The following is a 279006-nucleotide window of genomic DNA, read 5'->3' as shown; positions in this document are numbered from 1 at the left end:
TCTACTAAAAGGTCAAAAATTGGACACATATACATATGTACTGTATATTCAAAAAACTATTGAACAATATCCCTGATTTTTTTTTTAATTGATTTTTCAAAGTCACATTTGTGATTCATGGAATTTAACCACTGCCACACACATTTTGAATGATAATATTTAGTGTGCTTGCATGAAACAAATACTTACTGTGTTTGTTGGTCCTATGATATATCTACTTGTTATGTGAACCTAATCATCTATTTTTATTTTTATTTTATTTCCTTAGACCAAAGTTCTCTTAACCAAAATTGGGGCAGATGGCATTTAGACCAAACCACAGACAAATTACAAAATCAGCATGTATTATTGATAGTGTAGTAAAGTTCAAAATACCTAAAAAATCAAACATCAAAATTCCATTTTGATTGAGAAAAAGAATGTTAAAATAAAAAACAAAATGCTAAGAAAACAAAAATAGGACGCTTAAATGTATACCTAAGATTTATCATCGTAACCCTCTAACCTTTTCGTCTTATCTTTCGTTGGAATCAGAGCACAGCAGCGTTGGATGGTTTTGGCACCCTGAAAAGAAACAGCTCTCAAAATCAATCCCTTTTCTTTAAGTCAAAACAAGCATACCCCAAATTCTTTATCCTTAAGAAAATAGTGTGATCACTTCATAAACAAAGTTTTTTTTATATATCTTGTTGTAAAAACCAACAATCATTTAAACAAGTCAGACCTCGAGACCACCGTTAAATAACACTTAAGTATGTTGGGCTTTTATATGACTGCCTTCCAGGTTGCTGCATTTAGGCCTTACCCCATCTTTACCTCTGCTTCTATTATGTAGAAACCAACACACACATACATCTGCTCATACTATACATAGGCACATGCTGAGTTGACACTTGGCTGACCAGTGCAGAACAGAGGGCTGGACCTCCCATTACTGAACAAAAAGCTTGTGGTCTCGCTCCACTGGTGAGGGTGTTAGCAGCTCCCTGTCCACCCAGCCAGAAGCAGGGTAATGGATTGTGTTACTCCTCATTGTTGACATTGCAACAGATCTGAGGTTTAGTATATTCCCATCCTCTCCCTTCTCTCTCGTTTCAATTCTTCTTTTGCTGCTTCTCCTTTCTGCTTTCATCACCTGATGTGTGTCAGATACCTTAACTAAAATCTCTTCAGCAGTGACATTATACAGGTTTTGTTTACATCTGTATATCCTATCTCCTTTGCACTCCGTCAGTGGCCTGATGTGATAAGAGTTTTCTGTTGACTCTATGTGTTACAGAGTGGATTTTCTGGTCAGCAAGTATACTGCTCTGTCACAAATCCACGCATCATGTGTACTGGATAGCTGTCACGTGGATTCAGTTAGTTTTGATCAGATTATACTGCTTCTAAAAAATCTGACCTGTTTTATCTCCATTGTATTCAAGCAAAACGTTTAGCATGTTGCTAAAAGCTTCTTAAAGGTTTGGCAGTTAGCAGGATTTAAGTGTTAAACAAGTTTTTCTTCTTTTTAGTATATTTGCAAAGCCAATTTTTAAGGTTTTTTTTAAATCCTGCTTTGTTCACATCTGTGTTTGCCATCTTAGTATGTCTACTATCTACACCCCTATTTGCTGGAACAGCACTCTATTATTATAATCTCAGTGAAACATTGTAAAGCCATTTGAAACACATTACATCCATAACATGATAAAACATTTTGGCTGTGAAAACAGCGATCAAAAAAGTGCGCAGGATACCTTTTATCACAGAGACTGCCTTGTAAAACATTTGCTGGGAATGAAATGAAAGGATCAGGATGTTCTCTAAATTGTCTTTAATCTGATAACTAATAGGTTTTTTGTTATATTTGTTTTGCCCCTTCTGCATTTTCTACCACCATGAGCTATTCTCCTTTCCAGTAAAGAGGACTAATTTCCCACAATTATTTCTTTCTCCCACACTCTCTTTATGTCCTGCAGGCTGTTGCAACAGACCCTTTTCCAGTAAAGATGCTTTATGACAAATCACATGACCAGGTGTGGGTCCTAACCTGGGGGGACATGGACAAAACCCACCCAACACTTCAGGTAAGTGTGAAGTACTTTGCAGCAGTTACTTTTGAAAGACAAGCTAAATGGTTCAACTTAAATTACAGCCCTGGGAATGAGAGGGAACTGGATATTAACTATTAAAGGGACACTTAAGCATTTTGTGCTTTGTTTTGTCTCCTGTCTGCAAAAAAAGACAGGCTATTATTTTGGATATCTTTCTTTAATAAGGAACAGGGAGCTCATCGGTGTCGCAGGCTCGCTTGTTAATCAGTGAACTGTAATCATCAAACATAAAACAAAGCTTAGAGCAGCTATAAAATTACAAAACAGACCTGCTTTTTATCATCCATCTACACTTGCTTTTTGGTGGTGTGTGTTTCTCAACTCTGATTCGTTCCCTGGGAGAGTATAATCTGCGTTAGCTGTAAAAAGTTTACCAAGCGAGGAAAAACCTGGCTTATAACTAATTGAGCACACTTGTGTGCCAGCGTCCTTTGTTTACGTGATAAGTATTTGTGTGACAAAAACTAATCTATGTATGTTTTAGAGCATTTACCAAGCCAGCAAAACAGCAATTCACAGCTGTGGTGTTGTCGGCTTGTGCCGAGCGTCCCTTTGGGCTGCTGGTGCTGGAGGCTTCACAATTGAGAAATGATCACAGGTGTGGTTGTATTTAATTCACCTCAGGGGATGGATTGTGACAAGGGAATAGGGAGGAAGATGCAGAGAAGGTGGAGGGAAGAGGGAAGAGACCAGAACTGGCACCGATGGAGGATGATTCTGTTTTTAAAGGGCTGGTATTTTTAGGTCTGCCTGTTTTGCATGTGCATCGGTGGAAGATAGTGTCATGAGTAAAGCTACCAAGGGATCGCACTGTAATCTCTGTAAATGACAATAACAATAACATGTTTATTGTTCTGCTTTGTCTCTTTGGGTGAAGGGACCGTATTGTAATTGAGTGCGGCCCTGTATTCTCTCTTTATGATTTGGAGACGTTTATACAATACAATACAATACAATTTTATTTATATAGCACATTTAAAAACCCAAAGGCACACCAAAGTGCTTCACAGTAATATGGAGAGTCAACATAAGTCAAAAACAGGGTACAAATCGGGCACAAGCACAGACAGGATAGAGGCACTAACAGACCAGGAGAGTTAGATAAATACAAAATATGCTACAAAGACAAAAACAGCAGTAAAATTAATAAAAATAATACATTCAATAAAATCAAATAAAAGATTTAAAAGTTTAAAAATTAAAAGATTTAAAAGGGTATTAACTAGTCGGGAAAGCCAAGTCAAATAGATATGCTTTTAATCTTGATTTAAAGGACTGGATAGAGTCCAAGGCTCGAATAGAAGCAGGGAGGCTATTCCAAAGGTTGGGTGCAGCTGAAGCAAAGGCATGATCGCCTCTGGTCTTCAGTCTAAACTTAGGTTGGGCCAGGAGTAATTGACCTGATGATCTTAATGCACGACAAGGAGTGTACAAATTGAGGAGGTCAGTGAGGTAGCTGGGCGCAATGTTATTCAGGATTTTAAAAGTGAGTAGCAAGATTTTAAACTCAATGCGATATTTGATTGGTAACCAGTGTAGATCAACAAGAGCCGGAGTAATAGGGTCAAATTTTCTAGTGCCAGTAAGAAGGCGAGCCGCAGCATTCTGAACGAGTTGCAGCCTTCGAAGAGAGAAGGCTTGGAGACCACAGTAGAGATAATTACAATAATCTAACCTGGAGGTCACAAAAGCATGGATAAGTTTTTCCAGGTCCCTGTGTGGTATATAATGCTTGGCTTTAGAAATCTGGCGCAGTTGAAAAAAAACAGATTTAACTACAGATGATATTTGCTTATCGAGCTTAAAGGAGTTTATAAGGACTGTGCAATAATGATACAGTCAAATTTACGTGTGTTTCACTTTTTTTCAGTATAGATTTTTTTTCCCTACTCCAGTTAATTCTTAAGCTCTCAATTTTTTTGTGAAATGGTTCTATGAATAACACTTCTCCAGGATACTGTAATGGGTCCATTTTACATCATTATTTTTAGTTTTAATGTTAGATTCTTTCGGATCACAAGGTGCCACTACGCTTTGGCATCAAAAAGTAGTGAAAAGGATAACTGCCTGTACGTGGGTTTTAACAGTTTTCCACTGATTTATAATCTACATGGCCAGACTCCATATGTGTGCATAGATTTCCAATTTCTTCAGGCTTGCACTTCTTCACAGAGTGTAGGTGCACAAGCTGGAGATGTGTTTTTGTGTAGTTATTCCGTTTTAAGGGGAGCACTCACGGCGATTATGCTGGAGTGGTTTTGAACTTCTATCAGAGTTGTAATCTTAAAAACAGCAGAAAATTCTATCAAACAATGTTTTTCATCACAGAAGAAAACATGGTTCTCCCTATTTTAATTTTGAAACAAATACAAAGAGCAGCTTTGCATAACAGCTGTGCAGAAAATGCATTTTTGTTCTTTTTCATTTTGTTCATTTCCCTCTCTTCCTGCCGTGGTTCAGAAGTAATGAATAATTAGTGAACAGGGTATGAATCAATCAAAAAAATGCAATTGCAGACAAACTGCATAATGGATTGGAGGCCACATGGATCACACCACAAATAAATGGTCTGATAATGTCATTATCATTTGGACTGAATGTAATTGACCTGTTCAGCAGCAGCCTGTCGCTACCAGAGGTGTGTGTCTCTGCTCGTGCATGTTAATTTGAGCACTCGAGATGTGCGGCTGCACGCAGGTGTGCATTCATCTCAGTGTGTGCGGCATTTTTAAGAAGCCAAGTTTGAGGATGGCTCAGTAATTCTGCGGAAGCACTGAAGAGAACGTGATTGTCAATTCATTAGGGAAGACAAATGGAGGAATCTCTGCCGGGCATAGACAGTCATAGCCTTCCAGACTGTCAGTTCATTCTGTGTTAATGTGCTAAGAAGATATTTAAAACACAAATAGATTTTGTTTTGTTATTTTGGGTTTTGTTGCTTTTTGTTTGTGTTTTCTCACACACAGCAAAATAGCAACTTTTTAGCTTGGGCTGGCCAAATCAAATGAGATTTTTTTATGCTCTTAATAAAAGGTATTTTATACGCAGCCCCGGAGGGGACATGGGAGAAAAAAAAATTAAGACGGACTTTTGCGAGATCTCGCAAAACAAACTCGGGATCTCACAAAACTTTTGCGAGATCTCGCAAAACAAACTCGGGATCTCGTATAACTTTAGCGAGATCTCGCAAAATAAACTCGGGATCTCGCAAAACTTTTGCGAGATCTCGCAAAAGTTGAATTCCAACAATGGCGGCAGCTACTTAGTTGTAATATTACTCTTTCATATCTTTTAAGATATTTTGAGGCATGAATGTAGTTGTGTAAACGTCATATATCTGCTCGGTTTACAAGACATCACATATTTGCAAAAGTGCTCCGACTTTTTCGGAGATATATGAAACTTTTGCGAGATCCCGAGTTTGTTTTGCGACATCTCGCAAAACTTTTGTGAGATCTCGCAAAAGTCCGTCTTAATTTTTTTTTTTCCCATGTCCCCTCCGGGGCTCCATAATTTTAATCCCCCGTCCACAAAACTTTACACTTTGCACAGTGCAGTCAGTTCTCCTGGCAATTGCCAGACTCCTCCATCGGATTGCCAGATGAAGAAGCTTGATTCGTCACTCCATTAAACGTGTTGTTTTTAATTTTCCAACCTTAACCAAGCTGCTATTTTAAGGTCTCTCACATTTAGGTTGCTTGCTGTCGACCCAGACCATGACTTTCCCCAAAACTTTACATACACCCACTACCTCTGAAATAGATCCGCCACCCTTGCCACTAACCATAATGAAGCTATTTTGAGTCTGACTGGAGGCTTGAGCTTCTTTGCCCTCTCCATACTTGCTTCCTGTCATCTCTTTAGAGGTACTGTCAATTAAAGTAATAAAAGAGGATTTTAATTATTGCAGCAGTGATTCATTACTGTCGCGCCCATAGGGGCATCAGTTCAGAACATTCTGACATATCTTTCTGGAAGGCAAGTCTAAACATATTTTGCTCTTTAATTTGATGGTTCTTTTATTAAAATGTATATGTTTTTTCATTTTCTCAATGCTCATTTTAGCTCAGTTTGTATCATGTTTGTAAGAGAATCTCAAGCAACTGTTTCATATTAAAAGAAGTTGACATAAACAATTGTTTGTGTCTTACAAATGTATGATATAAAACACAGAGTTAAAAAATGCAAATCATTAACTTTAGCTGTTCTTGCATGAAGTATTAATCATGATCTTCTTAGTTTCATTGGACCCGGGGTGTGCTTTATTGCTTTCCAGGAACAACTAGTAACTCTAAGAGAGTGTATTAGCAAAGCACAATGAATGCAGTTGCATGGGGTAATATTAAAATGCCTCATAAAATTTATTTAATTAGCGGAAAAATAATGGAGTATTTGAAGAATGCCATCTAATTTAGACATCACGTAACTGGATAAAGAATGAAAAAGAAAAAAACTACACAGGGCATCTGCAGAGGGAATGTTGTGGAGAGTCAGAAGCTACTTGGTTAGAACAAAAATCCCCCTTAGGTGTCAGATAAGCCAGCAAGGCAGTGGCCAAGAAAAACTCTACTGGGCCTTAGTCTTGGTCTTGAGTACATGAATATGAAATCGAGGGATGAAGAATAACAAAAGGAAAGCCACTGGCATTAAGTTGCAAACACCTGCAGCCCACAGACCACCAGAGTTGCCTAATAATACATGAGTAATAATACACTGAACCTCATTAACTCCCATCATTGTATTCTGTAACTGTTGTAATGACTTTTTGTTAATGAGGACTTGTTTCATGTCTTGCAAGCAGTGAGAAACAAGCTGATCTGTTTTGTTAAAAATGGATGAGATATTCAGCAGAGTGGGGGAAAAGAGAGCACTTCTGAGGGGTATTTCTGTAGTGTAGGAAAAGAAACTTAAACTGCTATTTTTATTTCCTTAGATTTTATAGTTCTGACGAAGAAATGCAGAGTCTTCCCCCCCACTGGGCATCAGGTAGAGGTTTAGCTTTGGAGTTGAAGGCGTAGACATTTAGATTTAACACTTAGCTCTTTCCAGTTTAAAAAAATATTCTGTATGCTCTCCAGCAACATTTTCCTAGGTGTCTAAAGAGGAGTTTGCAAACTGAGAAGGAAAACAAGCAGATTTGACCTGATCATGCCAGCATACATGATGAAGCATGTCTCATGGATAAGGTGGTTTATCAGGACTGTATCAAAAGTGGAGGCGCTCTCCGAGCACCTTAGAAGCATGCTGATTCAGTGCCAGCTGTATGACATGAGAGATGGGGCTTTTATTGTGGTGTGTGCTTCTTAGACAACCATCACTAATCAAGATGCTTTACGGAGAACTGAGATAGGGCCGTGCTTCACCAGCTCAAGTCTTATAATGTAGATGTTTATCTGTTTCACAATATATGAGGCTGTCACCCGAACAAGCTCTGATTCTTAAGACCTGACATATGAGCCTTACAGTAATTTCTCTTACAGAAGATAGAAGCAGTGCATTCTGACAAAGCTTCACAGTTTGGCTAAAAGCTGCAAACTAAAGTAAGCATCTGTGTTCAGACATACGGACACGTAACCAGAAACATACATACAACCCTACAGTCAGACATTCATTCTAAGGTGCACACTTCCATACATACAAATAGTTGCCCACTATGGCCCAAAATAAAGGGGAAACGATTAAGGGAAAGCTAACTTATATAATGTGATTTCAACAGTCGTGCAAAACAAATCAAAGACTGAGCTAACCTGATAGGCTGAGGAAGACTGTGATTGTGATGATTACCTTTGGTTTTAAAATTAGAGTGTGCTACAGTGAGGAGACCCTGATTAGAGGGTCAGAGAGGCTGGCTGCAGTGATAAGGACTAAGATGCTCTGCTATGTAAGCAGGGACCTGTCCATGCTGAGCTTTATATGTTAATAACAGGATTTTAAAGTGGATTCTGAATTTTATTGCCAGAGAAGATTAGCAAGAATAGGTGTGAAGCAAGTATACGGTTACTTTAACAGTTGTTATGGTACAATAATCACATATCGGAATCCTAAACAACTAGTTAGAATGTTGTTTCTCTTGGTTACAATAATCTGGTTTAAGATCATGTCAGCCTACATAATTCCCATTACGTGTAGTGAGGCATATCTTGTTATAGTGCAGTGCTCTTTTGGGAAACCATGGCTTCTGGAATCCATGTGGATATTGCTCTGAAATTACAACCCAACCAATTTCCCATTGTATGCTCAACAGCAGCAGCAAAGACAGTGAAATGTAACACACCATTCTAAACTCTAATTAGATTTGTGTGGTTACATGGAAAACAGTTTTCTAGCAAGTGTTTTTTTAAACTGTGAATTGTATAGCTAAAAGGTGCATAGTGTATATTTCCAAAATCTTAGAAATGTTTAATATCAATGAGTGAATAAAATTTTAAAAAAATGTCAAATAGTCCTTAATTAGGAAAATTCCGATTGAAGACCGTGTGAAGTTCGGCTTTTGAAGGATTACACTGAAAACATTCAAGGGTTTAAACCACAAAAATAATGTATTTGCATTGGTGTTAAATAGTAAATATTCGTTTTACATTTTTCTGGAACTGTCTACAGGTTATTCCTCAAGCCAGTGTGGGTGAAGTACATCATGCCATACGTACAACTTTTCAGAGGGTGAACGACTTCTTCATTCCTCCAACTAACCTCATCATCACTCACGTGAGGTAAATCCGTACCCATTTAGCAGCCTTTCACCTTAAAACAGGTGACCTTATTGCTCTCGCTCATCGTAGCTGTCCCACTAAAGCAAAGGAGAAAAGAGCAAATGAGAATTATAATGAGAACCTCGATGTGTATTAATCACTGCACAAAAAATCTAGAAAGGCTATTAACCTCTTCTGTGAACTTTGCCAATTTAGGTTTGCCTTTGTCTTTCTCAAAAATGAGCCCGCGGTTCACAAGATTGATCTGGAGACCCTTCACCGTGTCAAGACCATCAGCCTAAAGAACTACAGCTGCATCCCAGTGAGCATGGCCTACACACACCTGAGTGGCTTCTACTTCATCCAGTGCCAGACCAAGAGCCTTCTCGCCCCACAGCAGCTCCTGATCGACAGTGTGACAGACGCCGTGATTGGGCCAAACCTCAATGTCACAGGCCAGGCTTTTGTGTCGCCAGACGGGCGCTACATTGTGACAACTGACCCACAGAGCTCAAAGCTGATAGTACAGACAGTGTCATTCCAAGGGGAGCTGAGTCTGAACCAGGAAATAGACGAGCCTGTGGCGGTCTCTGATCTTGTTTTTCAACCTTCTTTCACGGAGTCCAACCAGCATGTGGCCGTTGCCACCTCGGGTTCAGGAACGGACCTGCTCTTTGCCGATCTGTCCTCAGGCCGCACCGAGGTTCTCCGGAGCCTCAAGCAGCCCCTGGCCCCCCAAGCCTGGCCCTGGGGAGGCCCTAACAGAGTGGTTGTCTCCAGTGGGTTGTTTGGACAATATCTGGTGACACCATCAGCCGAGTCCCTCTTTGTTCTTAATGGCAAACAGAGAACGCCGCACTGCGAGGTGTCAGACATCAAGAGAGGCAACACAATTGTCTGGGTTGGAGAGGTATGAGTGACAAGGAAAAACAAAAGTGAACAAGATTTAGAATTAGGTGAAAAACGGAAAGATCAGGCCAAATTACCTATTATTAAGATTTATGTGAACATAAGTTGTGGACTCAACCCTGGGACTGAGCAAGAGAGAAACCTGCCTGGGTTTGTTGTAACAAAAGTACACGTAAAAATAGAGTAATTGAGAAAATATTCCGAAAATCTGTTGTGATATTTATATTGGGAGAAAGTGTCAATGCCGTTCAGTGCAACAGTGATCTATGTGCACTTAACTATACAGAATTGTACATTATTGCACTTCCTTCCATGTTATCACAGCAAATAGATACCTGAAGAGGGGTTATAACAAACTATGAACTATGCACAATGCTCACTTTTTTTAGACTAAAAAGCTTTCCAGTTTTTGTTTATCTCAACAATGTTTGTCGTTTTCACCAGTGCCACATATAATCACCACAAACTGTCTGTCCCGTCTGCCTTTAGTGTCCTGAGTGCGTGTCCTGAGTCCTTTCAAAAGCTACCACCACCATCTGTTTACTCGCCTTTGTCATGGTATTGTACTGTATTCTCCCTCTGAAAGCTTTCATTCTCCTAATGCTGGCAGAGGTTGGCTTTATACACGTGTAATACCCTTATTTACATTGTCTGTCCAAAGAGCTCAATTGGTCCGTTAGCCGTCGACAATGGATTTTTCGGTTGCAGTGGAAGCCTAACCTGAAATGAAAAGTAGATCTTTTGGTCTCTTGCAATGTTATAATCTGTCCCCTGCTGTCTCACATTTATTCTGAACCTGCAGTACAGCTCTGAGCTGTGAAGCCTAAAAATGCCACTTATACCACTTAGCAGATTCCCTCAGGGTAATGACTCCAGTTTACACTGACCCATATGCTGAGGCCAAGCCAAAGTAGCATCAGTGCTGCTATCTGACAGGCTGTGAGCATTTGTAGATCTCCTAAGAGAGCCGTGCATCAAGATCAAACACGTCAGGTAGACTAGACACTTCTCACTTGGTAATTAGTGAGAGAAAAAACTTTCTGGAAAGAAGTCACGCATGTACACAAAAATATATTCTATATTTCAAAGTCTTGCAACCTGTTTCAAAAGTAGGGATACATTTTGACAGCAATATGTACTGTATTAAACGGTTTTCCTTTTTTCCAGGAATACTAATTGTTAAATTGCAAAAAGTACTAAGTGTGTTTATTACTTAAACACTGTATTCCTACTTTTGAACTAAAAAGGCTAGAGTGTCTGTCTGAGAGCAGCAAGTGAATAAACACCAGCAAATCTCCATCTGTCAAAAAAGCAGATATTTCCTATCTGTGGTTGAACTGCATCATCTTCTGTGTAACTACATTTTCCACTTGCACTAATCATCATAATGATGATCCATTAGCAGCAATATAGCGCTGCGGCTTCTCTGCAGATGTAATAATGTCATCAAAAATTACTGGAACCATAAAGTCTCTTATCATTCCTGGCTTTTCATATTAGTGCCAGTCTATATATGAATGCAGAGCTTGGACAGCACTTTTGATGGCTTTTACATAGTAGATGAAAATTGGCTACAGTTTGGGGGTAATTACTTTTTTTTTTTTTTGCCTTTTTGTCTTTGTGAGACTTTTAGTAAGCTACTTTAGGAAAAGCACTTATGTGATGTTATGCGGAATATACAGAACATAAAGTTTCTTTTAAAAAAAATTTAAATCAAAAGTTTTTCAGATCTACCAAATCTACCAAGGACAGTCTGACTTGCCACAGAAGAAAAAAATAAAAATCATTTATTTGACCTAGTCGCACAATGCTTCTAAATTTGATACTGAATGTAACTAAAATAAGTATCAAACATGAGCTTGGTGCGAAACAGTTGTTCATTCATCGAGTCAACATGACAAGCAGTTCTATTACATTTCAGGCATATTTTCATACAGTGAGTTTCAAGTGGTACAAGTTCAGTTTTGTCTCACGTCAACAGCTGCCTCAGGGTCTTTGTGCCAGTTTTTATAATCAGTTATAAAAACACCTGAAATTGTAACGTTCTCCCACAGTTGGCCTGCTTGTCTCACATATTTAACAGGTGTTTAACATGACCCTCTTCTTTTTTAGAGACCTTTTTTGGCAACTATTCAATTAATTCGCTCTGCATTTCTCTCACAGTATGCTGTTCTTAACATTTGATTAATTCAGATGCTGCTAATACAAAATCAGGACTTGAAGCTGTGTTCTGAAGATCTTTGTGACAGCGTAGATTTTACATTTGTGTAGGTAAAGGCATTATTCTTTGCACGAAGCCCAGCGTGGAGTTGCTGGTAATTAAATCACGTTTAAAAAAACAAACAAAAACCAGTACTTTACAAAACAGTAGGCTCAATGCTTAATCACATGGCAAGAGGAATATTTTTGTTAATTTTTTGTGAATTTAAATCTTGTACATGTTGTCATCACAGCACAAATGCTCACAGCCTTTGAGATCCAACAGTTCCTGACCTTTTAATGGCAGGCCGTGAATATTAAAGATATAATTAAACGTCATTTACCAAGATGTCAAAGACCAGCTTGAGTGTGAAAAAACTACTGTAAATCCAAATGGAGTCTTGTGGTGTATCTGCAACCTAAATGAAATAATAATCATTTTTCCTAATACGTAGTTGTGCCTGTTACTCCAGTCCCCAATGCGATGCAATGTGTAGGGTAGAACACAGGAGCGAAGCAGATTCGTCCTTCTTGTTTGTGACTTCGGTATTTGCTGCTAATCTGCCATGAAAACCGTTCCGGCATGAAAGTATGACTGAATTAACTTTCTGAAGGCAAAGATTCAATGATGTTTCCTAGACCACTGTTGCACTGAGGAGAGAAAAATATACGTATATATATATATAAATATATATCTGACATACATTTATGCTATCATGCTTATAATGGAAATTTCTTAAATTTTTAATCCAGTTTTCTGTCTCAAAAAAAAGAATAAATCTGGCTCTGATGCTTCCTAAAGTCACTATCCCATCCAAAGTCACTTCCCAATGGCTCTAATCAAGTAATAAACAGTATTTGACAACTCTTAACACATGCATGTAATGAAAATAGGCTTCCAGTATGATCACGGACCTCTTGGTGATCTCTCACAGTCACATACAGTTCACAGTTGCTTGTATAAAAGTCACTTTTATGTCTTCTCATTGTCACGTCTTTCAGCTTTTCTCTTAAGGTCGATTGAGCAGTAAAACATTGCTACTAGAGTCAAGGAGAGCAAGAACAAAGAGACTGCACCTGCGCTTGCTGATATAACTACATAACTGGCTCACTTATGTTGTTTGTTTGTTTGGATCTACCTTCAGTGTCACATGACTATTTCTGTACCTCTCCTTTAACCCTAAAGTAAGGGGCCGAAGAGCTGAACCGCTTGGTGTGATAGACATTGATAGGAACCACTGTTGTAGATATCATTGTTCATGTTTAGAACACGTTCAGACATGACAAAACTGACTGTACAGTTTTCTTTATGCATTTTGTGTGTTCTGGTTTATGAGGGAATTGTTTTGTAAGAAAAGAATCGAAATAAATATATTGTAAAAATCATTAAACTGTGTTTTCACTTCATTACTGTTAGAAACTGGGATAAGCTAACTAATTAATTTGTCTATTGCACTAATTTGATCATTTGTAGTGCTTTACAATTCACTTTCCCCCCCTTTTTAGCCTCCAGGTTTTTTTTAATCGTTGTCGATATCAATTTGGGGGGGGGGTTTGTTGGGTTTTTTTGCATCTAACCTGGTTTGCATGTGAACATGGCCACAAATTTGCTAGTAATTAGAACTATATTCTATATTATTCTTTCCAAGTGCCATCAAAAAACACAAGTATAAAAAATGAATTACATTACAAATAGACTCAAGCATTCTGAAATCCCATTTGATACCCATTTTGGGTGTTTTCTGGTCACTCGATGGTTATCAAATCAGATTATTTGTAATCACACATTTCCAGCAGCTGCTAGTAGGCTCAGTACGTTGCTGTCATCTCATTCAACAGTGGTCACTTCATATTGCTTAACAAATGTGATCGCTGAGTGTTTTCACTTTAAAGTCTGTGTAAGGCGGCAGTGGTCGCATGAACTATGAGACATAAGTTCAAGATCCCCTTTTTTCTTTCTTTTTGACCTTCTGTTTCCATGATTGCTTAAGATTTTAAGTGTGCTGCTTAACACGTAGGCTGGTAGTAGTCACGGAAATATTCATGCCAATTCACACATCCAAATCAGCTGATTCAGGCACATATATTAGTTCACACATATGAATGTCGTATATTATGGTTCTAGTTAGCTGGTTGAACATAAACAAGACATTGTAATCTGTGGATTTTGCAGGTATCACATTAGCAGTGCTAATGATATAAGTGTTCATGCCCTCAAAACAATACACAGTAAGATAACAAATCTGAACAGTATGAACAATGCACCTGTTCTTCCTTGTTTTCATGTCCAATGTGTTGAACTTCAAATGTTATAATCATTGAGGCCTTTGATCATCTCAAAGCTGGTCATGTTACAATCTTACGTACAGTACAGGTTCGTGGGTAAACGCCATGTTATTCAGTCTTCAAACAAGACCACCAAAACACACACCTATTGTTTCTTCCTGTTAAAAGGGAGTTTTTCCTTCCCACTGTCGCCAAAGTGCTTGCTCATAGGGGGTCATATGATTGTTGGGTTTTTCTCTGTATCTATGAAGCGCCTTGAGGCGACTTTTGTTGTGATTTGGCGCTATATAAATAAAATTGAATTGAATTGAATTGAATTGTTTATCTGTCTACCTTGAAAACTTTGTAGCTAACAAGGTTAGACAGACTTTAGCACTGCCTGCGACATTCACCCCGTCCCTGCCCATTTCACAGCCTTTTTATGGCTCTGCCTGTTGATGAGGTGGCATCGAGCTGGCCTTCACTCTTGTATAAGATCATGAAATCTATTGTCTTTCTGTGCTCAACCCGCTCCAACAATCTATGGCCATTACTTGCTACACAGTTTTACAGAGAGACGTTGTCAATATGCTTTTCATCAGTGTCAAGAGTGACAGAAAGGGGGAAAAGACAGAATAAAAGACTTCCTGGAGCCAAACAACAGTGAGTTAAGTGAATCTGATCACACAGACAATTACCATCCTGTTCACACCTGCTTCAATTTCCTATGAATCAGAAAAGAAAGGAAGACACCATCGTTTATCTGACTAAGACCACAGGAGGATTATACCTCGCAAGCACATCTGCAAATGTGAGGATATGAGGGAATTTTCTTGATATTTATAATCTGATTCCAATATTGTCTGATTTCTAAAATGCATTTTTAAAAATATTTTTAGCTGCATTTAAATATCAGCAAATCTAATTGGTAGCTGCTTTTGATTTCACTGAAACAGCAACAATAAACTCTCAGTTGCCATTTCAAGTGACTTGTGTCTGAAAAAAGTCCAGATAAGACTTTGTCTTTGGACAAACATACGTGTGTCTCTGTTGTCTTCCAAGCTGATTACAATCTGTTTGCAAAATACTGAATATCAAAACAAATGACCCTCCTGCAGTCCAGAGGTTGAGGTTAATGCACCTGGATCTGAATCTGACATGTGCAAAAAAGAAAGAAAGAAAAGAAATCAGGAGAGTAAGTTACACTGCTCAGTTTTGTTACAGGAATAACAGTTATACAAACAAAAACCCACTACTTCATTATCCAGTAAATTAAAAGTTAAAAGTATAAATTGGTTTAGGTACATTGAAACTTCAAGACCTTTTGCTCTCTAGCAGATTTCAATGCTTGTTCTGTATCATTTCAGATGCCTCATCACATGGATCCCATGTTTACAGCGGTATTAACAACAAAGAAAATAGACTGACAGAGCATACACGCTTACAATGAATTTCAAGGCCCAGAGGGACACTTGGAGCTCAGTTGAGTCAATACATACACTATTACTAAATGCACAACCTATAAGTCATGATAAAATGTGTTAAATAAGCAGAAGACTGAAAAGATGACACAGCAGACTGGAGCAAAAAAGTAAACTGTGTGTAAATTGGAATGACACTTCAGTGTGGATTGATCTATATTTGATAAAATGGAAAAATCTGTTCAGTGAGCTGGATGACTGACAGAGGACAAATTGTGGGTTGCCCTTTAGGTTGAGTAAAGGTTCTAAAAATGTCTTGGAAAGATGGATGCATTTTACACCTTTCAACATCTGGTTAGGTTCTAGTCAAGCCACCTCCGTTGGTGGTAAGAGATACAGTCTCACTGAGGAAAGTTATCTCAGTCTGTCCTAAATGCTTTTTGAGGCAATTCAAAGAAACTAAGTGAAAATTATAGAAGTTACAAATACTTCTACTTAAAATAATCTGTTTTTAAGCAGGATTGAGTTTATAAGAAAAATTAACTGGCGTCATAGATGTGCACTGCATATTTTGCATATTTTTTGCACTTAAATGTTTCAAATCAAACAAATTTTAATATTAGACAATGACAACCCAAGTAAATAAAAAATGCAGTTTTCACATGATGATTCCATTTAATAAGCGAAAAAGGTATCCAAACTTACTTGGCCCTATGTGAAAAAGTCATTCCCCCTAATCACAAACTAAGTGGGATTAATCAAAGTTTTGGAAGGCTTAGTTCAATTTTACCAGCCACACCCAGGTCTGATTACTGACAGACCTGTTACATCAAGAAATCACTTCAGCAGAGCCTGTCTGACAAAGTGAAGGAGGGTAAAAAGATGTCAAAAAGCAATGAAACAGTCTAAAGAAAAACATGAAAAACAAAGTCATTGACATTACTCTGGAAAGGGTTTAAAAAAAAAAAGAAGCAATTTCTAAGGCTTCGGGATGCAAACAACTCACAGTTAGAGCCAATTTCCACAAATTGAGAAAACCTAGAGCAGTGGTGAATGTTCCCAGGAGCCAGCCTACCAAAATTGCTTCAACCACTCATCCAGGAGGTCACAAAAGAAACCAGAACAACATCTAAAGAACTGCAAGAGAGACTGAGCAAAAATGGCATTCAGTGGAAGAGTTACAAGGCAAAAAACACTGCAAAAGAACACAAAGACTCATCTTGCATTTGCCAAAAAACATCTCGATGAAGACTTAAGGGAAAATATTATGTGGACTGATGAGACAAAGGTTTCTGAAACTTTTTTACTCTGGTTAACTTTTTCTAACATTAAAATTTGTTTGGTGATCTGAAACATAACGTGTGACAAATATGCTAAAAAAATAAAAACTCTGAAAGGGGTCATGCTTTTTCACTGCACTATACACAAAACTTAAAATTTTGCCTTATAGTGGTGCTGGATGAACTATTAGGAGATGACAACAGCTATGAAAATTTTTCCTAGAGCAGACATAAAGCAGCCCTACTGGGATTTGCAGGTCAAATTCCCAAAACATTGGCATGTAATGGAAACTTCTTTGAGTCCAGATGTGGTGCTTACATCAGTCTTCTCCAAGCAGGTGCTCATCTTAGAGCTGATGGTCCTCTCTGGGAGGACCACATGGAGGAGGCGAATGAAAGAAAACATTTTAAATACATGCAGTGGAGTTCTGTAAGAGGAGAGATTGGAAGGCATGCTGTAAGTTCACAAACATTTGGGTACAGAGGTTTCAGTGTGGAACATCTTGATGGTACTCAGCATGACAGGGACTGCAAAAAAGAAAGCATTCAAGTCCACCATGCAGGCACAAAAGGACAAAGGATCTCTAGATGGCTTTAGATCAGGATAAATGGTCCATGTGCCAAAGCTGTTGGTTAACAAGTCAAGGCCTGATCAACCAAAGGTTCACTCAGTAAGTATGGTGTATGATGTATGTATGTATGACGTTGCAAGTCCCTAAATATCTAAAGACCTTAGGTACATCAGTCAAGATGTGTCTGGTCACAGCCTAGGATTTATCTTCTTGACTATGTTCAAAACTTTCTGGCAGCAAACAAACCCTGGAGATATGCCCCCACTGTCAAGGCTACTGGGCAGATGGACTCATGCACAGGACTCAAGAGATCAGAGTTCACAGCAAGTATTATACAGTAAAGTAATACATATATACAACAATCACAAGGTAACAAGGGAAATTGTGCTCCAGGGAGGAAGGAAATCTACACATGCGATCCATGGAATCCAGGATTCTGTGCTCAGGAAACAGACGGTAAAAATCCATAGATGCAGAAGCAGAGAAAAAACACACAAAGAAGCAGGAGCCGGGGTTTTAACTAACTGAGTAGCTCAACGAAGACTGATCCTCAGCCAATACCTTAAGTAGTGACTTCTTGGCAAGGTCATCAGAAAGCACAGGTGTGTTCGGCCTGAGGCGGGATTCGATGAAGAGTCCCGCCCTCAAACACAGACACAAACAAACGAGTACAGAGAGACAAGAACGGAGAAAGACAGAAAGAAAGAAAGAAAAACAAAACCTGGAGCTGACAGCCAAGGACAACTGAGGGACTACGACACCTACATGTATACTGAAACAATGAAACAATGTATGATAAAAATCTGCTTGAATGAATACGGTTAATTTGATATAAATTAACTGGGCTCATATTTCAGACATTTGGGATTTTTGCAATATAAACATTGCCTGAGAGTCTTTCTAATCACCCTAAGGAATAGGGAAAAGATGACTGAAATAGTCTGGGAAACTGTCCATCTTGCTAGAGTATGGGAAAGATCCTGATCACATCACAAAGTCTACATCTGTTACAGTGTTACACTGTTTCACATGAGCCTCGAGAAAAAAGTAATAAAATCATTTTACTCCTGTTTATGTGCCATGCACAAGGCTAAACTAAAATCAGCATTTAAACTGTGCATGCCTCCTCAGGATTAACCGGGGCTTGATATGGAAACAGTTTAAGTATATAGTTAATATTTGCAAACAAAGAAAAGCAAATTAAAAATTTAGTTGCCAAAGCAACAAATCACTATAACATGGTGAAATAACTGTAGTGCAGATATTTACAATCATGATTTTCGATAAAGATATTTAACTTCTTTATTCTTTGTTTTAGTTGTTTTATATTAAAGTCTTGGATGTCTCTTCCTATGTGGCAAAGTCATAATCATCAATGTGCCTTCATGAGCTCATGAGGGCCAGCAAAGCTTAAATTGCCTCAGCAGACTCATCTGGATGAATTTCATTCACACTAACAAGATTGCAAACGCCCCACAGCAATCCCACAGGAAAACAGGCTTGGGTCAAATATCACTCAAATATCACCCCACTCCATGGGATCAGACATATTTGTCTGCCAGTGAATGGTGGAATGTGGTAGATGTGAGTTAGAACAATCAGATTTTTAATTACATAGTAATGCAACTCAAGTTCATTTTACGTGCAGTGAAGTTTGTCAGTAATGTCTCCATGATCCTGCCCCCATACTCCAAGAATCCAGTACTCATCATCTCTTCCACCACTTGGTCCATACAACAAGATGCCAATGAAAGTTCTGTCTTCCTCAAACAACAAGTGTAACTTGAATAAATTGATCTAGTGATTATTGCAGCTTTCGAGAGAGTCCACAGTCTGAGGTTTATTTAAGCTAATGTGACAAACTCACAGCATCATCCTTAACTAGGGTACCACAAACCCAAAACAGATTTAGCCTTGATAAAGTAATAGACAATCACAATGTAGAGCAATTATTTTTAAAGCAATCAACTTTACTCCGCGAGGCTCCTGACTACGGTCGCCGTAATGCTCCGACAATCCATCGAGCGGTGTGGCTTCGTAGCTTACCAAAGTTTTACTAGAACATTTTGACAGATTTTTGGCGCCATGTCCCACATAAAATCGGTTCGAGGTCAGTAAACACAACCAGAATTAATACATAAGGCGCACCAGATTATGAGGCGCGCTGTTGATTTTTAGAGAAAATTAAAGGATTTTAAGTGCGCCTTATATTCTGAAAAATACAGTACCTAAGTATCTTATGCCAAATATTTACACACACACTCTGAGGGGCATCAGAGGCAACTTAGGGATCAGTGTCTTGCCTAAGAATACTTTAGCATCCAGACTAGGAGAGCCAGGGATTGAACCACGAACCTTCCCAATCCACTCTACCTCCTGAGCCACAGCCCCTCCCAGTCACAGCAAGAAGAAATCAGCAGTTTCACATGTATTTTCCACAAATGACAGTGCAAGTTCAGGAAGTAAGAGTAATATATTTTCCAGCATGTCTATTAACATTGAAGCTTTTCAGAAAAGGCAAAAAATTTTGACCAAATAAATAAATAAAGTAAATATTTATGGATAACACTGAATTAATTTAAAAAAAAAAGTATAATAATAAACATAGTTGGGCTCATATTGCCTTAATACAGTAACAATTAAGCTAAATGTTTGCTTGATTAGATCTTAACTGGTTCATTGTGCAATCAGCTAATTGTTGCAGCTCATACTAGAAGTACTTGATTCTTCATCTTGGTTGTTATTCCCACACTGAACATAATCTATAAGAGATCTATAAGAGATCATAAACCCAGTTTAAGCAGAGACTCGCCTGTGATGTGAATGAATCGTTAACCCTAGGAAAACATGATGAAATTGAAGGATGCTCTCTCATAAACACCTGCAACAACGTGGCCAACATTTTCCCAAACAGTGTAATTTAACTGTCAAATAAAACTTTTTTGAGTTTGAGAAAGTTTGAACATAACATTCTCCAAAGGGCCTATAAAGTATTAATGAATCATCTTTTTTCAGGCGTATGATATGGTACCAGGGCACAGTAAGGGAATAAAAGGCTTTGGGGCAATCTCTCAAAACTCCAGTGGAGGGATGGGATAGTGGAAACAAAAAAATACAGTTTTGATTGTACGTTTCCTCTTCAGAAAACAAAGTAATGTACAAGGAGTGCAGAATTATTAGGCAAGTTGTATTTTTGAGGAATAATTTTATTATTGAACAACAACCATGTTCTCAATGAACCCAAAAAACTCATTAATATCAAAGCTGAATGTTTTTGGAAGTAGTTTTTAGTTTGTTTTTAGTTTTAGCTATTTTAGGGGGATATCTGTGTGTGCAGGTGACTATTACTGTGCATAATTATTAGGCAACTTAACAAAAAACAAATATATACCCATTTCAATTATTTATTTTTACCAGTGAAACCAATATAACATCTCCACATTCACAAATATATATTTCTGACATTCAAAAACAAAACAAAAACAAATCAGCGACCAATATAGCCACCTTTCTTTGCAAGGACACTCAAAAGCCTGCCATCCATGGATTCTGTCAGTGTTTTGATCTGTTCACCATCAACATTGCGTGCAGCAGCAACCACAGCCTCCCAGACACTGTTCAGAGAGGTGTACTGTTTTCCCTCCTTGTAAATCTCACATTTGATGATGGACCACAGGTTCTCAATGGGGTTCAGATCAGGTGAACAAGGTGGCCATGTCATTAGTTTTTCTTCTTTTATACCCTTTCTTGCCAGCCACGCTGTGGAGTACTTGGACGCGTGTGATGGAGCATTGTCCTGCATGAAAATCATGTTTTTCTTGAAGGATGCAGACTTCTTCCTGTACCACTGCTTGAAGAAGGTGTCTTCCAGAAACTGGCAGTAGGACTGGGAGTTGAGCTTGACTCCATCCTCAACCCGAAAAGGCCCCACAAGCTCATCTTTGATGATACCAGCCCAAACCAGTACTCCACCTCCACCTTGCTGGCGTCTGCGTCGGACTGGAGCTCTCTGCCCTTTACCAATCCAGCCATGGGCCCATCCATCTGGCCCATCAAGACTCACTCTCATTTCATCAGTCCATAAAACCTTAGAAAAATCAGTCTTGAGATATTTCTTGGCCCAGTCTTGACGTTTCAGCTTGTGTGTCTTGTTCAGTGGTGGTCGTCTTTCAGCCTTTCTTACCTTGGCCATGTCTCTGAGTATTGCACACCTTGTGCTTTTGGGCACTCCAGTGATGTTGCAGCTCTGAAATATGGCCAAACTGGTGGCAAGTGGCATCTTGGCAGCTGCACGCTTGACTTTTCTCAGTTCATGGGCAGTTATTTTGCGCCTTGGTTTTTCCACACGCTTCTTGCGACCCTGTTGATTATTTTGAATGAAACGCTTGATTGTTCGATGATCACGCTTCAGAAGCTTTGCAATTTTGAGACTGCTGCATCCCTCTGCAAGATATCTCACTATTTTTGACTTTTCTGAGCCTGTCAAGTCCTTCTTTTGACCCATTTTGCCAAAGGAAAGGAAGTTGCCTAATAATTATGCACACCTGATATAGGGTGTTGATGTCATTAGACCACACCCCTTCTCATTACAGCGATGCACATCACCTAATATGCTTAATTGGTAGTAGGCTTTCGAGCCTATACAGCTTGGAGTAAGACAACATGCATGAAGAGGATGATGTGGACAAAATACTCATTTGCCTAATAATTCTGCACTCCCTGTATATGTCTGTGGCTGGATCAAATATCTAATGTTTGAATTCAGGGGACAGACACCTTGTCTATAAAAGCAGATGTTTAGGCTATTAGCACATCTGGAGCGTCCAGGTGTGCATTAACACAATGCCACAATGCTTCTAAGAATGGATGTTCTAGCAAATTCTGACCAAAATCAGATGCTGCTCAGATTAATTTTTAAAGCTACATCTCAGACTCTACCGCATGGAAGCTAAGAAAAATTTTGAGTTAAGTCAACAGCCTCGGTTAGCACAACATAGATTCTGACCTGTGGTTACATAATAAAGTTCTTCTTTATACCACAACTGTTGCTGGAGCATTAACCACTTTAGACACTGAAAGAAAAAGCCTTTTCGCAACGTTTCCAAACATGGCCGCACAGCTTAGGTTTGCAAAGCTGCACCTAAACAAACAAGAAGAACACCAATATCCTTTGGACAGACAAGGACAAAGTGGAGATGTTTAACCATAGCACACAACATCAAAGCTACACAGCATATCAGCACAAACACCTGATACAAGCGTCAAGCAACGTGGTGGACATGGGAACCTAGACACTTCACCCCCGTTGCCTACTGGTGGTGGTCAGAGGGCCCGGTGGCGCCTCGCCTCTGTCAGTGCGCCCCAAGGTGGCTGTGGTTACAATGTAGCTTGCCATCACCAGTGCGTGAATGTGTGGATGACTGAATGTGTAAAGCGCTTTGGGGTCCTTAGGGACTAGAAAAGCGCTATACAAATACAGGCCATTTACCTTGCAGTCAATGAGACAACCAGGAACTCCTCTGTGTACCAAAGTACTCTAGAGGAAAATGCAAGGCCATCTGTCCAACAGCTGAGTCATGCAATAGGACAGTTATCCCAAGCATGGCAGCAAATTTACAACAGAATGGTTGAAAAGGTTATTGCAATGGGCCAGTCAAAGCCCAGAACTCAACCCAAATGAAATGCTGTGGTAACACATTAAGAGAGCTATACACAAATGAATGCCCTCAAACCTCAATAAACTGAAGAAATGTTATAAAGAAGAGTGTGCCGAAATTCCTCCAAAACAATATGAAAGACTGATAGTCATATTGAAAATGATTACTTCAAGTTATTGCTGCCATAGGCAGTTCTACAAGCTCCAAGTCCTGCGAAAACTTTCTTTTTCACGACTGTCTCTGTGTAACATACCAAAACATGACTTTTTTTATTCACTTTATTTCTTCAACTTTCTCATGGTTTTGACAGCAGTTAGACAGTCCTTGAAATGTGCTCTTGGATACTAGCAGTAAAAAGGTTGTTATAAATAAGTACAGAGTACTTCATTGTACTTCACTGGAGTCACCTACCACCTCTGACTGCAAGTAAACAGAGCCTCTGTCCCTCTTGTCTATTTATGTTATACTTTCATTTAAAAAATGCAAGCAGTAAAAGAATGTCACCGCAGGTCATGTTTTGGTTCAGGAAGTAAATATAATTCATTGTTTGAGCGAGCAACAGAGAGCGAGAACTCTTTTTACAAGGGAGGACAGTCATTATCTCCACAGACGAAATAGCTCACTTGTCAGGCAACTGCAAACATTAACTGTTTGAACAAACAACAGGCACTGTTGTTCTGCTGAAGACGGTCCAAAGCAAGTGCTAAATGCCAACCAATAACTGCTACACTGAAAATCTAAGAATTGGCACTTTTTATGCAGATCAGGGAATGTCTGATCAAAGAAATACATGAGATCAAGTGTTCCCTCACAGCTTTTGAAATCCACCCGATTGCAGTCAATACGCTAAAACATTAAATTACATATATTACACGACAAAGGTGTTTTTTTGTTTGCGGCTGGCAAATTGTGACCAGAGCTGAGAAGGACAGATTTTACCTACAGTCAAGGCAGCAGCTGGAGTTCGGATTCACACTCCTCCTTGATTCTGTGCTGAATAAATATTTTATTGTAGCTGAAAAAATAACTTCGGATCAGTACAGTGCAGTGAGTTTCTGTGGGCTGCTGATGCAACATGTGGCCAGATCACTAATGAGAGACACCACTGTGATATTTTCGTCACATGTTTTGGTGCTTACGCAGCAGATAAAAGAAATCCATGTATATTATTTCAGGTTTGTATCAGCCATTAGAGTTGAAAGTAAAAAAAATTAACAGCTATAAATGTAAATGTCACACATCTACATTTTTTTTGCAGTTTCTGTTAGTGGCTAAAGTGAAGTGCAAGAAAATTACTATCATTGCAGCAGAGGCGTAAGTAATAATGACAGGTGTTAGGGCTTATTCTGTTGTTGGTTATAATGAAGAGAGTGTCAGAAGGTATGCTCAGCAACTTATGTGCAAGAACCTAAATTATTCATCGGAAAGGAATAAAATCACTTCATAACACTGACATCAACAAAGAATAAGAAGTGTCAAGTTTTAGCCCTGTAACCAGATAGCAATGGGTATGACGTTTAAATTCTGGATGCCTTTATCATGTAAAATAATCCAGCTATTGTTCTTAGTGCTTTGTGTGTTTAGTTTATTAGGCTTGTATATGTAAATATCAGCAAAAGTACAGATTTTCCTTCCTTAAGTACAAGTAAAGATATCTGTGTTAAAAAATACTCGAGTAAAGAAGTTTCTTCAGTACTTTACTGAAGTAAAAGTGAAGAAGTAGGAGCCCTGAAATGTGCTCAAAGCAAGAAAGTATACAGTAGCTCCTTGAAGGACAGTTCTAGGTAATTGAACCTAGTACTATATTAATGTAATACTAAAATAATATTAGACTACATGAGAATACAATATATAACACACCTAAACAGTGAAATGAGAACAGTCAGGAGTTAAAGCAAGAGGGGAACACTAAGATCTGTGAGGTGCTTCTTAGTCCACAGGCTGTGATCAGCTGACCTGCTGCTATCTGTGGATTTATACCACTGAAAACAACAAGATGTCAGCAGATGTTTCACAGCTATCATGGCTGATTTCCATCCTCTACACTGACAGTACACTGTCTTTAGACTAGACTGTATACAGTTAGTTTAAACTTGGAAGTGAATGAATCTAAGCAGCAGCATCTTAAATGCAACTTCTCTGCTACACTTAATGTAAACCTAAATCTGAGCCTGAGCACCACAGCCGCTGTGCACCAGTCGCACAAACTGCTCTAATGCAAGCTAACCTGTTTATCCTGCACAAAACTAACCAGAATTGTCATGCAAAATTTGAATAACATAAAGCTAGTATACTCAGTTTGGTTAGCAGGATGTCTCAAAAAATGAAAATACGTAATATATTAAAACACATCATATTTAGATCCAATATGTGATTAAAACGATGACATTACATTTGCAGTTTATCAAGTGTCACTCAGCTGTCCTTACCTTTAAATAAAATCTCTCTTCTTCCTCTCCTGTTCTGCCTTCCTACATCGTTCTTCGAGTGAAGTTGGCTCTTGTTTGTTAATGTTTGTTAATCTAATAGAAAGTTTGAACATGAAATTACCTGCCACTTAAAAAAAACTCACTAACTAACCTCCTCTTCTGGAGTGCTAGCTTGACACTGAAAACACACATGTGAACACATTGTCCACTCTTCTAAAAATTTCAGCATCATTCTCATCTCCCACCAGTTTTCACTACATAATGCTTTTCTTTTCTTTTTTTTCTTTTTTACACTTTTACACTGTCTGCCAATTATTTTTAAATTGATTTAAAATTCTTACTAATGACTCTTAAAGAACTAGATGACATTGGTCCCTTATGTGCGAAAGTGTTTAGTTAGATTGATAAACAGGCCTCTGCTGGTTATTCCAAGATCTCCTAAATCTTCCCATTGAAATCAGAATGCCAATATCTTTATTTGTTGTCTGTTCATTTATGTGTTTGTTAGCAGTCTAGCATCCACAGATTTCAAGATATAATTTTCAATTTTTGTGTGATGGTAGATACCAATAATAGCTCTGGCCAATTTAATTTGTGAAAATCCATAAAACCTGATGTGTTCATAGGTTGTCTAAGCATTTGATCTTCATTGTTAGTGCTCAAGGTCAAAGATGACCTTTAAAAAAATTTCAAGAAACCATATGGAGTAATATATCATATGCAAGGGTATGAAGACAGCTTTTTCAGTACAGTGCCCTGAGACATCACAATGACACCATAAATTGTGCAAAATCACACAGCAAATTTTAAATTCAAACTTAAACTTTAAACTCTAAACTTTAAAGCAATAAATCAGTCATTATGAGACATAAGCACTTTCTTTATTTGAGTTCTTTAACCCTTTAAGACCTACCATAGAACCAAGTCCGCCAGAGCTTATATTATATTTTTACATGCTGTGGAGCCATTTTTGGGAGCATTTCAAGTTGCTATACATCAATACAACCATTACAGCCTAAATTTTAATAACATGCATGCATTAAGTGCATAGTAATTACATAAATTGCAAAAAAGTGCAATAAACTACAAAAAAATTGAAAATCGTTTTTGTTTTTTAACATATATTTCTAGTTAGAGAAATTTAAGAGGCTTATCCCTCAAAACTGTAAATACAAAAAAGTTGCACAAAATCGTTTCCCACCACAGGAAATTTATTTTGAGTGTCTTCATAGTTTTATTTTTGAAATACACCAATTTTTATACACTGCAGGAAAAACGAAAATAAATATTATAGTGCAAATTTGCAAAAAAGCAGCATATGCATCAAAATAAACTATTTCCAGCAGTGCAATATGAGTCCTAAGCATCCCAGAAACGACACAGAAAGTCATAAAGTCAAACATAACTTTTAAAAACACCAGTATAAGCTCATGAGGCCTTGATGGTAAAAAAAAACTACATTTCTGCGAAAATGACGTCACTTCCGGTTTCGGGCAGGTCATGGCGGACATGCGATAGTTGCTGATGGACTAGGAAGTGTTATGAACAGCTGATCGGATCGGCAAAGCGTGTTTCTGGAATATTATGTTTTTGTTGCTGCAAGTGCTTTTTATGCAGTTTCTGCAAAGCTATATGTGGAAGGAACCTAGGACCTAGGACAAGCTGATGGCATAAGATGTAAGTACAACTCCTCTGGTTTCATATGCAAAAAAAATTATTGCGCTAGCTCACGTGGTTGCAGTGCTACCGGGATTTAAAAATAGTTACGCAAAATGGAGCGTGCCCGCTCTGACCGGTTTTAAAGGGATACAACTGTATATGACTTCTCAATTATACAAAAAGATGAATATACTTCACTAGATTTCCATATTAACGATACTGACATCAGCATAAAACGTCAACATCTTGAGTAGCTCTTGCCCTTAACAGGGAGTTGCACTCTCAGAGTGCTGTTTTTTAATGTGTAATTAGTTCTTTCGATTAATAATATTTTTAAAATTTCTTTCTGTGAAGCACTTTATACCCTGGTTAATAAAAGTTCTATTTATGTCCAGTAACTCCAGTTCCTCTATTTGTGTTTGTGCATTACATGGCAACTATTTACTAATCTTTATGAAGCTTGCGATGGAAAGCAGTTGCTCAGAAGTGGAGGGTGCTGCACATTCAGCTTCTGGGCGACCAGTTGGTTCCCTCAATTACTTGGAACTGGTTCCAGACCAGTTCGGTGCATTGACTTACAAACCACTCATTTTTTTCTGGTTTTTGTCCTATACGCTGTGTGACTGATACCTTGTACTAGAACAAAGGAATTTAATCTCATCAGTCTCTTTCTCACTGATGTAGTGAATAACCGAGGTGCTAGCATCCTATGGACACTGTCTATTTACTGTCATGGCAAAATTTTAAATATATAAATAAAATATATATAAATATATAAATAAACAAATTATTAGAAATGGGATACTGATCTCCTATAAAGACATCATTTCAACTGAACTTTAAAGATAATAAGGTGAAGATCACTTTATTCTCAGGAATTGTGGTCCATTTTTCTTTTTCTTTCTGCCTCAGTTGGACACCTCTTCTGTCGCCTTTCTAACTCTTATCCCCTGTGTGTGATACTCCCAAGTTGGGTGGGGGTAATTGATATGTTGCCTTGTGCCATTGCATAGTCTCCATGTGAAGACACGCAACACTACAGTTCAACTAGAAATCATTCAGCAGCAGCAGCAGGCGGGAAAGAGACGACCTTCTCACACTGCGCTCTCGAGCTGAGTGAAGGGAATAAGAATCAAATTTGCACCAATGAACCTGTGCGACCACTGAGACTGCAATCCCTCTTCCCTACATGATAACAAGAGTTTTTGTGGACCAGCAGAACGGCGTGTTATGTTTATCTTTTAGCTTGTCTTCAGAGGCATGGGTAAGTAATAGCTGTTAAATCACAAGAAAGCAGCACGTTTGGCTTTGCCTTTTAGCAGTAGAGGCAGCAGGGGTGTTTGTCAAAGCCACCCTCCTGATGGTGTTTCACAAAGGCACAGATGATTAAACTGCATATTTCTGTACTTAGAGCAGATATGGAGATAGGATGAAAACACTGTTTACTTTTGAGGCATATACCTAATGATGCTGTCAAGAGCAATTTACAACAATTGCCAACTAAATTGCATCCATTATCCCTTATAGCATTTTCATAAGTATTTTCCAATATGTCCCTTGTTTAAAAATATCTAAGGGATATAATTAAATTTTAGTGTCTCTTTTAGTGTATGCGAGTCTCTTGTGCCCATTTATACTTTCCACATGTGAGTCATTGCTAAGTAATCCATAGATATTAGCACTCAATATAGCATCCTACAACCTGTAAATATTCATATCTGTTTAACTGGCAGATTATAAACGTAGAGTGGTGGATTTTTTCATATTAACTTAAAAAAAAGTTTCGACATTAACTTAGGCAACAGTGAGTAACTCAAGGGAATCTTTATTAAGAAGCTCCATTACTACATTCAGGCACAGCTCAGAAACAGTCATTTCAATTTTTTCACTTGCAGATTCTAATAAATTTTTTCCCCCTAGTGGTGCTGACTTTTCTTTTTTCTGCTTTTCCCACTTCACCTTAAGCTAAAATTGTTTGCTTATATGGAGAAATGGGGGCATGGCAGTATTCAGATTACAGGTAGAATATGTTTAGAAGTTAGAAAGGTAACATACAGATGGTTCACAAAGGCCAACAAAATTGGCCAGTGCAGACATTTCATAAACGTGATGGTAATTTTGCCCGTGCACTGCAAGGGAATTATTTCTCCACACATATGGTATCAAACCATGCTTAATGTGCCTATGCCCTAAATCATCTTCCTAAACCCCCTTGCCCCATGTGGAGATATTCCAAGCGTTTTTATTAGTTGTCTTGTTGCTGTGCTACTCCTATCCCAAATTCTCAGCCTCAGCAAGAGGTCATCCAAAATTTCTGGCAACTACCCTTGACCTGTCCAGCTTTGGTGTATTTATCAGGAGTTTATGCTCCTCCTGGCATAACTGTCTGGGTCACAGTGCTGAAGCACACAGGTCACCACAACATAACTAAAAAGGACCAAATGCTCCCACATTGCATAAAATAAAAAAATTTAAAGAAAGATGTGATTTTAGGGTCAGGGTCATGCTTGGTCAGATTTTCTGCTACACTGTATGGGCCCATGATGCAAAAACTAAATACCATGGAATATTAAATAACCATAGACTATAATAAATAAACTCTGTTTTGGTTGGAAATAGTCAGAACATTAAAATCCAACTATTAGACATGAACAAAATAATTTAGAATTACAATTTTATATATAATATACAATTTCAGCCATTTCAGCTGCAAACCAGGCAGTGTTAAATAATCTCAGAGAATATACTCTAAAACATAATTTAAATGCATTTTAAATTCCTCGCCACCAGGAGAAAAAAGCAAAAAAAAAAAGCAAATTTTCTGGTGGTCCTATAGATACTGTCAGGGAAAGGCAAAGACTTTACAGTAGATGTTTACTAGAGACCCTCTCGCCATCTATGCACCAAAGCACACAGGATCATCCGGTAATGATGCTGCCATTTACCAGGTGTTTCGTACATCTTATCTTAAACGTAGCCTGCTTAAGAGCAGCCTCCTGAGCGGGTTAGGTGTGCAGTATAATTTACCATGATATCATACCACAGGAAAAAGTGACCCAGCTGTAAATTAGTTAATTAGGTTATAAATTAGATGAAAATGAAATGCTTTTATAAGGTTATAGCTGTATAAACACTACAGGTAGATCATTTTAGCCCTTTGGCGAGTGGCTGCTATGCAACATATTGAAACCATAGTATGTGATGTAGATAAGAACCTTCAGGAGTCTAATATGTGTACCAAGTTTTGGTGCTATGCTCCTGATCATGTGGAAGAAGTTTACAGACAGACAAACAGACATAGATTTGGTGTAGTATGGTAAAATATGTTGCAGACTCTACGTCAACCCTGTGTCTAATGTTTTCCTTTTCGGGAATTTTTGTTCCGTGTCATGTAAGGGTAACAGTGCACTATTGCAGAACAAACATCAGGTCAGTCTGGATAAACTGTTATATTGTTATGCATTGAAAAGATTGCACACACACACACATACATGCAGACAAACTGTCCACTGTTTCAGAGCAGGAGTTATTATCATTTTCACAGTAGCAGTACCTCAGTGGCTTTTTAAGTTCAGCGAAATGTCACTACACTTTGTCTCACTGCTCAATTGTGATGCCCCTCCAACAGTCTTGGAGGCAATCCAGCCCTATGTTAGAGGGACACTGCCTGACATGAGAGGGTTGTCAGCTAGTGCAGCACTCTGGCTCTATGATTCTCTCTCTTCCATCCACCTGGCATTAACCTTCCTTTGTGTTTGCACCTTCAATGGCCACACAGAGCATACGACACACATCGATCATCCGCTTGCATTGCAAATATTGTTGACCTTCACACTTAATCTATTTAGTTTAGTTCAGTTTCACTAAATTCCATTTTATTTTTGTAAATCTCTTGTGTGCACCTCCACTTCTAACTGTTCTTGTGCCAGTTTATGACAGTAAACAGTGGAGAGATTCACAGTCAGTGATAATCCTGATTTTATTAAGTCAGTTCAAGCTAAACACCAAGTTTACGTGTTTTTTTCTATTTGCATCTTTAGGCTACAAATATTTTTAATGCATTTTGCTATTACTGTTGCATATTTTAAAATGAAAAATGGAAATAAAATTTTAAACAGGGTATTTTAAAAATTATTATGATCATATCTTAAACTGTAAGTGAATCGAGTTGTAAAGGAGCAACTCTGTGTACGCATTACGTGTTTATAATGTCTTACCAAGGCAAATCTATCCACTTTATGCATTTCAACCGCAGTGTCTTTGATTTTACTCTTCCTGAGAAAAATATATTTCCAAGTTTTTCTGCAGATGATGTAAAACAGTCTGTGTGTATCTTGCAGTTTAAGGCAAAACTCAAAAATAACAGTAACAATGCTCTGCAAACGGCATCCTGCAGACACAGAAATGTGCTTTGCAGTGGCACTGGCCCAAACCGATTTGGAACTACTGAGGCTTCTGGTTTATCCCACTTCAGTAGGCAGCCATCCAGAAAGAGAGTGCCTTTATACACAGCAGTCTACTGTGAGGTTCGTAGGCGGGAAGGAGCAGACACATCGGGTTTAATACATACACACAGAGATGCTTGAAAAACCAGTAGACCCACATAAAGCATCCTAAAACCCAAAATAGGAAAAAAATTTGTCCACTATAGTTTTAAAATAATTCAAAGTTACATTATTCGTCAGTCTATTCTGGACCACAGGTTTTAGAAAGCAGTGTTTGAAAGCAGAAAAGCTTTACAATCCTCTGTAATGCTTCTTTAGAATCAAAGCAACCAACTGCGATAAGAACTGTTGATTGTAAGTACTCCAAAAGCGAGTGAGTGCTAAATCCTTCTTAAATCTCTTTTACGAGTTACATTTACTACATTTATTTTTATTTCATTTTTAGCCAGAAATCAAAGCTGACTTTGATTATCATTGAGAAGACACAAAATGCCAGATGTTTCGGCCTTTTTGGTGATAGTTTGATTTTCCCACCATGGCAATGCTGTTTTAATCAAAAACTCTTTCAGAATTAGTGAATTGGTTGCTGTTTGTTTTCTAGGCATTTTCTAAATCAGTACCTGGCATTCAGTCCTCAGACAAAGTTTGATTATGATCCAATACCTGAAAACCTGTCATCTGTGCTTTGTATTGGTTATTCATCAATGTTAGCAGTATAACATGATAACATGGTAAATGATGTACCTGCTAGGCATCTGCATGTTATATTGTCACTCTGAACATTAAAACATCTGAGCTCAGTCACGGAGCTGCAAGCAAGTGCGTGAACTTCAAATCACTGACATTTTCTCTGTCTGTTCTATGAGCTATTTTAAGAGCATACATGTGCAGACCACCTACTGACATGTTTATCAGCGTGCAGCCCACGTACCAAACATACCCGTGCATAATTCAACTTTTGTCACCCAAGCAAAATGCCAGATATTTTTATGAACTCAACTACTTGTTAATGTGATATAGAAACCAAATAAATCTGGTACATATAAATGGTTTGCACTAAAAAAAAAAACCCACTGTTATCACGTCAGTCAATTTTCTGATTGCTTTTTGGCAATTAATGATAGAAAGCTTGTATCATATTAAAGTAATGTGAGTACCACAGTGATCCTTCCGATGAATGCACCCCAAAGGTAATTGCATTTTATGATCTCCTCCACCCTTATACTGTGGATAAGAGAGGTATGAAGAAAGTGCACCTCCTATTTTTTCATTCTATGTCCTTGTTTACTTTAGCTAATCGACTTTGAGCTTGTTTTCTTTCATATCCTAATAAATAATATGTTAATCCAGCTGGGACAGCAGGGTGGAAATGAGCACTGAAAGAAATTAGCAAATGACATTTTAACAAGGATGTCTGTGGTGATATAATGGGGCCTAATGAAAGTAATGTTTTCATTGATGTGCTGACAGCATGGCATTCTCCCAGCTGTACCCCTGCCTTTGCCTTGTGGGATGTGTATAACAGAAAATAGAAAGGGACAGACTATGAAAACATAGACCTGTTTGTCAATATAAATTCGTGTGTGTGTATATGCACAAACGTGCCCTTCAACTAATGGCAAGAGATGATGCAGTTTAGGCAAATTATACTACATGAATAAAGATGCATATGTCAAAGCTGATTGCTAGAATTATAAGTCCCACATCAGATGCTTTCTGAGACCAAGTATTTAGTGCAACCTACTTCTTAAAACATTTTGGAGAAGTCTGTTGGAAAACAAATCCCCGTGAAGTATGTGGTCCTGATAGCTTGTTGATGCAGTGAATATTTGTGGGTGGTGAAGTGGCCACATTTGGTTGCGGCAAATTGTATTTGCAGTGAAGTGGGAAAAGCTCTATTGGCTTTACTCATTTGGCAGCTTATGTAAAACTAAACATTCTGCACTGCCAGTTTGACATCCAAACTTGCAACATTTTTTAATCTCAGTGTTCATAAAAAAAATGCATTTTGGTGTTGCTGTTCCATCTTTTTAAGAATTTTTCAGATTGTTGATTTGGCCAGTGCCATAGTTTTTACTGTCTTGCTGATATTTTGGTTTTTCAGCCTATGATGGCGTCTTCCGCCTGCATCGATAGCACTTCGGACCTCATATTAAAAGTTCAAGTGAACAGCTACCAAATGCAAATTCAACACTTCAAATCAACTCGAGACTTTTTATCTACTTAATCTGTCATGCAATGACGAGGGAACAGCCCTCTCATGTACATGACACTGCTTGTCAGTCACTTGTCTAATTATTCTTGAGCCTTGGAAAATGAGGCACTTTGGTATGGAAGTGTCCGGTAAATTCTTCACAAATTAGTGAATGTACTTCAAACCGAGAATCATGAGTTAAAAATGAACCTCAAAGTCCACACTTCGATTAGTAACATTTGGCTGTACAATGGGAGTCAGTGATGGACAGTGTTAGGTAAAACTTACAACATACAAAGTAAAGCATTTATGTAATCACATTAAATTTTCAGCAGTAATGTAATGCATTCAGTAATTGCTTCACAATTACAATTGTGTTGCTACCTGCGTTACAAAGGCGCTGCAGTTAGCTGCACACTGGGCAAATAGAAAGAATCTCTGCATACAACACAAACAAGAACCCAGAGTGATGATAAAGCTGAGTGGAAGCCCACCCCAGCCCAGCGGCCAGATCCCTGAGTCTGATCTTCAACAGGAAACAAATCCAGTGATGAGCAGTCAGGCCTACAGCCTCTGTTTCTACCTATTCATGTTTCTACACTAGAATCACTGTGGTGATTGCTTTAAAGTCTCTTTGGGCTGGTTTTCAATTTTGCCTTGTGTTGTCAGCTTTGTTCAAATGTAAATCCTAAAAATAAGATTGTATGTGTGTCCTCATTAAAATATAGATTTGTGGTAGTGTGTGGGACTTTAGACTTACAGGTTTATATTGTAATTATGTGCATTTCCGGTTAATTTATGGAGTAACAAGAAACTAATCTAACACGTGGTGTAACAAATTATTTTCTCCATAAAGTAATTAAGTAACTGCATTACTTTTAAGAAAAGTAGCAAATAATGTGTAATGCTATTTTTTGAGTAACGATCCCAGCGCTGGTGATGATGAGATAGAATATTTTTTACATCCTCATTTGATTGACATCATTGTATAGTAAATACATCAATGTACCACATTAGTCCAGTGTGCTGTAGTCATATAAAGAACCTTAATGTGATCATCTTGCTTACAGCGTAGCAGGTTCACCTGTCTCAGGACACGGACCAACTATTGGATGATGGTATGCAGTCCTGTGATTTGGGAAAAGGCACATCTTGTTTACATTGAGGCCACAATGTGGCCCTAGCCGTGGCAGGGAAGAGAGAGTGCTGTAGCCGTGTGTCTCTCCAGCCTACCTGGTGAGGATAAGCAGGTCATTACAGAGTCCTCATACAAGCCATCTCTGGCTACGAGTTGTCTGCTGTGCAGCTGGCTAGTGACCAGAGAAAGAAGCAAACCGAGGCTTCTGACCTCTGTCATCCACCCAAAGTTATGGAAACGCCAGCCATCGCCAACCGACACAAAATGATTTTGTCAGGGTTAGGTTGGAACTTTTTTCACATTTAACTTAATTATGTAAATTTAGTTAAGTGATATGGCCTTTTCTTCTTAAGACAGATTTTTCATACTCCCACAGTATGTGTGTATACAGGTTGCTTAAGAAAATTAACAAATACTTAATATGGACATATTCACGCATTGTTATATAAAGCACATCATTCTTTCTTCATTAGACTACTGTGATGACACTCGGGTCACTTTAATGGACTGGGTGGAAGTGTTAGAGGGTGATGAAAGGACCAAAGTGGTGATGCAGACTGAGATAAAAACAGCACATATAAGGAAAGCATCAGCAGACAGAGAAGAAATAAAAAGACTTATAGAAGGATATCGTGCGGAAAGCAAACATAAATTATAACTTCTATATCGCAACTAATTGAACATAGATACAGGACTTTCTGTCTCAATGTACCTGAAATAGCAGGACATATTTTCAGATCTGCTCTCACTGGTCTGACAGAGAAATAAGGAACAACTACCAAGAGGACAGCAGAGAAGACTGAGGCAGGGAAGATTTGTGTCCTCTAATGGATTTTATGGGAAAAAATGCATTTGGGGCACACTGAGGTATAGCACTTAGACATCCCCAAAGATTTGCACAGTGATGCAGGTAAGCTCAGAAGGTCTGACAAAAATTGAAACTCTTGACTTGCTCATGCTTTCTGCATCCACAAGAAATGGAGTCGTGTTAGTTTTGCCAGAAAAGGACATGAAAGAAAATTTATTACTTACATAATTGTCAGAAATATTAGTCTAATAAAAATCTATGAAATGAGCTGTAATTACTTATCTGGTTAAGTTGCAAAATATTAATATATCTTTCTACAATATTCCTAAACAATCCCCTTTTTATGCAGACTCCACACCAAGATGCTCAGATAAATATGATAAATTTCATATTAAATTCGACTCCCTCAACAGTGAAATGAGAAAAGAAAGCATCAAACACCCTGAGATCTCCTTGCACTTCTTTTAATCGTCTCATGAGTTCTCAAAGTGTTAAGTGGGAGGATGTCGATAATTGATGATGATGTTGTCTCTAGACAGGAACTCACCATAGCAGCTGAAACAACCATGTCTAAAAAGTGAGAATAAAGTGGTACTTAAGTACCCCTGGATTTGTCAGACACTCTCCAACAAAAGCACTCAGAGCTGCCAAAAAGAAAAGTCTTGTTCCATCTCCGCAGCAGAATTTGACTAGTTGGATGATGACTGCGTAGCAGCCAAGAAAAGCTGTGACGCGTCTCCCTGTCAAGATCATCACAACCACATGTTTCAGCTCTGACATCTCAGCATAAGCAGGTGTAATCTTCAAAGTGAACCCTGCTGCAATTACACCCAGCGAGTGTTTTAGCATGTCAGCAAGAAAAAGAAAGTGAAAGTTTGACTTTCAGTGCTGGCTAAAGTGCTCTGTGAAGTTTTAAGAGCATATTTTCAGCAGCTGAGCACACTAATTACAATACATTTTTAGCTGTTTGCTACCAAAGGTGTGACATCTACATGGTGGGTTCTAAAGAATGTGTATCACCAAGATAACAGACGGTTTACTTTGTTTATTTAATTTAGTGAAACTCCAAAACTCAACACATATGTACGCCATAAATAGATATAACACATCACAAATGCTAATTGCTGTATCAACTGCAGTCTAGTGTTAAATGCAAAGCTGGGTGCTATGTTACAGTAAGTAGATATGACTTACATGGGCTTTATCTGCCAACTAGGAAGCCATTTCTTCCCTACAAAGCATTCTGCTGTGTTGCTTATCATGTTCTCACCTTCTGCAAAACCGAGGAACATACGCGGTATGTTTATATTTAGGTTTTATTGTAGATACCATTTGGCAAAAGGCAAAAGGTAAAAAAGGTAACAAGAAGCACTCTGAGAGCACAAACCCCCAAGACAGATTCATCTCAGGGTGCAGTACTGGATGTTCTATATTTTCATTTTGACTTTGAAGCATACTTTAAGAAGTTAGTTCAGTAAAAACAATTGCAACATGCAGGTTTTTGTTATTTGCCCTGTTAAAACCCATTTTAACATACAGTAGTACAATTACTTTTAATATTTTTAACGTATAAACGTCATAAATAAAGTGGAAAAAAGTTTTCAGTGAATTACTTATGTTCACATATTGTACATGTATTCACATTTTTATGTATTTAAAAGGTTATAACCTGTTACTGTAATGTACCTAACAAAGCCATAATACAATAATTTATTTACAATCCCCATATATCATTCCCTATTTACTGTAACTATATGTTGTCAATACAAACAACAGCAGTAAAACAAGACATTTTAAATAGCTTTATATAGCCTTATTATAACTTCAATATAAATCTACTGACCTTCTAATTTTGTCAGAATTAATTCAAAACTTTTTGAACTCTCGTGTTTACAGAAAGAACTATGACACACATGCACACACACTACCAAATCCTAACATCCTTGGTGAATGTAATAAATGGTATTCTCAAAATGTTGTTGACAACAGGAGGTCACCGACAGGGATAAAACTGCATTCTTCCCAAGACATGCATGTAATACACCATTTGTGCACCAGTGACAGAACTAAATTGGAAAAGACACAAGAGTTAGATTTGTCTGGCATATGTTAGCTATCAGTGTCAGCTGATGTTAATTCATTAAACTAATGTTCTATATTCAGTGCTCAACAGATGCTACAGTGGAAATTGCATGTTAACATATAAACCTGTTCTTTAAAAGCTAACCATTCACAGGTATAGCCACATATTGTTTCCATTTTCCATGAAATTGCATGTCAAATTCTGTATTCAAGTTTATTATTAACAGGACGTTTCCATTAGTTGATGGACAGCATATCATATCTGCCTGAAATGACTTCATTAAATGTTGTCATGATTCATTTAGAGGACTCTGACAGGACAGACTGGACAGGTGTCATGTACAAGCAATGACATGAACACCTAATTCCGTGCTAGCGCTTGGCTGATTATACCTCAATCAGAGTATGTTTATTTGCACAATGTCATTATTTACTATCCATTTAACTGGTGTGTTATACAGTACATCCTTTTTTTCTTTTTTATGATAATTTGCTTCTATTGTAAAGTCTGTTTTGTTTGCTGCAATTTCCCCACACAAGCTTTCATTCAGCAATCTAACAATCCCCAACATTGTTTTGTCATTACCCTTCTATAAAAGCATAAGAACCTTTGTGTTGAAAAGCAGCTGGAAAAGGACTGAATGACAGCGAGCAAGAGTGAGAGGACAATGCCCACCTCAAGAAAAGGATGCAGTTGGCTGGGGAAGGACAGAGCTGCTTACCAGGGTGGTTAATGTTAGAAGAAGAATGTGTGCTGACAAGATAAATGGGTAACTGAGAGTCCTGGGTTGGGGTTGCAAGTGCTACGTTGAAGACAGATTAGATGTGTCACTAGAGCCAAAGAACATTGTAGTGACAATGTCAAGAAATAACACTGACAGTGAGGAGTACTAAGCCTTAAATGTGACAGCACTTTAACCTCCTCACTCAGAGTTCCAGTAAAGGAATTGGAGGAGTTAAATCATGTGTTTGAACTGTCCTCACCCAAAGTTAGTTGATCAATTTAACGTCTGCAAACAGCAAAGTCAGTCAGTCCGCTTCCTTGTTTCAGAATTAAATGTAGCAACACTTGATGGATAAATAAATAAATAAATAAACATAATGGCAAGCTTACAGTCCCAGCTCTGCCTTTCACCCTTTGACAGCTAGAACAGGATATATCCCCCCTGAATTGGAGAAGTAAATGAATGGATGGATCAGAGAGGATCAAGCTTATCCGTTTATGATTTCAGCTTTTTGTGCACAACCATCAGGTCAGCATTTGTGGTTTGAGTAAGACTTATTGAGAATATGGAGTATGGATAGCCTTAAAGTAGCCTAGTAACATGGTAAAGTGACAAAAGTTAACATTATTTGTTTACCATGAAAAATGTGAAGGGCAGAGCTGAAAGATGAAGACAACATGGAAGTGCAGCTCCTCTCTGTGGCACTGGAGGCTGTCAGACCAATTTTACCATTTTTTTTTAAACTTCGCCACCTGGATACTGTAGTGGCAATGGTTGTTTTGATTGAAAGAGGCTGCTGGAGCCCATCAGTTTGCTATGTTGAGTTATTAAGCTGTCTCTTTTCATGTGATTCATGTGATTTGCAATTTGCAATTTCTTTTTAATCTTATATCTAACAAATAACATGACTTGTTCTGTGGTACAAAGTCTCAATTAACGCTTAGAATCTGGCTTTAGCTGGCCAATACGTGTGGCCGTGTGTTCCACCCCACAGTTTGCTAACAACATAGTAAACATTAGCTGATAACTTGCTGGCAACATGACAAAATGCTAACATTGATTGTTATTGTAAGCATGTACCACGCTGGCCATAGCATTATGTTTTTTTGTTTTTAAAAGCCTCAGGTCTATTTCTAAAAATCTGTTTACTGTCTACTTAAAATTTATGTGTCGAATTGATCTTACTCTCCTACTCTCTAGCTTTTAATGAACTCTCTCTACCTTGAGCACAACTGTGCCATAAATATTGAGCCTTATTTTTGGTTCTTGCAAATTTGACCATAGTCCTCCTTCATAAACCTTACCAGGCCGCCGCACTATGGGCCTAGACAGAGAAAATGTTTGCACCTTGTAAGTGGAAAAACAAAACGAAATTTGGTTTTATTGGTTCACTGATGTGAAGACAGGCAGTGAAAAGAGTACCTCAGTATAGCAAGAATGCTCAGATCAAAACGTACTGAGTAGACTACAAAAGAGTGTTGGTCGTGCTCGATGCACCTTTTCTTTAGATTTGACCTCTGTAATTGAATTTGAACAAAGATAATCCATGTTGTCCAGCCTGCCATGTAATTACAACAGCTTATGATCTCTCTGGATAGTTTCCAGGGAGAGGATGTGCCAGCTTATGCTCCGTTTGAATAAAGCAGTCAACAACTCATCAACAGTGGCGAGTGAATGAGTGAACACAGCAGCATGTTCTTTCTTACAGACACTCCTTACTCACAAATTATACACTGCCTCACACACACACACGTGCGCACACACAACTAGATACATGGGAGAGGCTTCAAAATGCTCAAGCACACATGCAGCTACTGCATTGCATGTACACAGGAAACATGAATAATCTCAGAATTATTATTATTATTAAAAACAACTAGTGGCTACTTGATCCACAGACACTAGCTCATACTCAAGAGTACTACACAGCAACGTGTGCTGTGTAGTACAAAAGAGTCACAACCAAAGGAGAAAAAAATGTTCTATTGACTTAAATTTACATAAAAATGACACAAAAAGTCTCTAAAAGCTGCTTCAAACAAAGTTCTTTACACACAAGTTCTTTAAATGACATTTAGAAGGTAAATAATGATTTTATTCAACGCTGAAATACGTTAAATGTGTTACCTTTGTTATTCATTTGTGTGAAGAATGACAACATATTCTCTTACTTTTCTGCATATATCCACACTTCCTTCATCACCATTTTTAATATGTAAACTGTTTTCTCTTTTTTTTTTTTAATACATTTTTATGACCTGTAGCTCCACTTACGTTAGTTTTGAAAAATGACACGGAAGAAAATTGATAATTGCTTTTGCTTTTTATTGGAATAACTGTGCTAAATGTCGCTAAATTGTAGACCTCTGATCAGACAAAAACACACAATTTAAGACGAGGAAACTGTTAGCTTGCAAAATATATGAATTCATCACATAAATATTCAAGAAATTAGCTGCACCACTGATCATCACTGATCCCTATTAGCTCAGTAAATTTATTCAGTAATTTATCACTGACATTTTATGTTATGTTGATAAAATGTTTATATCTTATACCTTTATACAGTGGGTATTAGAACACTGCCATGCTTTTTGTTAAATCCAGAACTGAATTCAAAATCCTGCTCCTCACATAGAAGGTCTTCAATAATCCAGCCCCATCTTATCTTAATGATCTTGTAGTACCATATCACCCCATTAGAGCACGTCACTCTCCCACTGCAGGCTTACTTGTTGTTCCAAGAGGATTTAAAAGCAGATTCGGAGTCAGAGCCTTCAGTTTTCAGGTCCCTCTTCTATGTCCCTTTCTATCTCTATTTTAAGATTAGGCTTAAAGTTTCTTTTTTGTTAAAACATATAATTAGGGCTGGATCAGGGGACCCTGAATCCTCCCTTAGTTATGCTACAATAGGTGTAGGCTTCTGAGGGGCTCCTTTCTCACTAACTATGTGTTAATAAACCTCTCTGCATTGAATCATACTTGTTATTAATCTCTGGCTCTCTTCCACAGCATGTCTTTTATCCTGTCTTCCTTCTCTCTCCCCAACCAGTTACAGCAGATGGCCGCCCCTCCCTGAGCCTGGTTCTGCTGGTTTGTTTCCGTTAAAAGGGAGTTTTTCCTTCCCACTGTCGCCAAAGTGCTTGCTCAAGGGGGTCATATGATTGTTGGGCTCTGTATGTATTATTGTAGGGTCTACCTAACAATATAAAGCTCCTTGAGGAGACTGCTGTTGTGATTTGGCACTGTATAAATAACATTGAATTGAATTGAATTGAATTAAAACTGATAAATCTTCTTGGCTTGATTGAAACTGATTTAAACACAGCTTTGAGATGCACACAGGACTGCTCTGAATCCTTTTACAGAAGCAACTAAATCTATATACATGTATATGGTATGGTTTTGTTCTGTCCTGAGACCCCTCTGTTCTCACATTGTCATACTAGGGAAGCCCAACAGCAATAAGAACCATGTACAGAAGAGTGAAGGCACCAGTGACAACTTATATGGCTCTAAGTTACACATATCTGAAAAGATAAGGCTAGGGTAAAATTTTGGTGCAAAAGAACTGACGATGCACAACAGTTGTAGGCACCTTAAACTCCTAATCCCAAAAGCTTGGATACTGTGTAAAATTTGAATGCAATGATTTGAAAATGTTATAAAAACATACTTAGAATAGAACTTAGAAAACACATGAAATGTTTAAATTGAGAAAATATATTGTTTTAAGAAAAGACTAGCTTGGACAGGGCCGGTGTTTCGCACTCTTCTTGTAACATTCTGTCAACATCAGTTATGTGTTTTTAATATTTTCTTTTACAAAATTGAAGCTCTACCGCACAGAGGAAGAACACAAATCAGGTTTTGAAATTCATTAATAATCTCATCCTTTGACATTATGTCTCCAGTGAGCAACATTAAATTTGAATCAATTTCAAAAACAGAGGCATTTTTTTTTTATTCAATCATTTTCTTTTTCTTTTTAAATTTCCCCTCCTTTCACAACAAAGACTAAATACAGGTGTCATTTGCGTTGTCTGGGGGATGAATGATGAATGCAGTTCAGTTGCTATCCAATTTTCCTCCTCCGTTGGCTTTTTCAGGCATTTAACGGTTTGACTGAGTGATGTATGTCCTGAGTGTGTCACACCAATTCCTGCTGCTGCTCACAGGATTTTCAAGACAAGGAAATGCTGCAAAAACATGGTGAAAGCAATTTGTTTATCAAAAGGCAAAGGCGGCGGGGAAAAACAATTCACCACTTGTCAGAAATGAAGTCGTAAATATTGTAAGACACAATCATAGACAGACTGATGTAACCCTGTCAATGTGTGCATAACCTTTACAACCGGAGATTTTATGGTATGTTTACCAAATTGCATAATAATAATATAATATATTATAAATATAATAATAATGCTGTGTTCCTACTTAAAAGGAAATGTGTCAACTTTTCACTGTCATAAAGCATAAAATGAAAAGAACACACTGTTTACTCAGAGGTTGTGTAGAGTTGATACTTTATTCTGTTATTTACCTCTAGCAACTTTCTGTATCTCAGTCACACTGGATGACCATGGAACGATAAAGAAGCATTATTTACTATATTAATTAATTACTCTACATTTTCTCACAGATATTGAAACTCATTAACTTGCACTATTGACCTACTATGAGCCAATATAATATTTTTAAATGCAGACTAACCACATTGTGCAATTACTTTCAGACAAAATACAAACATAGAGCTACACCAAAGTTTGCATCAAATTCAAAATGAGTATTACTTAAAAAAAAGAAGAAGAAGAAGAAGAATTTGTCTTACTGTCATAATGTATTTATGTTTTCACTGTGGGTATGAATAATTTGTAAAATATTATAATTTTATTTACATTTTATAGAATCGGCAAATGTTTTGAAAAATAATTCTGTAATGAATACATTGTAAACATTCATTTTTTAAAAGAATTACTGCATATTGAGTTCTCTTGAACTGTCACTTGTATTATTATCATCCTTGATTGGTATTTTCTAAACTACATTTAAAATAATATACATAACATATTATAAAGTATTATCACTTAGTAGCCTGTAGCAACAATATGCCTCACAGCTTGCTATGAACGTCAAATCTTTCTCTTGCAAATCTGATAGTCACTAATTCAGACCTTTTTTTTAAATTGTTTTCCTCTCTGGATTTATACCCACAGCCACTTTATTTGTACATATGTTGAACTCCTCATTAACATAAATGTCTAGTCAACCAATCACATGGAAGAAACTCAGTGCATTTAGTCATCTAGACAGGTCAAGATCTACATCAGAATTTAAGTGGCTTTTCATGGCATGGTTGTTAGTGCCAAATGAGCTGGGATTTTCCAATGTAGAATAAAGCCATAGAAAGATAACATTAACTAACCACTCATTACAACCAACCATTTCTGAACGTACAACATGTCAAAACTTGAAGCAGTCTCGATTTCATTGCACACTAGTGTCAGCATTTCCCTGCCTTACTACCAACTGAATATGATTTAAATTCCTAATCTTACCTGAGTATTGTTGCTGACCATGTCTATCCCTTTATAACCACACTGTACCCATCTTCTGATGGCTGCTTCCAGCAGGATAACACGCCATGTCTCAAAAGCTCAAATAATCTCAAACTGGTTTCTTTAACATAACAATGGCTTCACTGTACTCATTGGTCTCCACAGTAACCAGATCTCAATTCAACAGAGCACCTTTGGAATGTGGTCTTTCATCAGCCCCTGTTAGGGGAGATGAAAGAAAAACTGTGAATATATAAAAAATTACATGTGCAATTATAATTAAAAATATAATCCCATTATAAAGGACAGCATTTTACCTGATCAACAGAAGAACTGAAAACAGTCAATTATAATGTGTTAAAGTGGAGACATTGCAATAATCTTTACTTCATTTTTATCTTTAATTTTAATATTTATGTTTAAAATCGTGAATACGTTTGAAACAAACAGTCACTTGGTTACATACCATACGCTGTCCATGAAAGCTGCTTGCACAGTAGCTCGCTCTATATTGAATTCAATATTCAATAGACTACTTGCACAATCACTTCCGCGTTCTATGTAGTCCTGCCCCAGTGCTTCCGGTGCGGTTAAACCATGGCGACGTTCTACACTCGCTGCCTACAAGAGCTCCCAAAATTGAACATCACTGATGTTCATCGGATTTGCAGAGTGACGACTACCCCCGCCAGCAAATTAGATAAAGGATTTAAGTTATATGCTGCATCATATGTACACAACTACGAAGGTAAGAAAACGTAAATTAACCGACAAAGAAGCGCTAGCTAACGTCAAATGCAAACACTACGTTACTCCGCTATGTCCTTCATTTGATGTCAATTCTCTACATTACATGTTTTCTTAAACGGTGTTTTATGTCGTCCGAAACTATAGTTGAGGTTTTCTTAACTAATGTCACTTTTGTTGTTAGACACTGTTATAATAGCGTTAGGTAGTTGGCTAACTATGGAGGTAGTTAACTACCTAATGCTACTCTTGCTAAGTGTAAAGTATATATGTTTAAGACATGCTGACATGAGTAATACAGAAATAATGCTAATGGTACTTGTATCTTTATTCAGTGTCCAATAAAGACAGGTTGTCAGGGGAGGTCGGTGTGAGAGCCCTGTGCTACAGGTCAATGAGGAAGAGTGAGGCACCACACAGACTAAGTGTAGGCAGGAAGCTGTGTAAAGTTGTTAATCCCCGTTCAGTGGGGTTCAGTTCATTTAAGCATTAGTTAAGTTCATTCCTAAAGGCCCATCAACTTGAATGTTTTCCTTGTCTCCCTGCTTTATCACTCCTAATTTGACTAGTCAGATAGTTTAATCAACGTGTGTTTGGGTGATCAGAAACATTTGACAACAAGTTAATACTGCAAATATACACAATCTAAGTTATTACAGTTATCAAGGATGGTTAAGTTGTTTTAATAGGGAGAGAAGGAAACACTAAGCATTCAGGAGGGTACGTAACCATAAAACTGAACTATGTTCCTGTTCAGCTCTTCCATGAAGATGGTGTTACATTTTTAATTTTCGTTCTTTCTTCTTAGATTAAGCTTCTGGATTCATCGTCGGTGGTACTGACACATAGCCAGTGCTCCTGTGTGGCAGGCGCTGTTATGTGCAATCACACAGTGGCATTGCTCTTCCAAACAGCACACTACTCACAACTCAGAGTGCCGGTTGTCCCCCCTGTGCATAGCTGCACGGAATCTGAACAGCAATGGCACAAGCCACGGACAGTGGTAATTTAAATGAGGTTAAAGTTTTTGAATTAGTCCATGTTTACATATGAACAGCAACACCATCCATAGTAAATGTGTCTTCTGTTAGGGTGTGAAGCCAGGACCCATCAACTCCATGATCTTCACTAAGCCGGTACCAAATAGGATGGCCCAGACTGGAGTACGGTAATTAGATTTGTAAAATTTGGTTTCATGTGTTACAAATGTATGTTGCTATTTGTTCATACATACATTACACTTTCTGAAGACGGCTAACTCAGTCATGTACATATACATCCCAGTCTCTAACTTATGCACCACTGTTTTACACCTTTTTAGTTTTTAGTTTAGTTGTTGTTCAGTATAATAACCTTCTTCCTTATATTATTGTCATTGATGTTTTCTTTAGGAGTGGCTTCTACAGAGGCATGGTTGGTCCGTTACCAGATCCCTGCTTGTTCAGAATAACGGAGGCATATGCAAAATTTAATATTGAGGACAGGCCACTTGTGACCACAATGAACATGAGACCTGACAAGCCCCTTGTGGAAAGTGCCTTTGGTCTGGTGCAGGAGGGCAGTGTTCTGTCATATCAGCAGCCGGTTTTGACAACCCGGTACATCACACTACACCGTGATGCACCACCAACACCGCACTTGCCTCTGGAGGGGTATGACATCTTGCCATCAGATTGTGTGTTTGTGTGCTCAGAAGAAGAGCTTCTGCATCTGAAAAGCTTGTCTGTAACTCTGGAAATGGCTCACAAAATAGAGGAAGCTACACGTGAGCAAAGCTCTTCGTCTGAGTGGCATCAGCTCCGCAGGCCCAGAGTGACTGCCTCTAGGTTTCGGGAGGTGTGTCACGTCAGAGGCCAGAGCTCGGCAGAGTCACTAGCAGAGCGTATATTGAAGGGAACAAGGCAGACAGCAGACATGAGGAGAGGAACTGAGATGGAGCCTGCAATAGCAGCAGAGTATAGTAGGCTAATGAATGTTAACTACTCACCCTGTGGTCTGGTCATTCACCCCATTGCCCCCTGGCTTGCTGCATCTCCTGATGGTGTTGTTTTTGACCCCAATGAATACCCCCAGTTTGGCTTCGTCGAATTCAAATGTCCCAATGTACAAAACTTTATTGACTGCAAATATGTGCAGATGGAATGTGGTACCCCTAAACTAAAAAAGAGCCACGCATATTACTGGCAAGTGCAAGGACAACTGCTCATCAGTGGGATGCAGTGGTGTGACTTTGTTGTGTGGGCACAAGAGGACTACCTAGTGCAAAGAATATACATGGATACAGATGTGCACAATGCAATCAGAGAAAAGGCAGACTATTTCTTTTTTTACATATATATGCCAAGATACCTGTGTTTGGAAAAATGAACAGTGAAAACATAGCAAAAAGAAAAACAGATCCTTCAGGCTGGCTGGAACAAAATAACTGATGTTTTATTTTTAATATATTTCATGAATTCTTTTGTTGTTACTTGTTGTTACATGTTACTTTTATGTGAAATCAAACTGTTATTTAAGCAATGGCATCAATTTCATTTTTTAAAAACACACATTAAAACATTGAATTTGTGCAGAACTTATTTACATGGTAAGTATTTAAAACTCCATGCCTAGCATACTGATATGCATTTAGACAATAACACTGAATGTAGAAAATGACAAATGGTATTTTTGATGTTACAAAAGCTCAATGTCACTTATGATTTTAAAACGATTTAGTGATTTACTTTATAATTTTGATAAACAATTTTGTTGAATCTGAATAGTAATATAGTAGTATAATTAAACAGTATTATTAACATTCAACATTTGCAATGAATTTGAATTATCAATAACTGAAACTCAACTATCAGCACTCAAGTACCAGTTCTGTAATCAAGTATTGTCAGCTGAGAAGGAAGAAATGTAACTGTAGTGGCCTCAGCTGCAGGTCATTTTCCATAAGTTACTTGTACTGGCACTGGTGTCTTGGGAAAAATCCATCTTGTCTCACTTAACCCATTTTTTAACTAATGCTGTGTTCTGGTAATTTGACAGCATACATGCCACTGCAAACAGTTGGTTGATATTGTAAACATGTGACATGGTAATGATGCTATCAAAAAGTTTGTTCTGTTTGATCCTCCTAATGACTCGCTCCACATGTACCCTGAGTCTGGCTATGGCCTGCGTCTCCTTAACCTGGTATGCTGGCATCTGCTTCTGCTTAGATAGAAAAGGTGGGCAGTACACTTTGCATTTACAACAATCGGTGATTAGGAAGCCCTTATCTACCATCACTGCCATGTCTTCAGTCAACTTCTCAGCAATGCCTGATTGTTTGAATAGTTCCTTGTCACTAACCGAACCAGCATACAGATTAGAGATGAATGTCACTGGACCATGTGGAGCTATGCCAACCAGGGCTTTCATCGTACAGTGGGATTTGTACGAAGAGTACATTTCACTTTGGAGAAGTGGTGAGGATGGTGTCTGACACCGCAGCTCTGTACAGTCAAGGATCATCTGGGTGTCTGAGAAATCTTTGAATTCCTCAGGGAGGTAAGCTTGCACTTCTTCACGTGTAAGCCAAATGCATTGAGACCCCAGTGCAGTGGCAAGAAAATTTGTCCATGTTGCAATAATGCGGCTCACTGTGGACTGGTGTATGCTAAATCGGTGTGCCAGGTCCCTCTCCTTCAAACCAACTGACAGGAAAACCAGGAAAAGAAAAAACTCGTCAATTGGCTGTAGCAGCTGCCTCTGGAAGGTGAAAACAAAAGGGAAAATGTTACTCCTTAAGCTATGAACTAGTAAAATTATGCTTTTCTTGGCTAAATGTTTTGTAATGGTTATGCATACCATACTGTACCATGGGGTAAACAATGAGGTGCTGTAGTACACAGGTGTATGTATGTAAAGGATACTGAGTCTAGCATACATACACCTGTGTATGTATGCTATTGTACATAATGTAATGTTATTGTACATAAATACAATAACATTACACCTCTAGTTCTAACTACCAACAAACCCATAACCTACTGTTGATGTGCGTGCAGGTGTCAACACTTCTTCATTCCGATTGGCAGCTGACTTGGCTCTTGAAACCCGGATCATTTTATAGATGCAAGGCTCAATCAAAAACCAAAATGCCATCAAATGATCATAGCTTGGAAATCTATTCACGAGAGACATACATCGTGTCAATCATTAATTAACATTACACACTGACATAATGTAAACTGTGACAAATATGCTAATGGTATGCTGTATAAAATAGTCTGATTAAGAGTTTATTTGGTGTTGTATTTTACCTGTAGCATTAGGATATCGTTTAAATACTAAAGCATCTACATAAAACATACAATCAGCAGAGAAAAAGTAAATATCTATTTTGTTTTCATTAAGATTGGAAAATCTTTCGAAATTTAACTGATGGTGACCTTGGTATATTTTAAACAGTTAGCTTGAATAGAACTTAGGTGTACCTGGTATAGAATCGGATGTCAGTGTCGGAGCCAGCAAAACGCTGTAACCCAAATTCTCGCTGGACACGTAAGTCCTGTATTTCCTTCCTCAGAGTCTCCACGTCTTTGGACAGGTCTTCTGCAGCTGATGCAGATATGTCCAATGCAGACGGCTCGGGGACTGAGCAGTAGTCATGATCTCTTGTAAGACTGTGCTCTTCTTGATCGTCAGGAGGAACTAGTTCAGGGCGTCGCTCCGTTCTCTCCCAAACACTACGCCGCGGTGGTTCAACTTTATAGCCATTCCACTCAAAAAGTGTTGGTACAGCACCTTTAATAAGCCGCCTTCGACCATCGAGGGTTGTTGGCTCTATGAGTTGATCACTGGCAAAGTGTCTGCAGCAGACCCTGGTGTGAGAGGTAATCGTGAAATGATCCCGGCGTATGTTTACCAGCCATTGTCTTCTCAAGTCAGAGTGGGTCGGAAAGGCATGAAAACTTAGTATGCCGTTAAATTTGGCTGAAGCCGAACAAAGTGGGACACAGCAATGCTCGGAGTATTTCTTCTCCTGTTTTTGAAAATGTTCTGTTTTAAATACTTTCCTTTTTATACTCATTCTGAAGCGACATTAGCATAGCAACCGATAGATAAACAAACATACCGGAAACGCCCAAGCGGTAGTATTTGGAAACGGAAATACGTCACATGCCCTATTGCAAGTAGTCCATTCAATCAATGAAAGCCATTGAAGAATTCATACAAAGGCCACTAATTACAATTAGCCTACAACAATAACTATTATACTGCAGGCCAATACTGACAGCGCTAACAATAGTTAATGAGTGACATGTACAGAAGTGGACAAAAGATGTTTTTAGTCAAAAGACATAAATTAACAATGAACCACACCACACTAAGAACAAGATGGATTGATTGTGATAGATTTTTTTCCCCCAATCAGAAGACTCCTGTGAGGGCTTCAGGGCAGATCTTTTGGATTAACACATCTCAAGTTTAAGGAAGCTGTCTTATTCTTATTGTTATCACTTCCACACAAGCTCAACCTTAATTGGCACAGTGCTATAAAACTCTGAATTTTGACTGTACAAATTTAGATACCAATGCTAAGTCACGGGTCTCTTGCGGCATACAAGGCACAGAGCTACTTCCTTCATGCATTTTAAGTATGTGTTGTCAGAAGGCAAAAATCAGAATTTTAACATTTTTGGGGTAGGTTTACTTTCTAAATAGAGATATTGGTTGAAATCTGTCAACAGCAACAAGATTCAGAGGTCCCAGGGACAACCCACAGTCTGTGTCCAAATCCTATGTACCACCGCCAGAACTCAGAATCCCCTCCAATTAAGCCTAGCCAACTGACAGATTTCAGTCTTCTGTCACTTTCCCTCCCTTCATCCTTTTTTGCCATTTTTCATTCACTTTCCATTCCTCTGATCTTTTACTGTCCCTTTAATAATATTTGCTTATTTTTCAGCTTTAGTTTTTTTTAAAATATACCTGCTTCTCACATGGTGGCATAGTGGCATCCCCAAGCAGAAGATGTGGACATTACAACAAGAGTGAGGGGGGTGAGCTTGGTGGGTCGATCTGAACTTGCACACAGCAAGCCTCACTTGGTGCCAGGGCCTTGCTGGATGCCAAGTTTTCTGTGTGACTGTGTGTATATGGACTCTTGGCAATCATTGTTAGCCAAAAGCCAAAGTCTGCCTCCGTGCAGACTTCTGCATGAATCTCTTCAGGGGCTCGCAACCTTTTTTTGGCAGATGAGCCCACATTGATGGCGAGAAATTACAACAACTTATAAATGATTTAAAGACTGCACTTTAATACTATCTTGGACATATTCTGTTTCTTTTCCAGCTGCAGTTACTCTTGTTATGTAGTAACTATAATGATTACTTCTCAAGCATCACATTTACATAATGACCTATGACACAAAAGAGACCACATTAAAAAGGAGGAAATCAAATACAAAAATTAAAAATGACAAAATCAAAGAAGAAGAGTACAAAAAATAAATATAAACACCACAAAAATGACAAATCACAACAGAGCCATATTCACTCCAGCTACCTATTTGTCCTGCCCATTTTCAGCACAATAGGCTGTTAAACACAGCACTTAAACATTTGTTATGAAAGGTCAAATTGAAAGAAGGGAGAGATAAGGATTTGGTGTACCAATGAGTACATAAAGCACCACCATAAAGCATTACCAGTATTTTAGGTAATGTTTCTGTCTTCTTCACTGCCCTCTTACAGTGTCTCCCTCGTCACTTCATCGCTCTACTCTCTGTCACACAAGCACCCTCAACCACAAGTACAAACACACTCCAGAGGAGCCAAGGTCAACACTCACTCACAGATGTGCATCTGTAGATGGCGGGTGATCTGAAAACCAGTGACACAGACTGGAAGATTTGAGGCGACTGGTATAAAAATCAACAAAGCTGCAGTGGTTAATCTTTGCTTTGATCATAAACAGTGCAGCCACGCTGTTTGGATTTTCTTTTCTTTTCAGTACAGATGCTTATTATAGAAAAAATTGCAGTCTCTAAGATTAGAGCCGAATGAATGGAGTAAATTGAATGAAATCTCTGTGGGCTTCATAAGTTTTCATACCTTCCCCACTGTGGATGAAAACACTTCCAGTATCAGAAAAACTTATAATACACTGTAGCCTTTCCACATAAAACCAACCTGCTACATTACAGCAAAAATAGAGCTGGCAGTATGGCAAGGTTTGTTACCTTATATATTGCAGAGTCTTCCTGCACCCAGTCTTCAAACACATGATCTATCTGTGGCCTTTTAAGAGGAAATGTCAAATCAGCGCCTGTGATGAGGTCTGGACGAGAACAACCAATGGGGCATCACTTTACGTGGAAAAATAACAAGCATGTCTATCCTCTGCAACGCACAAAAATGTCCATTGTCAGTCATTTAGTCTGGTATTGATTCTTAAAATTGTTTTTTGAGTCAGGAGATGATAGCAGGAAGTATTATAAATCACTTCACTAGTGTCAAAAAACCTTACTAAGTAAGTTGTGGAAGTTACGGCATGGATGGGAAAAGTGTGGAAAAAATATTTTTGGATTTTATGATTATTTTGTAAGTACAGTTATTTTTTTTATTATTCATCATAATAAAATAACATGATGTTTAGAATCTCCAGATATCTTTCTCTGACTATATGAAGTCAGTACAAGCAACGGCAGTATCTAAAAGAAAGAAGCTCTATATAGCAATATGAACGCATTGACCTTCAGATCAATCTATTGTTATAAAGAAGAGGTCAGATGTGACATGATGTTTTAAATCTTCCTATATGCTGTCAATGCTCACCACACTTGTGAGAATCATAGTCTCTAGGTTTTGAGGCTTTTTTGTCAATTTCTGAACAACAAATCATGATGTTACCCTTGAAGACTTTGGTGGATATAAGCCAGATTTTAATGGATTGTCAACATGAACCCACTCTACACCTGGTTTTATCCAAATTCATTCAAAACCTTTTAAACTACTATGGTTTTGACACATACACATGCACACAACCAAAAACATAAACTCCTTGGTGGAAGTAATGATGCAATGATAGAGCTATATTTTATTCTCAGTATAACACATACACGCAGTGATAAACACAGTATGTCCTACATGTTGCTGCCATTAAATTCAAAAAGAGCAAATATTTTTCCTAAAACAAGTTTTATAAAATATATCTACTTCTAGGCGTAAGCATGTGTTGCAGCACCAGCAATCACCATGTAAAAATATAAACAAAATTATTGTACGTAGTTTAAGTGTTTGTAGTGTACAAAGGATTATTATAATTGTAGAATGATTTTGACATCCACTGTGTAAACAGAGGATAAATTAAAAAGTGTAAAAAAAAAAGAAGAAGAAGAACGAAGGTGAGTAAAGTCCAAACTTTATTAAGCCTTTCATCAAAGTGAAATTTAAAAAAAAACTTGGCCAGTGTGTTCTCTGAGCTGCTTGGGGCATCCAGGCCCACACACAGTGAGGCAACGTTTAGAGAAAATGATGAAGCAAGAATGAGAAGGCAACAAGCCAAGCACATGAGAATTGGTATGGTTTACAGTACACTATCCTTACAATTAAGCCACTAAACTCTTTTTAAGGTTAGGGTCTGTTTCTATACTGTAGAACATATCCAAAACCTGGAATGTTTAGAGTTCAAAATAAGGTCTTTCAGGTGTATTTCCTATTTCAAACTCCACTATTATCATAACAAATAGCAAAACACAAGTGTTCTGGGCAAAGAATATTACACTGGGTAGTTATCTTTATTTACAATTCCGCAGTTGTGTCTCTTTGCATAGGTATTTGCCAGCACAGATGAACACAACACCCAGTACCCAGTAGCACATAGCTTGATGTAGATGATGCTGTACATAGGTCAAATGCTGACTGGGTAAAAAAAAAAAAAAAAAAAAAAAAAAGTAGACTGGAACAGGGAAAGGAGCAACAATGGAACTTACCTTAAATGACCTTAAATGGGTAAAGCACTGAAAAAACCCCATTAAAGAGTGGAAAATATAGCACAATACCTACAGACAGTGGCTGAAATGTACTTGAAATGGACACACAGTTTCATTTCAGCTCTTTGTATGTTACAATTTCACTCTTCCCTGCAGCTGGTGAGGACCGACAGTAGCACAAGCAACATCAACCCACAGACACACACACAGTTGTTTGTGGCACTGCCACCCCCCTAGTGACACTAAGCAGCAACAACATGTGGATGATAGTCTGCAAAGATCTCTGCAGGGTGTGAATAGAACCATATTGGAGCCCTCAGGGAGTCCCCAGGACTGTCAGGTCTGAAAGTGGATACAGAGAAACATAAAGCCATCCTAATGTAGGAACTGCTCAAATAACAAATGTGTCAGAGAAACAGCCAATTAATTCTGTTTGTGAAATGCTTTTAAGTGGCAACAAACAGCATCTGTGCATGTATACACCAAACCCTATAGCATCATCTTTTCATTTCATTCCTAAATGTTGACCTGAATAAGGCCCAGCACTTCAGTGTGAAAGAGAAGAACAAAATAGGCAATAGCGCTTTTTCAACATACTTTCATTTATCATAAAGCGCCTTGAAGGAAAATATAAATTACAGACGGAGAGAGAATAGAACTGCTGTTGGTCCAACAGCCAAGCTCAACCTCATTCAATCATACCAATGTCTGTGTTTAGTTTTTCATCTCTCCTTCCCCGTAATATTTCATACTCTCTCTCAATTTCCTTGCCTGAATACCTTCTGTCTTTTTTACCTCTTCTTTTTCTGTCTGTATCTGCCTTTTTCGTTTTTCAGACTACACTACTGTGTGACTGCACTTTCAAATATATCCAAATTACAGGAAGAAAAAAAAAAGTTTGGTGTGGTCCAACAGCCTGGAGATGTGGGGCTTTCTCCTGAATTATGCTATTTGTTTTCTCTCATTCCTGATGGCCTGGTGGGGCTTGCTTTCAACATTTTCATACATGTCCTGCAAAGGCGAGAACAGAGGGGGTGAATAAAAGAGCTTGTGATGGTTTGAGGGGAAGAGAGGGACGGAGAGAGTGTGAGAGAGAGAGTATCATTTGTTTCTATCCTTATCGAGAATAAGTGTGGTCACAAAACTCAAACTAAATCCTCTAAAAAGTAAGACAATTTGGCCAGGTTCTTACTTTAGACCAGGTTTAGAAGTTCGGTTAAGATGACAAAGATTCTCGCTAGTTGTATTGAAGATTTTAAATGCTATCCCTCTGCCAGTGATTACAAAAAATTATTAGCCAAGGCAAGAGGATATTTTGCCAAAAGATTTTGGCAGAGTTTGTATCACCAAACATTTTATTTGCACCAATTTTGCACCAATTTTGTCATACAATCATTCTCACACGTTTTTTAATTAAGGACACATTTGAAAAAGGGTATTGTTTTAGATTTTTGAATAATAATATAATATTATCATTTGATTATCTAGGGCATTTTAAAGGTCAGTAGTTATTTGAAGAATATTGTGTAAATGTGGTTTGGTTAATAAGGAAACTGCCACTGTTTTTTTTCTTTCAGTTTTGCAAAGATTTCACATTATTTACAAAGATTAGGGAGCACATTAAAGGCCCAATCTGTGAATAAAAAGAAAACAGCAAGAAAAAGTGCTTTTGTCCGGATGCTCAACATGAAGCTGGAGTTGGCAGCTTCAATTGGAAACAGATAGCATGGCACTGTTCAGTGGTAATCAGATCTGATTTGCCTACCAGCACCACTAGAACTCAACAGTTATCAGATTGTGTCTCATTCATTTAATTCATAAAAATGAAAAATGCACGAGATGTCCAACCAAGAAGTAATCCCACATATAATCCCAAAAAATGGCACAGTGACTTTTTGGGATTTCTGCTGGTAGCCTAACACTCTCACATAAATGACATGATTCCAGGAAAGAATTAAGATAATAAGCCACCCTTTGCAGTCTATGTGTGTCTTTGTGAGTGTGTTTGTGTGTTCCTATTTGTGTGTAAGTTTTACTACTTTACTATTTACGTATTTAGTCTATGTGGAAAATCTGATTATCCTGCCTTATATCCTCTCTTCTTTGTTTTGATTCATACATGCATTTCAAATATTGTTTTTCTGGTTGTCTAGCCTGCACTACTGAGAAGAACCTAGAAACACAATAAAGGTAACTGAAAACAGAAAAATATCCTTGATTTTTAATGTGTTAACAGTAGTTGCATACAAACCTACCACAACCAAAAGTGAAACCCTTGTATAGTGGCATTCTCATTCGATATCTATCCTTCAGACTGGGTGGTAATTTACTGAATGTCTGTTTATGCACTCACCAACCAAGTTATTACGAACACCTTTTCAAATTTTGGTCAATTCAAATATCTAGTCGGCCAATCTTATGGTGTTTGTGCCAGATGGGCTGTGCTGCTGGTCTACTGGGGTTTTCCCACACAACCATCTCTAGCATTTACAGAGAATGATCCAAAAAAGATAAAATATCCAGTTTATTTATGCCAGAGGTTAGAGGACAATGATCAGACTGCTTCAAGCTCATTGCGAGACAGCAGTAACCACTCATTACAACCAAGTTACGCTAAAGAGCATCTCTGAATGTAGGAGAGGGGCTACAGCAGCAGAGGACCACACCAGGTGCCCCTCCTATCTGCTAAGAACAGGAAACTGAGGCTACAATTCACAAGGATTTGCCAAAATGAGATAATTAGAAATTATATTTGCTGTCCTGATGAGTCTAGAATTCTGTTGTGACGTTCAGATTGAAGGATCAGAAATTGGCATATGCAACATGAAAGCATGGATCCATCCTACCTTGTATCAACAACGGAGGCTGGTCATGGTGTAATGGTATGAGGGATATTTGTTGTGCTTAATGCCAAATGCCAAAACACCACAGCACTATGTATTGTTGCTGGCTATGCCCACCGCTTTATGATCACAGTGTAGCAATCTACTGATGAATGTTTCTAGTAGAATTATGTGCCATGCCACAAAGCTTAACTCATTTCAAACTGGTTTCTTGAACATGATGTTGAGTTCACTGTCCTCCGGTGGCCTCCCTAGTCACAACACCTCATCCTGCAATAGACAGTAGAATGCATCATGCATCAAAAATCTACAGCAACTGTGTGATGCTGTCGTGGGCTAATATCTCTGAGCAATGTTTCCAGCACCTTGTTGAATTTATGGCATTAAGAATCAAGGGAATTGTGAGGGCGAAACTATGTCCAACCCAGCAGAAGCAAGGTATACCTAATAAAGTAGGTGATCGTACAATGACTACTGAATATTTTTTATTTATTTATTTTAAATAGCATTAAAATACATTTCTCTCACAATTATGATTAAGGGTATTTCCATTTCCCCCTCTGTATCATTTTACACTACACAATGAAAACAAGACAAAGAGTCAATAGGGATGTTGAGTGTCTCTATTTTGTTACTGTCACATTCTTTCACAAAAATTGATTTTGCAGTGCTGTCATTACTGTGATAAACATAAAAAATATGAGAAAGCAAAACTCTATTTTCCACAATACCTAGTTAACTCCCACAGGCAACACACAAACTATGTTATCCTTAGACCTCAAGCAGACAATACCTGCAACACATGCCCAGCTTTTTGATTTTAAGCATGGCTGCCTTGTGGGTTGCCGGTCTATAAAGGTGAAGGCTGTGTAACTAACATTAACTTATGAAGCAAATCACATTTGCTAATTAATCCAAATTATTTCTTTTAAACCCCATGTAGGCCACTCCATTTCAGTGAGTGAAATGGTGTAGAATTATATATTTTGAGTGGTGTACCACTTTTAGTTTTGTAACAGCATGATGTAATATTGACACTGAAAAGAAAATACAGTATATAAATTTTAATGCCACCCACTCCTGATCAAGAGTCGCACCAGCAGACTAACATTTACTAATTTGCAATGAACGATTGCTGAGGCTGGCAGCAATATTAATAATTTTGCAGGTACAAAGTATGTGACAAAAGTATATTTTGGCCTAACAATAGCGCTAGAAATTTATTCTAAATCATTTTTTGGCAACATGGATGTTAAATATATGAGAAAATACACTTATAAGCAGGAATAAGGGAATCAACAAAGTCATAAAGATCCATCCCCTGGGAACCAAGGCCATCTGTGTCAGCTGTCATGGTGACGTCTCCAGTAGCTGCTGAGAAATTTCACTTACAAACAAAGATTTTTATCTCCAATGGGATTTTTTTGCTAATATTATAAATAATTATTTAGTATGATCCACCATCTGCAGAATCTGTAGCTCAATATTGCAGCAAACTGTTTAAAATATGTTGATCTATAATCAGATGATGGACCAATCTACACAGCTACCACATCCGTAAAATATCTTATTTTTATGATACTAGTCTTTTTATTCAAGCTTTATTAAAATAAACCAATAATAAAACAAAAATTTGAACATCAACTGTCAGTGACAGATATAAAAATATTTCTTTAAAGCATTGTACATCTTATGACTGCGTGCATAAAATTTGTGTGATTTAGTGCAAAAAACAAAAAAATGCAGTATGCAGTATCTTTTTACACTGTGTCCAGGGTGTATGTAAATGTGTGTATTTATGTGCGCAAGGGCATATGCTAATGTGAAGTGTGTGTATTTTTGTGTATGCGCTAGTCCCCACTCCTCATGCAGCGCTGTCACCCTGACTCACAGCCAGACACATATTTCATGGCTTGATGGTTTCTCTGTGTGATGCCAGGGCCAGATAGCTTATCTGTGAAATCCTCCTCACTTGCCTGGAGTTTAGTTCAATAAAATGCGGGAAAGAACAGCCATTGACAAAGAAACCCCAGAGAGGAGAGAAGATCAGATACAGGAGCCAGATACACTATTCAGGTTGGGAGACTCAGGTCAGACTAGGGCATTAAAGAGGCAAGTAAGCGATAAAAGCAACATGTAATAAGTGTACAAAGCATTCATCTACATCACGCTTTCTGTAAAGTACTGCAGTTTTGCTTTGATTTTTTGTACAGAAAACAAAAAGGAACAATGATTTCTCTGTTCCAGTAATTTTCAGATTTATCTTCAATTATATTTCAAAAACAATGTTTACATTGTGTAAAAAAAAAAAACGATTTCGTATATCAAATAGTAAAACACATCTTATGTGTAAGATGTGTTGTGTTATGGATGGATGGATGGATGTTCTTAACTATTCACTTGGGCATTTTTTGACGATCTCACCTCCATCTTTACTTCTGAAAATCTCAGCTTAGGTTTTAGCTACACAGGTCCAGAAACTGACACGTGAGCCTTTGTCAACTTCCAGTTCCTTTTGAAAATGTATATTCCCCAACCAGTTGATGATAGATTGTTGGAGGTGGCTGGCTGTTGCTAGGCAAAATTGGTTGCAGAGAGTATGCTGCATCGTAAACCTCTGATTGCTCTGCTTGCTAGTAGATTGACAAAGTGGCCTATAGATTGCATAGAAGATTCCAACTTGTCTGCAACCCCTCTCACTCTAATAAAAAAAGAAGACAAAGTTCATCTCAAAGTAAAAGTTGTGCTTTACTGCTAAAGAGATGCAACTTGAAAGGCAAATGCTCTCCATTTCCAGTTTGTATTGCATTCTTCACAGTTTCACTACCACTTCATCAAGTAGTCTGTGAGTCTTTGGAGACAAGTTGGCATCTTCCATACAAACTACAGTAAACTGCAGCAATTTGCTAGCAATCAAAGCAATTACAGGTTTTCATACAGCATTGTATACCTTTTCTTTACAATTTCATCTAGTAGCAGAAAGCAACTGCCTGTAACCTGTAACCACTCGACAACTGGTCAAAATTGTCGAGTGGTTACAGGGGGTCGGGTTTGTTTTTAATCTGTCATGTATGAAGACAATTCAATTAAAGTATTACCAGCTGAGTCAGAGGATTGTGGAGTGGACCAGAAGTCCACCATTGTCAAGGTGTTGAGGAATGTGTTTGAACAAATTTGATCTGCAGCAGATCCTCTATGCAGCTTACACAGCTTAAAGGTTCTGCTGCTAAAGGCTTGGTGCCAGATACCACAGCGCACTTTTAGAAGTCTTGTAGAGTTCATGTTTCATTGGGTCGAAGCTGTTGGCAAGATACACTGGAACAATAGCACATTAGAAAGGGATGGTCAAAATGTTTTGGCATATCAGTGTATATCTGGTGAGTTTGTAAGTAACTATGGGCACAAATATGAAACTCCAGAAACTAAAAGCTCAAGAAGTATACTAGAAGACCAGCGGCAGGGGGATGCATTTATGTCAGTCAATGCAATCACTGTATTTATATGTTTTAAATAAATAAAAAATTTGATCAGGACACAAGAAGTAAAAGCAGGACAGTGAAGGACAAATGAGTCATGTTTTGCATATGAAGGGCACTGAAGAGGTATAAATGACTTTTAATGAAAATAGGTGATAAATTTGCCATAATGTACCACTTATTCTCCTATTGCCATCTATTTTGAAGGATTTTTGGGTCAACCTTATCTGTGTGCACACACACATACACACATAGCTGGAGCTGAATAAAACTCTGCAGTAACACACACACACAAACAGAGAGAGAGAGAGACATACAGGAATTCAATATCACTGCTTCAGTTGCTGTGAGATGCTTTCCCCACTGGTGTGCACACACGCACGCACGCACGCACGCACACGCACACACACACACACACACACAAAACTTCAGCCAACTTCTCACAGTGGCATTGTTCAAATACACAACTGCCCTAGCTATGATTAATTCATTATAAGACGAAGCATAGTATATGTTGTCTGTGTGTGTGTGTGTGTGTGGGGGGGGGGGGGGGGGGGGGGGGACAAAGAAAAAGGGGAGAAGAGAAAAATGCGAAAAAGATGGAAAAAGAGAGGGAGGAATGGGGAGAGAGGGGAGATTCAGAAATGTAAAAAGTCAGCGTATAAAAAAACAGAGACAGAAAAAAAGAGAGACAGAGGGCATGACGGGTTTGGGTTATTAGTGCTCCCTAGTGGTCAGCTGGCGGATTTATTCATTTGATTTATTACACTGTCCCTGCTCTGGGATTTCATGTTTGCTCCCACTCACATTCTTCTCATTTTGTATTTATCATGTGTGCAACTTCGAAATTGCTGCTGCCATCGACTTTGAGCCTCTTAAGTAGGCTTGATATATACCCATCCCCACTCCACCTCCATTCCCACACCCACAACAAGAGTCCTCTACACATCATCAGTTCCCCACCAGCTCTCCTCAAGCCAACTCAAACATACAAACGACCCAACAATGAATTCTGAGACAGACTAATAAAGGCAATTGTGTTGATGTATGTAGCTGTTAGGCACAGCTACTGTGCGCCAATGGACAGTATTTCGCAGACTTCTATCCCCATTGTTCCATCTGAAGCAGAGTTAGGAAAACACTCCATTTATCGTATGTCAAACAATGGCCTTGTGTTTTCATATAAATGTTAATGCTCTCTCCCCGTGCACACTGTTTAGTCCAGGGAGGTTCTCTCAATAAAAGGAAGAAGGAGCCGCAGCCGAAGGAAGAAAGACTACAAGGCAGCCGAAGAATAAAAAAGTAATCCAGCTTTTCACTAAAATCCTGTTTTTTCAAAATGTCACATTGGATTAATAAAGGCCTTACATGGTCATGTAGTTTTGTTTTGTCCAGCTGAGGAAACAGGGGCATGAATGAGAGGATTACAAACATGGCTGCACACAATTTCTTAAATAAAAAATGTATTTTTTGTAGAGTTCATAACTCTACAATTCTACTAATAATGCAAATCAAAATATATTAAACACAGGGGGAAAAACATTACAATTTCACTGTACCTGCAACTGTTATGCAGGTAATAGTGGTGTGCCACAATGACGACTACGTTTCACTTAAGTCTAAAGGTTTACATGCTGATAACCTTTACAGCAGCCCCATTGTTTTTTATACTCACTGGCAACTTCATTAGGTAAACCTTTTTAAGTCCTTATTAAAGCAAACCTCTAATCAACCAATCACATGGAAGTAACTCAGTTACTCAGTAACTGCATTGTGGATATGCAGCTGAAAAGTCTGCATCTGTCATGTCAATGTGAACCAAAATGTCCGATGAACATTTCTAGCACCTTGTTGAATCTATGTTATGAAGAATTAAGGAAGTTCTGAAGGCAAAAACAGATCCAACACCGTACAACCAAGGTGTACCTAACAAAATGGCCAGTGAGTGTATGTAAGTCCAGACCTGTTGGGCTTCATCAATGCCTGACACAGATAAACACATCAAATTAAGCATTGTGGTACATCATAGTAGTTCTATTTTCTTTCTATTGATTGGGACTAGTTCGGCTACTTGTAGTGTAGCTGTGTGGGTCAAAATCAATGTTTACTACAAGTGTAAATTAATAAAATTATTGTATTACTTCAATCATCTAAAATTTCTAAAAATTAAAATTAAAATTAAAAAAAAAAAATTTAAAATGTTATTAATAATCTTAAATCCATTGAACTTGACTGTGTGGCAGAGGCGGAGCCAGACATTTGAAACACCCGGGGCTTAGCCCTAAAGGGTAGTATGCATGTGGGATTTTTTTTTTTTGAGGGGGGGGGGTTAGAAATGACTGAAAGATTAATAGGCTCTGTTTTGAGTTTTGTTCAAAAAAGAATGACTTCATATAGGGAAAAATATATATCACATGTGCAGGACACCTTAAACTAGTTTTTTAATTAAGCAGCAAGGCAGAACAAAGTCGGGGCTGTATCAAGACACGAGGACTAAACCCCAATTCAACCAGACCCAGAACTGATCCGGAATTAAAACAGGACTACAACAGTTCAAAATCAGGACTACTGAGGACTTAACCAAGACAGAACCAGAATCAGAACTAGATGATAGTAGCACTAAAAATCATCATATACCTGCACTACACTTGTTTTTTTAATTCTACCAAAGTCCACTATTTAGATTGAGAAAAGTTTATATAATTATTTAGCCTTGTTGTGCAAACAAGCCTGCATAACTTGATAAATGTAGAATTTGAAAAATAGCAAACCTAAAAAGAAACACTAGGTACGAGATACATGAGTACCTATGATACGGTGATACTTTTGGTAAACAACCATTTGACTAACATGTGTGTCTCACCTGCTCTTGTTCCATCTCTGTTCTGTCCTCATTCTCCATCTCCCTCTCTGTTCCTCTCTCTCCCTGTTTGTGCTGACAATCATCAAATATACAGTTGAAACCAGATATTTACATACTCTTCAGATCAAAACACAAACACTTTTTTAATTGTAACATCAAATCAGACTAAATGTTTATTTTTTTAGATTGATAAATATAAAAAACATATTTGTTAACTTTAAGAGTAAAGAGAGAAACTATCTGTATTTCTTAATTGTAAATGGCACCAAATTGTATTCAAAATTGAGCCACACTTATGGAGCTCCACAGTTCTTTTTCTGGTGTTTTGGTTGACATCTCTTGATTTTCCCATTTCAAAGAAACAGGCTCTGTGTTTTGCCTTATATGCATCCACAGCTGTGCCACCAATTTACTCACATGGACTCTACTAACCTATCAGAAGCTTCTTCAGCTCAGAATGGAATCGTCTGGAGTTTTCTTATTAATTAACAATAAACTTAGTGTATATGTACTCCTAAATTTGATCAAAGTGATAAAAAATAGACAGCTCTTTCTCTCTTTATTCTGACATTTAACTAATTCAAAAGATATTTCAATATTTATCTAAAACAAAAGTTTACTCTAAATTGATGTTGTACAGTAAAAATGTTTTATGTTTTCTCCCTAAAGTGTATGTAAATATCTGGTTACAAATGTGAATATTCTGCTGTGTACTGAAATCCCTCTTGTTTTGCATAGAAATATACTGAACAACATACAAAGCATAATATATAAAATAACATTTACCTGAGTTTTTTCTTTGAAAGAACCCTCTAATGTCCATTCTTATATTTCAGTACATAACTGAAACCTATTTAGTCGGGGAGGGTAAGAACTGAAAATATGAAATAAACACACGTAAGCTAAGACTCTCTAAAAAAATAGCATTTGTTCGGCTTTTCATTTCGCCATTTGTTGATTCACTTGAAGAGCAAGTAACATAATATTGGTCAAGTGATCAGTTTGATATCAATCTTTCGTGATACACCGTCATATTTACATTATTTGTACGGTACGAATGATTTGCTTTGGTACCTGGTCAAACTTAAGCTCCCCTTAGTATGGCTGGCTCCGTTTCTCCAACAGCGCACTCACAGGCAGCAGCTGCCCCGCCCTCTCGCTCAGTCGCTTAGTGCCTGAGCTCGGATCATACCAATATCAGGGGGGATTCACGCACAGTCGTAAATTCCCACAGTGTGCACTATGTGCTTCGAATATTGTGTGTACTTTTTGTTTTATACAGTTGTCAGCCAGGCATCTAACTATGAAAAAATTACACTCCAAAAGACCCCGGGCTTCTGACAAAACAACCCGGGCTTAAGCCCAGTAAGCCACCCCCACGCTCCGCCCCTGCTGTGTGGATGGTAAGATGTCCACACCCAAAATATAGTCACTGCACTGTCTTAGAAGTTTAACCACCTATTTTGATGAAAAAGTGTCCAATTATCAAAATAATTTGCAATCAAGGGTTTGAGATTCAGTGCATTTTTCATTTTACAATTTCATTTCATTTTTCATCGTTTTCCCTCATTCAGAACACGTAAGAGGAAAATAAATCCAAACTAGCTCATATTTAATACATTTGGTGTTCAGTTTGTCAGTATTATTCATAATCTGATTTATATACAAATTTTACTGATAAAATCATGGTCAAAATTTATTTTCTATTTTCAAAACGTAATTCATTGAAAAAAATAAATTTATGACATCCAAAATCCCTTCTGTAAAAACTAATATAGTATTATGAAGCTGACTTTCTCCGTTATAAATTATTTTTATAAGTACATTAGTTTTTTGGGTTTTTTTATTACACCACCCATTTCTGTTTTGTTAACTACTTGGGTTAAGGCAGTAGGTGTTGTACACCCTGGACAGGTCCTAGTCTACCAGACACCTAATACAGACAGAAAACAGACACATTCACAACTAGAGCCAATGTAGGATCACCTGCTGACCCGACCTAATGAGAGAAATGTCACATAACATTTCAGAAATCCTGTGATGCACAAAGTTATTTATTTACTGTAATCATGCAGGGAGGCTTCAAAGTGATCTTTGTTTTTTGATTTTCCCCTGCGTTCATTTCCCAAGTTTTGCAGCTGTCTCATTCACTGAGTTCTTTGTTCCATGACAGCTGTTAACTCCTCTCGACAAACCATTACCACATTATTTTATACTTGTCTTTCCTGAAAATGCTGCAACAGTAACAGTCTGTAACTTAATCTTTTCATAGAGAAGAAATTTTCACCTGTAGTTGCACCTCAAACCTGTGGAGAAGCCTTAAAATTAGAAGCTGCAAACAAACTTTATAGCAAGAACACAGCCAGCAAATGTTTCTGCCCATATTGAGAAAAGAGATCAAGACAAGCTGAAGAAAAACAAGCAACCAATCCACAGGGATTTCTCTCTCTGTATTTCTTTCTCAGTTCCATAACTCCTCTACTCATCTTGTGATCTGTTCCCTTCATTTCTTCATCCATCCCTCTATATTTCTTCCCTTTTTTCCTCCCAAAGATGTGCAAGTAAAACTTCTCTCATTGGCACCTTGGAGACGGTCTGGCATGCTAGAATAAACATTTCATAATGGAACTATTGATTTGCTGTGGGTATTTTTTTATTGCAGGTAAAAGTATTCTCAAGGTGATGGGGTAATAATATGAAGGGCTTTTTTATTTGTTTATTTATTTATTTTATTCAATCAATGAAAGCCGGAGAAGAGGTGAGGAAAAAAAACAGATAAAGGAAGAATGAAAACAACACAAACAAACATTGTCAGTGCATTTTAATTTTAAAATGACCAATAATGTCATAATAAATGAAGAATCTTTTAATCTTAATAAGCTTAGGATGAGTCGGTTTATATGAAAAAAATCATATAAAGATGGATGAAATAATCACTGTGAAAAATAAGTCATTTGGTATGAGTCTGATTCTTTAAAATCAATTGTGGTCTGGCAATTGTTTGTTGAAAAGGAAGAAATATTTTCAACATAGCAAAAGGAAAGCATATCAGGTCACAAATAAATAAATTATATCTGTGCTGCCCTGCCCTTTTTACATCAAAGGTACAGTGTGTATAATTGCTACATGTCAGTAGATTTGAAGGGTCCATTAGGCTGCACAACCCCATGATCCAGAGGATGAAGGGAGAATAGAGACAGATGGACAGAGAGCTGGGAGAAATATGAAGGACATTTGAGCTTAGATTAGGGTGAAATTAGATGTAGACGGTCTGGTGAAGTTTCGAGGGAGGTAACAGTCAGCTGAATTCTGCTTTCTTAGCCCTTCCTACTCAAGTTTATAATTCTAGTTACGGTGGCAGCTGTAGAACAAATAACTCCCACCTGCACTCTAGTGAGTGTACGCTGTCAGTTTGCTGTTTACCTCAGCTGTCAATATGCTGGGTGTCCATGTCTATTTACTCTATAGGAGCCTGTAGGACTTTATGAAAGGACGGTGGTATGAGATGATGACTCACTGAAGCTCACTTCTCTCTGATCAGCAACACTGAGGTGAGTTGTTGAGGATATCCTGAACTTTACTGTTAGCCACTGTTAGCTGCTGTTAGCCAATATTAGTCATAGTTTCTTTGAAGTGGAGCTAGCATCGTGTTTATCAGACTGTTAATCAGAGGGAAAGTGTGACTTTTAGGACACTCGAGCCTAAATTTAGGAAGCATAAAGTTATCTTCTAACGACTTGTCGTTGTTTTTAGCCAGCTCATTCTCAGCTGACCAGAGATGGGAGGACCACATGTCAAACTGCTGCAATAAGTAACTATGAAAATATCAGAAATACATATTATTACATATTACAATACAAGCACGTTTATGATGATGAATACATGTACAAATATTAAATGGTTGTATAAAGTTTAAAAGAGCTATTTGTGATCTTTAAATTAAAAGTAACTTATAAGGCATACACCAACAGTCTCTAGTCATATACTTAAAAAACGATTAGGTCAAACAGCAATATCCATCTCACTATATTTGAACGTGACAGGGTAACCTAGTGGCTTCCACAAACCTGTGCCCCTCCTTCATATTTTTATTAGATTAATTCAGAGTTTATACATCAGTTTGGTGGAAGATGTCATGAAGGTCAGTGTATATTTATTAGCAGAGCATTTCTACAAATCAAGTAAAAAAATACCCTTACTTTATTTGTATCCATTGCATCATTTCTACAGTCATGACTGGGGAGCAACAGCTCTTCCTGCTGACTGAAATAAAATGCACTCCAATGAACTCTTAATCCCATAGATTGTCCTTTATCATTTGTTATTTTATTTGTAATTTTATTTGTTTGTTTGTGTGTTATCAGAGCATTCTGGTGTATATATGTGGTACATTAGTGGTCAGAAAACACTTGCCCAATTGTAACCTTGTCTTGCGTTGCTGCTGGCAACACCAGTGGACCCAAAATATTGCCCATTGCCATCTAAAGTATTCAAAGGCCAGCTCAAAATAATACGCAACTAGAGCAGAAAATACCAATAATTCCAAAGATCTGGAAGTAATTATTCATCACTGAAAGTCTTGAACTCCGTACTTGACACCATCCCCACAAACTCTTCAAATCTGTAACTTGTAGTTTTACAGAACATTTAGTAAATGTTACAGAATGGCATTTTCCCTGTTTTTCTTAAATCTCACCTCAACAAAAACAAAATAACTGGTAATAGTTAGAGATCTATTTCAAAATTCTCTTCTTTTTTTTTTTACAAACAACAGAATAAATACCTTTCAACTTACAGTCTTTATTATAAGTACCAGTTTTGATAATCACATCAAGGAAGTCAACAAAACTTTTCATCACTTAAATAATTATATGAAAAGTTTGTAAATTCTCATCTCAAACTGACTCTGAAAATTCGACCATGCTTTCATATCGAGCAGGTAAGATTATTCTAATTGTCTATTTGCAGCACTCTCCAAATAATCAGACTGTGTGTGTGCTTTGTAGGTTTTATCTTGCCTTGAAAATCTATACAGAGTTTTATGTTTTATTTTCTGTGTTAAGCACATTAAGTTAATGAATAATGAAACATGCTATATACATATTATCACCACTACTATTACAAAAGTTAATATCTAAAGAGCCAATCTCTGTTATTGGAGTGTAAACAGACAAAACGTTTAACTAATTTGCCTCAAGAAGATTTCAGATTGGCTACCTGAGTAAACCAGCTTTTCAACTGTTTCAGCATACTATTAAACAGTTTAATAAAAATTTAATTAAAAAAAACAACAACATGTGAAGAGGTCTTAACATAACATCTCTCTATTATGAGTTCTCTTTATTATGAGCTTTAATGATCATGGCAGACACATCTTTAGGTATTCACTACCTTGCAATGGATAGCTTACGTCTATGACGACAACCTCTTACAGCAGGACACACCAGACCCAGAAACCTCAAGTGGTTTGGGAGGCCACATTAAAGCCTACTAAAGAAAATGTATTCCCTTCATCTTTCTCTCACTCCTTCAAATTTTCTCTACTATCTCACTTGAAAACATGTTTCGCACTATTGCACCCCCCTCACCATTTTTTCTCTCTCTGTCTTGAAAACCCTCTTATTCTCTTTCTTATGCTTCCCAGCATTGTGCTTTGATTTTTCACCCCGCTCCACCTCTCTCTCCCTCTATTTCGCAGGCTCTCAGGGTGCTTTGTATCCCCCAGACACAATACCATCCATTCATATTACATCAAGAGACAGTGACACCAATTATTTGAAGGGTCCATTAGGCTGCACAACCCCATGATCCAGAGGATGAAGGGAGAATAGAGACAGATGGACAGAGAGCTGGGAGAAATATGAAGGACATTTGAGCTTAGATTAGGGTGAAATTAGATGTAGACGGTCTGGTGAAGTTTCGAGGGAGGTAAAAACTTCAGTGGACCAGCACTTGAAACTGTCAGATCATAATAATTAATTGTCATCAAAAATAACTGAACTCCAATTATGACATTGATGTTTGCAGCAAAAACTCAACAATGGAAAAGCTACAAGACAAAACCAAGACTGCTGCCTCTAAATCTTTATAATTATTATTATTCTGCTCTTATATCCCGTTGCTGCAGTACGATTGCCTCAGGTTCGAAATTTTCCCTTGTTAACTCATAATTTTAGTTTAAGTTGTGAATTGACTAGGCTTTGTTTTTAATATTATTATCTGAGCATTAAAAAAGGACTGCACATGTGTAAGTATCATTGCAAAGCAAACCTTTACAATGTACTTCTTAAAGGGCATGCACAAAGCAAGCTGTCAGCTGGCACCTGCAAAAGCAGATATGATTCTGTGTGAAAACCAGCAGAGACACTGTCAAACCTTAGCACAAGAAGAGTTCCTCAGCATTAGCCAGTTCACCTGATGGTTGAAGTTGACAAGTAAGTTGTATGTGTTTTGCTTTAGAGTGTGTTATTATCAAAGGTTACAATTCTTTCTAAATTTACCTATAGTCTAAATTTACTGCTAACTAGGGGCAGGGGCAAGTTCTTGACTAGACATTTAAATCTAGCTGGCTTCGCTGGTTGTGGACAGAATTATAGTTGGTTAAACATATTATTCTTATTGTACTAATGTGCAATGGAAAGTCCCGGTTAAAAGATGAACACTACCCAGGCTTGTAGCCCTTTCAGACAGCTGCAGTATCCTCTCTTCTTCCTTTGTTTGTGAATTGAAGTTGTAAACTAGCAAGGGGAAGTAAGCATATGAAAGCTGTGCTAAACAGCACTATTCTGTTTTTTTAAAAGGTAAAAATGTTAATATTATATTTCAATTTTGTCAGAATAAACTGGAATGTAACCGAGGAACCAAAATGTTGGGTAACAATATGCTGCATCGTGACATAAATGTTAGGGAATAAAATATAAAACCTACAAAGGCAAACCAAGGCTACTGTGCTAGCACTGCTAGGATTAGCCAAAGTCTGCAAACCGTTTAGAAAGTTATACACAGTTCAAAGTGATACACATTTCAGCAACATGTAAAACATAAATTTATTAACTGTTTCATATAGCTCCCAAAACACTGACAGTGTTTAATTTTTATTCTCTCATTTCAAAGACTAACATCCCTACTGCTAAGGAAGCTAGCCATCACATGTGACAGAGACTAAAGTATGGCTAATGCAACAGTTTTAATGACGATTAATTTACTGTTGGCTTAATTCTGGATTAGTACTTTAATCTTGTTACTCATACTTTTGTGGAGAGGTTTAATTGCTTTATTGCTTCAATTCATGTTTCACATATCCAGCTGCAAACTGAACATTAGATTTTTACATTTACTATAATCAGGGTAGGTAATGATATATTGTGCAATATAAATTTCCTAGATGTCCACTCCCCAAAGATGTTAAAAAAAAAGATGCACACATCATTAGACCTACAACGCACTAAAGGGGCACCCAGATTACTTTCCCGGTACATCTGTAATGACACTTGTGGTCCATGTGGACTCAGAACTTGAGACTCAAGTTGTACACTCGATCATCACAGCCACAAATATTAGTAATGAGTGGAGAAAGAGTAGTGTTTGTAAATCCAATATTGAACAAAAACATATTTAAAGTAGATAAAACTATAGAGAGGTCATATGTGAATTTATGTCATCAGAACTGAAGATTATAGTTTCTGATTTCAACCCTATACTTGTGATAAATAACCAAATGAATTGTGACCATGCAAAACACTGTGTAGTCTGAGAGATTAAATAACCATTAGTTCCACTTTTGGTTTCTAACTTTCATACTGTAAGAAAAAAGCTCCGCTCTTCTTGCATTGCATCATCTTAAAGAGCACACATCCTCCTCTCTTCTATCCTTTCGCAGCATATTTATCACTCAAAATTTGTTCTCTCTCTCTGGACTTGCTGCTCCATTTCTCCCATTTTGTGTGGGCACTAAGTTTTCCTCTGAGGCCACTGTCATTGTTTTCCATTTGGGATGACTCTAAACTCTTCAGGCATCTCCACACAGCAGAGAGGGAGATGGGAAGACAGGGAAAGGGATAGAGAACAGGGGCCAAGTCTGGGAACCAAGGATCCGTAGCCAATCTACCATGATGCTTCGGTCTGCAGTTCTGGGAGTGAAGTCAATCTCCTGCTTTATAATTTCGTTACACACATTCAAGCTCAGATGTACATGGACACACACAGCCGCAAGTCCTACTTTTTATTACACATGTGTTGAAAGTACTGCGACACACGTCCACCCACTTAAACTCAGCGGAAAATGTCACTTTTTCCACTCTTTTCCTTTGGAAGTTAGAGGGCTTAATTGGCTACAAGTTTGGTGGAAGTTTTAAAAAACTGCAGAAGTGAAAAAGAGGGAAACACTGTGGCAAGAAGGTGTGACATGGGGGATGTTATCTTTGAGTTGATTTAAAGTTGGTCTAAACATAAGAAAATAAAATGAGAATTTTAACCCTCATTTGGGGCATCAAATAAATACTATCAAACAAAACAATGTTTGGAGATTTTATCTTAGAAATTAACTGATTATCAAAACTATTAGTGATTATTTTCAGCTTTGAGGGGTAATAAATAGGGTTAAATACCAACACATATATACAAACTTCCAAATACACACAGATATATATGGAGCATCCATATACACTTTAATTTCCACTTTTTTTTTACCCTTTCAAAAGCAGAGGAAATACCTGTCTTTGATATACAGTCTATGGCAAGAACAGAAGCAAGCACATACACACAGATATACACATAAATAATAGGCTACAAAAACACCTCATGCTGCAGGTGCCAGTATTGCAGGTGGCAGGTAGCATGTGGTGTGCGTCTGTCAGACACTCACACAAATGACAGTGTGGGACTTTGTAGAGCAGTGTTGCTGATGCTTACAGCATCACCACATAGCATAATTATAGAGCAGACTGTCTCTAAGCTGTTGCATCTCTTCTCTCTTTTACATGCAGGTAAAAAAAATAAAATCAGCCTTTGAAAATAAACGACTGTAAAACAAAAGCTGTCAAAGCCAGAAGTTGCTTGACATCCCAAAAAACTATAATATGAGGAGTTCTGTTGCAGAATCTCCCACTGTTTTGGGTTAAGTTAGATTTAACCCAGCTATTGAAAACAGTCCACCAGACAACAGACAAAAGCAGATAAAAATGATGCATCAAACACAGCTGGTATACCCCCTGCAAATACACAACCTAGAAAATCTAATAAGAGCCTATTTAATGGGTCAACCCTATGATGGGGTTCATGATGTATGGGGCAATCTTCTGCTCGTTCGCACCCTGCAGCACTTAAGCCCTTTTGACTGTTTCCACAACATCCATAAGGACAAACTCAGCCTGAGAGCCACTGGCCTACATGAAGTTGGTAAGGGTGGAAGTGCGGTGGGGAAGAGGAGCAAGTTAAAGAAAAGGAGGGAGAAAATTTTAGATAACATCTGTGGTTAAAGAAAATAAGTTTACGACTAGCAGTGGCAGGTATTTCCTTCTCCGAGGCACTAAAACGCCAGTTCTTGAGAGCCACCAATTTTGAGGAGCAATGCATAACACTGGAATACTGCAGCTGAACTGAATGTGGCTGGAATTAAAAAAGTATAGTTGCCTCAGGTTCAGACCGCCAGCTGTTCCATCCCCCTAACAAGTATTTGCTCGGTGATTGGTATTGATCATACACACTATCAGCCCCCTGCAGGGGTAAGTTTGACTCAACTGAGATAATTATTTAGTGTTAGAAGCGAGCAAAAATCTTTATCTTTTTCCCTCTAACTGAAAATCTATCTTTCAACCTAACAAAGTCGACTAAAGCCAGACTCTGGTGTTTACTAAGGAATTACCAGTCTGAATTCACCTCTCTACTTGTCCGTGGTGTGCCACTCCTCTAACCCTATGACAGCTGGCACAAGCTTTGTTTGTTGATGTATGTTCAGCAGCATTTGCAAGCATCAATATACCTTTTAAGGTATATACCTGTATGTTATTCACCCATTTTAGTATAAGTTCAGACCAAATCGTGCTTTTTAAAATGGGTCAGGGTTAAAAAAATATATCTATCAAGTCTGTTTAATAAGGGGATTTTCTATACTAATACATCCAGGGTAAAGTCACACTGCAGCAGTTACTGAACATTGCCTCATGGTCCTTTTGGGAGTTCTTCATGTTTAAAACACTCAAATCTCCATCCTAAAGCAAATCAGTTATTGATCATTAATTTAAACCTCGAGAATGAATTTTAAACCAGCAGTGGATTTTCATATTTCTGTCTCATCCAGCTTAACTTTTACTCCAGCCATACTTTTTAAACTTTTCCATGGACTGATATAAGGCAGCGTGAGTGAAGATGATGCAAGCTTCTTTTAGTTTTCACTCCATCCTTTGGGTAGTCACTTTGTGACAAATTTATTCCACATGAAGTAGTTCTTTATTTTAAATTTTTAGTTTTCATTTATCGTGTACATTTAATAAGCATTATTTTTGCTCATCAGAAAGTATAAATACATCTCACTCCAACTGAGTTAATTTTATCATGTGGTCACAGGTTATATTATCCAACAAGGCAGACACTAAAGAGGATAAATATAAAAAATGTTTGAATAAACAAAAAAAACTAATTAAAAAATGCTTGATATCACAACTTAGTCATCTAAATGATCTTAAATGCATCAATCATAAAGCTCCTTGCCTGTTTGTATCCGTCCTTTACATTACTGTGAGCTTGTGGGTATTGTTGGTAAAGGCTTATTTCTGCTAATAAGAAACTGTAGCTCTCTCTGTTTTAAGGGCATGTATGTCTCCTGTTAATGTAGTCTGTGTGTGTGTGTGTGTGTGTGTGTGTGTGTGTGTGTGTGTGTGTTACACTGGTTTAATGCATTGTGTTCTGGCATGGAAGCATGAAGCAGGAGACAATACTGGATCTCTGGATTCTTTAGTATCAGTCACTGTCATACAGAAATGCAGAGAACTGTGTGTGGTGCGCGTCTTTTAAGCGTGGCTCCCCTGATAAAGCACAGAATGAATGCCTTTAACCAAGAACACCAGAGATTTCTTTTGCTGTTAGTGATCAGGCTAACTTATCATGCTAGCATTACAGTTGTATCACTGTTATATCACTTCGCGAATTCAGACCTCTGCAATACTCACATGGTCAAGCTTTTTTTCTGGTGGTTTGTGCATATGCATAGTGGATAAAGCTATGATCTTTCACAGTAAACCGATGGGAGACCAGCAAGTGAGGCAAGCTGCTGGTGGCTCTATTCTCACTGCACTGACATCAGTTATTGTCTGTACTTTGTTAGCAAGTGGACAAGCTTCAGCGATTTGTCATTGTAACAGATGAGTTTCCTCTTGCTAACCACCATGGCCAACGTGTGTGATGTAGAAAAGATGGAGTGTGTTAATAACTCATTTAATACTTTATCTAGGAACACTGATGATGATGATGGAGAGTGAATCGCAGCTCTAACCATGTCTGGTGTAATAAAACAACCAAATTGACCAGGTGCAGCCTCATCATCACTTTCAGATTAGCATCTATGAGAATGTCCGAATGTAATATTTTTGACCAATTGTTTTGGAAACACTTCAACTTCATTTTTCATTTACATTTTTAATTTTCCCTGTAGATACACACAGTCACAAACTGTTAAGCCTTTTAATTCGGCTAATTTTTTTTTTATATTAACACATTTTAATATCCTTTTTTTTTTTAATGAAGGCATAGGTCACTGCAAATATATGATTTATAAAATATGATGTTGGATTATAGAAGAATATAAAGTATTACAAATGAGTCCAAACTTAAACATGTGCATTAATAACATTAATCCATTTAACACTGAAGGGAAACCATTTTCATTGCATTTTTAATTATATTTGCTTTTGATTTTTTTATGAAAAATCTGCCAATAACACTGTTTTAGGTGTACTGAGGTACGTGCGTGCGTGTGGATGTATGTCAATATGTGTATTTATGTATTAATGTGTGGTGCCCAAATTATGCCAGTCTCGCTGAAATAAAAACTATGAGGGAATGTGGTGATGAGGACTAAAAAGCAGACCAGTAGTTTGATGTAAAATGAATACTGGGGAATGGGCAGATCACAAAAAGTAATTTACTTTCTTTATATTAAAACATTAAAACCTTTTTAAAAATATTTCATTACATAAAATTGTATGCATCACATCATCACAGTGCAACAACATAACAAAGAACAGACTTTCCAGCTAACACAAGTAGAATCTCACTATTTCCTGCTCAGCATTGCCTTGAAAGTGATCGCACAGATATCTAAACCCACTCACTTTCACACATTCAGACAAATGCAAGCACCTTCCTTCATGTGCTTACTCAGATACTGGCCACTCAGTGATGTATGTGAGGTCAGTGGACTAAACATTTTCACTCTGTGTCCTGCAGCCTGCAGGGGTCTGCTTGGTCAGCACAGAACCGCTCACCCTTATCAGCAGACAGGGAATACCTGCAGGACTGCATCAGTTTGAAAGTCATGATAAGTGTGTCTATATGGTTAAGTGTGTGTGTTTGTGTGTGCCTTTACCTCCAGGACAAACTGAGAGAGGAGGCTGCTGAAGTGTGGGTTGGTGTGTGTCAGAGTATTATACAGAAGAAAAAAAATCTGGAGTTTGTTGTGTTATACAGCAAAAAGTAAAATAAAATAAAATAAAAACCTTAAAAATCCGATGAAAGCAAGTCATATCTCGACTATCAAAAGGGAGCTGACAAGGGATTAAGGATAATTTTAACATTTTACTGGTTACATTATTAAATGTCATATAATAAATCCAATCCCTAATTCTCTGCCTGTTGTTGTATTAACCATGTCAGATCTGGTATAACACTAAACCCTCCTAAAGGCTTTGATACAACAGAGGCACATCACATTTATAGTAATTACTAAGGATTTTGTGGGGATATATAATTCCTCAAATTTTTCAATTATCACTGAATATATGTGGATGATATTCTAAAAGGCCAAATAACAAGGAAATCCAACAACAACACCCTAATAAATGGCTGTAAAATAATTATTAGATCAGTAATAGACTTAACTTTTTTAAAATATCTTTTTTAATCCCTTTAATTAAATTTGGTTGCGATGCTCAGCCCCCCTCCCTTGGGACTAATTAGTCAGATCATCTAAAAAAAAAACTCAAATCACTTAAACATCAGTTTCAAAAACAATTATCAATCTCAGTTTCATTTCCCATTATTAGATAATGTCTTTATAGTAAACCCAACAAATATAGCTGATATTATACTGGGCAATACTGACTTATCACAGCCAGGCCCATATTAGTATTGGTTGTTTTCTTATATACTGTGATATAAAACCTTTTTATTTTTACAGAACATAATGCTGAAAAAGGCTGTGGTGGTTTTCAAATTGTGTTATCTCATAGTTTGTCCAGAAGAGAGGCTTCAACAACATTTTAACAGTACTCTCAGCACTGCCTGCAGCACATATAGCAGAAAACCGCTTTTTCCTTTTCATGGCAACTCTACTTCAAAGTCTGCCCCACATATTGTTTCAAGACTCAGATGGGACTCGTCACCCAGGCAACCTAGAAGAGAGTGGCCTGGAACTTGGAAACAAGTTGTAAAACCTGCATTTTAAACCAAATGATGATTTTTTTTCTTTTTATAGACCTAACCAAATAGCTCAAAGATGTGTACTATAAACTGAGATTAAAGAGTTAGTAGATAGTTTTTAGTGTCATGAAGATGGTTCTTTATCTGTCTAGATCACCATGGTAACTTATAAATGTATAACCCATGGCCCTGAACAGGCTGTGTTCATTTTCAGTTTAAAACTGTGGCCACATTTCCATTAAATATTTTATTTACAGTATGCTTTGTGATATAAATTATTTGCTGAAGGAATGTTTTATATATGCGATATGTTAATCCATATTTTACTAACACCACTGAATAAAGGCCAGCTGAAATGCATGTATTTCATTGTCACTAAAATTTGCTTTCATTCAGCTAGTGATGCAGAAAATGTGTAAATGTTTTTATGCTTGGTCTTTATGAGCTGCTAAGTCTTGCACTTAGAGTGCATAGAGTGGTATAAAGATATTTTTGTCTTGAGGTGTATATAATACCTGGAGATAATATTCTTTTTTGTATTAATCACTCACAAGGTTAACATTTTTCTGCAGCATCTTATTTAATTTAGCTTCATTTTCTTTATTCACAGCAACAGGGTTGCCTTTCACAGCTATATTTTTATAGTTCTTATAGATCTCTATCACATTTTCATCTATGTTAAACTGTCTTCACAGAGCTGGTGGCTAAACAAAACAAAACAGCACCAACAAAATTACACCTTACAGCAAATGCAACTTGAATAAGGGGCCAGTCAGGTCCATTTTAAAAACCTTTTTTCATTCATTCATTCATTAAGTAATATAATACTTATATAATGTTCGCATGTGAAAAACAAATTAGCATCTTGTGTCATATTTTGATAGTGATCCTTCTTTTCTTATCCACTTAATTGTGTTTTTAATATTTCTCTAACAAGCTGGTGTTCTCTGAGCAAAGAAAATTGATTTTATCATAGTGAACACTTTAAAGGATAAAGCTGGTTATATTCTCTTCTTCTTCTCGTCTTCATAATCCACAAAAACACAAAATTCTGTATTTCTTCTAATACTAACAGGATTTGTAGTCCTTACCTGGGTGATCGTGGCTCAAGAGTTGGGAGTTCGCCTTGTAATCGGAAAGTTGCCGGTTCGAGCCCCGGCTTGGACAGTCTCAGTCGTTGTGTCCTTGGGCAAGACACTTCACCCGTTGCCTACTGGTGGTGGTCAGAGGGCCCGGTGGCGCCAGTGTCTGGCAGCCTCGCCTCTGTCAGTGGCCTCTGCCAGGGTGGCTGTGGCTACAATGTAGCTTGCCATCACCAGTGTGTGAATGGGTGGATGACTGGATGTGTAAAGCGCTTTGGGGTCCTTAGGGACTAGTAAAGTGCTATACAAATGCAGGCCAATTACCATTTACCTGATTTAAAAATAATAATCCAAAAACAGCAGAAGAGTAGTCTTTATTAAACACTGTTCATACATGAGTAAATAGTGTATTTGTTGCCAATATATAAACCAAAAATTGGACATGTTTGATGGCATGGTGAATACAATATACTGTAATGTAAATGTTTCGGGTGAATAAGGCACAGACTAAAAGGATGCCTCTCTTGATTTTTGTGCAAGAAATAAACTATAGATTATCTGTGAGTCTTAAAAAGAGTTGCTAAAGAGCTGAACCTCACTGTCGATCATATCCCTGTGGAGAAAAGCTTGTCAGACTGGAACAGGAGATATATGTAAATATTTAAACATCCACATGACACCAAAGCTGACACCTTCAAAAGCCAAGAAAAAGCGATTTTAAGATTTCCATCACAAGCACAGCTTAAAAATAACATTAAAAAGGAGCATGTGGGAGTTGTACTCCGCAACTTTGTTCTGCCTATTAACTGTGCCCTTCTGTGCTTGTTTTCTCCACCACAGAAGATTTCTCTGTCCTCCCACTGAAGATTTTATTTACTGGGTTGACAATGTCATTTATATGACAAAACCACAGTGATTTTTTTTCCTCTCTGTGGCACACCTCCGTAAGTTTATGGTTGTGTGAGCAATTATTCACATGTGGTTTTACTGTGATTAGATAACCTGGTCTGTCTCATAATATTTAGTGAAACCATAAGTAGTTTTAAAATGTAAATTTTATGCAGAAACTGTGGGAGAAATCATTGTGTACCAGAGAAAAACAATATTTGAGTAGACACATCTTGAAAAAAAGTTGAGGTTTGATAAAGTTTAAAGTAAACTAAAATAAAAATTTTAAAAGGAGCAGATGGCTGCTGTTTACATGAGTTTCCCAATGAATCTCTATATAGATAAAAGAAAAACTGATATTTTCACAAGTGGAGAACTAAATATTATTTTTAGTATAATTAACTTTCAATAAGTGTTGTAATCATAGACTATTAGAAAAAAAAGAAAAAAGAAAATGCAGCTTTCAGGTTGGAAAAATTAAGCCAATGCTAAAATCCCAAAAAGCCTGTTTTCTATCTGAAGGCCACTCCATGCTAACAGCTAGCTGCAAAACGATTTTCGGTTTTGCAGATTTTTTGAGAAAAAAAAAAAAAAAAAAGGCTTTCTGCCTCGACTTCTATAAACCCGTACCTGCTGAGCTTCAGATCTCAGTCACCCATTCAATAAAAAAAATTGAAAACGTTTTTTTTATTGTTGTTTTGATCATATTATGTTTCCAAATGGAACGTTTTCTGTACTATGAAACCACATGCTCATTGGCTACCTGAACACATCTTTTATGCAATGAAGATGGGAGGGGAAAAAAAAAAAAAAACAGGTGACATTACAATAGCTACGTCTTTTATACTGTCTGTGGTTGCACTGTCTAATGTGGAATCTGAGCTTCCCTGTTTTTTGTTTTGGTAGCGATTCTGGTCAAACATGCACATTAATGCAAATGATTCACACCCTTAGAAATCCTAAGCCTTTTAAAAAGAGGATAGTTTTAATAAAAGTGAACTTCCAGACTGTAGTCTGGAGAAAAAAAAAACAAAGGATTTATCAAAGATTTTGTTTATGTTATGTTTACTTAATTTATGCGCACATATTTCATTATAGTCTCAGCTACTTTCCGCTGCTCCTTTCTGTTCTGTATTTAACCATATGTAAGTGTGTGTGCACATGTTTTTATTGATAAGATTTTTATGAAGATAAAAATTATAATAATAAAAGTTTTACAATAGCTGTAATGCTTCTCAGGTCTTCACATGAGGATGACCAATGAGTAGCAAAACATTTTAATTCCACCAGTTTGATATATAGAAAACAGGTCAATTACCAGCCATTTCCTGATTGATTATATCTGTCTTTCAAAAATAATAATGTAATAAACAAATAGTGAATTTTACTTCTTGACATGTGCATAACTTCAAATTGCTCTCTCACTTTAGAAATGCACATCCTACAGCTGCCTTTGGTTTCGAACCTGCAGTTCCAGAGGTCATAACGGCTCACTGGCCCTTTTTGCCAAAAAAGGTAAATAAAAAACATAACAATGACAATGAAAACATTATTCTTTATATTCGTAACTGTTCGAATGTTTTTGTTAAAAAGGTTAGAATATATCATTAAGTAAAAATGTTTTGCTCTACATCAATTACCCGGGCTCTATTCTTTTATTTTTGCCGATAGGTTAGCAATGAAACTGAAACTTTTTTCTCTTTATATGTAACCAGGTTCAATTACACTTTGCTGTAACTGGGTCCCCCCCCTCAAAAAAAGATGGCGGCTCATTACAGGTGGCTCAAACACAGCACACGACAAAAGGGATAGCACGTACATTGGCTAGCTAAGCTAGCCAGTGTACAATGCTTTAAAGTGTGACTATTTTAGCACTTCACAATTGCAACCATCCACTTAAACTTAACAAACATAGCTCAAAGCAGAGATTTATAGTGACTGTGTCTAAAACCAGGCCTAAATGGATACATATTAAATAATCATAAACAGACTTCTGAGCGGTGGTAAATATTTTAATTATTTATGCTTATTAGGGATGTCAATACGCTATTTTATACTTACCAGGTTGTGGCTTAATTATAAGACTTAAATATGTTTTGTGTCCAAAAATGTTTGTTTTTGTTGGTTAAAAAAAATCTTTCAAAAAGGGCTCTTTTCTTGGTAAAAGTTGTCACTGCCTTCCCTATGCGGATACAGGTATTTAACTCCTACATTTAACGCATACCAGACACAGAAAAACTGTAAACTACTTATTTTTATTGGGGGTTTTTTCGAATCCAGATAAAATTCATTACAGACAGGTAGGTGTGTGCTCATTACGATAACAGGCATCAGGGCTCCTACAAACCACAGAGAGACTGAGAAATGAACAACATAATTAATTTTATTTCAAGCAATTATGCATATTGGTTTTTTGCCTATAATGGTCTATTGTTGTTTTAAATTAGCCTTTTTTTTTACATATTACATAATTCATCATTATCAGTCTGTTTCAGTGCTTAATGCCCTGCACACAGCATTTTTGCATGTTTGTATGCTACATTACCTTTCAGTTTTTATACTTCAACAAAAAAGAAAGAAAATACTATTTGCCTAAAATGTTTTAAAATAAGTTTCATTGTGTGCTTTTTAAATGTACAAGCAGTCAAATAGCATTTGTACATATTTAAAATATCTGCATCAGTATTGCACAGACCACTGGAATCTTTGCATATCATGAATGAAACCAAATATTTCTGATCTTACCATGTTCCCATATTCACATCTCGTACCAGTGCACTTCCAGCCAAATCAGGATAAGAGAAGCACACATCTGACTAGAAAGCATCAAAACCTTGCATAATCTTGCTTTCAGAATATGAAACCTGTAAAAAATGTAGAATGACATCCCTTCTATCAGCCCTACGGTAATGCTATCGCAACCGGTGCAAATCATTAAAGGTAAAAGGTCATGAAGCAGCCTTAAGGCTATCACCTATACTTGTATTCATTCTCACCTTTATAGAGTGTGGATATACAGGTGAAGCTGCTAATGAGGATTTCCGCTGAGGCCAATTAGCACATGAAATGTTTTCTCATTGTGAGAACGCCAACATGCCAATTAAATTGTTTATATAAATACATACATATAATACATTTTACACAAAAGTATCATAGTTTATGAGATCTTGTTAGTACATGAACCCAGTGTGTTATTCACCTAACTTGATAACAAAAAACAAATACATTATTATATTAGCTATTCTCACCACCGACAACACCAGCTTCAGAAAAGCGATGAATCACAAGATGTAGGAAGGTATGAGCAAAGGTGAAAATAATGTTGGGTTATGTGGGGCACGGATGGCAGGAAGGGGCCAGCAGGACTCATTATCGAGTAGCAACTCTCCTGGCTGTATTCATATGTGTTGACAAGAGCACAGAGAGGAGAGCTGAGAGGAGACAGAAAACAAAAGTATTATTGGAAAATGACAGGGTGGGGCAGAGGATAGAGATAACAGGGAAAGGGGATGAAATAAAGTCTTTTATTAAACTTCTAGTGAGGATGATACAAATTTCTTAACTTGTTTCCTGTATTTCATAAAAATTATGTTTTTAAAAATCTAATTCATTACTATTTTCTACTTTTTTAATAAAATACATGGCCACTATTACATTTAAACTCTCATTCCATTGCTATAATTTTGCAATGAAATGCAAGAAAATATGAAGCAGACTTACTTTGAAGGTGAACACTGTCTATTTCCAGTTTGCGTTGCTCTTTCCACAGTTTCCTTGTAACTTACGAGTAGCTGGCGAGTGTTTGCAGCCCGCAACTAACAAAAACAGAAATTCTGGGCAACAAACTGTGAGCAGCTATGTCACTCGGCTAGCTGCCAAACCGTTTGCAAGGTTTTCAGTTTTTATAGCTTTATAGGTTTTATAGCTCTTCGCAACCAGTTTCCCATAGTGACAACAAACAATGTCAAGCAACCACTTGGCAACTGGGTGGGGAACACATTTTTCCCTAGCAACCAGGGTTAACGGGGTCACTGACCAGTCTGTAGGCCTGTGTAAATGGGGCTTTATCAATCAGTTTCACAGTGAGGGCAGTGAGGGCCACATCCAGCAGCCACTCACATCTGATCAGGGAATATTAATTTTTTTAGGGGTCCGTGGCTTCTAAAGGTCTGTGTGACTGAAGCCTAATACAGACGATGATGCACGCCGTCAATGGTACAATTATTCAATTCATAAAATTTTTATAAAACATAGACATACAGGATATGTAATGCTATATATCTAAAAGTATTACATACATTTCTATTTCACACTCTCACATATAGTTCTTTTGCATTTGTAGTGGAATCTATGCTGTCTGACAGAGAGCTAACTGTAGAGGTTGGATTAAAGAAATTTTTGTTTTGAAACACAACTAAAGAACTGAATATCTGCAATTTAGTCTTCTTCTTCAATTACAGAAAGTGTAACCTTTGGAAGAAAACATATTCACAAGTTAGGAAGGCCTATTATCATTATCAACATTCAAATGAAGCAATGCCAAGAAAGGCAAGTATGAGCAAGCAACTCATACATCATCTTTTCAACACCAAGAAAAACACAGGATATAACTGGAAGCACCTTTGAGGGTGAAATGAGAGAAATGGAAAAAAAGGGAGGTGCAGTAAATCAAATATGAGTATAGGGAAGGAGAGGTGATAGAGATATGAAAAGAATAAAGAAAGGAGGCAAGAGAGCCAAAATCAGGTGTTTTTTCTGCTCAGTGCTCAAGTGGAGTTTGATTATCCTCCTTCAGGGTACATTGTACATTTATTAGATTGCATTACAAAGAATAATCTTACAACAAAAATGTTAAAGGTTAAGATGAATACAGTAGGTACACACAACACTGCTGTATATTTTATATTAATATTCAGATATTAATAATTTATTATATGAATTACAATATGTATTTGTCATAGTGGTGGGTATGGCTAATTGGCAACTCTAAATTACCTGTAGTAGTAAATTTGTGTCTGTGTTAGCCATGTGATTGATTGGCAACCCATCTAAATGACCTAATTTCTTCAGTCTTTCAACAATCCTTATTCTAAAGTGGGTATTGCTCATGGATGGATGAACCCATTGTAGTTTTGTGTCTTGATTCAAAAAGAGAGTGACACCCTGGGGTAAAACTAGGTGTGCAGCTTCAATGATGCCAGAAACCTAGAATGAACGCCTTTCTATGGGTCACTGGATGTTTTCTGAGAGAAAAACCATGTTTGATATTTAGAACAGCAAATGTTGAAACCTTTGAGGAGCAGTCTAAAGGTTCAATCACCACTGTGTTTTATCAATAAGTGACAGAGGGTAGCAAAACAGGAATTAATTTATGTGAAAATGTCACAGATTATTGCTTTTGCAGGGTTGGTTGCTCAAATCATAAAACAATGCAGCTGTCACAGCACGCGTGTGTGTGGCGTGTGCCACCAAGTGACACAGATTGTTGCACAAACCCAATTATATGCTGACATCAAGAAAACACAGTTTCTACGGTGCAATAAAATCGGCAGCGACAAAGTCACCAGCAGAATTATCTGAAGCAGTGACATGGAAATGGAAATAACATGGAAATAATCAATAGATTTAAAGAAGTCACTGATTAAATGATTGGCATTTTGCAGGAGAAAGAAGAGATTACAGTACATATTTAAAGCCTTGATAATGCTTTTTCATGTCCATAAGTCCATTAGGGTCTGCTTTGATTAAAGCCCGTTTATTCTTTCAGCAATATATCTTTTTTTTCTGCAAAACAAAGAAATGCTGCTTTAGTACAGTAAATGAAAGAAATCAGTTACCACAACTCTTTGGGGCAGGAAAAAAAGAATTTTCTAATATAATGGAGAACAAAACACGACATTTTCTGTCATTTAATTGTTTATCTATAACTTTGGTGTCTGAATGGCATAAGGGAGGGTTAACTTTGGTATAAAAATGTATAAAAATACAGTTAAAAGTCCAAAATTTATGTGCTCTTTCACATTTATTATAGCTGTCCAGTGGGCCAGATTAGAGTCTTTGCCGGTTGATCTTGGCCCCTGGGCCTTACGTCACAGAGGATTAAGTTGTATTGAGTTTAATGCCAGAGATCCATGTTTGAGTCTTGCATATCAGAGATTTTCACACATCATTTTTATGATTTTTAATATGTTATTAATTACAAAAATTTCACTTGTTTAGGTTTAACCATGAACAATTATTTCAGTGAATATCAGAGTACTTTACTAATCCCTAAGGAAATCATGTGGTTACAGCTGTTCCAAGACAATAAGAACAGTAACAGACTGAAATAAATGAAATAATGCTGTCATGGTGAATGCTGTGTGGCAGGCAGGAAGGACGATCCAAATGCAGGACTCACGGACGGAGGGTTAAACTTAAAGCGCAGTTTTATCGTTGGGAAACTTTAATACAGAAAACAAAAGCGAAGCATAATAACTAGAGGAAACAAACTCAGGACTCAAGGAACTGGAAAACAAGAAATTTAATCTAGAAACTATACGGAGACTAGGAACACGGAGGAAAAGCACCGCACTGAGGAGGTGTATGAAGGTTAACGACGCGACAACAAGCAGGGGGAGACTGAGGACTAAAATACACAGGTAGGATCACGAGAGGATGGGGAACAGGAAGAAACACAGCTGGGACAAATCAGACATAATGAGACAAGGGAAGGCAAAGCTAGATACACTGGCGTAGGAGACAGACTATCAAAATAAAACAGGAAATATGCCTCATATGCACAGACACCGACTCAGAGACACAAGCTTAACTCTACGACATAACGGATATGGTAACAGAGGGAAATAGCTCAATTATAAATATCAATAATATTACAGAGATGAAATTTGACATTTGACTCTAAACTGTAAAACTGTAAACTGTAAAACTTAATTTACATCAGGTTAATCATTAACAACTAAGAAGGTAGACGTAAAGAAAATGCTGAGGTTTGCAACTGTTGCTCTTCTTTAAAAAATGTGTTTTCTTGGTCCTCTACAAAAAAAAATACTTGCTTCTGATATGTGATTTTATTGTATTCTATTCTTAGTGATGCCAAAAAAGGAATAATTGGTGTCCATGAACACCAACAAACATTACTTTTTTCTGAGTGTTTCAAGAACTGCTGTGAAATCAGGCTAAGAATTTACGTCAATCCGCCAACTACGCATGAACTCCAGGAGGTGGACATCAAACAGACTTCAAGAAAGTGTAACAGTGACGACTACTCGGCTGTCATGTCTCCAGCTGTCACTGTCCATGTCCGTGACAGAGTAAAATCTAAGCTTAAGAATCCCATGTCACACTTTATTTATCAAAACGACAATACAGTGGAAAAACACATACGCGTATGTCTGCAAAATATAACAACTATGTATTTAGGACAAAAATTTATATATCCTCCAAATCCAACAATCTTTACAGTAAGACAGCCCCATAGCAAATGAAGTTAAAACAGAGCTGCTGCAATGTCTGAGATTCTAAAACCTGCAGATTAGTCTCAATCTAAGACCCTAAATAATCACCAATCAGAAGAATCATGAAGTCATCATGACCAAGTATAGATGCAAAATTTGCACAGGGATTCAAGGAGAAATCATCATTAGTCAGTAAATGGTTTAATCTTTCTTTTTTTGACAAAGAAAAAAGGTTCCCTGCAAGACCCCAGAAGTCCAATAATGCCTAAAAATAATCAAGGGAGATGCATCCATCCATCCATCTATTTTCTGCTTATCTGGGGCTGGGACATGAGGGCAGCAGCCTTAGCAAGGATATTCAGAGCTCCTTCTCCCCAGCCACCTCATCCAGGTTATCCAAGGGAACCCAGAAGCATTCCCAAGGCCAGCCGAGAGATATAATCTTTCCAGTGTATCCTGAATCTGCCCCTAGGCCTCCTTCCGATGGGAACACCTCACCCAGGAGGCTTCTTTTTGGGGGACTTCAGTGGATTTCACTGCTACACTACTTAGTGCATAATATATACATGAAATATATTTGATAATGCAATCTTCATTTGTCCTCTATTTTGATCATCATAAGCCAATAAAAGAATCCATTTTCATGCAATAAAAAAATATGAACTAATCATGACGACAGGAGCAGGTTTTCTCCTCTATGCCAGAAAAAGCACTTGGCTGTGTCATTTTCTGCCATCTCCAATAGCAGTCAGCATATTTGGAAGCTTGAAACTAACAGTACATGTTTACATTTTAGGCACTTAGCTGTCACTCTTATCCAGAGCGACTTACAATGAGTGCAGCGGGGGAATAAATTATCTTGGATCAACACGATTGTAAACAACCATTTAAAAAAAGGAAAGAAAAAGAGTAAGTTGAGAATGCCTCGTGCCTTACTGTACACACGATCTGTATTAATACAGTAACAGGCAAATTTGAATTAAACTAGTCAACTCGCATCAAAGACCAAATGTGTCACTCATAAGTTAATAAATACATCTCTTATTGTTTTGTTAACTAACTACTCAAGTTTTAAGACCTTATCTATTTTGTGTATGTTTTAAAGGCATCCGTGAATCTGGCATCCCTCCCCTTTTTCAATTCTTTCACTTCTCATTAGTACATGGGGATCTGCCAGGCCCGGGAGCCGCTGCCAGTGCCCTCCAAGGCCTTCCCCAACTGCAGCCAATTCATGTTTAAGCCATTCACCTTTATCTACTAAAAATGCTGTAAATCCTAAAATGAGGACATGGACCCAGCTAGTGAATCTATCTCTCTAGCATGTTTTTAAAAATGGTTATCAATTTTACTTTAAATGGGACCCCTGAGATAGACTTAGGGCCTTACCCGTGGTATCCCTGGCTTACACTGTCTGACAGCTCCAGCCGTGGATGAATGGAGTTTAAACGGGTAAGATAAACACACAAATGTAATATGTTCTGTAATTATTGCTTATATGCAAAATATTATGTGATAGTCATCCGTGCAATGACAAAGATTTAATTTATCAGAATTTCCTATGCAAAAAGAATTATCATGGTTCTGAGCTACAAAGGGAAAGGATAAAGGAAGAGGAGGAGCGAGCAAAAATAAGCTGAGCTCCAGTTAAAGGTGCACACAATACACTGCATCATTCAAGGTGTTAATGGTTTCACTATGAGAAACATAATGAATAGCAAGTATTCTGCATATCTATTTATTTGCCCGCATCAGGTTTGAAATTATTTATTACAAATTGTAATGAATACAACAATTTGTTTTAAATATATAAAAATTAGAAGCCCAGCCGTCAACAGTGTAGAAAACAGAGCAGGTGAGCAGGACTCTGCAGGAGTCTTGAAGGACATGAACTCCTGAACTATGGTACTAGAAACATCAATGCCACTGAAGGAGGACCAGGAGGAGTAGTGTGTCCTTGAAATGGCTTTGGCACTCTTGCCGGTGATGTCTGCACACTCCTCCTCTGTCTGTGTGTGTATCATCTTGCTCCCTATTACTTTATATTTATCCATCTCCTCTTTTATCTGTCTCTAATAGCCCATCTGTCACCTTCTGTCCTTCCCTCTATCCATCTTTCTCTTGCTTTCTCTCTCCATTAGTAACCATCCATAAAGTCTTTGCACTAACTGACCTCTACAAACTTTTCATTAATGCCCGTGTCCCCCTGATTGCTTTGAGCATGCGTGAACACAAAATAATGCCAACACAATTATACTGTATACACTGTATATGCATGACATCCATAAAATGTGTTTTTGCACAAGTGCAAACACACACTAGAGCGATAAACACAGAAACACACGTACTGCATACATTGACTCATTGATGCACTAACATGCATTACCATTATTTCACTGATCTGAAGAAGTGGAGCATAAAGGAGCAGAAGATAAAGTGCTAAGGTTGCTTTGTTCTCCTCCAGCCCTGGTACAACTACTAAACATGCCTCCCGGTGAATTGTGAGCTACTAGCAAGAGAACAGCCAAAAAGGATACTAAAAATAGCACAGTGGTTTGTTTTAGTCACAGGAAGTCAATCAGAGTTGAGTTGAGTAACGGGCAAATAGGGGGAGATTTTTTCTTAAGGTCATCGTGGACTGGGTCTATTTTTCTATGACTATATATTGTTAAACAGTGAGGGGAAAAAAGATCTTGCATGTTCCTACTCTAAACAGCCTTCTACTACAAAGATCATCCCTTCGATCGCAGATGCATTAGTCTCCATCTTCTCCCCCTCACACAATCTTAGAGCTCTGCTGCACTCGTGGGAGCTGGAAGGCGGCATTATTTTTATTTATTTTTATTTTTTTTACACATGACAAGGCCATGAAATATGACACTGACGCGCAGAAGCTGGTGCCTGTACAGATACAGAATATAGAACGGGGTTTTACAAGCCAAACCGTTCTGACGGAACTGCTGGCCATCGCAGCTGCTGGGGAGATGGTAGGTAAAGATGCCAATTCTGTCACGCCACACTGTATGTAAATGACAGCCCACGTCAGTCAAGCACGGAGAGCTGAAGAGATCAAAAATGAAGGGAGGTGTGAGGGTGTAGACAGAAGGAGAGGGGAACACTGACATACTGGTCAGTGCTTTTTAATGTCAATTAAAAAGCAGCACCATGACAGGAAACTTGCCATAAAGCCAGGGAGCTGTGACGGTGTGACTAATGGCAAGGACAGACCAATGCCTCGCCTACATCCCTCTTTGCTCCATCTTGTCTTTATGCGCTTCTCTCTCATTTTCTTTCCAACTAATTCTAATAGTTTCTCTCATCTTGCAGTTACTCTCAATTTCTTTCCTTTTCCAATTCCTTGACCTCTTTGCGCTCTAATTTCTCTCCCCCACCCTCAAGGCCAAAGATGTGAAGAACATGGATATGGATGTGGCCTTCACATGAGTCATGATAATGGCTGTCCCTGCTATTGACCCCTTCACCTCACCTTTCAGGTCTGCTGAGAAAAACCAAATGCCAACTCTAATTAGCATAGAGCCCATTAGCTTTCCTCCAGTAACTCGAAGAAGAAAGACAGGCTCTGAGTCACCTTATTACACACAGAGCAATTGGGGATTTGTTTCTGGGCTTCACACCTCAAGGACCTCAGTTCTAAGGCTCACATAGCTGCCCTTGTAAATATGTTTAGCTCATATAGATCATTGTAAGTGAACAAACACATAGGTCATATCACTCAAATGTCTTTTGAAGTTTATTCCTTTAAATGTCTAATTTCTTTGTTCTCCAGTGTTCCAGAAAGATTAAATAATATAAAACAGATGTGCATTAGATACACTGATGTTGATCTGTTTTTAAATGCTCTTGGTAATTCTAGAGCAGCGGTCCCCAACCTTTTTGGCGCCACGGACCGGTTTATGCCCGACAATATTTTCGCGGACCGGCCTTTAAGGTGTCGCGGATAAATACAACAAAATAAAACTAGTACCGGTACCGAAAAAAAGAAGATTTTTTCATAACACACGTGAAAAGACCCAGGAAAACCGAGTTAACGATAAAAACGATAACAAAATAACGCTGAAAACCGATAAAAACCCTGAAAACCATACATTTCACACCTGAGCCTCAACTCTCGCGGTGCGATACCAAACGACTCACGGACCGGGGGTTGGGGAACGCTGTTCTAGAACACAAAGTCCTGTTTTTATAGCCATCCAAAGTTATTGCGCTCACAAAGAAAAATGCACTAATCTTCCAAGATCAACAGTCGGAAGCTTGATGTCCATTTTTTTTTTGTCTTTCTGGGAGAGGTAGCAGCATCGTTGGAAGGACAGGCTAATCATGCCCCACTATCAAAAGAAAGTGAAATACTAGGATTTGATCAAAGCTCATGTCAAAGGATTGCAAGAATCCTTAGTCCTTATTGAGAGCTAGGTTGCCGTGCTTCCCCAGCATCATAAGTGTGGTGTTATTTACAGAACAGGTTGGAAACCCAAACAGCTAGAGAAAACCACCAAGGAGATCACAAAGGCAGTAGAGATCAGCTCAAAACAATTGTAGCTGACAAGAGACCAAAGCTGAAGTGCTGCTGGAGGTAAAAGCTAATTTAGTCTTCAGTGCCCCACTCAGGCGAGCCATACAGATGATATCTGTGGATAATGCAGAGAGTTCCCATTAAGATGAATGCTGAGCAGCCTAAGAAACATAATTAAAAGGAGGAAGTTACAAAACCATATCTTAAGTAGTAGTCCTACAAAATGTCCTAATAATTTAACTACAGTGGGACACTTGAGAACACGGCCGGGTTATATGTGGTGTAATCCCAAGGCACTGAACTGAAACTTCTTAAATACATTTACAACATTTATAATGATATAATATGACATTAAAGGCATTAGGCACAGGAATTCAGTGGATTATAGCCACCACATTGTGAGCCAGGAAGACTGATTTATGAATCCATTTGTTTGCAAATGCAAATTTGAATCTTTACAAATGTGGCAGATGAACCTGAGGAATGCAGCAACACAGAAGTCACAATCACTGTCCGCTTTTGCAGGAATGATGGTAAATAAAGTGACACAATCTTGGACGGATAATCAGCAAAAGAGCCCCTCAGTGTTTCACAGCCTCAATCAAACACAGCCACACAAGGTCTGATCTCTCAGGTTGTGGCAGAATGTATTTCACTGGGTGTTTTTCTGTTTGTTGTTTGTTTTTGTTTTGTTCTGTGTTTCAGTGTCATTTCTCCTCAGCGTAATAGGAGATATGACAACAGGTCGGCGTGAACGAAGCTCAGACAGGATGGCCCCTGCTGCCTCGCTGTTACAGAAAGCAGACAGAATGAAAAGATGATTGGTTTCTCTGAAAAGTCTGAAGATGGTTCGGCGCAGTGTTCAGGTAAATATTAGATTACAACTGAGCATTCTCAGTGGGCTTGCGTGAAATGTATCCACTTGTAAGGAAAGGGGTCATTTGCACTAGCGTAAAGGAGATTTGGCCCGATGAAGGAGAATGAGCGGCTCTTGATACAGATGAATTTCTGACAGTTTCACAGTAGATGAAGGGACAACCAAAAATAAATCTAAGGAAGGATTGGTCTTAGGGGGTAAAATTGTAACATTCTGAATTTTCAATGAATCGATTGCTAGTATATAGTCTGTAGTATAAAAATCACATATTGGTCAGTAAAAGAAACTAAATGAAAGTTTAAATTCTGGAAGCAGAAAAAAAAAAGGACAAAGAAAGAATCCGGGCTGCTCTGTGCTAAACTAAAGGACTGGAACATCAGCTACATGACAAATTATATATTTTCACGGGCTTGTTTTTCTATTGGCCATTGTGACAGTACTAATCAGTGCAATGCATTTGTCTTATGTACAGGTGATTCCATTTGCAGCAATATTTTTCAAAAACTGAGGACCAGTCAGCTGCTTGCATAGTCACATGTGCCGCAGTAGGAACTGAACAGCATAAGTTACAGTTCACATTGGCACACATCTAAAATGCACACAAGAATACTAATAATATATCCACTTAAAACATTTTCGAACCTGAATATTTTGCTGACACAGAAAGAAAAATCAACACATCAACAGATTTAGACTGATCCTCGTCCCACAGATATCCCACTCTATACTAAACAGACTACAGGAAACATTATAGGAATGAAAGCAAACCTTTGGTGTGGGCATTTGTAATGCAGAGCTACTGAATTATTAAACATATAAACTGCTTCACTAATTTCATGTGAGCTAGATGTAAGTTTTTATTGAGGGGAGCCATTATGTAGGAAAAATAACAGCAAACCTGCTGATATTAGACTCACATGTTCAAGCAATAAAAGCAACAGCATTTTGCTTTTAGTTCATTTTTTTGTTGTTGTTTTTTTTTGTCACTTTTAGGCTTTAAAGACTGCAAGCTCTAATATCAAACTGACACATGGGGACATTTTCTTAAATGGTGGTTGACTATCTAAACAGTAACAGTGTCTTATGCACCAGATGGTTAGTGAAAGTGGGCAGCTGAAAGAGGGTCCTCTGGACCAATCAGTCACATGGCCACAAACATTAACAGCATCCAATCACTTCCACAGTAGCTTAGAGAAGGAAGCCAGTTGTGCCATAAGCAGTTTGTCCAAGATTAGGCTTCCCACTCTGTTGCAGCACACATCAAAACAAAGTTTTATTGTTTCCCCTATGTTTACAACATAATTACAGTAAGATTTATGTCATGACTGTCCTCCAGCTTTGTCTTAAGTGCAGAATTTTGGGGTAGTTGGGTGTCCTTGCAGAAGTGCCTTCTGCCTGCACACCTGGCAGAGCAGAAGAAACAGATTAGGACAGCATATGCACCAGTTATTGGCCAACCTCTGTAAATGTCTGCCTTGGGATGGGCAGTAAAACACTGAAGTAATCTAGTCACACACTATTACTATTTACACATGTTACCTAAACACACACACACACACACACACACAAAAGATTCTGGCACAGATAATAAAAAGTACTTCAAATTTACGCTAACAGTTCAAATCATATAAAAAAAAGGCTTTTTGGTCAAAATGATACTATTTTTGGGTAACCATCATAACCCATCTAATAGTTTTAACCATATTTGTGTTTTTCCACTATTTCAAGATGTGCAAAATCATTTTCTATGTTTTATTATCATCATCTTTACCATTACAGTCTCCTTTGTTGTTACAGATGGATCAGACATATTTAGTGATATAAATCAGCCACAACAGTTAGTAATATCAGCTAGTGTGAAATCTGTGTTACATGAACATTTTAACTACATTTAGCCCTCAGAGAATGTGCATTTTTCAAAAGCTAATTTACTTAAATGACAGTAATAATGGCTAAGAAATTCCCTCCAGTTATATATAGGTATGGTGACATATATATAGTGAAAATATGGCTAAATTACCTTCGGCTCTGTCATATAACAGCCATCTAAGCCACTTAACTTTCACATGCAGCTCAGAAATACAAGCTATCTGTCCTCATCAAGAGTAATAGTCTGTTTCTTAAGTTGCCTTATGGGGTTGACCTTTTCCACTATACTGAATGAGCAAATTTTCTGGATTCTGTAACCTTTCTTTCTTTCTTTTTTTTTCTCAGCTTCTTCAGAAAAGAAAACGTTCTGCAGCACACCAAAGCCCCAGTCAATTCCACGCCTGTGGAGTCATACATCATATTTTGAGTGTATGGATTTCTAATATCTCGGTACAGCAGTCAAGATGATGTAACAGATATGGACTCTGAGCACATATCAAGTAGATTCCTAGAGGATATTCAATATGGCTACTATGGAGCATTTGATTGGATTATTACAATAGATAACCTGATATACCTAGAAGTTACCTAGAAATTTTAAACATGCTACTGGGAGTAATTACAGAAGGTATGCCATTCATTAGGAATAAGGAAATAAGACTATAGGAAATAGGACTAAGCCGTTACACCTGATTTAATGAGATTATCCCACTGCTCTCTTTTGCATCCCAAATTGAGCTCAACGTTGCTTCCCCAGAACAAAAATAAGGTATGAATTAGCCACCAGCAGAAGTGGGGGGGGGGGGGACTACAAACTAAAGCATTCAAAGGGCTGCAAGTAAAACAGAAACAGTTAGTATCTGCACAACTATTATCTATCTGTGCTCAACCACCCACCATCTGTCTCCCTGAAGTTCTGGATAAGATGATCTGTCCCATAATAATCTATCACTTGGGATAAATTTGCATAGGGAGACTTAATCTGCAATTATTGCCCCCAACAACACAACTCTCAGTCTTTCCTCCATGAGAAGGTGACCATTCATCCACCCTAGGTGCTAATGCTTGCGTCACCCTCCACAGTAAATAAACCAGTTTATTCATCATCAAAACAGTGTCCCCAAATGCACTGCAAGATCTAAGAAAACCGGGAGTTTTATTTATTTATTTTTTATAGCTGCTTTATACTCATAATTTTACATCCTAAGCCTCACTACAGGAAACAGCACGCTGTACCATGTTGATCCAACACCACCCTGACCACAATTTCCTGCTTTGTGTGCCAGCTCAATTCACAGTCACTGGGAGCACACACACTTACACAAATTGAAGGTGAACTAAAAAAAAAACAAACAAACAAAAAGCCAGTGGGACATAATGGTAGGTTTGAGGAGAGTGCAAATATTCCCAGGTGGAATTTATGTAGTGGTAGGATGTGTTGCAGTGACTGTGGGACCAAGGGACAAAAGCCCAATGAGCCATATGAAAAGGAAGCACTGAGTATGCTGAGTCAGCAGTAGAGCACCAGGTTTGCTCTGTAGGAGGTATGACATTTAACTGTGTATGCACAACCTTTTTACCCTTTGTTTTTTAAAGAAAAACACGTTATTTGTGTTAGGAAGGCACTGGAGAAAATATAATTATAACATTATATTTTATATTTTTGTTGCAGTATATTGTACATTTTAAAAAGTATATCCTGGAGCAATTTATATTGTAGTACATGAGCAGTACATGCTGCTTTTATGGACCAGTATTTGTACAGTATTTCTATAGTCCACAAAAAGGTAACAAATAAAATTGTATAAAGTTATAAAATGATATATGTATATATAATTTTTCTAGAATGGGTTTGTTCTGAACATGTGGGATCTACCTTCTTTTTTTGGTATAATTTAAAAGTAAAAATGAACCCAGATGCTGGGCAAACAGCAGCTTTCTTTGACTGAACACACTCAAAGAGCAATAGCACATTTCCAGTCTGTTTCACAGTTCATGATGACACATATATGGACTAAAAGTCAAAGGCTCCCTCAGTAAAACTGCCAAACAAGTTTGGGCCAGGTGTGGTTCTGAAGCAAATGTTCCCAACAACAAATTCTAACTTTAAATCCTTTCATGGCAGAAGTGCATGTGTTAACTTTGTTTTGAGGTTTGGGGTTTTTTTTTTTTTGTTTTGTTTTTTCATTTTTCCTTCCTGGGTTTAATAACAGACATTTTACCTTGATGCTTTTATAGTTTTCCTGACAATGTATCTTCACCGCTCCCCACCTGATTTTATCCGTGTGACGGCTCAACTTGGAGCACAGCAGGGGGGGTTTAGGTGTGGGTGCAGCTCACTTTTCTAAAATGCAGGCCTTTCAAATCCCATATCTGCTTCTACCTACAGTCAGCACCAGCAGGTGGAAAGGTGGAGAGACTGAATGAGAGGCAGAAAAAGAAAGGGGGAGATGGTGGGAGGACAAGAAAGAGACTGCCACAGCAGGTTCCCTTCACTATGGCAATCTAAGGGAGAAGTGAGTGGTGGGATTCAGTCTTCTTCTTTTTTTTTTGCAACATATGAAGAATGCGTTTGGGAGTGGGCGTCCTTGGTTTTTGTGAACTCAAAGCGTTTAGTTCACCTGTCATCCCTTGACTCATTTACTTTCACTCTAAATAGCCACTTCAGCATCTAATACATAGCCCCGGGGTGAGTTTGGCCTCTGCTGTGTGCAATATTGTGTTGTGTTTGCTTTTAAAAGGCAACAGAGCTGGCGCTACATTAAAAATAACAGCTACTCCTTTTCCAGTACATAATTGCTGCCCAAGGAGGGGGAGGTAAAAGAGACAAGAGCAAGAGAGACAAGAAAAAAAAAGGATATGAGACTGGATATCATGAAGTGGTAGACTGGCAGAACAGGGGGGAGGATTGGGCCAAAGTCGCTCTCTAAACTCCCACTGGGTTTTTATGTTAGTTGAAACTCCATTAGCAACGATTAAAAAGCCATCGCACTAACAGCTTGTGAACCTAAATAATCACAGGGTCCTGTTTCACCGACGACTCCCTCCCATTTCCTGATGAGCCAGGAGTGTTCAACTTTTGGACCCATAAGGACTCCAACTGCCACATGTGAGGGGGACCTGAGAGCAGATCTGGTCAAGGAGTTGAGGTGTGCATTGGCACATTTGTTTATTTTTCACCATTTGCATGTTAAGCCTTTAGATTGTTTACATACTCACCAGTCACTTCATTGGTTACACCTTTCTAGAACTCGGGTGGATCCCTCATTAACTTCAGAGCTGTCTTAATTCTTTGTGGACATAAAGGGATGGACCACCTCACTTTACATTACCAGTAGATCCATGCTTCCATGTTGTTTACATCAAATCCATATCCTATCTCATCCTCAGACCAGGCAACATTTTTCCAATCTTCCAATGTCCAGTTTTGGAGAGTCTGTATAAATGTAGCCTCAGTTTCCTGTTATTAGCTGAAGCCGATGTGGTCTTCTGCAGCTGTACCCCATCTGCTTCAAGCTTTGGTGATGCTCTTCTGCATACTTTGGTTATAACAAGTGGCTATTTGAGTTTCTTCTTTGAGTTGCTTTCCTCTCACCTCGAAGCAGTTTGACCCTACTCTGGCATCACCAAGGCGTTTTTACCCAGAGAACTGCTGCAGTATGTGTGTATATAATTGCCAGCAGTGCTTTATTTGTCCAAAGCCTAGGTGCTTTGGATAAATAAAAACACTGCTTTTAACCAGGCCCAGCTTTTTACTGTTTGTTTATAACCTTGTGTAACCATGAATTTCCTCAAACCCTCACATCCATCAACACATATTTTCCAGTTAAACCACTTGGATGGCTGCAATGTCACCAAGAGATTAATTATTTCTGAGCGAGAAAACATAAAAGTACAAAAGTAACAGCCAGAACTAATAATGAGATTCCAGGAGTGAGATTTCCTGATCCTGGGCCAGATTAAACAGTTTTTACTGGCTATAACAATCTTACATTTTTGGGTGTTTATTAAAATGTCATTTAACTGATAAACTAGGTGGTCTTGTTGTTCTATCCCACTGGCATCCTATGAGTCAAAACACATTTACTAGATGCCAAAATGAAGCTATGATGCTTTGTTTTGTTGTTTTTTAATAAGCAATCCATTTGCAACATCAACCAAACGTATTTTAGCCAGTTCCACTATAATCTGAACTGGCTTTCTTTCCATCTACTGTTAGGTATACTTGGCTGTACGGCTATGTTCTGTGACCTTCCTGATATTCCACATGGATGCACATTTACCTATACCTTCCATGTGCATACAACAAGGAAAGCTGAAGGCAGGGAAAACAACTAAAAGACCCCAACACCAAAGACGGCGGTCATCAGTGACAGTGGAAATGGTACTGATTAAATCATACACCACATAAAAGGCAGCTCTAAGTAGCTTGTAGATATGCAGTAACTGTGGGCCAGCTAAAGCAGATTAAACACCCTGCCTTAACTAAGACTTACCACTTGGATGTGTGGAAGCTTTTCTGTCAGCTGTTGACTGGCCTTGAGATCAGCTGAGCTCTTGAGATCAGCTGATCTGGCGAGAATGTAGCTGAGCTTAACCTTATGTCCTTATTTTAAGCCTTTTCTGCTTTTTTCATTGGTTTAATATATAAAATCACAGTTTTGAATCAAAAAGACAAAAATGTAAAATGTTGTCAGGAACGTGTTAGAATACAATTTGATTTAATTGCATTCTATGTATTCATTACATTGGTTGCATGAGTAATATGATGCAGTGAGGTGACCATTATGATCCCCATAGTTAGAGCTTAATTTCATTACTTCCATCCATGCTATGCTTTATATATTCCCATCGATATTTCCGCTGCTGTTATTTGTCACAGCTATACTTTTTTTTAAATCACACAGATACAAATAAGTTTGATCACAAAGTTATAAACACAGCTTAGAAACACACAGAATAAGTTTTCTAAAGAGTCTTCCACATGGTATGCATATTCCAGCTGTTTGCATTTTCTGTTTTTACAGCACAATAAAGGTAAAAGCAATTTTTTAAAAGCATACACCTGTGTATGTGCCATAGTAGCTCCTCTGTCAGCCTATCTCCCCTCCTCTGTTCTTCTGATGCATTGTAGGCATTGAGACAACTTTCAACACGGGGGTTGTGAGATTGATTTCCAGGTCACAGGCAAGGGGATGGACAAGAAGGCAAGAAACACTGTAAAGCAAAATACAATAATTCTTTCCGTCAAAGCCTGTCCCGCACAGTACACACCGGGTTAGACTAAGAGATAAAACACAAGCGAGAATGCTGACTCTTTTGTACTTCACTTTTACCACTTAATTTTGTACCTCCCCAAATTACTAGAGGCCATTGTGTTAAAGGGAAAGATTTCCACCCTGACATTAATCGGTGTTGTACTGCCCACATCCAGTGATGTAGCCACCACTCACTCAGGTTGATCAGATGATGTAGACATCAAAGCAGCATGATTTTAATGCAGCGAGAGCAGATAGAAGCTAACGCACAGGCAAGAACTTTTGATACCAGAGTTATACGCCTCTCATGGTCATCTAATCACAACCCATTTGAATAGTTCTGATATGCCATTTATGTTCACTGGAAGAACAGGGCAAGATAAATTGTAAAATAATAATAATAATTTTAGTTTAGATCCATAGTCATTCCTTAATTACTGAGAAAAATATGGAATAAAGTTGTATTTAAATATACTTTTACTATTGTTTTCTGCACAGTCACATCAAAAACTGCAAATGCAAACTCTGCAGATTGTATACATTCTGATTTGTATTTTATTAATGCACATGTCTATCCTAGTTACTGCATTTCTCTAGTTTCTGACTATTAACAGTTGTGTTGCTGCAAATGTTGGAAGCCTGCAATTTCTCTACAACCGCCTGTGTAAACAGTTCTTTTTAGCTGTAAAAGAATATGTATGAAATGACTACTTGAACAAACACTGGTTTCTCTGCTTCCTTTTCTCCTTGGGAAAGGTATTGTTACTGCCTTGCTTAACTAGTTCAATAGCAGCGAATACAGCAATCAACTCAAAAGATTATTTGATGTGAAATTATTGACTAAAAACAGCTGTCTCTGTACTTAAACATCTTCTGCTCAGTTACATTTTATCTTTATACGTTTTTCATAATGCTTTTAAGATTGAATTTTGTATGATGTAGCATGCGGATCTAGATGTGATCTCACTGGCAATCTATAACGCTTGTGTTTACATTTGCACATGAAAAAAATCAATCTGCATTAAAGTAAATCCTTGTATATCTGGAAGAGAAACTGAACACAGGGAGCATGCATGCAGCTCTCCTACTGCCTAATCCTAGCCATTAGCTAAGGTAGGAAACATGCTGTGTGTGTTCTGGTGAAGCTTGAAATTCTCATGTATTGTATTTTTTTATTCTCTGTCCCATCAGCTGCATGCACATTAGATTAACAGGAAGTGACATGACAACCATCTTTGATACTACATGATCATTTATCAGCGATGCTCTTAATTAGGTAGATGATTAGCTTTAAAAAGTAAATGTAAAGACCGCTGTGGACAAGAGATATTTTATTTTGTATTCTCATGGTGACAATTTATAATCAGGGCTATCATTGATCAATTATTCATCATTGTTGAACCAGTTGACAGAATAATCTCTGAATTATATCTATGGTAATCTGATCAAAATATTAATGTATGCATATTATCATCACTTTAATTAGTCTATTGTTGTTCTCTATTATTCTATCTGCTTAAGCTGTTGCAAATGGTATCCATATCATTGTATTCACACCTCTCGAAGCTGTGGGTCCAGTAGGGCCTTCTACATTCACTTACACACATATTCAGGCCTACACCAACATGCACATAGAGAGTCATGGAAAGTACGCACGTTCACTCCTGCACGTACTAAGAACAGGGAGGTCGTCTCAGGACAATCTCTCGGTTGGACACACAGTCTCACAAAACTGCACAACATATCACACACTTGTTTGTCTCGAAAGTAGTATTGGATGCCTATATAAGGAGAACTTTGGAACTGTTATCATTTCCAGTAAGATCTAGCTGTGACGTCATCAGGGTAATATAAGGATGGGGAGCGGTCTGCTCGTTGAAGATTGTAAGATTGTTGTTGCAAGTTTCTTCCCACACTCTGCGCAAGTGTGTAAATAAAGATCACTATTTTTGGCACCTACCTGGACTCAGTCTGCTTACTTCTCTTGCCCAAATCGAACGAGTTTTCAACAATTCTTGGTGCCGAAACCTGGTTGGGGAAGAGAGGAGCGTGCGGCTTGGAGGTGCCAAAGGGACGGAAGGCCAGCAGCTTATCTGAGTGACACGCCAGGCGAACTAGAAGGTGAGTGCCACCTGTTGATTTTTATCCAAAGGCGCTAAATTGGAAGTTAAAACTAAATTTAATAATATTCACTCAGTATGGGCTTCTGGTGTCTGTCCATAGTGATTTTGGGGTAATTAGTGCTAAAAGCAGGGAATATTGGACTGACTAAATTTATTGCTGTTTATTTTGGGGGGAATTTTTGAGTTAAGAGGTTATGTGTTTAAGTCAATACGGTGTGTGTTTAAAGTGATGTGGGTTGACTGGGGAGGCCAGCCAGCCAACCAGTAGTTTAGGGTATTCGGTCTGATTGATCAGCAGAACGCGGTTCGGGCGTCGAAATAACCGCGGGCTAAGACCCGGGAGTGATGCTTATAATACACTTGAATAAATTGTCTTAGGACTGGGGCGCGGCCCCTAAGAGCGCAGTTGCTCAGCGGGTGGCGGCGACCCCTGATCGTGGACGCACGGTCAGGTTAAAAGCTCGGGTGGTTCCCGGGGGATTTCGAGCCCCCCTTAAAAACTAAAGTGGTCAAGGGGATCACTTTTCTTACTGCGCTGTTTGAGTGACAGGGTGCGACCCGGCTGTGACTATTTAACGTCGGGGACTTGTGAACTTTAAGTAAAGCCAAAAGCGTGAACTGGGATATTTCACGTGGCTGGTGGAGGTCCTTGTTGCCTGGCGGGGAGCAGTTATAAATTAAGTAGGGCTTAGGAATCTGACCGCTCTCGGCGGGGGCGTCCTCGAAGCGGGTTTAATTGATTAGCAAGGCGCGGCCCTGGGCTGAAAGATGCTTTTAAATTAGTCAAAAACTTAGGAATATCGGTAGAGAAATAAAGAAGATAAGTTGTTCTGGCATATGGTGTTTTCATACGTTTATATGGGCCCATGTGTAAATAATGTGTAAATAAGGTGTAAATTAGCGGTATAAACTGTCTGTTGAATTTCTCCTGTGTGGTTGCAGAGTGAAAAAAGGAAAACTCTTTTCTTTTCTCTCTCTGAGAGGAGGAGAGGGGGCTCTGTGGGGAGCTCTGTGTGTGTGTGTACTTGCTGGCTTTGTTCCATCTCCCTACTTCTCCATTTCTCTGCTTCTCAGTTTTCTTTTTGGGTAGGTGAAGGTGTGTTTCAGAAGTGTGGTGAAAGGATTTCAATTAACTAAATAAATAACCATGTTTTCTGGAATTTTTTCTACATGTTGCTACATGAATTTGTTAAATCTGAATTCTAAAAAGGTTTTTTGACTGGCTCTGGATCTTGGGGATGTAACTTTTTTTGAAAATGGTACAGTGGACAAAAAAAAGACTTGGTGGAAGATTGGCAGTAACACTGTACCATAAACCTATTAAAGAACATCTCAGAGAGCATGGAGAAAGTTTATTTTTCACACCACAGCTGACCTAAATAGATGTTAATAAACGTAGCATTTGTAAAGATTATAAGCAAGGTGGTAAACTTTGGAGAGGGAGATTACTTATATTGCAGTAAGCAATAAGCTAAAAATAACGTGGCATTAGTTGCCACTGTTTACGTCACATTGTCGTAAATGGTAAATGGCCTGTATTTGTATAGCGCTCTACTTAGTCCTTATGGACCCCAAAGCACTTTACACTACATTCATAAAATACTACAAATGGAAATGTTTGAAAGCCAAAAACTGGCTTGGATGAAGACTTTTTCTTTCTTTTCTTTTCTTTCTTTTTTTTAAAGGGGGTTAGAAAAATTGTGATTCCCAGAAGATCAACTTATGATCTATTGGCCACATTACCCACCCATAACTCACACTATTAAATGCCACCTCCAGCCACCCCAGCTTTTCTTTTCTTTTTCTTTTTCTTTGCTTTTTTCTTTTTAAACTTCAATATTGATCTTCGATGCCAGCGCAGAAGCTTGCAGTAATTGAGTCTTATCTTGATGGCTGTAAGTTTAATGAGGATGGTTGTGGCCACAGACTCCCATGGGTTGGTGAAAGGGATGGATAAAAGGGATGCAAGCATGGAGGGAGGGAAGGGGTGAGTAATAGAACATAAGGTTCCCTGTAAGAAGCTGGCCAAACAAATGACTAACTCACACGATCAAAACACGGCGTAAAATCACACAAAGTATGATAATAATTCTGCTGTTATGTCATCTCTCAGTCAGCACACTGGGTTGTTATCAAACAAGTGAGAGCACAAGAAAGACAGACAATTACACAGATAAGAAAATCACTTGCTTCCAGTACTGATAATTATGGGCTTTTCAGACATGCATCCCTTTAATCTGACAGAATCTGAACATTGTGATCTCTTGACTGAACTCATGCCCAATATTACAATCTTACTTGTAATATCTACATATAACTTTCATCATAGCATACGTCTCAATTGCATAAAGGTGAATGAATGGAGAATCATTCACGCGATTATGATTGCCAGCTTAATTAAATACATTTTTGGAGAATGCACCAAACAGAAATAACATGTAATGAAAGGAAAATGAATGCATAACTGTATAGAACAATAAAAATGTGACAGAAGCACGAATGTTATACCCTTGCCTGATTTTTAAGCATTGTTTACAATGGTAAAGTCGATACCAGCAATAATAAGGAAAGATTTGTATTTATTCTCCTTGGACGCTTAAAGACTCACTGAAACAAATTCCATCTATAATCTAAAAAGCTCGCTAAATACCGAGGGGTTCAGTGGTTCAAAAGAAGGTCAACATCTGTTTTCATTTAGTTTATGCATAAAAATCAATTGCTCATGAGGAAAATGAATTTAATGAGTTCTGATAACAAGTGCAATCCATTTTCCCTTGATACTTCACAAATTGGCCACAAAAATGGCAAATGCTCAGTGACTTTCAGAACATTTTTTAGCTCTGTGCATTTCAATGTAAATGCAGCAGCTTAGGCAAAACACGGTCAGCTCATTAGAGATCCCCTGCTTGTTTGCAATCATCAAATGCTTGCTGAGGTAACGTGACTGAACACAAACAGGAAGTCTGTGTAGCTGACTGACAGGTGTTCAGACTGTCAACCTGCCTCTTGAGCCATCTACCTAAATCTCCATTACTGCACTGCTAAATTGAGAAGACTGAGCCAGTACACATAATGAGGGGAAGTGAAGCAGCGACGCATGAAAATGCTCAAAATATCGAATACTTCTAAGAGTCAGCCATCTCTTCTGTGCTTCCCATGGACAGCCACCAAGGGGCTCAGTGTCATTTGGAGGTAGGAGCAGCATGAGCCCACCACTGAAAATATTACTTTTATTCAATGGCTGTGATATGATTGACAGCCTCGAATTGCTTTGCCCACGACCTTGGAGAACTGGTGCTCACACTGAAGTTAGCACTTTGTGTGCATTTGAAACTGTGGACTTTGCAGTCAAGCCTCATACTGATGAGGTAATCGCCTCTGCTTCATGTTTTAAACTCAACAGCGTATATTCAGATACAATAAATGTAACAACAGTGAGTGCTGGCCTTTCTCATGATGTTCTAATGACTAGGTGAGAGACACAGCGTGATGCTGGCACCATATAGACTATTTAAACTGATTCAATTCTATCTGCTGTTAATTATTTGGCACGTACATTTATGCTGACTCATTAACTCATATCATTTTATCAAATGTCTCCCCTTTTCTCTCTATGCTGTTCCTCACCATCTCAACCAGTAACAACAGAGGCCAAATAGGCTGGTGAGACTCATCCTGTTAAAATTGATTTATTTTTTTTCCATCAATTGCTTGCAGTGGTCTCTTTAAAATTCTGGGGGTTTACTTTATAATATAAAGCACTTTGAGATGTCCTTGTTGTGAACTAATGCTATATATACTCTCTGATCATTTTATTAGATACACCTTACTAGTACCAGCTGGGACTCCCTTTGACTTAATTCTTCATGGCACAGATTCAACAAAGGTGCTGGAAACATTCCTCAGAGATGTCGGTCCACATCAACATGACAGCATCACACAGTTGCTGCACATTGTTAGCTACACATCCATGATGGGATTTTGCCATTCCAACACTTACCAGTCTCAAATTGGATTGAGATCTTGAGACTGTGGAGGCCATTTGACTGCACTGAACTTATTATCATGTTCAAATAATTCATCTGAGATTATCTGAGCTTTGTGATGTAACACATTGTCCTTCTGGAAAGAGAGATCAGAAGATGGGTAGACTGTGTACAGACTGAGGCCCCAAGTGTGCCATGAAAATATTCCCCATACCATGACGCCACCACCACAACCATGAACTGTTGATACAAGGTAGGATGGATCCATGCTTTCATGTTGTTTACACCATATCCTAACCCTAATATCCAAATGTCACAGAAGAACTTGAGATTCATCAGAGCAGTTGACATTTTTCCTGTGCAAACTATAGCCTCAGTCTCCTGTCCTTAGCTGACAGGAGTGGCACCTAATGTGTTCTGTAGCTCATCTGCTTTGATGTTCAATGTGGTTGAATGTGTATATTGAGAGAAACTCTTCTAATACCTTAGTTGTATTTTCAGACCATTCCCTGTAAACCCTGGAGATGGTTGTGCAGGAAAATCCCAGTAGATCATCAGTGTCTGAAATACTCCGACCTACCTGTTGGTAGCAACAACCTTTCCTCCCCACTCTGATGCTTGTTTTGAACATTAACAGCTCATCTTGATTACATGTCTAATTACATGTCTACATGAATAAATAAACTGAGTTGGCCATTTAATTGGTGGATTATTTGGATGGATTGTGGATTATTTTAATAACGAGCGGATAAACGTGTGTCTAACAAAGCTGCAGCTGAGTGTGAATACAATTCAACAAGTTGTGCTAACATTGTGCATAAAGTATTATGTTGTATGCTAAGGATTCTGACATTGTGTCTAGTCCACACCCTTCAACTTACTAAATATTTTGAAATAGACGTTCATTCTGTGTCTTAAAGTTCATGTTCAGGGATGGTGAAACAGCTAATACAGTTCAGATTACTTTTGTAAAATGACAAGACAAAACACCAAAAGTGGCAGATTAATTATCTGCCCAACTAATAGTTTCAGCTGAAAGTGGAAAATGAGAAGCAAAAACTGTCATTTAGAGATCAAAATAAAAATAGCTTCTGAAAAGCTATATTTTTGTGATAAGCAACAGTTTGAAAAAGCTGTTTTGTTTGTTTTGTGATAAACATGTGATCTATGGACAACTTCAAAGAAGGACACTTTGAAAGTACTTTGTAAAAGTAAAGCTGTTTAAGACATTACTGTTTTAGGTTACAGGAGTAACCCCAAGTGTCAGTCAGCATGAAGAACATTTTGTCTTTCCAGTTTCTCCTACAAAAGATTGTGAAGCCATCTGTAACATGATTTTATTGTCACAAGCTGGTAAAAAATCATCTGTCACAGATACGAGAGCCTGAAGCAAAAGAGCTCTCCCCTCTGTGTTCTAAGCCCCGCCTACAAAACGCACACAGGTGCTAAAATGAATCAATGCTGAGCCCCAGCTTTACATGTGAATCAAGCTCTGCCCTTTCCAGGTGATGTCACTCTGCTTAATTCATGCCAGATTTTCTAAAGCCCCAAAACACAGCCCGAATAGGAGCAGGAGTCTAAAAATACTGAACCATGACTCCAAATCTGAGATCCATACCAAACTGGGACTTTTGTGTTGTACCACTACTATGTATTTCATTATAAACTCACAACTGCAAAAGAATATAAGTCTTGATATCCGTGCTTGACTCTCTGTGCTAATGTGTATTCGGTTTCTTTTGACATTGCTTTCTTTCCTCTTCACCCTCATTTACCCTTCTCCCTCTCTCCTTCTGATGCCACATGCAGACAAAACAAACACTTCAAGACACGTGTGTGTCTAGGTGTGTGTGTGTTGTGCAAACATCTATCCTCATGAGAAAATGTCCCAAAGGTCTTAGCCAAGTGAATGTGGGCTGATGAGGTGAAAGTAATCTAAATGGTGCTCATAGCTGCAGAGGCGGCATGAAACCCAAACACAGACACACACACACACACACAAACGCAGTCTCTCTCTCTCTGATGGGAAATCGTATCATCTCACACCCATTGAGGCATATGGGCCTTTCCAGAGACCAGCGCTGCTCCAAAGGGAGTGAAATACCAAATGAGTTGAACCTCCACTGAGAGAAGGAGGTCGCTGCCTTTCTTTTCTTTTTTTTTTTTTTGCAATCTTCCATCCATTTCTCTCAGGGGTCAGTAATTGAGCATCAGAAAGTGAAGAAATTGCCACAAGTATTAACAGTCACAAAAAAGCTTCATTTTTTTTCAGTTATATATGAACTGGGGAAAAAGCCAACTGGGAACAGATGAGCAGGCCAGAAGGTGGTTTTATGTCTTTCCATGTTTGTACAAAACAATTGTGTGTGTGTGGGGGGGGGGCTGCCAGCCATTTCCCTTGTCATATGGTTGTGTTGGTAAAGATGCTCTCGCTGGTCCCTGAGCTGGTTTCCAAATGTAGAGCAAAGCCTCTCCTGACACACAGCTGCTGCTTGGTGGCTAAGTGAAACTTGTTTTCAACTTCAAGGACAAGGTGACCCTGTGCCACTGATGCTAAAAGGAAAAAAATTGAGAGCATCTGATCTTCTGGGGATATTACACAAGATAAACAGGCATCCTCCGATCAGCAGTGCAACAAAGAAAGGTGTTTGATGCAGTGTGAAGATATGGGAAAACCTGCAGTTGTTGATATTTTACATTGCAAGGTGACCACATTGTGCACAACGAGAAGTAGAACATTATGCAGAGTTTTTAAATACATTGTTAAAATGCATTATTCTATACTCCAGCCAACACCGAGCTGGCTGCTTTGTTAGCCTTCCCCATATAAATGGGGTTTCTGTATGGGGACGTGAAGAGTGCATCATCCAACGATGGCATTTTACAGTGGCCCTGAGGGGCAAAACTGACTACAACTTAAGAAAACACCAGCAATAAGAAAAACCCTGCCTAAGCACACAAAACACAATGGAAATAGGGAAAACGAAAACAGAAATAGGAAAAAACTGATTTCCAAAAGCACAAGGGAAAGGTTTCTGGGGAGAGAATAACCCGACGGACCAGTTGCATGAACCAAAACATGCTAGGTAAGTGTGTTTTAATCTCATGATTCATATAATTGTGATGACGGATTTTTCGGCTAACAGTTAGGCTAACACACTTACCTCTCATCTTTTCTTTCCTCACAAAACCGATAGATCCTCCACTTCTTTTAAGTGTCTCCCAGTTCCAAGTCTCCCAATTCTTAGCATATTTTAGTTCCTGCAACTGGTCCGTCGGGTTATTGTCGGGTTATTCCGTTGTGTTTTGTGTGCTTTTGCAGCATTTTTCTTATAGCTGGTGTTTTCTTAAGCTGCAGCCCGCATTTCCTTGTTGTGCAGTTCTTACTAAAGTGATCCCAACTGGTGTGAAAGAGTTTAAGGTTTTCCCTTTTTCCCATTCTCTACCTCTCAACCATGTTTCATGACATTCCTCTCAGTAGTTTCTATGTAATCTGGCCTTCATGCTTGGCTAGACTTGACTTAATGCTAGTCATTTTGGAAATAGAAACAACACAACACTACAACTACTAGAATCTCTCTTTGTTTTGGCTCAAACCAAGTATAGGGGACAGAGGTGGGTGGATCAATCCAAATATCGATAGTATTGACACCAACACTGGTATTGGTATGAGATCGATATTAGCACAATCTGATCAACACATTGTTTCTATCCTCTGAGTTCAGAATGTAGACCACTGAACTGTATAAAAAAAAATTTTAGAGCCACATTAACCTTTCAGCTCTCTAAAAACAGTTTGAAAACACATGTAAAGCTGAAAGGTGTGTTTTTAGTTGTGTTAACTAATTGTTGTAGAAAGTTTAAAAAAATAAATAAATCAGTGACTTAGTGGTCCTTAAAATTTTTGGAGAATTTGCAGATTGATGATGATTCATCTCCCCGCATTTCTTTGGTATCAGATTGATTCCAAAATTTGCATGATTGCACACCACTAATAAGTGAACTCAGAGGTTTTGCAGCTTTTTGTGGTTCACAGACAGTAGTGACTGATGGTGCATTCTGCCAGGCTTGCTGACCAATCGCAGCAGACTGGGAATTACAGAAGGAAGGGTTTAGAAAGACGGGAGTATTCAAACTTAATAAAATCATCCGCTATTAAATCAACATAAAAGGGGAACCTTAAAACTGAGATAATCCTTCTACAGGAAGTAGTAGTCATACAAATTTGTACTCTAAGAGAGAACTTGAACATTGTGATCACAGTATCAACAATTTATTATCCCTGAATCTAAGATAAAAGTTGGAATGTAGATTTATTATGTATTTTGAATCTAGGAAAGAGATGTATTAAGATTCACCATTTTCACTTATCCATTTTTAGAAGAACAATTTCATTTTGCTTTATCCATCCCTGGGTTTGCTGATATATTCATAGAAAACAATAAGTGTTCTTTCGAATGCATACAATCTGAATCTTGGCAATTTCTTTCCTCTGGCTTTGCAGCATCTACAGAAATGTAATCTTTGTGTCTGTATTAAAATTCATGAGGAAAGATAAGAGGAGACTTTCATTGGCATGGGATTTCAAAGCTGGTTGTTCCAGGCAAAGGCAAAACATTTCCTGTACCACTCTCTAGGATCACATTTGAGGTCAGAAAAGTGGGGTCAGTAAGATTACGGATCCTAGCACATGATTCACTGGATTACATGTTGCTCTCCACTTTTACATTTGAACTTCCGTAACATGTTGCACCATTAACATTAACCATTTGTGATCATTTTTCCCAGAGAGTTTTCTCAAAGCACAAAATGGCTCACAACAAAAGGATAACCAAGATTTCTCGTAGATCATTTTGAAACCTGCTATCAGGTTTTAGTATGGATTGTGATTGATTCTTGTGCACATTACCTTCTTCTTTATAAAGGTCTTAGTGCTTTGGAAACCTTAAAGCAATAGGCCCAGCGGAGCCTTCCAGAAGCATGATCAACTGGCCATCTTTGCTTTGCCATCTTCTGTTGTGCCTCTGTGGAAGCCTCAAGGACAGTCTGACTTATCTGGAGGGGAGGATAGATGTAGAAACTCTGCAAGGGTAAACAGCAGAATGAAAATGGTCTTACCTGCTGTAAGTTGTGCACTCTCATGTCCACTTAATATCCAGTATTTTCATATATACAGACAGACAGATAATTATTTTTATTTATTTATTTTTACATCTGTATAGCCTGAAAGGTTATTTCTGCAAGAGGAAATGTGGTCTGACAAATTTTCCTTAATATGGATTTTGACTAAAGTGAAAAAGAAAAAGGCTGGTTTAAATGTTACCACAGGAATTCACAATACTACTTTAATTTTCATCATTACTATTATGCACAATATGGCCAGAATGTTGTGTTTATGTATGTGTTTATTTCTCTGGGTAATGCAGAATCTTGACAGATCACATTTTCTTCCACTGCAGCTGAGCCAGCTTGAGTTTTGCTGCTGTACGATGCTACGCTGGCACTGCACAGGAAGCTAAAGATCACTGTGGCCTTACTGCTCCAAAGTCATGTTCAGCCAGTCCTGTTATGATTTGTACACATTGCAGAGAAAACAAGCGCAGATAGCTGAGCACACATTTTTAATGGAGAGAAATTGCAGTGTTAATTAGATACAAATACCGAACCCTAGGTGAAAAATAAAGCCATTAGAGTTGGGCAGCAGGACACTTGTTAAACAGTTAATTGTGAAGAGCAGTTTTCTACTGCAGAATATTTTTTATAAGCTTTTCTGGCATTTCCATCAGCTCTATTGGCAAGGAACATGCACGTCCATGACAGACTTGTTGCCACATGCTCATTACCGAACAGCTGCACTTATTATCCACATTAAATTATGTATACAATGTAACAAGCATAATTGCATAAAAAACATTAAACCAAATAAAACTGGAAATATAGTTTTGGGGGGATTCACAGTAATAAAGGGAAGTTTTGCCTTCTACTCTGACTATATGGATTTTCCATTGTGCAAGAAAAGAATGGCCACAGTTTGACACTTCTCCTTACCTCAATGAAAAACTAATCAGTTGCAGGTGCCTGCACTCTTTGTCAACAGTATACACTTGTGCCATTGACGCACCTACTGCTAATTAATAGAGAGGACAGACGTGAAGTGCCATGGTCCTCACTGTTTTAAGTGTATCTCATGCTGTCACCAGAAATTTGTTTTGTAGCGGGGCTAGACTCTGACTGCATGTTTCCTGACAAGGCTTCAGGTGCCTGGTTTCTAAGCACCAGCTGGTCACTTATTAGCTCTGGCATGCATTGGAAGTGCTATTGATGCACAGTTAATGGAGAAAAACATCCCCAACTCCTGAGCCCATTTTCTCAGTCAATAGCCAGACCTGGCAGAGAGTTTCAACTACAGGTTACATCAGTTAAGCCTTGAAACTTATGTGGAAAATATTGGAATCTGGAATATCTGAAATAACAAATGTAGTGAGTTATGAAACAGATACATGGGGGTAGCTTATATCAACAAAATTGCCCATGAAAGTTCCAGTTATACACGTGAATATGAATATATAGTTTTATTCAGAAGGGATGCTGGAAGAAAAACTATCACTCAACCGGCTGATGGTTTGAGGCCTCCCAGCAATTTACAATCATCAGTAAACCCTTCATGTATGGCGACAAGCCTTTGGCGGTGACTAAAAGAACAATTTCACAGACAAGCAGCCAAGATGATATTTATCGATGGGGTAGCTGGTCTAACTATGAGACAGAGTGAGAGAGTTCATTAATTTGGGAAGCCCTAGATATCAAGCCACTGCTCTTGTATAATGAAAAGGAACCAGTTAAATTTGGGTAAACACCAGGGATTCTCCTCCTGCTGCCTCCCTCTGAAAGTATTCCAGGAGGGACAATTAGGAAGGAAAACTGAGGAAGAATGGAACTCTGTGGAGTAGGAGTGTTTGGGGATCTCTCAGCAGGACTTGGAAGAAAAACATTTGGCTTACACGCCACTGAATCCTAACCACAATATGCAACTACAGGCAAATAAGCAAGAAGCACAATAATCTAAACCAGCGGTCCCCAACCCCCGGGCCTCGGACCGGTACCGGTCCGTGAGTCGTTTGGTACCGGGCCGCGAGAGTTGAGGCTCAGGTGTGAAATGTATAGTTTTCAGGTTTTTATCGGTTTTTAGCGTTATTTTGTTATCGTTTTTATCGTTTACTCGGTTTTCCTGGGTCTTTTCACGTGTGTTATGAATAACTCTTCTTTTTTCGGTACCGGTACTAGTTTTATTTTGTTGTATTTATCCGCGACACCTTAAAGGCCGGTCCGTGAAAATATTGTCGGACATAAACCGGTCCGTGGCGCAAAAAAGGTTGGGGACCGCTGATCTAAACTAATGGACGGACTAATGGCTTTGTTTGTTGTTAGTATATACTGCAGTGTACATATGACAGAATTATACACTAAACTAAGATAATACAAAAAGGCCAAAATTTCATCTTTACAAAATATCATTCCACAAGATGTGCCTCAGGATAAACCAAGGATAAAGTGTTGAACATAAAATTGATAAACTGGACACAAGTCAGATCAAAGAACAATGTCCCATTCTGCTCGGAAAGCAATCTATTTGCCAAATTTGAATTAAAACATATTTCAGGAGGACTGAAGACTTGAACTAAGAAAAAATGCATTCTTGCAGATCTTAAAATGTTTTTCAAGTATCAACAATATACAAATTTATATAAATCTGCAAATAGGTTCCCCCTTTTTTGCTCTTCAAAGGGACACAGGGCTCAAAATATCAAGTAAACAAATAAGTCATGTGAGGATAATCATTTGTAGTGAGGGCATAGGTCACGCCGCAGACAGACCAAAAAAAAAAAATCAGACTGCTCCTTTAATTGCATTTAAAATACAATCTGATTTATCTTGGTGTGTGGTAGATGGGTAGATAGGTTTCCATAGGGATGTGGAATAGGCAACCCCAAGAGTGTTTTTGAATTTTCCTCATAACTAAATTTCCCACAATTAAGTTGCTTCCATCTTGTACCTTTACCACTTTATTTTAGGTTTCATTTCTCCTGCAATCAAATATAATTCCAGTTTGTAACAAGCTGCCCCTCTGGGGTTTTCACCTGTCATATTGGCTTTTGATTAGAATGACCACTTATTTTATTAGCCAGGCGTATACTTATATTCTAGTTGAAGTTACTGAAGAAGCTTTCACATTTCACCTCTGTAAAGCTGACCTCCATCTTCCTCTGCAACACACACTAACAGATCTGTGCCCTGCTGAGATGAAGGATGACTATGACAGTAGAGCAGTGGTCTCAGGTGTTTCCTATGCTCTACTGTTGTTAAAAAAATGCTGCAGAGATAAATAGCAGTGAAGAAAACCACAAATGCATGCATCTGTCAGAGAACTGCAAGTCAGTTTTTGTGCATACCCAAGAAAGATGACAAAGGATTAAAGAAAAACACAGAATCACAATAAGGTTGAAGACCTCTGTCATTCTCCATCACTTTTTCACACAAGCTGTCCTTTCTTCTCATTGTTAGTGAGCTAAATTCTCACACCTCTGATGTAACAGAACATGTAAATATACTTTTCCTTGGGAAAAAAATAGTAGATCTTTCAAAAAAAACACATTATTATTGTTATTAATCTTTTGCCACCATGTCATTCCCTCCTGTTATGTTTTTCTAGCCTCTCCTAGTTAACCTCCCCCCCCCCCCCATTACTCTCTCTTTCTTACAATTAGACCCTCGTTTTCCTGCTGTCTTGTCTTCCTGAACTCCCCGTCTCTCGCTCTCACCTCCCATTCTCTGTGTGATGACAGCAGTTTGCCAGTCGAACAGCTGTGCTCACCTGCCAAGCCGAAAACAAAGTGACAGTCTTGGCACCACGAGGTGGTGGGGAAGAGACCGGGTCTCTCACATTCTGCTTCCTCGTTATATAGAAGACCGAAACAAACATCCGTGTGTACTTAAAACTTTGTGTCTACGGATTACGTGTGTGGATTTTTAACTCCTCTCCCAAGCGTCTTTCTTCCATTTCTGCTGGTGGTGATCAGCGTTACTGTGCTCCTCTGCCATTTTTTTTGAATGCATACATAAGCACACATGTTTTGTGCACACAGCTGTATACAACAGTTGTATGCTATGTAGCATTTGTGGTAAAGTAAGCAATTGTGCCACAATGCAACAGTTCCCATCCTCTGTTTAGCAATATCTGTTCCTTTAAACAGAAGAAGAAGAACTTTTTCTCAAATGCTGCCAAAAAGTCATCTGCACTGGCCCACTGCAAACTAGACGAGGCCTCCCACTGTTTCCGTCACACTGGCCGTCGTTTGATCTCGCCGGACCCACTTTGGTAGTGACAGGCGTATTTCAATAATGCAGGTGGTGCAGAGTGTGGAGCTGTTGCAGGGGATTGTGAACTGCGCTACAGTGGTGATGGTGTGGTACTGCATATGCATAATTGTGTGAAGAATTTTTCTCAGAAGTTACAACTTTGGTTTCCTAAAGGGAAAAAAATTGACAAAGGAGAGAGCGAGCCCTCTTTAATTAATTAAATCAACCGCATGGAAGGGGCAATAAAACTACTGCCAATTTCTATTTAAGCGTCATGCTTAAAAATATATCCTCGTCGTCTCTTTTCGAATGGTTTTAAGGATGAGCTTTCCTCCTCTCTATTAGATTTAGTTTTATTTTTTCAATTTAAAAAAAAAAAACTCACCCATTTTCTCCTAATTGGCAGATCTACAGTGATGCAACACAGCCTGACCTCACCACCTGAATAGAATACAGCTATTAATCGTTGTAGCACCAAATCAGAGTCAGTCAAAAAAAAAAAAAAAAAAAAACTTTTATTATAAAGGTGGGGAGCATCATAATGCAAGCTTTTTTTTTAATGAATAGTGGGTACTTGAAAAACACACACTCCTGTAGCATCTTGTGTTTGAGTTTCAAAGTACCTCCTCCTCTGAGTGAGTTTTACTGGCGGTCTATTCTGTCTGGCACAATTCATAACCTGCCAGTTAAAATTTGATTAGGGGAAGTCTGGGAAAGATGAAACCCTGCTGTGTGTTCTCTTGGTTCTGGAAAATAAACTGGCAATCAAATTATGCCGGCAGATATTTGTGAACTACTTACTCTAATATGTCTAGAAAGACATTCATTTGAATTATTCAAAGCATTTTGAATAACTTCAGTAATAAAGCCTGGGAAAATAGCTCCTACACTCTGACACATCTAAGACTCTCTCTTTTTTTTTTTGCTACTGAGAGCTGAATATTGTATTAGCTAAGGCGACAGGTAGCGCATTTATTTTTATTAAAACTTGGGATATGGCTTCAGAAATGAATTGTCGCCCAAAAAAATTCTTCCCATGGGATACCTCTACAGTGCGTTCAACCGCTTCTGAGCTGTTGGGCATCAAAGACGTAATTCAAATTTTGATAAACTGTCATCTCATGTTCACATTTACACTTCTTGTTGTGTGAAAGAACAAAGCTATCATAATTAAAATGAAAATAACAATGGCACGTGTGTTGTTATCCCACAAATGAGACAGGTGAGTTGTCACATGTCAGATGTCAAAGTCTTACAATTAAATGAGTCAACCAAAGCAACTAAAAACATATTGTACTGCAAATGTTTGTAAAAATCTAATTTGAAATTAAACATAATTAACAGGTTAGGTGATCTCATTGTCAGCCGACATCATCTGATGGCTTAGCTGATACCCTTCTAAGCATCCTACTGGCAAATTGATGTGCATCTGCAAGCCACTTTGCAACCCACCTACCTAGTTTCTCTTCATCCTGTTTTATCTGACTTAATTAATAACATGCTTTTTTCCAATAAGAGTACATTTATGCTTCTGTCTTACGTCTACGCTGTAGGCACATCATAACCTTTTCTAATACCTTATGCCATCACCTGACTTGTAGCTTCCTAGAAACTCCATATCTTATCCACACCAGTGTTGCCAACTTAGCGACTTTGTTGCTATATTTAGCGAGTTTTCAGACCCCCTTAGCGACTTTTTTTCTAAAAAGCGACTGGCGACAAATCTGGCGACTTTTTCTGGTGTTATTGGAGACTTATTTATGACGTCTTTTTGACGTGAAGCACGTATCGCTTTTACTCTCAACAAGCAGCGGGTGCTGCCGTGGGTACCTCGCCCGTGCCAAAGCGCTCACAGGCGGAGGATAGTCCTCCCCCAGCTGCTATCAGGGCAGGAGATGTTCACACCTGTGCGTCCAAACTGCAAATGAATCGCGCATGAGCGAAGCCGCTGCTCCCGCACTGACTGTAACGCAGTCAGTTCTTCTTTTACTGTTATGCTGTTTTGTGGATCAGGGGTCCGTTCTTCGTACCTCGCTAAGTAAGTTAGCTGGATTTGATTGTTGACGATTTCACGTGATCTTGGATCGTTCGGTTCTCCGAAGCTCATCCGGGACTTGCTGTCATAGCAACAGATCCGTAAGCGTAAACCTGCTTGGGAGCAGGCTTACTTTATGTAAACAGGATTAGATCGCGGCCACTCAGGTATGTCCGCTTCATTTATACGAAAGCAACAGCGATATTTTTCCACTGTTTTTCCATAAATAAATATTATCAGTGTAACTAAAGATAATGCAGTATTTGATTCTTTTATTGATTTCATACAGATACATACAGGTCATTTCCTAAAAAAAGGGAAATGTACTATTAATCATTCTATTTCATATATTTGATTATTTCAGATGTAATTCATATTTTAGAGTTGTAATAGTAAATTACTTCGTGTAATCAAGATGAGAGACCACGGCTATAAAAGCGAAGGTGGATTTGGGAAGTCTGTCGCAGCCATGTCCTGTCCGTTTGTACGCGAGCAACCCATTGCGGAAGGTGCAAGATTGATAAGGAGAGTTTTCAGAATTCAGCGTATATTGCGGGATAGACAGGATCCTTTAGCTCAGCGCGACAGTGTGCTCATAGAGAGATATCGATTTTCCTGTGAGGGTATTATTTACTTAACCAACTTGTTGACGAGGGGGTGCAGGACCACCACCTGTCTTTTTTTGCTCTGCCCTTTTCTTGGTTGCTGTTATAAACAAACAAACAGATTATTTCAGGGTCTCTTTTCAAGAGACTAAAAGCAATATAAGTGATAAATATTACCATTCTGTAGAATATTCTTATATTTCACTTTTACTTGTTCCCATGTTCTAGTGGGTCCTGTTGTGGCTCTAATGTGAAAGAGGATATAATGTAATATAATATAATAAATTTACCCTACCGCCTACTGGTGTTGGCCAGAGGGGCCGATGGCGCGATATGGCAGCCTCGCTTCTGTCAGTCTGCCCCAGGGCAGCTGTGGCTACAACCGTAGCTTGCCTCCACCAGTGTGTGAATGTGAGAGTGAATGAATAGTGGAATTGTAAAGCGCTTTGGGTGCCTTGAAAAGCGCTATATAAATCCAATCCATTATTATTATTATTATTATTATTAAATTACTTACGAGTTTAATTTGTCAGCAACTTTCTGCCAGCCCTCTCTCCTTGCTTTTGCAGCCTTTGCAGTGTTCCCTTGCGTTTTAATTAAACTCTGAAACTCCTGAAATCCCTCAATCAAGAGTTCTTGCTCTGCTGCCTAAAAATACTGAGCGCGCGCCTTCGACATTTTCGCCGACCAATCAAAGGGTTGCCGATCAATGTTTCTACTATCGATGCGTAGCCCCTTTTAAGCCACCCAGTGATCTCACATTACTTCATCCAGCTATACTAATCGTCAACAACAGGTGTGTTCGGGGAACCGGAATAGCGAGCTCAAAGTAGGCGCGATGATTTGATCTTGGATGTGTCATTTGATCTTGGATGTAGTAAGCGAGGTACGAAGAACGGACCCCAGGTTTAAAACTACTTATAAACACACACACACACACACAAAGTAACTCCACCAGAGTGCCTATTTCGGGTCACTTTTGCCGGTCCAAGCCCGGATAAAGGAGCAGGGTTGGAATTGTGACATTACAAAAAACAATAATTGCTAAAATAAATTTAATTCGTAGTTCTAAATAAACTCTAACTGCATTTAGGACGTTTTTTACTCACTCTATGTCTCTTCCACGATGTTATTTCTCTCTCAAACAATGTAGGTTACAATTATATTAGCATGACCAATTATGCAAATCAGGCGATGACGTCATTTAGCGATTTCTAGCGACTTTTAGGACAGCCAATAGCGATTTTCCTTACTGAGGAGTTGGCAACACTGATCCACACAGTCTGCACAGATAGAAATGCCGGCAATGGTGTCAGCTGCTTGTGTACATTGTAGGCTGTATGTAGATGAAGTTTTTGCTGTGTGTGCTATTGCTATTTATGGAAGACTTCCGGTAGTTAGGATTAATTTAGACAGTCAATATTACATTAATCTGCTTTAACTATGGTTAAAGCTTCCCCAACTTTACATGAAGGTAAATAAAACATAAGCCAAGCAACTGAACATAAGCATACTGAAACAAACACCGAGCAACTCTGTATGCCAGGACATACAGAACTACAGTATGTGGCAGACAAGCAGATGGATGGCTTAGCATCTTTCCTGTATTCATGTATGTATTTAATAAAATAAGAAGCAAATACATACTTTGAATACAACACAACAATAAGGATTTAGTACTCCTGTCCCCGGATAAATTAATTGAGTTTTTCAATATAAAAACAGCTCGTGGCAACTTTTAAAACTGTGCTCTGTCTCTGCTTTTATGTTCCTTAACTTTAACATCACTGCTCCGGATTAACTATTTAATGCAAAACTTCAGCTTCAAGTTTATTACTGCAGACAAAAATGCTCATCAGCCATCACAATTGACAGGTTACTGTAATGTGTGAACTGTAGAAAGATATGTTTTCCTGTCATTGGTTGGCTGTATGGTACAAATTAATAAGAAGTACAATCCACTAAGAAAAACAAACCAGACCCCAGACCTTGAGCACAATTTGGATCAATATTTGCATAGCTTTCCTTCTATTTATATAGAGCAGAAATTAACGCTGAATATCTGCCTCACCCTATCCCTGTATCCTCTTCTGTCACACCAAACCTCTGTATGTCATTACCCACTACATCCATGAACCTCCTATGAGGTCTTACTCTTTTTCTCCTTCTGACATCCTTTGTCCAGTGTATCCAGGACTGCTCCAAAGCTTCTCAGCCTTGACTCTTGTTTGCCAAACAGCTCAAGCTGAGTTTTCCCTCTGATGTACTCATTTCTAATCATGTCCAGTCTGGTCACTTGCTTTTATTTTTTGCTGCTATCCTTCTGTCCATTGCTTTAGATGGTAGACCTGAGTACTTGTACTCCCTGCATTTATGCCATGCTCAAAACATGAAATGGACACGCGTGGAAAAGTTGCATTAATGCATGGAGAAATTGCTTTACCAGCAGAGGGGAAATAATATATTTAAAGCCATGAAGTCAGTAGTGAGCAAAAGACATGAAGTACATTCCAGGGTCTTTAATCACCGTAAATTAAGCTAGCTTGCTAATGTGTATATACTTGTAAATGTGTTAATAATGTCTGTTTAAACACTTTCCTGTGATCATTTTAGTGTTCGCTTGAAACAAAAAAAATCTCCCTCTGCTGTTATTGCAACTTACCTCAACTTCTGCCTGTGTGTACATTTCACAATTTGGAAAGGCAAAGCGTGAAATGGACACGGTGGACCAACGTGTCTATTACACGCTTTGCCGTGATATCAGGTTGCCTCATTTGTCAACTCATTCATCGCCATTGCAAACTAAAAGATGGAGTCCCACCACCACTTTGAAGCCAGCTGTCACTCTAACTGCACACCTCACCCCTGTCTGATGCATGTACTGCACCACCATATGTATGCATATATGTGGAAAATCAAGCTGTTTTTGTTACATCTGTGTGCTATGTTACAAATGTTTTCTTCACCCTGTGCATACTTGTTTCAGATCATTTCCGTTTCCTATATCATATTTTTCTTTAATTGTTTAATTTCTTGTTTTCTAGAATATTTTAGAAGTGCATAAATCAATGATGTATGTATGTTTGTAACCAGAGCTGAAACTGACTGATATACAAGTAAATATTGTTACATGGATAGATTCACTACATTTATAGCAAGTGCCTTTCTTTTTTATAGCACAATGTTTTTTCCAAAAAAAAAAAAAAAACAGAAAACAGTGACAAAAATGACTAAAATAAGAGAAATGTTACAACTTCATCAGACTGTACCCTCTTCTAACCTCCATTCCACTCTAACAGTCAATCTAGGTTTCTAATAAAGACCTTTCCTGATACAAAACATGCTAATCTCAGACCTTGTGTACTGGTAACTACCTTTGTGATTCATTTATAACAAGACTGTCAGCTCTGTGGAATACACTACGAGCCTGACAATGCCTCAACCTTTCCAATTCAAGGTCATGGTTTAATTTCCCTTTCCACGGCCCCATGAGCATTCTAGTATTTGCTTCATGGCTCCATTTTAAAAGGCTGCAAAGATTTTTTTTTTTTTTTTAAGGGAGCAGAAACGCATCTATACGAGGTGTGTAATGAGCACATGTCATCTGGAGATTTCTACAGTCTGGATCACTGGTTCAACCTTCTCTGGTACACTCTGATCAAAACCATTAAATCTACAGCCATAAGAAATTATGAACTTCTTGCAAATGTCACACACAAACAAAATATTGACTGGTTGGAAATGTCACATAAGAGCAGTAGACAAGAGAGGTGGCAAAGTGGAAAAAAGTTGCTGTTAATTTTTATGTCTTTTACGAAACAGCACTATTTCTATAGAAGATAAGCATTCACTAAAAAAAGGGGAAAAACACAGAAGGTTTAACAAATGCAATTTTACCATGGTGTATGGATAAATTGGCTGAGTAACAGAGAATATAATCCTTTAGGTAGTACAGCTGGGGTTATTAATCTGATGTAGGTGATTCCAAGTAAAGCTAAACCCTTAAGAGCTCAGCCTTAATACTCCTAAGGGTTAAGGTCAGTTACTGCCTGGAAATTCAAACAGTAGAAGTGTAGGAGGATCTATCTTTGATCCCACAGTTCACAAATGTCAGATTTACAAGCAAGGAAAAACACTTTGATGAAAAATATTACAATAACAAGAGCAAGTGAAGGAGACTTGACCCAAATAGGGAGTGAAGAGGTCACTCAGATCAGAGAGCTGAAGGTCAGATAAAAGAAGGTGGATCCTAAACAGGGTCAGGGAATATTTGTAAGCTATACAGCAATTAATGCTGAAGTACCCTTGAGAAAAGTCAGTTCCTAAGTATGCTTGTACTGTATAGACCCAAGTGAAGAATTTAAGCAGGGCACTGCTAAACAACAACTTTCCTCAGCCTGAGATAAACAGGGAGGTGAACAAAGGATAAACATATGGATGTGAGAGTTGTCTTTGCCAACCTGTCCTGGGTGGACAATGCATTTCACCCATTGTTAGCTGAGACCCTAAAAAGGTGGATGTATTCAAATTTAAAGCCTAGTCCACTCCAGTCATTTAGTACTTTAGAGTGCGCATGAGTTTCACTACACAGTTGCTGTTGCAGTACAGACAGAGCCAGCCTCCCACAAGATTCTGGTAATTGAGCAGTCCAACTGTCGCACAGCAGTTTTCATAACCAGCAAAAGAAATACCCATGCATGTACATGCAGGCGCATTACAATAATCTTATTCTGTAAAATGTTCCCTAAACTGTTTCTGTGTTATCTCACAGAAGTGAGACATATACTGCAGACTGTTTGTGTCCCAATACAAAAACATCTGCATGCAAAAATCCCTAAGGATTAAAATGACATTAAATCTAAAGTGTGTTTGCATTTTAATTAGCAAACCACTGCTTTAAGGCCTGAAAATACATTTAATATATTAACCAGTGGCGGCTAGTAGTGATATTGGGTGGGTGGGCTAACAAATGCATTATAGAGTTCACACTACTAGCAGCAGCATCACATCCTTGATACCGCATTACAGCCACAAGACCTTGTCAAAGCAACACTAACAAAACCATATAGAGGAATACTCAGAATGCCAGTCACACACACTCTCACACGCCTTTTGACTAGTTGTTTTTATACACATTAACACATGCCTTTTTTTGTTTTTACTAAAACAAAATATGCAAGAAGGAAGAATGACAGCTGAATGATGAGAATGCCAGAAAAATCTATTCAAGTTCTGTTGATGCAGCCACGGATGTACTTAAAAATGTAAAATCTGCCAATAGACTACAATTGCAATATTACTACTATACAACATACTGACTCAAACGACACTTCACCAATATGTATGTTGGTATCCACAGACAAAAATATTGATCTTTAAAGAAGAGTAACAGGTAACAGGAAAGAAGCATGTTACCTATTTTAAGGGGAGAGGGTGGTGAGCTTACCTTATTTGAAGAGAAGATCACATCGTTGAGTTTTCTGGGATGCAAACATGTTAATCACCCTGTCATTGAAGTCAAATGACACCAAGTGTTGTGCTTTCTCAAAGCGTGCCTTTGACTGCTCCATCAATATTTCATAGCACTGTGCTGCTACTGACGTTGTCAGCCCGCCGCATCCTGCGGCCTTCAGCTGCATCTGCCTCTGGTTATGAAGGTCACCTCTTCAGTTCACCGATGGAGTAGGAAAACTTCTCCTGTCTGGTTCTGAAAGGATCCGTGGTTCGTTTTTGAAGAATGTTGTATAAAATATCAACAAGCATCCACAATCCGTGATAGTGAATGCCTGTTTTTTGTTGTTTGTTTTTTTACTAGCTAGTTGGGTCTCTGTATAGCAATGCGGTGTCCTTCATACAGGCAATGTTAATTTTAGCAAACATTGATAGCTTTACACAATTTCCAGTGTGACTTAGTCAGATAAATGCTTCAAATCCACAATTCCTTGTTGAATCCAAGTTGTGTGTCCTCCAAAAAGCAGGCCAGGGAAACAGTAATGTGAATTCCTGCTTAACATGCAATTAGCCAGTCCTTTCGTTGAAACCACGTAACACAAAATTTATAATTCTGTTGTTTGTCCCGTTGTTTTATCTGAACATCGTTTGGATGATGTGGTCCCATTCTCTTCACTTACACTTTTTCCTCCAAAGACATAGAAGGAAATGGACGACTACATAAATAATCCACTTCGTTCTTGCTAATGCTCACCGGTGCCGCCATATTGATTTCGCCTTCGAGACTCCCACAGAAGACTCCTTCGCCAAAGTTCCCGCCTCTGGGCTGAACGAGCCCAAACGGTCACCAAATCAAAGGGGCGTGACCTGACTGACACCTGTCACTCACTGCTCTATGAAGATGAATGGTAGATGATGCTGCGGAGCATGGGCTGTAAAAATTTAGCTCATGTAGCTAAATCCTGTGTTTGTCTTTTTTTTCTTTGGACTACTTGGCATTGTTGCTGCACTTCGTTACACCAGCGTTTAAGCAATCTGTTCTAAGATGATTTTAGATATATATACAAATTTATATATATATTTTTTATTTTTTTTATTTTTTTTTATTTTTTTTTTTGTGTCCCGTTTGGATCTTTAGCCATCAGAATTGTTGTCTTAAGGCCAAGAAAGATGCCAAGCGGATTTATTTTACCAAGTGGATCATCATGGCCTTGCCATATTGGTCCATTTGATTGACCTTTATTATAATTATGTATTTATTTTATTTTCGGTTGCTACAAACGGGACAGACGTGACTGGGGGATAGGACAGGGAGAAAGAATGAAAGAAAGAGAGGGAGAGAAAGAAAACCAAAGGGGAGAAGAGATGGTGAGAAGGGGGGAAGAAAGGAAAAAACAAACAAACAAACAAACCAAACGCCTGGATCACCTGTATGGAGAAAAAAAACAGAAGAGAAAGCAAACAACAAAGAGCAACATAATAAAAACAGCACCATCACAATAAACTAGCTAGCAGTAGATAACAGTAGATACTAAATAATAAACGATATTGTGCAGCACGCAAGATAGACAGCGCACAATGTGCTTTGAGGCAGCAGCCAAGAAAGGTGTAGTCCGCGTCTGTGAACACCCGTGTGTACACCTGTGTGCATACCTGTGTGGATCAGCATGCTTGTATTCCAAAGGTTTCTCCATGTAACGATCTGCTAGGGAGTGTGGGGAGCCATAGCCCCGTCCACCAGGGTATGAAGCAGGTATGGAGGAGATCCAGGCCCCAGATATCCAGAGGCCCCAGAGTACAAGGACCCGAGGAGGACCACCAAAGGGGGGGGGAACCGTGCCACCCTCCTGGGAAGAGCTGAGTAGAGCCCCAAACGAGAGGTCACCCCGCAGCTACGGAGCAGAGGCCAGAGGGGGTTGCAGTGGCGTGCCCGCGGGCTCCGCCGGCAGCCAGCTGTGCCAGAGAGGACCGAGCTTCAGGCCCAGAGGCCAGAGGCCTGAGGGCATCCCACCCCCCGGAAGGAGCCCAGCCGGGCCACATATTTATTTTTTATTAAAAAGGATAGGGAGGGCTTAGCCCCGTCAGCCCATTCATACCAGCCGTCCCTGATATTAACAATGAATTTTGCAAAATTACCACATGAGAAGCTATTGAATCCAGCATCAGAGCCCTCTTTGCCATAAGTGCACTGGGCAGTTCATTAGATCCATCTCACTAGCACTAGGCAGGACCACATTTTCTTGTAAAAAAATAAAAATAAAAACAGCACAAATATCAAAATAAAATCTAAAAATAATCGGCCTAGTGAGAAGGCTGCAATGTGTGCGTGAGCCACCTGTTGAGAATTAATTTGTTAAGCTGATCTTTCACAGGCCAAGAAAAGATGGTTTTGACTTGTCACGGAGAAATCGCAGTACTAATATCATTAATGAAGGGCTCTGTTCTCTTCAAATGTTCCAGTGAGGCTCGACATTGTGACAGTGCCCCAGCATTCACGGCCATTCATTTTATTATTTACACCTAGCACGACCCAAATGTCTTCTGTCTGGAAAACCGAATGAATATCCTGTGATTAATATTTCAGTGCTGATGCATTTATTATTTTTATAATTTATTTTGCTGACAAGCCAGGAATGTGGTTTAGTCAAAGATTTTCTATCAGAAGACTCGTTCCTTTTAATAACTCCTTAGCTCCTAACAGAGCTAAAAATTATACCTCAACCACTCACATATTTTTGCCAACTAGCAAAAACTGCTTATTTCTAATAACCTTTTGTATGCTGCCTTTGCTGCTTCTTCCTCTCCACTGCAGAGGTGTAAATGATCTTACACCTGTTCCAAAAATATTTCCTTCACACTCTTAGAAGACAGAGGGAGAAGAATATAAGGACAGCCACTGGCATGAAAGAGAAATGAGGATCCTGAAAGAATTGCAAAAGGGGGGTGTTAGGTTGGGTGGGTCGGGGGGACACCAGGAGGAGCTAGATTACCAATCAGAAGTCAGATTGCAGAAGATTGTTTGCACCCTTAGGCGGATCAACGGCTTTTGTATCTCTGAAAGAAGGAAAAAAAATATTTTCACTGCAATTACTCCAAATAGCTGAATGCTATACACAAGCCACTGATGGGCTGTGTGTGCCAGCACAGAACTGTCCTAGCCACAGGCACATAGTCTGCATTCGATTAAACAGAGCAAGCCGAGTTAATCAGTCACCTCCACTTGCCCTTTTAAGGTCTCACATAAAAACATGCGCACACTTAGGAAGGGTGAAAGAAGAAACACCTATCAGAGGTGCCATTACTGACTCCTTTTTGGAAGAGCATCAAGTCTTTGATAGATCACCCAATCCCCCGCGTTTTTGCCCTACCATCATGTATTCATGGCAGGTTCTGATCACAGTCTGTGCTGGTACCATGCTGAACAGCTCTTTAGCATCAGGACTGCATCTTTGTAAGAATGAACTGAGATGATTAGTTTTCAAGCCTCTCTCACAGTAAATTTAACATGTAGATAAAGGTACTTTCATGGCAATAGCACCGCTACCAGGTAAATAAAGAATGTGACAGTGTGTTTTGGCATCACAATGAATGGCACAGGTCACAAGATGTCCACTAGATTCTTCTTTCTTGTGCCGTAGAACTATTAAAAGTTCTTAATGAGTGAATCACTGTGGTATTGAATTGATGGATGTTATTGACAGTAATCATGGTCAATTCACAAACATTACTACAACCCATTTATTAAAAGAAGCGAAATTAGAAGTGAAACAGAATGCGTGTGTTGGTTAATGCTAGTAATTCATTCGATCCCAATCCCATGATAACAGAGCAAAATAGAGATTTCTTGTTTTGTTTTTTAAATGTATTCACATTTTGAATTGAATGCTGGCAACATGTTTGTAAAACTTGAAGCAGGGCCCGTTTACCACTGTGTTGCATAACCTTCAAATCTTTCTAAAAGTGAAATGTTCAGGGTCTCCTTTGCCTTTTATACACAGCGTCAAATGTTTCAAGTAGCTGACAGCGAGCTGGACTGCATCAAGCAAGTTTAGAGAGTTTACTTCTTCTACCATAAAATGCTGTAATATTTTGAGAATGTGGTTTGTCTCTTTTTTGACCATCTTTTTCCTTTTTTTAACTTTGGGATGAGATCGGTGTTAATAAACCACCTCTGTGTACCACCTTTCTTTAGAAATGTGGAATTATATGTTAGTCTGTAGTATTCAGTGTTTGTTTTTATGTCTTGTCTATAATGCCGTAGAAAACTCTTGAGCCATTTCTTTAAATCACACTTACAATGAGGCACGCTTGTTTTAAAGTGGGCTTGAGCAGCAGTTTTTCAGGCATTCTGAAGGTCTTTTCATCAATTCTCAGTCTGGTCCTTGTACCTGGAATTTTTATTTTTTTGTTTAATTTACTTAAACCTGACCTGTGACTCATTCAAACATAAAAAATACACTTAACTCAAGGGATGAACTAATCTTGTCTTCACACATAAAAGACAACTTATCAAGGAACTGGTTTTAAACCAGTTTTATTTTTAGGCACTTTGTTACTAGCAGCCTAACACAGAAACTAAACCCGTTTCTTTAGCTGAATCTATAAAACATGATTCTTAGAAAATAAAACACACTTTGACAGGCATAAAATAGGATTTTTGTACCAAAGAGGTGATTCCCGAAGAACTATCAGCTTAAAACTTGGCATGTCTTGGCATGGTGTGCGGTTTATCCTTAAAACATTCAAGAAGACATGTCAACCCTTAAAATAAACTATCTACAGCAGATGAACAGTATCTGAAAGTCATATCCTTAAGAAAGAGGGGGAAAAGACTGAGAGCTATCTACTGTTAACTGAAGCCTCATCAGAAATGATCTCAGTGGAAGGACAGCTGTCAAAAAGCAAATCTTAAGGAAGGGAAACAAGGAGAAAAGAATGAACAGGAACAGGACTGAAAATCAATGGCAACAGGTATCATGGAGAGATGAATCCAAATTTGAACTGTCTGATTCTTCAATATGTACAGAGGAGGTCAGGAGGGAGATACAACAGTGTCTACAGTCATCAGTCAGGAAAAACATGGTGGAGGGTCTGTAATGATTTGGGGCTGCTTTTGTGAACGCAAAAAAGAACAGTTTGGTTTTGATCCAACATGTAATACCATCTGGAAGCATTGTTAACAGAGAACAGAACAAAAGGCACCTAACATCCAAAGAAGAGCTTTGAATGTCCAAAAGGAGAACTGGAGTAATAATAATAATAATAATAATAATAATAATAATAATAATAATAATAATAAGGCATTACTTGCATTAAACATTCAAAAGTCAAATATACAAACATGTAAAGCTCCAGCTTCCCAAAGTTATCTTCCAAATGGTTTTTATCAACGCCACAGTCTAAACCTCAGATTTATTTGACAGGGAGAAGCAAAGTTTTCTGCTTGATAAGGGTTTTTTTAATCAGTTCAAGTAAATTCATTTTTCTTGATAGACTGAATTCAGAAGTAAAAGAGAGGCTTTTAATCACTCAGCAAGGTCATAACTGTTTTCACTGCTACCACCTGAGCCATCACAGAAGCACTCAAGAGCTCAAGCACTGCCTCATGAATCACATTAAGGTTTTTGCATTTCCTCCGAGCAAAGATTATGGTATCAGACAGAAAAGAGTCAACAAACAAGGAGTGGGAGGAAGAAGAAAAGATGTGGAAGAAGAGGAGAAAGAGGATGTGGTAGATGATGAGGAAATAGCATGTAAGCAACGGCTGATCCATTGTGGCAGACAGCTCTAAGATCATGTACAGGGCTACATCAATCACCACTGTAATCAGGATCCACTGCTACTGCATACTAACTAATACAGCCTGATAGCTAACTGAGATTCTATATGAAGAGCGGTTTTACAAACAGATGCTTACACGGACATAAAGAGCATTAAGACATTTTGCAGCATGGAGATAAATAAAGCACATCTTACCTTAAAATAAACACAGGTGGTTAAGGTATAAGCAGCATACTGACCATCTCACAGTCTGCCTGCTAATGAGATAAAACATATTATACCCTCCTCACAATACTAAGGGATAGCAGAGGGGAGCTCTGCATCTTAACAACACAGGCCTGGTTCAGCTGAAAACATAATTCTTTCCCAGTGAGGGGAGCGTGTTTGAGGCAAATTAGGTTAGATACACACACCCACCCACACTGCAGTCATTGTGTACCTCTAGGAGGTCCAGCAAAAGCAAAGTGGTGGTGAAAACCAGTGGAAAAACCCCCCAAAACAAAACAAGGTTGAAGTCTCCCAGCGCCATTATGCATGTATGCGCTTGTGTATGTGAGATGGTGTCTTCTTCCAAATGATAGGAAAGCTGGGTGCAGAACACAGAAAGACTTGTAAGTTGAAATAGTTGCCTTCGGGCACTTTCAGGATCCATCAATCCAAAGTCACACTTATATCATACATTTATTCAGCCTTAAAGGGAAAGAGGGGGGAAAGAGACAAAGAAGTAGTTTAGAGGCTGGTATCAAATAAATGAATCTAAGATCGACGTGTAACAAAGTCCTAATGTTGGGATCTTTTTTGTAATTGCCGATGCCAGCATCTCCCATGCCCCTTTAAATTTTCAACAAATGACTTTCCAAACTTGAAAGCACCAGAAATTATGAAAGAAGTTCTAATCTGAAATGAAAGCTTGGGAGCTTTTAGAGCAAGCAGCATATCACAGGTTTTACCTCCATGTATTATTAAAGCTTACGTTAAACTGGCCACATGCTTTAATGAAAGGATGGAGCCATATCTGAAAAGAGAGCTAAATGAGACAGAGAGACTGCAGGGGAGGAAATAGACTGCTTTTGGTTATAATGATGAACTATTTTTTTTTTTTAAAGTGCATGGTTACGCCAAAAGGCAGCTTAAATATTATCATCAGACTGACCTGTCAGTCCCTGCATGCAAATAAGTACAGCACAACACTGGAAAGCAAGCAGAACCGCAGTATTTACGTGGCCACTATACATCATCATAGCATGGCAGAAACACTAAACTACTTTCACAATGGGGAAACTACACCCTGTATATATACACTTATGAAGTCCCACTAAGACCCATTGTTAGCAGCATAATCTCAGCCATTTACAACATTGTCAAACACCTCACCAATATCTTAGACCCACTTGTGGGAACACATTGCATCACATCAAAAACCAAGTGAACCAACAAGATCTGCAAACTTAGATGACATCAAAGGACATTAGCTGCTGTCAGCGTAACTTTTCACCTGTGTATCTATAATTGAAGCAGTGGAGGCTCTCAGAAAATGACTACAGCGAGTTTTACCACTGAACATACTTGCACCCTGCTATACTTCTACTTCAACACCACATATTTCAAATGCAGAAAGGTTTTCTACAGACAAAATACGAATGCATTATGGGCTACCCAATGTGACCCATTATACCCAACCTTTACATGGAGGAACTGGAAAGTAGAGCTCTGGGCTCCTTCAAAGAGATAGCACCTAGTCACCTAGTGGTACAGATATGTGGATTACTCCGAGGTCAAAATAGAAGCCTTCACTGATCATATGAACTGAGTGGCTCCAAACATAAAGTTCATCAGCGAGGATACCAAGGACTACAGGTTACCACTGGACTGTGCAGCGCTCACTGAGAAGAATGTGAGTTTCCTGGAAGCCCACACACACAGACTGAAACACAAACTTGGACCCTCCAACACCGGACAGAAAACATTCCCTGTAAGGCAGAAGGAAGGAAAAGGAATGTAAAGACTGCTCTTAGAATATGTGGTTATCCCAGTGGGGCCTTCATCAAAACAGCGGAGATGCACAGGAAAGAAGGTCAGACACCAACTAGGGAGAAACAGAATGATAAACAGAACAACAATGTCATCCTGTATGTAGCAGGTTTGTCAGGGAAACTCAGGAAACTTTTCTTCAAGCACGACATCCCCGTGCACTTCAGACCCAGCCACACCCACAGACAAAAACTGGTTCATCCCAAGGACAAAACTCCCAAACGCAAGCAAAGCAGTGTATTCTTTGAAGATGAGCGAGGAGTGCTCGGACCTCTGCATTGGAGAAATCAAACAGCCACTCCACAAACACATGGCACAACACTGAAGAGCTGACTTATGATGCCGCCATCCACCTACAATGAGGCCTTGAGGTCCTTTTCCAGGTGCTTCGACCCCCACTCAAACCATGTCTCAGTCAACAGCAACTTCCAAAGAGGAAAACCCAAACATTGGGCTCAGTACCTGAGAATCTCCACCCTTTATTTTTATAACGAAAGAAGCCTCTTGGATGAGAGGTGAAATGTCTTTGTAAACTTAAAGATGTCCAGGTGACTTCATTTTTCAAGCTGTTAAGACTACCATGACCTGGATGACTGCAAAGCTACAGAGACAATGCAATGTGAGTATCAAAGCTGAATCTTGCCACAACTGATACTAAGAGTCATTCTTTACTGTCCCCCAAATGGGAGAATGTTTACTGACATTTTTTAATATCAAATAGCCTACGGTACAAAACAAACATAGATTATACTGACTAACATCTGGTGTCACAATAATATTATCAAAGCACTCTGTGTTCTTCCTCATGGAAGCTTCTGGGCTTTTTTTGTTTGCTTTTGAGGGGGGGGTTCCAAAGTTTGGTGAAAATGAGCTGACGTGACTGAAAAAGTGAAGATTTCTTTCTCTCTTGCTCATTATGTTCAGTCAGAGTCTTTATCCGAGACGCTAGAAGGACGCTGGTTTGGTGTGACACTCGTTGCTATGCTTACGTTAACGTAATGTGTTGTCAGCGTGATTCATTATTTCACTTCAGCTGCGTCCTGTCAGTTTCACACCTGTCTGTGAGGAGGAAAAAGGAAAAATTACTGTGATAGTAAATGACAGCAGTTTGAGGCCTAATGACTCTCACTTTCATCTGTAATAAGACCGGCGCAAATGAATTAGTTGAATAACGATGACAGATTTATTCCTTCGCTGCATTTTTCCTGTTTTCATTTAATCAGTTAATATCAACAGTTCATTAAATTTGTATTCTTAGATGTATTTATATTTTACATTTTATGCTAACAAGCACAGAAAGTTATTCAAATTGCCTTAAAGGTTAACGAATGATTTAAAGTCAGGTCATTAATTTAGCACTGATGTCACTTTCTCTGTGAGATGTTTTCCAGCTGCGTTACTTCCTGTTTTATTTTGGAGTTCCCTGTCATCTGTGTTTTGTTTTACTTTCTTTGAATGGATTCGCTTAATTAGACTCGCCTGTTCTTTGGTCCCCACCTGTTTTCCTCTCTTTCATTGCCCTCTGTGCATCTATGTGTGGATATATAGTCTCAGTTTTTATTTCTTTGTTGAAACATATTTTAATCTGTCCATGTGTGGTCCCTGTTGCCTTGTGCATCGCTTCATAAACCATTATTAAAGGAGTGCTTTGAGTTGCATCTTGCCTGCTTCTGATGCTGAATTTCGTCCTCTGAAGAGGTTCATGTACACATGCCTGAATTTAACATCAATACTCGGTGCCAGTAGAAGCCACAGATTTTCCATCTATTAGTTGTAAAAAAAAACCAACTTTTTGTACTTTATTTGCATAATAAAGACTATAATAAATGGCTGATGTACCCACCCTGACATCACTCATGGGTTTGTGGATTATCCTGTCTTTTTGGTTTTTAGAACATACATATTTTAAAGTAATTTAACTATATTTTGCAATAAAAAATGTTTGTCATATATGCTTAAAAAGTCCTGATGAGTTTATTTTTTTTGTTTGTTTTTTGTCTTTCCACACACAAAAGGACCAGAGCATTTTTTGCCACATACAGCAAAGACAATTTGTCACATTTTATTATTCCTTTATTAGTTTGTTGGAGCCTCATTATCCAGGATCACTGAGGGAAAAAGAGTATAAAAGTGCTTTAAGTGCAGTTTAAGTAATGGGAAGATTTTAGCTTGTATATGGTAATGTTCAACAGCACCAGGCAAATCTTCCTTTATTACGCCCAGTGAACATGTTTGAGAAATATGAACGGCTTCTCAATGACACAGCCAGTGAGCTCGCCAAGAACTTTTATGTTGAAGTTAATCTTGTGAAAGCAAAGCTTTCGATGCCGGATCCCTTATCGTTACTGCACCTCAAAGAAAACAAGAGTCCCTGCTGCAGAAACAATCAGAATCTGATGCCAATACATGCTGTGTATTCATGTAAGATGATTTTGATACACCGTGCTAAAAGAGAAAAAAAAAACCCATATATTTATATTAACATACATTTTACTGCACTAAACGCGAACAGTTCAATATGAAAACTATTTAAGGTTTGGGATTATTAGATATACTTTCAAGCTCAGATAAAGCAGAGGATACTTCAGAAAGAATGAGGCCAGTCATCTGTGAGGACACATGCGATGGGTCAGTGTAGGAGAGGAGAATTTGCTTTAAAGCTGAGGTATGTTTTGATAACCTTGATTTTATTTTTATTTTTTCTGTGGGATGGCTCAAGAATCAATTTGCTGTCTTCAAAGAAATGGTCAAGCAGGAGAGGAAAAAAGATGGATTTTGTGTGTTTCTCAAGAGCAGGGGAAAGTCTGAAGATGCTTAACTGTTTTTTTGCACACTGTGACCTGTCTTAGTCATTTCTGTGATTCATATACAGCGTTTCCCTCTGCTGCGTGCTCCATGAAAACAACACTAATGCCAGATGATGCTTCAGCTGTCTGACATAGTTTCCTATAGATTATATTCACATAGTGATCGGCCAGCTGTGGATGTGAGAAAGTGAGCATGGTTTGAGCTTCTCTTTCATGCCTCTCTGTCACTGTATCCCCAATTAATTAAGGTGCAAATGTTTAAACCTTCTGATTGGTCCACAGTAAGACTCGGCCATCTTTTGTAACCCCCTCACACCTAAAGCTATTGGGAAAATGAAATAAGCGAAGCTGCTCGAGTGGGAAAACTGTACGTTCATTCATTTACTTGACATGAGGCATTTGAAAGGGATAAAAGCCAAACTTATCCGCCACTATTTTAAAAAATAGCAAAACTTGAACATTTAAAGGTAAAGAGGAAAAGAGAACAAACACCTTCAACCGTGTTATGAGTGTTGAAGTTGCATAGTTTGTCCAGCAGAGGGCACTTTGCAATTTCCCTGTTGGTGACACGTGTTTGGAACACCACAAAAACAACAATAAGCTGATCGGAGCAGATACATTGTCAATAAGTAATCCACAACTTTTTGTGACTATAAAATGTTTTTAAACTGCAATGGCATGTTGACTTATCTATAGCAAAATAATTATACATAGCAAACTTTAGGGAAACCTACTTGTTTCATCTATATCGGCCTATATGTCGGATTTTCAAATCAACAAATATCGGTATTGGCCTAAAAAAGAAATTTCTAAACTTGTTCCATGTTTCGCTTTTACAACAAAGGGAGAGATGACTGTCAGTAGAGGTGAACCCAAACTCTAACCAGTAGATGTAACAGCTACTGTCATGGCCTCTTACAGGCAATGCAGGTCACTTCCAGCTGAAACTACTTGTGAATCTGTGTGAATAACAACTCCTGTGTGTAATAAATTCAGGAATGCACCTTTAATCCCGTGCATCAGACTGGGAGGGTCTCCTACAGTGGAGTTAAAATGAAGTGCAGGATCAAAGACCTGGCTGCAGCTCAGAGGCACCGGAGGAGGTTAGACCTTCAGCCTCCTCTCTTCTCCTCTCCTCTCCCATTTTTGCTGGAGTTGCAGAAGTGTCTTCTTTATGTGTGTGTGTATATATATATATATACATATATATATATATACATATATCAGTCGCTACTTTCTCTCTCTCTCCTTTTTAACGCCGTTGTGATCGCTTGTCTTTAATCTGCTTTGAGATGCCTTCATGCCTCCTGTCTCTCTCCCTCGTTCCCGCACTTTCTCTCTTGACGTAAAGTTCAAAGGAGGGGCCTCCCACTAAGTACCCCCCGTCACCTCTCTCATCCATTTCTCTGTGGCTTTTCCCCAGTTTCCTCAGTGGGGGGCATTTAGATTTTCCTTCTCAGCCTCTCTTTCTCTCCCTTCATCTCTCTCTCTCGCTCTCGATTATGTCTCTCATTCTCCATTTTCTCTCTGCTGCTTCTGCTTCTTTTACCTGTCGCTTTCCCATCTTAGGCTTAAACTATCCAAAGTCTTCAGTCACCCATTTAAAAAATGTGTTTTATTAAAAACTGGCAGTTACCCAAAACACAGCTTGATGCATCTGCTTTCATCTTATTCTTTAAGCAGATTTTTTAAATAGGGAATTTTACAACTTTAGAGTAGCTGTATTTTACTTACTCAATGAGCTGTAACTGTAAATCAGAGAGCTCACACACACATGCATGCCTGCATGTGAAGCCAGCTGGTTGGTTAAAAGGTAGGTCAACCTTTTGTCTCTTCCAATTTCCTCTTTAATTACACATTTTAAATGTCAGTGCAGCTGATCACAGGTCCCTGAGGTATCCGCTCTGGAGACAGCTTTTGAAAGTCTCACTCTTTTGGTGTCACAAATGCCAACCTAGTGTGCACAGAGGAGCCAAATGGAAAGAAAATGATGCATTTCCAAATGCAGCTGGCTTAAAGGGCAAGTATGCTACAACAGAGGTGCCTGCCAAATGGTCAGACTGTAGAAACATCTTTTCAAACACTTCAAGGTTTCTTTTCTCCTGCCTCATCCAAAAACCTTTTGGTGCAAACTAATCGCACAGTGACAAGAATGATTGCACTCTTGTTCATTCTTTACCTTTAAAAAAAAAATCTGCTTCTCTTCCTGTCCTTTGCTTCTTTCTTCATCTATTTCTGCATCAGACGCCTCTGTCTGACCACAGAGATACGCACACCGACAAATCAAGTCCTATCATTTCCCCCTTCCTTCAGTGTTTCCCCTCTAGTCTCCCTCCATTTCCCTTCACCCTTCACTACTCTCCACTTGCTTCCTCTAAAAGATCCATTCGAATCTGAGTTCATGTATGTGTGTTTCCGTGCACGAACATGGCAAAGTGTGAGCAACTCATGCAGAGGAAGCATCTACTTGAGAGGGGAAAGTGGCTAGAAGGCACTTTCTGATAATGAAGCGAGCCAAATGGTTGCGATGAGAAGGAGAAGGTCAAGAGTTTGGATGGGATGGTTAAACAGATCCACAATATGTTTACAGTGCTGGGAAAACATATTTGGCCTCTTCCTATTTGTCACACGTAATTGTTTCAAACGAATTTTAAAATTACACAAAAATAACCCGTAAATGCAGCTTTAAATTACATTTATTAAAGAAAAAAAAACATACTCAAACCTTCCTGGTCTTGTGGGTTGTGCAATTGACCACAAACAGTCGGGTTAAGGTCAGTCTGAAGTCCAGACTTCGGCCCAGCCACTACAAAATCTTCATTTTGTTTTTCGAGACGTTCAGAGGTGAACTTCCTGGTGTGTTTTGGATCATTTCCCTGTTGCAAAACCCAGGTGTTCTTGAGCTTTAAGGCAAAACTGATGGTTGGATGTGACAGCAAGCCATCCAGGTCCTGAAGCAGCCCCAGACCATCACACTGCAACCATAATGTTTAACTGTTGGTATGATGTCTCTTTCTTATTGATAAATCATGAACTTTGACCTTAACTGAGGCAATAGAGTCCTGCAGTTCTAGGTTGTTGTTATTGTTGTTCTCTCTCCCCAACTGGTCGCGGCAGATGGCCGCCCCTCCGTGACCCTGGTTCTGCTGGAGGTTTCTTCCTGTTAAAAATTAGTTTTTCCTCCCCACTGTCGCCAAAGCGCTTACTCATAGGAGCTCATATGATTGTCGGGTATTTCTCTGTATGTATTATTGTCGGGTGTGGCTTGCAATATAAAGCTCCTTGAGGCGGCTGTTGTTGTGATTTGGTGCTGTATAAATAAAATTGAACTGAGTTGACTTGAAGTTGTTCTGTGTTCTTTTGTGGCCTCCTGGATGAGCAGTTAATGCACTCTTGGAGTAATTTTGGTAGACCGGCCACTTCTGGGAAGATTCACCTCTATTCCAAGTTTTCATTATTTGTTGATAATGTCTCTCACTGTGGTTAACAAAGCCTTAGAAATATCTTTGTAACCCATTCCAGACAGATTGATATCAATTTCTTTAGATGGTGGCATGATGTGTTGCCTACTTCACTTTGTCATACAGGTTTTATTTGAGCCATTTCTTGATTCTGGCAGTAATCGGGGGTTAATCACGGCTGCGGAGGGATGCCAGAATGACACCATTTTTCCAGACTAATCCTGTGCCAACCTTGCTTAAAAAAGGACAATGGAAGATATGAACTACAGCTCACCTTCTGTTCCAGAGTAATGATGTTTGCATGTGTGGAGGATGACAGGAAGAGGCATGATTTTAAATATGACCTTGTAAATTCAGAACATGGAGAAAGAGAAAGTAAGCAGCAAAGTTTATTTATGCATTTGCGTAGATGGATCACTCTGCTGGTTAAGGAGATGATGATGATGATGATGACGAGGCACTTATGTGCAGCGGCACAGTTAGGGAGTACAGATTCCACTCCCTAAAGACTTCTCTCACTGCCAAACAAACTCACACATGCACAAACACACAGACCTAATCAAATACATAGAATGACACGAATCTATTCAAACACACACTCTGCACACTCGCAATTACGTTAATGCAAATGTCCTCACACACACACACACACGTACAGCTACGTATTGAAAACAATTAAATCTCAGTATATATGAGTGTCGGGACTCTTTAGGAAGCGGTATTCAGCAGCATCAGAACAAAAAGCAATAGCTATCGCCTGTGTAATGCAGACTGTGTGTTGATAATGTTCACCTTAACAGGATAGCCACCTTTCACAAATTTTACCCATTGGTCTGAAGTTGTGCTATTGTGAAGAGAGCCTTTCCTGTAATGCAGCACTGCTCCCTCATGGCTCTCAGTGGAACAGCAGCAGAGAAAAGGATCATGACCATCGGAGTCAGCCCTGTTGTTTGAACTCTTTTAAATATTAATGTTTTTCCTGCTTTTATCTTCAGAAATATAAAACAAGGGAGACTGTATAATGCTTGTAGATGAAGAATACATAATAGTTACAGCTGCACTGTAATATCAGATTAAACTTGCATATTGAAATAAAATATTTAAAAGCTCCTCCTGAGGTGTTAAAGAGGCTGCAGCTGTGCGAGGGATTTAGAAAATCTTGTGTTTCAAGAAAAAAGGGGAGGATTTTTTGGAGGATCAGTCGGACCATATGCCACATTGTTATATTCTGAATAGCTCTTTTATTTGTTGATTTGAGAAGTTTAAAAAGTGGGGCATAACAGCGCCAAGTCTGAGGTGAGCATCAAGAGTGAACATTTCACCTCAGGAGGTTTCAAGTAAACCACACCAGCGCCTGAATGTCATGAAAGAGGTAAATCGAATAATAAAAAAAGGGTTGGGGGGGCTTGACGGATTACTTGTGACCTTTTAAACACTGGGTTACAGTCTGCGGGCTTGTCAGGTCATTTATCTGTGCTGCACTGCTGACATCGCTGAGGACAGTGAGATGCAAGGACACTGACCTTAACCCTTTTTACAAGCTGCACAATGCCTTGAGGACCGATGACAAATGGCCAAAGCGACCCTGGAGAGCGCCACCTCAAAACGTGACGCAGAGCTCCTTGAATGGTCTGGCAGTGTAGACTTTTTCCCCTTCTCTTTTGAATTTTGTGAAACTGTAACTGTCAGATATTTATTTTCGTGTCTTCATTATGAAACATGAGGCTTTGTTGCACAAACTTCGTTAACACACCAGTGAGTGTAGCGACTGTGTTGACATTCACAGGTCGAGGTCTCGCGAGCGATCAACGGGAGAAGCTGCTAATTGAGCAGAATCTCACCTTTGCGGTAGAAGCGGAATCAAAAGAAGAAAGGTAGCAGATGAAATACATATATCTGAAAATAAAATCGAGCATGATTCTGGCGAAAGCACAAGACTTATGAGGAATGAATTTATATGCTTGATGTCTGAGCAGGTGAAGAACAAGAAGGTGAAATATGGCGACGACCCTGCTGCATGTTGCCTCCTTTCAGACAGAAAATTGCTGATTATTCACTGACCTTTGATTAAATTTTACTGTAGCCCATCAAACCTCTGCAACAGTGGACCAACACATGCTAACAAGGTCCTTCACATAACAATAATATATGGCGTGCTAAAGGGAAGTTCTGAGCCTGTGAGAGGAGCTGCATAAGCTCTGGTGGTGGTGTAGGCGACTCCACCAAACTCCCTGTCACGGTAAAACCTTTCTGCAGTGACTGGCTAACAATTAAGTGTCTAAGATTTCAAGCATGATGACACCGCCAGTAGCATCCTTGAGCTGTTGAAGGTCAAGGCTTCCATCCTCATGACTTCGACGTGATAACTGAAAGCCAGTTTACACACATTAACCTGTGAAATGCAGTGAGCTACGAAACACTGGTTCAAAAAATTAATTATACACTATATAGACAAAAGGATTTGACATACCTCTTTTTGTTTAAAAATCAAGCACCTCGCTATCCAGATAGGTTTTACAGCCGTGGGTCATTTTTAAAAAGCTCATTGAATTCCAGCAAAATTACATTTTTCCTGTCAGGAACCATTTTCCCCCCCAGTCGAATGATGAAACTTTTAAAGTACTGGTAACAAACTAAGAATATATCAAAATGATATAATGGTAAATTGATTTGATTGGTTGATTAGCCATTATCATTTCCCCTGGGAAAAAATATATCTTGGACAAATGAGGGGAACATCAGATATATGATAACACATCACAAACTCATCACAAAATCAACAGTTTCACCTATTACCATTCAGTAGTTTAATTGATAACTGTAATAAATCAACATAAAATTTTTACCTATTTAACTTTTTCCCGAGGGCATCGACTCCTCCTCTGCTACTGGTTCCGTACATAGATCTGCATTGCAAACTGTTTATGATAAACTACTTTTTGCCTCTTTCGAGACAGAGGTCCTTAAAGAGGGACAGGAAGTCCCTCTTTAAGGCCTCAAAGTTAGTGGAGAGAAGGTTATTTGAAGAAGAAAAAAAAAAAGTTGGACATATGAACAGTTTATTTAAGCAATCATGCAGAAAAAACAAGACATGAAAGGTTGATGACTCACGAGGAAATCCAACTTATTTTTCATTTATGTATGTGAGAGAAAATGCGCGTGCACACACGCACACACACACACACACACACACACACATATAGACATGCTCAAGGGCAGTGCTGAGACTGTACAGGTGACAGAATATTTTCCAAACTGTTTTGCTTCACAAATTTTCATTTAGACAGGAATATGCTAAAAGCCACCCCCATGTGTGCGCACAACCCTCAGGTGGTAAAGTTTCAGTTTTCCCACCTCCTGCTTTTGGCTTCCTCTGCCGACAAAGTCACAACTTCAAAGTCAAAACAGAGGAGAGGTGTGACACACACACACACACACACCAGAGCACGTGCATGCAGGCCACACTTATTTCAAGACCCAGTATTCCCCGTTTTTCCACATTTATTTCCCTGCCTCTTTCGCCCTTTTGTGATGTATAATTGAAGCTGTGTGTAATTTTACCAGCTCATTTCTAGCTGAATCCCTCTTGAAGCTGAACTTTTACTTTTCTTGTAGTTGTGGAATATTCTCTCTGAAGTGGAGAGTTGAGCTCTTTGAACATGCTGGTTAACACACTTTTCCTCCCGCCAGGCTAACCCCGTCTCCATTACGCATCATTCTAACTTCATCACAGAAGCAAAAGTTTACCCAGCGTCACTTGAATTTGTCCTTTTTGGTCATAAAAGTGAACCTATTTATCCTTTCTTTCTACTGAAAGAAATCACAACTTTTCACTTGTTTCACTATATACCATGTACACCAGTGTTCACAGCCTTGACACTCAAATTGAGCTCAGGTGCATCCTGTTTCCACTGATCAGATGGTTCTACAACCTGATTGGAGTCCACCTTTGGTAAATTCAGTTGATGGTTTGGAAAGGCGCACACCTGTCTCTATAAGGGTCCGTAGTTGACAGTACATGTCAGAGCACAAACTGAGCCATGAAGTCTGAAGTAAGTAGTTGGAAGTAAGTCTCTTGCCCCCATCAAGGGGCCCAAAAAAGAAAAAATCCCCTACATGACTGCTAGCCTGAACCGTTAATACAAGATAGGATGGATATATGTTGTCATAATTTATGTCAAATACTGACTATATCATTCGAATGCCACAGCAGAAATGATGCAACATTTTATAATCTACAAATGCATAATTTTGGTGAGCCTGTGGAGATCACAGCCTCAGTTTTCTGTTCTTATCTGGGAGTAGCAGCACCTGGTGTGGTCTTCTGCTGCCGTAGCCCAACTGCGTCAAGGATCACTGTGTTATATGTTTAGAGATGCTCTTCCTCTATAATGGTTTGTAACAAGTGGTTATTTTAATTAATGTTGCCTTCCTGCAGTCTGACCTCTGTCATCAAACTATTCTCACTCAGAAAATTGCTGCTCACAGGATACTTTGTTTCTCAGACTATTCTCTGTAAACACTAGAGATGTTTATACAAGAAAATCCCAGAAGATCAGCAGATTCTGCTCGTAAGGCACCAAGAAACAAGCCGTTTTCAAAGTCACGCAAATTTTTGATGCTCTGTTTGAACTTGAGCACATCGACTTGACCATCTCTACAAGCCTAAATGTGTTGAGGTGCTGCTGTGGGATTGGCTGATTAGACGTTTGCTTTAACAAGCAGCAGACATGGCCAGCGAGTGTAGATGCTGATCGTATTAAACTTAACTGAAAGGAAGCGAGGCACCACCTCGTAGTGCTTTTCAGCTACTGTGCTTTACAAGTTAATTATCTTCTGAGCTGAATTCTCAAAGACGCAGACCACTACAGTATCAAAATAAATCAATAAAAACCAGCATGCACCTCTGTGTGACACTAAACCTTTAATTAGTAATAAAAGGAACCCGACCTCGCTCTCTGCCCTGCTCACATCTGATGGAGTGCTTAATGCAGCAGAAGGCTGAGAGGCAGCAAGAACATCTGAGCAGCACTAGGAGAGGTCGGGTCAAGTACAAAAGAAGGTGGAACCTACACCAAAAATATTACCGTAGCTGCATTTGGCTTGATCCTGTTAAATCTTTCCAGAGTGAAATACCTGAACAACTGTTGAGTGGGCTCTTAGGAGATGTAGTGCAGTTTGGAAGACCTTAAGGGTGTGATGTCTATTGTGACTTTTCATCCAGTGCCACCATGAGGCTGACACTGATTTTGAGTGAAATATGCTGGAAGTTATTTTGTGGATTTTCAAAACATGACTTAAAGACATTCAGCCTCCCTGGAAGATACATTACATTATTTTTTTGTTTATTTGTGTCCAGTTTTTAAGATAACCTCTTAAAATGTTGTGTGGCGATAGATGCCAGCCAATAACAGCTTGAGCTGACTTATTAAGTGAGTAATAGATTTTTGCTATGGCTTCAGACTTCATAACAATAAACTAGGCCTTAAGGACATGAGTACAGTACATAGGTTGGCTGAGCCTTTGACCTTGACTTTCATTGCTAGGACCCAAAGTCAAATTTGACCTTAGAAAGGGGGGTTTCAATAAACCATATCAATATATCATAATAAAAGGCATGGAGAGAGCTGAGCAACGCATCGTTTCAATACAATGCCCTGCGACATCACAGTGACGACATGAAGTTTTGGAAATCGCACACTGCATGAATATCTTAAAATCTCAATTTTTCACAGCTTATAGAAGGCAAAGATTTCAGCCAGTTCTGTTCCAATCATATGGGTAAAGACGATAAAATACATAATTTTAGTGTGTAATGCTTCAAGGCCAAAGGTCATACATCAGCGTGACGTTATTAAACATCTGAGTTCTCTTATCCTTTAGTAGTTTTTTGAGGCCCAAGGCGACAGAAGCACCAGGGCTCATTGATTCAGTGCCAAAAAGAAAACGCACAATTCTTTCTTAACATTTTATTCATTGTCCAAATTCATATTCTTCCTTTTTTAAACATTCTCTTAAACAAAAATAGAACAACTATTTACACTTGTAAAAAATACATAAAAAGCGTACAAGCAAAATCAAGTTGTCTTTCTAAAAGACATAAGTTACAACAGCTATTAAGTGTGAGACAAAAGCAAACTTTAAGCCACAGACCGAGTTAATACCTCTTTGTACAGATTGTGCAGCTCACTCACCACATTTAAGCTTATTGTTGTGCATTTCTGCTGTAATGCCAAAAGACGTCGACATAAAACACATTCACATCTCTCTTATTGCATTCCACAGCAGGAGACGAGGTGGGGGCGGGGCTAAAACGATGAGGGGTATTTCCAGGTGAAGGAGGTGGCATGTGCCTTCCTCCAGTTTTATGCAATTAGGAGCACGGAGATGCTTTTTTATTGAAATCTAGCCATTTGTATCATTTTGGAAAACTATTGGCAGTAATACAAGCTGCTGCTGTGATTTAAAAAAAAAAATCAATGGTGAACAATAATACTGATTTGTGGTTAAGAATCTCAGGGTGAAAAAAGAGAGCTGTCAGTTTCTGACAGTCTGTTTCAAAGAAAAAGGAACCCGGGTGAGGGTCACAGTAGGTGCTCTTGAGCAGTGGAGGGAAATCCATTAGGGGAGCCGAGTGAGTAAAGTGAGGAGGGAGGGTTAAAAGTTTAAAGTCCTGCTGAGCTGACGGGGCTGAGAGACCCTACACCACACAAGGCGTCATAGCAGAGCTTGTTCAGTTCAATTCAAACAGAGAGGAATATAATAACAAAAAACCCTCATTTCAATCATCGTGTCTGAGAGGGAACGAACTCGCCTCGTGTCGTGAAACTGGCAGCGAGAGACTCACAAGGGGGCCACCTTTCTGCAGGCGGAAGCAATCAAAGCAAAACAGCAAACTAAGACGGGCTTTTGTTGAGTTTGTCCTTATGTGCAGCATCCCAGACTGAATGGAAATGGGATTTAAAAAAAATGTTGATCCCAGCCTCACAAATATATAATTCCACAACACACACACTCACACACACACACACTGCCATATCCCAAAACACAGCAGCAATTAAACTGAAAGAGCAGAAATGGCACTTCAAAAACAAAAAAAAAAAAAGAGGGGAGAAAATAACAAAAATTCCTTAAAAGACTCCTGCCCTCCCGAGAAAAAAAAGAAAAAACAGGGCAATCACCACCTTGTGTTATTTCTCATAACAAAATATTCAAAAATAGCCTTTATAGACGACTCTCTTCTGTCATCATAACATTAATTTATGGCAAAGACACAACAAAAGATATATATGTATACTTTCGTATGTATATGCCGTGTGTGTGTGTATATATGTATATTAGCATCAATCATTTCAAGTCTTTGTGTGGCAAAACAAAAGAAGCGTCACAGAGCGCGCGACAAACAGCAGAAGGAGAAGAGCATCTAATTCCAGTTACACCCCTGCCGAACTGCGGAAGAAAAAAATCAAAGCACAAATGGAAAAAAACCAAAACATTTTTCGTTTGCATGTACAAATTTGCTTCTCGTTTTCAATACAAATAGACAATTTTCAAGCACATCCTCTTTAAATAGTCTACAAAACACACTATGGATACAGAATGAAGGTGCGAGCTACGCCTTAAAATATTCGCCGACTTGTTTGCGACGCTCGCGCTTTTAAATAGGAAGAAAACAAAAAACAAAAAAACAAAGAGATGAGAGACGAGAGGTACACTGTGAGCACATAATCCAAATTTATGCTGCATCTGCATATTCCTGCTGCATTATTAACACATTTACAAGGTCGGCCGAACCTGGAGTGTTTGCACTAACACTCAGCTTGTAATTCAATAGACAACTAGTCTAATAAACACTGTAAACAAAATGTGTAAGCACTGGTGTAAACACTGTCTTTATGCACACCAGCGTGATTTTGGTGTGTGTGCATATATATATATATATATATATGCATGCAAATCGTGTGGCCACACAGTGCTAATTTATCATTTTATTATAGCTGCTGCAATTAAATAACAACACATTTTTATTATTCTACGGTAAGCAGCAAGTCATTTGTTCTTCAGCTCATTAAAATCAAGTTATGATACAGTTTTTATAGAACATCCAGGAGGCAGCATGCCGCTAAAGTACCTCGCGACAGACTAAACAAGCAGTAAGAGAAGCGGCTGGCGGTGGGGAGTGCAACACGCAGCCACGGGGAACTGCCTGAGATCTGCAGTTTGTCTTTTTTTTCCCCCTGTAAAGCTCAGCAAACTACAATAAGCGCTAAACATGAACAGACGTGCCTTCCGTTGTTCCGCGGGTTTGATTTCTCATTTGTCACCACCTAAGGAGGGAGCGTGGGAAAGAAAAAGGCAACGGGCTCCTGAGGGGCTTTTCTGACCTCCGATGCAGTCGAAGTGTACGTACTGCAACTGTTCTGTGTATTTTTATTCGGGTTTTTTTTGTGCATTTGCTTTGTTCATGTGGAATCTGGTGTCACATGTGTAAATTAATATCATCAGTGCCAAAGCTTGTCTCTTTGTTTCACATTCATCTCCATTGGAGCGGACGACAATCTTGCAAACGTCAAAATAAAATGAGAAGAGCCACAAAAAAAAAAAAAAAGAGAAAACACCCCCGTGAGTTCATGTTTGTCCACGACGCTGCTGACTACTTTCCATCCCTTTTTGTCCTCACCATCCTCACATAAAAGCTCAGAGATGCAACTTAAAGAAGAAAAATTAACACTTTTACAAAAAAAAAAAAATCTAAACCACTGTACAAGATTTTAATTTAAAGAAAAAAATCAACAACAACACGAAAAGTGAGCCTGAAGCGCAAAATGGAGGTACACGGTCTGTTTCTGAGGAGGCTGACTTCGTCGCACGACGCGTCCTTATTGTCACTCTTTCCTTCTTTTATTTTGTTGGGTTTTTTTCTATCTACGGCGCCGTGATCCCATCACAGCGCCTTTCTGCTTTGTACAGAGTTTTTAAAAAGTATCCAAAGTCTCTGTTTTCTTCTTTTGATTTCTGAAACGAGTTTAAAAAGAGGTGCTTGTGTGAGTCCCGGGAGTTGGACAGGGGTCACCTGAGTGACTGGCCAGGTTCACGAGTGGTCTGCGGTGACGTCACAAGGGGCCTTGGGAGGGGCTCGGACGATGTGCTCTGACAGTTGACGGCAACCAGCTGACTGGCTTAGTACAAAGCCGGATCAACACGACTTGGTCCGTCGGTTTGTGCCGTTACACCGCTGAGACTTGCTCATCTGGAAAAGAGAAGATAAATATATAAACCTCATGTTCACATCGTAGCCTAAAATCTCTCTATCACATGATGTCTTTGCAATTCTTTTCTACAGAAAGGAATCAATTCTGATTAGTTTCCTACCATCCTCACTGTCAGCCAGATCCTGTGGCGGGTGGCAGATGCTTGGTGGTCTGGAGTGGCCCGGCGTGGACCCGGCTGTCCGTGCGTCTTGGTGTTGAAGGTGAAGGTTACCCGCCAGCCTGCGTGCCTCAGCCAGACTGCCGGCAGCTCCGGGACTCTGCAGGAGTTTGCTCCTCTGCAACGCCACGCTGTAGTCCGGAGGTTTGAGGTGAGGAGGCCTGGGGACGTGCCCTCCTGGCCCACCTATTACTCCGTCTGCGAGGCCGAGGTCCCCCAGGGCCAGGCCCTGGTAGCCTGGAGGGGTGGGAGGGGGAGCTCGGTAACGCTCATCCTTGGCAGGGGAGGTGACACAATACACTGGATGCAGGTGGAGATCAAAAAGAAAAAGGGTGGGGATGGACCGAAGAAAAGACGGGGGGACGAGGGATGAGGAGTGAGAGGAGGAGGCGAAAAGGTCGCCGGGGAGAGAGGGGGAGGGTGTGCAGAGGGTAAAAACAAAAGAAAAAAAAAATAATGGGAAAATTAAATCAATGCGATGTCACCAACACAACAGGCAGCTACACATGCACCACAGTGTGTCAAAAATGAAAAGAAAAACACAACAGATGAGATGGATGGCTGCAGAATACAGACAGAACTGGAACTGCAACTGAGAACTGACTTCAGCACTGATTAGTTTGTCGGTTATTCCCAGATCAATCGATTAATCGCTTGGTTCTTATAACAGTGAAAATGCCCATCGTGATGATCTGATATTTATTGTGAGCTAAGAAAAGAAATAGCAAATTCTCACATTTGAGGTGATGCAGGCGAGAGTGGCCGACTAGAACGATTAATCGATTGTCACAGTTGCTGTCAATTAAAATCCACACCAACGACTCAAAATCTGTCCTAAAAATTGCTTAAAAAAGACGTTTTGCTATCCTTATGATAGTAAACGGCTATCGTGTTAGCACAGCAGGAGATCCAAAAAGAGGAATTGACTCTGGACAGGATAGAAAGCTAACAGTGATAAGAATGAGCTCGGACTCATTCTTATCAAAGTGCAGCAAATTCAAGCTGTTTACTGGAGCTTAAATCAAAATATGGTTTGGCACCAAGAAAGATTTGGGGGGAAAAAATCAAAGTCTATAACCTCACAAGCAAATCTAGGATGGCAGAGCGTATTTTCTTCTTTTTCTCAACTTTTTCTCCTGACCACTGCTACTCTGTGCTGTGCTTACAGGGAATCAAACTCGCAAGCTGTTCCCTCACCTATCAGGCCCTTCTCTGTGCTTGATGTCACCGTTTTGTAGGCAGGGTCTGTGCTTTGCCCTCCTTCCTCTTTGGCTGGTGAGGAGGGGTGCTCCGAGGTGTTTCGCCGCTTTATCGTCCCGTAATTCCCCTCGTAGGTGTCCGAGAGCGAGCCGGACGACGCCCAGCTCTGCCGGCACTGATTGGACAGGTCTGAACTCGAGTCTCTGGAGTGCTGCCTGGCACCGCCGTCGCTCGCCCACATGGGCCCGGCAGCTTCGGCCTCCGCTATCGGCCGGGTCATCTGCGTGTGCTTGAAGTGGGACAGAGCAAGCGGGTGGCCGTGGATGCCGTGGTCCCAGGGCCGGCAGGAGGAGGTGGGGAGGCTCTGGAAGGAGTCGTGGGAGTTGGAGGAGCAGGACGTCCAGCTGCCGCGCCCGCTGTCGGCCACCGAGTCCAGAGAGGTGTGGTCGTGGGTCAGCTCCTCTGTCGAGATGGAAGAAGTGAAGGTGGAGGCTCGCGTCGGGTATCCCCGAGCTGACGAGGAACCGCTGTAGATGAACGAGAGTAATACACAGATGAAAATCAGCACAAATACCAGCTCTGATTGATGTTTGGTGCCCCTGTGAATAACAGTACCTATCCACCTCCTATTACCAGTTCAAATTCACTTATTTTACATAATAAAATACATTTATATAAATGTGTAACTTGGCATACTTGTCATTTCAAACCGCATTTGCAGAACGCCTGCGTGGCAATCACGACTACAGTGTAGAAAAACCGGCCTGTGTAAAAATAGTCAATAAAATATAGTCTGTTGCGCAGGACTGTTGAGTGGTGGTAAAGGTGGAGGTAAGTCATACCGAAATGAAGCGACAAGAAAGCAAGAGGGAAGAAGGGAGGGGCGACAGGGGAGGACAAAGGAGGTTCGTCAACCATAAAACACTGCTGAAGGGCACCTCGGTCAGAGGATCACCAGCACGAAAGACAAATGGACAAAGGATGAAGTTCAATGTTACACAGATCACAAAATAAACCGCACTCTTTGTTTTTATAATGACGTCGGTACCTGTAAAATCACCTTTGATTCTGCACACGTCACAACGTTTCCCTGCAGCCTGGCTTAAAGCGAAACATAAACTTTTCCTCTTCACCTACTTTGTTTGTTTTCATTCACTGACACTGTTTTACTGGACAAAACAAGCCACTCAATGAAACCGAGCCATATTTCATAAAACAGGTGCGTGTTATACGACGAGGCTGCCGAGGTAATATATTACCAGAGCGGGGACACGGGTTATTGAGGCTCCTCTTTATGAGACACAATGGCCTGATCATGGAGGAATAATAAACAAACAGCAGACAATTAAAAAAAAGCCGTGTTGTTAACTCGGCCAGATTAAAAAGCCGCCCGCGTAGAAACCGATACGCTGTTAATAGAGAAGAGGAGGAGAGAGGAGGTCAGTAAATGTGGGATGCTAATAAAAACCCGCTGTGTTTTAGAGCTTCCTGTTTAATGAGGGAAGGACGTTATTGGAATCCAGCTTGCTGAAAAGGTGGCAGCAGACAGCGTGTCTGTGCGTGTGTGTCGAACGGCGAGGTTTCTGACACGTGCCTTATAAAAATATTTGCTGGCATTTCGGTCGCCTGGTGCAAAATGTTCCTGTTCAAAAGCAAGGCAGCCTGCCCGTAGACTCCCATGTTAACCCTTTCCTCATAAAGATGACATTTAGCGACCGCCCCTGTACCTTTAATGGCGAGTTTTGACGCCTCAGCATAGCTCAATCAATATGGTTTTCCAAGAGTAGCTGCAGAGGCAGAGACCACTCTCATTAATGTCTGATGCAAGCCCCCGTTTTGTTCTGTAATAAGGTCTAAATTGTGACAGAAACCTCTCAGTTCATAACTTAAGAGCTTCAGGTGTTGCTCCTTGTAGGCTTTCAAGGGTTAAAGAGTAAAAGTTCTCAGCACTGAACAGGAATAAACATACTCACAGCCTCATCTCTATAGCTACTGTTCTCACTAATGTAGAGCGCATGCTTTTTAAATTATATTTAACCCATTTAAATGTTATTAAGGCCGTAAGTTTTAACTATTGCACATTGGCTGTTTGAGTACCAGGTGGTGTGTGCAAGACTCCTCAGCTTCACAGCAGCTAATTGGAGTCACTGAACTGGACCTCTTAACCATGTTTGCGGTGTTGATGCTTTTTAAGGTAATTATCTGGCAAATGAGATGGCGTGCTGAGTGGTTATTTGTACTAACAGCTTTGGTGAGTTACTTTCTGTGTCTGTGCAAAACACCCAAACAATCTACAGATGCATCCAGCTAATGAAGCTGGCCAGAATTAGGTCTTGTGCCCAGGTACGGTCTCTTCTGGCTACAACCGAGACAGCAATAGCCATAATGCTAACTCGAGGCTTCAAAATGTGAACAACGTGCAAGTCACACAGGCGTCGAGACCTGTCTGTAATTCCAGGCAACACACAGTTTGATAGGAATAAATATGTTTTCAACACTGTTTGGTGAGTGGTTATAAATACCTGCAAACTACTTGCGTTGAGTTGTGGTTTGGGAATCACCTCACGCAAGTTTCACTACTGCTCAGCAAGTAGTTGGCGGGTGTTTGCAGACAAGTTGCCATCTTGTCTAGCAACCTGCTAGCAACCAAAGCAGTGACAAGGAAGTTTTTTGGTGCACCGTATAGCTCCTTGCAACCAATTTGACCTATCCATTACCAGCAGCCTCCAGCAACTACTTGGAGAATATACATGTTTCCCTAGCAACCAGAGATTGCCAGGGGGGTTGCTCACGGGTCTCTAGGCCTGTGTTACTTAGGCCTCAAACATCCACAGTCAGTATACGATAGGAATCATAATCAGTCCTTGTATTATGCAAAGTGTCAGTCTATTCTATCAAAATAAAAGCACTTCTTAAATGTAATCTAAAGAATTAATCAGACAGATTAGACAAACTAAACTGAAGCCAAATTACCTTGTGCTGGGCTGGCTGTAATCAGCATTTACATGGGAATGCATTCCTGCTGCGCTCTCAGGAACCGCAGTAGCTATTGCAGGAGACGTTGTAGTAGCAATAGTGGCAGTAGTAGTCATACAGGTCCTGTTGCTGCTATTACATCGGTCATCAGGCCCAGGAGCAGGCACAGAGTCGACCGAACAGATACTGGAGCGGGAGGAGATCTCACTGTGACTCGAGTCCGACAGGTTGTCAGCTTTACCGGGCGGTAGGAGGGCATAACCTGGACAGAGGAGCATTTCAGATATTTACATTTTGGAGGTTAAGCTAAAGTTTTATTAAAACTGAACAGAGACTTTTAAACAAAAGCTGAGTGCAGTGGTACAAATGCAGATCATTTTACTGGGCTGCAATGACGATTACTGCAGCCAAAGTACGGCAGTGTTAATGTGCACTGTACACAAATGATGCTCTCTTTAGTGAGTGACTGCATCCTGAGGAAGACAAAGAGTAAAATAAAACTATGAAGAGACGACTTTAAATTTCGTTGACGCCGAAATCACAAACACTATCAGAAAGCGTGAGGCTGTTGTTTGTGTTATTTGTAGACTGAGACTGAATTGTGTAGAAATGACTGTGAAACACACACTTGTGGGAGTGGGTGGGTTCATAGTTTAAACTTTATATCACAAAAAACAAATAAACTGACTGTCGGGAAACTAAATGAACATTACAATTAAAATGCTGCACGCCACAGAAGAAATCCATATACCAAAAACAGAGCCTACAACTTGTCAACCAAAAACGAACAATAAATGTAATCATTTTAAAATTCAAATTCGGGAACGAAGAATGTTTCACAGCGACAAACGTGACTGTCGGCTGCTCGGTGACATCCAAACAGCTTTAACACAATAATTCATAGCTTTAACCCATGAATAAAAAATGTCAGGAGAGCTGCGAGAACACACTGAAATGCTTTTCCATCTGCTGTTACAGCCTCAGATGTACTCTTTTCCTATCTGTGTCGCATTGTCTTCAAGTATTCACAGCGAAAACTCTCAGGCGTCACATCTCTGTGACTCACGGTGGATCTGAAGCTCTCAAGCAGCACTTTTACTTTAAAAAGAAAATGCTTTTTTTTCTAATATGATGGACTCTTAATAAATGCAAATCATCAACAACAAAAAAAAGTCTCTCTCAAATACCACTGTGTCCCTTCTCGCTATAACTGTCTCAACGTGATGTCTGTTAGAGGGTCTTTCTCCTGGAGTCTCTGTCCCTGCACAGCCAGAGGAAGGGGTTAGGGCTGACTGATCTCCTGGCTCTCTGCTCTGTCTGCCCTCGTGTCTCATCCTGAGGTGAGGAGGACAAATGCTCTGCTGTTTCCTCCCTACTGTTCAGGTGTGGGCTGACTGCTGCCGGCCTCTCCCTGGACTGACTCCTTTTCCTCAGTATCCTGAACGGTGACATTAGCCTCCTCCTTATGGGGGACTCTGGGGGTGTGTGTCTTATTAAAGGAGACTGGGAAAATGGAGTTGGAAAACTGTATGGAGAGTCACTTTGGACCACAGGATGATCTCCATCAATCCTTTTCCTTTTTGGGGCTGGACTTCCTCCTCTTACCCTCAGTGACGTTAGCCCTGCATCTGCCTGTGCACCCTGGCTGCTCTGTTGCCTGGATCTCCCTTTCCTTTGCTCTGATGAGTGGAACAAGCCTCTCTGAACTGCCTCTGTCTCTTCCTGCATCTTCTCCTCTTTTTCTCTCTCCCTCCAACTCTTTTGGCTACTCTGCCTGGTCATCAATAGGATCCTCTTTTGGAGGAGGGTCCCACCTATGCCGTAGCTGCGCAGACTGACGGTGGCCTTTGAGCTAGCTTCGCTGGTCAGCGATGATGAAGATCCCGACAAGTTCATCTGGCTGGAGTTCTGGGACTTTGCCACACCTCCCACTATTTAAAAAAAAGGCAACGACAGAAGAGATGAAACCCAGAAAACACAAATTAAAACTTTATTATTCATGCATGTTAAGTCTAATCAAACCACACTAATATCTTAAATCAGTAAGATTATCATTAGTATTTTACAGCTCTATCCTTCAGGTGAGTGTTTCACTACATCTACTCAAACACTCCTGAAGTGGATAAAAAGAAAACAGGGTAAAAAAAAAGGAAGCAAGAAACAGTTTTGGTTGCAAACCTTTGCGCGGGGAGCCCTGAGGTGACACCGTGGGGCTCGAGTGAAGAGAGGAGATGGTGGAAACTGTGTCGTCACATGTTCTCTTTGTGCTCCACTCCTCTGACGAGTTCACTGGTGGTTTCTTAACCACCTGAGGTGAGTTGGAATCTGAAGAAGAGAGAAAATAAAAGGTCACGAAAGTCGCCAAACCAGGGATTTGGTTACACTTCATATAATACAGAACACAGAAATGTAACATTTAAATAAATAAGTAAATAAATAAATAAAACGACAACCCGACTGTTTTCTCAGAAACAAGTTTGAAATCATTTTGAATTTTGTGCATGACTGCAACTTTACAATAACCATAAAACTAGTCACTTATTAATCTTTGAAACACAAAAGTCTATCAAAAAGTAAAGTTCCTACATGATGATAAAAAGTTACATTACATGGCCTAATGAGAAATAAAACAGGTGTGTACTCACTAAGTGAGGCTATGTCCTTGGCAGTGCTCTTCTTTCGTAGAGGGTTCAGTGGGACCTGGACCTGTAGGACTTGTGACACCCTGTTTTGTGTTTTTCCGGAGGGCAGAGTTGACCGCAGCGAGACTGGAGACATATCCGACTTAGTGGATCGCCTCTCATTCAAATTCTTAGACACTAAAATCACAAGAAGGTGACAAAAATAATGTTATAAACAGGCAAAACTGCATCCAACATGAAGCCAGTGTAATAAAGCAATAATGATGTTTAGATCGACATCTGATGTGGGCTTTTTATTTGAACCTTTAGTTACCTATAACCAAGAAAAGTACCAAAATCGATGATACTAACCAATAATCCTGCTATTTTTGACAACATTACCAAAATCCACTAGATGGCAGTGCAGGACATCTATTTTTATTTATTTATTTTTTATATTATTGAACAGGACAGTGGTGGAGAGTAAACAGTAAAGTAGGGAGAAAGCGAGAGGCAGGGAGATACAGGAAACGATCCAGGGCGAAATCAAACCCGAGCCCCTGCTGCCTTTCAGCGTGTAGGTCGCCGGCTTGACCAATGAGCTGAAAAAGCCATAAAAGGCTGAAAGTGCCATTCGCTTGAATAAACTCAAATCCCATCGAACAAGTCTGTCTTAAACTTCACTGAGCCTCACATATCTAACAGTGTAATAAAACATGCATTAATCTTCTCCACACTAGTCACATCTCCCTGTATGGCTTTTCCTTGTTGAGCCAGCTATGTGGGTCCACAGTGGATAGCTGTGGGTAAACTGTGGGGGTGTGTGTACAGAGCAAAGCCACAGTTATCTAGTGCAGGGATGCGAGGTTGACCCACAGGCGGGGCCAGCGAGAGTTTTCTGTGGGTAAGACAGCTATTGGTTGCCCACAGAGTTCCCTTTTGGGACCCCAAAGCACAAAACTGGCCTCCATGGGAAAAGTGTAAGTTTGCCCTGCCCACGCAGCCCCTGTGAATCTGCATGGGCATGCTTGCTGGGATAATAGCACCCTAAATACTTTTTCTAATTAAATCAAAAAACCCAAATAGCGAATCCCTCTTAGTTTCTGATTTACTTACAAGTGTTGTAAGACGGCTCGCACTGCAGGGACATGATCTGGTGTTTCTCCTCATCCGTCTCCACTGTGAGGTTAGAGAGGTACTGCTTCACCTTTCTGGCCATCTGAGCGTCTTCGTACAGCTTCTTAGCATTGAGGAGCGAGCTTCGGCGTACTCTCTTCTTGTGCGCTCCGCCTTGCACGTCTAGCATATTGGAATTAGTGCTGCCCTGACTCAAAGACCTAAAAGATGATAGTAGAGAGGCAGGAAGAGGAAGGAAGAAAAGGTAGAGGAATAATAAAGACAGTGAGAGGAAGAAGAGATGGAAAAAGTGTGTTAAATTGAACAGAAGTAACAGAAAAGGTGGAGGAGGATGGAGCCGCAAAGAACAGAAAGAAGGAAAGGAAGATAAATGTGTAAGAGAAGAAAAAGGGCATGGAGGAAAAAAATGCAACACAGTCAATTTTAATCACCAATAAAACACGAAGGTCTTCCGTCTTATCAAATACAGCTTTTACTACAAAATCTGTACATCTGCCTCCGTTTTGGAGCATAGCATTTTAAAAAAAGGACCATGCAACTGGGAGGGAGGCAGCACTCCCTGGTGTGCCATGCTATCACAGTACAGAACAGCAGAACATTTTGTCAGATGGAGGCAAAAAGGGTTAAGAAACAAACAACGCACAATATTCGATACTGGGAATATTATGCCATGATGAACAAACGCCAAACCTGAGTCAAATAGTATCACTAAAATACACACTGGTGCGTTTTACGTTGCCTTTTTTTGCAGCGAGGTGGAGTTTGTTCTACAGGATTGTGAGCTGAGGTACAAAGGTGATAAACTGATCCACCCTTAAGTGCTATTTTGTTGCTTGTTTTTTCCAGTTCGTTTCAGCCGTTGTGCATTGTTATGGAAATGTTACTGAACAAACTTCACCTGCTGATGAAGACAATCAGATATAAATGAATGCTGCAGGACAGGAACTTAATGGAGCAATGAGGTCTAATTACTCTCCTGCTGTTTCCAGGCAAGAAGCTTTGCATTATAACTATCTACTTATATTCCACTTAAACTTGAATCTCCAGTTGAATAGCAGCAATTCATCATTTAGCCAATTTTCACTGGTAGCTGCGAATGTGGTAAGAAACGCTCTGCACCATTTCAAGCTACTATATGACTCAACATACACTCTCGTCAGTAGGGTAGACAATTAATGGGTCAATAAGGGACTTTAGTGTGGTTCGTGTGATGCAAACAGAAGGGTTAATCATGAACAAGCACAGGCAGACACATGAACGCTCATATAAAGCATGGCGAGACATGCAGAGTTTATGATGACAGGGATGCAGGGAGGATTCAAACTTTTGCCGGGCCAGACCGAAACAGGATGAATCTGGTACGCTGGACAAACTTACCCTAAACTCTTCCACCTCTTCTTCCTGCAAGCAAGAGGCGTGAAGATTGAAGCGTGACTCAAAGACAAGTTCAGGGGTCAGGGGAGAGGAGGAGACAAGACTATGTAGAGGTCATGCCGCAAAAAACAAACAAACAAACAGGAAATGACCGGAGATGGGAGGACACCAAACAGTGGACATCTCCCCATGTCAACCTGAAGAGTGTGTGTTATGACTTTGTATATGATGCATTTGGCACATTGTGTTGTGTTTTTTTTTTTAATATGTGACTTGTGTATAGAACTGAAGTTTGCTCTATATTTTGGGTTTGCAGTATGAAGGGAGTGTCTGCAGGGGGCAGTCATGCACCGTAGCAGTGACAGACTGTGATTAAACACACACACACAAACCAAGTGATAACAACTGCACAATGCGGCTGGCATCAATTCTACCTTCATTTCCATTCAGTCCATAACTTGGGTCATTGTGTGCTTATATTCCAGCAGAGGAATGCAATGCAAACACAGAGAGCCATGAACCGGACAGGAAGTGAACGGGAATTGATTGAACCAGACCTTCAGTGCGTGCCTGATCCTGTTGGGTGAAGGATCAAGGTTGGCTGGTGGAAGTATGGTGGTGCGGTTCCCTTTTTGCCAACATTGTAGCCTTCGGTGGGAAAGTCTTTTTACACGCTTCTGCTTCAGTTTTGAAGAAATATGAGGGAAGTTGTGGATTCACAATAACAAGCAGTTTAGCTTGTTATTGTGCACTAGGATGCTTTTTTGCAAATACAAAATTCAATCGTATGCTCCCCTGATGAGGACGTTGTCTAAGTAAGAAATTCTACAATATAATGTATAATGCCATATGCAAATACAAATAAATCTGCACAAACAGCCTTGTCATTTCATCACTTGTCATTTCGCTCCTAAAACCGGTTTAAATGGTTAATCGTGCTGCAGTGTCAAACCAACCGACCTTTGCCTAAACATGAGGGCAGGGTCCATGTTGGCTGAGGTCATCCGCACCACATGTCTGATCTCCTTCGCAATCATCCTCAGCTTCTCAAAGTTCACAAGGCCATCAACACTTGAGTCATTGCCTGAGAGGACAAACAGAAGTAGAAAGTGAGAAGTCGCCCGTCAGCAGTGTGGTGGAAGGAAATGATTGACGTTATGGACATTTGTAGCAACTGATATGCAACACTTTTTCCATATCACATTTTAAAAGGAAAATCTGAAATTCCCTCTATGTATTTTTTGCTATCATTAGCCACACTGCTTAATTTGAGGACACAATGAGGGCAACTTTTCATTTTACACAAACACTTTTAAGAAGGAGCCTTTGAGTAGAAGTCGGGCCAGCTTTTAGGTGAAAAAAAAAACGAAAGAAGAGGAAGCCTATAGCAGAAGTAAACCTCGTCAGTGAGTGTGACATGACCTTTGGCACAACACAGAGGAAGCTGGGAGATTAAATTAAACTTCAAGAAACAGAAACAGTCTTGTAGCGTATTTAAGAAACACAAGCGTGAGGATAATCTGAGAAGGCACACAAAGTCTTCTACCTTCATGTAAGAAGGTGAGGTCCTTCTTGACCACTGGGAACAGCGGGATGATGGGCGGCTGCATGCTCTGGCTGCTCAGCACGTTTCGGTACTTGGCCATGTTCCTGGATGGGTCGAAGAGATCTTGCAGGTCCCCAAAGAGCTTCTCGTACTTACTGGGCAATTTTTCCCAGGAACTCCGCAGTCGAGCCACCGGTGCCAGGTTCAGTCCGCTGCGCGAGAGAGGAAAGAGGTGCAAAGAGGGCGGGGGGAAGAGAGGGATCGAGGCAGAGATAAATAGGTTACGGCAGACAGAAGAGGGTGGGGGAAGAGGTAAAAACGAGGAATAGATGAAACAAGGGTAGAGAAGAAAAGGAAAGGAGGTTAGGTTTAATGTGAATGTTTCATGCTGCACAGTTCCTACTCTTTGAGCTAACTAACTTCAGTGAGTGGGGTCATCTTTTCCCACAGCTGAAAACCCCATGAGGTGATGTCAGCTCTGAGCAGACAGCTAATAACAATGAATGACACAGCATTTCTTTTCTTCTCTCCTGTTACATTGATTTGTTCATGCAGCTGGCACAGTTTTCTTTGTCATACTAGATCATGTGATTCAAACAATACACTACTGGACAGATGGCTTTGCTTTCTCCATATTTCACAATCCTGCATGTCTAACACCTTCCCCTTTTTTGCTATTTGCACATGGCAGCAGCCGCCACCACCGCCGTGCCCCTGTCAGCAGGCAGGTTGTGCATCCATATGTGTGCAGACGCCCTGCTGTGAGCAGGAATGTAAAGGGGCGAGAAGGTCAGGCACTTGGGCTTTAAAGCGCCTTTTACAGCGGCAAACAGAGCGTCTCCATACGGCTGAGCTCTTTTAACACGAGTCCAGATCAGGGAGTGGACACGGGTGCTGCTCGTCACACTGAGCAGGCAGCGTACTGCTGTATAAGAAGGCTGCTAACATTTATTCTTAGCACAGGAACACAGAGCAAAAAAACGTATTTAGTTCAAGTCATCAAATTTATGCGACATCTACATCAGTACTGAGCTCAGTGCAACTTCTTCCTGCACTGATATTTAAATTTATGCCACATTAACAATGCAGGCAGTTCCTCTTATTATTTATCACGTTGTTTACTGTTTCACACCGCAGTGCGCTTGTTCAAAAGTTTCAAAGCTAAAAAAGGACTTGGACTATAAAACCAACATGGAGTGAGAATTTGGAGTGGTCAGGTGTTATTTCACCTGCCGGTTCGGACACAGTGTGACAGTGAAGACACCGTGATGCCCACTTTTTTTGCCTCCTTTCTTATCTTAGTAAAGGAAGCTACTTTCGGCTGCTCCCTTAATTGCAAGGAGTTGCCACATCATGTAGCTCTGCATGTGTGATTTGGCAGATTTTTAAAAATAAATGCTTGATGTAACTCCACAAAATGACTTGTGTCTTCTCTTGGGATTGAACCTGGGACGAGTAAAACCAGATTAAAATGAGCAGGAGCATTTTGGGAAATCTTGAAAAAATGAATTGGTCTTAGAGTTGAAAATGCTTAAGCATCAAATGGTGTCATCTGCATGAAAATGAAACTCAGAAATTCGAAAAAATATACGGAGAAATCCAAAATGTTCCAGGAAACAAACGCTGCAGAATGTTAAACAGGCACATTTTTCAGCCATATGACACCAGATCCTCCGGGGCTGGGAGGAAATTAAATCTACAATAGTAAATGCTCTGGGGTGGCCACTGCGATTTTCTGATCATGGGGAAACAGACAGTCCTGTGCATCTTTAAGAGGGTAAACACATTATGTGGGACTGCATTTTCTTTGAATAAATGTCATTATTTTCATGGACCTTAGGCTTGTGTTTTAACCTGAAAGTTCTTATTAGATCTTAGTTAAAAACATTAAGGATAAATCCTACACAAACAAGCTTCTGTGCAGAAGCTAAGATGCTTAAACATGAAAATACTGGCGGATTTAAATTTACGTGCATCCTTAAACTAAAATACACTGACGCTACGTTTAATACTCCATAAAAGCTCAGCTAGAGCCAAACCACAAAGGCCACAGGGACTCAATCATTGTAGCAGACAATAAGCATAACTACTGCTGTGAGACTTGTTTTAAATGCTGTGCAGTTTCTGTGCGCTCTGGGAGAATCAGGGCTGATTACAGGAAGGAACAGAAGGGGAAGAGGGGAGGGGGTTAGACTGGTTCTCCTGACGATGTGGTGAATGGAGACCCACCATCAAAGCTCATCTGCCAGCAGAGATGGAGTAAATGCAGAATGAAGGACACAAACAGTCGAGGGGAGGTGCTACACTGAGCCAACCTGATAATAGCGAACATGGAGTTGAAGTTCTTGCACTCTCTGCAGTGAAGGGCGATCTTGATGAAGTGTTTGATGGTTTTCATCCTTTTCAGAGTGTTGGGCTCCTTCAAGATCTCTGTGGCCACCCAGAAAGTCTCCTGGTTTATCACCTCCTCAAACTGTTTCAGATTGCCACTTCCCACAGAAGAATCTAGTTTAAACAAGTCATCCACGTACCTGAAACACGTGACAGAAGGGTTCAAAACTGGGTTAAAAGGCAGGATATTATCATCTCAACAAATGGTATGTCAAAAAACTGTTACTGTAACTAATATTCAATCATAAAAAATATGGATATCCTCTAGTAATATGCTTCAACCACCTATCCGGCACTTTCTGGGTTCATAATTCCATCAATTTTAACAAGATTTCCACAGCAATGGCTGAAAGCCTCAGGCCACGAGAGAGCCTCCAAAACGTTTCTAGACGAATGGCTTCTTGACAGCCACCCCTCCACTAAGACCATTTCCGATGAGGCAATATTCCATCCAGCAGTTGTTTTTTTGAACTGCTGCTAAATTTAAATCTACATACTCTGTGGACTCGATGTTCCTGAAGAGCTCAAAGTCTCTCATGGAGAGCTGGGCTGCAACCTCCATGGTGCTCAGCTGCAGAAGTGAGATTTGACTTTCTCTGAGGAGATCCTGGGCGTCCTCGTCTGAACACAACGTCTCCGTCTCCATGTTGTTCTTCAGGTAATACCTAAAGAAGAGGGAGCAGGTGGAAGATGGATAAGTCTAAGAATAACTTTGTTATTTTATTAAAATATTTCTTAATGTTCCCAGACTTCCGTAACGAATTCACCAGATTTCAAAAGCTGCGTTACACGTGAGAAACAAAAAAGAAAAGAGGAGTTAAGTTTCAGCCTCTGAATCTAAAAACCTGGAGAGAAATTAACTGACGGTAATTATATTTAGTGCTAGAAATACATGATGCAAAACACTTTATTGATGACAGCTTACTTAGCATAGTATGCACTAGACTGCAGTTCCCTCAGATGCTTTAATATAGGCAGACAAGTGGGTGGATAAGATCCATTTTTCCAGGCTGATAAAACTTTCTGGACCTGATAAATTAAATGTTCCTTTCAGTCTTATTTCATTTTTAAATGGGCAAATTTTCTCTCTGAGAGCAGAAATTAGTTTCAGGAAAAGGCAAAAAAAAAATTGCTCTGATGCTGATGACAGATTATGTACATATTTTACATCTAAAGGTAAAGAAGGGGAGAGAAAGAGCGAAAGCAGGGCTCTTGGCAAAGTGAGGTTAAAAAAAAAATGACAGGTGCCTGAGTAAGAGCAAACAGGAGCCATTTCTCTTTAAGATTAGTCTCTAAATGTTTTCTGGGAGACTCTTTCACGCTAATGGAGCTGTAATGTGGTCATCTAGGAATGCTGAACCACAAATCAGAGCATTATAGGCCAAGAGAGGGCAACCCTCAGGGGTAAAGTGTTGGCATGGATGTACCTCTAAACCACGCTCAATTACTCTGTCAGACAAGCTCAGACAGGCTGTGAGATCAAGCTGAATTTATATTTAGGATAAAACATGAGACCTGTTTCACATTTAGAAGACAGAGAAAAACTCCCTCAACATATTTAGATTCAAGACATTTTAGGAATCTAATCATTTATGAGAATCTGCACACGCTGAAAACGCAGAGGAGGTGATGAGATAAAGCACTTGTGTAATGCCTCTGAAACAGAAGGAGGCATTAGAGGAGCAAAGACGACATAAAGCGAGAGAGCAGTCGGATCGAGCGCAGATGAAAGAAGAAAGAGGTAGAGGAACACGAAGGGAGAGGAGTAAAAGGAAGTCCAGATGAAAGGAGACGAGAAGGGACAAGAGGAGCGAAGGAGAGGACGCGGGACTAAATGATGTCAGAGGAGAGAAAGGGACAAGAAGATGGGAGGAAAGGAGTGAGGGGAAGGAGATGAGCAGGGTACTTAAGGGGAAGAGAGGAGAGGAGTCTAAATTAATGATGGACAAAGTGCTGCTTAATAGAACTGGGAGAGGGAACGTCACTGGAACCAAGCCATCGTAAACACCTACGGGCAGTGTTTGGGTGTGCAATCTGTGTTTAAGCGCTCAAGATCCCCTCGACGCATCTATATGTATATTTTGGCAGCATGATTAAGGCTTTGTGTTGGCTTAGCCTGGACACCCCCCCCCCCCTTTTCCCTTGGACCTGCTGTCAATCAGCAGCTGCAGAGAGGAAGAGACGGAGGAGGTGAGATATGGTGACAGAGAACCCAGGTGGAGATATATTTGCCTACTGCTCCAGATAGAAAGTACTGCAATGTGGACTGCCGATTGCCCTCTTACATATGTATACAGGTTGAAAAAAATACAGCCAAGCATTACAGGAATAGCAAGTACAGGGAAAAGATTTCCTCAAGAAACAGGAAAGCATAAGAGATTATATACACACACATATATATTCAATTTCAGCTGTTTAACCAGCGTAAAAAAGGTCTATACCTGCACAGCTACATGCCTATATCTTGTTACGTGTCTGTATGTGCGTGCGAGTGTGCGTATGAATAATTCCAGCCGCAGCATGCTGTCTGCAGAGGCCTCCGCCCCTGACAGAGGATGAAAAATTCATGCTAGGCTAGCTGGGAGGAGACCAATGAGGGACCACAGGAGACGAGTAGAGAAGAGGGAGAAAACTGTGGAGAAAGTCGCTTCAGGGTAGACGTAACGGCTGCAGTCCAATAATCCTTCACGTCTTAATTTCATCTTAAAAGGGAAAATGACAGAACTGTGATACAAAACAACAACAAATTGGGGGGAAAAAACCCTACACAGACACAAAAATATACTCGGTAAAAGAAAGAAGACGCAACATCCACAAAATGATGTTGAAGCTTCTTCAAATAAGTGGAAAAGTTGCCATTTTCTCCAGAAAAAGGAAAGGCCTCGACTCTTTGGGTGTGTTGCATATCACTACTGTTGAAACTGTTGTTCAAGTCATCCACGCCAGGCCGCGTTAAGTTAATTAACTACATCACAAAAATACTACCCCGTATCCCCAAGAGCAGGACTGAGAAGTACTTCTTTAGTAGAACATTCAAGCTTTTTCTCAGTGCTGATTTGGAAAACGTGACACTCGATGGATTAAATCGTTGTACTTAGCAAGCCTAGAAATTATTTGAGAGGATAATAATTGGTGCAGCTGTAAAAAACAGTGAGAAATGTGTGAACATTCACAAACTGGAAACCAGAAATCCCTCAGTTTCAGCATTCTGGGTTTTGAGTCCAATAACTACAGGCTGGATAATTCAAGATTTAAGTAGATATCCTTTTTGTTTTTGACAACAACAAACTGGACCTGCAAGTGTTGTTTCCGGCTTTATTCTGGGTTGTGTTTGTGTACATCATGTTGCAGAGAGAGAAAAACACTCAGCTGCTGAAGTTACGTATAAGAAAATACCACTGATAACCATTATGTAAGATGGGATGGATCAAACGGGTCATAAAACACAAATGCAGACCGAGTATTAGATTTTTCCACAACAATCAACACCAGTGTAACAGTTGTGATTCTTACCTTCCGTTAAGCTGAATTCGATCAGCCAGTTTAGAGAGCTGATCAGGCAGACGGCGCTGTTTTATGACTCCCTCTGGGCTAATTGATACCTCGCACAGGGAGTACGTCTCGGGTGCCGCGACGAGTCCAAACTCATTGACAGTGTGCGCGACGACATCCTTGGCAGTAGTGTCCTTACTGATGATTATGTAGCAGCTCTGCTGGTCGGCCTTGAACACTCGAATTACCTGGTCTGGGATGTCTAAGAGTGGAAGAGAAAGGAAACAGACGAATTGTGTGATGTTTTGGCAAAAGTCGGCTTGGCCAGTAAAGACAGGAAATTACTTTAATTATTAACAAGTTTAAGTTGGAAAGACTCTGCAAGAAACTTCCAGAAGAGACCAACTCTTCTGCCTAAACACCTTAAGTGTAAAATCTGAATTCAATTTTATGTATCGCCCCAAATCACAACAACATTCGCCTCAAGGAGCATGAACATTACAATACAATGTTCTTCTATGAACAAGCACTTGACAACAGTGGGAAGGAAAAACTCCCTTTTAACAGGAAGAAGCCTCCAGCAGAACAAAACAGACAGGGACAGCCATCTGCTGCAGCCTGTTGGTGGTGCGGGGAGGAAGACCGGATGAAAACCCATTGTGGTGAAATCTAAAAGGGATAAGGGTTTATGTGACTATGCTTTTAATGTTACAGTATGTCACAGGGCTCTCTGACAGTGCACAAAGGCAGATACTTTAGCACATAACACATTTATTCTGACTCTGTTCATCAAAAACAAATAACATAAGAGTCACATGCTGTCTTTAAAACATGTAGACTACAGTCTATTTGAAATACAGCCTTAATAACACTTAAAAAGTGAACAACAGACGGGAATAAAAAGAAGAGGACAAAGCATATGGAAAAACATGCATGCAAGGGTAGCAGAAATGCAAGCAGAAGACTTTCACTTCTTGGCAGATATATTGGGCTCAGGCAGCCCTGCATTGACCTTGGATATGCAGATATTCATCTTGAATCATCTCTAAATTTATCTCTGTGATGTGTCCTGCTAGTAAGTTTGTTCTTAGCATCATATTGTCATATTTTCTGGGTTAAGCGTCTTCACCTTAGCACTCTATTTCCCACAGCATGACAGAACTCTGTAATATTAGATCACTGTTGTTGTAAAAGCATAAGACTGAAAATCCAGTAATTTATTATTTAAACCTAAATGGTTTATAGAAACATCTTACGTGAAGTAAAAGATGAAGCCACTTCCGCGTCTGTTATTTGTTGTTAAATAGTCCATTATAAAGGCTTTGAATGTTGGTGATTGCAACAGATTCCCAAGGCTGCACGCAGCTGCACGCGACTTACATGGCGTGCTGTGTGTGTTAAATAATGGAAATGTTCCCCCTGAGTGAAATCCTGCATTAAAGATCCCTGTGTTTGAGTAAGGAAGAGGGTACGGCCCATTAGCCACAGGCGGGTAAAGAGCTTTAAAAGAATGAATTATGAACGCTGCACAGTGACAACTGGGAAGAGAGTCCGACAACCAGATGAAGCTATCACACAGCTGCAACATGAACCTTAGCGTGTGAGGGTTCACGCAATCTTTTCGTTTTACCTTGCTGGAAACAGACGGGATCGTGAGCGATGACTTTATGACTTTCTCATGCACACATACACAGACACACACCGGCTTCTTTTTGTTTATCAAGCAGGTACAGGGCAAAACACAAAGCCCGCCCTTATTTGCATGGATATCTGATCGGTCTGTGGCTGTGAGTGTGTGTGAATGGCGAAAGCTGTTATCTGTACACAAGTCAGTGTGCGTACTTTGGATTCAGAGCTCCAAATTCAACATAAAAAGTCGGTTCTCTGTATGCATCTGATGCAATGCTGTGGTCGCAGTCACGGTGGGTTTAGGGTGAGGGATTCAGTTTCCGCTTTTTAAGTTTAATTTATGCGCAGCATTTTGATAAGCATAAGTCATTTTTCTTTTTTGTTTGTTTTGTCTTTTGTCACCACTTTTGTTTCTAAAAGCGACCAATTCTTTTCTATTTCCTGTCATTTCTACTTGCTGATTCGGCTGAACTGTACCTGCCACCGAGCGTTACTTGTGGACATCGAGTGCTTATTTATAGTCTATTCATGAATCATTGCTTAATTTGAAAACAGGTTCCAGATGTTTCCCTGCACTGTTTCACAGATTTTTAGCCAGCTTTTGTTGTTGTTGTTATTTTCCATTGAACCGTATCGACATATTAATGTTTTGATGTTAGCACCCCTTCTTGACCTCTTTACTGACTGTGTTCATTAAGTGCAAACACATACATAGACACTTTTATACTCATTCAGATGATTGCTGACTTTTATGCTGAAGATGGAGCTATGTACGCTGACGCTCTGCTGGCAAAGACCGCATTAGAGAGTTTTAAAGTGCAGCCTTTCCTCCTCCCTCTGTGGTGCTGCAGCAGAAGAGAGCTTCTCTGTTTATGTGCAGCAGGGTGTTGAGAGAAGGCTGACTGGAGGCTAAATGCTTTGTGTCTCATTAGCTGTAATTTGTGATTAGTGTGGAAAGCCTTCAGATAAATTGCTGGCTATCATATCCAGGGGGCCTAATCGTGTTTAATCCTCTTGATGAGCTATGACCTGGACTGCCACACAGGAGGACAATAATGCCCACCCGGCCGGACACCTAATCAATTACCATCTTTAATAAAGTATTGTTCATTTACATAAACAGCAAGAAGCCAAAGAGGCTTTCTACACAAGAAGGAAAGGCGTGGGATTTTGCAAACACAGCACTAACAAAGGCTGCACACTTCCCACAAGTCTGCTCCTCCTCCTCCTCCTCAGCCTCCTTTCTACTGTTTGCCAAAGCTTTTCCAAGTCCCTCCATCATACAGTCGGAAGTCATAAATCACAAGATAGCAGAAGAAAATTTGCCAAGATTGCTCAGGTTCCTGAGAGGAGAGCGGACTAGCTAAGGTCAAACAACTGTTTTATGCCCAAATATCCTCCCAATCATACACCTCTTTTATTTTTTGCTGTTCAACAATATGACTATTTGGTTTTGGATTTAAACCAAGAGTTCTGTCAACTGGGGCCAGCATTTCTCATTAAGGCTGAATATCAGTATCCGTGTTTACAAACAGAAAAATCAATCTTACGAACATGCGTCCTTCACCCCAAAGGTAACTGCTTAAAAACAGACTGACGTGTCCTTCCTCAGACACTCGGAAGGTTTCACAACAACAAACCAATAGAAGAAGAAGCAGCAACACGCAACGGGGTCCAGAGCCTGAAGAGCGCCATTCATGGATACAAAGACACGTGTGTGTGTGTGTGTGTGTGTGTGTGTGTGTGTGTGTGTGTGTGTGTGTGGTGGGCTATCCAACAGTGGCAATGAAAAATCCTTATACTTACAGTAGAGTCCCAAAGCTTGGCAAGCAGAGAGGAAAAAGAGAAAACACAAGTAATTACAAGCACAAGAGAGTGTGGGAGGAGCACAAAGAGACACAGCAGTTGGAAACATTATGACAGATGAAGAAGAAAAAAAGAAAAAAGAAAAGGAGGGAAGACCAGCTGAGTTTCTAGTGTATCCTGAATCTGCTTATGGGAAACCAGAGAGGCAGAGTATGACTCAACATGTCGACACCAGAACATCTGTTTAAAATCACAGCAAGAGACACGCGAGAGGAGAGAGAGACAGTAAAGGACTGAAGAAGTGGAGGGAAAAAAAGAGGGAGCGAGAGCGGCAAAAAGACAGAAGCGAGTGAGCATCTGTGGGTTTAGCTTCACGCAGAGTTGTACATCAGACACGCAGACACAATGCCACTTTGCGAAATGAGACAAGACATAAGCAGCAGCCTCCAGAGAAAACACTCGTACTCTACTTCTAAAGCAATTCAGGCTCTGCCTCTCTAACCGATTCAGCCTGTGATGGCTGAAGCAGGAATGTATGGGCAACATAAAGTGTGGCAAAAGTTACACAAATACCTGGTGAAAGCAGGGCTGTACTTCATCTCCATTATGATTATTGCCTGCTTTTGTTCCCTAACTAAGCATTGATTATTAATAATGATATTTGTTTTAAACCCCAAAAAGCCTCTCAGATAAAAGTGGGCGGTGACTTACAGGGCAAAATGGCACAAAATGAATTTAAAATAGCTTTGCTATTACAAAGAAACATTTCAAGTAATGAAATTCTATAAGTGCAACTTAAATGGTGCTATAAAATAAGCCAAGAAAAGTCTAAAACCATCAAAATGAAAACCAATCTGAAAGTTAATGAGACAAAACACATGAAAAAAATTACAAATTTTCCTAAACATTGGCAGCCAGCACTTTCCATTAGACCTACTGCCCAGTATGGACTTGGGGAAAGAAATATTAGTGCATAGGCAGGGCATTGTTGGGGGTATTACAAGCTCTGCAGAGCATCTGGAAAAGGAGGTTTTTATTTCTGCAAGCTGTTCTTCATTCTACGATTAGAGCTAATGGGAGGCCGCAGGACCGAAGGAAATTTGATCTAATGGCGGATGATTAATGTGGCACATTTGTGTGTTTGTACTCTAGTATAACACAACCACATGTGATGTATAGGTCTGTCCGAGTGTGTGCGGCTCACTGACAAATGGCTTGTGGAATAAATCAAGACCATATTCTGTCTCAGCCTCTTTCCGCTTTCCCCTTCGATCTTTCACTGAATGTACACATAAATAACACACAAATCCACGGGGAATGCTGCGTGTTACTTTAAATAATTATGGGCTCAGGAACTCGTCTGAATCAAGCGCAGGTCAGATCTTGTCAAACAGCCACATTTCTGCATGTACATCTCTGTGCAACTCAGGATGTGTGCGTTTGCTTTAAAACTCCTTTGTCAGCACAATATAGTGTTTTGAGGAGTTTGCCTGTTTCTCAAGGTGAACAAATAAAAGGAAAGGCTTAAAATGAACCCACCCCCAAAGTGCACTCGACAACACTACAGTCGGCAGATGGATGCTTGATGCGTTCAAGGGTGACAGGCTGTTTGCTCAGTACTCAGCAAGCACCCAAGTCCTTCAACTCCACAAGCGGCTTATACTGTTCAAAAAGGCCAGGGTCACAGGTCAAGCCTCCTCATACGAGCAGCCGTGAACTCCGGCCGAGACAACTGAAATTCTAAGTGGCGTCTCAGGCTGCAAATACATGACGATATTTTTCTTTTATGAGTTAAAGTTTTGTAGCAAGACGTTAACTTTTCTGTTTCACTTTAAGTGAACGGCCAGACAAGTTTTTCCTCGAGATATACGCACATCATCAAATAAATTTAGTAGGACGGCACGCCCTCCCACAGCTTTAAATCAGAGACAACACAGAAAGCTCGTTATGAAAGATGGCTCTTTTTTGTTTCTCTCCACATTATCGCCATCGCTACTTTCATTTAAGCTTTTATTGAGAAAGATGAGAAAAGCAGAACTTTTACAACACAACGGAACTTTGATATAAACTGTAAATCAAAACAAAAAGTGAGTGAAACTGACTTGTCAGTAATAATCCATCACTGGAAAGTAAAAGAAAAAGTTAGCCCCAGTGCCAAATTACGCACTCATTTGAGTATGTGGTGTCTTCATTACTGTATCATAGTGAGTTGCATAAAGCATTTAGAGGAACCGCTCACAGCTGGAGACTATTACAGCTAAATGTGAATGGTGGGAAAACGGTTTCGTAAACACCCAGAAAATCCCAGGAAAAACATTTTGCTAAAGATTTTTTTTTTCAGATGAACAAGCAAACTTGTCTGTTAACTGTGATGGGCATTTACCGTGTTTTTCTTACCTGCAGGGATGGAGAAGTCCAGGACGCTGCTTGCTGGCTGCAGCAGGTCTGGGCTACTTGATGACAGGTTGCCAGGAATGGGCATGATGGCCACGCTGTGACGGCACTGCTTTGTACCCACAATGCTGTCATCTTGCGACTGAACTAAACCGCCATCACTGGAGACAAAATTCAGGAGCGGTGCAGAGTGGGAGAAAAGGGTAGTGAAGGGAGGAGGAAATTAAGCAAAGGGGAGGAAAAGAGAGAAACATAAAATTAGACTTATTCCATTAAAGACAAAACTATAATTAAAATATAATTATAATAAAAGTAAAGTTTTATGATGCTCATAAAAAAAAATGTTATGAGTTGTAAGCATAGGTACTAGCGCATTCCCCATCATCTTCAGGATATATTTAAAAAAAAAATCACAACTCATAACACGGTGGAATAAAACAGAGATTTAATCAAAATGTTTACTCTTGCAAAATGAAAACACAAAACATCAATATCATTATATGTGCTTTTTAATATGCAGCAGTCACAACGCTGACATTCGTCCACGAGGAGATTTTATGAATGGCAAGAACTGATAAGGAGCATTCACGGAGAGCGAGAGACGCACAGCAAATGGTAAAACACGCACACGCACAGAGAGAACAATGACAGAGAGCTGGCACAGATAGGAACATTTCAGAGGAGCACATTTGAAAGTCGTGGGGATTTTTTAGTCAATTATATAATTACCGTTACTTTGCATGTGTGTAGGTTGCTCTGCTTTTGCAGACAAGTGTTAGGATTTGGCTTCTTTAATTCCTCCTGTGTGTGTTGGGTTGGACAGATTGCAACCCTGCACTGAGTCTGAGAGACTTTACACTTTGCTCCTCAGCTACACTCTGGGATATGCGAGCTTTAACCTTTATATTAACAACCTCATTCTGGCCTCTCTTGATTGGGAAGCATGTGATGGAGATAGTAACTCTTCAGACACTAAAACAGAAGTCGGGTGTTCAGATTTTGCCTCCAAAAACCTACATCAAATGAAAAATGTGTCATCTGAAGCTTTGAAGAAAACCTTTGTGCACAGCTTTAGAAGCTTCGATTGAAAGCAGCAAATTTTAAAATGCCGCATGCTAAAAATAAGAAACAAAGCAGGGATTGAACATCCTGCAGATGACAAATGGATCTTTGTGACTTTGAGAAACTGTAGTGTCTGACAGCGAGAGTTCACCCCAGTCTGCCTGCATACTAATCGCAGCTTCCCTCTAAGGTGTGACTGTCTGTACAGCATGTACGGAACACGGTGCAGTAATGCAGGGCTTCCACTAACACAGCTGCACGCTGCTGTAGCAAAGCCTCTGTAATCTTTGGATCACCCAGCTGACAGGCACTGCACCGACAAGACGGAACAAAAGAGTCGAGACGGAGAGATGGAAAGATGGGCACAGGTGGACGAAGAACAAGCAAGAAAAGGACAAAAAGATTTAGGAGGCGGACAACAGTGACATTGAGACAGGCAGTGATAGGATTGGGTTTAAAAGACTAGACTAAGACTTTGGTGGCTCTTTAGTTTAGTTATGACAAGCATGGGTTGCTGTTGATCACAATTACAAGCACCAATATACAGAAATCTAAATTATTTTTGGCTGGAGATGATGATTACAAAGTTTTCAAGAAGTTAATTAGTTTATAGCACAAATACTCATCTGCTGTATTTAGATGGCAGCTGTTCTGACTGTTAAATAGACCAAAACAGTTTGTAGCCATTAACGTTTCTGTTTGTAATAACCCTAAAAAAATACATTTGGCTGTACAACATATTGTAACTGAGTTCAATATGTTAAAGCCCTGAACATAAATGTAGCTGCAGAGTTTGTTTGATTGGGAAAATGAAGCGAAGGCTGGCATTCATGCATTTAAGGAATTAAACCTACAAATGTAGTCCTCTAGTCATGTTGCTGAAGGTCAGCAGTGCCGGTGAAAATGCGGCTGCCTGCTGTGCGCAGGTCTACAGATGGATACTGAATAAAATGGCTGGAGGATGGGGAGTTACGCAAGAGGTCTTACCCAAACAGGCCCCTGAAGCAGCGGAGGCAAACGGGAGAGAGACAACGTTGAAAAATGTGAAAAAGTAAAAAAAACAAACAAACAAAACAAAACAGATTTCTGCTGAAGTGATTCAGCAATGTCAGTGTAGCAGTGAGACAATGCCTGTGTATGACAAGGCTGCTTTCTTCGCACAAACACACAGCCCAAACAAACATGTAGGCTGACGGGACGCACAACAGCTGAAGTTTAGACACTGACAGGTTTGCTGAAATAAATAAGCAGAAAAATGTCAACAGCAACTTTCATAACGCCAGCACAGATTTATCCACAACATGAGACATTAGCAAGCAGCAGCAGGACACACATGAGGATCACTCATATCACTCATCAACCCAGTTTGATATCAGGCTAAATAATAGGATCACCCCTCTATCTGATATAATGCAGTTTAACAGCAACATAAACTACACATAGTTTGACATGAAAGAAGGGTGAAGAAAACTAATTTGGAGACTCGTTTTTATTGTTGCCATTCATTTCTTTACCAGATGAGCACAACATGTATTAGCACAATGTATGCTAACGTATGAGCACAATATGTATTACTGTAAAGCACTTTGGTGTAGCGCTGGTTTTAAATGTGCTATACAAATAAAGTTGTATTGTATTGTAACATTGCTGCTACCAGCATGTCGTGAACTGCTCAGCAGTGGTAGAGCTGTTTTGCCGGCCTCCTCGCATCCTCAGTCTTTAAATGATGTAAATACTAAACAAATGACACACTAGCACCACTTTTCACATAATCTGAAAGTGCAGTCCCAAAAATCAACGGTCAGTCAACCAAACCGCACACCTAAATATCCATCCAATCCAAAAAATCAGGAAGTATGAGTTTAGATTAGATTAGATGAAGCTCCAGTTTACTAGTTGTTAACAGTCTGGCAACAAAGGCTAATTATCTAACTAGTCCAAAGGATCTGCTGTAAAGGCAAATCAGTATCTGTGAGAATAATAATGTCCTGGACAATTTACAGTAAAGCCATAACTGCAATAAAAAGTGGATGTCATGGCAGACACAATCGTTGAAAAACACACTCGTTATTGTGGTCATATCATAAGTTAGCAAATGTAACTGTAACAAAAAGAAAGGGGGATGCAAATAGCAAAGACTTGAAAGACAAACTGAGTAGAGGCTAGAGGCTAAAACCTCAGTGTATTGCTTTTCAATCTAAGCAATGTAAATCATCTGGGGTGAATAATATGGGATGTGTATTAAGGCAAACGCACAAGGCTGGACATCTTCATTTGGCAGAGAGACAACGTGTTTACTGCCTGCATCCCCTTGTCATATAAAAATCTACTCTGCAGTGGAGTACAATGACGTCCAAGATCAGAAGAAGCAGTCGCCGTGACGATCGCTTCGTAAATAACCCAGTTTGGCTGGAGCACCGTTGAGTCTTAAAACACAAAGTTTTCTGACTTAACTGTAAATTGTAAGAGTGTGTGCATAATCGTAACTGCACATTATAAAGTGCACTGTCCTCGTACCTTTCTTATATAGGCATACATACGCGCGCAAACAGACACACAAAATGTAGACAACTTCACATGATGGCCTCCCCTCAAATTTTCATCCCACAACAGGCACTGATGAATCATGATTGACCCAAATCACCAGTCTCATCTCCATTCTCATCTCCACTCCCTTTAATCATCCATCTATTCCTTTGAACCAAAGGCTCTTTTGAATGGTGCCAACTTGCAGAGAAAAAAAACAAAAAAAAGAGGAAGCAATGAAAGTCCTTTTTTTGCTTTGATAGCACAAAGTCGGTTCAATAGCTGTGTGATAGTGTGTTGCGTCATGAGACGGAGCGCGTTTACTTTTCGTGCGAACTCTGTGGCTTTGTGGACATCACTGCGAAGATGGAAACTGATAGAGCGGAGACAGCGAGACAGAAAAGTTGAGTGAGCCGGCTCTGTAATTAACGGAGAACAGCGTTCCTGTCTACACAGTCACAGTACGGATTTAAATGAGGCCTGGAGAGGCATGAAATGATCAAATGAAATCAAGCCTGTTACGGGAGGAGTACTGAATGTGAGCCTCATCCGCACGATTGCCGCAGATGCTTGCCAGTACAATGGCTGGTTATGGATTGGCAATGCTTATGAGTTTTTTTGCGTTCTTGTGATTTGCCTAGAAAAGATCTGCATCACACCGGCTGAAAATATGTGAAAGATTAGGCTGATTAGACTGAGGCTGAACCGCCAGGCTTCTCAAGCTTGTGAAACTTCCAGAAATGGAAATTCCTCGTAAATACCCAACAGTACCTGGAAGTTTTCTGTGCTGGTCCTGTGAAAGGCTGTGCACTTCCACAGCAGTGCTCACTGATGAAAATCTGACATTTCATGCAGCTAAGGTATCTTTTCAGGAAGAGGTCCCTGTAGTTTGTGTTGAATTGGTTGGACTCTGAAACACCACTTATCTATAAATGTGTGCAGGCATTTTAGTCGTCATCAATTTCCTACTGTCACGAGCTGAAAGGTAAAAGGGTAAAATGTGCTACGCTGATGCTTTCTGATGGGCACTGAGAAACTTTAGTCAGTAAGTCACAATTGCACACCTGCTGAAGAAAATTATGTACAAATAAAACCACCAATGGAAAGGAAGTGGACTGATGCAATCACACCCTGTCTGAAGCTGTCAAGGAAAACCACTTGAGCTCACTAATGTGCTAACACCCTCCCATAAACCATTCGATTCATGGCATGCTATTTTTGTGACAAATTACTACACTTTTTTGCCAACATCAAAAAATCCTCTCCCCATTTTCGCTATCCCAGCCTTACAGTATTTTCTTCTATACTTAATTTTACTTTAAGCTTATACAGGCAGCAGTTCTTCTCCGTTTTTCTTTTTTACACATGTGTACGCCTACCTGAAAGGTTTAGGTGGCAGTATACTGAAGCGCGTCTTCTCCAGCATCTTCCTGATCTTGTTTCGTCCTCCAGACACAGTGTTGGCCTTCATTTTTCGGGTGGCCTTGTGGTCAGTGGGGAACTCCATGTCTCCGGGAAGGTCGGCGATGGAGAAACGATTGCCTTTTTTCTCCTGGATCTTGGGAATGTGAAGGCCGCCGTTCTTCTTCTCATGCGCGATCCTGCTAAGGAGCTCTTTGAAGACTGAATGGGAGGAGGAACAGACAGAAATGTAGCTTTGTTTTATTTGATTTTTTTTTACACCTTCGTGGGTTTTCTACCATCTTTTACAGCTCGTGATAGGATGTCAAAAACTGGCGTGCAACCAAATGTACTCACCAAAGATGTTGGTTTTAACTGTGAGGGAGAGGTGTGTGTTATTTCTTAGGATGTCTGCAGCTTTGGAGAGGGAGATGTTCTCAAAGTTCTGACCATTGATCTCCATGATCTGAAGCAAAAAATTAAAAACATGGCAGCAAAGAATCAAAACTGCCTGAAGCACAGCAGGGGTGACCACTAGTGTAATAAGCACAAATCAAATTACTGTGACAAAAACATAATGTAGATCTTGGACTCAAATCTGAAACACAGCTGGTATTATTTTTATTTCTCTTAACTCGGCATATCTCTTAATAAGGTGGCTCTGGTCCTCTATGACTCCTCCTTTCATGCCACCTTTAGAGGAGAAGAATCTGCTTCAAGTGAATATTGTGCAGTTTGTTTTTAAAAAGCAGTAAGTCAATCAAAAAAATGTGAAAGCAGTTCACCTGCATCAAGTATAAGAGTCCTTACAGTGAGGTTGTGAAAAAAAATACCACAAACTATTTCAGTCTCATTCACTGCGTCCCTGACGGCAACATGAACAGTAAAGAGTCCCAGATTAAAATAGCTCAGGGCTAACTGTTTTCTCACTGTGACACGTTCAGCATAAGGATATCTGATCTGTAACTGTGTCAACAGCAAGCACAAAGGCTAGCGACACAAATACAGACAAGATGAGTCATTATGAAGTTCTTCTGATGTGCAGCTACAGGAAGCCAGACCTTCACTTTAACCACCGTTATAACAGAACTGTCTTCTTCAAATACCTTCATTAGTTATACCGCGAAACTAAATTCCAGCTGCTAATGATATCTTTTTGAATGACAGTTGATGGCTTTAATACTCAGATCATCTTAATCTAATCTAGTAATTATTGCCATTTAAGCTTCAACTCCCAGCTGAGTTGATGAATAAATTTACATTTGGCCCTCAAAGCCACTCAACTTCCGTTTTAATGAGTGACTCTTTGTCCAGGTTTGAGGTAACGAGAGCTGCAGGGCAGATATATGTAAGGACTTGGCTTTATTGTTTCAAGTTCCTTTTTCCGTTCCCTAAATACTGACCAGCCTCCAAGCTCCTGCTTGTTATGCTGAGAAATAAATCTTTACTCCAGTTTGACTGACGATAAGGATAGCACTACTGTTTTTACTTCCCTCTTTCATTCCCTGAATGCTGATCAGCTTTTAAGAAGAAATGCATGATTCTGTCAACACTGAGATGATTTTTCAAAGTCATGATTTGCAATTTTTTGCCCTTCCTAACATCCACTCTACATCAATAATGTCCACTACGTGCACCTTTGTCTCTGTCTCTGTCCCCTCCCCCCCGGAAACCTTAGTAGACATCAAATGGCATCTTAACAATTTAGAGAAGTCACTAAACATGATCAGACTTTCTAATTAACAGGCTGCAGTGTGCTGACGAAAGGCTCATTACACACCAGCAATGGGAAGAATCTGTGTGACAGACCACTGTACAGTAACCACACTGTCACATTAGATCCTCTAAATAAGACTGCTGACCTTGTAACCGCTGGACAAACCAAATCATGAGACTATGCTGAAGTGATATACTGTGGTAAAACATCAGTACTCCTGCTGGGAAGAGCTAAAACCTGAAAGATTTTAATAAATATATATTTATTATGATTTTTAAGTTGATTGGGGTGGATCACATCACACAGAACATTTAATTATGTGACTGCATGCTATACAGTCCATAATCATCTGGGAACTAGTTGACTGAAGCGCTGTGATGGTCCTCGTTATAACTGTTTAATTAGGGACTAATTAACATCTAGGGATGCATTTAAATGGAATAAAGTACCGCTCATGTTTTCCTACATACATGTGTAAACTATAAAAACATTAAGATTGTGCATTTCATGCAGCGGTGTTTGTATATTAGGATTTCACCACACTATTCCTTACTGTCCTCTTACCTGATCCCCCCTTTTGAGTCCTGCTTCTGCAGCTTTGCTTCCTTCTTCCACCGACTCCACAAAGATGCCAAATCCTCTCTCGCTGCCGCCCTGCACGCTGAAGTGGAGCGGTGATTCCCTAGATGCCTTCTGCAGAGTGATCTGTCTCCACTTAGCCTTGGCTGCACATGCTATGTTCAGCAGCCTCAAATGGCCCTTCATTTTCTGACGATGAGGTAAAAATAAGAAAATTATGAACTGAAACAGAACTGCATTTACACGTGCACTCGCATCCTTAGGTTTGCAAGTTGTTTTGGACAACAATAATAATTTTTAAAAAAAGAAGAGGTAGAATATAAATACTGATGCATTAACTGTTTGACCTTATCTAGCATTCTGCTCCAGGGAATCTAGACCATAAAGAGTTATCATAATACACCAATAAAACTAGAGGTGTGAGGCTTAGCTATGACCATGATGATTTTAATATTTGAAATATATTTTACATTTTCAGCAATAAAAGCTGAGGAAAAAGTGCATAAATAATTGAATGAGTTCACAGAGACAGACTTGTTACTTTCAAGAACTTGTTGTTCTGAATTAGCATTTAAATAATTTTTGATGTCTTTGTTATTGCATGCGATGAAGGATTTCTGCTAGAGGGCAGGGAGGTGTTGAGTGTTTATGAAAAGGTTAATCCCAGAACTCTGATAGAGCAAATCAACGAGCACATCAAAACAAGACATTGTGCCAAAATGTGGCCAATTACACAAGCGTGCAGCTGAGGTAAATAAAAGCTAACATCACTATTACTATTGGAGAAAACGCTGATGGCTGTTTAACACAATTTCTGAGCTTAAAAGCACTGAATTGGAAAACAAGTCAACAGGTTTTTATTCTTACTGTGGCTTCTAGATGTTTCTCGAAGTCCTCCAAGAAGCGCGTCATAGCCGGGTCACCCTCGAAGTCGTTGAAGTGGTTGTTGACCCACAGCAGCACTATTCTTGTTACCTGTGAAACAGCGAGGCAAAGCACACAAAGGTAGGTCTTGTGAATGTGTTTTCACATTTCACATTCTCCAAAGTCCTTCAGCTGAGCTTTGACAGGAAATGTGATTGATAATTATGCTTCTTGCTAAGGTCAGAGATCATCTTGAATCGAACTCTACCAGGAGTTAGACTTTCAAGGACACTTTGGGAGGCGAAATGCTTGGAAATGTGAGTCTGTTAATTACAACCTATAGCTTCAGATTAAAAATATGACTGTTACCATAACAAAATGCAAACTTGGTTAATTCTTCAGTCCAATTATAGAGGTATCTATCTTTAGCTTCTGAGGAAAGAAAGAAAAACCATAGTAATTAGTAAACGCATAAGAAACGGAGGCTGTATAATAACGAGCATATGGCTGCAGAGAAAAGCTGTTAACTACTAGTTGACGGCTTAATTTCTGCCACAATAATTAGAAGGGAAAAAAGGCAGAGGGAAATAATAACATCTGTAAATTTACACGGGTGGGAACATTGTTCTAACCTTTGCAAAAGGTCAGAGTAGAACACAATGCATCAATAAAGAGGATCGATGGACACACTCCGCTTTTCACTCTCCTTTGTGCGAGTGTTTGTGTGTGTGCGTCTCCAAGGCAACTTATGCTCATGCTTTCTTTTCTCGTCTTCCATATTCTGTCTCTCTCTCGCTCTGTGTTCGTTCTCTACAAGATTAGTTCCTCTTTAAGGGGGCTGAAGATTATAAGCCTGAATGACAACCACATAAAGACTATCGACTGTACAAGGCTAATCTTAGGTTAACGTAGCTGTGGACGACGGGAGTGTCAGGCACGCACGAATCGCTACAGTGCTCAAAGACGGCTGAGCTTGCTGAACTCGTATTGATCGGCGTGCCAGTGGCACAACACGTGGATTTCCATCAACATGCATGGATGCAAAACATCAAGAGGGCTAATATAAGCACGGGACCACCATTTAGAGAACCACCGTATAATGAATGATTAACGTAGACCGTTTTAACTGTACAAGCATTTTCACCTTTGCAGCGTCTACACATGCTAATGCTTTGCCATTTCCAGACTTTGTGGCTTTTTACATTTTTCACACCTACTGATACTGTGTGAAAGCATTCACACATCTCTCCACACACCATGCAAAAGTATGAGAAAGCTCCTTACCCACATCTTAACCATCCCAATTACAACTGCCCAACGCAACCCCAACGGGCACAGGTTACCATCCTTTCAAGTGATGGCACTCAAATAGAAATCTGAAGGTGCGCGAGAAAGTGACCACCGGCCACAAGATAGTCATACATGCATGCGCACATACACACACTCACCGTGTCACGAAGGCTGTCCATCTGGAACCACTCCAGCAGCTTCTTGCCAACCTCCATGGGACTCGAAAGGAATGTCCTGTAGGTCAGGAGGAAGTCTTCGATGTAGGTGGGGTCGACCACCGACGGTTCCTCCACCAGGTGCATGATCAGACGCTCGGGTGTTCCCTGGGGTGAAAAATACACACACACACACAAATATATATACATAAGGATGAGCTGAGAAAAACATAGATACACATGTAAGACAGTTAAAGTCCAAGGTCACGAAGGATCTGAGAGGCAAGAACACCAAGCTGTGTCAATATCAATCAGAATAGTGACAAGGACATAAGCTATAAAGGTGCAGGTATTGAACAGAGCTGTCAGTGTCCCATCAATAAAAAAGACACACTTACACACACACACACACACACACACACACACACACACACACACACACACACACACACACACAGAACAAGTATTTTACAAGTGCAAATGCTTTTTTTGCAGAATTACTGATAATTTAGATTTGTATAGGAATAAAATACCTCAAATATCCGAGGCTACATTCCTGATTTCTGTGTCTAGGGGAATTTTTTTTTTTCCTAAGCAGCAGACTTAAAGTATCGGTGACGTATAAACGTCACTGTTCTTGTTTCTGTGAGTTTGTTATTGTTAATGCCACCATAGCAGAGGTTTCTCGGGGGGGATGTTTCATTTGACAGGGAACAGAAACTAGAAAAGAATCCACTTTTGTCAGACACAAAAAGAACAAAGCCAAAAACAGAAGCAGAAATGCTAACACTTGTGAATCGACTCCTATCCGCTGGACGTGTTTCAGAGCCAGCAGCTTTTCCTTGGAGCAGCAGCCAAGAGAATCGTTCAGGCCCATTATCGGATCAATACCTTGGGCTGCCTCTGGAGATTCAGGGAAAGGATCAAAAGGGTTTAGGAAGGCATTACAATGTAGCGTAAAAAAAAAAAATAAAAAGCTCTGGCAAACACTAATAGTGCTAACTCTGTCTCTTAACAATCACTGAACAACATCGAGCAGCTACACTCGTATTTTTGTAAGATGATGCATGTGAGGGGGATGGTCGATTTGTAATGATGATGTACTTAAATCAATCACGGGGCATTTGAGTATTTCTTTTAGCAGATGATAACGTGTGAAACCTTGACTTTCTGGTTTCAGAAGCAAGTCATGTTACAAGCTCAGGGTGAGATTAAACGTGCTTATTAGCTTCTGGCATGATTATAAGCTTAACCTTCACCTTGGGTGTTAATCCTTCAGCGTGTCTCTGCCTGTCTCATCTTTATTAGAGTATGTTCTTGCGAAAGGTTAATTGTATTTTGGCACCGAGTCAGTTAAAGAAAAACAAAGAGTGCCACTCTGTCTTGATCCTACGTTTGAACCTCAAACATCTTTTGCGGTTGAGGTTGGGTTCACACAAAAAGCAAAGCAGGCTCTTGTTCTGGGACCCCTCTGCTGCTCTTTAACATTTTAAATTACTAACCTTGATGACAATGTGTCCTTTCCTGGTCCCGCTGCGGTCCAGCTCCCGGTGTTCCTTCACCATCACAATCTCCCCCTCTTCTTCCACCTTGTGTGTATTCCTCTCCACATGGTTGAGGATGCGCCAGTAGTCTTCCTGGGCGATGCAGACAAACTGGTCGAGGATAACATGAGGACAGCGGATGAACTTGTAGTAGAGCAAAATACTGCTCTGCACCACATTCGGGTACTCAAACAACAGCACAGATGTAGAATTACGGATGGTAGAGAGAGGCATGGGAGGGACGAACGGATGAAGGTAGGAACGTCCAACACTAACAAAACTAAACCCGATACTCTGCCTAAATTTAAAGTACCTATGGTGGTCCAAAATCATCTCAGCTAGCTATTTTGCAGAAGCATCCTTTGCTATAAATTAGACACCAACTAAACTAACCTGCCATTATATCATGGTGACAAGACGGCACGAGTCTTTACTGCTCTAAAGCATCGTCTCTTGCTATGCTTTCCCTTGAGTAAATCATCAGTTTCTGCATTTGCCTAACCAAGCCCTACCTCTGCAACTTCCTTTGCATATAAAGACAGGAAATGATGTGTGCAGCAGAGGAACTGGCCAGTGTGGACAGAGGCAATGTTACCGCGAGTACACGCTAGGTTTCTTCTACCTTTCAGGTTCCTGCTCTATATTAAGACCAAGTTTCTCTGTGAAACCCACAAGGCTCTTAGAAAGGCTGCTAGTGTATGCGATGTGAAAGATATGACGCAAGCTACGCCTGTGTCTTCACAACTAAAATGCTGTACTAAATTTGAACTCTTTTTTATTTACTCATTCCACCTTTTTATAAGAAGATTATGAAAGAAGGGAAAGCGTACTTTTGACACGTAGATTTCGCTGTGATTGCAAACCACTACTGGGCGCTTGAAAGAAGAAATGAAAGCAGGACTTCACTTTGTGATTCTCGCACTGTGACACACATTTTCCAGAAAATGCTTAAACACAGCAAGATTTTAAAGAAAACACAAACCCCTCACAAAGTTCTCTTAGTGTATAAAAGCAATGATAAAAAGTGTAATTATGACAGTGTAAAAATCGGTTATTTTTACCTGGCAATCATCCCCTTTGGTGCGAACCTCTCCATTCATGTACTGCTTATCCAGTGAGGGTGAGATGCCGAAGCTGTTGCCCATACAAAGAGTCTCCGTTCTCCCATCGTGATGGCTAATTTCGACTGCTCCGTTCAGAATGACATACCAGTGGTCCAGCTACAGACGGAGGGGTAGAAATAATAGAAATAATTTTTAAAATGACCACAAAATAAACAATGTCAAACTTTTGTTTTGCTTGAAGAGATTATAAATCTAACAGCATTGCTGATTTCTATGTGTGTGGTTTTTTTACTTTTCTTTTATCAAAACAGGGTAAAATGGGTACATCTGTTAAAACCAGTGTTAAATACATACTGGCTCGACTGCAGACGAGCAAAAAGGAATCATTACCGTCACTTGGCATGGATTTATCTTGAATCATTAGATTTACAGACCTTTACAGCTTCACTAGAACGTCTATTAAAATGGCAATACATTACTAAATGTGGTAAACTGTGAGCATAATGTGCTTTGTGTGAGGTATGAGTAGGCTGGTGAAGAGGTATTGTGTCTTTAGTGGTGGCTTTTGAAAAGGAAATGCTAGCAGGCATAATATAACAAGCCATTCATCCTGAGTGTGAGCGGACAGAGGGCGGGTGAATGAGCCCTGGGCTCCCTCTGCAGCAATAACTGATATTTCCTCCTCATTGCCTTTTCATTCTCTTGCTGTTTCTCACCTAGCAAATCTCCGATTCTACCCTCTGTGCTTCACAGTTTGGCTCCCACATCGCTTTCTAATGCTAATAAATAATAATGCTAATAAGGTGGGCTACGATGATCCGCCACACATGCGCTGTGAACAAAAGTTCTCTTTTAAATAAACTTTACACAAATATAATATTTCCTGTAGGATAGACCATCTGAATTTATTGCTATGAGTAATGAAGCCTGCACGGGTAAGGAATATGTTCTTATTTCCTATTATCAATCTGGAGTGGCGTTCTAACACCGCCAGGAAATGAGTAATTAAATCTGAAATGCGGGTTAATACATATTACTGTGGTATGATTTAAAATGTCATTGCTTCCATTGACTGCACAGACACATCCCAGGCCCCGCTTATACCTTCAAACACCTCTCTTTTACCTTTGCATCCCTGTGATGCGCTCATGGTGCAGATGTGAAGTTGCCCTAAAGTATTTAGCAAGCCCGACTGAAGAGGAGCGTGCATAAACAGAGGGACATCTTTTTAAACAGCTCATCAAAAATCGGCAAACACGCAAGTTGGTTCCGCGCAGTTTGTCACACAATGTGTCTGCTAGCTAAAAGGTACAGTTCTCCCAGCAAGAGAAAATGGTAAATGGCCTGTATTTGTATAGCGCTTTACTAGTCCCTAAGGACCCCAAAGCGCTTTACACGTTCAGTCATCCACCCATTCGCACACACATTCACACACTGGTGAAGGCAAGCTACATTGTAGCCACAGCCACCCAAAAGATACAATGTAACCAAGTAGTAGGGAAGGTTGTACGAATGGAGCTCATTTTGTTTGTCAGCATTTAACTCATTCTATGAAGAAGTATAGAAATGTACTATAAGAAGTTTACTCCTGTTATTCAAAGGTTGCATGTAGCAGCACAGCTAATTACAGCCTGTGCACAAAGAAAAATCTACTGAAGCTCCCATAACAAATGAATATGCGACTTATTTTCTAAGTCACTCTTTTCCTCGAGCTGCACTGAGGTTTCTCTCATGCAAAATCCCACTTTAACCCCAAATTCTTTAACAAATTCTTCTTCTTCAAAAGCGTCTTTCCATGTGACACTCCCTCGACTCCCCCATTGTCCATTTTCTCTTCCTTTCTGGCATATGGAGCACTTTCTCTCTCTTTTCTACATCTGTAATACCACTTTAGACTCTTTATTTTCCTTTCCCTCTTCACACTCACTTAGCAAAGTCATGCTCACTTCCGAGAAGGGCCAAGTGCTTCTCTTTGACCTTCAACACCGAGTCCACAGAGAGGCAGTGGAGTGGAGGAAAAATGCCCATCAACTGCCTCGACACAGACGGTACGGAGTTAGTTACACAGACGCACATCACCTATTTGTGCGCGTTTATGGTTTTGCCCTGCTGATGTGTGTTCCCGTCCTCCTCCGAGCTCGGCAGCTGGCAGTTCATTGCCATTTATCACCCTGTCAGTTCTAATGCTGCTGCATGTAACCAAACAGCCATGACAGGGCCCCCGTTTCTCAGGCATGTAACTTAATTAATTAGCTGTGTAGCAGCTCGAGTGATTGACGGGGCTTATATGCTGCGGTGACTTTGCACATACCAGTTTTGCCTCGTGAATTAGGATGGTGAGGATGTGTGTGCACCTGTGCACGGGAAAGCGCACGTTGCTCCGTATATGTTCTTCTTTCGTATGTGTGAAGGCCTTTATATGCTTCCACATCTACGTCACTGCTTTCCATAATGGGTACGTTGGCGTGTTTGCAACTGTTTAATACTTGTGCGCACTTATGTATGTCTTTTTAAAGGTTACACCACTGTTCTGCTTGATAACAAAAGGCAAAGTTAAGATTTTTTTTTCTACTGTGATTACATTAATTGCCCAATTAAGATTCAGCAACTCAGCAAACAGACCTTGTGTCAGACTGAGTAAGGATAAACACTCATTTAACTGTTAAGGGAATTTAGTGTGTTATCGAAGCAGATATAATAAAAACATACTTTGCATGCCGTAATTACACTGGAAGCAATTAATCTAAGTCAGTAAAGTGGCAAAATAGGATGGTGAAAAATGAATACCACTAGTTGTTGTTGAAGAATTGAATTCTGAAGGTTAAATAGAACTTGTTCAGTTTCTGTGTGTCCCTTTTCACCCTGTTCATACCTCCTGTTTGTCGTGGAGTATGACTGTGCCGGCCTGCTCCACCACTTCGAACATCATGACGCTACACAAGTCCCTCCGCACGGACATGGTCATGTTAGCAAAGGCAGGCAGCTGGTGCATGAACTCCAGCAGTTGCTCTGTGTTGCACAAAAAGAAAGCAGCATAGAGAAGAAGTCAAATGAAAAAGAAGGAGGAACAAGCATGAAAAGACCGTGCACTGACCAAAGCGATGTGTCTCAGGTGTTCAGGGCAAAATGCACATTGATTTTTTTTCTTCCCCCACCACAGACAAACTGCAACATTTCCAAAACGATCTATAGATTTTTAAATGGTCCTTTCTGCAAGAAAATGTTACTCATATACTTCACCAGAGCAACTGTCAATGTCAATACTAACACAAAACATTTTAGGATGCTTGTCGTCTCAGGCCTTGGTGCTCTGAAATGCTGTAAAAACTCGTGATTAAAATAGAAAAAAAATCATAACTAGAAGAGGACTCGCAGAACTCCAAGGACAATGCTGCATTGCACACCAAAATTTTAATCTCTAAATCTTATTAAATTGGGCTTGAGCGTTGGCACACTGCTGCTGACAAAGAAACAGCAAACATGCCTCCACATCAGCTCTTAAGTCTTAAATCTAACCCCTCCAAGCACAAGTGGATCAGCGCGTACTACTAGTTTTTATGACTCCTCAGAAACATTTACAATTTCTACCTTTCCTGTTCATCTTCCCTCTGCCTCCTCTGCACTGCAGCTGAGAGCACAGTGACCCAGCTCCAACCTGCAAACTATGCTGCTTGGCTCAGTAGCTCCTTTTTACTCCTCTTGGTGTTAACACCTCGTTCAAATCTTCCCTTTTCTTAGTAAAGGAAAGTAGCTTAAAGTGCAACGCGTATAGAGTTTTCCATGGGAGGAAAACAATCATAAAATGTAGATTTATCACGTTTAAAAAAAACACTAGGAGCTAAGCACCAAAACTCTAAAGGGTACCAGAGGGTAGCACATATTACACATATCATTAACATTTTGATGACTGCCAATTGTCCTTAAATCTGGTTTACAGCCTCTCTATCTTGTGATATATTAAAAAAAATTAAATATTACATCAGTTATCCCTTTATAGTAATTTATTACATTTTTAGGGGCCAACAGAGGTGAAAAATGTAATAGAAGTTCCAAAAAACAAGAGAAAAAAACAAAAATCCTGATTTTTGAAACTATAAGTGCCCTCTCCTGCTTTATTTTTCTTTTAACCATCTCATCAGCCCCAAGGACGTATTCATCAACCGCCTGGGAAAAATGTCTTTTTAAAGCCCTGAAAGCCCAGCGAAAATATTTTTGTCTGTTTATTCAGGAAAATTCTTTCAGAGAGTTTCTGGAGAGCATTAAAAAAGTAACTAATGACGTGAAACAGAATAATAAAAGTTGGTTGAATTTGGGTTCAGCCTCTTATCCCTTCAGTTGCTCTCTGTGTCAGGTATTTCCTCTCAATGAGCTGTGCTTGTAATGCTGAAGGCCATGAGAAGGCCAGCCTCCCAGCAGGCACGCAGCAGGCCAGGCCTTTGCTTCTCTCAGCTCTCTGATGCAAGCCCCTCCTTTAGGACCCCACTGGGTTCTGTTAATGAGGTTGCCTCTGAGTGCCTGCTTGAAAATACAGACTGGTGTTTGGGGACAGCTGCAAGGGGTCTTTATGAGAGAAGGACATTTGTATATCACTCATCTCTCATTTCTGTACTAAATGAGTCTAAAAATAGCCACTGAGATAGCCTGAATCTGTCAGTTTATTTTAGGTCACTTTTATCCCAATTCAATCAAATCAAAGTTGTCAAACTGACCGATGTCGTCGTCGTTGCGGTCGACAGGATCTTTTTCTAGACACTCTCGGACCAGATCTCGGCCTAGAAGAGTGTCCGAAGCTCTCTCCAGGTCCTCATCTTCCTCCTCCTCCTCCTCACTGTCCACTGCAGCCTCTGGAAGTCCAGAAAGGTCGACATCCCCCAAATCACTCTCTGTGGCCTGGGAGCAAAACACAAAGAACAAAAAACGGAATATTGGCCGGTTAGTAACATTAAAAAAAGGAAGGAAGAAGTCTTTGAAGTCCATCATGTCTCATTTAAATGACAAATGAATTGAACATTTTACATATTAAATGTGAGGGCTCCTTTCTTATGGGTTATGAAAAACATTAAATTATGAAATTCAATCGCTTTTGATGGGGCTAAAATTGCCTCAGTGTTAAATGGCTCGGCTCTCACATCATTCTCGAGCTTCCAATTCCCAAAATAACGTGACCTAGAAATTCAAATTGGGGGTATTGATATTTACAATGACAAGAGTCCTCTCAGGCCTTGTAAAGAGGAGTATGCCATTACAAGACAGTTTAGCAAGCACAACACGGTGACCAATTATTTGCAATTATTGAAAAAATGAAGAGCATGAAAGACGTGCGACTGTGACGACATAAAGACTAAAAAAAAAAAAAGCCTTATTGTTCATAATTTCTAGCATTCACGGCTTTTCAGTAAAAATTTGCTCGCACGAAACATAAAAAAGGCTAACCTTGGAAAAAGCAGCTGTAGCTGCGACCGTGAGCTGCACCCAGACACCAAGTGCCAGACTACAAAAAACCAGGCCAACAGCAAAATATTTAAATCCATTCACTAATAATTCATATTTCACAACATTTCTCCTGTGCGAGGCAGACAGATGGTTGGAAGAGTATGGATCTAAAAGGGCATGAGGGTTAGGGTCAGTTGGGAATTGAACCGTCACCTAAAGGTGAATCGAGGAGCTCTCTGGTGGTAGTGGCAGCGTTACCGGCCGTCTGTTAGCTTTTTTAGGTGGGCCTAAAAAAGCTGGAGAGCTAAGCCTGACTTTACCCCGGCTTCTGTCTGCTTTCCAAAATAATGTGAATGCATGTGCTCATTTAGGCACATAATTCACTTAGACCTCCAGCATTTATCCTGTTTACTGAAAAAGAGATATTTTGTTAAATAACCACTCGTTACAACTAAGGTATGCAGAAGAGCACCTGTGAACACATGGTGATCCTAGAAGCAGATGGACTACAGACGAATGTGATTTCTGCAGCGACGTTAACATGTCAGAGTCAGAATTTGGTGTAAACGTCATGAACGCATGAATCTATCCTGCTTTGTGTCAACGGTTCAGGCTGCTAGTGAGGGTGTAAAGGTGTGTGATGGGGGGAGAGTATCTCTTGGCACACTCTTAGTATCTGATCTTTATATCCATATTCCAACTGATGCTTCTAACCAGAATAGCGCTTGAACGTGACAGTGAGTACTCAAATAGCTTCCATAGTCACCAGACAGAGAGTCCCTTGGGGATGTGGTGGAATGGGAATTGCATCATGGATGTGCAAGCGACAAATCTGCAGCAACTCTGTGATGCAACCAATTCAACATGGACAAAATCTCTGAGAAACATTTGCACCTTGTTGAATTTGAGGCAGTTCTGAAGGCCAAAGTGGTCATACAATACTAAATGTAAAGTGTGCCTAATAAAGTGGCCAGCAAAATACATATTAATTAGCCTTAGCTTGAACAAAAAAAAAAAAAAAAAAATCCCAACGATACTACCCTAAATTTATCAGTAACTATTGTGCGTTTATGTCTTCATTTGCTCAGCTACATTATTTGTTTTTTCTTCATCTTCATTCTTTCTACATTTTGGATTTACAGTTGAAAAGACAGGCAGAGATATATTAGCTGTTGATATCTGGTGGGGAAAAGTGAATTTCCTACTCTATAGATTGCCAGCTAGCAATACAATCAAGCTCTTAGGCTCTATGGATAGTTGGGACATGGCCAAAGTGTTTTCTATGTTTTTCCAACCCAAGGGTATTGAGCTAATAGTCCATTCAAAGTTCAGGCCTGCTGTTGTTTTTATAAATTAGGTTGAAGAAGCCATTTAGAGGACTTTTAAAACACACCTGCTCCTCAGACCTTTCCTGTTCCCGGATAGTAGATGAATTTAATCTGGTTGAATATAAGATGGAAAAAAAAAACAAGCCAGGAAACATATGCGAACATAGATGTGCAGCTGAACTTTTTAAAACGTGCTTTCCTCCTCTTGTAATAATTAAATGACACGGCAGTATATGGAGCATCTTTAACACATTGAACTGTCAAAAGGCTGATTTTTTTAAATTAACTGTACAAGATATAACATAGGAAACTTTATTTCCCTTCTAATTATTAGTCCATGCAGTTAATATGTCTCAGAGACTAAGCCAAAATGCAAAAAGCCTTTTAACAGAAATATTCTAGGAAATGTGGGAGAAAAGGGGTAAAAAGAGACAAAAACTCATTCTCTTCCTCCTCACCGACATATCAGTCAGTGCTTCTGAGAGCCCAGTTCATTCAGAATGCATCGTCTGCCCTTTCAGGCCAATACCCCTGGTCTCAGATGAAGTCTGAGGCAGGGGGACATTTCTTAGAAATGTGGCATCAGATCTACACAAACCACTGCATTTTACCACGTCCCAACCCCAGAAAGGAGGCAAAAAGGTTCAGGATATACCACGGCTAGGAGACGAACAAGCATAAGAGAGGATTACGAGGAGTTAAAGAAAGTGATGAAAAGATGAGGAGAAAGAGGGAGGTGAGCTGCTGAGTGTTAAGCCGAGATAAAAGAGGGAGTGGAAGGAGGAAAAAACAAAAAGAACGTGTAAGAGAAAACCCACAACAGATAGCGTTTGCTGCACTGACAGCTGAGGATCACAGCTGAGTGAAGGGTCAGCACTTTAAGACAGCTGTAAACAAACACAGAGCCGGGTCAGCGACAAGTGATGGGATCAGATGCGTGTGATAAATATCTAATCTGAGGATGAACAGAATGAGTCTCTGTGTTAAACGTTTGACCCGGGCCGACCTGACTTACATCAATCTGCAGTCACTCACAGACAGCCTGAGAGAGAAAGGGGTTGGATTTCATTTTATTTATTTTTTAATTCAGCAAGTCTCCCCCCCCCCACAGTAATTTGTGGCGATTTCCTCAGTTTGTCTGCTTTGATCACTCTCCCGTGTTACCTAACCTTATCTTTCACCAACGTTATCTTGTTGGCGAACGTTTTGTTATGCGTTGTTGTAACATTTACAGTATGTACTGGAACCTAGAAAAAAAACATAAGCTGCATTAACATTCCCGGGTGAAACAAACAAATTAGTTTTGTGGCCAGCAGAGCCCACAGATCGCACCAGCACATCAACTAGCTCATTAGTGTGTGGCAAACAGGCCACGCTGGTTCCCATTAAAGCCAGCAGAACTAACAAGCCACTGTCAAAAAGGACGTCTATACACATATTCACAGACGTGTGCAGAATATAGCATGTAGGTTGTAAAGTGGGGGGAAGATAGCTGAAAGACAGCTGAAACACAGTGCCGAAATGTTACATTTAGTGTAACTTTCTGTGTAAAGAGGGGGGATTAGGAGAGCTAAGGGATTAAAATGATTACATGGAAAGCTTATGTTTGCTTTTATGGGTTACTGATTTGCAATCACTCACACAGTCTACACTTAAAAGCTTGCTCAACTGCCAAAAATGTTGCAGGAATGTTAGACAGATACAAAGACAAAGGCTCTTCTTTGGCTATTTTACTTTTACACGTAGGAATTTCCCTTATGTAGATTGAGCTGTTCTACCTGCTGTAGCTCAGTTAAAGATGGAGCTATAAGTGTTAGGTTCATTTTCTACATGTGACCTTTAATCTGCTGCAGGAAGTACAGAGGGGGACGAGTCACTAGGACGCACAATAATTAGAGCGACAAAAAGGATTAGAAGGAAGGTGGGCGGAGGGTTGACTGATAAACTGAGAACACATGAAGATGGAGAGAATTCACCTTTCAGCAAAACACACGACCAGAAACAGTAGACAGGGTTTTGTCACAGGATTGGAAAGAGTTCATTCAATTAAAAGCTTTTGTTTGCAGTAAAAGCATGAGGATACTTCAAGTAATTTGTGAGACAAGAGTAGTTTTAACTGACTGGCTGGATCCTATTTTACATAATACTGACTTTTTATAATGAATTTGAACAATTAAAGGAAAGAGAAGAGGAATTTGGCAAAATGAAAGGGAAAAATAATCAGCTTTGTGGAAATTTGTATCCATAAATCCATATTTATGTGTGGGTTTATTTGCAAATAAATACAATAAACTTTTACCATAAACAGGGAGGTACCCACCTGGTAAATATCTGAAAGGCTGCTGCTACCCGAGTCACTGGCGATACTGCATCCCGACTGGCTGGGCGGCATGTGCATCACCTGCTGGTGGGCATGGTCTGTTAGGTGCATCTTATTGAGATCGGCAGGAAGCTGCTCAGACAGAGAGGAAGTAGGAGATACAGAAGAAGACAAACAGAGAGGGTGAAGAGGATATGAGTTCAGCTGAGGCAAACATGCACAAGGTTCAAAAGAGGCAAACACACACACGCACAGACACAGTTAACAGTGACAAACACACACACGCACACACACACAGCTGTTTCATCAGGCTGAAAGCCACAGCTGGTTTCACATGCTCTGGGCTAATTAACCTGAAGACGATGGCGCTCAGGATATTTCACATTGCAGTGAATTATGAGCCGGGGTGCAGACAGATACGATATCTGGTACACTGTGAAGGTTTGGAGGTTGCTTTGATATTTTTGGAGTGACCTTAACAAAACAATTAAACAGTAAATCCTGGTTTCCTCGTTACACAGACAGCTTACACATGTACAGAGTACACACAAGGACACAGATGAATACTCAAACTTCAACAGATGGAAATGTATTTACCCCCCTCCCTCCCTCCAAAAAAGGCAGAAATAAGCACAAAAGCACATGCATGAAACTCCAAGTTAATCAATTAAATCAGAAAATACACCAAGCAACAAAAAAGACAGTAAATAAATAAATGTGTCTACTTCCAGAGAAGAAGACGATTTCCACAAAGACGTGTGAGCTTTGATACAAACAAAATCAATATTGTTTTTATTTTGTTATCACGTTTGCTGAAAATTGCCCACATGCACTCAAAATCTGAGCTGCTGAGAGCTCGCTCTCCAATAACACTAAATCCAGATACAGAATGAGGTAAAGCTGTCAGTCAAACAGTCAAGAGGCTTCCAAAGGCAAGAGCATCAAAGTGCTGCAAAGGCGCAGAACCAGCAGCCTCACCGGTGTAACCTATAAACATTTGCGTAGCCTTCACTTTGCACTGAACCGAGACGCTTCACGTACCACAGAGCCACTTCAAGCACAGAGGGGGACGAGTCACGAGTTTCCATATTGTGAATTCCAATTCTCTTTAGAGAAATTTGTATTAACTGGACGCCAAATAATTCCCAAATGCACATCACAATACACATCACTAGGAAACCTGCTTCAAAAACAACAAAATGCCCCTCAATGTAGAGATTTTCAGGGAAAATAAAATAGAAAAAAGTTCTTAGTGAAGTTGAGAATGGCGGCACTCTTCGATCAAAGACCGTGCAGCTCTGCGAGACTGGAAACAAACACCAGTGTCTGAAATGTCAGGTGCTGATTTTACTACAAGTCTATTAAATCAAGGCTGGAGAGGCTCAGAATTAGAAAACAAATGTTGCATCTACTAAACAGCTGTGGAAAAGAAAAGAACTGGCCTAAACTCAGATGAGGATGACAGAGTGTGAGTCTGAGGAATTAAAAACATTTCGTTAAACCTGTTTAACCTCAATTTTATGTGCAGGCGGACCAATGTCCGTGCTCCCCTCTCTGCTCCAGGAGCAACCCAGACGATCTTTAAAATCTCAAGCCTTACCAGTTTGGGCCGGGGCAGTGTCAGGGTGAGGGAGGACGTCCTCCTGCGACACTTGGCGAACCTACAGCACACCTCCTCCATCGTCACATCAGACAGCACTTGCCTTCCAAACGCACACATAAACACTCATTTTAAGTCTGCGCGTATAACCTATGGTGGGAAAAGACTCACCAAGCCAAACTGAAGCTAGGCGAGGCTGCACGGAGCCAGGGTACCAACATGCAATATTAAAGACGTTGAGTCTGGGGGTACGCCACCCCCCACCTTTTCTAATAGGCCTGCTGGCCTCTACAACCACATTCATATAGAGGGGTGGAGTTTAAAAAGTGTAAAGGCTTGTTCTTAATGTGCGTTGTATTCAAAATTAACTATTTTTTGAAGGCTTCTATTCTGAAATTTCTTGTTTTATCTGGATGCTTTTTAAAATGCAATTTTGTGAAATATGTTTGCTATATTGTGAACTTAAAAATCAAACACTTACATGTTTCACTAGACCACTACACTGTTTTGTTTTGTTTTTAAATTGAGAAACTCTTCTCGCAGAAAACAGTAGGTACATTGTAAAATCAAAGTGTCTTGCAGACAAATCTACCTGCCAGTTCTTTACTGCATTTTTACAGGCAAATTAGTTTCAAGTGCGCTTATTATTCTGCATTCCACTCCACACAGTGTGCCAGCCTGTGCACAGCCACCTTTTCCCCTGAACCTGGAATGAGAAAGAGCTCATCCTCAAAAACTAGAGCTACAGATGGTAGTGAAGCAAAAGCCATTTAGGAAATTATTTATTATTTATGCATGAATTCTTGGACTAAAACCTGGCCATGAGAGGAAATCAGCCCAATTAGGACCAGTATTAATCCATTCACTTTTGTTTAACCCTGTTAGCTTTGCCCTACAGATTCAGTCTCCCTTACATACACTTAAAAAGAATCTGACAGCACTCGGCTAAAGTACTGTCTAAAACTACAGAACCCTAATAAATTTGTCGCAGAGCGTTAATAGTCCTATTAGTGACACTTAAATAGCAGGATTCTAATTACAAAGTGTGCTTTTGTATCATTCACATGCACATAATGAGTCGGGCCTGAGGTTTAAGTCGTGACTAAAGGAGCATTTAAGTGAAATCCATTTACTATTAAGTACAGCTATATAAGCATATTGACCAGTAGACAACATGTATTCCATGCATTAAGTCTGTTTTGATGCTATTGACTAAATTCCACACAATCATCCATAAACAGAAGGAGAATTCGCCAATCTTATTGTTGAGCAACACTCTTTGCTGTTTGTTGTTCTTCTTTGTGAATAAGAAGGAAGAGAAAAAGTGAGAGGGAGGACAGAGAGCGATTGCTAATTTCATTACAGATAAATACTTATTGATTTCTGCGTGATGGAGCAGTTATCAGGCAGTGATCATGAAACTCCCACCCTCATCCATTCAACAGATTTCACACAGAGGTAGAAACTAATGTATCAAACTGCTCACCGGATCGAGACTCACAAACACACCCTAAGAGGATATTACCGAGGAAAAATGTTGATCGCGATCGATTAGCTGGTTAAGTTCAAAGGGGTCCAACAACAACAACAAAAAAAATTGATAAAGTAAGTTGTGACAGCAGAAACTTGAGAAAACACAAGACTTGGCTGTGACTTTTAATTAAGAAACATCAAATCAGAATCGATACCTGTCTTTCTGAACTGCAGAGTTTCACAGCTGGAGAGGAAATGTTGGCTACTTTAATTATTTTGGCCTCAACTGTCTTCAGTTCATCAAAAATGTTGCATTTTTTCCCAAGAATGCTTTAATATGGCATACTGCATATGCTGCAAAAAGTTACCAGTCACCATGGTTTAATCCTGCTATAATTCAAATTAAACTTAACTTGGAGTTTAAGGGGTTTGTCGTGGAAATCTGCAATAATTTAGCACATTTCACTCTCGATGATGCTCCCCTTTCAACCACAAAAAGACCCTGTAACTTTCAGCAGTGCTCACTTAAAGAACATCAGCACAGAATCTTTGGCATCTTTGGCACAGAACTGCAAGTTACTACAGTAGCTATTAGAGTAGCTGAAGTTAAATGTCACCACACTAATGCACCAGAATGACCGACTAATCTCTATAAACAAATTCAGTACTTGAACATGAAGAACCTGTCAACAAGGAGGTCAATTTTTAGTACTGCAAATTCTCCAGTTCCTGTCTTGTAGCACAAGAACTACTGACAAATCGCATTTGAGCAACCTTTGGCTGCATACGACCAAAGGAGGGAAATACATTAGCCGAAATGTAATCTCAAAACCATAGGCTGTTGTTTGGCAATGATCTGGCTTTTTATTAGCTTTCAAAAATGTTATCTGCAATTGTAATCAACGTCCAGTACAAGGAAAAGTGCTGGCTGCTACAGAAGCCCTCACACATTGGCTGGTGTCCCACAGCTGAAGGATGCCCAAACTATAACCTACTGACTCTCTATATCAAGGATGCAAAGAAAGACGGATGATTCAATCATTATCTGATAACACGCAACTTAATCTGCAGGTAAAATTATTCACTGAATAATCTTTTACAGGCAAAAAGATTAAATTCTCAATAAAAAGTTTAAACTCTGATGTGTTTTAGAACGTACAAAAACACGAACACGTGTCTTTGTAGGTTTTGCAGAGAGACTAAACGGTTAGAGGGGTGAAAGTTGACTGATGGTGGAAGTGAATAATTGTGGCTTCCATTCACACAGACTTAATCCTGCTCTAATCCCCCTCCTTTCCTCTGCCAACAGGCCAAACCACGAAGTAGGGGGGCGGGGTGCCGGGGTCTCCCATTCTCCTCATGCATTAAGGATGAGAGTTGGGAGATTAAATATAAATGTGAAAGGTTCCTTCAGCTGTACAATTCTATCATGTCAACGAGCGGGCACAATCGCAGGAGGCTCGAGCAGACTCTATACATTACCAAACAAGCCGAGCTTTCACAGCAGCAATTATTTATAGAGCCAGATTAACTTGAGAGAAATAATGGGTGTAACGCAGTCTAAGTAAGATGGCCAAAGATGGTGAGAATTCATTTGGAGCTCCCAGATCACTAGCGTGTTGCAGAAGACCCACAAGCCAAGAGAATTCGCCCGAGTTGACCAATTCATTCGTGCATGAGTTATACTCATGATGACGTTCCAGCATTATTGTTTTATGTTCAAAATCTCCATTTAAAACTTTCAGTAGATGTACAGTGTTGTTGTTTTACTTCTCATAAAATCATCCAGTCAGCCATAATAAAGACTTTGTGGGTAGAAACTAATATAACTAGACTGCATCTGAATAAAAGCCAGTGGTTACATAAAATCATAGCTCATTGCAATCTAACCACCTAAATAAGGGCATTTCCTCCAAAAAGGGAGAAATAATTAGTTATCCACTGATAACTCTGTTGTCACACCCTCCCCTCAGGTTAAGAGTCTTGGTGTCATTCTCGACAGCACTCTGTCCTAGCACATAAATAATATCACTCGGTCTTCCTACTTTCATCTCCGTAATATTAACCGTCTTCGTCCCTCACTCACACCACACAGTACCGCCATACTTGTCAGTGCTCTTGTCACATCTCGTCTGGATTACTGTAATTCTCTTCTATGGTTTACCTCATAAATCCCTCCATAAACTGCAGTTGGTTCAAAATACAGCTGCTCGTATTATTCCCAGAACTAGATCCACTGAACATATAACACCTGTTCTTAAACAGCTCCATTGGCTCCCAATTCACCTCCGTGTCAATTTCAAGATCCTGCTTCTCACTTTCAAAGTGCTTCATAACTTTGCTCCTCCATATCTATCCGATCTTCTCCATACATACTCACCCCTTCGTACACTCCGCTCTTCTTCAGCTTCCCTTCTGTCAGTTCCACCTGCTCGCCTGACTACCATGGGACTCAGAGCCTTTAGTTGTTCTGCCCCGAGACTTTGGATGCACTTCCACTTGCTCTACGGACCAAACAGCGTCTCACCACTTTTAAATCACTACTCAAAACCCATTTGTTTAGAATTGCATACACCTGATCTGTCTTAGGCCATTTTTACCTTGCTCAGTTTTTATATTTGCTTTTATACTTTTATGACTGTTTATGTCTAAATTTTATCTACCATGTTTGCTATATATACATTTTTCTTATGTTTTTTATGGTATTGTTTACATGCTACTGTAAGGTGACCTTGAGGGTCTGAAAGGCGCCTATAAATAAAATGTATTATTATTATTAAAAATACATTCAGAATATATTATGATGGTTTCTTCTTTCCCATCTTCTAGAGACCCCCCCCCCCCCTTTACTTATTGCATCCAGTTTTAAGAATGAGATTAACTGGTTGTGAGCATGACTGCTATGTTCCACCTATTACCTCAGTGGTAAAGTGGGCTATACAGCTCAGACTAGCCATTTGCCAGCAGAGACCAGAAACTGGCTTTCTTAAAAAGCATTTTAGTGCTGGAATTATCTTTGCTAGGTTGAGTTTGAGAGATATGTTGGGGTCTCGATGGTTTTTGGAAATCCTCAAGACATCACCGAGTGACATGGGCTATTTAGCATAGTGCACTGGTTGATTTGAAATATCATAAAAGTGCCAGAGAAGATGCTGCTTATGTTTTGCTCTAATAAACCTATATGCGCATACACACTGTATATGACAATTGAATGGCAGAAGACTCCTGAAACTTCACTAAACCACTGATAATCAGAGACTCCTACACACACAATCAGATACCTCAACAACAACAACAGAAAGAAACAGAGCAAAGATCAAAAGAAATGCACCACAGAATGAGGCAGAGAAGCAGAGGTGAATATATGAGAACATTACACTGAGATGAACAATGTAGAGAACGAGTAAGCAATTAAAGAAAGTGTGATGAGGCTCATGAATCTTGATAAGGGTGACAATTAAAGTGGGTCCAAATAACAATGACACAAACAAAGCTCGATGAATATTTAATGACATGTGACGTGTTTGCAATGAGAAAACAGAAAGACAGCTTTTTGCTAAAGATCAATGGCAAATCCTTATTTTAGCCAAGTCGTATGCATAGTCTAGGCTGCAGAAAAGAAATGAGGCAGGAGCAATCAGTATATTCATGTCTCACTAAACTCAAAGAGCGAGGCAAAGTGTTGCCCAAACTGCCTTTGCAAATATAGTGACACAAGCACCATTTAATGCCCAACGTTTATCACTGTCCTCGTTATTAATAATACCTGAATAAACCAGCCAAAACCACACGTAAAAGTTTATAACTCACTGCTGTAACATCCAAAAATATACAACAAAAACAGGCCATGATGGTTCTTAATATAGATGGAGAGGGCTGAGCCTGACCGAAGTCAAGACTCAAGTGCCATTAATCATCCAGGCAGCCGGGCTGCCAGCTCATTTCTACCACCATGCAGAGTGCCAACTATACACTACTCATAACCTCGGAGCTGACTAAATAAAGCATGGCGACGCATAGTGAGGTCACCAATGGGGTATCTGACACTTAACATGGTTGGCCTGTAGGTGTCAGCAGTGGCAAACAGCCTTGACATGACCCGACGTGTAGAGCCAAGCTTGACATACATAATGTATATAAACCTATGCCGGCTCAAAACTTCTACTTTAATCACCTAAAAATGATTTGATGAGACTTATACGCTCAGAGATAAACTCATAGGTGTTTATATGTGGAGGTGCTCTCAAGCTGCATCACAAGTGCAAAAATCATATAAGTTCACCAAAGTAATTCAAGACGAGTTTAGCGATATCTTGTTGAACAGAAGCTGTAGAAACCTTCATAACTCTTCCCCCTTACTATTTAGTGCACAATCCTTTAAAACGGGGAGCCTTGGTGACAGTATGTCTTTGACAGATAACAGCTATAACCGTGCAGACTTTGGTCTCAGAGCGGGCTGTTAAACCAGAAACCACATCAGAGACGACAGCAGTGCATCTCCGCACCGAGAAACAATGCTGCTGTCACGCAGCAGAAACAGCTTATAATTTCTTTGATGTAACATTCAACGCAAACCCCGAATCAGATTTCCACCGCTTTTCTGCTTTCTCCGCTTCTTTTTCGCCGTTTATCACCACCGGCTCGCATCTTCGTCTTGTGGTTTACACCCTCATTACAAGCGCCGCTGTCTAGTCTCCCTTGTCGTAGTTTCTCACACCTTCTTTTCTGGCCTGAACCCATTTGCTGCCAAGTTTTTGAAGACTCTCTCCATTCTTGCCTTTTTTCCCCCTCTGCTGGTTCAAAAACCCACATTCAAATCAGCTTCAAAGGGAGCAAGGATGAGTAAAAAGGCTGCGAGTCGCCTCATCAGACTAGCTAGGTGAGAACATAGCCTCTGATGTCTGGACAGGGACACAGACACACAAGTACACGCATAAATTTTGAAGCTGCGGATTTCGCCCTGTAGTGCTGGAGAAAGCTTTGATCAATTGAGGCCACTGTTAGCTCTAAAGCTGTAACCGGTGGACAGACAGATGGAAAGAGAAAAATACACACACATATATTTATGCATTTATTTATGTACACTCAGACAGAGTTTACGATACGGAAACTGCATGCACCTATAGGCTTCATTTAGGACAACTAAGATTACTGAATGGGCTCAGCACTACTCCATTACTGGCAAGCCCACAGACGACTGGATTAAGACAGTGCAGGAAGACAGACGGAGACATGGAGAAAATAGAGGGACCTTAACTGAATGTGAGCGACAGAGACAAAGGGAGACCGAGTCAAAAGAAAGAAGTGCAGGCGAGAGTGAGAAAGGCAGAGTGCAGAATATGATTGAAACTGAAATGAGTGTGTATATGTGCCTTTGTGAAAGCGAGAGATAGAGCAAAGGTAGCAGAGTGTGAGGCAGAGAGTATAAGATAAGAGTGACAGTGTGGGGTAGAATGAGGATGAAGTCAAAGTGTGGGAACTGATGAAGATAAAAAGTCTCCAATATTCTCTTAAGAATCCAATTCTACCTCAGTGCAGACTTCCATATCTCTGGCTATGTGTGTGTGTGTGTGTGTGTGTGTGTGTACACATATGTGTGAGACAGTGTCTGCACCAGCTGGAGCAAGGGGAGATTTAATGAATTGAAGTTGAAATTAGAGGTGACAACTGCAAAGAAAAGCATGTAACATAGAGAGAAAGAGAATGTGTGTGTGTGTAGTTATGGACCAGATGAGGAGATGAGGACTCAAATACCGCCGAGCAGAGACGACTGCATGTGAATGGATGGATGTCCTGCCTGGCTACGTTATCTCCATTCAGCTTTACTTTCTAAAAGCTCTTACTTGTGGCAAGATAAACCCTGAAATTAAGGCCCAGATTGAAAGTGTGTGTTGCTGCCCGACCATATTATTCCCGCCGCACCACAATTTAACATTAAACTCCTGGAAAAAGATAAACTAATCATCCCAGGGAGAATAAAAAGGGATAGTAGTTTTGAAGCCAATATGCATCATCTTAAACTTAATGGGATTAGACACAATATGCTGCTTAGGGAAAGAGATAAATATATCATTTATGCGGTGGTTAGCTCAAGCTGCACAATCTTTACAAACACGATCCTACGGATGCAAAAAACATTCTTCCTTTTCTGTCAGAAATGTATGCTAAAAATGTTCTGGAAAGAGAAACTGGGCACTAATCGCTGGAAACTGAAAGTGGGACAACATGAAGGACTTTTTTTTTTTTCTCCCTGAAATTGAGCTGGGAATTCTCCATCCATCCAAAACTCTCTGAAATCCATCAATTCTCAGTTGAGCAAAAAGAAACTGCATCCTGTGATTTGGCAGGCATAGTTTGCGAGGTACAAGGTTCAACAATCATTGGTTGGCAAGTTCTTAGCTTGGGCAGACATTGGCTGGCAAGTTTCTGTGGTGGATAAACAGCCATTAGCTGGCAGTTTCCACAGCGTGTGCTGCCAGCATTGTGACAGACGGGAAGCTGAATGGCACCAGCACTGCCAAAGGCCTGTGACTTTTGCCCCTGTAGTCCCACGAAAGAAAGAGACATAGAGAGCATGATGACAAGAGAAAGGAAAGATAAACAAGGTAGAAAGTTTTCGCGCGTGTAATGTCCTCATTTATTAGATAAATCATCCGCAGAGTCGAAAATCCTGAACACATTACTGTTTTGCCAAAACAAAGAGATTAACCTCTGAACAATAGAAAGTAGGTTTTGTGCATGCGTGTCAGAAGGCTTTGTGAGTGTGCGTGACTATTAAGGTGGCAGAACCACCTTAAAATTCAAATAAAATCTTGCCTTGGAATTCCTCTGCCAAGGCGAAAGCTGACCACCTTCATTAAAGCTGCAAAGGAGGAAAAAAAGGCCTTGGCAGAGGGTGTGCTGTTCAAAGGCTTTCAAATAAGTCCACACAATAATGACAAATCTAAAAATCACTAGGGGGAATGGAGTCATTGTTTTCTAAGATGCAAGTAAATCCCAAATCCTTGGCTCTGAAATCCTGAGCACCACTCCAAAGCCTAAGCGCTAGTTTCTTTTGCAAAATTCGTGACTTTTAGGGGATAATATGAGCTATTAGGAGTGATAATAACAAATTACTTATCAGCCTTCCTCCCTTGATTAGTGTGAACCTCAGCAGTCTGGATTTTCTTGGAATGAGATGTCTCTACATGCCAAGTCATCCTACACAATTTTTACTAGACACTCAGTCATCTGGTGGCTTACACACCGAAGGAGATAATTAGCATGGGTCGGCATCCCCGCAGTCACTTTCTCTGGCGGACTGGAAGTATTACAACCAGGCTTTAGTGGAAATTCCTTCCAGCTGGCATCTAGCATGTCGCGTGTGTGTTGCATGAGCATGTGCGTATGTGTGGCAGCAGGTAGCAGACGCCAGTCGCTGCCCAAGAGCTGGTTGCTCCTGAAAGGACAACTCAGCCCAGCGCAACCCATCTACCTCCCTCCTCCACCTGCTCCGATACCTGGGTGGAGGGCGCATGAGGAATCAGAAGCTGTGTGGATTACTGTTTTTCCCTGATTAGGCGACCAGGATGAAATTATTTTGGTAAAGCCTAGATCTTCCAGGTATCACTGGATTATCTGACTTTTCCCACCTTGGAGAGAGTTATTTAAAGCCTTTTCTTTGCCGTTTTTCCATTATATTCCTTTCTTTCTGCTATAGTTCAAATACCTGTACCAAAATAACAGTTACAAAACGGAATACATTTAATCTGTACATTTGGTGTAAATGAGTAAAATGGCACCGATATTTACTGTCGAGAAGCATTTTCACTGGTGCTACTACTTAAGTTTGTATGCATTCTGCAGGCTTTGTACAGTATATGCAACTCATATCTCTCAAATGGATGCTATGAGGGATTATTTTCCCTATCTGTTGGTCAACAAAGTCTTTCAGGGCGAAACACTACCTCTCTTTGGTTTCGTTTGAGCACGCGTATCTGTGTGTGTGTGTGTGTGTGTGTGTGTGCGCGCGCGCGCGCACAAAGTTATGTGTGTCACAGGAAGCTACAAGTCTGTCTGAGCCCCTGAGGAAGGTGGGCCACGGCCAGGTCTGCCGGATACAGGAGGGAATGCAAAACACTGGGCTTTAATACTGATACAAACACATGTGCACTTAAACATACACGCGCACAAAAATATACCATACTGGCCCTCCTGAATTAACAGATGCTTCCTGCCCAGCAGCCAAATCCACAGAGCTTCACACACACACAAACACACACATACAGCACGGCCCTGGCACCCCTACAGGTTGACCCAGAGGCCACTTTAAGGGGGCAGCTCCACCCGTGGTTCTCTTTTGGTGTTTTTGTTAATGTTGGATCCCGTTCCACTCTGTTGGCTCGCACACACCTCAGCCAAACAAACAGAAGTAACTGCAGTTTTAGTACCGCAGGAAATTTATTCTACCATACAAAAACAATGCTTAACAGTAAAGCAAGTACATGCAAACGACCTGCTCTTAACGTGTGAAAAAGTTATTCCCATTTTTATATAAATCTAAAATCATTTGACTCCATTCTCCTGCCACAACGCAGGCTACAGATGTGGATTTGTATTTCAGAAAAGGGTTTTTACATTTGTTTAAATATTCAGTGCCAAAATGCTAATGTGCAAGGTGGCTGTAACAATGCCTGAAAGCAGAGGGTGGGGAAAAAAAAAAAACGAAAGACCTTAAAAATTCAACTGAAGTCAAAAGAAATGAAATGCACAAATGTCAAGTGTTACTTTAGTTTTAAACAATTTAACTCCTACAAATTAGAAATGCACAAAGGAGGAGAAAATCTTCCACGATCGGCCTCATCATATTTTTTTCCACCCATTCGGGGTTCCCATTTCTAAATGCTTCCCTGCCCTCTCCCCTCTCACAAATTCACAAAACAACCAACAGCATATAAAAACCAGCCACATGCAATCACCCATTTACCCCGTGTTGCATTTATAAATGCCCTTGAAAATTATCCAGTAAAGGCTCTCTGGATCGGCAGGCGGACGAGGGGGGATGTGGATCAATAGCAGTGAAATAATGGGAGCAAGTGAAATTGAGTGGGTGGGGGCCATGAGTGGCTGAAATATCAGCACTAGAGTGTGTCGTGTGTGTGTGCTGAGGGTGTGTAGTCTGGCAGTTGTAGTTCTTTATATATACAGGTGGAGTCTGTATATATAAAATGAATGTTTTTGCATATCTACTGTATGTGTGTGGTTACTGTTCTATGCATTTGCGGGTGTTAAAATGCATACAAGAGTGCAAATCTGCTAAGTTCATAGGTCACATGCACGGCTGTAGATGAGGACACGTGATAAGTGTATGCGTGTGTCTCTGTGTGTGTGTATTTTATGCACAAAGTGTCTCACTTTCACTCCTTTTAATGCTGTAATGTTGACCAGCTTAGGCCAGTGAATGCAAACAGGGCCTGAGTGGGCTTTTCACTCTAAAATTTCAGCCTATCAAAGCTAATGGACAATAATTACACCATTCAGGATACAACACAGGCCCTTTTATGCCACTAACTACTAAAACACTCAATCCCAGAGCGCGCCCCCGCCCCGCTTACTATTACATGAAAAAGAAAAGTGTGGTAAACTACTAAGAAAGCAAGTGCTTTTTCTTTGAGCTGCTTCACAACAGCTTCAACTTTAACATCACACTGTGGTGTGTCGTCATAACCATATCCTGCATTGCAAAAAGGTAAACAGCAGCGACAGTGTGGTTAAAAGCAAATCAGTAAATTGTGAAAACTTGACAAGAACAACCCACCAACCAAATCCGGCTTTAAAATAGCATATAAGTGCACGCGAGCAATCACGCCCTTGTCAGTTGTTTCTGAGTGAAAAGCAAAAAAGATGTCAAACTCAACGAGCATGCTTAGAGTGTCAGTTTGTACCTGGGAGGTACAAAGTCCTTTAATGTTCCATTGGAACAAGTCAGAGCTGGTCCTCAGATACGCCAGCTTCACAGCTTAAATGACAGTGAACAAGGCCCATGACTGACACATCCAACTGCCTACGAGTCCTCGCAGTGTACTTCAATGCAGAGATAAGACTCCATTTGAACTCTTGCAGTGACACTGGTGTCGATGGGAATGCCACATTACCCACAAAAACATCTATTTTTTGCAGAGAAACAGAAGCAGACTGAATGCAAGTGTGCAGTCTATCTAAATATCCACACAGTCCACATACGGCTCAACCTGAGTGACCATTCTGACCAACTGAGTAATAAAATATGTCATTTTTATCTAATCTCAAAAAAAGCCAAGCGATCCAAATGCAAGCTGAAACCTTCATTTTTCACATGGAGAATGATTCAACAGCATGATGACTTAATAACACTGTACAGCATGCTCACAAGTCTGCAACCGCTGCTTTTCTAGTTTTAAGAAATCTTCAAGATTTCTATGAGACACGCTTATGGAAATGAGAAAGAAGCAATGCGTGTTTTTGTTTACAAAGGACTGAAGAGTAATTTATGGCTTATGGGAGGTGAGTAGGGCATGGCTTGGCTTAATGCAATCCATATTGATCTTTATCACCCCTACTTCCTGTGCATATGATATTCTAGACCTCCCCTGGTATGCTAAAAGCTCTCTCTCTCTATTGTTGTCTCTAACTCCAATTCTCCCTCTCCCTCTGCCTTTGTCCCATCGTCTCTCTGGCTCTCTCTCTGGATGCCCCTCCTCCCCATCTATTGAGCTTAAAGGCCACATTACCTTGACTGCCTGTGTGAATTCTGTCAGTTCGTCTATTAGCCTGTCTGCGGGGCGGAGGTCAAGGAAAATCTGTCAGGGCCAATGTGAAGAGGCAATGGCATTACCTCACCTGGCAAAGGTCATGCTCTGAGAGCACAAAAATGGTTTTGTCAACATATTCATGTACCAAGGGAGCCATGGCTCATCTACCTAATGCTTAATATTTCATCTGCTGATCTCATGATGCAGAGGACCGCAGTACAAAGAGCTTTTTATCATCGACAGCCATTCTGACTTCAACATGTGGGCTGTAGGACTTACTAAAAATCAAATATTTATTTAAAAGATGCTGAAATTTTGGTCAAAAGTCATTAAAGTCAAGTCATTATGGGAACTCTTTAGAAAGCATTTTTATTTCGAATATGACACTAAAAGCAGTGTTAAACTGATTTTCCAAGTTCATCTTCATACATGGTGGTAGGAGTGCTGGAGTCGGGCCATGAGTCTATCACATGGCTAACAGTGTGACGATCAACATTCACACTCATTTTAAATCACAAATGTATCCAACAAGCATGTCACTGGGCTGTAGGTAGAAACCAAACCCAGAGAGAAGCAACACAGGGCGAAGATGGGAACAGGGGAGAGCAGGACCTTTTTGTTTTTGGGAACTGTGCTAACCACTGCTGTTTGTTAAGAATTCGTGCCATATTTTTGGCCCTTGGAGGGAAGAAAAAGAAAAAGAAAAAAATGTTGGAGGTGCTCAGTTCCTAATCAGCCTTGCACGGATGTCTGGGCATGAAGCCACAGCACTAAGCAAAGGGTCAATAGACTGCACTGACGAATAATTAATCTCCGCATTCCACTCAATAGAGTTTCAGCAGTTTAATATAGCCATCTATCCAGTCTGATCTGATGGTGACGGCAGATCAGCAACTGTAGCTAAAACATATATCATATAAATCTTACACAACATGCAAAGTATTTTGGAAGGTCTATTTACATCAGTTTAAGGTCTTTCAAATCTAATTTGGACCCTGTTAAATTTTACTAAACCAGCCATTTACTTGATCAGTCCCATCTTGCGTGATAACGAGTTAGTGCAGTTTTCCTGTTATTGCTGCAAATAAAGTATGCCAGATGCTTCGTCTCCCTACCTGTCCATCTCCCTGACCTGCCTCGCCTGGGTCTGAATGCTCTGGCACTAAATCCATCATCCCACGCTGGCTCTCCCCTACCAATGCCTCTAAAGCCCCATTACTATTCGACCCAGCATGGGTCCATACAAGCTGATTATGTCAATGTTCAGCAAGATCCATTGATTGCTGAGTGAAGCAAATGCAGCAGTGTGGGTCAGCCACGAGTCTGGACTTGGTGGCCTATGCCAGAGAAATCTGCAGCTGAGGAGGAAATTACTTTCAACCTAAGTTATGTGCTTGTTTTGAGCACGAATCCTCTTATCAGCAATGCGTGACATTTCCTGTTTCAATAAGAAAACTTATCTCATCTAGTATGTATGTATGTATGTATGTATATATTTCTTCACACCACAGCGATCCAGATGGGTAAAACAGCACTACAAGTTTGAGGAAACATGAGTTAATCTGATTTTGAGCGACGGCAAAAAGGAGTCGAAAGAACATACGAGACCTTGGAAGGTTAATAAGTAATGGGTGGGATTTGGTGCAGAAACAGAGAGCAGAGGTTGGTTTTAGAAGAGTTGGTGTGACATTTATAAGACACTGAGGTGCACGTGAGTGAGGATAAAACCCAGCAGGGTAGCAACAGAAGTGGCAGCGGCAGCATCAGGATGACAACAACACACGGGCCCCGTTATTGACAATTTAATAATAGATGCAGGTAGAGGGAGAAGAAGATGTGGACAGGCAGAAGAAGATGGAGTCCCTGAGAAAGAAATGAAAGGGGCAAGAGGAAGACATCAGGAAGTCCTCCCGCTAACAGAAATGAGATTTAAAGATACAGTGAGAGAAAACGCAAGAGACAAAAAACAACAACAACAAAAAAACAGAGGAAGCTGAGACAGCCCAACAGAGAACTCATGTAAGCAGCAGGGAGGTTCAGAGAGTTCAGCAGCAGAACATTTTGACAAGTCTTCCAGCATCGAGAGGATGTAGACTGAGGTTGTGTTCCGCTGGGATGAGCAGGATGTGATTTAAAGGGACAGTTCATCCAGAAACACTGTACAATAAAACTATAAAATCCAAGCAAGACTTTAAAAGCCCCTTATAAAGCATACAACTAACTGCCTTCTAAAGGCGACTATGCCCCCCTCCTCAAAAAAGACCTCAAGTTTAATGTTCAGGGTGTTTATTGGAGTAAGTAAATAAATCTAGGCCTTGATCCCTCAGAAGAGAAACCCTCAGAACAGAACTGGCCTACATTTGGCTGCCTGTCATCTGATGCCAAATTTCCAGCCACTCAGTCAATATTTCAATAACTAACCCTCTGATGTTAGAAGCTGGAGTAAGTGAGCATGGTAAGAGCTGCTGTTTGGAATAATACTGAAAAAAAAAGACACCTAACATGGCAAAATAAGCTGCTTAGTTTCCATTGTAGCTCATTCACAGGGGTTCCTCTCTAAGTCTGTAGTAATCCAAGCTGGAGACTGTAAAAGCCAGCTGGCAGCTAAGTAAACCTAAGTGATTTGTTTGAATTAAATAACCTACTCTATGTTTTTGGACTCTTAGATCTTCAGTGGCAGCCCAGCTTGTTCAGCTATCGGGCTATTAATTGTGTTTAGGCAAATTAAAATAGGGACTCGCCGTAATTCACTGCAAAGCTGCATGGACTGCACTGGTGCTGTAGAGGCCGGTGAATCATTCGAGATGAATCCGAGATCACAGCAAGGAAGGAAATCGCCAATCCCAGCCTGTTCAATAAAGCCAAAACTTTTCAAAAGAAGGCTCACTTCTAGAGAAAATAATTGGCCGCCTTTCTGAGAAGGACGTCAATTATAAAATTGTGAAACCCTCTCGTGGACTAAAAGTACTTTCTTATACTCACTGAGTTATTCTCCTATCGCTCTCTCTCTTTCTTGCCTTCTTTCTTTCTTTTCTGGCTGTGTTCTTTATCTTCAAATCACGCCCTGCCCCTTTCCTCATCCCTTCCTCCCTGAGATCTCACGATGGATGAAATTACACTGTCATAAGGAGGAAAAAAAACCCAACTGGAGTCCACGCTAACACTTTCGATTTGCTTCTGTTTCCTTTAAACCCCACACGGCCGTGTCTGTGCACTGCAACTGCACCTTCAGAAAGAGCAGTAGTAATAAGAGGAACCAGGGAAATTTAATTAACCTTTGCAAAAGGTGGGCTCATCACAGACGCCGACCAATTAAGTACGGACTTCAAACGGGCCACGCTGGATGAAGCCTTAACAGCTGTAGATGGAGGATAAATTAGCTCTGCGTGTGCAGCCGGTAGAAGGAACAGTAATAACATCCAGATAAACAAGCTAAGCTGCTGCAAAAACAATGATAATGAATCCCTAAAATGCTAATTAACTAATATTTGATTAAAGCAAAAACCCAATCAGTGGTTTTAAATGAGTAAACAAACCAAAACAAAAAAAATCACCTTAAGCGACATGAATTTGTTATATTTACTACTGATTCATTAATTGTGACTGAAGTTTAACGACTATATTTGACTGATCAGAAACAGACTTGGCAGGATAACTGACATTAGCCTGAAAAATCCCATTCGTTCAGTTCTCATAAAATACAACCTAATGCAAGGAAAACTATGGGAAATTTGAAAGTGAATACAATGCTGCCATTAAGTAGTGTTTACATGGCTGCGGGGGTTGAGCTATCATAATGTGAAAGGAGCAAAAAAGGAAAAGAAAACCCTCCAGAATTAGATTTTAGGTTTATGTTCAGCAGAAGATACATTATACCTTGTAATCAGCGAGCACTCCGTGTAAAATTTGGAACACACAAGGAAGGAAAGGCAATAAAGAAGGGTAACAAGGTATTTAAGAGTTTGTTCTGTACTATGTGTGGTTCAGATTTAATGTGTTCTCTTAGACTTAACATCTTCTCGCTTTATCCCCTTTCATCTCCAAGGACCTAATTATTACTCATCCAACTGAAAGCATCTACACACACACATGCACACACACACACACACACACACAATGAAGACAAACATCGCTGAGGCTTTCAGCACCTAGACTGACAGACATATAAGGTAGAAGGTACAGTCATTCTGCTGTGAACAGAGACATCAGATAACCCTCTAGGTTCTTTTTTCAATTATTCAAATAAAAAAAAAAGAGAAGAGAGAAACAAACAATAGAACAGAATTGGTACTTCACTGCACTGTAGCAACTCTCCTCACCAAGAAGTTCACCAGGAACAACCTCCAGCCAATTATCTTAAGAACTTCAAACTAGGACATGTAATTGTTAACTATACAAATAGCGACATCATTACCAGCTCAGTGCTGACATCAGGGAAGCAACATACAGACCAGACATACCAGATCAGATGGCTAACAGGTATGCACCGACTGAAAGAAAAGCACCAATAAATGTCATTTTGCACAAACCAAGGACTCGACTGCTTGTAACTTTACACGGAGAGTTTTTCGCCATAAAGACAAACAGTTCAAGGTTTTACAAATAGTGCATGTGCGCTTTCATGTTTTAAATAGTGCAGTCTGGCTCAACACCTTTACACCAACACCTGCAATTGTGATATAAGCAAAAGTTAAAAAAAAAAAAAAAAAAAAAAAAACGGTATCAAAACACATAATTCATAGCAACATATTTTGGAAGCCCCTCTAATCAGTTTGCTCTTGTTGTTGCAGCTGCTGAGAACAATTCAATATTTGGTGCAAAGCCAGAAAAAATGCCTCCAACAGATCAAAGCATCAAATGTAGATTAATATCAGGTTCATTCTCCTGGCTGACTGAACACTGTCCAAGCAAAAGGAGGCATATTCCCACATGGACACAAAGTCGTCTTATTTTTTGAACTACAGACACATTTTTTTTTGCTTTATTCTGTGCATATTATTAGCTTTTAAATTCCTCCTTGAAAAAGCTTTGGCATGGTGCCAGCAGTTGTGGCTATCAGTCATTTTCAGTGCAGAACACTGGTTAAAATACAAATTACAGCCACATGCACAGCATGCAAGCGTCTCTAAACAGATAAAATGCATATGCATATGAATCGAGCTCAGTTTCGCTCATCCACACCCCATCTTTCGCTCAGTAACACACACACACACACAAACACGCACATGCACAAACAGAGGCGGCAGCATCCTAAGCCAGAGGCACTGGCCAAAAAAGGGATTACGACATGGCTTACTTTGGAGGACCACGGCTGCAAGCAGTTGGCATAGCAACGGACCAGGAAAGCCATTTCCACAGGAGGGAGGGTGCCAGCGAGGGGAAGTTTCCCCTCGTTCACCAAGAGATGAAGGAAAAAAATGAATAAGTAAAAGAGAAGGGCAAAGGCTGACACCACGCTCTTTGCTGCTGTGGTTTATTTAAAAAAAAAAAAAAAAAAAAAAAAAAAAAAAACCTTCCTTGATTTGGCCGTAAAAAAAACAACAAATAAACAGAAGCCTCACTGGATGACTGTCAGATATCACTACAGAAAGAGACTTAAAGTCAACGCAGATCCATTCATATGTCACGCTTTCTCCCTCCCTCTCTCTCTCTCTGTCAAGAGACTGCAACAGAGACGCTGATAAACCTCAACGAAGAAGAAAAAATTTCTGCTGAATACACAAAACTGAATCCAAAGGAGAAGGAAGTTGCATGGCCAAAGATAAAGCCATCCAGTTCAATATGCAAGTTTAGCAGGTTTGTCTGTCAAAAGTCCAGAGCAAAAACTCATTAAGTCAACTCTTCAAAATTTCTTTTACTTCTTTAAGAAGCTCAGATTTCCCTCCTCAGTAGATGAGCCAGTGTTGAATTTAAGAAAAAAAAATGTGGGGGAAAAAAAAAGGGGAGGGGGGCTTGTTTGTGCATCTGCAGCCCCCTGGGAAGGAGCCTCTTGCCAGGCTTCAAGTCATCCAAACAATGCCCCCTTCACCTCCCAAAAGCCAGGACCGATGCCTGCAGCTCTCACTGATCTTCATTCACTGCCTGTCAAACTCCTCTCTCTGCCCCTTGCAACTCTTTCCTGCCTATAAAGCTCCAGCGGTGTAAGTGTGTGCCCAGCAGTGCAGCTCCATGGCATGGGGCCAGTGATCCTGCTCCTCGTACCCCAGCTTTAAGCTCTCCTCCTGGGTTAGCGCTCACACCTCACACCGGCATTCCTCATCCCCCTCCCACCCGTGGAAAAGAAGCTACTGTGGATAGATGCTGCGCTTTGGAGAGCCAGCCGCTAATGGGGAACGGAGGAGAGAGCGAGCGCGAGGGGAGGGAGGGAGAAGGGAGGAGAATCCAGCTGGAAAAGAATGACATCACCTGTGCAGCGAGGGAGGGAGAGAGACGGGGGAAAGGGAGAGAAAGGGATGGGATGGGATGGGAGGTGGCAGGGATGAAGATAGCAGAGGGAAACTGCATTAGATGTATTGGCTGCTGAGCACATGTGGATGAGAAAGAGAGAGAGAGATGGACAGAGAGGTAGAACGGGAAAGACAGATAGAGAGGAAAGCGAGGGAGCATCTTTATTGATCTGCTGGTAACATAAAGCTGAGTGTATTGAGGCAACCCCCTCCCCTTTGTGAGCATGCCGCATAAATTACACAAAAAAAGAGGGGGGTGGGTATAAATCACAGAGTCCCTATCAGATACAACAGACAGGCACTGGCTGTATTTTGCCGAATGTGAACATGTGACACAATAGCACAAGGCGATAATAGTTGGGGGGTTTTTTCCTTTTACCCCGTTTAAAAAGCCCCCGCATCTAGAAGATTTGTGACACAGTAGAAAGAATTTGAGTACAAGGAAAGACACATTAATCACAGATAACTCACTCTAATACAGTACACTGCTGGCCAAATATACAGAGGTAATAAAGGCATTAGACTGAGCAGAACCGCAGCTGTAAACAATTTGAAGCAGACCTGGTTCTGACAGGAACTACAAATAATCCTGAGTGGGGTTTATTCTACTATGCATCAGATGTGGGATACCACCCAAGAAAGTTGGAATGACACAAGTATTTTTTCAGGTTCTAATCCAAAGGCGTACAATACATGCAACCTCAACAACTGGAAGGCTTTTTTTTTCCCCAAATCACCAAATCAGCTCCTAATTAGAATAACAATGCTTTTAATGACAGCAAATGAAGTGGAAACTTAGCAAAAACAAATTGAAAACCCACGTCATGAAACAGCGCTTTGTTTATTTTGGGGGGTTTTTCCCTTTCATATTTCAATAGTTATGACTCAACACCTCAGGGGTACAAAATCCTCCTTTTCTCTGGATTCTGAAATGTTTGCATTGAGTTTCTTTTTCTATTTTAATGAAGGACACAGTTAAAAATCTCATGATCTAGTTTTCTTTTCATATTTACATGCATCTCCTAAGGAAGCTGCAACAAGTTTAAGTGCCCAGAGCATAATTTTTAATAGTCAGAAAAATTAAATAAGTTCTTCTAAGTTCAATTTTTGAAAAATAAAGATCCATACAAACTCAAAATACAAACTCCTTCTTCTTACTCCAATTTATTTATTTTTTGTACCTTTTAAACTATCCTATAAAGACATTTTTTTAAATGGTTTTAAACAGCAACCGCATGTTCTGCAGGATCAAAGATGTCAATACTTTCACATGCAACATTTGTTTCTCTAAGATGTGTGTTTATCTGTGTTTTTCCACACCACTTTTCTTCTCTTTGCTCATATTTCTCCTGCAATATCAGCCTGTATACTGTAGCGATTCTGATGCACAAACAACGATGAGCCAGCGGAGGGAAGATTTGAAAGCAGGAGACATTAGGAGCTGTCTGGCTGTCTGAATGGCCGATTCTCCTCGAGCACAGGAGAGATGCCAGCTTGCATCAGACACATCAGAGAGCTGAGAATCTTTCTCAGCATTTCTCCCTGTCTTTCTGACCTTCCTCCCTTCATTATGCTGTTTGTTTGTTTTTTTATGTCTGTCTACATCACCCACTCACTCCCTCTCAACGCTCCTATTTTTTGCTCCCCTGCTCGCTGCTGTGAACCAGGATTTCTATCCTCAATTCTCCCTCTTCTGTGGGTGTGCATAGGAGGCGAAACACACCTCCCAACTAGGAATGACATCATCGTTTTACTCGGCAGCCAATCGGATGGAAGCACATGGAGCCCAGCCTTCAGAGGAGCGTTATGTACACAAGAGAGACAGAGAGGAGAGGGGGGGAAAAAAGAAAGCTTGAAATGGATAAGTGGGCAAACAGAGGCATATACCGGAACAGAGGGATAAAGACAAAGAGACAGAATTAAGCCTGAAGTGGACTAAAAAGATGAAATACACAAAGACACACAGAAACACACAAATAGACACACACCCTTTAACCTCCACCTCTCCACATGAATGAAATTACCGAACACTGAATGGATTAAAGACTCTGGGACTAATGGAGGGCTCTGTCTGTGAGTGTTTACAGTGTGTTTGTGTGTGCGAGCAAGAGAAAGCCATGATCCGACAGCATGTGTGTCTCAGTGTGTACGAGCTGCAGTCTATCCCCTTTTGAAGGGTAGCATGCGCAGCACTACATCATCTTCTTAGCTTGGCCTCAAAAAGACCCAGCACTAATTAACACACACACAAACACACACACACACATAGCTACAGTTATTGGTGTGTGATGAAATATACGTTTTCTTTGTCTAAGCTCTCGTGGGTGTGACGGGACACACTGAAGACAGTTTCAGACAATGGTTAGAAGCAGTTAGCACTGTTGCCTCACAGTCCAAAGACATGCATGTTAGAATAACTGGTGAGGCAGATAAAGTGTTGAACATCTACAGAATAAAGAACTGTTTGAATGTACGTTAACCTTTTTTTTAGGAGCCACCAGGTGGGACTGGACTAGAAGTAAGCATATCACAGCGAAACCTCAGATAGAGACCGTTTAGACATGTGCAGAAGGACCGGATAAAGGATGCTGAAGAAGGAGCTGCTAGGCAAGAGGAAAAGAGGAAAACCACAGAGGAGATTCATGGATGCAGAAAAGGAGGACATGCAGAAGGTAGATGTGAGAGAGAGGAAGATAACCTGCTTAGAGGGAGCGGCCAAAAGGAGAAGAAGCAGAAGAAGAAGTAGAGGAAGAAGAGTTTAACGTGGCTTGTAGTCTGAAGTGGTTTGAGTGGTCAGTACGATAAGAAAAATACTACATTAATGCCAGTCCAGTCCACATTTAGAGCAGAAATACAGATTCATTAATAATCATTAGCTAAGTCGCAACTAAACTTTTGATGATGTGTTCATCAATAATTGAGGGAACACATTAATTCTTATTATTAATCCGTTTATCTATTTTATTTCATGTAACTCAGGAGAGGAAAACAAATCTCTGCTGCTCACTGAAAAATATCAGATCAATCTTACACATGTGGGTGTGGCAGTTGTGGTGTGTGTGGTGTGTTAGATGACACAATGGCAGGAAAAAAAAAGTATATATAAATGACACTAGCGTACAGTAAAATTCAAAAAGAAACTTTCCATGAAGGTTGCAAGAACCTGGAAACTGCACATAAGTCCTACAAGTCAAAGGATGCAAGCTGAATGTAGTAAAGTCACCAAAAGGTTTCCTCTTTAGTAATATTCACTGTAGTCACTCTGAAATGCAGCACTCATTCAATCATGCTTCACTCATACTGAAAAATAAAAAATAAATAACTCAAATTCTTCTTCTTCTTCTTCTTCTTTTTTAAATAATACTCGCTATTCTGGAGATTTGATAACCTGGTGGGTTTGTGAATGAAGATAAATAAAAATACATCCACACGTTTGGAAAGACTTTCGTAAAACTTCCATAACAAGAAAAAGTCCCACATAGCAGCCTGCAGAAGCACACCATTAAGCACTTTCAAAACAAGACAAGTTCAGAGGAGTCAGTCGTCTCGCCGTGTGACTCATTCAGCTCAAACTGAAAAAGAAAAAGTAAAGACGAGCGCCGTAGTCTGAGCACGGCTTCTCAGACGACCGTTTACTGTAACTGTACATAGATGTGGAATGCGTCTTCAAAACACGGAGCAGGAAACACGTCACGCAGGAAACGCTTCCTGGAACAGTCGGCCTGCGACTGAGTGTCTGTGCGTGTGTGTGCAGCTGTCTGGTAAGGTAAGTGCTTTCTGGACGAGGCCCAGAGAGAAAAGTGAGACAGAAAACAAATACTGGGATGGATCTAAAGAGGCGGAAGATGAATGAGTGAAGACTAGAGAACGATGCAGAAGGATAGGGGAAAAAGCAACACAGAGAAAATGAGAGATCAAAGATAGGAAAAGAGTTTTAAATCTGGAACATATGAGTAACTCAAGCACTGACTAAACACCCTCACAGAGGCGGCGCATGGATCAGTGATTACCGAGCGGGGCCCTGTATCTGTTTTATCATTCAGCGTGATGCCACTGAGAAAAATGCCCCCGTGGGACACCACACAGTAATTTGTATACACATGCATCCCAACAGAGAGCGGTCATCTGCATATATTGTCTTCAGCTAGCTTGTGCTCACAGCCGATCAGTTCTGCCAGTCTAATTAAAAGGAATCCATTGACTAAAGCTGCTACAGCTCTTTAACACACAGACATGTGTTCACAAAGAAGTGCTGAGTTATTGAAAGTTATTGGTCGGCACAACCAATCAACACTGCACAGAAACATCAGCGATTAGTTCACATTGACTCTGTGCCTTTAGTTGTTATTATAATGCCCCCTCACACCAGCTAACAGGGCTGCGCCACTGCTCGAAATCAAGTCTGATCCCTTGCTCGTATTCAGCAGGACACAAAGCACAGCAAGTCGCTTGCAGACAAACAGACACACGCATTCAATGCTACACAGAGACTCAATTAAGAGAATCTGCCTGCTGCAGCCACGCGATCATGTGTGTTGCCGTGCGTGAGCACTCAGCCCTGTGTTTGCCTGTCTGTCAGAAAGACGGGACAGGAATTCCTGCTATTTAAACCGGCCCTTCCCTTTCCGACTTCTCCCTGCAGAGAGAGGGCCGACGGCGATTGCAGTGTAGAAAGCCTAGGTGCAAAAAAAGAAACCAATAAAAGGACAAAAACGGGAGTGAAATCATAGAAAGTAACTGCAAGAGGTAAACTTACAAATGTGCCAGATAAACTGGAATCACACACTTTGTTTTGACCTTTAGGTTCACTGGGGCTGTGAAACCTTGAAGCGGAGGCTGATGCGACGTACACAATGGGCGAGCATCATCATCATCATACAAAGTAGGAAACGGAAAAAAAAAAATAAGAACTCCAAGGTCAGTACTAGAGACATACTGACAGCAACCAAGAGGAGACAGTGAGTCAGAGAATAGGACGCGAGAGGAAAGAAAATGTTTGAGTGTGGGTGAAAGATTTAGACAAACAGGAGCGTACAGAGGAGAAGGAAAAAGGAGTTGAAAGGAGTGAAGCCTTAGCACTCGGCACCAATTTATTTCTACTGCCAGGACACTTTGATTCTGTTCCCCTGCTCTGGTGGGGAGCCTTTTAGACAAAATGAACTGTACAGAGGCTCAAATGTCCTCCAGCTCACACTGCCTACCTTTACACATTAAGATTAAGTTATAAACACTCAGATCTAGTGAGAGCTGATGAAAATCGAAAGCGTAGCTTGTGTTTAATTTCTAGGAAAGCATAAAAAAAGGGAAAAGCCCCCAGAAAACATACACAGTAAGGTTAGATGGGGGGAGGACGAGCAAGCAGGAAAGATGATGGAAGTACGAGGGGAACCGGTAGGAAGAGAAGAGAGAAAGGAAAGGAAGGGAGGAAGGAGAGCTGGAAGGAGGAGGAGAAGAGATGAAGCAGAGAGAAATACAACGCGAGAGTTCAACAAGGTTGTCATCTTAGTGCTGCTGATGTAATCCCTAAAATTAGCAGCAACAACAGCCGCAGACAGTGCCCCACTGGTACACTGTGCTGCCCAGCATACTATACTCCGCATGTACGCGATCACGATGTCTGCCGACGTTTGAAAGCCAGTGGAAATAAATGCCTTGTACTTTTTGTGTCATGCTAAGAAAGCGGGCATGCAGCTCACAGAAAACCTGTGTATTCGTGTGTGCTCTGTGCATAACAATGAGTGCAGCGGGACTCCAGCAGCAGCAGGAGGGCCGGGGCACCCTTCAGCTCGCTCAACACTTAGCTGAGTCAGATTTTGAGGACGTAAACAGAGGACTGCTGCACCCTGACGGCTATTTGTGTGAAAATATGTCACTCATTAACATTTAAATAACTTCACAAATTATGTTTACCATTTACCCCAGTTAGTCTTCTTCTCACTCCTTTGGTCCCTTGTAAAACCCCCACTTCTGACCTTGCTTTCCCCTCACCCCATCCTCCCACTTCCTTCACTCCCATGTGACCTTCCCACAACCTTACCTTTCTACCTCAGCTCTCCATCCCCACAACTTAGCGCTCCACCTTCAGCTGCAAACCCACTCATCTTTTCCATAAACTGTCAACCCCTGTTTCACATTCCTTGTTCCTTCCGTAACCCCTCTGCTTCATTTCAGCCAACTTCTCATGCATATATACAAGATCTCAGAATATCTTTTTTCCCTGTTAACTTATCATTCCATTTGCTTTTCACCACTTCATGCTTGTCATCTTATGCCTACTTCTATTTTCCCATTCTGCTCTATCCTACCTGCCCTCCCCTTTCCCCTCCCTCTTAGGTATTTTTAAAGGTTGCTGTTATGGCATCTCTGCCTTACAAAATGTGCGAGAGTGAGAAGACATTTGACAATCTACATCAAAATAAAGCTGTCACTCCTCTCGTCAGGAGGATTCTCTTTCCTTGGCTGCTGAATGCCAACAGGATTTTCGCTTGCCCTTTACAATCCTGTCCTGCCGATTATTTATTTTTTGGATACTTTACTAAAAGGAAAAATTAGGAGCAAATGTAATGTGGCAATGATCTGAATTATTACAAATAATTTGGCATAAGAGAATGCAGGTATCGTGTATTTTTATGCCTCATTGATATGTAAATGGGGGGAAAAATGTCAGCATATCAAGCTAAATAGTTTGCATTGCAAATATGCTCTAGATAAGAAATCCACGAAGGTGCCATAACGGACGTATGGACATTTAAATCCACAGATGTGAAGCAAAACTGAAAAGCCAGACACATCCCCGAAACATTATGAATTAAGCATACACATGGCACACGTGTGCTTTGCGAAACCACGCACGCAAGCACACTAATGACAATGAAAACCAAGCCAGGAATATTATCGGAACTTTAACAACTTCATCAGTGTGCAATGCCAAGCAAAACTCTCCTTGGTGAGCTAAAACCAGCCTGTTGGAAGTTAGAGAAATTTTCCCCAGCCGAAGAGAAAAATCACAGAAACTCCCAGGCCTGGTTAGCAGACTCATCTAATCAAAAACAGCAACCAAACATGAGAAAGCATCTTTGTGTCGCCTCATCTTAGTGATTTTCCAATCTCAGGGGAAGGTGAAGGATGATGCAGAGTAATACTTCTCACATCCCCAGGTTGACACTGCTATGACAAAGCATGCGTATGAGTCACACCTAGTCACCGCGTGAGGAATGCAACCTTAGATTTAACCTGATTCTAAGCAGTGAGGTAACCTAAGTACTGCAGCTGCATGACAAGCACAAGCTCATCAAATTGAGTTAAAATGATACAGCAGAAGACGACATCACCGCGTTAAAGTCACTCCTAATGGATCATTAAACGGAAACTCTATAATATAATGTAAGTCTTAAATGGGTAATACAATACAAACAATTTAATCAAGCTTTTAAGCAATGGGAGGTGTGTTTGTAAGAGACAAAATTTGTTTTCCTTACGGCCAAATCACACAATCACCAATAAAAAAATAAAATAAATAAAAAATAAGTCCCAGCAGTGAAAACTGCATCTGTAATTTTGTATAACACAAAATACTGATAGAGGTGTACGGTCCCAAGTGGTGCTTGTAGTCCACTCAACCAGTTAACAGTGTAAAAAGAGGAAATAAATAACATTCATTCATGTCTAGCTACACGTCACGCTCAGTGTGGGTTGCTGAAGTTTAGGAACAAGACTGGTGCGATTTGCTCCTTCCTGTGTGCAGCGCCTTCCAGTAAAGGCAACCTGACAGTGGAACGTGACTACAATAGTCTTAAATACAACTTTAGGCTTCAGGAAGCTGAAGCTTTCAGTCTTACCCCCCCATCTAGAGGAATTAACAGTAGTACATCAGTGCCCGATGTTTCTCGTTAGTAATGCAGTTTTGCATACTCGGCTCATTTTTAGTGTGAGATTAAAAACAAATGCTAAAGTGTTTTGTAGAGTGGAGAGAAAAGGAAAAAAAGAAGAAAAAGCAGCAGACGTCAGACGTTTTGCCTCCAGGATGTTAAGTAACCACAGCCGTCGCAAGAGACGAGTGTTTCTGATCTGTTGTGTAGCGACACTCAGCAGCTGAGAGGATGCTGCTTCATGCTCCAAAAGCATGATCACAAATTCACACATATAGACAGTGACAAACGAGCCCCAAAACAAAATGTTCAAAACAAAGATTTTGAAAGCAAATCGAATGTGCCAAACACCTGCACGTGGCAACCTGCTTTTATTCTTTCTGAAAAATCATGAGTTAAACTGAGAAAGTGGCCCAACTGGTGAGGAGAAAAGAAAAAAAAAAGCATAACAACACTCTCCTGATTTTATTCTAGTGGTGAACTGTGCAGATGGCTGAACCTGCATCATGTTAAATTAATGATCCCGGGGTTCCATGGAGTAGCCTGGCACTAAAAAGCCCATAGAGCAGGTTTCCCCTGCAAGGCAAATGAGGTGATGGGTTCATCTATCTATCCTGCCCGGCAGGAGAAAGGCAGTAACCCGGTGAAGCATCTGATGTCTAAATGAAGTGACTCTGTATCTGTGCAGCATGTGAATGTGTGTGTGTACACGTGTGTGTGTGGGGTGTTTGAATCTGAGTCATCAGTAAATCCCAGTGGTCTGTTATAGTAATAAGAGTGCGCAGGAGCTTCGGTCTAGCACCTCGCTGGCAGAGAGGAGTCAGGTTTCTGGATCAATCGCAGCCGTATCAGTCATCACACAGAATAAAAGAAGTAACAGTGGGTAATAAAATAAACATCGATCTCACAGACATTTATCTTTCTCTGCCTCTGAAACTTTAAAATTTAAAGCCAGCAGACCAACTCATTGGTTTGATTTATAATAATTACTGTAATTATTGTGTTGTATTCTTCGTTTAGGAGAAATACCCCTTTTCAGGGTTTTTGTGAATCATCTTTTTGGGCTCGTCGTAATTCATAGCTTCAGGAACTTCATTCACTCCAACAGAAGCTATTAAGAGCGAGCAAGACACACCAGACACCAGCACAGAGCAGCGATAATGGATTACTGATGTTATTATGGTTCAATAAGGCCTCTAAACAACATCCTCTGATCCACTGCCAGAACCACAGCGCTGCTTTGAGCGTGTGTATGTGTGCATGTACAATATGCATTTACAGAAAGGGGTTTTATCCTCATGCTGTCACTATATCATCGCAAATGGAAAACCAAAAAAAAAACAGAAAACAAACAAAAAGAAACAGAATCCCTGTCTCATATTTGTAAGCAGCCACCAACTAATCAAGTTAGAGTATACATCCATGTCTGTCACGGCTTGACCTTTGACCTTTTAGATAAATAGTGTCAGCATTTTATCAAGTTTCCCTGTGTGGTAGCTGCTGCTATTGAGGTTCAGAGAACTTAAAAGGCATCAAGTGCCGGATGTGGGCTATGATGCAAATAATAAGTGTGAAAATATAAATATCAAAACCTTTTTTTTGTTTTTGGTTTGTAAACTAAAGAGCTTTACAATTTCAGATTGTAGAGAATTAATGCTAATTACAAATGATCAATATCGACCTTTGTTTACGTCTTTGTTTATCTGTCAGTGCCACACAAAGTCACTGGAGATGGGCCAAAGAGGCGCGTGCATGTTCGAGACCCCGGTTACAGACAGTTTTATGCTACCATGTGATTTGATTTGTGGCCACAAATGCGTTGACATGATCATCATTCAAACCAGTAAGGCTCAAATCCAAGTGGATGTTTGTGCCCTCGTAAAATCCCTGTTGTATCATATACATAACAATGGGAAAGACGTGAGGTCACAGTGACTCTGACCTTTGAGGACCAAAATGTAATGAGTTCATCTTTGAGTTCGGGTGAACATTTGCACAAAATCTGAAGATGTACCCTGAAGGTGTTAATGAGATGATGTGTTCGCACAAACGGAGCGCACGGAAAGACAGATGGATGGACAGACGACATGAAAACATTACTCCTCCGGCAACGGCCATCACCGGCGCAGACGCATTAACATTACACTGCGTGCGTCTCACAGGAAAACCATGGATGATTTTTTCTTATTAGCCCAGCTGCTTTACAAAGGGAAAAGTGTCACCTTTAAATCCTGACCCAATAATCAATCAGCAAATCAATAAACCTTGTTCTCCACAGCAGCAGACACAGAACTTAAGCTATCTTAAGCTAACGTGTCTGTTTCATCTGAAGCCAAGTACAAGCTTCTCACTTCTAAAGCAACTCCTTTGTGTGGCAAATGACGACTGATTTGATTGGACTATCGGGGCATAATAAGCAGGGATTTTTATTATTATTTTGTGGGGTAATGTGTGGAAATTTCCAACTTGTGCCACCGACAGCCCTCATCGCACAAAACAAATCACAAGTTTCCACTTTCGAGGGACATGTGCCAATGATGTGACTTCCATCTGAGGGGGAATCTGAAACTTACACTATTACATTAAACCCATCTCTGCCTAGCAAGGCAATGTTGTTCCCAGCATGCATCTGTTAATTCCTCTGTCTGTTTATTCCTATCTGCCACCCACAGTGTCAGCAGACAGCGCAGTGTGCATGTGTGTGGCAGCCTCTAAATATGACGACGACAACCCCCCCCACAGGACTGCCGGTTTCTAAACAGGTGCCTGAACCCAAAGTGACTCATATAAACATCCGTGCACGCTCAAGCACACTGATCACATACATGACACAGACAGACACACAGGCAGAAAAGTTCCATGTCTTGTATTTCATCCTACCTGGTTGTTGACATAATCCTGAGCGGATGCATGAAAAGGGAAGAGAAACAAGAAATAGTCACAACAGCAAATTATGCAAACTACGTCTTGTCAAAGTGAAATTAGCACAACATAAGACATCATTGTATTCTTAATGAACAAAGGCAAGCGCACCACTCAAGCCAAGGGTCACACAGTCACCTCACAGCAAACACAGTGCAACACATGTCAAAGAACAACAATCCCTTGTGTGAGTTGAGTCTTTGCTGTCCAATATTGCTCCAATTCCATTCACTCCTAAAGTAATTCTCTATATTTCTCATCTGTTTTAGTCCTGCTTCTCTGGAGCAGCGCTGCGCTAGCACATCTGAGCAGACAGCCTTTACATAATAAAAGGCAGTCACAGAAAAGAATGTGGTGGGATTCAGCGACGCTGAAGGCTAGAAATGTAATTTTAAAAAGTGGAACAATCACCATGAGACCACAGAGGCAGGTAGGGTCGACAGAGGACGCTTTAAACTCTGCATTAAGCCCCGTCGCAATGCTCCGGGGAGCTTTGCACGAGCTGGGAAAAGTGTGCATATGACCTGAGTGTGGAAGTTTGTTTGTGTGTGCGCGCCTTTGTGACTGTGTGTGGCAAAGCGTGGCTTCTAGTGATTAGTTAAAACTGTAACTGACACACTTCTGGCCACAGCGATGCTATCGCAGAGAGGGAAGTTCCTACACGCTCAGCTTTAATACTTTTCCTACACAACTTTGGTTCAACAGACCTTCAGAGAAACTTTGTTTTTCCTAACAAAATTCAGCTTTTACGCACGTTAGACAGCAATGCCTCCGGCATTTGTTTTCTCTGTGGCATTGACAAATAAGTTAAATACCAGAGCAATGCATGCAAACTGCGAAACAGTGTTTCCCCATACGCTTTACCATCCCCCTCTAGCTTTATGGTGCTTTTGTTATCTTATTCTTTAATTCATTAAACCAAAACTTTATTGAGAATGAACTGCTCTCTGCACACTGTGCACATCACAAGGATACTTTAAAACTGAAGCTAATGATTATAGTTGGGGTGTCAGCGAGCTTCAGAGAACCAAATGTGTGAAGATCTTTAAAGGACCCTGAAAAAACAGTAGTTGTTTAAACATATAAAACCCAACCAGCCATGTCTGCTCAGTGTAAGCGATCTACTGGAAAGAGGCAAAGAGTACGTTTTGATTGCCTTCCCACTTACACAGAAGCAACATGTCAATACTGTAAATGCTGAGGGTGGTTAGCATTAGCCTTTGCTGTTAGTAAAGCTTTTATTCTTACCGTGTTGTAGCTGGCGGGGTCTTGGCCGTCTGTGATCAGTTCCCGCTCTCCCCTGGGGTTGACCCTTCTGAAGCGCCGTCTGGACCGCCGTTGGGAACCCTCCCTCTGCAAGAAGCTGTCGTCCCCCTCGCTGCCGTTATCCACCTGCAATATACAGGGAACACTCTGCTCAGAGCAGAAACTTTGACGGGATTTGCCCCCACAACCTTCAGGTGTCTGGGGGTAGCTGGAAGATCGATCCTCAGCGTATGTGACCTGAGAGCACGGCTCAGAACAGCTACGTTTCAACAGTTCAGACTTCTGGATCTTAGGGAGTGTGTTCAGATGGTTATATTCCACATTCTGGCTGTCAGATTCGGATCTCTGCTTCTTATAACCCAAACTTTGGGTCTCAGATTCTGTGACGCTCTCCAAATCTGAGTTGTGATCCTTGAATGCGTTCCCTTTCTCCCCCCGTGGCTCTGCTTCGGGCCCTAGGGCTTCTGGGATCTGGTCCTGCTCTTCTGCTGGCTCCTGGTTGAACATCCAGTTCTTCCAGAACGCAGAGAGTCGGTGCCAGCGGAGCACACTCATCTGGACTCAAGAAGGGGACCAGAACAACACATAAAAGCAGGAAATACCACAAGGGGGAGAAGGGAAGAAGAAGAAGAAAAAAAAAACAGCGGGGAAACCCTTTTATACAAAAGATGAACAGAAGTGCAGCGTCCAAAATTTAAGACAAGGTCCAAAATCCTGGGGGATCCCACGACATTTCATCCTCTGGGTCACTCCTCCAGAATAAGAGAGAAAACAAGGCAAGTAAATTAAATGAAGAAACAAACAAATCGACGACGAGGGCAGAAGAACGAGCGCCGCATCTCCTCCTTTCTCAAACTTGGCGAGAGTAGTCCTCCTCGAGACAGAGCTCATCTGCTCGACATGTTGCATACTGACAGGCTTGCTCACATGGTCGCTCGCTCGCTCTCTGACTCTGTATGACGCGCGCACACAGCACACACTGAGCCACCAGTTTCCTCCAGGAAACCGTAAATACACAAATATCCTCATCAGGCAGGAAGAAAAAAAAAAAGAAAAACAGCAGAGCACACAGATTCCGGCCATACAATTCATTCCCTTTTTGTGCGGGTCTGTTGTTGTAGGAGGAATTTGTTTTCTTTCTTCGTTGCATAATGCTAAGTGAAGTCAACAATCTTATTATCCCAGCAATGAACGGACTTTTTCAATAAATAAATGATGTAACCCAGCTCCTCTGCCTTCATTTTCTTTCCCAAGGCTCTTGGATTTGTTTTTAACTTAGCTTTTTAAACTTTTTTTTTTAAATTATCTTGTATTTCAGTATCAGTTTTGTGCTAGTTCCTCTGAGTCTCACACTCTCTGGTTATATAACAATGTCTAAGTCATGGCAGTTCATGAATCAGAGAAAATTATAGTGTTTTCGATTTTTTCCTTGTCAAAATTTGTGTTCATGTGTGGTCCTGCCACGCTAATATTAGCCTGAAGTCAGGAAAGATCACTTCCCGCACCTAAAGATTTAAGATTTAAGTTTTAGCACCCCCTAAAGTGGGCAGCCAGAAGCAAAAGAGACTCAACAGTAGCTTTGTTTACTATGTTTTCATGCACTCAAGCATAAAAAACATTTGTCAGCTGGCAAATACAGTAACATCAATCCATTGCCTTTACTGTGCATGGATAGAGTGCTCAGACCAACAGTCCCCAAACAAAGTCCTAATTCCTGGCTTTAGGTTTTGTTGTGACTTCCTGTTACCACCATTTTTTTCCCCACTTTATCCTAAATAAATATTATGACACTTTTAAACACGTGTAATGTTTCTTTATCAATAAAAATGGTAAAAGTGTAAGGTGACGTTTTAACGTGTTTAAGTGTGACCTTCTTTCCATCCATCCCCCCCCCTCCTTAATCTGTAACTTTTAACTGAAATCCCCCCCTGCAAGATTTTTTCCCCAGGTAGGATTACATGATAATCTCAAGGACTGTTAACTCATAAGTGCTGCACATGCATATTTGCATGCATCTATTTTCTCCATTCTTGGACTACACGTGACAGACAACCTAGCAAACAACCAAACTAACTTTAATTTATATCTTCGGGCCAGTCACAAAAAAAGAGAGAACAGGGAGAACACAACAGAAGGATGGATGATTTATCATTTTGTTACTTTAAATTTTAACTTCTATTTGAGTGGTTGTCATGAATTTTCCAACAGCACGCATCATTCATAATGAACGGCACGACGCGCTACACTTCTTGGATGTTAATTTGTCATATTTTAGTAACAAGCGAGAGATTTTGACATTAAACAGTTCGCACATTTAACTTGATATCTGAGTGTTTCTTCGTTTTAGACGAGTCAGTTAATCACATTTTTCATTTTTTTTAGTTGACTATGAAATCCCTATTTTCAAGCTCATCACAGCTGTATAGGCTCTGCTATTATTTCTATATTTACTAGAAATAATTTATTTCCTTTTAGGTTTAAATGTTTCAATAAATAACTGCACTCATTTCTCATTTTGCCAAAGACTTTTGTACAGTCTTGTACAGTATATATGAAAAAAAGACCAAACTGTTTGGGAAGATCCGATAGGAAATGTTTTCTTCAGCCTTTCATCTCGCAACAATGTGTTTACTATCAGAGATTTCACCATAGCGTATGTACACCACAAATGGCGTCTTTATATGTGACCACTGTGTGTGTGTTTTTTCCCTCTTCAGGTCAGTCATGTGTCAGTCACTGATACAGTTCTTAATACAGACCCATGATCAGCCGCAAAGAGTGGTGGGGATGAGTACAGCTTCTGTGCTGAGAAAAGTAGAAGAGAGTTAAAGAACAGCCTTAAGCGACTGCCGTTTGTGCTGTTAGCCTTCATGTAGTCACATAGAATAAAATCTATGACACCTCAAAACTCTGAAGGGAAACGCCACAGAGCAGTTTGAGTTTTGACAATCTTGTAAAACAATAAGAAAAAACAACTAACTTAGAAACAAAGTGAAGCCTGACCCAAAGATTTTCTGTCAGTAGAAAAGAGACTCGACAGCTGCTCTGGGTTGTAACACACAGAAGAAAAACCTTGTCTCAGGGAGTTCTGCTCTAATATACCGAGTAAAAACTGGGTTGTGGGTAGTTTAGCTGTCATGGTCTCTAAAACAACTGCGTGAAGGATAGTTCAGCAATAAAATACCACATAACAGTTGTAAAAGGAGCCTGGATTGGTATCAATGTGCCCCTTCTCACGGTGAAAAATGTCATCTCGCCTCATTTTAATGAGGCTCATGAGACAGACAGCCTGAAGGTTATACACAAAAAATTCTGGAGGGGAAGGTTACACTTTCACATTCATCCTGTGAGCCTGTAATACACATGGCTCTCTGTCTCCTCGACTGATTATAACCCATTCTGTCCCATGACCACCAGTTATGTTTCTGACCGACAGTCACTTCTATATTAAGTTTCCCGCTTCCTCTAAACATTTTAATATGCCTGTGTGACTAACTTCACGTCTACTCACCTCCCGGTTTACATTCCACTCCGTCTATCTGATCATTTGCCTGGCAGCATGCATCATCTGCTTTTTTTTTTTTCTCCGCTTTTTCATTCCTTACTCTCTTTTTCCCGCTGCGTGCTTCTTTTTAATTTCATCTATTCCCCCAACCAGACACAAACACACACACAAACAACCCCACCCTGTCAGTCTTTGAATGTCAGTCCCTGTCATCCTGTGACCAGAGTCATGACGAAAGCTACAGATTATATTCCCTCTACTATTCCCATGGTCCTAATTAGCTGATTGGCTGCAATGCAGTCTGACTGGACCGCAGTCCCTCTGCCCACTTGTGTATTTATCCATGTGTGCATAAAAGTGTGTGTTTCGATTAGCATTTCTTGGTATTTTCAATACAAAAAAGGGGTTATTCAATAATTCTTTAGTTTTAACTTACTGGGGTCCTTTTGAACAATGCTTTCCAGATATTATTTATCAACCACTCTAAAGATGGTCTTGTTTTTTTATTGCTCTTTGAATTGGCATACAGACATACGTTATTTCTATGAACGCATTGGGCCAACAATAAATTAAACCTATAGTAGCTCTTTAGCCTTGGAAACCCATGTCACGAAGCTCACAGCACACAGTTTCTTGTGCTGATGTTAATGTCAGAGGAAGGTTGGAACTCTACAGTTATCAAGTGAAATGACCCCACTCTGTGACTTCATGTGGTCTGACACTTAATGGCTGAGTTCATGTGGTTCCTAAAAGCTTCCACTTACAGTTTATCATGGAATATCTAGGAGAGAAGGAATCTGGCATGCTATTAAAGTACCAAGCTCGAATTCAGCGAGCTCATCGATTCACAAATGTTTTTAAAGGCAGACTGCGTGGCTATGCGCTTGACTAAACAAACCTAAATTCAAAGGTTAAGAAGGCCAGATTCTTTTGTCTATATAGCACACCATAGTTTCCATATTATCATTCGGCCTTGCTTCAGAGTTTTTTTTCCAAGGCAGTGCTGTTTGTAACTTAAAAACAGTCATATACAAAGAAGCAAGAAAACTTGTGTCCTTTCTAAGGTTCTGATAAGCTGGTTCATTTGGTCTTCACCCACCTCTCTTCACTCACTGTGTGTGACACACACAGTGAACTGTTTAATTCAGTAATTTAATTCAAAGGCCAGTTTAATTCAAACCAATTTTATTCCCTCAGCCACAAACTCTTCTTTTCACAATTAAATTGAATTTAAATGTACCTCTCGTGCCCCGGGCAAATGAGTGGACTAAATTCACAGGCTCTTCTTCCCAATATTCACAAACTATCACACAATCATACCTGGAAGACTGTCAGTATCGCTGCTCTCTGTTACCATAGCAATCACCTCTGAATGGGCCCATGGGTGTAGTTCAAGATTAAGCGCCTTGCTGAAAGAGCACCTTACTATTGTCATCTTTTTTTTCACTGCAGAACATTTCCAGGAAAGTTCTGATGTCCCTGAGACTATTGGGGCAGGGTTTCCAAAAGCCACAAAGAACATGTGAGTGCTGAAAGCTTTTTTTTGTCATATGATAATACCCTTCCCACCAATCTTAAAAGAGCCGAGGAGATAAAGAGAGCCACTGGGTGAAGCCGAGAAAGGGCAACAATGGGGGGGGGGGAAAAAACACAGTGGCCCAGTTGCTACTTTGTTACTCTTGCATAATTGTCCTGTTCTTTATCTCTGCAAAACACAACAGGTACTTTAACTTCTAGATTGTAGTTGCTGAAGGGCTAGTTAGCTAAACTACAGGCTGGCTAAAGCTTTGTTTTGCACCATTATTTAATTTACAACATCCACCAGTCTTTACATGTTCCTTCTTTAGAAACACCACACACAATCAAAGCATAGATGTGCGTTAGCATTAGCTTAACTGGCTTGATAATCATTTGCTACTTACTTAAATCAACTGATTTCTAGTCTGAAATAATCCAGTGTGTTCTCTGCACATCCACCACTGTATGGTTTGGATCAAACACCAAAAAGGACAAGAACAGACTAAAATGGACAGACTGCAAAAGAACAAGAGTGCCCAATTGCCCTCTATTCAGTAACTGTAAATCAGGAAATAGACAGGTATCATGACTGCAGACTCATCGCACCCTGGAGACAACCTGTTCCAACTCTGCTACAGAGCACTGTGCACCAAAACAACCAGATTATCTGTGGGTTATCTGGGGTTAAATTTATTTCGTTTATTTCTTTATTTCCTATTCAATAGCATCAGTGGAACTGGTGTTACCTGTCCTCTTTTTGTATAAAACTTTGCAGCTTATCTCATCCCATCGTATCCTTCTAGTCCCTCAGACAAAGCTCAGGCAAAAGAGGAAAATGAGAGCAGGAAGAGCTATTAGGTAGGAAGAGGACAGAAATTTGTACGCACTGCGACCTTGTGGAGGCAAACAAATACAACGTTCTTATATACTAAATGTTAGGGCAAACTTGACCTGAATGAAGTCTTTGTGATGTTGTCAGACACTAAATTAAAACCACAGACAGGTGAAGTAAACAGCATGGATCCTGGTGTTACCATGCAATAGAGTGCTGGGTAAACCAAAATTAACTGGACAAACTTACATCGTTTTAAATATAAGAAATCTTTTTAATACTGCCTCGGATACTTGAGTATCTCTTTGCCTTGAGAATCTCTTGGGTTGCTTTTGCAGGATGCTTTGTCTCAGTATTGATTTGCACTGTTAAGCGCTGTCCAATCCGTTTTGAAGCCGAGTCTGAACAGAGAGCGTATAACCTTCTAGATGTAATATCAATTAAAAATATGGTCCTTTATAATACTGAAGATTTAGATAATGCTTATGCTATAAGAAAATGCAGAGAACAGAGAAAAAAAGAACAGAAATGGGCAAAAAGAAGATGAAAAGGGTGATCAGGACAATGACAATGGAGGGAGGGGGAAAGGTACTGCAGACATCAAATAAAGATAGAAAAATAGAAATATTATCAAAGCCCAGAGATGGGAGAGTGCATGGGAGGATAAAAGGGCTTGGGAGAGGGACAAAAGACAGACCAAGTCTAAAACAGAGAGGGAGAACAAGAGACGGTGTCTCTACTCACCACAATCATTTCTGATGGCTCCAAAGTGATGCATTCACAGCCTCGTCTACCTCCCAGCTGCTTGCCAAAACTGTGGAGAAAGGCCAGCGACACACAAAAAGTGAGTGTTAAAACAGAAATAAACACACTGCAGAGATGACACGAATATCACGAGAGACAGTAGAAACAGACGCAGTCGATCATATCTGCCCGACCACAGACACAGTACCGGGAATACAGGCCGATGAATTTACAACAGCAATTTTGTGCTAGACCCGGTTTGTGGTTAAGCTTTGCTCTGACCTTAGATCAATCTAATACAACTTTTATACACAAATAAAATTGCACACATCACAGAAACAAGCAGGCAGAAGAATGTGCAGTGACAATGTGTGCACCTCACACATACTTCAAACCAGATAAACTCAAGTGTACCAGAAATAGCTGTGGACAACATGAGATGTAAAAGGAAGTAGTGTGAGAGATCGAATGTCACATTATAGCTTAAGGTAGTGACCAGTTTTACAGTTTTCACATGTTTAAAGAGAAAGCAAATAATATTTTTTCTTTGTTGCAAAACATGATTTTTAAAAAATATATATAATAATTTCACCATTTTTATTGATATCTGATCAATCCCTTCCCAATAATCCATGAGTGAATATTCTTTATACATAATTTTGAAGCATTTTTCTCAGTTAGTACCAGCTCTGGACATTAAATAAAAACAACTTCCAATGCAGTTTTGAAGGGCAGTCACAGCTTTGTGTAATTTTATGTGTAATGACAGTTGCTCAGTAGACGCTAGCTGGCAACCCCACTGATGGGGCGCCTTTGGTGACACTCTTTTGCATCTCACTTCACTGCGTGTGGTAGAAGAGCTAAAATTAGTTATAATGACAGCATAATAATAGAAAACATTAAGCTCTACCCCAGTGGGTTTTTGTCAGCAGCTATGCAAGCTTTGAAAAACAGATTTCCAGTTTGATCCATCCATTTTATCTGGGTTTGGTCTGTGGGTGCAGCAGAGAGACAATCTCTCAAGCATGTCCCGTATCTACCCTGAGGTTTCTCCCCAGGTGGACATCACATCCACCGCTTATACAACCACACCTCGTGTTTATAGGTGGGTGTAGGAACGTACATTGACCAGTAAATCTTCAGCGTCACAACAGATGCAGCACCAACCCGTCTGTCTGTCAATCTCCTACTCCGTTCTCCCCCAACTCTTTAATAAGACCCTGAGATACTCAAAGTCCTTGACTTGAGGAAGTAACAGCTTCCCAATCTGGCGTGCCACTAGGTCTTTCAACTGCAGTTAGAAGGAAAATGTATAAGCTAGTCTCACTACTCTGTGAGATGGGTTTTAGCAGTTCAGTTGTGTCAGTGGTTTGTGGCAAAAGTTCAACCGCTGAGAGAAAAGAGAAAGTCGCTAAATAAGCATTTGTGTTATACATTTAAAGGTACAGAGAGACTAAAAAGAAATAAATAAGACTCTGTTTACACTTCTTAGAAAAGTACCAGCACATCCTGCATTGATGGTATTTTTTCTGTTATATCTGGCCAAATTTGTCCCAGGCCACAGTGCAGAGTGGTTACACAGATCAAATTACTTCGGATCTTGGTGGTTGTTTACACTTGTACTGAGTGATCTGACCACACAGGACAAGTGTAAACACAGTGTATGTTAATGAAAAAGCATACAGACTGCTTACATCTCTTATAATGAACGCAGAACTTTTGTGCTTCTCTGTCAATTAGAAAAAAAAAGAGCTAAATGCAGAAGATCAATCTGGATCAGGCCAACCACACCGTTACAAGTAAACAGCTTTTGCACAGCGTGAGTCTCTCTGTAGTCAGCTGGGTCATTTTGTCCACTGACAAGCAGGAGTGGAGCAGCTGATGCTGTGGCGAGACCACGTGGGTGAGTTTGGCCTTTTCTTCTCCATGGAGATGACTAAGGATGTGTTTGGTACAATGAAACCTTTGTTACAAATAAACTCTACTTGATTTTGATGTTATAACATTGTAACATGTCAGCCGCCATTTACATTCTGCGTGCAGCTGATGCATCTTCATGCTGACGTCTAGACTGAATTGATGATTAAATGGATTCATCATTATGATCACATGGATGCTGAAAGCTTCCTGTTGGCACATATGCTCTGTAAGTGTGTGAGTAGTGTGTGAGCTTAATCCTGAGAACTGCACTGAAAACGCGTCTCCATGCTAAAAGTGGTGCCTCAGCATTGTTTGAGGACCAGGGGGGAAGAGGTTGGTTTTAATCATGGAAGCGTGCTGAGCTGGGAGAGAACAAACTTTAACTCCTCTCCGATTTCATTCTCACACTGTCACATAGTGGCGCCCATCTGGTTTGCAGCTTTTTGCTTTCCTCGCTCATATCCTTCTTGTTTCCTTAATACATCTCTCTTAGTGCTTCACCTCCACCCCCTTTCCCTTCTGATCATCTTCACCCTTCCAATGACTCCGTGTTTTCTTTTTTCCTGCATCCATATTATACCACTTGTAAATAATTCCCTGTAACTTCATGTTCTTCTTCCTGTTTTTATTCATTTGCTTCCTTTCCAAAGCCAAATCCATCTTTTCTGTCTCTCTTTTCTATATTATTTTTTTGCTTTTGCCGTTTTCCTCCCTTCTCTCCTCATCTCATTCTGTATTCCCTTTCATCATTTCCTTCACTCTTTTTACTGCCGGTCTTTGCTTCCTCTAAGTCAAAAAAAAGAAAGAAAAAAAGAAAACTTTCATCTAGTCACATCTTAAATAACAGCTTCTTACTGACACAAACAACACTCTGAATTTAGGCCTCACATAAAAGTCTGTCTTTGTAATGCGTTCTAATGATAGAAACTTTTTTTTAAATCACGCTTTTCTTCTAATAGACAGATTTTTCCAGGATATATTAGTGGAAGCCAAACCTTTAATGCCTAACACCGAGGGAGGAAATAAACCTACAGCCACAAAAGATGAAGGAAGCCGCCACTTCCATGGAAACCTCTCTCTTAGCAGCTGAAAAAGGCCAAAATAGTGGTGTGTGGATTTATTTGGCACGTACCTGTCGCATACACTCAGGCCACTTTTTTCTTTTGGTAGCACAATTAAAGCACAAAAGCATTACATTAGGTTTTCTATAGAAAACTAAATTATTCACTAAGCCTAAAAAAATATGAGGCACTTCTTGTTTTCATAAAGTGCTCTGTTCAGGTGAGTCTGGGGACAGTAAAACCCATTATCAGTTCTATTGATTTTCTCATTTTAATACCATTTATATAGTGCTGACAGTTGGAGAAGGGCTTTAAAGTTCAAAGCATGCCTTGAAAAGGTGCACATTGCATCTTTGTTTACTGGATTTGGATTAATTAATAATAGAAAACTTTCTTGTTCATCTCTCGTGATTTTGAGCCGTTTCGTGCCTCCCCACAGGTAAGAGGCACAAATCTGCTGCAGAAAGCATTTCTACAGCTGCAGAGGGTTTGCCCTCGTCCATTAATGCCACGCAACACATGGGCCTGACCACTGGGTCCAGTTTACATTCCCCAAATTGTTTCACACCACAGACTGTTCTTTTTTTCACATCTGCAAGCCTGTATTGTTTCTTTAGATGTTCTGATCTGATTTTATTATAAAAATAAAAACCAACACGCACAAGGGAATAAGCAAACAAACACAAATGATCAAAATCACAGTCTATCCATAGAGTGGCTCCCAGAAGAGTATAAACTCAATTGTTCCCAATGAGGAATGCAGTCAGCTGGGCAGGGAGTTTGTTCAGAGCCCTTAGCCTGGAGGTCAGTCTGACTCTGACAGGATCTCTCCGCACTCCACTGAGGCGAGACGCCTGGTCCCTGTCAGCGCTACACAAAGCCTGCCAAGCCTGTCTCCTCACTGTGTGTGGGCGGGTGCGCGCAGGGCAGAGAGACAGGTTGTGCCAGAGAAATACAGGAGAGATGCAGTTTGATGCTAAAGGAGAAAAGATTTCAGCCCTTCACATCCACAGCATTAGCCTGTATGTGCTTTATGTGTTTGTGTTCGCTTGCTCAATATTTTTTCTTCGGTTTTGACCTTACTGCATTTCCACAAAGAGCACAAGAGCCAAACAAACTTGAGTCAACTGTACGTGAGTTACCAAGGTTATGTGTGGGCGCACATATTTGTACCCACCAAATGATGCTGCTGCCCTGACTGAACTGAAATGTAATAACGCTCTGTTGTTATTTGGTGTGAATCTGTGCCTCACACAGGAAATTAGACAGCCTTCTAAAACCACACTATGGCCAAACATTAGCCTTCAGTCTTACAAGGTAATAGTGGGTTTCAAGTTTTGTGAACTTAAAACCCCCAAAACATGCTGACGAACACTGCTGCGCCAAACATTTATCCACACAATTCTAGTGTGTGTGGGGCTGCGGTAGTTTAGGTCTCGCTGCACTCTAATTCTTGGGTAGTTACTCTTATGTCTGTATGAATAGAAGCTGATGGTTTGCATTGAAGACGCTGAACTGTGGTGAAACCTGAACAAGTGCAAACCAAAGGAGAAATGGAGAAGATTCGCCTCCAAAATAAAAACTGTCTTACCGCTGCAACCAATACATTTCAAAGGGTGCAACTTTTACTTTGAAAGCGAATAGTTTGAGTCTGCTTTAAGTCTCACTTTTCATTGTTCTCCTCAGCAAGCAGTTGGTGAGTGTTTGCAAACAAGTTGGCATCTTAAATGCAAACTATGGGAGATCACGGCAACCTGCTAGCAACCAAAGCAAATTTAGACTGAGGTCTAAACTAAACACCTAGAACTAGTTTTTAACAAGTAAACATTTCTTGGCTATTATAGCTTAAGTAATGCAGCGATTATAAGAAAACGTGTACAGCACTGTCCAAGTAGAGGAAGTGCAAGATGATTCCAAATTCCCAAATATAACCTTTTAGATGCATTAAAAACGACATTTTTATGCATTTATTTCATTTTTATGAAATTTATGTAAATTTCTTGTAACAATAATAATCTCTATATTAACAAAAATGGAATTGTGGTGTAGATTATTGATTGTAGAGGTGTGAACAGATGGATCTCATTCAGATCTCCATAAAATATATCAGACTGACATTGACTGATGATGTCATGACAGGAAATTAGCTTTCAGATGCATTCCTGCAATTACGGAGCAGAAGCATCAATAATGTATGCTGTATTAATGTATGATGTATGCTGTTCTAAAGATAATACTACACACAGCACAAACCCTTATCTGCCTCAATTTATCACGACAGGCTTCAATGCTCCATCCGTCCATTCATCCATTTATCCACAGACACCAAATGCTTATGCACTTTGTTAAAGAAATCACCATTAGTATAACCAACCTGTATGGTATTTTAAAGGCTGGAAATGTATTATGTCTGCGAGGCACTGGTTTTTCACAAAAGCTTTAAACAATAAATTCCTCTCACATTAGTAAGTGAGGAGTACTTCTACAATAAATCAACTTTAATCCCCATCATCTCTTTCATCTTTTTGGAAGGGAAATCTCGTCCCTTCGAAGTACTGAGGCTGTGCCTTTGCTGGATTTCAGCAGGTGATGATTTCTCTCCCCTCCTTTTCCAGCAAAAACAAGTTGTCGGCAGAGCTGAGAACAGGTTCAGTGACAGCTGCAGTGCCCTGGGCAATAAACCATGACAGCTGGTATAGGAACTGACCACACACACACACACCTCTTGAGGTGTCTATTGTCTGAAGCGTGGAAAAACCGACAACATTCTCAATAGTGCAAAAACAATATTAACTAAATAGCAAATAGCTCTCTTTTAGTTTTACTGAACACTTCAAGTATATTTACAGCGCTCTAACCTACCATGCACACACTCACATGTTCATGGATGCATCAGGAGAAGGTTGGTTCAGTATCTTGTCAAAGGACACTGACACAGACTCGAGGAGCACGGGATTGAACCAGTGACCTCCCGATTAGTAAACGATGCGCTCTACCTTTTGAGCCTACGTTAAAGTTGCGGTTTGAGATGATGAGACGATTAACTACATGCTGCACTTGCGCAGTCTGCAATGACTGATTGGCATGTTGTGTGCCATCATTTCCTCCATGCTGGCGACGGCGTCGGCCAGTCACGTAGTCTATTCAACACAGAATGATAAATCAAGCTCAAGTTGTTGTGTAATGCAGAGAATTCTGACAAGATTCAAATCTGTGTTTGATGACAATGTAGGACGTGCCCGGTTTGACCTGCTGCATTTTTTCACGCGGTGTTATTGCCTCCGAAGAATGCTCAAAAATGATCTGCTCCCTCCAAAGTATGCAGGTATTCAAAAAATGAGTGCAGGACAAAAGCAACAAGTCTTTCCATGTTACGTGTATTCGCACTAGTGGAAATGTTCTTGCTTAGACGAAAGTTGGTGCCTGGGTACGGCATATACGGAGGGTAGGAGGGGCAGGACATGACGCACATTCGCTCACTGTGAGCTACCTGTGCTATTCAGTCATTGGGCTCTGAGATTAAACAGACCCATAGCTGGCAGAGGCCCGCTGATTATCCAATTCGACTGATTCATACTTTTGCAGTCTCACATACAACTTTGCCAGGTGTGAAAATGAATCCAGAAAAGTTTCCACAAACTTCCAAACGGACAAGCTATGTTATTCTGAACAACCTCCGAGTGCGCAATTTGATAAAGTCTGAAAGAAATGCGTTAATTAAACCCCAACAGAGGTCCGTGCCCATTTGGCACCAAAGTTTCCATGGTAATAATGACAAGCAGTAAAGACACAGTTCACCATACTTAGAAATCTACTTCTCAGTCTCCCCGACCGTTTTTCTTCTCATTTTTAGTGCTTGGTTGGCCAACACTGACAGCTCTGACTCATAATAAAAGAAGACTGAGGAGCTGGCCAGTAGCGAGACCACCAGCACACAAAAAGACAGACTCCAAGTACTCCAAGTAATGATCCAGTGGGTCATTTAGAAACATCACAACACATTCATGTGGAAATCAGCAATCAGTTAAAAGGGTGACCTCAAATGTATCCATATCAGATTTAAAAAATTACAATTAAATAAGCACCATTAACAGCTACTGCTCAACTCCAATGCAGCGATTGACTTTTTTTTTCCTCCACATCTTAGGGAACGACAAAACTAACATTCATTCATCCCTCTGCTGCGTGTGATGTTGTTGTACTCTTCACTTCCTCCTAGGACAGCAATGTTCCAGAAAACATAGAGAAGTGAGCAGTTTTGTTTGAACTCAAGGAGAAGAAGTACAAGAAAAATAGGAAATTTTGTAATAATCTCACCAATAATTTTGAATATTTTACTTGGATGTTTCACTTTTGAATGGGGACAATCTTTTCTCCGTATCTTTAGTTTTATATATGATGAGTTTAGTAACAAACTGAATTTTCTGCTTTTTTCCTTTGTGTTGGTCAAAGGTATAAAAAAAACAAAAAAACAAAAAAGCACTACATATTCTATTTTAGTCAACATACTTGTTTAAAGGTGTTGGCAATGTGAGAATAGAGGACTGCCCGTCTTTAAAAAAGCCATTGTAGATATGTATGAAAACACACAGGACTCAGTAGCGTGTTTTTTAGAGCAGTGCTAAGCCACAGTGCCCTAGGGAGAGCCTGGTTGTCCAGCTGGTTAAACTATGGCAGGCAGGCAGGAAATGAAGCGTGCTGGGCTGAAGAATGCGTAAAGAAATAGTGAGGGAGTTTTGAAAAAGAAAAAAAAAAACTCCAGAATTACCCCGAAATCCCCGTCGCCTTACAGCAAGTGTATAACGAAAAGCTTTAACATTACTAACCAGGATCGGGAACACAGGGGGTCCACTCCTTTGGATTCCTTGTATGTGAAATATTATCCAACATATTATCCGCAATGAGGAGGGGAGAAAAGTTCATTATTTAGATAATCCAGGATTACATCCAAGTGTGTTTGTTTTGTACTCCAGAGTGTGAACTAGTGAGAAGTTTCCTCAGAAAGAAAGCAGAAGAGGCTTTTAGTTAAACTAAAGGAGAAGTGTTCTCTCTCTGTTCACTTCTGTCTGTCTGTCCGCTGGCTCCAGTGAGGTTTCTATTTGTCAGTGTGTGTGTGTGTGTGTGTGTGTGTGTGTGTGTGTGTGTGTGTGTGTGTGTGTGTGTGTGTGCGTGTGCGTGTGTGCGCACGTGTAGCCTGCTCATTTCCTGCCTGGATGTGCTTTTGGGCTCCAGGCAGGCAGGCTGCTCAGGAACACATGGCCAGCCACTGCTCTGCCAGGGGTTCCGCATTCTTTGCTCTCCTACACACACACACACACACACACACTCTCTCTCACTCTTACACACACACACACACACACACACCCTATTAGCTCTCTCAGTGACCCCTTCCAAGCCCCCTGCTGCTGCTGCTCGTACTCCAACACACAGACACACCCTCCAGTCCTTTCCAGTCAACCAACCTACCCCCCATCCTACCCTTCAATGTGTTATCAACTGGGCCACAATGGAATGACACGACACACACACACAAACAAACAAACAAACAAACAAACACACACACACACACACACACACACGTTATTGATACTAGTCCAACAATTCTCTCTGTCACAGTTGGTCACTTGGCGCTTTGTGTTACAATTAAAAGAACTAGAAACTGCACTAACTGTTGAATTGAGGTTTCAGTTCTGCTTACTATGCCAACACTCTGATCAAGAGTAACAGTCAGCCAACAAAAGTTGCTGGAGCTAGTGATAGCTTTTTTTTTTTTTTTTAAACTTATGCCATGCAAAGGCTGCAACATTTACTTGACGGAAAAATGATCTGTAAGCATTTTAATATTTGTTAACAGGACTTTTCTGAGACCAGCTGTGTGGTTTAGTAATTTCATTTCCTAATAGGCGATCGTGGCTCAAGAGTTCGGAGTTCGCCTTGTAATCGGAAGGTTGACGGTTCGAGCCCCGGCTTGGACAGTCTCTGTCATTGTGTCCTTGGGCAAGACACTTCACCCGTTGCCTACTGGTGGTAGTCAGAGGGCCCGGTGGCGCCAGTGTCTGGCAGCCTCGCCTCTGTCAGTGCGCCCCAGGGTGGCTGTGGCTATAATGTAGCTTGCCATCACCAGTGTGTGAATGTGTGTGTGAATGGGTGGATGACTGGATATGTAAAGCGCTTTGGGGTCCTTAGGGACTAGAAAAGCGCTATACAAATACAGGCCATTTACCATTAATTTTTAATCACTTTTTTGTGTCTGACTTTGGCTCACGTGCATATTAAGGTTCTCTGCCATAGCTGTTAACTTATTTTTTATTTCATCAGCACGGTGGCGTAATACCCAGTATAAAACATGGACCTAGCGTTTTGGGTTGAAGCCAATGCAGAAATACCTTGAGTAGGCATTCGATCTCAATGGACATTTTTAACTCACTTTCTCTTCCATGTTCTTCAATGTTATTTCTCTCTCCAACAATGTAGGTTACAATTACATTAGCATGACCTATTATGCAAATTAGGCGATGACATCATTTAGCGACTTCTAGCGACTTTTCGGTCAGCCAATAGTGATTTTCCTTACTGAGGAGTTGGCAACACTGCGTGAGGCTCCTGACTACGGCAGCCGTAATGCTCCGGCAATCCATCAAGCGATGCGCCTTCATAGCTTACCAAAGTCGTACTAAAACATTTTTTGACAGATTTCTATGCGCCGTGTACTACATAAGGTCAAAATTCATACATAAGGCACACTGTCGATGTTTGAGAAACTTAAAGGATTTTAAATGCGCCTTATAGTGTGTAAAATACGTTATAAAGAAGAAAATAATATATCGCGATATATATCGTTACCGCACGTGCTTCAAATTATACCGTGATATGGATTCTAGGCCATATCACCCAGCCCTACTTGTCACATCCATTTTTTATTTTTTATTTTTTTGGTGACGGCAGAAATGGTCAGAGGATGGAAGATGGGCTTTTGAGTGGAATCCTTACAGTTTTCATCCAACTCTGAAATGTTCTCACATTGTAAATAATCATTAAAACTACAGGGAATTGCTTGGAAAACTACAGACTGATGCCAGAGGTGCAAGAAACATATGAATGTATGATCCCATTTAAGCGCTGTGATTGTCAGTTTGTTTAGCCTAGTCTAAGAGATAAAGCAGTCAACCAAAAGTTGAACTTTTTTTGTTTTGTTTTGGGTTTTTTGGAGGGGTTAGATATTGCTGTCCTCTCTTCATTTCTGGCATGTGTTGCTTCTGTTTCAGTCCAACTATAACAGCAGAGGGAAAGGTAAACATGGAGCGAAGGCTCGGCCTCTAGCAACTGCTGTCACAGCTTTTTCTATTACCATCAGTTCCAGTGTTTAAACAGGTGCAACGGCTCTGTGTAAAGAACTGCAATTTATTTTGGCAGTTTGGCTGCTCTAAAGACGAGGAGGACTTGACATTTTTATATGATATGGCCTTATTAAATAGCAAATGTTACTGATGAATCTCCGCCCAGATATAAAACCTAATCTCTCACTGACGGACTACCGGCAAGCTTTCTTTCTTATATTTGGCTCTGTACTTAGGTCAGCTTGAATAGTCTCAAAATGATTTTTCAGCACTTTCCCATTTGATTTCACATAATGCCCATTATGGATGTACATTACTATAATATGTGTTACACACATGAGCAACTCCCTGCCAAAGAGCAGCAATTTAGAACTGTACAATGTTGATAGACATCCGAGTGGAAAATCAGAAATCCCTGTGTCCGGGCACAACAACACAACAACCATCCGTAAAATTGTTTTTTCCACAGATAAAACAGAAAAAACATATTAGCATCTACAGAGCTGTAACTGCATGAGCAGGGGGCTTGGAAAAAGGAATCTGCTCTGTGTTGTTTAACATAGAATTACAAGCACGATATACAAGTATGTGTCTTTGTGTGTGCACATATACACAAACGATTCATTCCTTTACATATCAGTAGGCGCCATCTTTTCATAAATCACAGCTCTGCCATTTCCATTTTCTAGCGTAAAGATGGAGGCGCATATATACAGACATCTTGGTGGCAGTCATATGGAGTGCGGATGTGAAATATCTAATCCCACCTCATCTCCCCTAGACTGATCGTCACCTTGTCTCACCCCATCATATTGTTTTTCTCTTCTGTGAGTGATACATACCAGCACCTTGCCAGGTACATGTGCTCCTTGACGAAGACCGATCCTGAGAGCAGGATGTACCAACAGGTAGCAATGGTGTCTGGGCTGCAAGAGAGAGAAAGAGCACGTGTCAAACCCAGTGGAAATGGTTTAGTATTGAAGGCTGAAGTGTACACCATGTGAACCTTCAACATCATTTCAGAACTTTTGTTACATTTCATGAATACAAATTGATTAAATTGGTGCGTTTTGAAGGTAAGTGGATTGGTTTTTCCCTGGACTCTTCAAATGGGCTTGGCAGTTTTTGGTTTTTACTTTGGTTTTCTAGGTTCTTTTTCAGTTAAGGGCAGAGGCTCGTTCAGTACATGAAGTACTTCACGGAGTTGTGCCAGAAGAGCATAAATTCTGAAGGTTTTTAAACCTCTGGCAATACTTGTACAATATGAATGACCTGTTTCAGCTTGTGGCCTTCACCGGGGTTGTTATAAGACATCACAGAAAGCATTCGAATAGCATAGAGAGTAGGACAAAAATATAAACTTCATATGTATCCTATAGAAAGGAGAAGCTTTAAAAAAAAATTGACTTTTAATTTGAGATCTCTAATTTTGGAGATTTGCCTCTTCAAAAAAGTATAAAAGCTATTTCAAAGGGGAATAATTCTAATGTAGACATCATATGACAAGTCATCAGTCATGTTGGCTAAACAGTGAAGAACCACAGCTGTCCTGCACAAGCTTGTACAGTTTTGCTAATTTTTATGAAAGGGTGAGCTAAGACAACTTGTATAATTATGGCTAAAAATAAAAAATTTGAAACAAGTCATGACACTTGAGGAACTTTTTCCCCCGCAAGGCTTTGAAAACTGCAGGAGTGTTGTCTACAGAACTCAAGAGTGAGAGCATATAAAGCACAGTTGCACTTTGAATGCTAAACGCTGAATTTTGCATTAGCATCAATGTATTCTTAGGAAGCCAAGTGTTATAGAATCATAATAATGTGGCATTGCTGTGAGATGGAGATAATCCATTAACATCAGGACTGGCAAGTCTGACAATCTTGTCTGCCATTTACAAAAGCTGCAATATAGAGTTATTTCACCTAAAAATAAACTCATCTCAAATATGTGCTGTGTGACTTTCCATGCTGTTCCACGCACACTGTATATATGATATCCAATAACGCCAAACACAAGACTAATTAACTCCGCAATAACAGGGTGCTCGTGTCAGCAGCAAGCGTGGATGCAGTCATACATGAAGAGGGGAGTCAGGGGATAAAACACAGTATCTGTGCCTCTGGGTGTGAATATGAAAGAAGAGAGTAGAAAAAAGAGAGAGAGAAAGCACTGTGTGAAGAGTGCAGATGAAAAGATGCCCCACTGAGTGAAGAATTATAAGAACATATTATAAAACACACGACAGTCTGATGTACGATATACATTTAAAACAAGAATTTCTGCAAATGTCTTTGATTATATTTATTTATAACATAATTAGACATTTTTCATCTGCAAGTGGTGACTATGGAAAATTAATAAGCTGGAGTTTATATTCAAAAAATAAACTGCTATAAAAAAGTAATTTATACAGAAAACTCAGCTTAACAAAAAAAATGGTTAGATAAAAATTGCAGGCTGGCTAGACTGAAAAAAACAAACAAACCTCAATGATAAAATAATTTTTAAATGTCCTACTCTGTGGCCCAAAACTTGTTTACATAATAAGAGCATGGATCATGTGTTCACTGTAATTCTGCATCTCAGCACCTTGGTACAAATGCATGCAGTCAGGTTTTCAGCATTAATTAGCCAAATGTATCATGTCAGCTTCTGTCTGAACCAAGTAAATTTAGATATGAGCAACACCAACCAATGTGTGATCACTTTCAGTTTTAAGCAGATTACACACATCCCCTGGTGGAAGGCAACTTGTCTCCAAACATCTGTGATCAGACTTTGACTGGCTACAATCAGTTTCAGACAGGTTGCTGAAGTTTGCAAATAAATGCTGCTTATTTATAAATGCAGACAGACTGCCAACACATTGTAGCTACTGTGGGTCAGTCAGTGATAATTATTTTGATTAATTTTTTTAATTTTATTACTTTCATTTTTAAGTTCTGTTTTGTTGTTACTACCCCCCCCCCCCCCCCCCCCCCCCTTCATAATGTTTAAAGAAAAACAATAAAAAGAAAGTATCAAAAAAAAAAAAATCTGCAATAGCACATCTGCAATGTGTGTGTTTGCAATAGGACACTCAACGCAACTGGTTGCCAACTGATTGTATTCTACTTATATTAATATGTAAAAGTCAAGGTTGCCAAGCAATTTTGCAGTGAAATTCCCACCCTGCAGCAAATCATTATGGCTCTGATTCATATGTATGAGGTTAGAAGGCAATTCTCACATTCTCATAAATATCAGAAACAGACTGCATGCAGTTGCCAACTTGACTCCATTCAATGTTATATTGATAACACAATAACTCTGTCTTGTTGCAGTTTTAGGGCCATCTTGTTGTCTTCAAAGCCACTTTGAAGACAGCGATTGGCTGTCAGAGACCTGCTCCCTGTCTCTGAAGCAACCATTTCAAAAGCAACAAGACTGCAAGTTAATTGAACACGTTTGCAATAATTCTGGCCATGCCACCGTTTCCCCTACTGTAACTGTTGCATTAGTCTTTCTGAACAGCCTTGGATTCAACTTTCACTTGAATCCGCACAGGGCCAGAAAATTATTATGGATCTGCTTTTATGTGTTTTCTTTTTATCTATGTGCAGCTCATCGTCTTCATGAGCCTCACTATTTCCCCAACACAAGCTTGGGGAGATCTGGTACATTTGATCCATTTTGTGTAACTGGAGCGGATCTTTTTGTACTACAGAGGAAGCAAGAATGGCCAATGCGGTACAAAAAAAAAACAAGGAGAGAGTGTGACACAGAAGCTTAGAAAACAACAGTGGTTCAAATTGTTTGCTTTATTTCATGGTAAATTGAGTTTTGTCCCCTGAAGAAACCTCGAGCATTTTTAATAATTTTCTGGCCCTGTTAATTTAATTCGAGAGACAATCGGCAAATTGGACAAAAAGAATCATTTGGTGCAGCCCTAATCTCATCTGCATCATATCCATTCCTCCGCAGGTCGTTCATTTGATGCTTTTGGTATTTTTCAATCAATTTTCATTAAGCGTGGCACAAGAAAGCAGGTATCCTAAAAATAATTATGTTTAAAAAGCAGACAGGAGATTAATTTTTGCATTGTTGGGTGAGGGTAGCATTAGTAACTTTTATTGCGGTTTCATTGCAGAGACCTTGATTGCTTTCATCTGCAGCCTTTTTAGCGCGCGCGCGCGTGTGTGTGTGTGTGTGTGTGTGTGTGTGTGTGCGTGTGTGTGCGTGTGTGTGTGTGTGTGTGTGTGTGACAGAAGACTAATTGGACATGGTCTGGGTTAAGGCACTTACAACAAGCCTCTGGTAGTAGAGAGGCAATGGAGTGTATCAGAGAGAGAGTGTTTTGTGTATTTATTTGGTGCTAAATGAAATCACAGGGTGCTTAATGTGATTCCGGTGAGCATGAAAATACATTAATAACAGGTGAAGGTTGGCCCTCATCCTTTCATTTGTCTCTGTCCTCCCTCCATCTTTCACACTTCCTCTACATTCCTCTCCTGCTTTGCGCTCATTCACTCCTGCCTTCAATTCATTTGTCATCTCCCTTCCCTCTTGACATTGCTATCCCTTCCTCCTTCTTCCTCCTCTTTAGCATATTTACCTCTTGTTTTCTTGCCTTCTCGGCATGCACTCCTCAAATTTTAATATAACTCCTTAAAGCTTTTTGTTTACTCTTTGCTGCTCCCTCCTCTTCTCATCACCTCTGTTCATTACGCTGTGAACTCTGTCTTCATTTAATCATCCTGTTACCTCTGCTTTCACGAGCCTCTTGTTCATCTCATTTGTTTTCTCTCCTCCTACTTCTCCAGCTTTCCCATAAATCCACCTTGTATATGATGCTCAAGTTGTATTAACCATCAACCATTGCAGTATTTATTTCTACACAACGCCATGACAGGAAATAAAAAATGTTTAAAAAAAATGAAAGAGGGCAGGCTGTCAGCGATTGGTGTTTTAAATCTGGATAATAAAAAACTAGAAAAAAGGAGGAGAAGCATTTAGCTTTTCGTCATATAATGTTTATGTGCTGTGCTAATGGGCCCCAGTGCACCTGTTTAAAGGAACTGTTATTCTAGGCCAGTGGTTTTCAGCAGTTGAACCAAAACCTTGAAACTGAGATGTGCAAACACTGCCTACCACCACCAGCATCTTTACACTGAAAAACCTTTTTCTGAGGAGCCATGAAGTGTAAATGTTAAGCATTCTATAAATGTGAAACACAGTAGAAGACAATCACATAGAAAAGTGTATGAACTCAGCAGACCATAGCTCTTGATAGTCACGTGAGAGCAAAGATGGAGAGGTAAATAACAGCATTTCCTGCTAAGAGCGAGAACATGTACTTACTAGAACAGGACGTGGTTAGCCTCATGTTTTTCATACCTGGCAGACGTGCACATCGACCTGAGAGAGAGAGAAAGAAACAGGTGTAAACATTTTCTCAATTTAAAACCTCAGCTTAGACTTTTCTGGCTCTTCCAATCCATCGTTGCATCCACACGTATTTCTCAGGCAGCAACAAGTTCCCAGATTTCAGGCACAATTACTACTGGCCGCCAGCGTAAAATGTTAAGGTGACCCGCTTCTCTAAAGCACAACTCTGCACCTGGTCAGTGAAACTTGGTGTTTATACATTCAAGTCACATATGCCTTATCTTGAAAACTGGATAGTCTCTTAGATGGCTATGTGAGTCTCTGCATGTCCCTGAAACTCGCACACTTACAAGCTGCCCCAGAAAGTGGTTTTAACCACAGCCAACCTAAAATCCCTAGAAGGGAAATGAAATTATTTTTAATCTTTTTTTCTTAAAGTTTGTGATTTTCATTTACTTTAGCATAACAGACATTTATCAGGATCAACTGCTCAATTTCTGTCAATTAACAAAGACCTAGAGCCTTTTACATTACATGGGCCGATCGTGTGGGTACGTGGATGCCCTCCTCTTCAAAGGACCATCGTGAATTAGGTTAAGGAGTTGAGGAATCAGAATCACTTTTCAATGCACTTCCTGCTTAACCTGTATCAAACTAGCAAGAATAACATTTAAGCTTGTTTGGTATCAGTAGAGGAAGCTTGACTTGAAGTTGGTATGAAAGGTGGCCAGGATGGGGAAAACCCCTCTTGGGAAAAAAAGACATTTGCAGAAACAATGTGTAAAAACCTGTTTGGGTAAGGTGTGCTTAATATAACAATTCAATGCAACTGACGTAAAACGTAGGGCTAAAGCTTACTATTAAGGTAATGTTATATTCTGAAACTGGGATTGGCTCCTCACCTGTCAGAGTTGAGTGAAACTCGATGTTATTTATTTAAGTTTGGAGGTAAAATGGAAGTGGCTCACCTTAGCTGGTGTTCTCTAAGGTGTGAGAGAACATCCATGTGGTAGAGGTGGCAGTAGATGGTATGCAGGTCCTGGAAATGATGTAAATGAAACCATTACTGAGGATTATCTCACATTTCCACATGCACAAGAGTTAAAAACTATTTCTGCAGACTATGACGTGGCACATGCGATCTAGTGACAAAAAAGTTTGTACTGTATTTTCAAACGATTTACAGTGTATTAAAGAACAAGTCTGTGTAAACTGCAAACTGCAGGGACGATGCTTGAGAATCGAAAGCTTTTTAAAAGATTAGCTCATTGTTTCGAGTGAGTATAAATGGTGTAAATCACATCTAGTGCTGTGATTTGACGGAAGCCACTTGAACTACGCCAAACGCTGTCTGTCAAACTGACGCTCTGCAACCAAACAGACAGGCGTAATACTTGTGTTTGCACATGACAGCACTGAGACACCCAGATATACCTTACCACAGCCTAAAAATAGAACTCCATCAGACCAGCTGACAAAACATTAAGAGTGTGTGTGTGTGTGTGTGTGTGTGTGTGTGTGTGTGTGTGTGTGTGTGTGTGTGTGTGTGTGTGTGTGTAAGAGCAGCTTCTGTGGGTCAGGACACAGTTTTCTGGTTAGATACACACAGACACACATTGTCAATCAGCACGTTGACTTGTGTGAAAATACACTTTGCCTAAATGCCTAAACTACTGCCCTGCTGTCACCCTGATGTTGGAAGAAAGCCTGAAAACAACTGGAAACAGCCTTTCTAGAAACAATATCTGCCTACTAGATATAGATATACTTCTATTCAGAACCCTGAATAGAAATCTATGGAAGAGTTATGCAACGGCAGAGGTGAGTAAGATTTCAGCTGTATTCTGACAAACATACAGGCTTGTAAATAGTAAAAAAAATGCACATAAGTGTACTTATTGCGCTTCCTGACTTACTTTTATCCAAAACATCAATTAGCATGGAATTTGCTTGCTGCTCTGGGTGGATTAGCAAAATGAGCAGAGATGTTGATGATGTTTGGACTGAGGCTTTGAATAAACCTCTAATGTTGTACAACTTTATTAGTAGAAGTAGAAGTACAGGGGGAAAATGCCTAAAGCTTATTTTCGGCAACATTTCCACACTCAGTTGAATTCTGTTCATTTCAATTCTATTGTATTTATATAGCGTAGGTAAAGGCCCTACAATAATACCCCAACAACCAGAGGTCCCCCTATGGTGACAGTGGGAAGGAAAAACTCCCCTTTAACAAAAGACATACAGTGGAAGAAAGGCAGCTTTTTACTCATTTTATCAGGTTTGACTGCAGATTTTATGTCCACGTGACATTAAATGAAAAAAAGGTTTTATCCCAATCATTTGGTTGGTCTTGTTAGCCTAAATCCCAAATGGCTCCTGAGTCATTGGTAGTCGCCAGTACCAAGACAATTCCTGGCAGCATGAATGCTTCGACAAGGACTTTGTGTACAAGCACCTCTAAATTTCTCCACTAAACATTAGGCCACACAAAAACAGTGTAAAATGATAGCTCACTGCCACCTCAGGGCAAAGCTAAAACACAGCTGCAGTTCAGTGAGGATACTCACACACAAAAACAAAAACTGGGACAGCTTCAAAGCCCCAATCTAATCTACAGTAATAATCTAACAGGTCAACAGAGAACAAAAAACTAATGCACTGTTTTGTCTCACTCCTGTTTTTTTTCTCTCCAGTCAGCGATGTTCTGTGAAGCAAAACTTTTATGCATGCATCTTAAAGTAAATCCTCTCCAAAATAAATGCAGATATTATGATATTTTACAATGTAAAAATCGCACGATGAACACTGAAAGGTGTTTATGTTACATCAATTAGTGACGACACTGTAAATCTGACCAGACTGAACATTACAGTTTTGTGAGCAGATTAACAGACAGTGCTGAAGCATCATAGTAGCAACACAACAGGGACAAAGACCAAAAGAGGAAGGAGTATAGTTCTTTTGAAAGAATACTGTAGTCTCTGGTGTGTGCCGGTAAATTGAGTCAAGCAGTGGGAGCCAGCGGAAGCACGCAACAACACTGGGGAATGGGGAGGCTTCAATGCGATGGGCCAAAACACTGCTGATGTGTTGTTAGCTCGGTCTATCACAGGAAGGAAGGAAGGAAGGAAGGTCTGGGTGAAAGAGATGGAAGAGGAGAGAGAAAGCGAGCAAAAGGACAGAGGGAGGGAGAGAAGGGGAGCCAGACAAAAGGAAAAGACCAGCAGAGGAAGGCTGAAACAAGAGGGCGGGGGCAGAAGTTCTGAGATGAGAGGTCATGTGATAAACTGTATCAGGTGAATCCCTGTCTGCAAGCTTTGTCCCATGCACGTTCTCAAATATTGCAGTAAAAATCATTCAATAACTTGTCACCAGTAATGTCTGAAATAAATATAATACAGTCTGCTTCCTCTACTCCTTACTGTGTGAATGTCTGACATCTGGAAATGTCTCAAGGTTGTTAGGAGACCCCTGCCTAACCTGGGTCAGGTACCTACATTTGATCCATAATATGATGTCATCAAATCATGTTGACTGCTGCTCTCAGGATGGTTTTAGCAACATCAGACAGACGAACCTGGCAGAATACATCCTCCAGCCAAATGACCTTCAGATAAGAGTTGCCCAGTTCTGCAACAACCATCCATTAAATATGATATATATTTTACATTTTGGATTAAAAAAAAAAAAAAAAAAAAAGTAGACCCACCAGTTGCATGTTTGCCAGTTTGGCTATCACTGGTTGATTAACTGTGCTTAAATACTCATGGGTCAAAACCTGGCATTCACAATCTCCCCTGAGGAGAAACACAGTTATCTCCGTCTGAGAGGTAAATTCTGATGGACAGAGGGCTTGACCTGGAAAGCCATTTACAGGGAGAGATGAAACCTCCATTTACTGAGAGACAGTGAGCGGACAGCAGACATGGAAAAGCCTAGATCACAGCAGTGAGAAAGTGGAACTGTATTGACTTCAAATCACAGTTAACTGGGTTAGTGAGCACAACAAACTGCTGCAGTAAGCACTGCTGTCATGCTGCTGAGCGTGCGTGTGTGTACGTACAGCAGGAGTGTGTATGTTAGGACATACAGCCCTGAGGCGCTAGCTACGAGCCAAGCCTCAATACCCACCTCACCCCTGCTTGATAATGACTTCCTCGGTTACGCCTAATACCTATAAATGCATAATAATGTGCCCTGCATATTAATTTGGGAATATTTTTGCTATTGCAGATGAACCCACCCAGATGATAGCAGATTTCTTTGAAGTCTTCCTCCACTTCAAAATATTTTTTTAAAGTGTTATACATAAGTTCTACTGAAAGGATTTCCCCCCATTTATCTGTAAGGAAGGGAAAAGTACAAAAAAGTATTTTTATATATAATGGATAGCGTTTGGTAGATTTTTCAAGGTAAGATAAGAAGCTGAATTAAATTCAAAAATGTGTAAACTTTGTGGAAGAGCTGTTAGATTTTCTTCTAAGTCTTACTAAATGCTGGTAGAATCCCAGAGACAAAGGCTTACAGCTCAGCAAATGGGTCATCGGAAGATTCAGTTAAATCCATCGAAACTCCGTAATGATAAATGCACTGGGTTAGTTTTCTGTTGTAAAGCTCATCTGGACACCTCGCATTTATTTACAAACAGCCTTATTACACTGGACACTGTGAATCTTCTACTACTACTAGTACTACTCACAGCCATGAAACTAAATGCCCTTGATTCATTCATGATTGTATTGATTAGTGTAAACCAGGTCATCAATAGACCCAGACAGATAGATAGAAGTCATCCGCATGTCTGAGGATGCGATCTCCGCTTTGCAGTTTTAGCCTGTGGACTCCCAGAGACACAAGAATAACGTGATTACTGGCAATCTCTCTCCATGCTCTCAGTATGCACATACACTGCATTCCTCTGAACTCAGGGTGTGGTGGTTATGATGTGCCTGAACAACAAAAACAAAAAACAACAATCGCTCAATTTTAAATCGATGGTCGCAGCAGACGGCTGCTCCTCCCTGAGCTTGGTTCTGCCAGAGGTTTCTTCCTGTTTAAGTTTTTCCTTCCCTCAGTCGCAAAGTGCTTTATCAACGAGTGTTGTTTGATTTTTGGCATTTTCTCTGTAATATTGTAGGGCCTTCACCTTACAATATAAAGCACCTTAAGGCAACTGCTGCTGTGATTTGGGAATATAGTAATAAAACCAAATTCAATTGAACATTCAAAACGATTAAAAAAAGCCCCCTTTGAAAAAAATCTTGTTTAATATGCAAAAGATTCAAGTTCAGCCCACAGCGATTGTTCTAATAATATTGGCTTTGCCTTACCAATTAATCGGTTTTCACGTGCAACCCTCAAAGCTATATCCCACGTGGCTTGTAGCTTTGCTGTTTTTGCCGTGTCCTCCCACATGACACCACAGGGCAGCGGTGCAAACCTCATCAGTGACTTCTGACCTCTGTCCTGGCCTCCCTAGAGGCTCCTACAGTGTGGCCTGATGACCCCATCTGTGATTAAGACATCGCCATCTCAGCGGAAACATCCATTAACTCATCCCCAGCTGAGGCTGCAGTCTTTCATTCAAACCTGCCTGACGTAGTCAGAATAAGACGCTGGAAAACACGGAAACCATCCGAGTTCCTCTGGATTATACACCATCTGAATTACGTGACAGGCTCAAATCACTTTTTTAATCAAAACGATGCTATGATTATACATGTGTTGTCTAATATTCCCATTCATTCATGTTCCATAATCTCCACCTTCTCACTACATTTACCGACCACCTTGCCCACGTCTACATGTCTAAATTCATCGAGTTGCTTTTGTGTGACTGGCTGATTTAACATTTGTGTTTAAAAGCAGCTGAACAGGTTCACCTAAACACTAGTATTAGAGGTTCAGAGGAATGATTTTAATGCACAGCTGTAATGGGAAGTCCATTTTCCATATTTTATTTGACACTTTGCATGCCTTCAAAGCACTTATTAAGAATCGGTCAAGAGGAGAAGAAGCAGTTTTTCAAAGATACTAAAAATCCACTCTTTGATGATGCAAGCTCTCCAACTGGCTGCAGAAATGAGCAGCTGTATGACTTTTAAACTAACAATAGGACAAATAGAGCTGACCCACAGAGCTAATCACTGATGCACGGCACTCTGCACTTGACCTGCTTGTGTAAGGGTGTGCACAGACGTGTTTCAATCAGGCATCTACAGTGCTGCTGCTGCCACCTTCTGGCAGAACGCCTCAGCACTGAATAGACTTGGTTCAACAGATACTGCACATCTCCCTATTGGCAGATTGAAACTAGTCTGAGAAAGATTAGTTAGATCCTCCCAGATGTCAAAAGAGCTGTTTGATGTTAATGAAGATGTTGCTTGATTATTTAATTACATTACAGCAGTAGAGAATAAGTGAAACCAGCTTGTTCCAGGCCATCATGTTATGTGTAACGCCGACATAGATAGACCCCGACTATCTGCTCAAATCTTTTGAGGCTATTTAAACCACACATTACAGTAACAGTAGGTATTTGTAACCCAGACAGGAAATTAACATTTTGACATGCGGCTGAATAAAGTATGTCTCACACATGAACAAGCTGCGACAGAACTGGAGCCAGTCATACAAAAGCAAGTTGTTGCAGGACTCTGCAGAGGCCCTGTGTCCAACCCACCACGTTTCTCCTTTCTTATCAACAGATGGCCCATTAACACAGAATCCATTATATGCATTCACTTCCACGCGGCAAAGAAAATGCAGGCAATATAGGAAAGAAAAAGAAGCTTCAGACTCTTTCCTGATGAGGCATGTAAAGCTGGAAAAAAACCTGATAACATGCAAAGTAGCTGCTGTGACCGTGTGGGGGTAAGTAAACTATTCCAAACATTTTTCTGAGGTTAAGATTCTTTCGCTAAATGTCACTTTTCAGGGGGAAGCGGGTCTTTGCTTCCAGCAGCGGCTGCCTCTGTAAAGGATTCAATCAGCCACCAGCCCACCCTCGCCTCCGCCAGAATGTACAGTATGCCGGTCGCGTCTGTCACCGACACAGAGAGGATGGTGTAGACGATACAACGCTTCCATTCAAGCGGCAAGAACAAACAGCTTAGCTAACTTTGTGCATTCAAAACCAGCCCTGAGCATTTACATTACACAGAACTCCCCAAGACTCTGTGTCAACACTGCGCCCAGATAAGGCAAAACAGTCAGAAACTAGGAGCACAAAGACGTTAGTGGGGAGTGGAATTTAATTTCTTTTTTTTTTTTTCTTTTTTCTTTTTTTTTTTTTTTACATGTTTCAACACTTGAAACGGATCAAGTCTAGTATTCAAACGGAAGTACTCCATTTCAGTGACAGTAGCGAACAAAAGCATTTCAAACAGGCCTTAGCAGAATTGTCAGGAGCTACATGAGATGGTCGTTTCATGCAAGTGCTCTCCTGTAAGCTACCGTGCTATCCAAAAGCCTTAAGCTACCCATCATTTCTCTATATTTTGCCAGGAAAATGGGAAATAAGTCCAGTCATTTATTGACTTTTGTTTTGTTCACTGTCAGAAATTTCCTACTTGCACCAAAAGAGCAGCTCCCATTCACTGTCAGTCTTGTTCTTGTGTAATTTGGATACCTCAGCTTCCCCCCCCCCCATTTCCCTTCCTAAAGAATGGCTTCTGACAGCCAGCCTTCCTCTAGTACTGACTCTGAGGCTTCAGTGAACAGTAGATGGATCAACTCACAGGCCAAATGCCTCTCAGAGGTCCCGTGTCATGTTTTTGCTGAACTTTTTCCCTCCTCTTTTCAAAGGACACGACTTTCAGATGCTGTTCATCTGCTGTAGATGTTTTTTAAGCCTAACACTGCTTCTTTTGTCCTTCACTTGTCCAGTTTCTTCAAAATTCATTTTGTAAATAGGGACACCACGCTAAGACACGCCAAGTCTTTTTGGCTATCTTAGCATGGGGAATCCCCTTGTTTGTGCAAAATTACTACATTATGCCTGTCAAACTGTTATCTTTGACATTTTTTATAGACTTAACTAAAGACGTGAACAAATGGGTTTCTTTGACAAGGTGCTAGAAGTCCCTTAAGATGCTAAGTTGTCTGTTATGTAAAGACAAAACTTTAATCTTTTATGTCTTAAAGCCAACTTGTGACAAGTAGGTCTACTAGTTCCATTTCAGCAGATCAGTAATATCCAACATTAGGGATTTACCAAAAAACTTCATGTGTCTTAACCAAAAACAGATGATCCAATTCATTTTTCAAGTACCCTGATTTTACAATACAAAAATTACGCTGCTGGTTATGATTCAGACGTATGTCAGCTATAACGGCTCTTATTGTAAGATACTGGAGAAAGACACACGATTATTCTCGATAAAACATCAACACTTGGAATCAAATCAAACACCCAAAGCGGAGAAACTAACAAAACCTCATCCGTTGACAAATGTTTACATAGCTGCACAATCTCCTTAGAACAAATTTAAAGGCTCAAGGCGTTAATGTTGCTAAAGCTCTGATGGTTTAAACCTGAGTGCCTGTAAGGTCAACTGTAATCCCGTGGTTATGATACCAGACTCCAGGCAGGATGGATCATGATTCATACAATGCAGAAGCTCCCCTATAATCCCAGGCTGCACTGTGCGGTGCGCCCTTATCACTGCCAGAATTGGTGCGAGGTTTCAAGCACACTTGCTCCAATTAGATCTCAAATCCCCTCTTTCTGCTCACGGCTCAGCCTCTCCTCGACTTAACAAAAGAAACTATTTTCAGGAACAAAGCCCAGTCGGAGAGAAGGGCTTGACACAGCTGGCACAAAAACAGTCAAATACCTTTTTTTTCCTTTTTAAAGCTTTCTCCACAGTGTGAATCTCCAGAATTAAAACTCATACGAATCTGAAGTAAATCACTTAATGCACAACGCGAGCGTGAGTGCTGAAAACAAATACAGTGAGAGTCCTGGATCGAGAGAGTTTCCACACTATGAAAACTGAGGACTCGGGTTCATAAAAAGACTGGTGACGACAGCCGTGGTGTTGCTGACGGAGCGGGTTATGGAAACAGGCATACGATGGGAGGAAGCGGCAGTGGAGGTTACACTACGTGTCGAATCAACAGCAAAACCTGTGGACCTAAAAACAAAACGCACAAAGTAGATATGAACACGGTGGGTTAAGTATCCCACTTTGCAGAATGGTTCACTCCGTGCCTCTTTGTAAGGATGCCACATGTGCAGCAATGCATGACCACTTTATGCAAAAACAAGTTCACTCTGACACTTTCCAAGCACTGCACCAATAAGTTATGACTCTGCATCTCCCTTTCTTTACTCCTCCTAGAAAAGCAAGAGGTTGGATTGAGAGTCTAGCCCAGAAAGCACAGCACCAGCTGCCATTTTTTCCACTTACCAGCCAAGCCAAACAGCCACACACAAAACTGCTGCCACACAGGAACGGAAAATCTGAGCCTTTATTATAATCTTAGCTGCAGTTCTTTTTCCTTTTTTTTAAACGCTGAAATGAATGAAGTAGTCAGAGGAAGTTTCTTCCACGCCTGAAAAGGACTGGGGTTTTTTGTCGTCTTTTTTTTTTTTTTTTTTTATTCTGCTCATGCTGTATTGATCATTTTTACATTTCTACCCTGTCACTACACAATCACTTTTTTTTAATGATTCTTCCTCTTGGGTTCCAATCTGGGAAATATTACCTTAGGAAAAAAAATATTTTTATTTTTTTGGGGGGGGGGGGGGGGGGGGGGGTATGTGTGCATTGACTTGATCAATTTTTTTTTTTTTTTTCAGCACATTTTATGGTTTTGTTCATTATAAATTATAATTCCCTACCTAGCCTTTGGGTTAACAAAATTTCAAAGGCATCTTAAAACACCATTAAAAAAAGAAAAAAGACAGAAAGAAATGTTTTCCACTAGGGCTGTGCGATATGACCAAAATCTCATATCCTGATATAAAACATCTATCGTCCATAACGATATAAATCACAAAAATTTAACATTTTCTGTGAATCTCGGGTAGCAGAAGTGTTTCCAGCTGGGCGTTGTGTATCTGGAGTCGAGTGTTTTACCGATGCATTAAACTACACATTTTTAGACGTAGGTTGTAACGGCTGCCGTTTTCTTTGTGAGTATTTATTACACGGCGTGCTGCAGGGAAAAGCCTGTTCTAACTAAGGTTTATTTTTTAGCACCTGACGGCTCCTTTTTTGCTTCTCGTCGGTAAATACTCTGCATACTCTTTCACGTGATTCAGTTTATTTTGAAAAGTCTCAACAGGATCTTGAGCTTTATTGTGAAAGGTTTATGTGGAAAATAAACAAGCGGACACGCGATGGTTTTACCGTCATTGTTGCTAACGACAATGCATAAAAACAGGTGCTTGTCCATCCGTAGTGTGGTTATATTAAATATAAGAGACAGAGAGAACTTTAGGAAATTAATATAGCCGCTACAGTGACCATCAAAACGATGAAAAAATATTGCCGTAAACAGTTTATTTTGCAACAGCACAAAACAAACGATAGCGTAAAATGAAACTATAGACGTTTTTATATCGTCATCCGATATATATCGTTATATCGAACAGCCCTATTTTCCACTCCCCTCTGCTACCTCTCGCTCCCTCTCATTACCAGCTCATTTTGCTCTCATCTATCATTTCCCTGTGTCGACAACAGTACAGTCTGCACCTTTGTTAAAGGCTCCCATTTACTCAGCTGTAACCATTGCTCCTTGGTTAATCCTAATTGCTGGAGCTATAAGTTTTCAAGAGTTTGACGCTTACAGCTAAGGAGCTCTTCATCACCTGTGGTTTTCAACCCATTTCTCTTTTAACCCCTCTCAGAGATGGCCGATGCTGCAGCCGGGCAGAGAGGTTCGGGTCTGTTCAAAGCAGCAGATGTTAGAGAGCGAGCACACGGTAGTGAGCTGAACTCTGCTGCTGTAGGTTCCTGCCAGACAACAGCCCAGCTGGCAGGCAAAGGTTGGGGGGAGGGTGAGTCGCTAAGTTTAGACAGGCGCACAAACAGATATGTGCAAACATGAACATGACGAAGCACGTAAATGAACACTGCACCTCTGGTTTTCTGTGGTAGTCGGTGTAAAATAGACAGCCACCTGGCCTAAGCGTAGCTGTCATCTGCGTGGCCTTACAGCCACAAGCGGGCTGTCATGTAGCCAAGATATGGAACCGATAGCCCAGTGTGTTCAGACAGGCAGCTCTGCTCTACTTCTCACACTCTCACTGCAGCGCCATGAATCATAAACGGAACCATGCAAGCAAAGCCGGGCGCCTTCTCCCTATTTTGGACTGCAAACACAAATAGCGCCGAGTGTCCCACAGCTCCGCTCGCTAGTTTCAGCTGGCCTGTGGGGCTTGAAAAATGTATTTCTTTTTTTGTAGGTTTGGTTTCAAAAAAGCCCCCAGAGTCGTCTACAAACCAGGTGAAACGTCAGCAAAATTTAACCACTACTAACACTCAGAAAACAGAAGTTCTTGTTTGTTTTGCTCCTGAAAGCTTTGATTCAACAGTGGTTCAACACAATGTCAGAAATGAAGGTGCTACATATGACTAGGCTCTTAAATCTGCATTTCTTTTCTCAACCCTCCATGCCTCAGTCGGGCAGTATTCAAATCAGAATTAGAAATTATCATTAATGCCTTCATTTCCTCCCAACTGGACTATTGTAATTCACTGGACATTGGCTTCAGTATGTCATCTTTGGATCACCATCTATGCACTGGTTCCCCATGAAGTCCAGACTTCAGTTTAAGGTCTTGGTGATCACTTTCGGAGCTCCGTGTGCTTTCCTGATCACATTAGCGATTTCTTCCATCCATATACAACGTACAGGTCACTGATGTTCTGACCAAAACCTGCTGGTGGTTCCTCGTCCTAGACTGAAAACTAAAGGAAAATGTGCATTGGAGGTCATGGCTTCAAAACTATAGACTTGAAACTTTTAAAGACCCCGAGTCTTACATGTATATGCTTGATTTTAACTAAGGGCTGCACGGTGACATGGGAGATTAGCACTGCTGCCACACAGCAGTTTATGGAAGATTGTCCAATATGCTACTGCAGGGTTCCTTAACAGATCCTCCAAGCGCTCTCACTTCACACCTCTGCTAGAATCACTGCACTGGCTCCCTATTAAATTTAAAATTCTGGTAGTCACCTTTTAGGTCACTGCCTGGTGAAGTCCCCTCATCATCAGGATGATAATATCCCTGTGGATGAACTTGTGGCCACATTCACATATACAGTGGTTTGAATATATTTGCATGGAAGATAGTCATGTGTAAATCACATCAAAAGCCGTATCACCATAGTTACACAATCAGACCACCATCTGACTTACAGGAACACACACAAACCCCTGCCAGTCAATGGTTTTATGTCTGTATATATATAACCTGATTGACACAGTGGACTAAGTGGACTAAGCTATTTCAATGAGCACAGCGACCGCAGAGGTTGGCGGGGAAAAGCTTTCTCTCACATACTCAACTCCATGTACTTCAAACTTTCTCAGGCCTTGGACAAATATGTTTTCTGCCTTAAAATCCAGGCAAGTGGGAGGGGGAAAAAAATCAGTTCAGACCACCCTGCTTACAATGAAAAACTCACCACAACACATCTGGCTTTGGTGGAACCAATATCAAGACAAGAGAGAAAAAGAATCAATCCAGCAGCATTTCAAGCACAACTAAGAACTGAAGATCTTAGAGCAGGATCTCCTGGTGGAAGTGGAAATGATTTCATTTGCTTTTTTTCCATCTGGCAACAAACAAATACATAATTAAAAGATTCTTTAAGACTTTTTAAAAGTGGCTTCAGTACAGAAAACTTTCTTTTTTGGGTAAATTGGCAAGTCTGGAGGAGTGTGTATTAACATTAACATGTCACATGCCAATGAAAACAGACGCCACATCACACTTTCAAACCCTTCAGCATCAGGCGACACCACGCACGCTCATCACATTTTTTGATAATGGAACTTACTGTAAGCGATCAGTGAGATCACCAGAGCCTAACCTCACTTTAACAGTCTCAAAGGATTTGTTTCCATGTGTAGAGATCAATCTGTCTCTCTCTGCCTCTAACATGCCTACTGAACTACTCTGTTTGCTCTCAGCTGCTGAGTCAATAGTCCTCTCCCTCCTTTTTTAAAGCACATTCCTCTAATCCTCCCTCCTCTGAACACACTTGTGGACATTAAGGCTGATACAATCCTTATCGATGAGCTGGACTGGGTGGATACCTACAGTTTTAACAGGAAGTTAGTTCTTATGCCATCTGGAGAAACCAGTTAGAGAGAGTTCACTGGTTACAAATTAGAGGCTACAAGTTACTATTATGGACTCTGCAAACATGTTGTTATTATCAGCCTCTGTCTTGATAATATATATGTTTAAGACTGTAACCTTTAGAAGCCAGCTGATACTGTTCCCCCCATGAGAGCTTGAATACTGACGTCTAAATTTCACACTTTACCCCGCTTACCTCATTGTAATAATATGTTAAGGATGACTGATTCTATGACGTGATGTTAACGTACAGTCAAATCATTAGAATCATATGCAAAGTTAATTCCTGCAAAATCTAAATAAACTTCTTTAGAAAAATCTGAAAGGTTTGATCAAATGTAAATTTGTATATGATGTCCTCAAATGACTTGTGAACACCAAACATGTCACATTACGTGCAGATTTTTCCGGGTTCCCTGTGCACGCACATTTGCACCTACCTGATGAACATTAATGTGTCTGTTATGGTTCAAACTGCACTACTGTCTGATAAGAATTGAATGAGCAGCTAATATTTTATCTGATAGGGGTGTGAGGTAATTGCCAACTGCACGACTGCGGGTGAGAAACAGCAGCTCGTACAACCTCCAGGGCAAAACTGGGGTTTAAAGTATTTACAGAATTGCACAGCGAGGTCAAAAACACCCTTATTTTCGCTTTTGTTTTAAAAACAAATTTCCCAGATTTAATAGGTTTCTCGCTGACTCAAAAATGTGTTTTCAGAACCTGACTACTGCAATACTGAAGTATCACTTCCTTATACCGTGTAAGAGATTCAATCGAGAGAGAAAAAACGGGAACATCCCTCATTTCAAAGAAATTTAAGAAATTTCAAAATTAATAATAAGACATAGAAGATCAGCACCAATATGTCCAATATACACAACCCAAAGTGCAATAAAGGACGAGGGCACACAGAACAAGCATTCATTCACAGAGGTGTGATCTATTGTAACATATACCACCTTTAACGGTTTATAAGCACATTATTAATACTGTAAATTCTGATGCTTTGATAGTATTTTTTGTTAAACGACCATGCCATCAAAGCCCTTTGAACTGCATATATATTTTTTATATATATTTAATGCTACGCTGATCCTAATCTGTTCTGACTTACATTGTTGCCTGAGAACTTCTCAGCAGGGTTTTTTTTTAGTCCAGGCAAATTAGCTGATTGTTTACTGATTTGAAAACACGCCATTGTGTCATACGCTCTTCAGTTTAGCATGCTTTCAGTAAAACACCTTCACTGGCAGCGTGTTTAGCTCGCGGCACTGCGGGCACATCTAAAGTAAGGGCAGAAGGGTAAAATATCGTTGCATGCAAGAACACTTACATGCATCTGCAGGTAAAAGCTAAATTAAAACATTTTTTTACAGCAGTTTTAAACTTAGCTTCATTCGCCATTCCCCACCTCACTCCTCAAACCCAACCACTTCAAATAATTCTATTAACAGATGCACGTTGCAAAGTTATTATCAACTAATGGGTTTAATATGAAATACTTTTAAAAAGGCACAAACGTGTGGTATTACGTCACAGGTGAGCGGGCTTTCTTTGTCTTGACTGGGTTCATGCCGTGCTCGTGAGGCAGATGGGAAGTTCAGGGAACCCAAGCTTTCACATTCCCAGCATTCCAGAGGTGAGCGCCCTGCATTCTTTTTCAAACGTGTCAGCAAAGGAGGTGACCGAGCAAGTAAGTCAGATAATGACTTGGTGAATAAATTTGCAGGTGACTGAAAACACTTACTGTAAGTGAAAGGCTGGCAAGATAATCGAGGCAAAGGTGACGCGAACAGGTGACGATTCCAAAAAAACAACAACAACAACAACAACAAAAGAAAAGAAAGACGAAAAACTTCCCATTTAAAGCTTCACAAGAGTAGAAATTTGGGGATTTGTCACACACGAAACTGAGTAAAAACTACATGAGTACATGAGTCACAATGATAGTTGAACCATCAGATTGAGACACATGGGTGTCAAACCAAACCATGCATCATTATGTTTGCTTATATTTTATCATCACTTTCGACTTGTCCTCACAAGTCTCTGCAAGCGCAGTGTAGCGTACCCGCCACACCATGATGTGTAAGTGGTCTGGTTTACAAACTATTGCATCAACTCTTCTTAATCGCATGTTGCTCAAACGCTTGCTGGAGTCTCATCTCCAGGTGCGTTACTGCGGAATTCCATGTGGGCTGCATTTTCAGGAAGTCAAATTTCAGTCGCTGCGCAAACTTGCAGAAATTGTAAAGACAAGATTTATATGATCTTATATTCCTGCAACATATCTTTAAAACATCCCTCAACCACTGTATTCAATTAACTGGTATTCTAATATAAGTGACCGTGAGAACAAGCGCACAAAGACCTGAGTGACGGCCAGTGTTGTTCCGGCCTGGCTTCATTCTTTTAATGCCTTTAAAGAAGGGGAAAGCAGGAATGTTGTCGGTACAAGCCCTTGTAGCTCGTGTCTTTTGCTTTCACTTAACAGAAACACTGCCCAATTCCCGATATCTTCAGAGTGGCCAAATCTCTGCTTTGAATATTAAAATATCAGGTGAGCAGTTGCACCTGGTGTGCACGGCCCGTGTTAAAGACAAAGAGGAGACCGTGTGAGGAGAAAAACGTCTTTGTGAAGTAGTGGTTTTCAAATGTTTTCATGCACAACAGCGGCCAAGCCGAAATTCCCAGCCACGACAGGACAGCCCCTGTGTCATCTGTTCCTTTAACATTTCCCAGCACCCACCTAGACCTCACACCTGCAGTTTTTCTGCAAGAGGATCACCGCTTCACTAGCATATATCCTGCCTCCGTGACTTCATCAGATACAGCCACGCAATCCTACAAACGCTATTGTTGCCTGTGGTCTGGATCCAGAGCTCTTTTGAAGTGGGACGAGTTCCTCTTCAAAGTGATGTTTGGTTTCCAAAGCTCGCCATGTTAGCATCAGCTTCACTCGATGAATGACGTCCTCTTGACTCGCGTTCACTGGTGATTAGTTGTGGTTTGCACCACACAAGAAAGTGACTCATCCCCCTCCCCGTTATCCCCCTTACTGTCGAACGTGGCCTTTGATGCGTCGCACTCTCGTAATCCCACCATCCAACCGCTGGGTAAACACACTGAAGTTCCCTTTCACTTTTTTAGTGGGAATGAGTGCGTGCAATGTACAGATGCTGTAAATGAACAATTCATTCATAGTTTTTTTTCGCAGTTTATTGCAGTAACAATCTTTGTCATATGAACCCCAGAAGAAAGTAGCTCTGGCTCAAGAAACACACGACTTGGTAACAACCAATCTAACATATTTAAGATGTAGGAAAAGAGGGCACAACACAAACCCACTGCTACTTACAACACTTCAAGGACTCATTGATCTGTATTTGATTTCAGTGAAACGTGATGCTGAAAAATTAGCATCCCAATTTTGTTTAGAATGAAGGCAGAGGTTTGGGTCAGAGGGCTGAATGGGAAGCAGAGGGGAGAGGGCAGCCAGTCAGCAGCCTGGGGTTTGTGTTGTGATGTGGACAGTGACTCAATGTTTCCACAGTGGGATCTGCCAAAAAAGAGGCCTCCCACAACACCGCTTCTGTCAGCACTCCAGACTTCATCCCACTCAATAGGGACGGCTGGCAGCCAGTCCATCTCAAATGTATGGGATGAGACAGTTCATGCCGACTATCAGAATCTGCTAATTACAGCTGGGCAGGAAATACTTCTTGTGATCCTCAAGGCTGATGGATTTCTAAACATTTTGTGTTACATGAATATGACTTTCTTTTTTTCTTTTTCTTCTTAAATGGGAAGAAAACTCCAGGGCACGGCAGAAACAACCACAAATTACCAAACTCTACTGCTCGGCTGCCCTTTTCTACAGTGTTGGAAACTTTTCTATTATTCTTAATTATACAATACAAAAAAGAAAAAACTCCCAATATTGTAACTGATCTAGAGGAGATTGAAACACAAATACAAACAAGGTTTTCAAAGGTCTGTACAGAAAATCTCAACATTCCTGCCAATATAAAAATCTGCTGTTTGTTTGTAACTATGTTGGTTAAAGGGGACTAAGCGATGCTTTTCCTTGTTTTCTCTCATATAGACTGCTTGACAAATTTATTAGACCACCGGTGATAAAAACAAGAAAATGCAAATATTTTATTACCATTACAGAAAACAAAAAAATGACTTTGGTAATTACCAATACTGATAATTTAGGGCAGTAAATTAGCAGGGTTGGTAATACTTGATAAGCAGTGTCAAACCCCAAATCCCTTTGGGGAACAGATAATACATCTCTAGTATAAAAGATCTAAGTAGTCGCTGTGATAACGATCGTTGGTTTTGGACTCAAAGAGTAATTATTTACGAGGCATTTGCTCGCTCCACGACTGCTGTTTAAACCTTCTGTTTATGAGGGAAAGCCAATCAGAAGAAAGCAGGCTTTGAGGGCTTGATTCAAACAGTGGATAACCTGAGGGGCTACACAAAGACACCAAGTGTATGATAAACAAAGATTATTTTGACAACTTTAGTAAGGGTTCAAGTCCTTTTTTTAAGCTTCCACCAAATGAGGATGTTAAACATCCAAAAAGCTGTTCGCGTTCTTTGCTTTCTATATGCTGTGTTCCAAGGTGAGAAACAGGTCACGGTGTGCTAACAGTCTACAATGAGGCCGCTAAATAAGAACAACAGTAATGGAGCTGGACTCTTAGCGAGACCACATATTACTATAGTCCCAGCCTGAAAAAGTTAAAAATGATATACAACATCTGGAAGGACGTGGAGCAGGTGTGCCTCCTTGTACAACATTCTGCCTGAACACTCCGCCAAGAACCATAAAGTGACTCTAAAAAAATAAAATGAAAAAAAAAAAACCCTGAGGGGGGGAAAAAAAAGGACTCAAACTAAGTGAAAGCATTTCTGTCCCACTGACTCGTTACTCACACATGATTCAGTTTCTAGGAATTTTAGCATTATACCACGACCATGCAAGAAAAAAAGATGGCTACTTTTTTTTTTTTTATTACTTTGCGTCACCTAAGTAACAGATATTTGGTTACTCTATATTCTTCATGCCTCATGAAACGGTGAAGAGACTCAATGGCTGCACACAGTGTACTGACGCAAATCTGAAAATAGTTCGTCCGGGAGCTACTGGAGTTTTATTTAGTAGATCTGAATTGTTCGTGGCTGTAAATCACTTCGTGAGATTGCATTTCTAATCTTCAGTCTTCAAAAAGCCCTGACTCATCTCAGCAGACTGCATAGCTCACTGTCAACAGCTCAGACCTCTAGAGATAATGTGTGCACTAACCTTGGATCGGCTATTTTGTGTTCGCGGGCAAAACAAAAGCCGCAGATACACTTTTAATTCCCTCGTGTATCTGCACTGCCTGGCTACTGCAAGGAATGCTTCTGCTGTTGACTACAGCCAATCTCCGAGGAATTTACAGGGCAGGGTGCTTGAAACCAGCAAAATGGGTGTGCTTTACAGAGTCCACCACACAAGGGGAACATGTTTTATTGCTGTGGGAGCAAACATTACAAAAAAAAAAAAAAAAGACAAAAAGAGGTCAAAAATGCAACAAGCTGTGACATTTACTACTTTGCGTTTTTGTCACCCATTGTTTACTGGGTGACAAACATGGGCTGGAAATAGCCATTTGTTTCCCTCAGAGTCCTTTATGAATTGTGTCCGATTGAAACTGATCTCTCAGTGTTGTCTGGGAGAGAGTGATGTAGATTCAGGCAGTGCTGCAAAGTACAGATGACTAAAGTGGGCAGATCAATAATTAGATTTGTGTTGTGATGTGTTAATAACTGCAGGGAGCCTGTTTTAATAACGCTGGAGTGGTGTTTTAAAATTTGTGGCTGTACGCGTCCAGAGACCGCTGTGATATGGGGGACGATGTCTGCATCTTCTAGCCATCTGCGGCTCCATATTCAAGCGGCCCAACACCGCAAGCATCAAAGCTGCGTGTTCTGGTCCCGCAAAAAGGCTGATTAAAGTGCATACTCTGAGTCAGTCTGGGAACCCATCCACCAGTCCATGACTTTGCCTCTGGGGGCAAGATCCACGTTTTCAAGGGCTTCCAGTGCAGCCAGTGGATACCCTGGCAAAGATTGGCATTTCCATCTGGCAGGAGCCATTTTTGTATTAAGATCAATTTTAAAAAGCTAACGGAAAGCTAGCATATCAAGAGATGGCTGCTGACGATTACCCAAAGCATTTCAGCAAATGAAATTCCTCGTCTGCTCTCCACATCGGTCAGAATTACTGCAGCTTGTTTTCCTCGTGTTGTTGGTGATGCCTGGTGGACGGACTGGTGCTCTAGTCCCTGCTCCAAACGAGCGGCATCATCCATCACACCACACGCTTAAATGGGCAGCAAAGAAGTCGGTCAGCTGATTTTGACTGAACAGTCTGCCGTCATGCCTCTCAGTACCATAAACCTTGTCAGTGTTGGCTTGAAACATTGAAATGTGACTGTTGTACTCTACTAGTACGTTAACATTTTGTGGCTTTAAGTACACACGCTGTTAGTTGCTTAATTTCTCTTCCACTTCCCACATGTGTGTGGGTCGCTTTATTTTTATTCAGAAATAGTACGTTTTAAGAGAATTATGTGCTTTTTTCTTTAAATTACTAACCTGTAATCATGAACTGGTACTTATATTTGAACTCTAACAGCACTTTTTTACTACAAGCCTCATTCACTCATTTACAAACACACATTTTTGTTTTGTTTTTTAAGTCACACACACACTCACACTCCAGTGGATCCATCAGGGGTAACTCAATTCAGCATCTTTCCCAAGGATTCTTGGACGTGGGGATCTAACCACTGGCAATCCGCTCTACCTCGTGGACCGCAGCTATGATACTCCCACTGACATCAAAAGTTAGGACTCTTGTTTATTTCTTGGCTTCGCGTGGTGCTTAGTTCTGCAATTTTTGTTATGGTGAAAACTGTCATTCATTAAAAGACCATGCTTTAGCCTTCACCTGTTTCCACTCGGTCATAAATTTTATTCCCCTTGCCCCTAGAGAGCTGGTGACGGGGAATCTTAAGATTTAGTTCACTAGATTTGGAAGACCAATAAAAACGCAAAACATTTGCCTAGCCGTTTATCCATAAGATATATTTTCGGAAATAAACCAAAGATATGTAAAAAATAAATAATTAAATCAATAGGAAAAAACAAAATAAGCACTGCAACAAAAATTCTCCATCTCATTAGAGGCCTCGCCTTCTCTACTTAAAGCAAATGCATTCGATCTTTATGCAGAGAAGCATAACGGATGTCAGGAAACTTTGAGCTGACAGAGGAGAGGGAGTTTTAAATGTCCAGTAAGTCAAAGTTGATTTGACATAAATGGGAAATCTCAGCCAGATTCTGCCAGTTCTTTAAGCCTTAATGCCTCTTTGTACCGGGAGGAGAAAGGATCATTTTTGCAGAGTATAATGTCAGGCTTTACAAAATATAGTCTACAGGGTTTCCTGCATGCCAGGCGCAGTCAGCCTACAGAAAGGAGGGCTGCTGACATCAGCCGGCTCTCTGTTGGCAGAACTGCCAGAAGGGTATTTGTGTACACTGGTGTTCTGTCCAGCCTCATTCCAGTTTTAAGCTCACATTTGGCATTTTCACTGCAAAAACCTGGCTGGGATTCCCCAAACTAAAAATAGAAGAAGAAGAACATAAAGTAATTGCTGCGACGAGAAACAGTTTCCATAAAAAGGAGTGACCCTCCATGAATCATTACATTATTGTGGTGTTGATGGGGAGGGGTTTATGTGCCCCCATCATCCCAGGAGTTATGTTGTTTGCCCCTGGTAGAGTGCCCCCAACTCAAATTGGTTCTAGGTGGATGGTCAGACCAAGAGAAATGTATAAAAACTCCTATGATGGAATAGATCAGTACATAAATAATAATCAAGGGACATGGCTACACTACTCAGGGTAGGGTGCAGCCCAAAAGAATTACACGGGCCCGACCACCTGTGGATCCACCTCTCACGGGATGGGTCATAGGGATTTGGTGTTTTATGGATCAGGCAGCAGTCGGGGAAATAGGAAAATTAGCAATAGGAAGATGGAAGTATCTCAGGGTCTTGTCCATGATTGAGGGCAGAATGGAAAGAAAGATTGACAAAATGATTGGCGTGGCATCTTCAGTGATCCAGATGCTGTGCCAGTCTAAAGGGAAAGCCGTCGCTTCACCGAGTGATCTACATTCCTACCCTCACCTGTGGCCACAGGCTCTGGGTAGTGAAGTAAAGAACGAGATGCCAGACACACACAAGTGGCAGAAATGAGTTTCCTCCAAAGGGCATCTGGCTTCTCTCTTAGAGGCAGGAGAGGAGCTTGATCATTTCGGATGGGTTAAGTGTAGAGATGCTACTCCTCCAGATTTAAAAAAGCTAGTTGAGGTGGTTTGGGCATCCAACTAGGATGCCTTCTGGACATCTCCCAAGTGAGGTGTTTTGAGCATGTCCCACTGGGAGGAGGTCCCAGGTCAGGTCCAGGACATGTAGGATGGTTGGATGGATGAAATTTAGTACAGTTTAAGTCATGGCCATATTCAAAGATGAAATACAGTTGATTGAGAAAACAATCTGAAGGTGAATTCCAAAAGAAAGTTATTGTTATTTGCAGTACTGGCACCTACAGCACTACAGGGATGCAGGGAGAATTGCTTTGCTATGATATTCTGATTGGTACGCCTGTAAACTGAATTTTATTGGATTGTTTTATTGTCAAGGAAAACAGCCACATGCTGCCAACAGACCTAAGATACAAAGTCTGTCAAGTAAAGAAAATACTTCAGGGTAGAACAATTTAACTTTGCCACAAATCATTACACTGCAAAGAAACACTCAAATCGTGACCCAGATCCTGACCGGGCATGATCAGTAAGGCAGACTCGTACGCAAACATACAGCTGTAAGTCTCTGCTGATTTCCTTTTCTAACACACATTCCAGGCCAGTTTTGCAAGCTCATAAAACTGCTTTAATAAGAGTACTGCGGCAACAGGTTCCTACACAGGCTGCTTCTTGGCCTGCTTTTGCTCAGAGAAAGAGAACCAAAACAGTAAAGCGCCAAGTCTGACAGATTTCTGGTACCTCCGAGTACCACACCCTTCATGCTAAAATTAGTTGGTTAACTGGAAATAAACGTGAGTCATTTAAAAGTCTAAATTATCCAGAAAGTAGCCTAATGTTTACAAAGGAGAAAAATCAATGCATCTCTATTACAGATCATTGACAGGCATAAGTAAACAAATGTTGATAGTGAAAATATTAAGCAGATGCACAAGTTTTATGAATCTACTTTTCTTTTTGTCATTCCTTAAGGCATAGCTACTTCCTGCTTTAGTACGTGGTCACCCTATGGTCACAGGAGCATCTCCTTACTGCTCATTATCACAAATAAAGCTGTCACGCATTAGTGGCAGGTCACTCTCAATAACTGCACCAACAAGATGGCTAACATAGCATTAACAAGCAAAGTGCATTCCAGGACAAAGTGTCATCCCGGGGATATTTTATATTTAAGAATTTAAGCCCTTAACCCCATGCCCCACCGTTTTTTTTAATATCTACCAAGTTTAGTAATAATCATTTTGCAATTGGGCATTGCACACCAGCTTTTGGCAGAGCAACACAGCAAATGATCAACTCATGCATGCTGAGCATGTCAAGGTAACCCCGTCAGCTAAACAATGCAATATGACTCCCTATGTAGCCTTGATTTGCATTCCCTACAAACCCAACAGCACAGAGCTGACGATATCTGCCTGTTCACGCCTGCTGCTGTCCTGTGTGGAATGTAGTTACGCTTCCCACCGCTTACGCGCACACACAGACACACACACACGCACAGCAGCAGTGACGTGCTATACCGTTTGCGCTATGCATTGCATTCGCATATGCTGGGAACCTTGGGCTTGTGGGCGGTGTGGTTGGTATGGTTGGTATGGTTGGTGGCACCCACAGGAAAAGCTGACGTGTTTACATTCAAACAATACCCAGCGGGACAAAGCCCTGCTGTTGTTGTCGACTGCTGTGCGAATGAGGGACTTCAAAACAGGCTTTAAACAGACAAGCTATTAGGGACTTAGCATTACAAGTGGTTCTGTTTCAACACGAGCTTATAATGAATGTGTAAAGTGAAACGTGGGATTACAGAGTGATTAAGGCAGTAAACACAGACTATGGTTAGATTAGTTTCTTAGAAGGATTAAATGAGTAAACACAGCTGACCAGAAAAGAGTGAAAGCAGCATTTCAGATACATTTATGTAACAATTAGTATTTTTATCAATGGGGGTGGGGGGATTGCAACTAATGTAGCCTTATGAAACTCAGTGAAAAACCTTTGAAAATTCTGTGTTGTTCTAGTATTTCATCATATGCCTATTTAGATGAAACAGTGTCATAAATTGCTTTCATTATTACACTACTCTGCATTTTTTTTTTCAAAGCGCTAACTTTACCCTGGTGCCATTTCTCAGGCTTTACCCGCCTGCAGTAGCATATATATAAGGCTAAACTGAAACCAACAACCACAAACTACATAGAGGAGAAAAACTCACTCACTAAACCTTGAGTCACTACCAGTTTTTCAGCATCTGCCTGCCTCCCTCCCAGTCCACAGGCCCTTAAGCTCAGTTAGGAGGGGCCTTTATTGGATCCACAAGGAGAGCTTTCAGTGTCCCGGGTCAGGGGAAGGCTGTGTTTATTCACCCAGTTAAACACACAGACACGCACAGCTTCGCCACTCATACACAGACTGCTCTGTGCCCGTTTAATTTCAGATTTCCTGTTGTCTCGGCGGTTCTTTTGGCACAGTCGGGTTTGTTGATGTCGTTGCAGGTATGTGGGAGTATCCCCTGCAGATGCGAGTTAAGTTGCGCTGTGTTTACATCAGGCTGGATGAAAAGACCCTCGTCGTCTGACGCTTTGGGGCAGAGACTGACGAAATGTGACGATGTTGCAAGTATAGTCGCTGATATGACATGAGACTGTATATTCAAGTCATTCATGACTGTCACCTTAAAGAACCTTAATAAAGAATCAAGAGCCACAAGTGGAACTTTAGAAACCTGGTTCGACAGGCTCGTGGTCATTAGGGGATTGCTTAGGTGTAAGGAAATGAAACCCAATGATTACCCAAGTCAAACCACGGTTAAATTAATCTAAAGGAGCAGGGTGGCCTCTCGGGTCTGTGTGTCAAAACAGTTCATTTTTATTTTATTTCTGTAGCGCCAAATCACAACAACACTTGCCTCAAGGGGCTTGAATTCAGGTTACATAATGGGGCAGCCTCACAGCAAGAAGGTTCCTGGTTCAAACTCTGGGTCAGGCCTTTCTGTGTGGAGACTGCATGTTCTCCTCTTTGCCTGCAAGGGTTTCCTCCAGGTACTTCCTCAGCTTCCTCCCACGAAAGTGTTACACAAATGCCAGTCGGTTCCTTTCCACATTTAGTGTCCTGTTAAAATACGTTGATTAAACACTGATGAAAGGTTTCTGCCAGAAAATTCAATAGGCCCGGCAGCTGCAACCAGCCAGCATCCACCCACGAAGATGCCAGCTGTGCGGGACGGACGGATCGCTGCCCTGTGTAGGTGCAGCTTTGCTCACAGAGACACTCAAAGACAAAAGACAACATCCAGCATGAAGACAAAATCATTGTTAATCTTTAAAAAACTAGAAAGGGTAACAGTAGTGCAACAAAGATGCTTGCTATCTAAACAATTTTAACTATTGTCTGCTTTTTCTGTGACCATCACAACCACACTGGTTGACTTGTGACAAATGCTGGTTGAAGAGTGAGATGCCATCCCACAATGTGTGACCAAGCTGGTGACCAGCACGAGGAAGAGGTGCCAGGCTGTTACAGTTGGTAAAACCAATAAATAAAAGTATTTTCCTTACAAATGTGGCACCAGTTAGGGAGAAATAAACAAGCTTTTCAGCGGTATAAGAGTTTTTGCCAAGAGGAATTGTTATAACAATGATATAAAGACCAAATACAAAATTTTGTACTTTTAGTGCTACGTTTATATACCCCAGTTGACCAGTGAATCAACAGGTTTTTCATGGACACCTTACACACCTCACTCCTTCTCATTTAAATGCAAACACCGCATTGAACACATGGTGCTTCAGCAAAGGGATCATCCTAGCTCATCTGTTGTTGCAGCAACAGATAAGCTAGGATGAACCTTTTATTGTCATCTGACAACAAACAGTTATTGGGCAATTCAAAGTGGACTTGCGTCAAATTGCATTTTCTCACCAGTACCTGAAGCAACACACCGACACGTAAGCAAGATCTAATTTAATTTGATGTGCACATTACTGTGGATAAAAAGGTTCAAGTAAAATCTTCTAAATAGGAACTTTTGTGCCATATCTTCTGCATTCAGACAGCACTATTTTATATCCTCTATGAACATTTATCATTGTGAGATGTTTTCTCCCTATTCTGGCGTGAAAGTTCACGTCAAAAAATTACACAAAAACTTCATCTGAGGTTTTCTTTATGCATCCACACATATCTGTCTAACATTACCTACCTGACTTTCTCAATGTAAAAAAACCCATATCTTCCCCTCCCACCTCTGTGAAGGACCTTCTTGTATAACCTTCCAGTAACTTTGTCTCTTACTTTCCCCTTCCTGCCTTCTGTGTCACCTCTTCAATAACCCATCTATACCTCATAAAAACGTTCTTATCAACGAGCGCATCTCTCTGGCTCTCTCTCCCGCTTTCTGTATCATAAAAACTTCCTCAGTTTCCCTTCTGTTGTCGTGTATCTATTGTGCTGCAACTCTTTTTTATGACTCATCTGACTGTTCCCCCACCTTCCATCTCTTTACCCTGTTCTAATCTTTTGAGTTTTCCACTCTCCCACTTATTTTCTCCCTTTGCGTTACTGATCTAGTGTTTGCCTAGCACGCCAGTTTATAACTGCCATAATAGTCAGTCTGACACTGTGAAAGGAAGTCTCACAAATTCAGTTTCTCTTCAACAGATGTCTAAACCACAGGCCAACCTGTGGTTTAGAAACCAATAGTAAATGCTGAGAAATTTTCTGAGGTGTATTTATGTTTGAAAGCTTTGCAGAAAATTAAGAAAATATACCCATTTCTCATGCTAAGTGGGCCAGCAATGTACAATAGGCAGTTTTAATATGGAAACCACCTGCATTACACCATGTAGGTCGCCCCTCTTCCACCAAAGCAGTTCCGACAAAGCAAAGACCTCTAAAGACAGCCTGTGCTATCAGGCGGGAGGACACGAGCTATAGGTTCTTTAAGTCTCCTCCTCAGACTTTGTCACATTCATTAAAACTTTGCAGAATGATGCACTATCCTGTTGGAAAGGGGTTGAAGGGAGTCTGCACCAGTGTTTAGTACACGTCAAAATGGCAGGGCCAACTTTTCTCAGCAGAATGAGAAGAGCTTTCTTTCCATAGTGCATGGACTCATCTTTTCTCCAGGTGAACAGTAGACGTGCGCCTGGTGAAGGAAGAGAAAAGCTGATTCATCAGAGCAGGCCACTTTCTTTCACTTCACCACAGTCCAACTCTGATGCACAGCCAGCTACGAGTCCATGTGAGTTACTATTAAGTCACACTACAGATCTTAGCCAGCATTAAGGTTTTCAGCAATTTATGCCACAATCAGTGAGTACTAGGCACCCATGACCCTGTTAAGACTTCACTGGCTGTCTTTCCTTGGACTGCTTCTTGTACTAATCACTGAATACTGGAAACACCCCACAAGACCTTCCTTTTAGGAGACACCGTGAAAAACTCTGTGCAGCCAACACAGCTTGGCTCATATCAAATTGATTCTTATGCTGCCCGTTTTTCCAGCACTTCCGCTTCAAAAAAGTGACCGTCCACATGCTGCCAAATACATCCCGCAACTTGACAAACGCAACTGCAACAATATAATCAGTGTCATTTACCTCACTTCAGCTGGCAGTTTGCGGCGTTCGCCTTCAAAAACGCTGCATCCAAAAATTTGGCTTTGAAAGGTTAATTCACTCGTCTAAAACATCACTTCCTATCCACTTCATTCACCTCGATGCTGCCCCACGATGACAGAATAATGTCTCACTGACTATATTTCATACACTGGCAAAAAAATCCAACGAATTGCTTGGCTCATCAAAAATGTCAGTGTGTTCAAAAGCTGCTGATCTGAGATTTGATTCCAGTTCTTGACTGAAAACTGGAAAAAAAGGTTTTCACAGCCGCTGTTTAACAATGACTGTTATTATGTGATTTAGGAGGAAGAACAAGAAGGTGAAAGGAGAGACTGGTGGTCAATTCCCACTTTATGTGTAGAACAGCAGTAGAGCAAAGAATCATGGCTATTCTTCTACTCATACATTATAAATGACCAGGCCTATTGTCATTAGTGCAGATAAGTGGAGTCAAGCTGTACAGGTCTATTAAGTCATGAGATTTGACTGGTTCTTTATAACATTTTTTATATAATTTTTAGGGTGGTTTGTTGAAACAGATTAACTGTTATAGAAAAACCAATCTCTACTAATAGGGTTTTGCAATGCACTGGCAGAAACCCTGAAGTTGTATTCTGCAAAGCGACCAAATCCATTCATCCATTTTCTTTTGCTCATCCAATTCAGGAGGCTTACTGGGGGCGGTGGTGGTGGTGGTGTGGGGGGTATTGAGCCTATCCCAACTGCCATAGGGTGAGAGATGGGGACAGGACGCCAGTCTGTCACAGGGCTAACAAAAAAGACTGACAACCAGTCATGCTCACATCAGATCCACCAGCCAGTTGGTGGATTTGAACCCAGGACCCTCTTGCTGTTAGGCAACAGTGTTAACCAACACGTGCCACCATGCTCCCTTAAATATGAAAAATGTCTGAATCAAACTTCAAAATGCAACCCACACAGTTCTCTGTAAAATGATGCATGTGTCAAACTGGTTTTTACTTTGGTTTGTTTTACTGGAGTACTTTCCTAATTTTGCAATAATTACGGTTAAAACAGCAACCCCGGAGAAAAGTGCATAGTCTGAGGTACTTTATGGGTAATAAAATATCCTGTAGTAAAGCAGGCTGGGTTAATTACTGAAGCCTAAAGATATAGCTCAAACTGCAATATCAGTACAGCTAGAAGACGCCAGCCTTGTCTAGCAACATGTCTAGCCATGTTCAGTGGTAATTAGCTGTAAACTACATTGAACCAATTGGACGCCGCAAATATCTGAGAATATCAGTTTTACATTTACTGGTGTCACGCGTGTTTGGGTGTCTTCACCTCCTGCTGTCTTTATCGCTGAAAGTCACCGGAAGCGTATTTTGAGCAGACTTTGTCAGCTGTGCCGCGATGCCCGAGCAACACCGAAGAGAAAAATAAAGTACCAATGAAAGCAAGCAGGAAGCAAGAAGACTATATATGTCCACATGCAGTTTCAGATACTAAATAATGTGTGTGTACTTTGCACAAAAGCACATGCGGAGGCTTTCTTTTAATGTCATTCCCCTTAAGTGTTCTGTCATTTACATCACAGCACTTAAAGGCTCAGCATCAGAGAGAGCGGCTTTACCGTCTTACTTCGCTTTCTAGAAAGATGCAACTGAGGTGTCGTGCAGAGCAAAGTATATTCCATATGAAACTGGAATTAGGATGCAATTTCTTGTCAGCCTCACGCAGATTTGGCTCGTTCTATGACTTTAACTATACCATGTATATGCGACTCTGCATTTCCACGGTAACGGCAGATGACTGCCCCTCCCTAAACCTGGTTCTGCCAGAGGTTTCTTCCTATTTAAAGGGAGTTTTTCCATCCCGCTGTCACCAAGTGCTTGCTGATTATTGGGGTGTCTGTCTATTATTGTAGGGTCTTTACAATATAAAGTAACTTGAGGCAATTGTTGTGATTTTGCGCTAAATAAATTGAATTGAATTTACAGTTACATGAGCCTCTCTGATGCAGTGACATTTTGATCAAATAAAGAAAATCAGAACACTTGGTACCATTTCCACTGTTGGACATCATCTAGCCCAGGCTGCCCTCAGCTGTGGGGCCAGTTTTAAAGAATGAATGGGAGCCAAAGGCCTTTAAAGAGAGGAAAATGACAAATGCTGACATTTCTGTGCTGACTAGACAGTACCAGGGCCCGTGGATAGAGGCCTTTAACCTGGGCAACAATTTTTTAAATCAACATCCCAGTGTTATCCTTTACTTAACCCTAATTTGTTGAGCTGGGTCAGCGCTGAGCAAACCACTGTCTTCGGTAGCTCCTGCTGAAACACACGGCCTCTTTTGAAACATTTCTCTGCAAGCACTCCAAGAACAAGGCTTCGACCACACACCGATATGCTCCTCCGCTCTGTTCATGCTTGCTGAGAGAGCAAGCATCTCTCCTTTACTTGCACCTTTCCCTCGGGAGCCTGTGGCTTTGCGATGACTGGAATTCCCATAAATGTCCGATGTGTACTGGGAGAAGCCCAAACCACCGTAAATCACCCAGGCATGATTTGTCGTCCGTTACCACCGGGGCGTCTGGATGGCAACGAGAAAGGTAGGCAGGGAGGTAAAAAGACCCACAAAACTAGGGAGGGTTGGGGAGGAATTAAACGTGCGGTGGGAAAGATTTCACACTCAGCCAAACATCTGTACAGGAGACAGGCGTACCTACAGCACATCCAGAAAATTCAGATGACAGGTTTCCAGTAAAGTACAATTGTGAAAATTCACCTGATTTAAGCACAAAGACTTCTTAGTTGTTTGTTCTCCAATATGTCTCTTTCTCTTATTTTTGTATATATTTCTCTTCTTTTGTATATAACTGTCCTGTTTGCTATTTATTCTTGCTGTTTACCATTTGTATTTTATTTCGGCACAGTTGATGTGGAGCACCTACAATTTAGTTGTACGTGTACAATGACAACAAAGGCCTAGTCTATTCTATTCTCTCACACATACTCCATGCTGGCCGCTAAGCCACCATGCTACATGCTCAATTGCTTGTGTTGTACCACCTTTTCCTTGCCCCGAACTCCTACAACATTGAATCTGGCATGCTGACACAAGAAGGGACATGCTACTTTGCCCATTGAAAAACTGCATTTTCAGTTTTCATCAAAAGTTTGCAAAAAAAATCCCCACAAGGCCTCGTAGCCCCTCTTTAATCTCAAGTTCATCTCTACTAAGCCTCAGGTACGCAGGGGGAAACTGATCTCTGGAAACCACGCTTTCATACCCAAGAACATGTCCCAACTCATGTAAAAAGAAAAACACAACGACTCAACATTATTATTAGTGATGTAGTACAACACAATGAGATAGGTAAAACATAAGCAGAAGAAGAGATCTGACGCTGATCTGCAACAGAGTGAAGTCAAGCCAGCAGCTAAGTTCAAGATTTGGTTGTTGTCACTGGAGCGAAACACGCGTTAAGGTCCTGAGATTGTGTGAGGATTCTGACACAGATTTGAGAAGATTTCGTGTACTTCTTGAATCTGGTTATTGCGTCTGTCTCACCTCAAATATAGCGAGGCCGTTTTTAGGCTGTTTGTTATTTGGAAGGTTTTTTTTCTGCCTCAAAGCAAGAAGATCTTGGGTTCGAAACAACCGACCAGCTGTGATCTTCCTGTGTGAACTTTGTATGTTCTCTCCGGGTACTTTGGCTTCCTCCAACAGTCCAAAAACATGCACTGGGTTAGATTAATGGAGGATTTGAAATTCTCCGTAGATGCGAACGAGAGCATGAATGATCGCCTGTCTCTTTGTGTTAGCTCTGTGATAGACTGGCGTCCTGTCCAGGGTGTACCATTCCCTTTCACATTACAGCAGCTGCAAAAGGATCCAGACCCTAAACCGGATAAGCTGAAGAAAATGGATGATAGATAGTTGGATGGATGATATGACACTACCTACATCCTTTAGCGTCAGTCTGTACACTTAATCATGACCAACTGGTTCAGCTGTAGACTACTCCATGGCTACTTGTGAGAGTTTTAGACCAGGAGTGTCACACATAATGCCCTCAGGCCAAATCCAGCCCAGCAAAGATTTGAAATGCAAACAAGGCTCTAAATTTTGGACCTAACTGTATTCTCAAAATTTACAGCTTCTTAATTATACCAAAAAGTAATTAAGTAAGAAATAAACACACAGCAACTCACCCATGTACAAATATGATCAGTAAAGTCAAAAAAGAGTTACTTTGTAAGTATCACACACAAATAATCACAGACCCACTTCGTTGCCATCACTGTGTCATATTTATAGACTAAACAAGGTTGTTTTGGTTTGTTCAAGTCTGCACAAAAGCTCTCTATGACGGTGTGAAAGAGGCTTTCTACCTTCCATACACCCCACAAGCAAACAGGAAATTGGAGCCTTTAAAAAAGAGCAGGGGCGCCTCCAGAATTTTTTCATTGGGGTGGCCGTATGGGGGCACACCAAAAACAGAATTTCCAGTTTTATTATGCTGTTGTCTAATATAGATTCTTTAAAAATGTAGAAAAAGAGAGAAAGAAAAGAATTATATGCCTAGTTAATTTCCCGCAATTAAAGTTGATAACACTGAAAATGGCTACATATGAAAACCAAATTAGAGTTTGAAATTCATAATAGTCGGTTTTAAATAACAAGTTAATGTTTCATCTTAACATAGGGTGTCTTCCTCTCTCTTCCGCTCACCTTTATTAAAATTATTACCAACATAGGACTGTCTTGTCAGGGGTGGCAGCAAATTCTGGGCGTGACCAGTGTCCCCCTTTGGCCCCCCTTGGTGGCGCCCCTGAAAAAGGAGCCTTTCCAAAAGAAGAAAAACACAATATTAACTAACTCTCTGAGTTATTTTGGGTGGGTGGGTGGGGGGCAGAGTGTAACTAAAGCAATGACAAGCCAGCTGTGTTTCCATAGCTTCACACAGGGAGGAGGCAGAGGAGGGATGAGAAAGGAGCAGCAGCTCGATCGGGATGAGGTTTGCACAAACTCACTCCCAGGCTTATGGATTTAGCCATCTGATGGGAAGCTGCGAGGTTAGGGTTTGTTTTGTAAGACAGGATGTGGAAAAAAAAAATTTTAAATAAAAAAAAAAAAAAAAAGGGTTTACCCAACCTCGGCCTTGAATCCCCGGCAACCTCTCAATGAACCACTCCAGAACCATCAGAAACTCTGACACTAAAGTCTGCTAATCTAAAAACTAGCTAAATATCTATTTTCCCCCTTTCTATATTACAGACTGTTATTTAAGTCATGTACACTTTCCACTAACGAGCATGTGACTTCACTGAAAAGTCTCAATTAGATCGTTATACCACAAGCAAGCCACTGTTGGCTCAATCAAGTCAAACTCCAAACACCAAGAGCCGCAAACGTCTGATTTTAGCAAACATTAGCGAGGCAATGCTAATTAAAGAAACGCTGGTTTTGTTTACCTCCGCCGTCCGCAGCGAGGGCGGCTTCTTCAAAGCCTGCTTAAAGGAAGTTTCCATAGCGCCGGTCATTTTCATAACTTCGGCTCAAATCCACAGTAGGACTTTTTACTCCGTCTGACTCTCACTTCACGTCTCCTAGCTGCTCTTAGTCGACCCGGGATGACCAAATCCCCGTGGATCTTGTCCTCGCCAAGCCGAGCATGGATGGAGTTTACTCCAAACGGACCGACCGAGAACTCCTTCTTCTCCAGGAGAAGAGAAAGGGGGGAAAAAACTTCACTCTCAAGTAGCTCCTCGTTACTGTGCGTCTGAGAGAGAGCAGGCACCGCCAAAGTGTGACAGAAAGTTACGTCTGTTGGACCTGCTGCCTTGATTTCTGTACATCTTTGGTAAAGGAAATATCCACTTCGGTAGTCAGCGTCATTTAGATCCAGGAGTTCAGATTTAGATCCCTCCTCCCGCGAATCTGACGGTGGAGAGTTGACGACATCTGTCTGCCCGAGCAGGGTGCTGCGTTTAAGTTCTGTCGAAAATTACACTTCATCGTCATAGTAGCTACACATGTGCGCCACAAGTGGTAGCTACAGTTGTGCTCATAGGTTTACACACATTCGTCGTGGGCATTAGTGTCATGGTGAATCTGGGCGTTTAATGATATCTGTTAACTGTTTTTGTTTTCCCCCAGGCTGAAGTGACTGTACAGCAGGTTTGACACAACACCCATTGGATTCACCAATACTCAGAACAATGAGAAATTCAGAGACATTAGTGATCATATAAGTAAGAGATTTGTAGATTTACATAAGTTGTCAAGGTCTCTTAGAGCCACAGTTGTTTGCCAGTTGTTTCTAAACAACTACAGATTTCAAGATCAACCATTTAAACAACTATTTAAACAAAACTATTCAGACACAAGCATGACCTGAATTAGAAATGGCTGGAACACCAGCATCAGTGTCCACAGTGAAGCAAGTTTTACATCACCATGAACTGAGAGGGTGTTGATAAAGAAACAAGACAAGCCCCTGCTCCAAAATCAGTTTGTTCAAGCTCAACTGAAATGTGCTGCTGCCCACGTGGACAAGCCAAATGTCTTCTGGAGAAGGGTTTTATAGTCGGACGGCAAAAATTGAGCTCTCTGACCACAGCGACAAGAGGCATGTTTGGAGACTTTCCAGCCTAAGCACACTGTACCAGCTATCAAGCGTGGTGGTGGTAGCATCATGATTTGGGGTTGATTTGCTGCTAGTCCTACTGGTCCTACATTGCACAAAGCTTGTGGAATAATGGAGGAGGCCAATCTCCAAATTCTTTATCTTCACCTCAAATCAGCAGTTACCTGAAACATGGAAAAAACTGACCCGAATGGCCTTCCCAAAGCCACACCCTCAACCCTATTAAAAATACAAGGAAACCACCCAATTTAAATAACCTCTACCAGTTATCCTAAGAGCTATCCCAGACGTTTGCTGTAAGCTACTAAACATGTCTGATTAAGGTGCAAATTGCTAAGGGGTATTTAACCAAATATTAGCTCTGGTGCATGCGTACTTTAACCATGTGTGGATTTGAAAAAACCCTAAAATGTTTAAAACCTTTTTATTTTAAGTCAGTGTACAATAATTCTATCATAAGAAAAGAACAGTTCAAATAAATAATTAAAAACCCCAAAATATGGCATTCAGGCCCATGATGAGTGTATGGAAACTTTGAACAACACGATCTATCCACTATCCATACATACCTGTATTGTCTGTGAACACATTACCATACGCTATTTACAAGAAAGACATGCAAATTGTTATACCACAGGGACTTTTCCAAACAACCACAATCATAAATGAAAATACAGATAAAAGCTGAAAGCAGTGCAGCAGAAGGGAAGGGTCAGGTTGTGTTTCAGTGTAGGAATTATGAAAGCAGTACTTAAACGCAGCATAGATCCTCCCTCTGCCTTTGGACACACGTGAAGGAAAAGTGCAACCAGAGTTTTGCTCTGCTTGCGGAATATTGAGATTACCCTAACGCGTGTGAACGCAACACCTGACTCGAGGGATT

General features: G+C 40.1%; 4 protein-coding genes across 12 annotated transcripts in view; 2 read left to right on the top strand and 2 right to left on the bottom strand.

Moving 5' to 3' along the window:
* fstl4 (follistatin-like 4) overlaps window positions 1-13284 on the top strand; it is a 208942-nt gene extending 195658 nt beyond the window's left edge. The window contains exons 14-16 of the mRNA XM_084940729.1: window positions 1962-2069; window positions 8697-8806; window positions 9002-13284. Coding sequence (XP_084796855.1) covers window positions 1962-2069; window positions 8697-8806; window positions 9002-9701 — 918 coding nt within the window. The 3' untranslated portion in view covers window positions 9702-13284. The remainder of the gene's footprint in view (window positions 1-1961; window positions 2070-8696; window positions 8807-9001) is intronic.
* A 31413-nt stretch (window positions 13285-44697) lies between these two features.
* LOC146379455 (uncharacterized) lies at window positions 44698-47464 on the top strand. The gene is made up of 5 exons (XM_084940714.1): window positions 44698-44874; window positions 45209-45300; window positions 45682-45876; window positions 45965-46041; window positions 46265-47464. Exons 1-5 carry the CDS (start codon window positions 44724-44726, stop codon window positions 47238-47240), a joined length of 1491 nt encoding a protein of 496 aa, XP_084796840.1. The 5' UTR covers window positions 44698-44723; the 3' UTR covers window positions 47241-47464.
* Window positions 47465-47592: 128 nt separating this feature from the next.
* Window positions 47593-50105, bottom strand: LOC146379454 (uncharacterized). The gene is made up of 3 exons (XM_084940715.1): window positions 49343-50105; window positions 48897-49032; window positions 47593-48614 (listed from the first exon to the last, which is right to left on the bottom strand). The coding sequence occupies exons 1-3, from the start codon at window positions 49936-49938 to the stop codon at window positions 47862-47864; spliced, it is 1485 nt and encodes a 494-aa protein (XP_084796841.1). The 5' UTR covers window positions 49939-50105; the 3' UTR covers window positions 47593-47861.
* A 94815-nt stretch (window positions 50106-144920) lies between these two features.
* Window positions 144921-277414, bottom strand: rapgef6 (Rap guanine nucleotide exchange factor (GEF) 6). 9 transcript variants are annotated; one of them, XM_084940725.1, is made up of 34 exons: window positions 276949-277414; window positions 245129-245199; window positions 244134-244190; window positions 239636-239719; window positions 228476-228545; window positions 221859-222002; window positions 220569-220586; window positions 189533-189664; window positions 185161-185341; window positions 183324-183460; window positions 180449-180607; window positions 179346-179498; window positions 177847-178011; window positions 176402-176509; window positions 175520-175723; window positions 173596-173704; window positions 173217-173460; window positions 170299-170310; window positions 168253-168410; window positions 165856-165870; window positions 162442-162682; window positions 159426-159593; window positions 158853-159068; window positions 156538-156749; window positions 155952-156075; window positions 154995-155018; window positions 153597-153817; window positions 152505-152678; window positions 152038-152184; window positions 151674-151790; window positions 149857-150121; window positions 146881-147410; window positions 145627-145983; window positions 144921-145504 (listed from the first exon to the last, which is right to left on the bottom strand). In XM_084940725.1, exons 1-34 carry the CDS (start codon window positions 277021-277023, stop codon window positions 145482-145484), a joined length of 5115 nt encoding a protein of 1704 aa, XP_084796851.1. In that variant the 5' UTR covers window positions 277024-277414; the 3' UTR covers window positions 144921-145481. The 9 variants fall into 9 exon arrangements, with proteins under 9 accessions (XP_084796851.1, XP_084796852.1, XP_084796845.1 ...); XM_084940726.1 differs by lacking the exon at window positions 170299-170310; XM_084940719.1 differs by lacking the exons at window positions 228476-228545; window positions 239636-239719; window positions 244134-244190; window positions 245129-245199; window positions 276949-277414 and having other exon boundaries at window positions 221859-223717.
* Between the last annotated feature and the right edge of the window lie 1592 nt (window positions 277415-279006).

The sequence above is a fragment of the Perissodus microlepis genome, chromosome 10 (genome assembly GCF_051167445.1).
Source record: "Perissodus microlepis isolate ML-2025 ecotype Zambia chromosome 10, ASM5116744v1, whole genome shotgun sequence".
Taxonomy (NCBI): domain Eukaryota; kingdom Metazoa; phylum Chordata; class Actinopteri; order Cichliformes; family Cichlidae; genus Perissodus; species Perissodus microlepis.
The sequence above is the reverse complement of the archived record's forward strand: the minus strand, read 5'-3'. Positions and strand labels throughout refer to the sequence as shown.

Coding starts and splice junctions, on each gene's coding strand:
- LOC146379455 (XM_084940714.1), top strand. CDS start 44,724: ATGGCGACGTTCTACACTCGCTGCCTACAAGAGCTCCCAAAATTGAAC. Junction 44,875..45,208: donor ATATGTACACAACTACGAAG/GTAAGAAAACGT, acceptor ATCTTTATTCAG/TGTCCAATAAAGACAGGTTG. Junction 45,301..45,681: donor AGGCACCACACAGACTAAGT/GTAGGCAGGAAG, acceptor CTTTCTTCTTAG/ATTAAGCTTCTGGATTCATC.
- LOC146379454 (XM_084940715.1), bottom strand. CDS start 49,938: ATGAGTATAAAAAGGAAAGTATTTAAAACAGAACATTTTCAAAAACAG. Junction 49,033..49,342: donor GACATCCGATTCTATACCAG/GTACACCTAAGT, acceptor TCTCGTGAATAG/ATTTCCAAGCTATGATCATT. Junction 48,615..48,896: donor CACCTGCACGCACATCAACA/GTAGGTTATGGG, acceptor TTCACCTTCCAG/AGGCAGCTGCTACAGCCAAT.
- rapgef6 (XM_084940719.1), bottom strand. CDS start 222,431: ATGAGTGTGCTCCGCTGGCACCGACTCTCTGCGTTCTGGAAGAACTGG. Junction 153,818..154,994: donor AAGAGGTGGAAGAGTTTAGG/GTAAGTTTGTCC, acceptor ATCATCTTTTAG/GTCTTTGAGTCAGGGCAGCA. Junction 152,185..152,504: donor CAAGGACATAGCCTCACTTA/GTGAGTACACAC, acceptor TCTCTTCTTCAG/ATTCCAACTCACCTCAGGTG.